At 44.4% G+C, this 207,349-nt stretch overlaps 2 protein-coding genes across 8 annotated transcripts; both read left to right on the forward strand.

Annotated features, from left to right (window-relative positions):
* The first annotated feature begins 7,752 nt into the window (after positions 1 to 7,752).
* On the forward strand, positions 7,753 to 50,040 carry DUSP8 (dual specificity phosphatase 8). 5 transcript variants are annotated; one of them, XM_051622563.1, is made up of 7 exons: positions 7,753 to 7,815; positions 21,909 to 22,309; positions 28,517 to 28,655; positions 45,743 to 45,909; positions 48,065 to 48,224; positions 48,425 to 48,548; positions 48,927 to 50,040. In XM_051622563.1, exons 2-7 carry the CDS (start codon positions 22,079 to 22,081, stop codon positions 50,011 to 50,013), a joined length of 1,908 nt encoding a protein of 635 aa, XP_051478523.1. In that variant the 5' UTR covers positions 7,753 to 7,815; positions 21,909 to 22,078; the 3' UTR covers positions 50,014 to 50,040. The 5 variants fall into 5 exon arrangements, with proteins under 5 accessions (XP_051478523.1, XP_051478524.1, XP_051478522.1 ...); XM_051622564.1 differs by lacking the exon at positions 7,753 to 7,815 and adding an exon at positions 7,936 to 8,010; XM_051622562.1 differs by lacking the exon at positions 7,753 to 7,815 and adding an exon at positions 8,249 to 8,265.
* Positions 50,041 to 75,615: 25,575 nt separating this feature from the next.
* Positions 75,616 to 193,954, forward strand: MOB2 (MOB kinase activator 2). Of its 3 annotated transcripts, none has more exons than XM_051622569.1 (5): positions 75,616 to 75,818; positions 183,762 to 183,922; positions 185,159 to 185,252; positions 191,515 to 191,639; positions 192,655 to 193,954. In XM_051622569.1, exons 1-5 carry the CDS (start codon positions 75,802 to 75,804, stop codon positions 192,963 to 192,965), a joined length of 708 nt encoding a protein of 235 aa, XP_051478529.1. In that variant the 5' UTR covers positions 75,616 to 75,801; the 3' UTR covers positions 192,966 to 193,954. The 3 variants fall into 3 exon arrangements, with proteins under 3 accessions (XP_051478529.1, XP_051478528.1, XP_051478527.1); XM_051622568.1 differs by lacking the exon at positions 75,616 to 75,818 and adding an exon at positions 137,896 to 137,960; XM_051622567.1 differs by lacking the exon at positions 75,616 to 75,818 and adding an exon at positions 162,851 to 163,029.
* The last annotated feature ends 13,395 nt before the right edge of the window (positions 193,955 to 207,349 follow it).

The following is a 207,349-nucleotide window of genomic DNA, read 5'->3' on the forward strand; positions in this document are numbered from 1 at the left end:
CAGAGAATCCCTGACTCTACGAAGTCTTGCTGGGATGGTGTGGCCATCCCCATCTCTTGTGCCATGCAGGAGAGAGACACTTTGCTTGACATGCAGGCATGGGGCTGCTCAGATAAACACAGAGCTGGCACAAAATTGGAAGTGACCCAAAGCCAGCCTTTCCTACATTTAACAAGTGTGACAAATGAGTTACCATCATCCCTTCCCCTGATGGACTGTCTTATCTGTAGGAAAATGGATGCTGGTTTCATGAACCAGGGGGAATATAGAAATGACTCTGCAGCATTTTTGTATGCATAAACTGTGAGGGATGGAGAGGGTGGGCTATTATTAGTAACCATCATATTTATTATTTGCTGCCCACATTGTAGGAGGTGTGAATGCTGAAATTGCTGTGCTGCAGCAGGACAGAGGTCCACTCAGACATGCCTCGGACAAGAACAGGATAGGAAAGGAGGATGCAGTAATGAAGATGGGATGATCAACCACAAGCAGATGCTCAGAACCACCACAGTCCTCTCCTCTGCTCCACTTGTAGCTCTGGGCTGGGAGCAGCAAAGCCCCAGTGCTCTCCCCCTCCTCTCTCTTAGTGTTCCCCCTTTCATTTTAATGGAGCCTCTCCAAACTCATAGCAGTAGGAAAGCACCCCCCCAAAATGAGGAAAATCAGAGGGGAACATAGATTTCCAAGCTTGCTTAGGGGAAAAAAAAAAAAAAAAAAGAAAAAAAAAAGAGTAATTTTTTCATGCAGAGGTCTTCCAAGCACAACAGCAACGAGGTGCTTAGCTTTCCTCTCATCTTGCCAGTGCTAGGGAGCCCCAAACTGAGATGGCAAAACTGTATCCCCACATACTGGCAGGCAGGTACAACCCAGATTGCACTGATTGTGGTGTTAAGAGAAAAAACTTTTTCATTTTGAGGGAACAAACAAAAGCAAAGCAGCAGCCAAATCCAACAGGTCCTGTAATTCCTTTATTTTCTTTTTTTTTTTTCTTTTTTTTTTAATTTTGCAAGAAAATTCTGGAAGTTCAGGTTTTGCCAAGGCTGACATCCGATGCAGCAGAAGGCAGGCTTTCGAGAGCTGCTTCTCTGCCTTTTCACTTCTGCCACTCACAACATCACGCCACGCTCTCCGAATCGCACCTTTTTTGGCTGCGAAGCCGCAGTCTCTGTTGCACTCGGCTGCGGGAAGGGAAACGGAGAGGAGGGGGAGGAAGAGCAACAGCAGAATGCTGCTTGAGAAGCATCTTTGGAGATGGGGAAGAACTGATGGTCATGTTGTCATGTAGAGATTTAATTGTATTCCTTCAGGAAACTGAGCTTGACAGCTTGATGAGGATTTCTTTTTGCGTTTTCTTTAGCTCGACGGGAGAAATGGGTAAGGAGGGGAGTGACTGTTCACTTTTAGCAGACATCGTGAGATTGCGCCTAAAATATTGCTGCAGGTTTTGTGTCCCTGCGGTACCCCTCAGGGTACCCGCTGAGGGGTGCGCTTGCCCGGGGAGGAGATGCTGCGGGAAGAGGGCTCCTTCACCCAGCCATGAAATGGCTTCGGGGGAACCCGCACGGCAGCCCCAGCACCCGGGAGGAGGTCACGGAGGAAGGAGGCGGCTTCCCGAGCAGAGCCGGAGCCGCCTGCGGGGAGCGGTGCTGCGGGCGGCAGGCAGAGGGCCCCCCGACACCGCCGCACCGCAGCGCCAGCCCGTCCCCGCGGCCGCCGGGGGGGCCAGAAGGCTCCGGGCCCGCTGCCCCTTGCGGGGAGCCGCGGTTCATCCCCGGCCATCGCCTGCAGCCGACACGCTCCCCACGAGCTCCAGCGCCGGGGAGATGCGAGCACCCGCGCAGGGCAAGCGCTGGCTTGGGCAAGAGGCAGGTGAGGGGTGAGGGTGGCTCCTGCACCCCAAAACCAGGCAGGAGCAGGTGGGGGCGAGATCACAACCCCGGGTTCCCACAGGGACGTGCCCCTTGGCCGGTCAGCACCGTGCGTCACACCAGGGCCCGGGCACTGTCACACGTTCCCCCCCAAGCTGGCAGGGAGAGGTGGCCGGGGGCCAAGCAGCGCAGGGGCAGGAGGCAGGAGGCAGGAGGCAGGTCTACGTGCCAGCAAACCCTGCGCACCTGCGCAAGCCTCAGCGCTCACCAGTGGCCCTGCCCCAGCTGCCACGCAGGGCTTGATGATGCAACCCCTGCACAAATGCCACTGAGCCGGTTTGCAGACAGTGCTGCATTGAATCCCAGCTGAGGTGAACTGATTTTGGGGTTTGGCTGGTAAACATGACCTTGCACCTCCCCTATGTCTAGGGGCTGGCAGTAATAAACATGTCGAGCTGGAGCTAATGCAGGTAATGACCTTCCAGCCCAGCACCAGCATCTACTGGTTCCCATGCCAGGGGTGAGCTGCCAGGCATGGAGGTAAAACACAGTGAGTTAGAGCTGAAGCCGCCCTCAGTCTGGATACTCAACAGTCAGAGATGCAAATAGCAAATCTCTGTTCTGTGGGGTGTGTTAGCCACTAGCCACCAGTGAAATCCAACATTGAGCTGTAGCATCATAACCCTGCTTCCCGAGCCCTCCACGGGCCAAGAGGTAGTGTCACGCTGCCAGCAAGTAGCAGCTCTGGCTTCTGTTCTCAGCCATGTACTGATGCTCTGGATGATCTTACCAAAGTACCTTCATGTCTGTATTTTCCCCTCCAATATGGTCTCATTGGCTGTTGGATTCTCAGAGGAGGAACTGCAGCCTTGCTTAGAGCCACCAGATCCTGGGCTTGCTTGGGACCTTGGCACCATGGGCTTCGTGCAACCGGTGCAATTGCAGCAATGCTCAGACATGGTTGGCTGATACAAAGGAAGAGCAGGGTGCTGGTAGACCTGCCTCTTCCCTCCTTTCCATCCCTGGACGCTGGCAGGTCTATGCAGGATATGTGTGGCAGGTTGGATAGTGAAAAGCACCCAGATCTGCAGGCAGACTATGGCACTGTGCAGCCCTGCTGGGGGTAGGAGAGGCAGGCACAGATGGCAGCAGATGCTCTCATCAGTGAAAATGATTGAAGCAAAACACAAAACAAAAAAACCTAGCAACTGGTGAGCAGCCTAACAAAAAAACAGCACAGGGCTAGGGGAAAAGGGTCTAGATCTGAGAGAACCTTGCAAGGATGCTATCACCATGCTGCCTTCTGTCCTGGGGTAATGTTTTTTCCTTTCCTAACTCACTTAAGGAAAAGAAAGACCATGCCTTGTACCAGAGCACTGGGCAGTGATTATTTTTCAAGACTCGGGTATACTGAAATGAAATCACTTAGTGTCTCTCCCCTTCCCCTGTCCCTGTTCTCTCTCTCCTCCCCCTCCCACTGCCTTCAGAGGAGTAAATGTGACCCCAAATGGCTTCTAGGCACACCAAAGCCACTCACCTACCCTCGCTGCTCAGGGAAAACCCACATGTATGCCAACGTGGCACACTGTTTCAGCACTGGGGGCAAAGGAGCAGGCATGCTTCCTGCACCTGAGAAGTGTTACTGCAAAGCTCTGCAGGGCTTAGCTGCTGCCACTGGCCTCAGCTCCTCCGGCGTGATCACTTTGTGCCAGTGCAAAGGTCCTGCTCTTCCGCCCCTCCCATCCCCTGACTTTGACCCATAGTGCCAGTGCTCAGAAACCATGCCCCACATTTGGCACATCTCCACACTCCTGCCTATCTTTTCTCAGACGTGTCTCGGGTTGAGGGAGCCAGAGTGAATATATTAAATGTAGGATGTTTTTTTTCCCTTTGGCAGGAGTGCCTTGCACAGCCAGAGCCACAGAATGAATGCCTCTGCAGCATGCGCTGAACTGAATGGCACAGCACGTAGCCCTCCAGCCTGCTACTTCTGCAATTAATTGCTCGGTGGCTGCTTTTGCAACATGCGCACGCAGCTCTGCACCTGGCAAATGCTGAGCTACACTGTGCACGGTCAGGTATTTCTGTGGGAAAATAGAGACAGATCCAGGACAGACCCTGTGTGAGAAACACAGCTGCCTGGTGATGCTGCAAGTGCCTTTGGACTACTCAAGCACGTTGATTCTCTTCACTAATGGAGTGACACCATTTTGGGCTTTGCAGGAGGAAGGGTCATGCTTGGATTCTCTCTGTATCTGCTGGGCTCCATTTCAGCCATAGGGAGGGGGAGCTGGACACCTGGACCCCAGGGAGTACATGGGCAGTAGCTGAAGAGGGTGTGGTATGCACAGTTCACCACAGTCAATATGTTTCTTTACAAAATGGGGCAATACAGAGCCTGGCAAACACTTTGCTCCAGAACCTTGCAGTGGCCCCTCTCCTGGACATCACAGCCAGTGTGACAGGCATGCTCATGACAGAAAAAAACATGCCTGGTGGAAGTGGAGCAATGTCAGCACAAGGGCAAACTCTTGTTTCAGCCATCAGCACAGTTTTGAGGTGCCAGTACCCCCTATGGTGGGAAGACAGTGTCCCGTGCCACAGCCGGCTCGAGGCTGGCTTAGCTGGTGGTGCAAGGAACTGCATCTGAACATCAGCTAAGGTTAAAATAAATTATTCAGCCACTTAAAGTAATTGCAGGTTGACAAAAGGCCTCTGTTTTTTGATGGATAAGAAAGTTGGTTTGGTAGCAATTTCTTTTTCCTAGTTTTAGGGAAATGGTTCCAATCTTAATCCCTATAGGATGCAGGAGGCTTTGCTGCACTCTTCTGCACTTGCCCCATCATGACAAATAGGGAGCCTGGTAAACATTTTAGCAAGAACTATTAAATGTACAAACATAACTTTGATTCGACACATATAGCTGGGATGCTATCCATCTTTGGATGTGCCTGGAATCGGGGAAAGGAGAAAAAACAGAGTGGGGCGAATTCTTTTTTAAGCACTTTAACTGAAATAAAGCACATCCCCTTAGCAATAAGCAACTTGCTGCATAATTTTTGCTCAGCTTATGGTGGTTGTGATGGGGAGGTGGGAGGCCAGCCCTGGGGCTGAGACAATAGATTCACATCTGGTAGATGGGAGCTTAGAGTGTGTAAGGCTGCTTTGTTCTGCCTGCCTGACCATAACAGCATTGCCCAGACTCTCCCTGCTTAATTTTCCCTGGGGGAAAATAGGGATGCTGTTTGCCTGGTCAGTGTGCTCGAGCCACCCAGAGCCTCAGGTGTGCTCACAGCACTGCCCTCACTCAGGCTGTCTGCCCTCTCCCATGTAGTCATGACTCCACACCTGAATGCCAGAATTTCAAGTTGAACAGGATTGGGATCTAAATGGGGCTAGCCCTGGCTTCGGGAGGCAGGTGACGTTTTGCAAGACTCCATCACTGCCTGCTCTTGGCCCTTGCGATCCCAGGAGCAGCTTAACAGCAGTGAATCATTTGTTTTGGTTTCTCCCCATGAAGCGTTTGGCTGCAGTGCCTTGCACAGAAGCAGTGGGTGTGGGAGAGATGCACAGCTTCTGAGCTGGAGCTTCTCCCACTGGGCACAAGAACCAGAACCTTACTGGTCCCCAGCCCCACTGGAGCACCTCCTTCTGTTTGCTGCCATTAGGGATTTTATATGGGTCAAATCTCCTGTGTTTCCATCACCCAGGAATGCATTAGGGTCTGTGGGGTGGCTGAGGAGAGGTTGCCAGAGATGAAGGCTCAAGAGGAAGCTCAGCTCAGCCTCTTGATGGAATGAACAGCCCAAGGCAGCTGTCCGGCAGGTCCTTGGGACACCCCATGCTCTGCCCCTTCCTCACCACCTCCTCCCCCTCACTTAGTGGCAGCCCAGCATCCTTCTCCCATCTCCTTCCTCACACTCCTCCCTTGCACTGTGCCACTGGCCAGCCAGGGAGTGATCTTCCCAACAGCCAATCAGGGATGCTTCTCTGGCAGCGTCATGCCAGGCCCAGAGTGGGAAACACTGATTTAACACAGGTTTGGAAAAAAACTTGAAAACCTCTTCCTTCAGCAGGCTTTGCTAGCTCATAGCTCTCTGCCTAGATAATAGATTTTACAAGGAAGATTTGGGATTTTCAAACTTGTTCATTTCCCCTTCGTTTTTTTCTATTTTACCCCTGAAAAAATGGGTGTTGGGCAGAGTCAGAAACAGCCCTAAGCTGAAGCAAGAGAAGTCTTTCTCAGTTTCTCCTCAGCCAGGGCACCCTGCATGGATGTGAGAAGGGAGCTGAGCAGGAAAACTACCAGGAAAGGCAGAATGGAAGAAAGACCCTGGCTTTATTCCAGCCATGCTGGGCACAGTCCTGCTTCAGCTCTCACCAGAATGAGTGCTCCAGAGCCACTAGAGAAGCAAGCATCCTAGCCCAGTATCTTGCCACTGATTATGGTGAATGGGCCTTGCTGCTTAGGTAGAGTAGCCCTGGTTTTGCTAAAGTTTCACTGCTGACAGCTTTGGATGAGCTGATTTTCTGTGGTAGGAGAACGGTATGAACTCGACGCTGCTTTTGCAATAGAGTGAGATTTTTTAGCAATCCATGGTTTTATACCTCTGGTATTCTATGAGAAATGACATTTCTAGGAAAGATTTTGCCACCAGTAACTGTGGGAGCTTGTCACCCTTCTTGAGCAAGCTGCCAGCTTTGTGTCCGGAGAGATGAAAGCTAATTTTAAAACATCCAGCGTAAATACTGACAGGGAGAAAGGTTGCCTTGGTTTCCTAAGCACCAGCAAAACCTAAGCTTCTATACTCTAATCTGTCCCTAAGATGGAGCAGTCAGAGCAGGGCCAAGGACAGTGAAAAGCCTCTGCTGCATCAGCCAACCAGCACAGCTCTTTAGTGCCACGGCCGCAGGATGGAGATAAGCCCACCCCATCCAGCCAGGAGCCAACCGGCAGCTCCCCCTGAGCCCCCAGCTTTTGGGCCACTCTTTGCTATGCTGCCTGCTGAGCCCACACTGCATTTACATCTTTCCTTCCTCAGCTTGGGTTCTTGAGAACAAGTGGGGCTGTCCTGACAGCCACCCTGCTGCAGGGTAGGCAGAGCTGGCAGGTGAAATGCAGGCAGGGTGCACTGACAGGCAGGAGGGGTGGTCCTGCCTGCAGGAGAAGCTCCAGGCTCAGCCTGCATCAGGCCAGAAGAGCAGCCTGCAAACCACCTATGAACCAGAAATACACGAAAGCACATGTTTTTGCCGGGAGCAGCGCGGCGCTAGAGGTGTTCCTTGGGAACCTCAGAGGCCAGGACAGTCACCCCCAAAAGGGCCCTGTGCTACTTGGGGCACTCTTTCCGCAGGGTAACCCGTCTCCTTGCGAGAGGGAACCCTCACCCAAATTCACCAGGCGTGGGAGCCCCCCAGGCAGCCCAGCAGTGAGGCAGGGCCGGCGCAGCGCGGTAGAACGCGCAGGCAGCGCGGGCACCACCAGGGCGGCAAGCGGAGCTGCGCGGGGCCGCACAAATCCCGCGGACTTCCTCACGCCCGGCCAGGGATGGGACGGGACGGGACGGGACGGGATGGGATGGGATGGGATGGGATGGGATGGGATAGGATGGGATAGGATGGGAGCGGGGGGGAGCAGCTCCCCCTCCCTCCGCCTCGCTCCGCGCCCGCGGGGCTGACGTCACCCTGCCCCGCGCCGCCCGCGCTGATTGGCTGCGGGTGACGTCAGCGCTGTATTCCTGCCCCCCGCCCCCCCGCCGTTCCCGAGGCATGACCTCATCGCCGGCGCATTCCCGGCGGCGCGCGGAGCGGCGCGGAGCAGCGCGGAGCGGGCTCCCCCCTCCCCCCCCCGCCCGCCGCGGCATGCGGGCCCTGCGGCGCCGGCAGCGGCCGCGCCAGCGGACAGCCCGCGGAACGGCCGGGCCGCCCGCGCCCGCCGCGCCGGGTCAGTGCATCCCCTCTCCGTGCCTGTACATGCCGGGGCCGTGCGCCCCGCTGCGGGGGAGGGGGGGGGAACGGGCGCGGGGGGGGTGGGCGGTGCGGGGCAGCGCGCCCGCATGTGCGGAGCGGAACCGGCATCGCGGCCAGCGCCCGTGGACAGCGCGAAAACGTGTACCTGTATGTGTACGTGTGCACGCAGGTATAGGGCTTTGGGTTTTTAAGGGGGACTGGAGTTATTCAGGTGCAAGGAAAAAAAATGGGGTTGGGGGGCGGGGAGGACCCTGGAGGGCGAGGGGAGCAGCCCCGCAGCGGGCTGCGCCGCGGGGATGGGAGGGGGACTGGCGCTCCGCGGCCGCGCATGTCGGGGGCGCTGCGCTGGTTCCCGGGGTTGTGAGCGGGGTGCAGATCCCCCCCTGCCTTCGCGGTGCGCGCTTGCCGGGCGGTGGTGGTGCAGGTGAGTAAGGGGTTTGGGAATCTCCCGGGAATGCCCGCTGTCCTGCTGGGCCAGAGGTCGAGTATGGAGGGGTTTTCTCTTGGGGGCTGAGGGCTGGTGTTTGAGGAACCGGTGTTAACAGCGCTGTGGTTTTTCTGATGATGAAAGAGGTTGGAGTGTCGCCCTGTGTCCTTGGCGTTTAAACGGAGCCGGCATGTGTTCAGCAGCGGGGGTTTGCATGCAGAGCTTCACGGCTGCGGCTCCAAAGGCGCTGCTCGCCTTTAATGAGTTAAGCTGCCCGTTTAAAATAATCCCCTCCACCTCCCCTAATGTGCAAGGACGTATTGATCACCCCTCCCCAATTATTATTTAGTGATAAATGTTGCTTTCTGTGCTCAGTGTGTTGGCTGTTTTTAAAGATTCCTGGTTATTTCCCATATTGATAAATAAGTTCCATCTCCTTCCTGCCCGCCCCCCCCCCTTTTTCTCCTCCCCCAGAATTAAATTCCTGAGCAACAGCAAAAGCTGATGTCAGTGCTTCAGCTTGCATTGAGGGAGCTCTGTGCACAGGTCAGTAATTTGCCGTTTCGTTAGAAGGCAGGATGCAATGCAGTGCTGTTCTGTTAAGGATATTTGGATTTTTCTGGGCACAGATGCGTTTATCCTTTGTATTGCGGTAGTTATCAGCAGCTCCCCGGTGGGAGCGGGGCACTGGAGAAGCAGTGGAAGAGATCGTCACCATCCCAAGCAGCTAGTGATGACAGATGTGTTGGAAACCATTTGCTGGACGTTTTGGTCTCCCTCTGATTTGGGGTATAAAGGCAGACACCCTTTCCCCAGGAGACAGTCGGGGTGCCCAGGAAACCCTGAACAGGTAGTGCTGAGGCTTGTGCCTGGCAGTCCAGGGGCCATGTTAACCTTGAAAGCAGCTTGCCCGTGGAGCAGGGTTTAACGCTGGCGTGCATTGTCTCATCTTCCTCTGCTAAGGCAGAAGACTCGAGGCAGGGCTGCCTGCATGCCCCAAGGTGGCTGCGGGGAGCTTTGTTTTCAAAGGACTCAATGCATGGGAATTGGTGCTTCTGGATTTGGCCTTCCCTCAATCAGACGGGGTTTGCTCACGCTGTTGGAGGGTGCCTGTGCCAGGAGGACTGTCTCTGAGAAGAGGTTTGTTGGGGTTTGGGGGTCTGGCTAGGGGTTCCTGCTCTTGCTTTGGTTTTGCTTGTAGCAGTTCCCAAAATGAAGTAAGCTGCAGCACTGAGAACCCTCCTGGCCGTAGCTGGAGGTATTTGGGATTTTAAGATGCCTGCAAGGACTTTGCAGGTGCTTTGTCCCCAGTTTTGCCTGGCGCAGCCATTCTGGCAGAGCCTGGATGTGTAGGACTGTCCAAGCGGCTGGGACCAGAGACGACAGTTGGGTGCATGAGCAGCAGATGGGTGCCCAGACCCCTCTTTGCAGTGGCAGTAGGCAGAGATTCCTGCCCTCAGACCATCGGCAACACGCTTGAGCAGCACGAACCTGGGGCTTGAGGGTCTCGGAGCCAAGATGGCAGCATCTTGCACCAAAACGCTTTTAACCCAATAGATTCAGATCCCCAAGGCTTTCTTTTGCTCCTGCCTGGACACAAGGCAGGGAGAAGGGGAGGAGATCCTGCATCTAGCATTGCTGTTTAAAATTTAGTCTCAGCTATGGTTGGGAGGGCTGAGCAAAGTGGCCAGAGTCCTCAGGAGCATTCACCGGTGGCTCTGCATGGAGATTATTCTTTCAAACACTGCACTGTGCAAAGCATATTTTTGCTAGGTGCCAGGCACCTTGCTGAGAGAGCTACTGAAGAGCATGCCTTTGGAAAGCTATAGTTCACCTAAAATTAAAAGCAATGCCACTATTACTACCAGAACACCCCTGAGGGCTGGGTGGGACTTTTCAGTTGTCTGTTCCACACTGCCAAATCAGACGTGGGGAGGTGGGAGAAAACTAAATTCTCCCCCTGCAGACACATCCCCCCGCGCCCCCCCCCCCCAAAAACAAACAAACAAACAAACAAAACCCACAAAAAACCACAACAAAACAACCAAAACCTTTCCAAAGGCTGGAAACCCATTCTGGCTCTGGATTTCTGAACTTAATGAGTCAGAATATGAGTCTCCACTCCATTCCTACCACTTACCTCTGCACCAGCTACTGTAATCTACAGAAGAGATAGGGTGTGTGTGTGTTATAGATGGTTTTCCTCTTAGGATTTGCTTTGTTTCCTTTAAGTGAGTCTATTCTTAGGGATCAGAGGTTAGTTTCTCTGGTGTGCAGCTCAGCTCCCAAAGCCCTGGGTGCAGGCAGGTGCAGAGCATGTTAACGCAATCAGAGATGGAAGGAGGAAGAGGAGGTGCTCCAGTGCATGGCAGCCTTGATTTATGGTGCAGGCTGACAGGATGCTAATACTAAAACAGCTCTGGCAAACTGAGTCTTCTAGGAAAGGAGGTGATATAGAGCCTGCACATGCTGACTCCTCTCTGCCTGGTAGGACAGCTGGGGACTTGCACTAGGAGAGTTTGTAGACCTTTCTGCCCTCCAACATGATTTTAATGGCAGTGATAAGGGGGAGATGGCTGTAGAAACACCCAGCTGCTCCGGCTCCTCCAAGCACAGCCCCTGGGTCTCACCCACTCTTTCTTCCTGCTGTGCAGAGAAACTCCTGCAGCCAGAGAGGTAATGCTGTCATCCTGTGGGGAAACCTTCAGCACTCCTCTGCATCCCCATGCCCTCTGGGTTTTAAAACCTGTTTTTCAAGCTTTACATATCTTCTCTGAAGATACACCTGTCCTGCCTGATGCCAGGTGGGAAGGAGGCACTTGACGTAATTAAGGGCAAGCTTGGGAAAGCTAGGTGAGTGGCCTGGGAGCATTCATCAGATAAGAAGCTAAACAAGCTCTTTGATCAAGATTTTCTCAAGCTAGCTCAGGAGACCTGCGCATATTTCATTGCAGGGTTATAACACAGCCAGGGGAATGTGAGTGGGATAAAAAACTGACCATGCCAAGTTGCTCTGCACTAATGGTATCCGGAGCTGCCCGCAAAGCCGGGAAGAGCTTGTGGCTTGATACGAGGCAGTGCATGTTTCCACAGGGATGGTGGGTGGTGTATTGCACCCTGGCAATGGCAGACTATTTGGCTGCTCCTCTAATGGAGAGGGAGACCATGGCATGTGGATGTGTCACATCCCCACGGGAGAGATGCTCTGCCAGAAGTGGGCCAGCAGCTGCGACCATGGTGGGACATAACAAGCTCTGGCAGCAATGGGTGCCTTGGTCGCCCCTTCTCTTTAGTGTGATTTAATGGAAAGGAAAACAAGCTCTTACGTCTTCTTCTTTTTTTTTTTTTCCCAAGAGCTCTTCGTAGACTTTCCACCCAACCTTTGGGTCAGTGCTGTCTAAGAGGCTCCTTTTGGCTCTCAACTATCTCCACTTTGAGCAAGGAGAGTAAGATGAGGGGAGAGCCATGTTAGGGGGCTGTGCCCAGCACAGAGCCGTGTCCAGCATGTGCTGCAGACTGCTGTGGCTCCTGTAGGATAGCTTATTCCATCTCTCTGCTATTTGGCTCTTCCTCTGAGGTTTTCTAGACCCAACTGGACAGGGTAATCTAGGCTATTGTGCAGGGGGCTTCTTTCTGTGCTTTGCTCAGAGATTCTGAGGGGGTTTTTTTTGTGTTCCTCTGGACTTCCAGTTTCCAACAGTGACAGGTAGTGCTTGTTTGCATTATGCTTTTAAAGAACTGGTATTTCAAAAGATAGCTGCAGTGGTAACTCAGGCTGGGATCAGAAGAAAACCTGGAGATGCTTACTGGAAACTGGTCCAGGACATGGAGAGTCTCCTAGCGCACACAGGGAGCAATAACAGCACAGAAATGCAGGCACTGTGTTGCATGAAGGTGAAAAAAGGGATGCATTTTGTACTGACTTGAATCAAGAGCATGCCAGCAACCTGTTTGGGCTGAAAATCCTTCCTTGATTCCCTCTTTTCATCCTGCTCGTGTTATGCCTTTTTCCATGTTGTTTGCTGTGTGTGGAAAGCCCTCACGGTTCCTGTTTGCCCACCTCAATGTGTGTGTGCATGACTTCTCTGCCTTCTTACAGCTTTTTTAAACCAAGCATTCAGGTGTCTTGGGACAGAGACCTTATTTACCAGGAATTTCTCCAGAGCCCTTCAGGGTGCCCTTGCAATTTGCAAAAGAGGCTCTCTGTGTAGCATTTCTGCATGCTGAGTTATGGTGAGAATAATTCCTGAGCCTACTGATGACTAGTAACATGTCATTTGATGACCAGAAGGACAAGACGACCTGTTCTGATGTGGATGTTAACTCTCCTTTAAGGGAGAGAGAGGTTGGACCAGATGAACTCCTGAGGTCTCTTCAAACCTAAATTATTCCATGACTATTCCATAAACAACCCACCATCCTGCTTATCCCAGGCTTTTGCAAAATGCCTGTTATTAGGCAGTGATGGTGAGGGGACATGAAACAAGGTGGACCACTGCTTTGATCCTGCATGGCGGTTTCAATGACAGCATGATCCTGGCATTCTCCCCTCTGCAGCCCTGCTAATGATGCTGCGTGTCTTTCCGGTTTGTCCCTGCCTCCCCGCCTTACTCATCCGGCACGTAGGTGCACAGTGTGCCCACATCCACAGCTTTGCATCCTGCCTCTTTGCTTCTTTTTCATAGGGGATTCAGTTTGTAAAGGAGTGCTGCTGTCTAAAACTAGCACGTGCAGCAGAAGCTGTGGTAGGAATTTCGGTTGGTTCCTTAGGTGATTGCAGGGTTTTTTTCATCAAGCAAGTCAAGACCTTCCCACACATTAAACCTGCTTCTGCTTCAATCGCACATCTCCCACTGATATCCAGCCCCTCTTGGGTAATGCCGGGCAATCTTTGCTGCAAACAAAGAGGGTCCATCAGTGCCGGGGGCATGCTGTTGAAAAGCCACCGAGAAGCATCTACAGCATCTAATTGTTCTTGTGTTGCCTCTAACGACCCTAATTTCCAGGCTTTTGATGGTGGCCTGGTCCTCCTTGAGCTGTAACTTGAGTGGAGTTACTCATGCCATCTTCATCTGCCTTGGCTGGCAGCCCTTCATGGGGAGTGCATGGGCACAGCCTGAGCCTTGCTTGGCACTTGAGGCTGTGGAGTAGAGGGCTGGTGCAGAGAGGGTGCCAGCACTGCTGATTTGTGAGCTAGCCTGTGAAACACCAAGGTAACTACGTTGGTGATGATCAGTGGACCATGTAGAGATGTCTCCACCAGTTTTCCTAGCTCAGTGGAGCTGAGAGCCAGAAGCTAAGTGAATCTGGAGCTCACCTAAACACCTTACCCACTGTTCACTGCAGTTTTAGCTCTTCTGATGGGAAGTCAGAAGAACATGGCAGGGTAGGAAGGTGACCCAGAGGGATGAGCCTCCAGCCAAAAGGGAGTCACGGCTGTCTGAATTATTCTGTGGGGTGGTGAAAGGACAAAATGCCTCCCGCACACCGAGCAAAGTTGACTGCTGCAAAAAATCCAAATGCAAATCTCTGACTGGGCAGAATCACCCCAGACACATCCTTTTGTAAAGCACTTGCATTATACCATTAAAAATAGATTGGTGTGTTCTCTGCTTGTTTGCTGAATGCTGATGCCTCTAATTCTGCATCATCCTCACAATCCCTTCTGCTTTGAGCTTGGCTGCCTCTTTGTCTGGCACCTGAGCAAGGTTCATTCAGCAGTAAGTGATAAAAAGATACGTGTGAGCTCTAGCAGGACAGGCAGGGAGGTGAGTAGGACTGAACTGATCTTACTTTGCTGGGGGGTCAACATGCAGCCCTAAAGGAGCAGGGCTTGCTGTGATCACCCATGCTTTCTGTTGCATGATGCAGAAGCAGGGATGAGTGAGACCTGCTGGTGTGGAAACAAGTTGGAGGATGTTGAGGCTCTGGGTGGATGTCATGATGTATCTCTGGGTTTTTTTTCAAACTGTGGTTAAAAAAAAAATACATCTATCATGCTTCAGTGTTTGCGTGGAGTTGGTGAGGGGAATATTGCTGTTTGCTTCCCCATGAATGAGTTAATCTGGAGTCCCACCCACAATAGCAGCCATGAAATGGGTTAAGAGAGAAGACCCATATTGCAAAATGATGCAATATCCAGTGTTCAGTGAAGGGGCTAGGCTGTAGGATTTCTTACATGAAGAATCATGGCATCTGCCCGGCAAGCCATGGCTTGGTGTGGTCAATGAGCATGTGCTTGTCTGGTATGGAGGTGGAGGATGTCCTGCAAAATACTTTGACCTCCATCTCAACTCAGATTAACCAAACAAAACCACCTGGTAATGAATCTCAGCCCTCAAGGGAAAGGAGAATGGGGCAGAAATATCACCTTGGGCTTTGCCTGTCTTCTGTGTTTTTTTTAGATAAAGATAACCCCTCGAAACCTGGAGGTAGCACCTTGTCATTGCTGGGGTCAGAGACAGAGTCTGAGCTGACAACTCAAGTGCTAATTCATTCCAAACCTGTGAGCAATTTAGCTATTGTGTGCATATAGGAAACTTACCAAACCTTGAACCAGGTGAGAAAAGTCTTGCAAAGCCTATGTTGCTGCCCTGGGGGATGTCTCATCCCATGGCAAAACAGCATAGCCCCTTGCATTTGAGTTGAATTCTGGGTCACCTAAGGAGGGCCAGAGTTTCTGCAGGCATAGAATATGTAACTGTGGACATTGGCCTCTGCTGTCTGGAAACCTGTGCTAGGATTTGCACCTCAGGTTGCACCAGTTACTGTCAGAAACTGTGTAAAACCTGCCAGGAGGCAGTGACATGATTGCTCTTCAATGAGGCCAGGCGTCCTGTTTGTCATTTAAATTTGGGGTACTAATGACACTGCACTGGGCAGGTGCCAGCGGGCTGCCCCTGTGTTTGCTAGGTGCTTGCTTCACCAGCCTTGGCCTCACCTGTGACTGTCCCTGGTGCTCTGCTGAGATGAACAAATTCCTGTCACTTGGGATTGTCTTAAGAAGTGAAATATTCATGTATTTATCTGCAGCCTTGAGGACCCACAGATTAATACTGTGGTTTCTTTCACTTAGCATGTAGGTATTGTGGAAAATAGTACAGATATTCTGTCCTGGAGACCTTTTTTCCTGGAGACTGCAAATGCACCCAACAGGTAGTTATGGTGTCTGGTGTCCTAGGAAGAGAGAGATGAACCAGCCCTGTATCTAACTGCATACCTTTCTGGGTTGCTTCTGTCTGCTCTTGTTGCAAGAAGGCAAACAAGCTATTGGAGATCCCCAAAATAAGCCTGTTGGACTCATGGCGTCATGCAGCAAATGATGGGGATATCAGTGCACAGCAAGGGCCCTTGAAGCATCAGTAGAACTAGATTTTCCTCTTCCAGTGTAACCTGTCCTCTGTGATGTGTGCCAAGGTGCTTAAAGCAGAAGGTGCTTTCAGCTCTGAGACCCTGGTCAGCTCTCAGACTGGCAGGGTGGTGAAATGGGATAGCTTTAGAAAGCAGCATGCTGGGGAGCTCCATCCTCAGCATGGGCAAAGGCAGCAATTAAATGGCTGGCTGGTCATGGATAACGTTTGGTCTTAGCTTTTGTAGGCTTCAAAATGAAAGCTCGTGTTTATACTAAAGGGAAAAAAACATATAAATAATGTTTAAATCACAAGTCTAAGAGAAGGAGATACTGGCCTTGTAGTCTAGGCTCTGGCTAAATTCCCTTCCCTGCTGTCCCCATTGGCTTTTTCTGGCCGTATCTCTAGACTGACCACCACAGCTGCAGTCAGAAAGTTTTCTGGGAATGGCCAGTGTGCAAATCCTTAAATGCAGCTGGGTTGCTTTGGTAGAAGAAGGCTAGGAGACAATTGCGTTTGCAGTCACAGCCCATCCAAAGCTGCTGGGATAACATAACATCAGGTGGGGGGGCGTGAAGGACCACTTTTGCTTGGCTCAGTTGCAACCAGAGGAGCCAATCTGCTCTTAGGGCTGCTTGGGAAAGACTCACTTGCAGCTGGGTATGACTTGTTCCCTATCCTTTCATCCCTGTGTTCTTGTCTGTGGCTTGAGCGTGAGCAGCCCCTGTGCTGCCAGCTACGTACCCAAGGCTGACCAACTCCATGCCAGCACTGCCACGTGCCTCCACGCCACATCCCTTGGCCAGGGTGAATGCACCATCTGGCGTTTTGTTGAAGGACAGTCCTGGTCCTTCATCCACATCCTCCAGTGGAAAACGCCTTCTGGAGTGGGGGCTGCAGATGCAGAGGGCAAATGGGAAGTGCGAGGAGGCAAGCAGGTGCTGCTCGGCTGTGTGCAGCTCCTTGCAGGGCTCCCCACCACGCTGCTTCCAGCCTATGGGAATTGAAAGGAGACTGCGGCATAGAAAGGAGGAGGGGAAAAAAAAATCCTGAGATCAGCGAGCAGCTGGGTTTGAAACCCTGGAAAAGGTGCAGTGGCTGCCTCCTGGTGATGTGCTGTGGGAAGAAGGGGAGGCTGCCCTTTCCCCTCTTCTTGAAGGGAAGACTGGAAGAGAGGGACACCTCACCCCTTCATGGAGGAGGTGACCGGGGTGTCTTGTCCCAGGGGGAGAATGTCTGTGGTGTGTATGGAGCTGAGATACCGGGATGTGAGATCAGCATGGATGAGGCTGGGGAAGGGAGACCTCTGTCTACCCTGGGAAAAACCCCTGTGGGGGGGTAGAGCAGGGCAGCAGGTTGCATTGGCATCTCCCCTACATCTTCATGCAGCTGGGACTAGGGAGATGTTGTTCCTTCCGCCCTTGAGATTCACTGCAGAAAGGTGAGTGAGCAGACTTTGCATCTAGGTTAGTGGATGTGGTTAGTGGTGTTTCTCGTCTTCATTTTAAGGAGAAAAAGGGAAAAAAACCCATACTGTTTTTCCATCATCAAGCAGAGAAATCTTTTGTGCTGCTTTTTTAAAGGGACCTTGAGTAGCTGCTAAGAAATCATCAGCAGTTACATCACCTCCAAAGCTGCTACTGCAGGCACCTAACAGCTTTGTCCCACTGCCACCCTGCCGGGATCATTAGTGCTCCAAATTCCTCGCCCTTGGAGAAAGCCTGCATCTCTTGCTGGGAGGGAGAAGCCACTACGCAGTTTTTGATGCTATGAGTGGCACAAGATCAGTAGATGAGCTGAGGTTCACAGCAGATGGGACAGAGCAGGGGGACACATCCTGGAGTTTCCTAACCACATCTCATTTGCTAAACTCGGTGCCTCAGCCCATGCAGGACCTAAGCATCTTTCAGGAGTGAGCTGAAGGTGCTGCAGTAGCATCGCCTCCGGCCGGAGACACAGCCGTTGCCTGGCAGCTGCGGGTTTCCAGGGAAACCAGAGGTGATAACTTGTTAATGAGCCCTGCGTCCCTGATTGCTGCTGCAAAATAATAATAATTAGTAATAGGCCCGTGATTTAGGAATTCCTCAAACAGCGTGAGCCTGCCAAGGGGAGTCTGCTAAGTGCTGAAGCACTTGAAAGAAGTGAGGGGATGGGGAGGGAAAAAAAGGGTGGAGGACTTGGCAAAAGTGCCATGTTTTACATCTTAATAAGTGTCTGGAGAACTGAGGGCCAGTGGGGTCCAGTCAGCATCCCAGTGGTAAGCCTGGGGCTGGTGACAAGGCTGACCTGGATGGATGAAGGAGTCCTGGCCAGGCAGCATTTCAGACATGGATATTTCTCCAGGTGGGCTGCAGGAGAAATAGCCAGATCACTTAGCTCAGTGTTGCTGGGTCCCTGGTGGAGACTGCAGTTCTTCAGTAATGGCTGCTTTTGTGGGTTACTGGAGACAAACAAGCAGATGTTTCTCTGTGGTGCTCTTATCTGTTGGTAAAATCAAGGTGGAGATGCCACCAGAAGAGCATACTTCTGGGATGAGCATCACAGGAAGCATGTTGTAGACCCAGTCTCGCATGATGGAAACAGGTTCACGGGGTCAGACCTGCATCCTGCACCAAAGCTGGCCTGCCTGAGGCAGTGAGCAGAGCAGCTCCTTGACTGGACCACGTGTGGAGGGTAGAGCTTGCCAGGACATAATCACAAACTTAGTGCAAAGAGTGGGCATGCTGGTTAGTGAGGTTTATGGTTGCTACAGAGACAAGCTGGCCTTCCAGTTGATGTCTCCAGAGCAAGAGAAAACAGATCTGTACCCTTCCCATACCATGACTCTCATCTGTGGGTCTTGTGCAAGGGAAGTGGCCTCCACCTTGGTGACCTATGTTGAGCCAGCACAGGGATGAATTCCTGTGGTCTGTCGTATCCCACAGACTCAGGCTGGGACATGTTTCAGGATTTTTTGCTCTCTTGCCTGGCTTGACCAGAAGACAGTTATAGCCTGGATGAACACTTATCCTTAGTCTGGCTTGCTGCTCGCATCTGTCACACTCGTGACTCGTGTGGCCAGCACCTTTCTCCTAACACGTGTCCATGAAGGCGATGCTGGGGGCAGAGTCCTGACGAGCAGGCAGTTGGCTCAGCCTGTGTGTAAGCTCTGCCTGTCTTTCTGTCCCTCAGCTGAATCGTGGCTTCTCCTGCTTGACTGTCCCCATTCAGCTAAGCCTTGTGCCCGTCTCCTCATTACAGGCACTCCAGGGAGAGGTGGGATTAAAGGATTATGGTAATGTTCTTCAGGAACACTCAAGAAGATTAAGATGGCTTTAATAAACTGATAAGAGAAGGACATAGCTATGTTTCGGAAACCCTAATTTAGGTTTGAGGTTAACATTTTCCTCTGGTCTCCTGTCACCATGGTGAGAAGATCTCTTGCTTCAACTGTTCCATGGCTGTGCCTGTTCCTTCAGTTTTCCTTTTGAACCATCTGAGCAGAAAGACACCTCTTCCTTCCTTCTCTGGTAGATTTCCCAGGTACAGAGGCGTTAGAGCTCCTTCTTCTCAGAGGCCATCTCACGCACAGCCTGTGAGGTACTGTGAAGGTCTCATAGGCTCTCCTGGTACCTGGGGTACCTGTTAGCTGGGGATGAATCCACCATCCCTTAGTCTGACTTCAAAATGTCCTGTAGTTGCTGGCAGAGAAGTGGCTCATCTGTCTTTGACCTGCCTGCACATACTCTTAGAGAAGTCCTTGTAACTTGGGTCTAATGCCAAGGTTGCAGCACCCTATGACCATACTCAGTCATCTTTAACCCCCATAAAGGCTCCCAGAAAGAGGGGCAGAACAGACCAATTTTGCCCTGCCTTCCCCCATATCTTTTGGGTGGAGCTGGGAGTGGGACCTGGCTGATGTGTCAGACGTGTCTGCCACCAGGCCCACCTGGGCTCATTGAAGCGAACACTGACCTGGGAAACCTCCTCATGTGTCTTCTCCAATTTCTTCCACCCAAGCTCTTGGTTATCTGCCAGAACTTCACGCATGGAAGGCCTCTTCTGAACAGGTTTCTCTTGGAGCAGTTAGGCAATCAAGGATCTGTTATCTTTCTTACACCTCTCTATTTGTGTCTGAGACCCCCAGAGTTTATGCCTTGCTCATTATCTGGAGAGCAGATACCGTGTTATTCTCAGAGGTACTATGCAATGTGTACCCCCCTGTTGGATCACTCCTTCCTTCCACTCTAGTCTTTCACTCCCATCCCTCTGCTGCTATATTATCCTCATCTGTTTTGTCTGCCAACTCTCTCCATTCCCTTTTTATTTCTTAGATGTAATTGGAAGAGCTGAGAAGAATTTGTAGCCTGGTGTCCTGATTGGGAAGGGAAGCAGAAAGTGATTTGGGGAGTGGGGCGTGAAAGGAAGACGAAAGGGAAAAGCTGGCTAATTTGCATCCTTTCTGAGTGCCCTGGCTCTATAGCCAAGGTACAGCAGGGGGTCTTCTGGCAAGAGGGTAGCAACATAATGAGGTGTGTCATATCCCAGCAAGAGCCAGCCTCACTCTCCCTCAGACCCCCTAATTAGAACTGTTTCAATTTTTAAGCCCCCCTGGAGGAGTGCTAGGGGGAGGCGAGAGGAGCAGGGTTCCTGCAGCAGGGGGACTGTCAGCTGCCTGCTGAGGGGACAGCACTAATTGGAGTCATCACGAGGAGCCGCAGAGCTATACAAGCTTGCTGTGGGGCTGGGAACAGAGATGCTGTAGTGTTGCAGAGCTGCCAAAATGCTTTGTGCCAGGACGAGCCATCACTTTAGGGGATTTCCACACACCCCCCTCCCCATTTGAGTGAATGCATTGGCAGAGGCAACAAGGGTGTGAGACAGGGACAAGGGGGGATTGCATATCCTATTGTGGCCTTGTATTGGGAGCTTGGATCTTGAGGCTGAAGCCTGGAACATTTATTCTCTGCTTTGGGAGGCAGGTCTGGTAACCCAGAGAAGTTGAGGCTGTTAATGCTGGAGTCAGAGCCAGAGCAAAAGGTAGAACCTCCGTCCTCATATTCTGTGGCTTTCCATCCTTTTTCTGCAAGCTGGCTGTGTCCTCCAGGTTTGGTGACTGGTAACTGAGGTCCCTGTCATTTTACCTAGTAGTATGTCCTACCTAGGCATCTTTTTGGTGTCTTGAGCTATTTGCATTTATCTCAGATAAAGATGACTCGTAAGCCTTCTCTAGTCCGTGGACCAAATCCTGGCCCTGCAGAAGTCAATGAAAATCTTTACACTGGCTTTTTCAGGCATGGTATTCATAGTCCTCTTAATTCATGTGCATTAAAGCTTCCATGCTACAGCTTGTGGGTTCTCTCTAAAACACCGTCTGGCAGGAACAAGAGGAGCCTGGTAATAACCCAGTCTTATTTTCTGAATGACTGCAGTGGCATTAAAACCTAATGCCATTAAAACATGCCTACAATGACATGTGCCATTAGAACCTAAGAAGACACCCTGAGCTGAATGCCCCTTAGTCTGCCTGTTACTTTTGCAGATGCCATGGGCTGGATGTGGAGGAAGCTTGTTCTTCTGGTAGCACTTCAGAGAGCACTAGGCTCACCCCCTCCTCAGTTTCTAAGATGGAGTCCAGATACGTACCCCTGTATACAAACCCCCCTTGAAAGTCTGTGCAAGTTAAATACTGGAAGGCAGTAGCCACTTTGGGACCATCTTGGTCCAAGTATGGACCATCTTGGCCCCTGGTATGTCCGCCTGTCAAAGACAGTGCATCGAGGTGGGCCAGGTTGGCAAAAGGTGTCTGTGCAACAGGTGGCTCTGTAGATGCTCTGACCTGAAAGGCTCCTAAACAAGGTCTAAATGTGGTAAGAACTGTAAAGAAGGTGATTAGGGAAAGGGTATGCATGGCCTCTTACTGTGCAAGTAGTAAGTGTCACCCAAAGGAGCTATTGGTTAGCAGACTTGGAGCAAACCAGGGAAAGGACTTCATCATAGCTGGCAAACCATTCCCCTCCCTGCCAGTGGCCACTGTGCCTATTAAAAGCAGACATGGCTTCAAACAGCAATTAGACAAATTAATGGAAGAAAGATTCACTGAGGGCTATTAAATACAAAGAGAAAACCTCTGGTTTGAGCAGTCTGGAGCCATAGATGCCTGTGAGCTCAGAGAATATACCTAGAAAGTGTGGCTTGTTTACTCTTACAAAGTTCTGAAGACATCTTCTGAAGCTCTTGGGGACTTGGCCAAAGATAAGTGTTGTGTCCTGCCCACCTGACTGGTTGTCTTCTCCGTTCCTGTCTTTTCAGGTTCAGCACAATGAGTTGGCATCCTGGGTATTAGCAGTGTGAGGAGACCAGGATAGGTGCTGCCCTGCTCACCCCTTACACCTCACTTGTTCCTCTTGGGGAGACAGGTGCTGGCATCCCTGCCCTTCTGCCCCTTGCTTCCCACTCGCCGCAGAGGGGACAGGCCCGTTATGGCTGGGGATAGGTTCCCACGCAAGGTGATGGACCCAAAGAAGCTGGCCAGCCTCCTGAGGAACGGAGCAGAGGGCACACTGGTCATTGACAGCCGCTCCTTCGTGGAGTACAACTCCTGGCACGTCCTTAGCTCTGTCAACATCTGCTGCTCCAAGCTCGTCAAGAGGAGGCTCCAGCAGGACAAGGTATCCATCACGGAGCTCATCCAGCCCGCTTCCAAGATGAAGGTAGGGAATCTGGTCCTCACCTTTCCTGGTGCACGTTCACATTCTCTTCCTCAGTAGAAGGGGGCAGGCTGGGGGTGGGATTCAGACTGGCCTATGGGCTGTCTAAGCCTAGTATGTGCATTCTCCTCCACCATCCCTTGAGCCCAGTATCTGCTGGCATTTCTCTGGCACCCTTCGTAGAGCTGGAGCATGAGTTCATGCAGCCACAGCACTGTCCTTGGCAACCTGTTTGTTGCTCCCACCGCAGTGATGCAGCTCCCTGCTCCAGGAGCCCTCCCCCGGCAAGTCAAACAAGTATATTAGCCTTAGGACTTGTCGTATGCCAGCAAACAACCCCCCCCCCCCCCAAGCCTTCCTAGAGCTGTAAGCTTAATCCCCTGCTAAAAACTCTTCCCCTCCCCTCTGTCATCTCTAACTCCATTCAGGACATGTAATCCTCCTCCCCTGTGACGCCAGAAGCTCTTATCCGGTGTCATGGCATATTATCTCTCCCAGGCTCCTCTCTCTGTCGCTCCTGGTTAAATAATAGAGATGGCTCAGAGCCACGGAACTGGGCTGGAGCCCCGGCCAGGACAGCGCCGGGTGCCCCGGGGTGCCATGTCCCGGCTCCTGCCGAGAGGGCAGCGCCGCGGGGCCGGGCTGCGGGACGAGCCGGAGGCTGCTTTGCCGCCGCAGCCCGCCCTCCCGCCGGCTCGCTTTTACCGTCCGTCCCCCCCGCCTCAGCCTTGTAATTTTATGGCAAAGCGAGGGTAATTCAGGCGATTAATCAAATGCTGGGCCCAGCTGGAGCCATCTGCGACGCGTCCCCCCCCGGCGCCCCGCGCAGCCGCCGCATTGGCTGCCGGTGACATCAGCGCGGGATCAGGGGCTGGCAGCGGGGGGGCGGCCCCGCGCCAATCTGCTGCCGCGCTGCTCGGGGCGCCGCGAGTCGGGGGGGATTGCGGAGACTGATTCCTGAAAGGCTTTAGCTGCTCTTAAATCCCCCAGAGAATCAAGCAGAATAATCAGTTTTTCGCCAGCTCGGAGGGAGCGCGGGGCGGCCGCCCCCCCCCCCCGGCCAGGGTCACCTCTGCGGCGGCCGCCGTCACGTGGAGCGGCAGCAGCGCGAGGGGGAGGAGGAGGAGGATGGGGAGGGGGGAAGCATGGAAGAGTTAACATCAGCTGATGCTGCCCGCCTGCAAACCTGCAGCTTGGCAGCCGCAGAGGAGCAGCGGCTCCTCGGGATCGGCGGATCCGTTCTGCCCATCCCTGCTCTGTCCCCGTAGGAGGAGCAATCGCCTCTTCCTCACTCGTGGGTCACTGTGTAATGGTCCGGGTATCAGCTGGGACTGTATTCGGCTATCACCAGGGGTGCTAGAGCGGTGGAGAATTCACAGCTTTTTCCTTTTCTCTTTGGTATGGTTGAAATCTCTCCTGGCACACCCGCGGGCAGGAGGCACCGTGTCCCTCCTGCTGCTCTTCACAGCCCCTGCTGCACTCACCACTTGCGTGCTGGCCCTCCCAGTACACACTGCCTGGGAATTAATTAAGCTTCAAGGCACCCTTGTGAGGTTAAGCCACTTGCCCTGGGAAGTTGGAGGGGGGGTCCAGAGGGTCATGGCTGTGTGCTCCTCTGGCATAAAGCAGGGATGGTGGCCATCGGTCAGGGTGTCCGAGCCTTTTCATGCACTCACCTGTGAGTTTGCATTTTGGGGTGATGAACTCTTCTCACCCCCTTTCTCTTTCCCCCTTGCCTCCAATTTCAGCTACTTAGGTCCTGGATGTATTTTTGGACCCCTCAGAAATCAGTATGGTCTACTGTCTCAAAGTGCACAGACCCTCAGAGGGGGATGCTAAAAGCTGGTTTAGACCTCCTCTGTTACCCCTTGTATCATCTCCCTGCCTCCACCTGCCATTGCCGCCCAGCGCACAACCCACCCCCCAGTCCTGTTCTGCCCCTGGCTTCCCGCACCAGGGCTGGGGGAGACAGTGGGGCAAAGCAGGGGGGGACAGGGGTCATGGCTGGTGTTGGGAGCAGATGGCAGGAAGGGTGACATCAGTGGCGCAATTGTCCGGCCCCATTATTCCTCCTGACGGGCCTCCCACCCTTCTCCCGTTTCCGGCTCCTGGCTGGGGCTGCTGAGACAAAGGCAGCCAGCAGCAATGTGGGACTGCCCAGGCAGGGGCAGGGCAGCCCTGAGCTCCCATCTCATCCTGCTCCTCCTCATCTGCCCAGTGCAAAGAGAGTTCAACCTGCTCATCCCAGCTCCGGGATGCCCTGGGCGGCAGTTGCCTTCTGGGGAAGGATGCAAGGGCTGATGCCGAGCAGAGCTTTTGGGCAGTCCTGCCTACCTCTCCCTTCTGCTTCTCCTGCATGTGCACAGACAGGGGGGATGAGAGCACTTGTCTAATTTACTTTTCCCAGTGTTTGCACCTCTCTGATCCATACTGCTATTGAGGAAGGGCACCGTTAACAGGGCTTCTGGATGCTGCAGTTTGGAGCAGTGCTGTGGGATAACAGTAGCTGCTGGGTTTTTGGTGCAAGGAAAGGACCATTTGGTGAGGAAAATAAAAGTCAGTTTGTTTTTTTCAATGATACATGTTTATGATTGTGGGTATGCTGGTCCCCAGGCCCCATTGTGCACTGCATCCTGCTCGACGTGTACATCTTCCCATGGTGTCCAGCTGGGAAACTGCACAAAAACGGTACCAATGTACTGCTCTGGTTTTGGTTTTGAACTGTTCCCATCATATTATTAATAATGAATTCTCCCAATAATAAATTCCAATAACAACTGGAGTAATTCAGCTCCTTGGTGCAGTTTTGGGTGCAGAGGTTATGGGAAATTCCTGATTGGGGGTTTTACTAGCATTTCTTGAGGGAAATGTTGGAAATTTCACTTCTTCAAGATCCCCCTGGAAAGTTTTTCCACCTCTTGACCTCTTTTTCGCTTCCTGAAATGTAGCTATCTTTGCAGTGGCTACAGTTGTGGTTTGAGGCATGACAAGGGTCTCTTTGGGCAATGGGAATACTTATTTATTTGCATTAGGAGCATGGCACTGCAGGCAGCTGTTTTGCTTGAGGGAAAGCTGGGGCTTAGGTTTTGAGCCATGTGCCTGGCTGCTCTTTATGTTGATGGCAGCCCTGTTATTTCAGCAGGATGATTCACTGTGTTTTGAAACAATATGTGACTGAGGTGTTGGTAGTAATTGGGATAATAAGAATAGCACTCTCTTTTCTTAGCCCGATCACCTGTAGAGCAGCAGCATCCCTTCTTGGCAGCCAGGAAGAGGCAAAGCAGGGACCCAGCATGGAATCGCCCAGTGCTCAGAACCACATGTCCATGGGGAAGCTATCTCCAGCCAGAGTTGGGCAGGGTAATCAGGAGCACTGAGCTTGGTGTGAAGGTGACGGATGGTCTCAGCTGTGGTTTGGTTGGAGCGAGTGGCTGTGTAGTCCCTGCTCCAGGCTGGCCATCCTCCCCAGCCAAAACGCTGACCGGGAGCAGGGTTGTCCTAGGGAAAGTGCCCTGGGGCACCTCCAGGGCTGGGGTGAGTCAGCAGATTTTTGAAAAAAGGCATGCATGGGTTTGCAAGCCCTCTTCAACATCTTTTTGGAGCCAGAAGATTTGCTGTGTCTTGGTCCCACTGTTCCTTGCTGGCTGGATTTGGAGACCCTTTCTGGAGGGTGATGCCTGAGGGTTTGCTTACTTCAGCAGTCTTGGGGTGATGGGCAACTCCCATTGGAGAGCTCTGACGATGGATGTGCCACTCCTTGAAGGACTCCTCTGTTATCAGCCATGCCCCAGCACTACGCTAGGCCCTGGCAGAGGCAGGAATGTGGCCTGAGCCTCTCTTCAGCTTTACCCTCCTCCTCTGCCCAGTTAGCTTTTAACCTCTGTAGGTTTAAGGCATGAGAGAGGGCTGAGCCTTCCCCTGCGTATCAGGAGCACGTAAGGTCAATGGGAGACCCACAGGCCGGATTAAACATCACCCTCTCATTTCCATCTGTGGCAAGGAGCTGGGAAGCCAGTGTGAGCTCCTTGTGTGCTCCACAAGGGCTCCTCTGAACCTCTGCAGGCATCCTTGCCCCAGCAAGTGAGGTATTTATTTTCTGCAGTCAGGCCATGCGAGGCCAGTGCCTGTTTGGCATTTACATTAAGTGAAACCTTGTAACTTTAATAAGATGTAAACTGTGTTGCACTCTCTTCTGTCACTCAACAGCCCTGCAGCAATGGCCCAAACCAAGCCTCCTCATGCAAAGGGACCACTAAATCCTATAGTGGGATAATTCTCCTCTGCCAGAGCTGGTACCTCCCTTGTAGCCACCCTGTCTGGAACTGCACAGCCAGGACAAGCCTCTGCTCCACTGCAGGTTGATCCCAACCTAACTGTGCTTTTAGCGGAGATGCTTTCACTGGCATGGGGCTTTGAGCTGGGGACTGGGTTTTTGGGGTGTGCTAAAGGGGCTTAAAGGGCTGGCAGGCTCCCAGCCCTGAGCTGGTTTGGCAGCCATTGTATTTCCTTCCAACTGCACTTGGAATGGCTTCCTATGTAAGTCCTGCTTCAAGGATGGCCGAGGAAGAAATGCTGGGCTAAATCTTCAGTCAGCTTAGCCTCAGGTGGTTTCACTCATTCTGCAGTGTCTTATTTTAAATTTTCCACATCCTTTTCTCTTCTCATTCTGCCACTGATTTTTCATCCCTCCAGTCATCCCTGTGACCTCCTGGGCCAGTTTTGCTCTCCAGTGCCCGTTGCCAGGCTGGGGACAGGCAGCTCCTTTGAGCCTCCCCCTTCCTGTTGCAGAGTGGCACATGGTGTCCCGGTGGGGATTTCTGTCAGTGTGGGGCTGTCCCTCTGCTGCAGCAAGGAAACGTGATGAGCTCAGCTAAACTGGTGTGCCCTGCAGTTTTATTTGGATGGCGCTCACGTTGCTGAGCAGAGAAACACCTGCAGCAGGGTGCGAAAGCAGCATTAATATTGACAGTATCCTGAGCAAATCTGTGCTGGTGATAAGATAGAGCATAACGGTGAGACATCAAAAGGAGGTGGGTGTCCATGAGTGGTCTCTAGTTCAAGTGGCCTCCTAAAGAGATTTTGGAGAGGGACAGGCAGGGGGTGGGTGATAGACAACTCCGACACAAGAAAGAGGAGACAGTGGCTCAGGGGCACAGACCCTGCTACCTGCCCACTGCTGCCTCCTCCCCCTCTTGCAGTGTGATGGGTGGGCCTTATCTCACTGGTTGGGAGGGCAGGATCTTGCAAGGCAGGTGTAATGTCATCCATCAGGCTATTCAGAGAACACTCTGAGCATATACAGACCTTCAGGTAGATGTAGGAATGACTGATTGTGCCTTGAGTACTCTCACTGCAGTCCAGGAGTGGAGGGACACCTGCCTGCAGACAGCTGCCTGCCTGTGGGGTACTCCACAGGCATCTCGCCTGCCCTGGAGACCCCGCAGTGGCAACAAGGCTGGATTCTGTTCATGGTATGTTAAGTCACATGAAAGCAACTGGGGAGCTGCTTCCCCTTTGCTCCAGCACATCTCTGCAGTGTGCAAGCCCCACTATGCATTACAAATGGAAGAAGGAGCATCTTGCTGAACACCTTCCAAGCTAAAGAGATTTTCCCTCTGCTTCAGTCCTCAGGATTGACCTGCAGGTTTAGATTGAGCTTCTGGAGGGGTAGTGCCTACAGAGGTGTGACACAATGTTTCCAGGCTGAGCCCTGGACAGCTATGGCTCCAGCCCTGCTCACTCCAGCCACTGCACAAGGGCTGTGGTGGAAGAGCCTCTTCTGCCAAACCACCCCCAAGTCCCTATGATGCCAGTCAGGCTACAGTACCTGAGGGCAAAGGTTGGGTGGGGAGGAGCATGTGGAAGAAGTCACAGCGACCTCTGGGATGTAATTAAATAATGGCAAGCCAAGGGTGGGTGATGAGGAGGAGCCACCCTATTTTGGGTAGGATGCTCAAAAGCACTTGCAGTTGGTAGGGCTGCCCTAACAGGCATCTGTACTAGACACTCTCAGTTTTAACTGTGAAGCCAAGTCCCAGCCTGGCTGGACTCTTCATTTGGTGAGTGAAGCTAACTTGTGGGGAAAAGAGCTGGGGTCTCCCATTGAAGTAGCCATTAAATTCAGCTTTGCTTCCCACGGTGGTGTGGACAGCAGCATCCTCAGCACTCAGCCTATTTCTCTGACTCTTGGTTTTCACCATTCCTGTGCAGGTGGAGGCAGAGGAGCACCAGGACGTGGTGGTCTATGATCAGAGCACACGGGACGTGACCGGCTTGGCTGCCGACAGCTTCCTCTCCATCCTCCTGGGCAAGCTGGACAGCTGCTTCCACAGCGTCTCCATCCTTACAGGTAGGAGTCCTCGGTTACCTCTTCCCCTGGCACTGTTGCCCTTAGTCTAGAGTTACGGAGCAGTGGCCACACATGTCCATCTGCACCCTCCTTCCTGGCCACCGGTGGCAGTGATGGCAGAGGGCAGCCCCTCAGGCAGACAAGGAGACTAAACCCTGCTGGCATCACTGGGTCCTTCCCATGCATTCATTCCTTGCACTGCCCAGCTCCTGCTGCTGCACCCACTAGCCAGGGTGAGTGAGAGGGGAGGGTACAGACGGGTCGTGGTGGCACAGATCCCACCACCCAAAAGCTGCCCTTCATTCCTCCATCCCTGTGCTACCTCATTCCAGGCAAACGTGCCATGGGCTGAGCCTGGTTCCAATTCTCTGCTTCCTCTCACTGCTGTTAAAGGGAGGGCAGGAGAGGAAATCCATGGATGTACTGGGAAGGGGAAAGAGGGCAGGGGTAGAGGGTCATCACTAGGTGAGTCAGGGTCTGCTGGAGATGATGCTTTCCAGCATGAGTGTGCAGGTAGGAGGCACTTGCTGCCCTAATTACAGCCCTTCTGCAGAGCCAAATGGGAGTCAAGCAATGAATAAGTGAAAAACTTCAATCCAGCAGAGAAGGAAAAAGAAGCAGTGAGCTGCTGAAGGGAGAGCTAAAGCTGCCTTTAATTCCCCATGGCTGGGATGGCCAAGTGTCTGCCTGGCTGGATGCCCACCTCCAAGCTTTCTGCCCACACAGGGGTGAGCAGGTACTGCCCCATGAAGCCCCTTGGTCCCACTGAGCTCAGCCAGGCTCCTAGATAGTGCTGACAGCACAGAGATGGGGATCATCTCTGTTCCCAGATCAAGTTCCCTTCCTTCTCCAGTGACTGAATACTGCTTTGGGTGGAGGGTACCAACCTTTGTGTTCCTGGCGCATCGTGAGGATGGAGGGAGCAACTGTCCCTGCAAACTCAGCAGCGTGACAGACCCTGGGAAGGAGTGGTTGTGATGGGGGAGGTGGCACAAGGAAGTAGCATTCAGGGAGCCTTGCTCATGGAAGGCCTGGATAAGTGCTGTTGAATGAGAGCAGCTGCATTGTCATGGGGAGAACAAAGAAAAGAAATAGCAGGAATAAAGTCCCTGATTCAAGGTTTCAAAAGCAGTCAGGGACTTCACAGAATCATATTAAAGCTAATTAACGTGGCCTGGGTTGCAGGAGCTCTGTTGAGGCCAGTGCTGGAGAATGTGGCCACAAGCTTGCTATGGCAGCCCCCAGCCCACCCCAGTAGCCGTCCTTGCAGCTCCAAGGTCGTCACAGCATAAACAAGGGCACAGCTTGGCACACGATGCAGAAGGAGAACACAGATTCTGTCGCATCTGGGAAAGAACCTGCTTAGTCACTGGGATGGGTCAGGAAACAGCCTTTGCAGAGTGACCCCAGCATGCCCCAACCTGGTGCCACTTTCCTAGGGGCAGCACTGTGTCCTAAATGCAAACCTCCTCCCCTGAGTCCTCCTGGAGTAGTGATGGGGGTGAGCGAGGTGACCCTGAAAGCCCTGGAGCCTTCACTTCCCTGGGAAAGCAAGGAGAGGCTTGGGGGACCCTGTCAGTACTGGTGCACCCTAGCCACATGCACAGCATGCCCCATGCTTGGTGAGCACTAGCAGCATGCCACCCTCCTGGCTGCAGGGCTGTAGGCTGATGGAGAGCGCAGGCTGTCAGTGCATGGAAAAAAATGGGAACCAAAATGTAGAACACTGGGTCATGGTGGTGGTGTTTTATGTGGAAGTGGTGACTGGTAGTGGCTGTGGAGAGTGTCCAGGGAAGGCTGGGCATACTTGCCAACACGTGCAGCTTCCTCCTGCCTGTGGTGCGGGCAGCAGCGCGGTTGTTTTAGAGGCAGCTCTGAAAGTCTTGAGGGGAAGTGTGCAGACCAGGCCTGATTCTGCCTTCTCGTCTTGGTGGGGTCTGTTCGCTCTGGACCTCACAGAATCACCAAGGCTGGAAAAGACCTTTAAGATCATCAAGTCCAGCCTATGACCTAACACCACCACATGGGCTAGACCATGGCACTAAGTGCCACATCCAGCCTTTCCTTGAACACATTCAGGGATGGTGCCTCCACCGCTTCCCTGGGCAGTCCATTCCAATGTCTAATCACCCTTTCCACGAGGAAGTGCTTCTTAAATATCCAAGCTAAACCTCCTGTGGCACAGCTTCAGGCCAGGCCATCTTGTCTTGTCTATAGTTGCTTGGGAGGACAGCCCAACCCCCACCTGACTACACCCTCCCTTCAGGTAGTTGTAGAGAGTGATAAGGTCCCCCATGAGTCTTCTTGAGGCTAGACAACCCCAGCTCCCTCAGCCTCTCCCCATAAGACTTTCCCTCTAGACCCTTAACCTGCCTTGTTGCTCTCCTCTGGACCTGCTCCAGCACCTCAATATCCTTCTTGAACTGAGGGGCCCACCTCCCTCGTGCAGGACCTCATCCTGCTCCAACCCATTCCATATCCCAGAAGTGATGTCTGGGTCCTCCCTGAAGGTGGCTTGTGACCCCAGCAGGGAGCTGAGCTGGCAACAGCTGCCAAAATCTCAGGGTCTTGCCCTGAAATCTCAGCCTGTCCCTAAGTGGATGTCAGCACCCCAGGGAACCCTGTCCTGAGGCTCCCCAAACCTGTGTGCCAGCCCAAGGCAGCCCCAAAACCTCCCGAGCCCCTCCATGCTTCTCAGCTCCCCTCAGCCCTAGCAGATGTTTCTCTAGGGGTGACACGTCCGTACCTCACTGTCCTCATCTTGTGCACATGCCATGTTGGCCATTCTTGCTTGCCCCCACCCCCTGGTTCTTCAGACCCTTAAAGCAGCTGGAAGAGGCTGATGGGCAAGGACAGGAGGGCTGAGGGTGGCAAAAGCGACAGCAAGGAGCCCTCAAGGGTTAACAGCTCAGCAGCAGTGACTCCAGCACGGCTGGGAAGGAAGAATCTGAGTCAATTATTCCCAGTCTTGGAAATCATGGGCTTCTCTTCTCTTTTGCCTTTTTTTTTTTTTTTTTTTTTTAATTGTGTAAGTATAAATAGTGCTGCTTGCTGCCCTCCATCCGTGGGAGCAGAAAGCCTGTTGATTTATATGGTTTTCCTTACATCACATGAAGTGGTGGAAAACTGAATGAAGCCAACATTTTTCCTGCATTACGTAATGCCCCCTCCCTCCCAGCCCAGCTCTGCTATTCCTGCAGGAGCTTGACTGTTCTTTAACCTTTGTTTACTTCAGCACAAACCCTCACTTTTTTGCTTTCTTTTTTTTTTTAGCTTTTTGGTTTTTGCTTATCCTTTCCACCCCACCCCCCCCCGGCTTTGTTTTCCTCCCCCCCTTCTTCTTCCCCTTTGCAACCTCCAGCTTGGTTTTTATGAACAGCCATTATGTGTTTATGAAGCAGCAGCAGCGTTATGGCTCCTGATGCCAGCTCTTATATTGGAACCCAGCCAGCACCATAGCATGGCGCAGAGCTGCTGAGTGCTGAGCTTCACCAGCTCCTCTGCATTTGTCCAGCTGCAGCAGAGGGTGGGGAGACCTTCCTTTGCAGTTATAAATGACAGCTGAGAGCCTGAGATGCTTGTCCAGGTGATGCTCAGTCACCCATTCTGTCCCTAATCCTGGTCCTTGAGCCAAGCACCAGGCCCCTCTCGCTTGTGCCCAAAGCTAAATGCCAGCAAGAGACGAAACTGGGGTGGCAGTGTGGCCAGCAGCAGTGGTCCCCACAGCCCAGACCACTGGGGTTGGGAACCCTCTTGCATGGCAGAGACTAATTTCATTGTGGTTTCATGTGCTGGGAAAGCTTTATCATTGTGATATCACTCTCTGACCTGAAACAGGCCCCTCTCTTGCGTTCTGAACTCCAGTCATGAGCTTTTCATCTGGCTCGGGAGCATGTGTGAGATCATCTTCACCACCCCCCCCCTCCTTTTGTACCAATTCTTCAAGGAATGTTTAAATTTTCCAGTCCTGTTCTTTCTAAATTTGGAGTGTCTGTTTACTCCCAGGATTCGGAAAGAATGTAACAATATCATCAGGGAGAAATCCCTCCCAGCCCTCTGCTCGCCATTCTTCTCCTTGGTGAGCAGGCTGGTCTCGGCAGCCCTGGCCATGACCCAGGTCCTCTCCAACCTGGCAGTGCTATGACCAGCCAGCACAGCTGGGGAGTGCACTGTGCACTGTGGCAGTGATCCGGAGGAGGCTGAGATTTGGGGGATTTTGTGGGAGTTTGCCAAAGGCAGGTGACTTCAGAACAGACAAAATGAAGTAGTGAAAAAGGAAAGGGGATTTCCAGTCTAGGAGCTGACTGGAGCTGCCCAGGTGGGAGTAGGTTCAGCACTGGCTGGAATTATTTTTGAAACAAGGACTCAGGGACAGATCATTTTAATAAAAATAAATCAATAAATAAAAGAAATAATCACAACTTATTTTTTTTGTTGCATAGAGACAGTCTTAAAAAGAGGTCATCATCAGGGCAGCTAAATGTGACTTTGTGCATCCTTGGCTGAAAATTCCATGGTGCTTTTGCGTGTTGTGTTGGTGTGAAGCCACATGCCAGCATCACATCTCCTTTGCTGTCTGCTCCTCTTGAAACATGTTGTGCTGGGGCTGTTTTAGAAGAGATTAATGAAAAAAGCCTAGCTAGGCAGGTACAAAAGCAATGCATAGGCAGGGCAGAACAGAAGGTACTTGCTTCTAATCAGACTCCAGGGGCTGGAGGCAGCACGTGCCTCCAAAAGGCAGCAAAAATACAAATTAATCTGCAAAACTTGTCGTGTCTGACATGGAAGGTAAAACCTTAGCAGTATCCAAAACCAAGATCGAGGTGTCTTTACAAAGCAAATGTAAGAAAAAGTAATCTAGAATGTAAGAAAGAAAATACCCTGAACACCCACACTTTAGTCATCAGTCTGAAGCTGTCTGTTGGGAATGGGGAAGCAGGACCCCACTGCAGCTGGTTATTTGATGGTCACCTTCCTCATCCCCCACTCAGGACACGATTTCTTCTGACAACTTTGGTGTGTGTGTCTTCTGGGCATGCAGTACACGCAGAATGCACTACCTTGTGGACTTTGTCCTCTGACTCCAGCATAGTCTCTGTGTGGTACACAGGCCTGAAGATGCACACATAGGTCATGAGGGCTGTTTCATGTACCCTCAGGCTCCAAGATCTAAGAGCACTTGTGGACTTACTGCTGTGAATCCATCAGATGTACCCACACGTTTTTCTACTGAAGTCTAATTATTGCCTCTGAAACTTCCACAAGCACCCGTGACCACCTGCAGACGTCTCAATCCTGTAGCCTATTGTGATGAACCAAAAGAAGCAGATCCTCAGTTTGCTGGAGCGTGTGTATGAATAAGGAGGGTGCAAGAGTGGGATGAGACAGGAAGAGCACTAATGTGGGACTCTCAGTCTCTTGCTTCTCCCAGATTCATGAGTTTTGAATCATCAGCTTTGCAAGTAATATAAATGGGGATCCTGGTTGTTCTTCATCTACAAACTGACCACCTGATGGAGAGGGGTATGCCTGGCTTTTCTCAGAGCCTTGGTGGTGGGGCACAGATGGATTACCTGCAGTGATGCTTTTCTTTTGACTTCCCAGAGGGGTGGAGGCAGTGCTCTATTGTAAGGTACTTTTTTAAAAAAGTCATAGTACTGGCTTTAGCCAATTTATCCATTTGAAGTCCAACTTCAATCACCAAGGTTTGTGATTTTTACAGTCCTGGAGATTTAGGTAACTCTCTAGACTTCCCTACCCCTCATTCAAAACATTCCTGTGTCTGTGGCATCAGAGGAGTTGCTTTGTTTCCAGCAGCAAAGCCACCCGAGACCACTTTGGCCAGAGCAGAACCATGTTTTTTTGCCCTCCAGTCCCCATCCAGTGGGTGCTAGCATCCAACCCCAGCCCAGCAGTGACCCTAGGGACTGTTCCCAGTCTCTGCAGCACAAGGCTTGGTGGCAGGGTAAGGTACCTATTTACCCCCTCTGCCACAACCAGGAGATGCCTAGAAGGATTTTGGCCCTGGTGGTGCTGGCTGCTGCATCCCTTGGAGGGGTTAAGCCAGGTCATGTATGTGTGAGCTGATTGTATTCCAGACCTATGCTCTAAACTTCCCTGTTTAGCAACACTGTCGTCAGACAACTTGTTTTCCCGATTCTATAATTACCCTGAGGAGCTTCCCCTCCCCCTCCAGCCACGTTTTTAACTATCAGACCCAGAAAAGGTGAGCAAAAAGGTGAAAAGCAGAGAGGGACAGAGGAGAAGTGGCTTAGGAAAGAGCAGCCCTCTGGTTGCCAAGGCTTGCAGAACCACTGTGTAATGTTGTTTCTCATTTCTGAAAAGCCAACAGGAGGATGGCAACTTCCCCAGTAAGAGATCCTAATGGGCAGGAGCCTCTGCCCAGTTATGGTTTCCTTCCTTTTAAGAAACCTGCCCCCCTGGCCTGCTCTCTCCCTTTCCCCAGGCCTGTGTCACACACTTGTGAAAGGTCAGTGCTGGCAATTATTATAAGGTCCTGGTGCTGGGTGGAGAGACGAACAGCTGGCTGCTGCCCAGCTGGGCTTGTCCCAGGGTGTAGTTACTGTTGCAGTGGGTATATAGGTGCTGAACAAAGTTTTTGTGCTCCCTGCACTTGCAGGTGGGTTGCGTGAGTCTCCTCCAGCAGCAGGGTTTCTGCTGGTGAGCATTGCGGCAGTGAGAGTGAAGCAGGGCCAGCGAGGCTGGGCGTCACTCCCCAGGTGATGTGCCTCTGTCTCCTAAACAGGGGCTAGAGGCAGGATGGGTGACACCCTGGCCAGGAGGAGCATCTGGGGAAAGGGGCCAAGGGGCAATATGCAGGATATGTCTCCGTGTTAGAGATGTCACCTTTCATCGCTCTACTTGCACGCACTCCATGGCACAAGCTCCCAGCCCCTATCCTGGTCCAGACAAAGGGCTGAAGGTGATGGGGAGGAGGATGCTGCCTGGGGAATGATCCAAGTTGCTGGACCTCACAGACAGGGAAGAGAGTTGCTCACTTGTGTTTTGCTGAGGGTCGGAGAGACCAGTGAACACCAGTGAACCTCCTGCATCAGGGACTGCTTTTGATGGTGTCATGCTCAGCTCCTTAACTGCAGTGCTGAGCCAAAAACTAAGTCCAAATGCTTCTTGAAGGAACATGTCAGTACCAAAATAACTTGTGCTGTTGGCTCTCAAGCCTGAGGGAGTCCAGCAACCAGAGGGCAGCCAGGGAAGGCAAACTCGTGTTTGTGGAGCTCTGGGTCAGGGACAGGGTGATGATCATGCTCCCCTGTTTCACCATGGTCTTTCTGCAGCATCCACCTCAGCTGGCACAGGGCGGCCAGCCAGTTACTGCCTTTGTATGATCCAGTGATGGTTTTCAACCCAGCAGAGGCCCAAGTCCAGCCAACAAAGCAGGTCACAGCTGAACCCCCCACCAGCATGGATAGAACAGTGCTAGTGCAGCAGTGGTGTGAGATGGAGGCACCTCCATTGCTGGGAGCCATTGGCCGTGGCTACCAGCATCCTGCGCCCTCTCTGGTAGGGATGGAGGTTTCGAATGTGGGGGACAATGGACCCCCGGGGAAGCTGCTGTGCAAGCCTCTTCCCGTGTGGGGTTCCTGGCAGAAGGCTGCTCCTCTCTCTTTCAGCCTACTTGGAGCACGCTTTGAATTTTATCCAACCCCTGACCCACATCTGATAATAATCAAACCATATTTGTTACAACAACAGGCTTGTTAGGAGGCTGGCTCCACTCGGGGTTGGGGGGAGGGGAGGGTACTTAGTTAATGCCGATGACCTCATCTCATGTGATGTCATTCAAAGGAAAAACACTGAAGTCACTCACATATGGCTCAGCCTGAGGTTTTTCAGCCCGTAAAGCTTCAGATTTTCAAAGGCACAATACATCCACACCCCCTCACCCCCCCCTGGCCCCAGCTCCTCTGCTTGCTATAATCCTGAATGATTTTCTAGAGGCCTGGACTCTGACCAACAAGCTCATAAGGAGTTGTGTGGAGACGTATTGAGGAGTACCATGGGTGGGAAGTGGGAGGACAAGTAATTCTCTCTCTCAGGACAAGGAAGAAAATGCATCAATCCCCAGCCTGCTTCAGAAGCCACCACTGATGGATAGGCCCCAGCAGGACTGGGAAAGCCCATTTTTACATATCCCTTCTTGCTGGACTTCTGCATGTGAGAAAGCTTTGGTGGAGGATTTCACCTCCTCCATGGTCCTTCTCTGCTGGGACTGAACTCCATCCGATGTGGCCACACACAGGTGCAAGCAGCCCAGCACTAGGCCCGTTCCCCACCAGTTGTTTCGGTCCATTTCCATCCAGCTGTTTGAAACCACTCCAGGATGAGCATCGCTCCTGAGTGATGGTGGTCTCAGTGGAGACATCAAGAAGAAAGATGAGCTGCTGGTGAGGGACCTGCTGTCTGGTCCCCATCTCTGCCCTGCAGCAGAGTACCCGGGGAAAGCTACTTAATCTTTTGTGCCTCGGTTTCCCTCTAGGATGGTGGCGTTGCCCTTCCTGGCGCTGGAGTTCAGAGTTAGAACCAGCCGTGGGGTGCCCGTCACCGGGAGGGGAGCAGCAGGGATGGAGAGCGGTGCCGCAGCGCCGGGGTTTGATAGCACCCTGCCCTGCTGGTGCTGAAATGAGATGTGGGCACTAGCTTCCTCCCTCCGAGTCCCTGTCCCCAGATTAACGCCGCGGAGCCAAGCCGCTCTCCCGCCGCGGCCGCTGGCTCGGGGGGTGGGGGTCCGGGGGGGCGGGACGCGCTTTGGGCGGGCGAGAAACTCGCGGTTGCGCCTTTAAGCAGCCAGCGAAGCGTGTGTCAGGCCGGGCGCTGCGCTGCGTGTCTGTGTGCTGAGTAAGGAATGCGCCGCATGCCTGACCCGTTAGCTATGAGCGCTGTGAGTGCGCAGCGAGCGCGGCGGCAGCGGCGGGGCTGCTGCTGATGGGCTGAGCCCGCGCCGGCTGCAGGCAGAGCGGGAGGCGAGGAGGGCGGCCGTGGAAAGGGGGCTACGCTGAGCGCCCCCTCCCCTGCTCGATTTTTTTTTTTTAATTGCTTTTTCTTTTTTTTCAGCCTGAAGGCTGGAGCCGAGGGAGGCTGGCGGTGCTCCGCCGCGGGGGGGCTTCTTTTGTGGGTTTTTTTAGTATTTTGTTTGCCCTCCAGCTGCCGTTTTGTTAAGGCAAGAGGTGCCTCCGCGAGCCGCAGCCCCGCTGCCCGGATGCCCGTGGATGTAATGATTGCTCCCTCTGAGGACCAGTTCTGGACAGACATGCGCGAGGGGCAGATGAAGCTGAAAATAAGGGTGCGGAGGATGAAGGAGAGCAGGGACATGAGAGGTTTGTCAGGCGGCCGGCTCCTTTCCTTTCGATGGGGACGGCGGGGGAAGAGCGGGTTGCTCGGAGCCCTGCTCTGCCTGGGGGGCGGAGATGGCATTTGCGGAGCGGCGGATGGGGAGTGGATGGCTGGCAGTACAAAGAGCACAGGCAGCTGGCGAGAGGAGCGAAGGAGGCGAGCGTGCGGAGGGGAGCGATCGCCAGTTCCCAGCCACGGGCAATGTATGGAAGCGCTTGCAGGGGCGGCTAGCCCGGTGCTGCAAGCAGCGAGAAAGGAGCTGCACGGAGGGGGCAGCTCCTTCAGGCAGGTGAGAGGCTGCCTGCAGCAGGCAGGGGCATTTATAGTGGTCCCAGCGTTAGGCAGCTTTCCCATCTGGTGCGGGGTCCGGTGAGGCTGCCGTGCTCCCGCTCCGGGCTCCCCTGAACCCTTCTTAGTCCAGGCAAGCTTGGCGAGGGGGCAGACGGAGCAGAGGAGGAGGAGGAGGAGGGAAGGAAGAAGGTCGCGGGAGCCAGGAGAGGCTCTGCCGCCAGCATCTCTGCCCCCTCAGGTGCCGGCTGGGAGAAGTCAAGAAGGCTGTGGGCGAGGGGGAGTGTGCCCCGGAGAAAGGACGGGTGAGGGCGGCGAGGTGTGTGAGGAGCACGTCTGAAGGAGCTCTGCGCTGCTGCCTGTACCCAGGCAGCTGCCCGGCAGAGCCATTTAATTTCACCAGCATGGTTCCTGCCTGCCCGTCTTTGGGGGGATTTCTTTCAAGAAGGGCGTTTGCGGTCTTTCCACCCCCCAGTGGCAGGGTGAAGGGCAAGGAGAGGAAGGGTATATTAATTGGAGCAGCTTAAAAATATGCTGGGCCTGGAATGACCTAGATTACTGAAGGGTTGAATCAAGAAACTTCCCCTCCATCACCACTTAAAATGGGAGCATGCTGAAAGTGCTTGACAGGTTTTTGTGGCATGAAGCACATAACCAAGTGATGGTGTCATTACTAATAAGTCACTCCTGGAAATGACACATTTTTCTTTACTTAGAACGAGTAAGGCAGGCACAGTCACCGGAGGAAAATCAAGCCCAGCAGCTCAGGGAGCATGTTCGTGGTTGTGTGGGTGGAGGGCTTCCTTTCTGCTGCTTTTCTTTTTTTAAAAGGATGTTTTGCACTCGTTTAGGAGAATGTGGGGGGAGCCTGGGACTAGGCTGGGAGGCCAGGGAGGTCTGGCATGGATTGGGAGGCAGCAGGGTGATGTAGCAGCAGATGGGCTAAGGCTGTTCAGGGTGACTGTTAGGGAAACAGGGAGTTCACATGAATCCATAATAGGGCTGATTCATCAGCTTTCTTGTCCCCACTGCTTGGGGTGATGAAATTTGGTGCCAGTCAAGGGAGGGCTGGCAGAGAGCACTGGATAGATGGACACAGGAGGGACAGGAGACTAGACAAACAGCAGACATCTCTCTCCAATGCACTGAGACTGGAGGAAGTAAAAGAGCATCAGCTAAGAGAGAGCGAGTTGGCCAGGCTGTGCAGCACTGGGGTTCCACCCAGGCGGGTGGAAGGACATGCAAGTAGGCAGGCTGCCCATATTAGACATCACTGGCAGGGCTGCCTGCACTGGGCACTGCTGGTAGGGCTGGAGAAAAGCAAAGGGGGCTGCAACACTGAGAGGGGAACAGTGAGATTGGAGGCAGGGGGGAAATTCGGAAATTACCCAGGCAGCAGGAAGCACTGACAAAACCCCAGAGCTTCCCAGAGCACAGTGAGTAAGGGTGGCTGTACAGTGTTTCATCATACTGCCCAGCTTTGCTGCCGGCACCAACAGGCTCCCACCCAGCATGGGAGCCAGGGAGATGGTGTTTTGCAAAGAGGGATTTTCCCAGAGGCTCTGCGTGTCAACGTGTGGCGTGCCTGGCCCCTTCACTTTTCTTCCTTCAATTCAACTTACTGCAGAGATGCCCAGCCGAGCACTGAGGCTCACTGCCCTGCAAAGGCTGAGCATGATGCAGGCAAGGGCTGAGTTTTTGCAGGTTTCCCTGGCTTTTGTAATTTCCTGCCACGCTTCAGTTCAGCAAGGTGGTTTAACAACTGGGGATAGATATGTTGGGGCATGGGGAGCAGCATGTCTCTAGGCAGCTGGGGTGACAGGGAGGGGGCATCCAGGCAGCATCCTCTCCACCGAGCCAGCAGAGCAGTGGGGGAGCCGTGCTGGCGTGGCGGCTGCTCCAGCAACAGCTGAGGCGCGTGCTCGCCTGCATCCCCCATTGCCCCTCGCCACGTGCCACCCTGGCAGCAGCTCTCAGCCACCACAGGCATTTTAATGAGAGCTGGGCAGCCACCAGGAACTCTAAGGGGGCTAGAAGGTCTCCAGCACAAGCACAGGCACAAAACCCACCAGTGGGACCACAGGCTACCAAAAAAGCTCCAGCACCTGCATGAGGAACTGGTCTCTGAGCAGCTCCATCTGCTGCTCTTTAACACTCATTATAGGAGCAATGAGGGTGGGCTATAAACCACCACTTCAATACCACCCCTTGTCTCCCACCAGTCCTGGCATGAGATCTGGGGGTGAGGAGGTGGGTGCAGCAGCTGTTGGCCTGGAGAGGGTTTGCAGCTCTAGCTGTGCCTGTTTCCCTCCTCCTTGCTGCCACAGACTGATAGAACAGTGGGGTGACATGTCACCTCTTCTGTGTTTCCTGCTGGGGGGGGGGGGGCTTTGCATTGGATGTGCTCCACCATGCACATTGGAGGCTGGTGAGCAGGACACGTCCTTGCTGCTTGGTGTGGGGGAACATTTAGGAGACTTACGGTGTTGGGGGTGTTCACAAGGCACATGGCTCTCCCTCAGCGTGGTTTTGGGCAGCTTCTTGCAGTCAGTGGGGCACAGTACTAAGGCCAGAGCTGCTGGAGTTTTTCCAAGGAATTCTGAAGGAGGTGAGTCCATTGGGCCAGAAATGAATGTGCAGTCTGCAGTCATCAGAGTGACCTGAGAGGGTTTTCAAGCCCTGTTGTTTCCTTGTCTCCACTTTACACCACCAGCTTAGGAAGACAGCCTTGGTGCAGGGAGGGACACGGAGCAGCAGGGAGCTGAGATTGCCCTGCTTAATATGCCCTGCAACTCCCTTTTATCCTCAGTATCCTCAGTAGCATCTCCCCTAATGTCCTATGCAGATCAATGGATTGTAAATCCCCAAAGCTGTGGCTTACCACCAGGAGAAAAACAGTGCCACTCCTGCCCCTAACCAGGACTTTGTCACCTTCTGTGTCACCCTCCCTGCACCAACAGTGGTGCCCTGCCTTGAGAGAGAGGGGAGCAGGGCAACTTCCAGGTGATGCCTGACATGTTACATTGTCCCAGCCATGAGCTAGATGTCCCCAGAGACCACCTGAAGGTGACAGCCAAGGCAGTGGAGGGGTCCCCAGGTGCGACAGGGTCCCAGCTCAGCAGTCCAACACCTCTCTCATTCCACCTTCTTGATCTTCCATGCCCATCAGCCCAGTGCCAGCACTGGGGCTTTTTGTTCATTTTGGTTATAGGCATCTCTTAGTCTTTTGCAGCTGCTAGTGCAAAGACAGACTGACCAAAAGGCTTCTCGCTGCAGTTTGCTGCTCAAGGGGAAAAGTTGCAGAGCTTCCCAAAAGTTGCAGCAGTGCTGGTATCACGGGGGCTTATTCGAAGATGCTACTGGTATCTTCCCCCCAAGCTGATTGGATGAGCTCAGAAAGGATTCCCAGGCTCACTGCCTTTCCACAAATCCAGTTTCACTGGGAGATTCTTATGGATTTTAAGATAGAAAGCATGCGGAGGGGAGTGCGTGGCACAAATGGGGATGGGGGAGAAGTTGTGGGGATTTTTCCGTCTCCTCTGTTGGCCACCAAGGCCATGAAGAGCAGGGCTGGGGACTGGCCCAGGGGGGGTCTCTGCAGTGCAGAGCCAGAGATGGAAGGGAGATTCAGCAGTCAGTGAGCCAAGGCTGGGATGGGGGAAGAAATGAGGTTTCAGTTGTTGCACTCTTCAGCACTAAGTTGCTGCAATGCCTCATGTCTCAGTTTCCTGCTCTCCTCTTGGAGTGGGGTGACAGCACTCCCCTCCTTCCCAAAAGCTGGGTTTCTTTTCAGCCCCACCTTGAACTCAACATTGCTAAAGGTTTTTATGTCTCTGGAGGCATTGCTGAATGAACCCCCAAAGCTGGGGGGATGATTCTCACCTCTGGTCTTTCCAGGAACCTGCCTGACGCTCTAGTTCTTGGCTCCTCCATCTTCAGCAGGAGCAGTGAAGGTATCCACACTTCTGACCTGTTTCCCTGTGCCCAAACATACCCTCTCTCCTTCTGTGCCCCACCTCTGTCTCAGGTAATTGCAGTCAGGAAGACACTGGGTTTTCCTTGGAATGGTTCTGTGCGCCCTCAGGAGTGCTAGAGCCATGAGCAGTGCACTGGGCCATGCTGCACAGGGACCAACCAGCTCCTTCCCAGCAGGCCCTTGCCAGGCTCAAGAAGAGCATCAAGAAGAAACCAAAGGTGCCCAAGCGCCCACTGCACATTATATACAAATCCTTCCTGAGCTTAATTCCCCACGTGCCGAAAGAAACAGCATTGTTGGCACCAGCACTGCAAATTTAGAGGACAGACTAGAAAGACCCAGTGCTGCCCTGGCTCCTCACCCTGTGGGGCTCTGCTGCTCTCCTCCAGCAAAAGCTGGGTTCCATGACCCAGGGTATGGAGGGGGGGAAAGCCCAGGTATCGGTTGGAGCCCAGCCAGGGAAATTCACTGCCTTTGTGATTGTTTTGAAGAGCTGCTTTGCTTTCTAAAAATAAAAAGCATGCTAGAGCAGCCGGCATGGGGTGAGCATCACTTCATGGTTGGGATAGTGGTGGGTACCCAGCTCCATTTCTAGGATTTCCCCTAAGCCTGGACTGCCCTCAGCAGCTACAGGCAGGATGGGAGCATGGCTGGGCTCCCAGACACAAGGTTGAGGCTTTGCCTGGGACAAACAGGGCAAGCTATAGGCATGATTTTGCGTGCTGCTACCACTCTCTGCAAACGTCCCCGCCTGCTTCGCAGCCCCCTCTGCCCCTGCCTGGACTTCCCCCAGCAGGGTTGGCAGAGGATCTGCTGCCAGGCAAGTGTCAGTGGAGGCAGGGGGACAGAGCAGCATGCCCTGACCTGCTTTAGCTATGAGATCACTCCACACTCCTGGCTTTAAAGAGTGATATGAAGATGTACATGGCCCCTGATGGCTCTTGACAGTTATGAGTTAAGCAAGAGGCTGAGGACCAGGGAACCACAACAGGCACCGATCCCCAGGGCTGCACTTGTATGCATCCTTCTCCCCAGAACTGCTGGATTCCTTCAAAAAGATTCCCATGTTGCTTTGCATGAGTCCAGAGGTCAAATCTGTGCTCCATTTGAACCTATGTTCTGGAGCTTCCTTGGGGGCAGCTGAAGGCAACCCTTCCCCCAGGGTTTCTGCTTGAGCATCCCCCAGGCATCAGCAGCATGTGCTCAAGCGTGTGGCAAGGAAGGGAGCTCACATGTGTCCATGCAGGGCTCTGACCAGTGATTTACGCTCCTTGGCAATGGGGACACAGGGCAGGGATGAGCAGTAACCAGAGCTGCACTACACCTGTGCTGGGCCTCCTGCTTTCACTCTGATTTAATGTCCCAGTTGAGAGGTGATGTCATTTCAGAGGCAGCCAGAGAAAAGGAAGTGCTAGAGAAGATAAGGTGCTTTAACTCTACCCCTCCCAGCTTGGCTGGGTTTTGAAGCTGGGAGCTGTGTTAGCTGCCAGCCAGGAAAACACAGGAGAGGGGAAAAAAGAGGTTGTGTGGAGGACACCTTCCTCTTGGGGCAGTGGGACACAAGGAGCTGCTAAAATGGAGGGTGATGGAGGACCTTGGATATTCCAGGTGGTGTGAGCATGATTTTGTGCACTGCTCTGGCTTCTCCATCACCTTCACTGCCCAAACACATGAAGTGGGTTGTCTGCAGCACAGCCAGAGCCTGGGTGCCACACCAGCAGCCAGGGAGGTACTCCAGGAGTGTCAGCATAAACGCGGGCAAGATGCTGGAGAAGGTAAATTGAGAATGTGCCAAGGCTGCCCTGCTTCTAAAGGAGAGAAAAAATGAATGGAAAGGTCATTACCAAAGACTCATTAAAAGGTCTTGTTTAGCTGTGGACATGAGCCAGGGATTCTCACAGTGCTGAGTCCAGAGACTTAGACTTTCAGAAGGATCTCATGTGGGCATCCTAATCCCTCTGACAGTTAAAGCCAGTCAAGCCCTAAAGTCTTCTCTGCCCTTTGGGTGATATCGAGCTGTATCTGCTCATTTGTGTGACTAGGAAAAACCTCAAGGGAGACTGGTTGGTCTGATATGACCCAATGTCCTCTCTGTTCCACCAAGCTGGTGCCCAGATGTCCTCAGCTGAAGGGGAGTGAGGTTGAGCCACCGCTAGCCAGACCAGCTCTACTTCAGAGAACCAGATCAGTGAGCAAAAGCAGATTGGGGTCACCAGAGGCCTTATGCAACCATGCAGGACGTGCAAGAGCACTGGGGGTTTTTCAGCTCCCTGAGATGTCCACCATACCAGCAGGGCAATGCTTGCTGCCCTGTTCAAGTCAGTGCTTTTGCCACTTGAACTGGGGACTGGCCTTCAGGCAGATTTACTCACATTTAGATCATGCTGTTGACCATGCCAGACTCCACGGCAATAGCTCAGATACCACCTACCACAGCCCCAAATGGGGGTTTTCTCTCGGTATCAGGCTTCAAGATCATACATGCATAGAATCGTTTGGGTTGGAAGGAACCTTAAAGATCATCTAGTTCAACACCTCTGCCATGGGCTAGGACACCTTCCAGACCAGGTTGCTCAAATCTCCATCCAACATGGCCTTGAATTCTTCCAGGGAAGGGGCATCCACAGCTTCCCTGGGCAACCTGTTCCAATATCTCATCACCATCACAGTGCAGATTTCTTTCCTAATAGCTAACCTAAATCTACCCTCTTTCAGATTAAACTCATTACTGCTTGTCCTGCTGCTACATGTCCTTGTAAAAAGTCTGTCTCCAGCTTTCATGTAAGCCTGCCCATCTATGCTCAAGCTGGGTATGACTGCACAGCAGCTTGGTGGAGTAAATTAGGCACTGCTTGCTTTCATATTCAGTAAGGTCAGAGGGTGAGAAATAGCAATTCCCTGCAGGTCCTCATGTACTGGTCCAGTCCAATGTAGTGGAAATCATGGGCTTGGCAGGGCTGGGCAGAGGGGTCATGTCTCAGAAACTGCAGTGGGCAAGTGTAGCTGTTGCTTCAAGGATTGGGCTGACTTCCTCAACCTGGGGAGCTTTGCACCTTGGTGAGCTTGCTTGTCATCATCCTGCCCTGATGGGTTTTGCTATCAAAAGGGGACTCTGGTTGTCCTCAGAGTAGTAGGCAGACAAAAAAAAAGGCTTTCTCTTCCTGTCATTTGTCTGAATGAAGTTGGGAAGGGCAGGGATGGGTGCAGAATGCCTGCATTAATATGCAGCCACAGCAGGAAAAATCAGAGCTGGGTCTCCATTCCTTTCTTCATGTGTGTGGCACGGTCATCACAATATGTCTGCACTGGGTAGCTGGTGGTGCTTCTCTAAGCTCTGTTCTCTTTGTTGCAGGGTTATCACCACTTTGTCCCCAGCCTGGGACTCAGGTTTCCAGGTAATGATGGTCTTGGCCTCTCTTCTATGAGCTCAATGTCCCCATTTTCTTCACAGGAGGCTTTGCCACCTTCTCATCCTGCTTCCCAGGGCTCTGCGAGGGGAAGCCAGCTGCTATCCTGCCAATGAGCATCTCCCAGCCATGCTTGCCCGTGGCCAACGTTGGCCCCACACGCATCCTGCCACATCTCTACCTGGGCTCCCAGAAAGACGTCCTAAACAAGGTACAGCCCTGGCAAGGGGACACGTCCACCCTGTCCCATCTGGGACCCGAGCCATGCAGAGGGGTGAGGGCATTAAGGACTCTTCTCCTGCCTGATGGGAGGACCACACGTGGTTGATCTGGCCATGCCAGGGTGCTGAGGGCAGGGAGTGCAAAGGCAGAGGCCAGCAGATCTGGGGAAGGTGGTCGCAGGATGAGTCATCTTGTATTACTGAGCTTTGGGGTGGTCAGACTCTTCCCAAGTGCCTGTGGCAAACTCCAAAGCCAGAGGAGCTTGGTTGGGAAAACCCATGGGCTTGGAGGGGGGGTTACCACAGCTGGAGGAAGATGTGGAATATGATCCAGCTTTGCACCCACCCACCTAGCCAGCCAGGCTGGCAGTTAACACCAATTTCAGCAACACTGCGATTGCCTGGGGAGCTTAGAGGGTGGGAGTGAGCTGGGGTTTTCAGCAGCTGCAGCGCAGGGATGGGCAGCTCTGGCCAGTGGCAGCGGCTTGTTCAGGAAGCACAAAAATGAGCAAAGCTTTGCTGTGAGGAGAGAGGAGACAAGATGGACAGTGCCCTTTTAAAGGTGCTGGAGGGGCTGTGCTGTGATGTCATGCCAGGGAAGGAATTTTGTTTCAAGGAAAAATAACAGCAAGAAGAATTGCAGTGAAAATGCCAAGGGGTGCCTGCCTACCGTGGGCAGGAGGAGCCAGCCAGGCGTCCTTGCAGGAGAGGGACCACAATGCCAGAGGGCAGTTGGAGACAGAAAGGAGGGAGAGAGAAATTATATACAGGGAGTAGAAGGAAATGGAAGAGAAAAATGCCAAGAATGTGAGCCCAGGAGCTGGGCTGACTCTGCCAAGCTGAGGCCAGGCTCTGCAGAGCCTGCTGGGGCGGTCAGGAACCAGCTGCTGGAGAGCCAGGGCTGCAGTCCTGGTGTGGTCTGAAAAGCCAATGTCAGGCAGGGAAATTGATGGTTTCCTTCCCTCCCCATCTCCTCAGAGGATTTTGTTAATCTTTTGGAACTGTGTTTTCTGCCATCCCTACAATGTGGCCAGAAGATGCTCTATTCATAGGCAGCAGAGCAGGGTCAAGTGCAGAGGTCGTGCATGGACCATGCTTCTCTCCTCCAGCACGTTGGAAAGGAGAGATCCCTTATGGCAGCTCCAAGCACTCTGACACATGAAAGGACCCTTTTTTCCCCATGTCTTCTCCTCCAGTTTAATTCTGGGTCTTCCCTGGAATAGTGCAGACTAGGCACTGAGACCCAGCATCTGGCACAAATGTCCCCCCATTTTTTAGAAGCAACCTGCTCCCAGCTGGAAAGGTGATACCTAAATTGATGAGAGGGGGAAAGAGACAGGGGTCAGATCATTCATAAATTTGGTGTTAGCACCACATGTAGGTGAAGCTGGCTGTAACCCTGGGAAGGAGGGAATGGAGGTTGGTGTGGATGCACCCAGTAAGCCAGTTGTAACCCTGATGTATGGCCCATGGGTCAAACCTCACCCCCTCATTGCAGTTTTTCATCTGACCCTATTTATCTAAGGTCTCCCTTGTGCCACTGCATTTTATTGATGTCAGAAATGCAGGCAGTGATGTTGGCCATTGAGTGGCCAAAGCAGAAAAGTCACAGAAAACAATTCAAAGTTCACTCTAGTGTCAAGAAGAGGGAAGACATGGTTCCCCTCATCACCTGCCTATCTCCCAACACAAGAGAGTATGTTCACAGGGAACAGCTGTGAACAGTGAACAACTAAAAAATCTGTGAGAATTCCCCATGTTTCTGAGGGGTGTGAGAGCTACCCTCAGCTGATACTTGCAAAGCTTTCAGCCAGAGTTTTCACTTTCTTTCTTATATTTTCCTGTTCCTCTCATTCTGGAGTTCTTGGGTTTTCCCCTCTAGTATCCCCTTCCAGATATCTTTAGTCTTGCTTACTTTAACTTGGACCAAGGAAAAGATCTGCTGTGTCCTGTGTCATCTAAATTGACACAACATTCTCAGCTGGTCTCTCCTGTACTACTATCAACTAGGCCAAGGCAGCAGTGGGAGACACACAGGAGAAAATACTGGTATGGGAAAAGGCAGGGAGTGCATGGCAAGGCAGATTTTCTGCATTTGATGCTGCCTGAACTCAGCTAATGATTCTACCACTTCTTTCCCATCAGGACTTGATGACACAGAATGGGATAAGCTATGTCCTCAATGCCAGCAACTCCTGTCCCAAGCCAGACTTCATCTGTGATAGTCACTTCATGCGCATTCCTGTCAATGACAACTACTGTGAGAAGCTGCTTCCCTGGCTGGACAAGTCCATTGAATTCATTGGTGAGCTTTTGTTACGATGTTTGCAGACGCTCCAGTTTTCAGCCTTCAAAACCTGAATTCTTCTGTCCTCCATGGTATTACCCCCAACTCCTGTTCTTTCACACAAAGGGGTTGAGGTCTGGGGAGGGAGGGTAGAGTAATTTTGTTCATCATCACTGACCACATAGATGCTTTTCTCTGTTTCCTCTACTGTGTTCCAGACAAGGCCAAGGTGTCCAGCTGCCAGGTGATTGTGCACTGCTTGGCTGGAATCTCCCGGTCGGCTACTATTGCTATTGCCTACATCATGAAGACCATGGGTATGTCGTCAGATGATGCATACAGGTGAGTTTTCCCCAGAGGGCCGGGAGGGGTTACCTGGGTAAGCTTCATTCCGGGGAAGGAATGAAGACTGAGCCCAGAAGGAGAGGGTGGGAGCTCCTTGAAGCTGTGTTGCCTTGGCTAAGCCCCAGTGAAGCCAAACTAAGCCAAACCTTCCTTCATTAAAGTTCACGCAACAAGGAATGTTTGGAAGTGGTAAAATGGAAAGGGGAGGCAGTCCCAGCTCTACCCCTGGGGAATCCCAAGGCTCCATAGTTCCCCAAGACCCCTGCCTTCAGAGGGTCTGGTCAGTAGGTCCTGGACAATGCCTCTTCTTTCCAAAGTAGAGGTGACTTGTTGGAGGACCAAGCACCAAACAGGGCTGTCTGTGCCTCTCGGCAGGTTTGTTAAGGACCGTCGCCCGTCCATCTCGCCCAACTTCAACTTCCTGGGCCAGCTCCTGGAGTACGAGAGGAGCTTGAAGCTCCTCAAGGCCCTGAAGTCAAAGGGCGACTGGGGCGAGGGGGACGCCCAGCAGGACCTGGCAGAGGCGGCGGAGGGCAGCCGGCACCCCACCCCACCTACCTCAGAGAAGGCCGAGGAGGTGCCGAGAGGCGCTGGCTCCGTGTCCCCCCACGCTGACCCCGAGCGGCAAGGTGGGACCCCGAAGGTCCTGTCCCCCACCAGCCTGCAGCAGGGGCTCAACGGCTTGCATCTTTCCTCTGAGCGCATCCAGGACACCAACCGCCTGAAACGCTCCTTCTCCCTGGACATCAAGTCTGCCTACTCCTCTGGCCTGCAACAGGAGCCCCCTGGGCCCCCTGGCCCTGGGGACACCCCCAAACTCTGCAAGCTGGACAGCCCCTCAGGCCCTGGTGGCCTCAGCCCCTTCTCCCCGGGAGCAGACAGCCCCGACCGGCCAAGCGGCCCTGACCTCCTGCTGGAGGCCAAGGTGAGGCAGCGGCGGAAGCACCGGCACCCGGCGGGCTCGCCGGCCCACGGGCTCAGCCTCAACATCGGGGGGGCCTGTGCCACACGGAAGAGCCCCGGTGCTGAGGATGGGCTGCCGCCGCGGCTCAGCCAGCCGGCTGCTGCTCCTGCCGCCGCCGCTGCCTGGAGCGGGGTGCACCTGGAGTCCCCCAGCACCCCCTCCGGCGAGGCCGGCTGGTACTTCGGCACGGACTCCGGCGGCGCTGGCGGTAGCGGCGGGAGCCTGTTTGCCAGCACCAGCCCGTACCCGCCGCCGTTTGGCTGCGGCGGGGTGGCGGGCGGCTGCGAGATCAGACTGAGGGACAAGGCGCGGGCCGAGCCGCGCGACGGGCGGCACAGCTGGCACGAGGAGGCCGGCGCCGACAAGCAGTTCAAGCGGAGGAGCTGCCAGATGGAGTTCGAGGAGACCATGTCTGAGGGCAGGGCCCGGGAAGAGCTAGGCAAAATCGGCAAACAGTCCAGCTTTTCAGGCAGCATGGAGATCATCGAGGTGTCCTGACACCTACCTGGGGCACCTGGAGAGCGGGGACGGGATGGGGTGGGGGGATATTTAAACTTGGGGGTGGAGGGTGGGGTGGGGCATCAGGGTTGGGGGGGGGGGAGTATTTATACCCGCGCGTGCATTTTCGGGAGCACACACTCTGAAACCGAAGCGAAGGCAGATGATTTTTTTCCAGAGTCGGGAAACATGATGGCGGATGCTTAGTGTCCCTCCTGCACCTGCCCTGGTGCTTCCCCGCCATCCCCAGAGCTCCTAAGTCCTAGGAGACTTGCGCTCAACATTTGGTCATAGAATTCAAACAGAAGGGGCAGGGGTTGCAATTTTGGCTGTGGGGATAGGGGACAGTGCCTGTGAGGGTGACCACGGCCACCCTTTTCCTGCATCCTGGTGCACTAAGCATGCTTCCCTGTGTTTCTCTGGCTAAGTATCCTAAAAATGCTGCACTGGAGCAGCCCTATACATATATAAATATATATTATATATAATATAAAGAAAAAAATGAAAACACACACACAAAGGAAAAGGTAAATGGTTTTACTGCGATTTTTATTGAGACGTAAATAATATTTCAATTTTTTTGTTTTTAATTTATTGAAGCTGTTCATTCTGGCAATGATTTGCAGACAATGTGGGGCGGTACTTTCAGCTCTATTTTTACTGTGTATGGTATTTAAATCTGAAATACGAGTTTCTAAGCAATATCTGAGGCCTGTGGCTCCTTCTATAGCTCATGTCAATGACAAAGATTTTCCCCCCTTTCCCTCCAAGCATGGCAACAAGGGGACAGGAGACTCTTCTGGGCACTTGTTCTAGAAATGAACAAGCAAATGAGGAAACCATAAAACCTTCTTACAACACAAACTGAGCCAGAAAACTCTCTTCTGGAAGCTGCTGCCACTTCTTCACCCCTTAGTCTCTGTTTGCTTCTCCTCATCCCCATCACAGCCATCACCCCCACCCTGGCCATCATCCCATCCCAGCCATTGTCCCCAACCTGGCTGTCACCCCATTCCAGCTGTGCCACTCTTCCTTCCCCTGGGCTGCCCATCCTTGCTGGAGAGGGCAAGGAGAGAGTCATCTGAAGGAGGGAAAGGTGCTGGGCATCACCCTGGGTGCATGGAAAGGTGTCAGTGGCTGCCGCAGGAAGGGCAGACTGGTGGTACTTGGAATTTCTTGCCAGGGGTGTCTTGCCTGCCCACCCGAGCCCCTTGGTGCCCCCCTCACCTCAGCCACCTTGTTTAGGAGGTATGGTCACCATTTTCCCTTTGGGGGTGGTGGTTTTTCAGGCTTTCTCCATCCTTCACATCCAAGAAAATCACAGTGAATGTGTTCACAAGGGCGAGGACTCCTCTGGCCCTATTCCCCTCTGGGCTGCCTCCCCCCCCTTCCAGCAGGTGATAAGCCAGCTGGACACAAAGCTCTGCAAGCACACAGGGGGCACAGCTGACTTATTTTCAGAGGTGTTTGGCTGCCTACTCCTGTCCTGGTGGGCGTCCCAGCTCTTGCCCCCATACACCCATGTCAGGCTTGCTGAGAAGCTGCTTTCTGGAGCTGTAGGCACTGAACTGCCTCTGCTGCAAAGCACATCTCTCCCTGTGGCTGTCTTTGCTTTCTCCCTCGTCTTGTGCTAGTCTACAAAGCTGATACCTCAGGGGTCTCCATTTTGCATGTCTGTTGTCCTGTGTCATCCTTGAAGTGATGGTTTTTTTTCTTTTTCTGGGTCCACTCAGTTTCTCTCCTTTTCCCCTTGTTCCTCCTCTCATTTGTTTCTATATTTAAATCAAACTACATGTGACAAAACCAAATGATCTCAGGTTTAAAAGTGAACACAAAGCAGAGGTGTGAGGGGCTGCAGTCATGCAAGGAGGAGCTGCTCACTTCACCTGGTTGCTTCCCCAACCACCTCTGTGTCTGCAGTTGAGGCGAGTCTCTCTAGAGTCTCCTTGCTCTCTTTGGGCTAGCTTTAGTTTTTCTTTTACATGGGGCCATTTAGTGAGATGCTGGGGACCCCCACATGCTTCTGCCTAGTTCCCCAAGGTGTGGCAGGGAGGAACATGGGTGGTTGGAGAGACAGGGACCACCTACCTGTCTCCCCAGATCGCTTTTGGTGAGGGTGAGAGATCTCACAGTCATCCCTCACAAGCCCACTGCCACCCATCATTTCCTCCAGCAACCACCTAAAACCAGCTCAGTATTGCCAACCTGAGCATTTCTCTCTTCTGGCCACAAAAGGATGATGACACTAGCTTCTAAGTTCCCTTTTTAGAGTTCAGTAAGCATTTGGGTCCATCCCATGAGCCAGGCAGCTACTCAGAAGGTGCACTTGCAGCTGGGTCTCCCATGTGAGCATTTATGTCAAGTCCAAAGAGGGAGGGAATATGGCTTCATCCTCCCTCCAGTAAGCTCTCCAAACCCAGGGTTAGTGTTGCCTGCCTCCTGCCCAAGCAGCACTTGGTCCCCCTTTCCCTCCTCCTCCAGGCATGCCAGGGGACATCACCTACTGATCTGTGTTCTGTATTGCTCAGTTCCTGCCTGTCCCATAATCCTCCAGGCTTGGTGCCAGCACAGCTCAACCGAGCTCAGGTCAGGCAAGTTGCTGCCAGGAGCTGGTTAGGTGTAGCTTTAGGCAGTGGAAAAGGGACTAGATGATATCCAGAGGGATTTAATAAAAAGAGGACAACAGGTCAGCACAGCCAGGTGGGGAGATGAGACAAGGTGCTAGTGAACACTCATGTAACTCATCCCATTAGCTAACATGGTGTACCATGAGTGGAAAAAAGCAGCTGGAATAAGTCAGGAAGGAGAGGGCATGTGTTGTAACGGATTCTGAATGTCTACAACAGGCAGATACATGGTTTGCTTTTTGTCATCTCCATTCTGCCATCCCCTAGATGCTCTTCAGCCATGTTTGAGGCTTTTACTACAGACTCCTCTCTCCACTGAAACCAGAGCAAAGAGAAATAGATTTTAAGATTAGTAGAACATAACTGCCAAGAGACATTCTTGGCCCACTTCTGCAGCCTTATTTTGATGTACTTTGCATTCATCCTTCCCTTTTACGTTGGGCATGTGCACTAGAAGCCCTCTCGTGCAATATTTTAAGGCTACTCCAGAAAAATGCCTTGATGGAGCAACCCTGCCTATCTCCTGCCAGTGCTGATGCAAAGCTTGCAGTTTGCAATTAGCTTTTAATGTTTGTTTTTTTTTCTAAATCGGACTCTGTCCAACAGATCGTTTCCTCCATGAATCAGAGAACTGTGAGTTATCAAGAGGATGGATATGCCAGCTGGTAGCCCTCCTCATCATCTGTTGGCCAAGTCTCTTTATGGGCTGTCACAACCAGATGACCCAACTGACAGCTTCACTGGAACCAAAATTCGTCTTTCCATGCCAATCTGATAAGGATACTTTTATTAGCAGGGACTCACAGTGGCAGAAATGTGAGCAGTGGAGAGGAGAGGTCTCTCCTTTCAAGGGAGGAACCAACAAAGCTGTTTAGTGCCCAATGGTCAGAGAAAGGTGACAGATGGTCACAGAAGTGGCAACGGCTGAGCTTTCCACCACACAAAGAATGGAGCCAACCACAGCTTTCTGTCAGGCTAGAAGGGGCATGGCACCCTTCTCTCCAGCCCCTGCCTGTCCCTGGGGCTGAAACTTCTGGCCATCTTCTTCCTGGCCACCTTTCAGGGGGCTGAGCCAAACTAGCAGGAGGAAAAGTGATCAGGTTGGCAACACTGTGCCAGAAGCTTGGGTTGGAGCAGGCTCATCCCTGGCCTTGGCAGCAGTGTCCCCAGCCCCTGCTGCCTGCCTGTCCCTTTGTCTGCTTGTTTCTTTGGATGTCCATCCCCCATTACATTTGACCCTTAGGAAATTATGTCCCCCAGAACCCCCTCCTGCTGTCCCCTTCCCCCTCCCATCCTTAACAGTAATGATAATAAGCTATCAGTGTCGTCATTGCAATCTATGAATGATAGATTTGAGTATTTATTATTATTATTATTATTATTATTATGGTTATGATTCTGTACTTTTTTGCTTCTTACTCTTTGTATGTTGCTCTTTGTTTCTCTGTTGTGAATAAATGCAAGGCCCCATCACACCTTCTCTCTGCTCCCCACAGCCTGGCTGGGGCTGCGCTAGGCACAGCTCCCAGCTGTCCCAAGCCCCAGGAGGCAAACCTTTGGCAGAGAAGCTGGAGGGTTGTGTTTCCTAGGGTTAAAAAGACACTTTGGGGCAGATCCATCCTCTTAACTCTTCCTTTCCTGAGGCTCCTCTCTCCTGAGCAGTTGTCTGTTCATGTTTGTAAGATGCAGGAACCAACTGGCACCAAGAATGGAGGATTAAATGGCAAAAACTTAAAGCTTTTGTAACAGCTTTAAGCAGTGTTGGCCAGACATCCAGCTCATGGAGTCAGCTCCCTCCAGGTTGTGGTCCTCTTACCTTCTTCTGCCGGCTGCACCTGCAGGTTGCATCTTTGCCCTCAGGGGGTTCTTGCTCTGCCTTGACAGCTGGTTTGCAAAGCTCTCCCCTCTCAGCCAAGCCCATGCACTGATGCCCTATTTTAGCCAGGAGCCCTGGGCTTTCTTGCCGTGAGTGTCCTCATGCCAATGAACTCCCCCCTGCCCAGGGTCAGCACAGCCTGGAGAAGACATGGCTTGTGTCAGAGCAAGCTCAGTAGCAGGGCAGCAAGGAGAGATGTGAGCAGCCTCCAGTACCTGGAGTGATTCAGAAAGGGGCTCCCTACATGGGACTAGGTACCGTCTGTATCCAGCACTGATAAATCAGGGTGTTGTACGCAGACAGTGTCCGGTGCTGTGTTTTCACACCTGTCACCTGGGCTCCTTGTACAGCCTGGAGGTTTCCAGATGACTGTAACGTGAAGGAGGAGACATTAGGGGAACAGAAGAGGAACCCTGTCTACACCACAGTGCGAAACACTCTCTGTACCGTGCCAGCCCCATGAAGAGTCATTTTAATTTTCAGAGTTTAACACTGTACTTCTCCAAGCAGCCTGAGCATTGTCTCTTGTCTCTGTTGTGACTTTGCTTTGCCATGGGCTGGGGTCCTTCTCATCATGCTGTGCTGAACTAATTTCTGAGGTTGCTCTGAGGCTGCACCGGAGAGCAGAGAGCTTAGGTCTTTCCCCTCTCTTGGGGGACTCTGGCAGACTCCCATTGGGGTCTCAGTCTGGTGTCACCCTTCCTACCTCACCTGCCTTTGGGGCAGCCGTGGACAGGGAGGGAGCAGGTAGGTCCCTGCCATGCTGGGACTCAGCCTCCTTAGCTCCCACCCCCGTTCCTGCAGGATCAGGCCCTTTCTCAGCAAGCACAACACAGGGACAGGGTCTGCACCCCCCTGGCATGCCTGGGGACTCCTGAGCAGGGAAGAGAAGCTCTGGCCAACAGCCCCACCATGCTCCTTTCCTTGGCCAGTGTCAGACCTGGGGAGACACCCTGCCCCTGCCTCGTCTTAATTTATTTATTACCAGAGGCTGTAAACAGCAGTGCTTTTCTATCCTCTACTTTCTTTTCCTTTCTTTTGTATTTTGGAACAATGTGTTGTAATAAATACCCAAATAGGTGTTTTAACAGCTGGTGTCAGCCTTGATTTTTGAGGGACAGTCCTTCTCAGGTGGGGCTGGAGGGTCCTCTTTTGGGGTTTGGGGAAGGTGATGGATCTTTGGCTACATCAATGGGGACCAGAGCCAGTAGGGAGCTGAACACACAGCCAGACCTGGATACACAGCCAGACCCACATCTATGTATAGGGCCCTGCAGCTGCACTAATTTAAAGAAAAAATAAGACTCATGGCTGAAGGAGTAGTGAGATAAAAAATAATTTGGGCATTCATGGGACCACAGACTGTAAACAGCCTCTTTAGGGGTTTCTGATGGTCTGGTGTGTGATTTACAGCTCTAAAGCTGTAGGCAGGCACCTGAGCAGCTCCTTTCTAGTGGAAAGGACTGGCTCTGCTTCCACCTTCCTCATGGCATGGTGGCACTGTGTAGCCACACGCTTGCTGCGCATTACAGCTCAACCCTATAAACATTACCCTGGTCCACCCATGGCCAACTGGGCTGTCACCTCTTCCTTACAGCAACAGCTGTGCTCTGCTTGAGGGGCAGCCCTGGGTGCCAAACAGCAGCCCCATTTCAGCTGTGCTTTGCTCAAGCAGAGGCTGGTAAAAGCATTTCCCCACTCACCCCTGCAGCAGGTTTGCTTTGGAGGGAGAAGAAGGCATGAGCAAGCTCCCTGCAGCTCTGGCTCCAGAAAGCTTCAGCACTTATTGACTTAAACCAGAAGAGACAACCATCCCTATGGTTGTTTTCCACAGGCTGAGCTGAAGTCCCTATTCTTTTACAAATCCACTCCCCTCATCCAGCTGCAATTGCTGAGCCTTTTGTACAGCCTCTCAAAACTACTCCCATCATCTGCTGCTGCACTAGAAATTACACTGCCCAGTGTGAAGCTTCGAGCTCCTGCTCAGCTGACAGGACTAGTGGCTTCAGAGGGGCTGTTTGCATGACCTCTTCCGTCAACCACTCGTTGCTGTGCATGACGTGGAAAGAGAAAATTATTTAATAGAGAAATGTGAGCATTGCTCCCATCTCCCTCCCCATTCACCTGCTCCTGGATTTGTTTTTCTGAATCTACTGGCCCTAGCAAAGATGCTGCAGCAGAGTCCCCAGGGCTGACATCTCATGTCACTGCTTCCATGGGCACAGCTAAATCCCCTCATGTTTTAGAGAGAAATTTCCTTCCAGAGAACCACTGGGCCATTGAGTCATCAGCAGTAGTGCCCATGCAGGCAGGGACCCAGATGATGCTGTGGAGAGTCTGCTCTTAGCTGGGGCTACAAGTATGCAGAGGATCTGTCCCCTGGCAGAGGCACCCATGAGTGGGTACCCGGCACAGCTTCCTCCCCCTGCCCCAGTGCCGAGGCTGCCTCTCTTCCAGCTTGTGGTTTGCACAGCAGAAACCATTACTGCAACGAGAAACGAGAAATGTCCTTTTTCCAGCTCTTGGACTTTTATTGACTCAGAATGGCTGCCAAGCCAATAAATAAATGTTCCTTGAGCTAAATATAGCAGCCACTGAAATAGGCTGATGGCTATTTATTTAGTTTGTGGCCTCTTTGAAAGCTTGCCAGTCCATACTGCCTCTACCTTTGCGCCGTCCCACCCCAGGCTGTGGCCACCCACTGTGGGGGCATGGCTGAGTCAGTGCAGGGAGAAAGGGTCACAAAAAGTCAGTCCTGTCTCCACAGGGCTGGAGAACCAAGGTGGCAGGGCCCAGCATCTGGAGGAATTTCAGCCCCTTAAATCCCTGCCCAGAGAGCTGGGAGGTCCCCAGAAGGGACATTTACTGGAGCGATCAGGCAGGAGCTGAGCCAGCCACAAGCCATTTTCCTCTCCTGGGAGGACTTTGGACCTTTTTCCAGCACTGGAGCCTGGAAAAGAGAATTTATCATCTCCCGCATCTTTCCAGCATTAGGTGATGTGCATTGCTTTTCCACACTTTGCAGTAGTGTAAATATTTCTGGTACACAGAGATACCTTGTGTCAGGACCCTGAGGGCACCTGGGGCTGTAAACTGACCCCCGCACATGCACCCCTGCTCGAGTCAGGACACTCACACCTGTACACCAAGCTGTGCCACTGCTGTGATCTGATCTCTGGCCCTGGCTGCCAGGTGGATCTCTGGCAATGCTGCAGCCATGTCCCTTGTTGCTCCTGGCACGACTCCCTGGCTCGGCCCTGCTTCATTGCATGCCTGGGAGATGCCATTTGCCGCATCAGTGAGATAAGCCCATTATTCGGACCATCCGTGGGATGTGTGTTCCTCCAGAGCCCTGTTGATTGTGCATCAATGCAAGAAGGGATGGGCTTCACCCCTCCAACAGTGATGGAAAGTGAGGTGAGGACTGCTCTTGTGTTGCAGACACTACCCTACACGCTGAGCCTAACAGAAAAAGGATGTTGCTTACCTTGGGCTGTGACAACTTTGTTGCAGTTCCATGCCAACGAAGGGAAAAAACCCCGTCACTCCCTGGAAAGCCACACTCACTCCTGGAGCCATCCAAGACATTAATAATGTTTAGCACTTACAGGGAGATTGACTAAACATGAGCTAATCCTTACAACACCCATGGGAAGGAGAAAAGTAATTATTGTTACTGGGCTTGATTTTTCCTTTCCCATGTACCCCTGCAGATGGGCATCAGCTCTACCAAATACTGAGAGCTCTGGAAATCAGAGGAGAATCCCACTCACCCTAGTTTGTAAAAGTAGAAAACCTGGAGCAAAGATGACAGGTTACTTGCCAAAGGCCACCCAAGAAGACAGAGCTGAAGCCAAACTAGTGCATGGGGGAAATCCTGGCCTCCAGTCCTGCTCCTGTGCCACCAAGCTATCATTTCCCAATTAATAGGGTAATTCTGGTCCATTTGTGGGTTCTCATCTGTGGGATGTCAGAAGGATGCAGATGCTTTGTATTGCTCCTTGCCTTCCTCTCCACAACATCACTTCAGTAGGCAGTGACATACCCTGCTCGCAGTACAGGAGATACAGTCAAGGCTCATGAGCCTATTGATGTGGAATACTACTGTGATGAGCCCCAAAATTCTCCCTCTGAAGGGAAAAGGCACCTAGGGACACAAGTGCTCTTTAGCCATGTGCATTCCCCAGCAGGACCTGGAGGTTCCCTGGCTGTGGGGACAGTGGGCAGCACAGACCAAACATCACCCTCGCCTGCCCCCCTTCTCAACCTCTGGAATCCCAGACCCAGACCTGCTGCCACATGTTATTGACCCCACCAGCCCTCAGCTACTGGGCAAGCAGTCCCCATCGCTGTGTCCAGTGCAGCGCTGGCAGCACAGGGAAAAGGAGCCAATGGGCCAGTTCTTGGTCTTGTCCCAGCCACACGGTGTTGGAGCAAGACTGGCTTAGAGAGCAAGATATGCTGGTGGGGTCTCTCCTGGGGTGCAGGGTCCCTCTTGGGCCACAGAGGGGCTCAGTTGGGATGTCCTGGGTGAGAGCAGAGACCAAAATTAGGGTCAACTGCCTGCCTGGGTCCTTTGCAGGGAGAAATGGCACTTTTAGGGGGTTCCCTAAACACAGCAATGCTCCCCGGCCACACTCTTCTCTTCTGCTGAAACCAGGTGAAGAGAAGAGCGCTTAGTGGCTGAGTGGAAATACTGTCTGTCGGCAGTACCCAGATGATGTCATGTAGTTTTCCAGGCTTCTGGGCTGAGCCAGCAACTCAAGCCAGTATGACTGGAGGTGCTTTATTTAGAATGAGCACAAGCACAACTGAGCCCAGGCCTTCATAGTACCCCTCTGTCGCCTCCCTTCCCTGCTGATGCAACCCCAGCCACAGCAGGGATGTCAGGCTGCCTTGGAGGAGGTCGATCTTGGGAAGCACAACATGGGACCCTTCAGAGCAGGTGGGAGGGGGCAGGTAAGGGTGATGCTTGATCTTCGTTACCCCCTGCCTGTGGGACCATGGAACCTCTGGATCCTGCCAGACAATGCACACAGTTGAGGACCACCCATCTCCCTGGGTGCCTCTTCCCTCCCTCCAGCTCCCTGAGAAACTCAGCCTGAGCTCCCTGGCACAGCAGCATCCTCACACTTGCCATCTCCAGGCTGGGTTGCTGTAACCAAGCCTCAGGATGGCTCCAGGGGCTTTTTAGTTGGAAAACAAATATTCTTCCCTGCTGACACCCCTTAACCTGCCTCCTCTCCCTCAGCAGCATCTCCTGACAGGCGAGTGGCTAAGAATAGCCTTGCTGCTGGCTCCAGGCTGGTGCTGTTTGCTCAGTGACTCAGAGCTGGCTGGGCAACACTAACTCAAAGGGCCCCATTACTCATCCATCTCCATTGCCCCAAGGATGGGTTTTGTGTCTCTTGCTTGCCTCTCCTTTACAGATACATTATTTATTGCTTTTTAATAAAGATCAAACTCAAGAAGGAAGCATACAGGGGGTGGAAGCTAGGGTAGGTATCCTGGGAGGATTATAGAGAGGTTGTCCAAGCAGCTAGGGATCAGGTGGGGAGAGCCAAATCTCTGCTAGAATTAAATCTTGCCAGGGATGTTAAGAACAATAGGAAAAGCTTCTTTAGGTATGTTGGGGAGAAAAGGACATCCAAGGAGAGTGTAGGTCCTCTCCTGAAGGAAACGGGCGAGGTAGCAACACAGGATATTGAGAAGGCTGAGGTCCTCAATGAATTCTTCACTTCAGTCTTCTCTGGCAAGTGCTCCAACCTCAAAACAAAGGCCACAGAAGGTGAAAGCAGGGACTGGGAGAACTAATTACACACCCCCCCACCCCCCCCACTGTAGGTGTAGAGCAGGTTCGTGACCATCTAAAGAACACGAAGGTGCATAAATCTATGGGACCTGATGGGATTCACCCATGGATCCTGAGGGAGCTGGTGGATGTAATTGCTAAGACTCTGCTAATGCTAATATGATGCTTAGCATCATTTGAGAGGTCATGGCAGTCTGCTGTGGTTCCCACTGATTGGAAAAAAGGGGACACAGACCCTATTTTTTAAAAGGGGAAAAAAGAAGACCCAGGGAACTACAGGCCAGTCAGTCTCACCTCTGCGCCTGGCCAGGTCATGGAGCAGATCCTCCTGGAAAGTCTGCTAAGGCATATGGAAAATAAAGAGGTGATTGGTGACAGCCAACATGGTTTCACTAAGGGCAAGTGTCGCAAGCCGGTACCGGGGGGCTACCGGCTGTCAGGATACTTTTGCGACTCCCCCTCTCAATGTGGAGGGGTTTGTGAATGAGCCCGAGGGTCACACGCGGCGCTGCCTCTCACGGAGCAACGGCCGCCGCGGGACCGTGTTTCAGGGTGGTAGCTAGAAAGCACCCGCACCCCACCACGCTCAGAAATTGCCTCTAAAGCCAAGATTTACTCCACAAACTAATAGGTTTATTAAGGGTTAACACAAACCGAGGGATGATGTTTAGGGACAATGCAGGTGTGAATGGCTACCGGGGATATCAATATGTATGTGGTGAGCAAGTGTCCTTTAGGGAGGCGATGCAAAGGTGCTTTTAAGGGAGAGGATTAAGGACCAAAGGGAGGAGGGAGGAGGGAAGGAAACCCGACGCCGGTCCTCCTTAAGAGGTCGCGCTGTGTGTGCAAGTATGAGGAAAGGAGTGTGTGTGTGTGTGTGTGTGTGTGTGTGTGTGTGAGGTGATGTTACCCTCCGGCGACTTGTCCAGCAGCGTCGGTCGGTGGCCGGAAGGCAGGGCGGCAGGTCCGTGGTGTCGGAGGGGCAGCCTCTCGGCAGCGGGTGCAGCGCCCGTTGGTTTCCCCTCCAGGGCAGCAACACGGGGAGGGGGCTCCGGCCCCGACCCCAGGGCTCGGGACCCCGGCACGCTCGGCGCTGAGGCTCAGGCTGGACCCGGGGCAGGCAGGCAGGGTCCCAGCACCAGTGTCCGCAGCAGGGGGGTGTCCCACGCAGAAAGCGTCCGAACGGGCCTCAGGGAGGAGGGAAGGGCCCACCTGCTGCCCTCGCCGCCTTTAATACCCCCTGACCCACCGGTCCAGTCAGTGTCACTGCCCAGAGCCAATGAGCATCCTTGAGCCCCACTTTAAGGCGGTGACTGCCAGGGGCACAGGATGGCTTGTCGTCCATCCTTTCTGTCCCGGACCACAGCTGTTGTTTTGGGTTCAGATGTCCTTGAGAAGCAAGTCTGTTTTAGTTCGTTAGCTGGGGATAATCAGGAGAGGCCTTCACTGGCTTAAAAGACATTTTGTTTAGACTTATGTGGGGAAGAAAAGAACAGTTTCCCACAGCAAGTCATGCCCAACCAATCTGGTGGCCTTCTACAACAAGGCTACAGAGATGGTGGATGGTGGCAGAGCAACTGACATCACCTACCTGGATTTGTGCAAGGCATTTGACACTGTCCCACATGACATCCTGGTCTCCAAATTGACAAGGCATGGATTTGACAGATGGACCACTCAGTGGATAAGAGATTGGCTGGATGGCTGCACCCAGAGAGTTGTGGTCAATGGCTCAATGTCCAAATGGAGGCAGGTGACGAGTGGTGTCCCTCAGGTGTCAGTACTGGGACCAGTGCTGCTTAACATCTTTGTTGGAGACATGGACAATGGGATTGAGTGTATGATCAGCAAGTCTGCTGATGATACCAAGCTGTGTGGTGTGGTTGACACCCAAGAGGGAAGGGAGGCCATCCAGAGGGACCTTGACAGGCTGGAGAGGTGGGCCAGTGCCAACCTCATGAAGTTCAACAAGGCCAAGTGCAGGGTCTTGCACCTGGGTCGGCACAACCCCAGGCACAAATACAGGCTGGGGAGAGCATGGCAGGAGAGCAGTCCTGAGTAAAAGGGCTTGGGGGTGGTAGTCGATGAGAATCTCGACATGAGCCACCAGTGTGTGCTGGAGCCCAGAGAGCAACTGCATCCTGGGCTGCATCAAAAGAAGTGTGGCCAGAAGGGCCAGGGAGGGGATTCTGCCCCTCTGCTCTGCTCTGGTGAGACCCCACCTGGAATACTGTGTACATTTCTGAGGCCCTCAGCACAAGAAAGATATGGAGCTGTTGGAGAGGGTCCAGAGAAGGGCCACCAAGATGATCAGAGGTCTGGAGCACCTCTGCTATGAAGACAGGCTGAGAGAGTTGGGGCTGTTCAGCCTAGAGAAGAGAAGACTCCGGGGAGACCTTATAGCACCTTCCAGTACTTGAAAGGGGCCTACAGGAAAGATGGGGAGGGGCTTTTCATCAGAGAAGATAGTGATAGAACACGGGGTAATGGTTTTAAACTAAGAGAGGGGAGATTTAGGTTAGATATTAGGAAGAAATTCTTCACTACAAGGGTAGTGAGGAACTGGAATGGATTGCCCAGGGAGGTTGTTGATGCCCCGTCCCTGGAGGTTTTTAAGGCCAGGTTGGACGAGGTTTTGTGCAACCTGATATAGTGGTAGGGTTCCCTGCTCATGGCAGGGTGGTTGGAACTTTATGATCTTCTAGGATAAATTGCCATCCAGAAAGAGAGGTAATTATCCTGCTGTGGGTTTACCACTAAATATACATGCCCTGATCCAAAATGGTGCAACCCCTATTGATTAAGCCAGCAGACCCTCAATATATTGTTCCTGCTCACTGCACTGCCAGGCAGTAGCTATGTGGGCAGGAAAAGGGCAAGAGAAAATGCCTCCCAAAATCCCATTTCATGGTACCAGGGTAAGCACACACACAAAAATCCTCTCCTCCAGAAACCATCCATGTTGAATGTCAGCATGGATCTGGCTATGCCCAAATTCAGCTGGCCTCTCAGATGTCCACAGCATGACCGGCAGCTCCCATCTTGCCCACTAATTGCAACCCTCCTTCCTCCCTACAGAATGTCTTGTTGCCTAGTGGATGCTGCAGTGTCTGCAAAATACTTTGGCAAACTATAACAGGCCTCCATGTTAAAAAGTGGCTCTATTCCCAAACAACAAAAAGGCACCATTTTCCCTATCTGATTTACTCCCCTGCGGCACTCTGAGTCACAGCCAGTCATGCTAGGAAGACAGCTGCATCCTGATGGGTGCATATCTGTGTCTGCAAGGCCCTGCCATGCCAGGACTGCCACTGCCAGAGGAGGACAGTTGCTTGGGATGCAACAAGCGCAGCGCAGGCAGCAGAGCTGGAGAAGTTGCGTTGGGATGGCATTTTCTTCTCCGTCTTCTGTGTCTAGTCCCCGCCTTTTTATATTCTTCATGCTCTTTTTCCAGCTGTTGCTTTGTGGCATCACTCTTCAGCCCTCCTGTCGTTAGGGGGCCCATTACTCCAGCCAGAGCCTAAGCAGCACCAAGAGGGCCACTGGAGAGCAGACACAGCCCCTGTGCCAGGGCACACCTGGGGGACCCCAAGCCAGGTCTGGTTTGTATCTTGCAGAGTTGTGTGCTGGGTGTAAATAGATCCACCCCACTTGGAAGTGGGTGGCTGCTCTGGATTTGGGCTGTGGCTGGGGTGCTTCTTCTCACCACCCTTCCATGGGTCTCTACATAACAGACACTAAGAGCCTACTCCTGCACCGCTGATGTGGGGGAAGTCTTTCCATCCGGCTGGGATGAGCAGAACCCCAGTGCCTCTTTCGAAAAACCCTGCCCAGGAGAGCCAGGGGCTCATGCCTCAGAGGAGATGGTGCATCCAGCTCCACAGCACCAAGCTCAGGCAAGGCTGAGAGCAGCCAGGAATACAGGAGCCAGAGATGCAGCAGAGGGAATCTAAAGCCTGGACATCTGCCTGTGGGCTGGAAACGAAGCCCCTGCATACTCTGGTAAGCACATCTTTGCGTGCTCCCTCTGTTCCATTGAGCTCCCCTAAATGTCAACCCGTGGGGACATCTAGCTGGGCATGATGCCATAGGAAAGCAGGACAAATCTGCCAGGCTTGCTCCCATCTTGCACACCCCACTGCTGCCCCATGGCATCCATCACAGCACCAGTGGGTGCCAAACGACTTGTGCCAACCCTGGCAACCAAGGGTACAGCAAAGCCAGACAGTTCTGCAGAAGCCAACAGGGTATCGATGGCCCAAACCAGAGCACAGTGGGACACCCTTCCATGACACCTCTGGAGGAAAGTCTTTGAGCTGTGTCTTGAGCAAAAGCTGTTTCCTGGCCCCGCAGCACCCTGCAGCCCCGGCAGCAGCCGGCCTGCATGCAGCAAGGCATGCGAGCAACCTCTAGTGGCAGTTCCCAAAAGCTCGAGAGCTCTTTACGCCACGAAAATTTTGTCTGTGCAACACTAGGCGACGGGAAAGGAGGCTTACCTACATTACATGTCCTTTGGGAGGGCTTAGAGCGAGGCCTAGTGCCAGACAAACCCTACTCTTCCTTACTGACATCCCAGTCTGTTCTCTTCATCAGCAAGAGAGGTCAGTGACAGACCCCACTGCCTTCCCGACTGTGTCCCCCATCCATGACCCATGTGCACACCCAACACCAGAAGCTTGAGAGAAGCTCAGCAACAACCCTCTATGGCTCAGCCTGTCAACTCAGGGTGTGCAGGAATGCTGCTTTCTTCAGCCTGGCTTCAAGGCTTGGCTTCAGCTCTGACCCAGCAGACATCAGGCACAGCGCAGTGATGATGCGTCTGCATTTGGAAAGAGGGAGCCTCCACAGAGCCACTGCCCAGGAGACTTGGTGGTGCCCTGGGTGAGAGCCAGACAGCCCTGTCTCCAGCCAGGGAGCATTAACCTTCCCCCACCAGAGACACTCCTCAGACCTTGCTGATGCCAAGCAAAAGTACATCGTAAACTCAAAGTGCTGCTGGGGCTGCCTCTCCCTGCCCTGCTTTCCCTGTTAATTGCTGCACAGGCCATCCATTAGGGACAAGGGCCAGGACATGCAGAAGATGCTCCCTGCAAGCACCTGGCATGCCAACCTCTTGCTGAGAGAGGGCAAGAGCAATCAGCAAACAGGAATAAGTGAGGCTTAGGTGCCATCAGGGACTCCTGATGGTAACTAAATACACCCCAGTCTCTCCAGCGTGCCCTTTGCACCCCTCCAAAGTCAGGCAATCAAGTGCCCAGCAGGGCAGCAGTAGAAGAATGGAGATGTCTTAGGTAGCAGAATAACCTCCTCAGGCAGAGAAGCCTCCTTCTTTTGGGTATTTTTATATCAGAGTGGATTAAAGGGCATACAGCCAGCAAGATAACCTGGATTACCACGAGGAGTCATCTAGCTCAGATAACCTCTGTGGTTTCTCCAGCTCCACTGTATATTTGATAATACGTGGCCTTGATCCCCCTCCTCACAAAAAAAAATTTAAAAAAACGGTCCATGCACAGAGAATGAATGAAAAAAGATTCTCCTGCCTCTTGCACCAGGCAGCACTGCTAACAGAGCCGCAGAGATTATATCAAGCCTTTGTTGGGCACACACTGGCTGCCCTTGGCTCTCACACCTACCAAAGCTATTAGCAATGAGCTCACCCCTCTATTATTGCTGATGCAGGGAGTCTGGAGGCTCTTGGAAGCACTGCTATCGATCCATGCCTCCTCTGTGTCCCCTTTGGGGCTTTGGTTTCAGGAAACCTCTTTGCCTCTCCTCTCCTTGTGTCTCCGCTGCAGCCTCCAGAACTGTTTGTCTAAGGGACTTGGAGCTGGGAGTTAAGGGAAAAACACTGGGACTGTGGTAAGAAGTATGGGGGTTTAGCCTGGCCAGCACTGCCTGTTTGCTGTGGCTTAATCTTCTCTGTCTTCCTCACTGGAGGAAAGGGAGGACTTTTCACTCAGGTTAACATTGCTGGTGCCTTGCATGGGAACCAGCCCTCTGTAGTCTCTGCTCATTCATGTCATGGACTTTCTGAAGGGGCTGTGCCCACAGCAGTGTCCTCTTCTCCCTCTCCCATGCTTGCAGAGCTGTCAGCATGACTTGTGCCAACTAGTAAACAGGTGACTGCATCTCTGTGCAAACTCACCCCGGCAGCACAGGCAGATAAGCCTGTTAGTCTGCTGGGGAGTACTCATTCATCAACACAGCAGCATCCAGATACTGCTCAAAGGACATTCCTGAATGCCTCAGGCCATTTCTCCCATCCATTCAGGTCCACAATGCCCAAGCAACTAGGTGCCAGGGTGAGGAAACACACTGGGTATCAAAAAAGACTAATGGACCTAGAGCCAGAAACGACATCATCTGCCTGGGGCTCCTTTCCTAGGTATGAAGCAAACACCTTTCTATCTGGCCCCTTCTAAAATGGACTCCTTCACTCCTTCTGTATTCCCAGGTGCCTGGCTGCACTTCGTAAATGACTAATGAGCCATCACGCTGGTGCTGGCTGCCAGAAACAGACTGGGATCAAGCCCTCCCTTGCATCTATTAGCTCTACCCAGTAAGCAGACTTGCCTTTGACAACAGGCAGATTCAGAAACAGGTGGACAAACAAGTGTCTGGTGCCCTGACCAGGCAAGCTCTGAGGCTGGCAGCCCACGGGAAGGACTGACCATTGAAGAGGGAGAAAAATCCATGTCTTGCTACAGCCACCTTCACAGAGCTCCTCCAGAGAAGGGGATTTGGTTGTGGCTGTGTTTTTCCCTGGAGGTGGTTTAGGGATAGTAGGGAGAAGTGTCTCAGTTTTGGGTGGGTTTGGGGACAACAGAGCCTTGGAGCCTGTGAATGCCCTAAGGAAACCTCCACAGTCATCTAGAAACCCAGTGTGCCCAGCACAGGGGTTTTCACCTCTGCCTTTAAAAACTGCTCATGCAGCCCTGGTTTGCTGATGGAACATACACCTTGGAGCAAGGCCTGGTCTCATGAAAGGACCAATGGAGGTACTTCCATACTCCAGGAAGATAAACTTCAAGGAGTTGTTTCAGCTAGTTTAATGTACATGAATGAGTGGCCTACAGTAAAAACCAGTGGCATTTTTTTCCCGTGATGATTCAGTGATGGCACCATTTGATCCCCATACATCTAAGGAAATTGCCTTGGGCAAAGCTTTCTGACCTGCAACCCACCCTCCTGTAGTTCATGTAGTAGGATGTTACTGTGTGCAGAGGCAAGAATTTAGCTGACTCCTTGCACTTACTGCCCTTGCAGACATCTGAGTCAGAGGAGAAAGAGAACAGGTCACCCCCCTTTGCTAACGCTGCAAAGTAGACATGAAATAAGACTGACCTTCGTTTAGAGTGTTTGCTAGAGAAATCAACACTTCCTATACATAGAAAAAAACAATGAAATGCCACTTACCAAAAGAATCCCCATTGGTCTGAAGCATCTGCATCAAGAGAACCTCATGTGGCCACCTATGCACACCAAATCTTCCCAGTTGCCCCAGCAGGAGCTCAGCTTTCCCTTCTCTAGGCTGTTTCAGCAGAGGTTTTTTGTTGCTACCAGCACACCATTTCTGGCACTGTGCATTGTACCCTGAGCTGGTTTTGGGGTGAATCAGCAGCACACTACATTTTTTTTCCCAGTTGCACACTGCAAGTTGGCTGTTGCTCACCTGCCTTTCCCACATACCTTCTCCAAAGATGCTCCAGGAGCCAAGTGAGGAAGGACAGAGGGTTCCCATCATGCAGGTCAAACAAGCCCACCTATCAACACTCCTGACCTCCTTTCCAAAACTTCCTTTTCTCTCCAGCAAGACCTCCATCTGCAACTAGCTAGAAAACCGTGTCACTGATGGGGAATAGCTTTTAAAATGAATCTTCCCCCCTCCATCTCCAGGAGCAATCAGCTTTTACTGCTTAGTTTTCTTATGGCCATCAGATGGTGCCATTGAGTCTTCTCGGGATGTGAAGCCCTGAGGACAGCGTGCCGGCTACCAGGCATCACAGCGGCGTCCTGCTCCACCTCGCAGGGAAGGAATAGAGTTTTATTGCCCAGTTCGAAATACAGCAAAATAGACATTTTTCTAGCATAGGTACTGGTAAGGTAGAGCAAATGTGAGGTTTCTGCTGTTCCAAAATACAGTAACAAGAACCTGTGTCACTATATTTTCTGTTTTTCACACAAGACTTGCAAAACTGGCTGTCTTCTAACTGGACTCCACGGATATCCATGTAGGACTCAGTGACAGCAGCACAGGAGCACTTCAGCCTCAATTCCCACCTCCCACGAAAAAAACACAAATGTTTGCTGGAAAGATTTAGACAAGATGAATTGAGTTCGCACGCACAGCAAGGCCAGAAATGACAGCACTGTAGAAGACAGGATTTGCCCTCCCCGGACATTCCCAGAGAGCAGGCAGCTCAGGGGTGACCGTGTCCCCTCCACATCACTCTGCCTCTTCCCCCTTTTTTTTAGCACAGATTGCACTGTATTGGACAAAGAGCTTGTGCATCAAGGCATACTGCTTGCTGTGTGCTAATCGTATTTGACAACACCCTTGCAGATGTGGCGCCAGGTCTTCCAGGGCTTTACTATTAAAAACTTTCTTTGTGGCTTTTTGCAGTGACCAGAGCCTGGCACAGGCAGCCCTGCTGCCCAGCTGAGGCCTCTACCTGGCATTGCAAGTATGCATGAATAATAACTGATTAGTGCTTTTCCTGGGTTTGTTTTAGGTTTTAATTGTGCAAGATGAAAGAGAAGGAAAATGCTAGCAAGGTGAGGAAGGAGAGAGAAGAGAAATAATTACACTTGCATTTAGTCAGTGATAAGAATGGCTGCTGAGCTGGGCTGGGTGGTTTGCAAGCATGGTGGAAGCCAGCTTCAATTTCATAGCATAATCTTTCCTGTACTCTTAAAATAACTTCTCCCTGCCCCCAGGGTGTCACAGGAGCTGAAGGGCAATGTGTGCTCCTTCCCTGAGCAGCCCCACGCTGGTCGGTGCTTGGTTATCCTAAGGGAGCTGTTTTGAGAACGGCGGCTTCATACATGTCGTGCCAAGGCACTGAGTTCCAGCCGAGGGGGCTGGAGCAGAAAGGAGGGGCTGCTTTGCAGACCCAGATCTGTGGTCTCCCTGGGAAGGCGGAAGGCTGGCTATTTGAGCTTCTCCGTGGTTCCCGGTCTAAGGGCGGCTTCCCCGAACCCCTCTGCAGAGACGGGACCTCTTTATTGTAGGAGCTAATTGCTCCTGTGAGATGTATTTACAGAAGCAACTGTTTGCGCAGAGCGCGGCAGACAAACAGACTCCTGTTCTGTCCAGCACCCTTTGTAATCGGTGGGGGTTGGGACACTTTAATGCAGCTATCAGAGGCTGCAGTTGCACCGGAGGCACCAACCCTGATCTGGGCTAGACTGTGCCTGCGGGATGCTAACCCCCAGTGCCGCTCCCCGACCTCAGCAGGAGTGGAGGTGCAGAGTGGCTCCTGGATCTGTCCCCCTGCGTGCTCTTACCCATGTTCCATGAGCAGGATGCGGGCACACAGCTTGCTTCAAGCAAACCCTTGGGTCTGATCCTGGTACACGAGTCTCGCCGTCATCCCGTGGCTTGCAAATCCAGGGCTGCTCCGATTAGAGCATATGGTTGTGGGGGGCAAACTGCCCTGCATGAGAAGCATCCCATGCACGTGAAGATGGACTGCCCATCTCCTTGAGATGGAGACTGAAACAGGCTCTGAGATCACTTTGGAGGTCACGGGCTGAACTGCTTTACGCGTAGTTGTACCAGAGGGAAAGCCATGACAGAAAGGTGTTCTTTGTCTTTGCAAATAATGTCAAGGATTGGTTAAAAGAATCATGGACTCTGAAAAACACACAGGCTCTTCGCTGCCTGCTGGTTTTTTTTTCGAGGTGGAGGCCTAGGGGGAATTTTGCCGAGAGACATGGCAACATTAAAATAACAATGCAAACAATTTCTGGCACTCTCTCCATCTTCCTGCAAAACTAGTGGGGATGGGAAAACCCTGGCTTCCAGTTATGTGCAACACCTATTTTTTTGCAGGTAGCCTACAAGCCAAGCACACTGTGTGGTCATTCCTCTCCAGACTTAAAAATGTATCTCCTATTTCTTACTCTATACCTTTTTCTCTGCCTTGACACAGGCTGTAGGATAAGATACACTTGAGGAAGAGCTTATCAGTAAGGAAAAAACACCAACTACAGCAAGGTATAGGGAGCCGGTGTGTGGCTCCTGTGTCCCCTCTCCAAGGGGCCATTCACATCGGTTAGTGCTGGTCAGGGAGAAATAAGAGCATGGGTTTGATTACAGCCTGTCCACAACGTGTTATTGCCAGCACTGGGACAAAAGGAAACTCACGTTCCTCCAGCTTACAGAACTCTCCAACACACACAGGTCAGCCTAGGCACACTGACCCCATGGGTGGCTGTTGGCATTTCCTAAGCTTCCTACTGACTCTAAAACTCTTTTAGCTACTATTAAATTCACTGTAGCATAGTTTTTGTATTCACCACTTGGAAGGACAGAGAGATCCACCTAATTTTGCGCGCTCCTAAGCAATGAAGATTTCCCAACATTTACACATTAGGTCCCACAACACTTTTCATGCAGAGAGAAGTGTTTCTTTCAATTTCCAGATGTGGAAGCTGAGGCATGAGGCAGGCATTGCTCAGTATTACCTAATCAGTGGGGGAAAAAATAAAACCCAGTCACCACCAGTGTCATGCTTTAACATCTACTCCTAAATTGTCTAAAAGAGGAAATGCCTAATACTTCTGTTCTTCTGTAACTGGGAAAGACTGAACTTCGTTCATAATCCTGGAAACACAGACCCCCAAGAACAGATTTTTCAGTCCTCTTCCCTGAAGCTTCAGCTCTCAGACATCTGAATACAAACCTTATTTTCCAGCTAGTTCAGGACACAAAATGTCTTTTTTTTTTTTTTTTTTCTCCTTTATTTTCCCCCGCTCCCCAGTCTGGTCCTCTGCAGGACTGATTGTCTTGTAGCAAGACTATTTCCAACACATTTTACTATTACTGGCAGCAATCAATATTTATAACCACTTACAGTGTTTATTTATAAAAAAAATCAAATGTTCCAACCAAGAAGAGATGCTGTTATTAATATCCAGCATGATTAATAATCACACTGAGAGTTGCAGGCAGGCCCACGCTGTCAGACTCATGCACTTTGCTTTTTAAAATGGCTCTGCAGGAATTTGAACCGTAATATGTTTCATGCACAGGGACAAAGACGTTTTGTCTTGGGGAAGGAGTATGTGGATGTTTTTGACTTAAAGAGCCAGTGTCACATTCAGAGCTTCACAAACACACCATTTTGATCCCAAGCCAATCAGTCTGTCATTTCTTCTCAGTGAGGGTATATCTATTCCTGTTGCTGAAGATCCAGATCTGTGTAGCATATTTGCAGCTTGCTGAAAAATGTCACACCCCCTCTGTCAGGGCAGCAATCACCTGCTCTGCTTCTCTGCTACCCACTGGAAATAACCTCAGACAGGCAAACAGATTCATATCTCTCTGCCTGCTGAGTCTTCACAGCTGCCCAGGCTAAGATGTGCTCTGTGGGAATGATGTTACCTCAAATAATGAAGAGGAAAACTCTTCTTTCTTTCCTCCTTCGCCTGTTCCTTCAGCACAATCACAGCCACTTAGGGAGAGAAGAGGGAACATGAAAAGCTGTTGTTGAGGCATCAGATGTGAGGCTAGGTGGTAAAGAAGGGACAGGTGTTTCTGATGCAGTAAGCCAGTAAAGGACCAAAGTTCACTTCCAGTCCTTAGCGCTTGGCTCTGCGAGGCAATGTTTGCCCACCTGTGCGTTGCACTCTTCCTGCTGCAGGAGGCAATGACAATAAAATCAGAGGCAGTAAAGGGACAGAGTTGCAAAGCGAGTGGTGCCTTGATTACTTCCTCATAGCCACTTGTCCTCTGCGGCACCACTTTATTGCCAGACTGGCAAAGCAACCCAACAGAAAAGCCAATATGAAAACCAGCTATATATGACAGAGGTTGTCTGAGCTGCTATCAAACATCCTGTTTTGCACAAATCTGGTCCTGAGAACCACAGGAGGGAAAAATAAGGAGTGAAACTTTCAGGCTTGCTATTCCAAGGCAGCTCTCAGCCAGCCATCCCTGAGCTAGTCTTGGTACTGCTGTGTCTCTCCTCAAGGGTTATGGGATCTAACAGAGGCCCCTGCTAGGCTGGGACAGCCCTCAGGTCCATGCTATCTTGTACCTTGGCTTTTCTACTGAGCTCTGCAGAGCTTTACACAACTGCTAAATCCTCATTTGAGAGGTTTGTCTGCTCTAACTCCTGTGGTATGCTCTGCATGGCAGACATGACTTCCAGTGGCCCATCAGTTCCCCCAAATTTCTGGTGCTGCTGAAGAACACATGGGAAGAAAGCCACCCTGTGTCTGGAGGCCAGGAGGAGCAGGGCATGCACTTTTTTGGGTTCTCTTGTGCCAGCCAGGCCAGGGGATATGGGTAGCAGAGCAAGGAGAGGAGTGAATGCAGTATTCCTTGCAGTGCACCACAGGTCAAAAGCCTTGCAGTCCAGATCCCTCAGGCTCATGGGGCACACCACAGCCATTCTGCCCAGACTGTCTGGCAATAATCTTGCCTTTTAAATCCTGTTAGACACAAGTAAGCTGCAGGACATTAATCCAGGGAAGACCCAGTGCAAACCCCTCCAATGTCAAGCATTATAAAGCTACCTGTTCCTCTGAACTTCCTACCACACCTGTATGCCAAGAACTGTCTTGTGTTAAGCACCTTATACTCATGTCCTACATGAGTAGGTCTCACAAGCATGTTGCCCTGAACAAGGAGCACCCTTTCTTCATGCATGTGCACAGGGCTTAGTACATAAAAGCTGCACGGCCTTTCACTGTGACACATTTTTTAGAGAGTTCAGAAACAGAAGGGAAGTTGCAGGGCATGCACCGGAGAGTGCTCTTGGATTGGCACATCCTTTGCTCTTCAGAGCTGCTCACAGAGGGACTTGACTGAATGTGGATGAATGTGAAACACTCCGTCTGCCAGAGGGACTTGCAGGGTTTCCAGCAGCTGAGGGGAGAAGAAAAAAGCAGTAGGTGCAATGTCAACTTGACAATGGAATAAAATTATAAAATGATCACCTTAGGTGAGATATAAATGTCCTATGCCATTGGAAGGTACGGTACAAAAGATTAATTAAATAAATGTTTGTTATTGGAGTTTTCTTTGCACCAGTAATTTGCCTAGTGCTAGTTGCCATATATTTTCCTTGATACAATCAGGACAAAACCAGCTAATCCGACATGACAAACTCATTGTATCAGAAGTCATCCCTGCTTTAAAATGTGTGTCATATGACTAAATGCTCTACTCCTGGTACAATGCACCCCACAGTAAAATTGGACGGAGCTCATCCTCAAATGCCCTGCCAAAAATACTCCAAACAAAGGGCAACAAGAAAACATAATTCAAATGAGGGACATCTGTTCTCAAATGTTTGCAGATAATGACTGGATCAAGTATCGGCATAAAGGATAATTATTTTCTACAGATGGTTTGATCGGGTATTTTAAACATTGTAAAAAATCCTCGTCCCAGCCAATCAGTAAAGTATGTGGGGTTTTGCTGCAAGAGACCTTTTCCCTGTCCTCCGCTGCATTTTCTAAATGCAAAGTTAACTAAAACTATAAACAATTAAAAGATAAAATGTAGGTGTTAAAGAAAAATATTCAATTTGAACACAGACAACATACATTTTCAAGTTCTGGTCTTCCATTTATCATATTTCACTGCTGGATACTCAAATAATTCTCAGGGTGAAGTTTTGTTCCAGTGGAATAGCAAAATAAAGCAGTCATGTGTTGTGCAAAGGGTTCCCTGGCAGATCTCAAAGGGAGGGTTTCAAAACACTTCAGAGTTTCAAAAATGATGCCAATATATGGTTTTTAATACAAAATAATTCTACCACTTCTGATCAAGAAAGAGGCATACAAAACAACCATGACCAAGATATGTTATTCTAAAATCACTCCTGTGACACGCCCTTGCAATGCATTACTAGCCCCAGGATAACACTGCTCTGTTGAAACTGTTGTCAGAGTCAGTGACTGGAGAGTCAGTTGGAGATGGAGTCATCCTCCCTGAAAGAGCAGACCATAGCCTGTGGGATGAGGGGTTCTGGCACCCCACACGTGCAGCACCACAGGGCTTGGAGGGCCCTGCATGCCCCTGGAACAATAGGGTGAAGGAAGCAGGGCAGGGGAGGAGAAGGATGGCTGCAACAGCCTCTGAAAGGTCCTTCCCTCAGAAAGCTGGTGGGCACAGGGAGTCCAATGAAGTAACCATCTCTCTCCGATAACACAACTAGTTTTTAATTAATACTCGTGCCCAAAGCATGTAATCCTCCCCAGCAGATCTGCCTCTGTAACATCTCTACCTAGGCTGGTCTTGCTGATCAAGGGAAACTGGTGAAGAGGACATCTGCCCAACTCCCACAGCCTTCGGAAATGCTGAGACGCAGTGCTCTGCATGGAGAGCGTTTCTCCTCTTTAATGTAGGCAGGATTGTTTACATCTCGAAGAGGTGTGGTGTCGGGCTGTCGGTGGGTGTTGGTAGGTTTTGTCTGGTTTTTATGGAGCTAGTAATTGGTTATTTCTGCAGTTTGAGAAACGGAGAAAGTAAAGATTTTTAGTCAAGCAGGAGATTCTGGAGGACAAAGTGCAACCAGCAGTGGAAGCGATGAGGCGGGTGAGGGAGGCAGCCAGCCCATGTCCCACGTCCAAGGCTCCAGAACTGCCTCGGGGGTGCCAGAGGCGGGGAACAGAGGTCTCCACGCAGGAGTGCTTTGGGTCAGTGCCAGGAGGCCCCGTGGGAGCTCCAGGCTCTCATCACCTTCACCAATTAACGCATCTGTTCTTGCACGCAGGGCGCTCCGTCAGGGGCCCTGCCGCCAAGCTGCCCTGGGGCAGCTGCGGCACAGCAAGGACTCAGCGCCGACGCCCAGCCCTGGACAGCGAAGTCCGCCCGGAGGGGGATGAGTAACGCTGCAGGGCTCCAGCCCGGGCACGCACCGTCCCCAGCCGGGAGGAAACCCCCTGAGGGGCCCCGCTCCCCTCCGTCCCCGCGGAGCCGCCTCCCGCGGGCGCCAGCGGCAGCGCCGAACTACAGCTCCCGGCGTGCCCTGCGGCGCGGGGCGGCGGGGCCGCGTCCGGGTTGCCGGCTGGCGGCCGCCAGCGCCCCGTGTTTACTTCCGGCCGCCCCAGTGCGCGAGTGTCAGGCTGCGGAGGGGACCCGGCGGCCGCCCCGCCCGCCCCGCCCAGCTGCAGCCGGGCGGCGGGGGAGGGAGCGACGGAGCGAGGGAGGAGCCCCGCGGCGGCCCCCATGAGCGGGCGGTGAGCGGGGAGTCGGCGGCCGCGGGAGCTCCCCGGCGCGGCGGGACTCAGCCATGGACTGGCTCATGGGGTGAGTGGGGCCCCCTCTCGCCCCGCCGGAGCGGCTCCCGCCCGGGCAGGCTCCCCGGGCAGCCCGGGGCCGCGGGGGGCAGCCCGGGGCGGCCGTTGGGCGCGGGGGCAGCGGCCGCGGTGCCGGGTGCGGGGCGCCCCGCGGGCGGCGCGGGTGACTAATCAGTTCTGGGCAGCGGCTGGAGGCGACGGGCGGCGTGTTCGGGTTCTGCGGTGACAGCGAGAGGAAGCGCCAGGGAGGGCGGCTGGACCGCAGAGGGGCGAGCTTCTTTGGGGGCAGCCTGCTGCGCCCCAGGGGAGGGAGAGGTGCAGGGGAGCCCTTGCCTTGTCCCAGGTGGTCGCTCGATGGAAAAGTAACTTTACGTTCGTGTTTTTTCTTTGGCTGGTATAGGAAGGCCGAGTGTTGCAGGTCTCCTTGTTTCCCACCAGCAGAGTATGGACGTCTGCAATAGAACATCACTTTAAACCGAAAGGCTTGGCAAGGTTTAAATGGCTTTCTGTGGAGAGGAAGAAAAGATCTCGGCAGAGATTAAAGCCAAATCAGAGCCACGCCAGGGGGCTTGGATAGCCTGGGATTAATAGTGCTAATTGCTTAGAGACAGAAGGTAGGAAGCACTTTGCTGCTGGTTTTAGGGCTGAACCTAAATCTTAGTGCAGGAGAGAGAGATGCAGTTGATAGGAGTGACCTTATATGCTACTGGTACCCCAAGCAAGATAAACCGGGTAACTTCTTGCATGAAGTGTTCTGGCGACCTGCACTCAGGTGAACTGTGAAAAATTATGCTTCATAATCACATAAGAAGTAGGTTTATGCTTTAGCAAAACCAGTATTGCAGTGATAATTTCTGCTTAGTTTCTTTACAGTAGTTCGGCCTGCTTCCTGAAGGTAATCTTTACAATTTAGGTTGCTTCCTTTATGATGTGCCATCGTAAAGTCCTAATGTGATGTGCCTAGAATACAAAATATTTTGTCACTGTTGCTAGAGGTGGTGTGTTAGAAAGATCACTTGTGTGTGTGTGTGGCCTTTTTTCTTCAGCTGAATTGTTTGCTGATAAAAGTACAGCTTCTTATTACTTACCTTCAAGCTAGATGTGGCTGACTCTTGAGCCAGTTGTCAGTACCAGTTCTGTTTTACTGTAAGTTTGATGTCTCAATCTGATGCTAAATATCTGTGGGGTGGATACTTTTGGCTGTTTTTTCCTCCAGCAGGCTGAGCAGTGGAAATGCAGTATCTGTGGCATGTAAAGGGGTCTATATGCCATGTACTGCAACACTTGGGTCTTATAAGTCAGTGGGCTGCACTCTATGAGCCCATAGTCTTAATGAAAATATAAATATCAACCTTCTTTTGATTTGTTTCATGACAACCACAAAACACAGGTGGTCCCTTATATTTACTTCAGAAAAGTAAAAGCTAAATTGTCAAAAAGTGCCACTGTAATTACAGAAAAAGTTAACCCCAGGACTTATGCAAGACGTTTGGGTGAGTAAATGCCTCATTCACGTACTTGTACTAATTTTGTGTGAATTATGTTGTAAAGCAGAAAGGAATCAAGGTTTAGGTTAGCCAGATTCTCAATATGTTAAAATGCCAGTTTTCTTTCGAAAAGTATTCAGGGCTTTTTGAAGTTTATATGAAAAAACTGGCATTTGTTCTGTACTTTTTTTTACCCGGGGTTGGTGGATCTGTCAGTGTGTGGAAAAAGACTCGCCGGTTTTTCCCCATTGTAATGGGAATGGATCCTGAGTAATTTTTGTGTTACTTACTGGGTCTTGGCTATTTCCTGATATGTTTGTTGCCTGACCAAACCCAGTATTGTTCCACTGATGCTCTTAATGTTTTCTCCTTTAAAACTGCCAGTTCTGTGTGTGTGAATTTGGGGGAGGGGTTATGGCAGGAAAGGAGAGCATTGATGTTTTGAAAGGGGAAGGGGTAGAAGGCCCGAGGGACTCTTTCTTGAATGTCCAAGTTATGGCTGCTGTTAGCAACTATGTATCTAAATGAAAACATATTTCTTGCTGTTGAAGAATGAAACCGAAGTCTGCCAGGGCAGAAGTTTGGGTAATGTGCCTTGCTCAGCCTTTTTTTCCAGTGAAAACGTCAGCTGTTGGGGTCTCTTGTATGAGAAGGGAAAGGCTGCATAAAAACCTGCAGAAGTAACAGGAAAACAGGTCACTCCCGGTAACCCATCAGTTTGTATCAATGTCCGTGGCTCTGGAGAGCAAATTGTGTTGGTCAGCTTCTTGGTGTTGTCACTCTTTCCTGAATAAGTGTCACCACTAATACAAGTACTGTGTTTTTTCTTATTCCTGGCTGCTTTGGTAGCAGCTTCTGGTTTGTAATTGCAAATTTCCATGTGCTTTCCATACCCTTCATGGATGCCTCATGTTATCCGTTTTGCTCTCCTAGTATTTTGGTGTGAGGAATGCCCTCATGTTTTAACTTTGCATTACTGTGAATTTAACCTTCAAGTGCACGTGTGTTAAATTAGGCAGCAGTAACAGTTGCTTCTGTTCTAGATCTCTGCTCTTCCAAGCTCGTGTTGCGTTTATCGGATAGACGATTTAGAGTGAGATCTGCTTTATTCCTTGCTGGTCCTCCCCTTGACTTGTGGTCTCTTGGAAAGTGGGGGAAGGGTAAGTTCTAATCATGCCACAAAGGGCAGCAGCCCAAGTGTCTTTGATCGCCTTAGAGTGCTTAATATACAAAAAAAAGAGCTGAAGCTTGTAAACAATAGTGAATTTTGTATGGATTAACAAACGGCTATGGGCTTACGTGGTCACACAGCAAAACTTCTCTGGGTGCTGCCTTCTGTTTGGTCAAGTGCTTCAAAATCCAGTCGAGTACTAGGGAAGAAAGCTGAAAAAAAATGAGCTGCTGGCAAGATACGGTGCTCGGTTTAGCACCAAAATAAACCCGGAGTCTTTTCTGTGGCTAGTATCTTTCACCCTTCTACTGAATGTAACCTTAATACTGATATTGATGAAAGACTGTGTTTTTTTCAGTGCATTTTCTCCATTAAAAAAACCAAACAAACAAAAACATTTTGAGCCTTTGTTGTTGTTGTACATAGGTTGTATTTTCAGTGCAATTTTAATTGGAGATCAGTGTTGCTTAATTGCTTTGCTCACCAATATCTGACAGAGATCTGTATTACTCTCTTTGGAAGAGATTTCAAATTTTTGTATTACAAATAGCATTTGCTCTTGAAGTTCAAAGTAGCAATGAAGATACTGTTCCTTCAGTTATGAAACTTGCTTTTTAATTTGTTTTAAAATTAATAATTAAAAGGCTGTTAAACATATAATTAGTACTAGTAAACCTGACAAGGTGTTAGTTATTGTTAATCTTCTGTGATGTTTGATGCTGTAACTTTTTTCTTTTTTCTTTTTTTCTTTTTTTTTCTTTTTTTGTAATAAAGGAAGATTATATCACTTTTGTGAGCTGCTATATAAAAAGGAGAAAGAGAAACAAACTGTCTTACCAACAGTTACTTGTTAAAACTTACTTTGGGGCTGCCTCTGTTTATGAACTTCGTAGTTTAGCAGATTATGCTGATTGAAAGTAAGAAAACTGCAACAGTTTAACCTGGTTGTGATAGCAAAACACCTCTGTAGCTACGTCTTAAACTGGGAAGAAAACCTACCTCTACAGAAATGAGCTGGAGAGCTTTGTATAAGCTAGTTGAAAAGCCTTCAGCCTGTAGGCGAGCCCTATAAAAAGAGACTCCTAGTGAAGGAAATGGACGGGGGGGAAGATATTTCATTATTTTTTTTTTTAGTTTTGCAAGAGAACTTCTGTTTGCATAAACTAATGACATTTCCTCTCGACTCTTACTTGGATGCCTCTGAGCACAAGAAAAAATACATCCTCAAGAGGTGAAATGCTGCCTGTAAACTCTTCAATGAACATTATTTTCTGTTAAATGTGTATTGGTATTTTCTCTGCATCAGAGGACGCGTATTCCAGGCGTAGTGAAAGCATCTCTCGTACTTGTTGGCTGCCATGTCCACTCTTTTCAGTCCCTTCCGGTATCAGTAAAATGTCAGTGCCCTCATCTCTGTGGTTGTGGTTTGGTTTCACTGGGGTGCTAAGGACTTTGAGGGAAGACTGCAACACCTATCTGCTTGTTAAAAAGAAAATTTTAGTTGTGATACTTCTGTCGTGTAATGAAACGTTTTTCTTCTTGACAGCAGGGTATCTAGGTCTTGGGGTGGGGATTTGTGATAGTAAGAAATAAATTGTGAGACCATGCTGACTTTACACAAATACGTTATCTCGGTGTCTTCCTGTGTGTTGTGGTGATTTGACAAGGATTCACAGCTCCTTCTCCCAAGCTTAATGTGTAAGTGGAAAAGAGAGAAGGGTCTGCGTGCAATAGTGTTTTCTCCTTTCTTTAGTTTTTAGGTCGTGGGTCTTGCTATCCATACACCCACTGCTCAGTTTTCTATTGCTCTGGTGACTTCGAAAGGAGAGCCTAAAAATTATTGAGGGCGATCTTTTTCTCATACCCTACATCTTCAGCTTTCAGGACAGTTAGAAAAGCAATGTCCTAGAAAGATCGGGAAAATACAGATGAAAGAAGAAAGAAGCAAACTCGTGAATAGAGTATTTGTGCGTGAGACGGCACAGACAGCTTCGGGCTACTCAGGTGCTAGAGCAGGTGGGTACAGCTGTAAAATGAAGAATATCTAATCCGAGGTAATGACCTTCACAATTGCAAATTTTATTTTGTAATGTCTATCCATTATATAAACACCACATATATACCCTGCCTTGCATACTCTTCATCTGGCCAGGAGAACTAGTTAAAAAATGTGTTGTATTAAGACAGCACAGTAACTATGCAAATTCAATTTTTTTGAGTATGTTATACTGATGATTTTCAACAAACACTGCAAGAGAATTTCTTAAAGTCTGCATACTGCTAGATTTGTCCACTACAGAAGGCCTGTGTCATATGTATATTTTATTCAACTGTAACTGTTAGGGGCTTAAAATAGAGCTAGTGGGGGTTTTCCGCTTTTTTTTTTTTTAACATAGGATTTTGCCATATTATCCCAGCAGTGATCTTGAAAGCTGGAAGAAAAGTAACACATTCCACTATTGTCTTCCATTCTGCATTTATGGATGTCTTCAAGAAATTCCCTCATAAGGCCTTAAGACCCTGTCCAGTTCAAGATACAGACACTGTTGAAATATGAGTAATATTGTTATGCAGATAAGTTCTAGCCTTGAGTTAGAAGAGATACAGACTAGATGTGAAAAAGCACACTAGGGTTCTAGTTCTGAGTCAGTAAAAATCCAGTATGCTGATTTTTCAGCTGTTAGACTAAAACTTCGTTGCTTTTGAACAGGATGCATTATCAGAATCACATAATATTTCAATTTGGAAGGAACCCATAAGGGTTATAAAATCCATAAATTGTATGGAGTACATCTTGTATTGGGAACAGTGAGAAATCATGCAGCATACTTGGCTGTCAGCTTGGCTGGTGCATAATACAGTTGAACCACAAAAAGTACTTCTGTCTTTACCTAGCAGGCCTTTATATAAAAAGGTAGCTAGTGATTTTTATTCTAGGTATGGTTTTAAACTTCCTAATTATAGCAAATATTTCTATAAAAAGGAAGGAAGAAAGAGAACACTGGAAATTCTTCAGCTGCCATAACCATAAGAGATACTTTCCCCTTTCTTCCCTTTAATCATCTTCAGTGAAGAAAGTCTCCAGCCTTTCTAAGGTATTTTTCCCCCTCGAAACTCTGCTGCAACCTCTCTCCTTTCACAGCGTGCACAGTGTGTATATTTCTTCTCTTTTTTAACTGACCTCACAACAGGTGTTTCCCTTTCATTACATTCCATGCACATTCTTGGCTTCACAGGCCATTTTCCCAACTTTGAGGGAGCTGAAAATAACTCAGAACCGGTAAACCAGACATATCCAGTCCCATTGGGCAGGAAATACTAACGTGTTCCTTATTTACTTCTATTTATAGGTGTAACATTACCTATGGGGTCCCAGATTGTCTTTCCTAGATATATCTGGGTTTGTCTGTGAGATGCTTGCACTCAGTTCACTGCTTACTCATAAGATTTCGATAATTTTTCATACACTAGAACCAGACATGAGCAGTACCTCTGCTAAACCAAAAATTAGCAATGAAAACAACTAGTATAACATAGTCTGTAGGTAAAATACTATCTCCATTAAATATTAACTTGTAATATTCATTAGTATAGTAGTGGAAAGGTTCTGTTAGTTTGAAATGTGAGTTTCTAGAGCTGTCATCGTTGTAGAAAAGGAGTCGGGACTGGATGAGGGCAATTGAAACTTTGCAGACTTACTGTTTCCTTAGTCTCTCTGGTTCTGAAAGTTCTTGGTTATATTACTGCGATTGTCACTATTAAGGCTTTTCTACTGTAATGCAAACCAAGTAACTACAAAATTCAGTTTCCTGGAGTATCCTGGTGTAGTTAATTATTGATTTCTTGGAGGAAATGCCAAATAAATGCCAAATGAATCTTGCATTCTGAAACCTGTCTTACTTTAGCAAACTGAAGATTTTGTAGCAGGTAGGCAATTACTTTACTTTGGTCAGAACAACATATGTGAATACTAGTTTGTTCTTATGAGCGCATTCTTTATCCAACAAGGATTTTATTGAGGGTCAAGAATATTAGATCAATCTCAAGGTCCCTACAGTAAACCGAACTATTACTTTCCTTCGACAAAAGGTTTCTAAACGCACTTCTAGCAACGCTCCTTCCTGGTGTGTCTCTGCCTGTTGCCGCCTTCTCCTTTGTGCTCGTGTCATTACTTAGGAAGGCTGATAGATTAAGGTGCTCATCTGACAGAAAAACTAACTTTTAACCTTTTTTTCTCTCCTAAGGATAGTTTTCAGATGACTGCATTTCTGCAGCTTGTTTGTGTAGTCACAAGAATAATGTTAATAGCACTATGGTGCTGGGGTGAACATAAAGCTTAGGGAACAGTCTTTTTGGTGGCAGCAAGGACATAAACACATTACTATATGATTACATTTTATTTAATAGTGGCTGTTACTTTGCAAATAATTATGATGTATCCTTTTGCTTGAGCTGTTTAGAAGAACTGCAGAATGTCTGAGAACAGGAGATGTTATGATGAGGCTGGTATCTTGGAGCAGGTAATGGCCTCAGAGCACTTGCAGTTGCTGTCTTACTGTGTTACATTCAGTTTATGGCTAAACTATATATATACTCGTAGTGAACTGGATATTTATGAGTAACTCAGAATTTATAATTTGCTCTGAATCATGTTTAATCTACCTGAGAAAAATGCAGGCTTTGTGATGGTGTGAATGTGAAGGCAGGTGGTATTTTGGGTGCTTGGCTGAATCCAGCAGTCTGATTCAAGAGTTTTCAAGATGCTTGGTTCACACATGGTGGCCTACATAGATTTGCCATATTTCACTGGCAGTTACCATCTGTTACATCTACTGGATGTGGGCCCAGAGCAAGCATACTTGAAAAAGTAAAATTAATAAGAGACTGCAACTTTTAGATAGCTGTATGTACAGGTTTGAACTTGGTGTTGTCAGATCTGCATATGCTGCAGTCATTGCTGACCTATTAAACAACTTCAATGTGGGTTTATGATAGCAGAATGCTACTGAAGAAATCTTGCGCATAATTTTTAACTCATGTTTAGCACTTCAAACAGTTGCACTCTAGGAGCTTCCCTACTCATGGGACAGCGTGCAGTATTTTAAGGTAATTTAATTTTGGAGTTAGACTCATGAGTCTGACTGTAAGTGTCTGAACAGCAGTACTATAATATTAGCACTTGGAGGAATAAAAATGGCAGTGTTGTCTGAATGTAGTTTTCTGCCAGCCAAGAGAAACTGGTCAGGACACAAGTTCTTCACACAGTCCACAAAGTTGTTTCTGACAGTAGAAAACAAACACATTAAAAACCCACAAAAGAAAACAGAATTCAGATGCAATTTTCAAGGCCCTGAAGAATGTCAGAAATTAAAGTGGAATCAAGATATGAATGACTGTCATAGATCAAATTCCTTCTTAATCTGAGCATTCAAAGAGTAAATCCACTAAGCTAGAATGTAGGCATGCAGAAAACAATTTTTAAATATCTCGATCTGGTACCTCAAGCTCTTCCTAATTTATCTGCATGCTTTTTCCACCCCCCACCTCTTCTTCCTCCCTCCCCTTCTTTCTTTACTGTTCTTGTTTTAAAGGTAATTTTTATCATCTGTGTTTGGTGACTGGATCTCAGCTGTCCCTTCTCTACACTGAAATGTGTAGTAGTTGGGACTTTTATCTGGGAAGTCTCCTGGTGTTCATACAAAAAGCACAGAAATTGTGTGAAACAGGATGTAGAGTTGACCTTGAGAGTGATTTTATTTTTTTTAACTGCTTCATTTTACAATCTAAATGTTCCTTCAGCCTAGAATTTACTAATTTAGCGAACTTTTCTTTTGCATGTTTCTTCATAAAACAGCAGGGAGTTGTTCAGGAAAGGCTTTGTTCCATACAGTATACCTTAAGAGGTTATGTAAAACTGGATAGAAGTGTTTTGTGTCTACTTTGCAGATGGGCTCAGGATGCAGACTTAACTCTCTGGTTTCAAGTTTGTGTCAGGTGTGTAGAAGAGCTTTTTTCAGTCAGTCTTCTCTGACGTTGCTGGAACTCCAATATGTAACCTTCATGATTGTCATGTCTAATAAAGTGTTAGCGTGTGATTACATTCCATCAGATATAAAAGGAACTGAGTTTGTAGTGAGGGCTAGTAACTTATATTATTAGTAACAGATATTCTTGGGGAAGAAAGAGGAAACTTCTGGGCATACTTGTTTATATTAACAGACTGTCTTTAACAAAACCATGTCAGTACTTCTGCTTCATGTCATCTAGTTAAATTTCAGCTGCTGATTTAGCAGGGCCTAGTACCTTTTTAAGGAACCTTCATTCAGAATGTCACAAGTTAAGGTTATGTGAATCTCTTCTAGTAAAGGAAAGAGATTAGTTATGGGAATATTTGCTGGTTTTGATCTAGGGTATCTAGATCCTTGGATATACCTACTCCCTTCCAATGTAATCTTCTGTTCTATGAGCCAGCCTTGATTCGCTTGCAGTTTCTGGTTGGGGTGCATGTTCTAACCTGCAGTTCTGATGTATTTATGGGCCTTGTCTGTGTCTCTTTATTGTTGTAGCCACATAGTCCCATGTTCTGAATTAGCTAATTTTTGAGGTTTGGAAGAAGTTACCTAGTAAGAGAAGAACAGAAGAAACAGTGAAGGGGATAAATCAGCCTAATGACTGTCTTTTTTTTGTTCAATTCTAGGTTAAATCTTGTAAGGTAGAGGGGTCTGTTGAATGCCTCCCTGCTGCTTGATTTTTCAGGCATTAAGGAGTACGGTTTATTCTGCACAGTATCACTGGCCATCAAACAGTATTTGTTCTTACTGTGTCCCTTCCTCACTTTATTATTATGGAGCTGTTGATTATGAGCAATTTTTGAAGACTAATTAAAGTTTCAGTTTTTTTCAGGTGTATTTATTAATGTTTCTTATTAGGCATATGATGGGCTTTTACCATGTGGTCTGGGATAGCACAGTTTTTAGCTTTGAGTTATGAGTGTATTCAAAATGCTGAATCTGGTGATTTGCATTCTTATAACCTCAGAGTGTCATGCCTCACCCTCCTGAGTATGAATGTACTGGCCCAAGTCAGTTGAGCTTGTTGAGGCTTGAGCTGTTGGAGTAAAGTGCTGTGAAAACACATCTGTGTTGATGCCTTTGAAGTACAGCTAGATGTTTAGCTGCAAGCTTATAGGCAATGTGGTTGGTTTACTTTTTAAAAGATGGCCTTCCTGTAAAGTGGTGTTTCTTGTTTTGTTTTGCATTGCATTTTTAAAAAATATTTGTATTTTCCAGGCTTTTTTAAGACAGGATGTAGCCAGTAATCCACTAAGATGTTGGCAGCTGTTGCTATATGTGATATAACTTTTCAGGTGGGCAAATATTTACATATTCAGTGACTTGCATTTTCTTATTAATGTGAAAATAAGAAATGCTTTTGTTTAAATCAAGTTTGTCTTGGTCTTAGGTAGAGTGAAAACTTAGTAAGATGACTGGTCAGGGGTACTTGAAATGAGTCATCTTATTAATGGAGAAATAGTTTCTGCAGTTCCTGAAACCCATGCAGTATCCAGTGCCTTGCAGGACATAATCACTTGCTGGTTTGTTTTTTCAGTAGAAATGTATACAATCCTTTTTCTAAGTAAATAAGAAATATTCTTGCTCTGTAGACCTGTTAAATTCTCATGTTTAAACATTGTATTCTGAAACATGGGCTCATTTTTTATTTTCTAGTTGGCAAAATTTTCTTGAGAAGGAAGTAACTTTATAATAAAGACAGATTCATTTCAACACATTGGTTCTACTTGTTTAGGGTGTGTCAGCTATCCACAGTATTTCTAAGTCAAGACAAAAATGCAAAATAAAAAGATGTTAAATATTTCTGTGGGCTTAATGAATTAAACTAACATGAAAGTTCCTTAGCTTCAGAATTACAGCTTCCTTAAAGGTTTCAATGTGTTTTAACAGATACAGTTCAAATCCACTCTTAACTTGATTTGACTTGTTGTGTAGAAAAGCACTCTCAAAATGCCAAACGGTTTAAAAAAAAAAAAAATTGGTTTTAAACAAACCTGTGAATGCATGAGAGAGGTCACCAGGCTGATGGTGTTAAGAAGAGCCATTGCTGTTAAAGTAAGCGGATAAAAGTTGAGCAAAGAGGAAGCAAATATAGGAATAAGGATGGTGCTTATACATGTAATAAAACTTAGCTAGCATGTACATAGTAACTTCCTATCTGAGTATAATAAAAGAATAATAATTTTGCATTATTACTGAGACCTTGATATTTTTATAAAATACTCCACACAATAGTATCTTATATAGAATCACCATTTGTAATTGAACTGTAGCTGTCAAAACAAATGCACAAAGAACTGGGATCTGGGGAATTCTAGTACATGCCTGACCTAAAGAAATAATTTCTCGTTCATCCAGATAAACATCTGCGGCCTGATTCATCACACATGCACATTTTGCAAATAAATGCCTGCAGCATGCTACCCACGTATCACAGTACACTGTCTGTGCTCCTGTTGTGACTTTTGAATTGCCTGTAGGTGTGAACATTTTTGCCTGGCCTTTAGTACCCAGGCAAATGCTTCTTGTCCCACAGTGTGTAGATAATATTTCCTTCTGCTTGTGGATGTAGCACACTTTTATTATAAGGTGTGGAGGTGGTTTGTTTGGGTCTGTGACTTTACAGACAAAAGTTCTAGCCCTGATTATGCCAAAAATTAGCACATGCCATTTCATGGTATTACAAGTTAGGCCAAAAGATACTGCTGATTATTCTCAAGGGCTGTGACAGAGAAACACTGATGTCTTCTGAATTATGTGAGTTTTGAACTTGAAGGCACCTAACTACCAGATCAGTGTCCCCTTTGTGGACTACACAGTGCCTCTGTGGGAAAGAACCTTTGCTTTCTGAAGCACTTGGTTTGATAACGCGGTAGAAAAGGAAATGTGATTGGGCTGAAATGTGCAACTTGGTGCAAAATTGTCCTCTGCCATTTCCTTTGAAACTAGAGTTTAGTAACTGCTCCATGTTTAGAGCTTATTACGTTGATCAAGTACTCTAGAAGTCAAACTAGACATCCGTTAAATGAGCTAGGAAGTAATACATGAGGCTTGGAGGCGGTAAAATGCTGTTGTAATGGGGTAGCCACATTGCACTTGCCAGACAAATCCACCCAGAGTTTTTGTTCTTATCAAAGTGAAATGTGAAGATGTACTTCTCCCCTATTCCTCCTAATTCTGTGATCCATTGTCCTAAATCTTACACTTTTTAAAACTGGCATACACAGTTGTATTAGCTAGATTGAGGGAGAGTTAACTTCACCTGTTTGGTATTGCTGACCAAACAATCAAATAGATCTGGTCTGTATTAGTTAAAATAAGATAGGTAATGCATCCTAGCTTTGGAAGGTTTTGTATGAAAAATATTGCATCATTATGAAAGGATATTGCCAAGATGAAGTTTCTCAAAGAGTTGTCTAAATGATATTGATCGTCTCCTTATCCTTTTGCTATTATATGCCTGAGTATATGGACTTTTTACATGCAAAAAAATAACGAGGCAGGTCCAGACATCTGTGGGAACAACTAATCCAAATTGGATTTATGCTCCTACTGAAAGTAATAATGTGGCAGCTTACAGGAATTGTCCTTGTGGCTTGTTTTCCTAAGGTCCCTAGAGACTAGCAATGTGGGTGGAGTGTACAGGACATGAAGTAAAAATATTGTTAGATAAACCTGTCCAAAAAGGAGTCTAATCTCCAAGGAAGACAACGGTTATCATATAGCCATCAGCTGCCCATTAACTCAGGGTTCCTAAACCAAATATTGTTCTAGAATGATAGCCATCTACTGATATGAAACTGTTATTTTTCAGTCTCATTCTGGATTTGCTTCTTTGCACCAATTTTTTGGAGTTCAGTAGTAAAATGACAATGTGAGTATCACAGCAGGCACTGTCTCAGACCTCCAAAGAATGAATTCTCCAATATGCTCTTGTTACAAAATCAAATCCAGAAGAACTTCAGATTAACTAGGTTTCAGTAAATACTCATTCTGCTTCATCATGTGGAAAAGCAACAAAGTTTATAAATGGGGGAAGAATAAAGCACAAGTGGATTTAAAGACAATTGACTTGCCAGCATACTTACACAATAAAGAACTATTTTGGTGTCTTGCATAACAATAGAAGGCTGGAATACTAATAAATAAGAAGATTTTCTTGTATACAGTCCATAGTTGAGCTGTGAAATTTAAGTTGTATGATTCACTAAGGTAAATAATACAGTTCTGTAAAGATTAACCAGGTTAGCAAGAGTGCTTGCTAGGAAATACTAGGTTTCAGTCCATACATCAAAGCCAAACAGTCAGAGCTAGGAAGATATTTCTCTTGGAATATGGTGTTGGGCAATTAGCTGCATTTCCAGAGATTTATGGAATCTTCTGAATCTCTTCAGTGTTGGTTACTGTCAGAAATGGAATACTAGGCTTGGCAGGCTTTTTAAAAATTATTCTTTTATTATGCATGTTCCTATTATGCAGAGGTGCATATCCAGAACATACTGACATAGCAGCATAATAAAACTTAGTATTTTCTTCTGTTTGCACTTTCAATGTACAGGAAATTGGAGTAAGTCATAAAAGTCTGATAGTTACAGAAGGACAAAAATATAACTCCCTTCTAAAGTAACATCTGTTACACTCATTTTCAGTATATGTTTCTTACTACAGAACTACTAAAAGTATTAGTTGATGATTCAGTTTTAGACTTTTGAAAACTTTTAAGAAGTCCTCATGTAATGCTGTTTTTTCTGATTTTTAAGTTAGGGCTATTTGTGCATTTACACCTCCATGACGTGTCTTACACAAAGATTAAAAAAGTTGTTGTATTTTCTTCCTTGTTTTAAATTAATCCTTTTTGGAGTGAGGTAAATTTTTTTCAGATTTATTTTTTGTTGAGTCAGCTTGTTAGTATATTTCATTCATGCATTTGTTTAAAGGCCCTGAATTATGGCTTTTGTTTTCTAAGTATGACAAAATGAAGTAATTCTTTTTCTGCTACTTACTGTTCCCTATTGTTGAAATGTCACCTTTTGGACTGTGACTGTCATTAGATGTGTGTTAATCTTTGTAGTAACTTTTACTGATAATGCAGTGATAATGAGGGGAAAAAGACAGAACTGGTTCTTCGGGGAGATGATTTGAAATTCCATGGAATTAAACATATTTCAGCATATTCATGCTGAATCATGGTGGTGTTCTTTCTTTATTACTAGTTTTCTAGAGGTGAAAATACACAAGTTTTTTTTATTCCTTCCTCAGAAAGAAATAAGAAATTAGGATGGAGTCTCAACATCAGCAAGAATAGAATGTAAAGTTTGAAGCAAGACCACTTGGTTATATGTTGTATGAGTTGTATTGTTTGTCTACTGTTGTTTTTCTAATCTGCACTTGCCTGGGTTTTTTATTAGAGCTCTTCCTCAAACATATATCTGTTTGGATCAGGATGTCTGCTCGGAGATGTCAGATGGTACATTTGCCATGGTCTTCTTGAATCTGCAATGCTTCCTGAACAATTAAAATATTTAAAACTTGCATACTCCTCTTGGCTATTCTGAGCTGAAGCTTCTGAAGTTTTATCAAACTTTTGTCACAATCCTGAGTGGTTGCTTTCAATCTATGATTTTTTTTTAAGTAAAAAAATAACCCAAATTCCAATATAATGCTAATGTTTAAGCATGGTTTGCTAATAATGATCTTTTGGTTTACTTTAGCATCTGGAAATATGAAACAAAAAGATCATCTATTGAAGGTGCTTTCCCTAAAAGTATTTGCTACTTTAAGTTACATAAATGCTAAAGTGAATTTTCTCTTCCCTCAAATGCTAATGGTGAGGATCCCTGATTGAATACTCCCTCATTGAGTACTTACTTGTTGGTGTTGGGTTTTGGTTTTGTTTGTTTGTTCTGGAGGGTAGTTGTTTTTTTTGCATAGGCACAAGAGATCTCTGCATGTGATCCAAATACACTTTGTATTATTAAAGTTTTATGGTTAGTAACATGCTAGTTTAGTAATTCTAGCTTTATTTTATTTTTGTAGTATAAATACAGGAGAAAAATCTTGATCAGGAGACATATAAATAGTATCTAAGTATGTAGATGAAGAAAATATGATTCTGTTGGGTGCTGCAAGGAGTAATATATAACCATGCCAGTTCAAACAGCTGATCAGTTGAATGCTACCTCTGATTTGTTGGTATCATGCTGAGAATAAATCAGGTTTGTGTAGTGAGTGGAAATTACCTTTTTATATTCCTTGGAACTGTTTTCACTTTAGACTTTTGAAAACCCACTGCTCTTCCCTGGCTTTGTTCCTTAGTAGGTTTTAAATCACATTGCTACAAGAAAATTGTGTACTCATTATTGTCCACATAGATTTTATGCGATTTTGCATTGGTTTATCCAACTCAGGTCAAAAGATGACTAAAATAAAACAACAGCCAACATTTGTGTCTCGTACCTCAGCTCTTCCTGGTGAGATTCCATTTCCTTAAAAATACAGTAGAACTTAATTTGTTCAGGTATCACAGTCTCCAAAATCTCTTGGAGAAGATTAAGAGCTTTATCATCTAAAGGATGACCTCATCATATGCCAAGAGAGCAGATGAGACTGTAGCAGCTCTTATGAGCCTTTATTATGAAAAGTTACGCAAATTTTTTTTTAAGGACTATTTCCTCTGTCTTTTGTCTTTCAGAAGGTATACCTTTTACCAAAATAAGTCAATGAATGGGTTGCTGATAAATTCTTTGGATAACTTGGAAAATAGTTCACATGGGAGTAGAAGTGGAAAGACAGAAGTGCCTAGTTCCTCAGACACACTGTGGCAAGAACAAGTTTGTAGCTTCCACAATAAGACTTGAGTATAATATATCTTGTAGAAAGAAAAGCTGTCTGGGTTTTTAGCATAGCTGTGTCAAAGGAGGAGATTCCCTTTTTATAGGGGAGAACTATTGCTTTCTATTGCTCTAGTTTCTCCCTCCATTAAGTTTGACAAGGACAGCATTTTTCTTGCTACAACTTGCAGAATTAAAAATCAGAGCTGATGTATGCAAGAACTAGGAACGTTTCTGAAGACTATCCTAAAAAAAACAACAGGCAAGTAATGACATCAGTGTTACATGTTGATCCATGTTATACTACAGCTGTGAGTGTTCTTAGTGTTTTGGGTGCTGCAGTAAAAAAAATTTGTGTCCAATGATTGGAATGATTGTCCATATGCCACAGTAGCCTCTGCTTGCTTTAATTCTTACTACTCTACCTATAAGGGAGGTATTTTTACCAATATCTAACAAGTGAATACAAATTTCTTTTGTGTGTGTCATTGTTGTGGCTTGATATTATGAGAACGAAAGCTAGGGATCCTAGTGAGAATGTTAGAGAGGGATTAACAGAGCCTTGTAGCTATGGAGTTAAGCTGGGTTCTGTTTTCACTGCCAGTGACATCTTGATTTATGCATACTGGGGATGTTTTTAAACATAGAAGCAATAGGAAATAAGACTGTTTGCTCCTAGCCTGTGTTTCCTGCAGGGCTTCTTGGCTTTGCCTTCCGGTTAGACAACAGCATTTGGAACATAATCTTGTTGTTCCATCCTCTTATTGCTGTTTATTTGTTTTGCCAGTTATGTAAAGCTCTGGGCTTGAATCTATTCTTCCCTTGGCCAAATCTTCCTTGAAGATGTAAGTTGGGAATGTGTATGCAAAAAAACATCTCTTGTGCACATCCTGTTTCCAAATGGTGTTATTTCCTTCAGTCTTGCCCTCCTACTGAGAATGTGGCTTGAAGGATGTCTTGTGCTTGCATCTGACAAAGTTGGTGAATGCTAAGGATAGAAGCATGTTAAAAAATGGTTTAAGGGCTGAATGACTGGCAAGGTTGTTTTTTTAGAAGCTTTTGTAGTGATACAGGTATCCAAGTAGTGTAAATTGTGTTTTAAGGTTTGTTTTGTTTTTTTTTTCTCAAGGGTGCATATTAAGAAGGAAGTAGTCTGGTAGCAGTTTGGATGTCTGTCATTAGGGAACAATGTAACCACAGATGAACTTTCACAAATACTGAAAGCAGCAACTTGGAATAGGAATATAAACTTCTCTACACTGCTTTATTTATTTCAAAAGTTCAGATTACTGAGGTAAGCAAGCCTGTAAAGTTGAAATGGGTTAGCCCTAGTATAAGATTCAAGCTGTAGTGTGTTGCCTACTGTGAAAATAAGCCTTCTTTCATTACCAAGCACTTGTGAGTGCCCTGTTGCTGGTCACTTGCTAAAAGGTGACATCATTTGCTATTCTAGTAATGTAACAACCTTTTCCTGCCATGCTGAAAAATTTTTGAAAATTTCAACATACGCTTGCTAGAAAATATATTCATATGAGTTTGCTTACAGGTTTACAGAGTCACAGATCATGGAGTTGTCAGAGTTAGAAGAGACCTCCTAACATCATCTAGTCCAACTCCCTTATTAACGTAGGATCCCCTACAGCACATTACTCAGGACTGCATCCAGTCAGGTCTTGAATATCTCTAGGGAAGGGGACTCTACAACCTCCTTGGACAGCCTATTCCAGTGCTCTGTTACCTTCATGGTAAAGAACTTCCTCCTCATATTTTAATGGAACTTTCCATGTTCCACCTTGTGCCTGTTGCCCCTCATCCTGTCATTGGGAACTACTGAAAAGAGTCTGGCACCATCCTTCTTGCACCCACCCTTTAGGATCTTATAGCCATTAATAAGGTCTCCCCTCAGCCTTCTCTTCTCCAGGCTAAAGACTCCCAGTTCTCTCAGCCTTCCCTCATAAGGGAGATGCTCCAATCCCCCAATCATCTTTGTTGCCCCTGGCTGGACTCTCCTGTAGTTCCCTGTCTCTCTTGAACTGGAGAGCCCAGAACTGAATGCAGTATTCCAGATGTGGTCTCACCAAGGCAGAGTAGAGGGTGAGAATGACCTCTCTCAACCTACTGGCCACACTCTTCCTTTTGCAACCCAGGATTCCACTGGCCTTCTTGGCAGCAAGGTCACATTGCTGGCTCATGGATAATTTACTGTCTGCCAAGACTCCCAGATCCTTCTCCTCAGAACTGCTCTCCAGCAGGTCCACCCCTAACCTATGTTGGTGCATGGGGTTCTTCCTCCCCAGGTGCAGGACCTTACACTTGCCCTTGTTGAACCTCATTAGGTTCTTCTCTTCCTGGATCTCCAGCCTGTCCAGGTCACCCTGGATGGCAGCACAGGCCTCTAGTGTGTCAGCCACCCCTCCCAGTTTGGTATCATCAGCCAACATGCTGAGGATACAGTCTGTCCCCTCATCCAGGTCACTGATGAGTATGTTGAATAAGACCGGGCCGAGTATTGACCCGTGGAGGACACTCCTGGTTACAGACCTCCAATATGAACCTGCTCCGTTGATCACAGCCCGCAGAGTTCTATCGCACAGCCAGCTCTCAATCCACCTCACTGTCTACTCATCTAGCCCACAGTCCCTCAGTTTCCTAATGAGGATGTTATGGGATACAGTGTCAAAGGCCTTGCTGAAGTCCAGGTAGATGACATCTGCTGCTCTCCTCATCCAGCCAACCAGTTATGTCATTGCAGAAGGCTAGCAGATTGGTCAAGCGTGATTTACACTTGGTAAATCCATGTAGACCACTCCCAATTACTTCCTGTTCAACATGTTTAGAGATGACTTCCAGAATGAGCCACTCCATTGCCTCCCCAGTGACAGATTTGAGACTAACTGACCTGTAGTTTCTTGGGTCCTCCTTGCCCTTTTTGAAGACTAGAGTCATACTGGCCTTCCTCTAGTCCTCAGGCACCTCTCCTGTTCTCCATGACATTTCAAAGCATTTTACTGCAAAAGCAGAATGACTGATGGAAAAGATGTATTACAAAAGGAAGAGCGTTTAGAATATATCAAAGGAGTTTTGCTAGGAAGATAACTGGTGTTGACCTCTAGCCCTGTCTCGGTGGTCTTTGGTACAAAATTGCTAATACAAAGCACTGATTAGTATCTTCCCATTCAGTGAAATAATGTTGCTTCATCATCTTCTGTAGGCTACTGTAAAACAATCTCTTAACCTAATGTAGTTACAGTGTTGATAAAAAGTAAAATATGCCTTCATCTATGTAAAAAAGGATATGAGCATAGAAGCTTTCCTGGTCCTTCAAGTGCTTTAAAACAGTAAGACTATTTTTTGCTACAGGTAGAGAATTTAACCATAATACTGCAGTATGATTTCATCATTCAGCCCTTCCGTGGTGTTTGTGTCTCTCATTTCTAATACTGTACCTAGAATTTGTGCTGTACTGTGAATATGATCTGACAGCTGGAGCACCTCTCCTATGAAAACAGGTGAGAGAGCTGGGGCTGTTCAGCCTGGAGAAGAGAAGGCTCCAGTGAGACCTTATAGTGGCTTTCCAGTACCTGAAAGGGCCTACAGGAAAGCTGTAGGGAGGGACTTTTTGCAAGGGCATGTCACGGTAGGACAAGGGGTAATGGTTTTAAGCTGGAAGAATGGAGATTTAGGTTAGACATCAAAAAGAAATTCTTTAGTGTGAAGGTAGTGAGACACTGGAACAGGTTGCCTAGGTAAGTTGTGGATGCCCCCTCCCTGGAGATACTCAAGGCCAGGTTGGATGGGGCTTTGAGCAACCTGGTCTAGTGGAAGGTGCCACTGCCCATGGAACTGTATGATTTTTAAGATCCTTTCCAACCCAAACCATTATGTGATGATTCTGTGAAACTGTAGTATCTCTTATTTTTGAGCTACGCTAAAATTTCATAGAATGGTTTGAGTTGGAAGGGACTTCAGAGATAATCAAGTTCTAACCCCCCTGTATGGGCAGGGACACCTTCCACTAGATCAGGTTGCTCAGAGCCCCATCTTATCTGCCATTGAACACTTCCAGGGATGGGGCATCCACAGCTTCTCTGAGCAGCCTGTTCAGTGTCTCACCACCCTCACACTAAAGAATTTCTTCCTAATGTCTGACGTAAATCTCTCCTCTCCCAGTTTTAATCCATTACCCCTTGTCCTCTCACTACAGACCCTTGTGAAAAGCCTCTCCCCAGCTTTCTTGTAGGCTCCTTCAGGTACTGGAAGACTGCTATGAGGTCTCCCCAGATCCTCCTCTTCTCCAGGCTCAACAGCACCAACTCTCAGCCTGTCTTCATAGGAGAGGTGTTCCAGGCCTTGGATCATCTTCATGGTCTTCTTCTGGGCTTTCTTCAGGAGCTTCATGTCCTTATGTTGTGGGCTCCAGAATTGGAATTTAATTTTTTTTTTTTTTCAGTAGTGTTATAGGCTGGACATACAGAGTGAAATGCAAAATGTATAGTGTGTGGTTCTTCGATTTTCATAAATAGTTTCCTATTAGAATTCTGCCCCTTGTTCCCTCACCCATCCCCACTTATTTCTCCTACTGATAATATTTTGCATCATTATAATGAAGAAATTGTGCTGTTTGTTTTGTCATATATTGAATAAATCTAGTTTGGAAAGTTCCTCTTCCTAATTCTGATCTTTAAGGTCTTTGTTATGGTTCTAATTAATAGGTATTAGCATATGGATCAAAATGCAGAATGTACAAGTACTATTTGGAAAATAAAATGCTAGGATTAGCTAATAATTTTGTATAATTTGGATTTATTTTGAACAAAACCTTAGCACACGAGTGTGAAAACTAAAATTATGGCAAAAATTAACAGAAATAAAAATTAGTGGAATTGAAAGTGTAACAACATTCTGTTGTTTTTATTGAGGAGGAGGAAATGGGGTGAATCACTTTGAGAAGGAGAATTTTCATCTTGAGACAAAACAAGCACGTATTTGTTTTGCCCATTGCAGTTATGTGCCATGCAGCATAAATGTTGGTACCATTCTGTCTGTAATAACCACAACCATAGGGGTAGAAGGGCCTCTGCCCCACTGAGCTCTGGCAACTTTAGGAGTTGTGCCAAATCACTTCTACTCTGATCCTTTGTCTGTTTTTAAAAACCCCTCTTCTGGAGAAGGTGAGAAGCTTTCTTCTCAGTATTCCAACTCTATTTCCCTTTATTTGCCAGCTCAGGCGCTTGAGGTATCTCATTAGGAATTTGATCCTTCTAGTGATGCAGGTTAAAACAAATGGAAAGAAAACAGTATTTAGATTTGACTGGGATCAGTTTCTGATCTAATTTACTGTACTGCTGCACAAATACTTCTGCGTGGGAGAGGCACAGAGGGAAGACTGAGAGACCAGGAGGTATTGGAGGGGAAGTGGAATAAACTTGATAGTGTCAGTTTACTGACTTAATGTGTTTGTGGAACTGTGAAGTTAGGTTCTATGGTCTCTCTTAGAAACTTGTTATGTACTAGATAGGGTAAAACAAGCTAAAATAATCCATTTTCAGTTAAATAATTTGTCCTATGAGAGAGAAATAATTTTTCGAATATCTAGAAAGTTGTTTCTCTCATTTGCTACAACTGTGGATCCAGAAATGTCACTATGTGCGAGTATCTCTCTGTTTGAAGGAATAGTTACACTTCGTTATCAGATTTGGAGATACCAGTCAGGATGACAAAATCAGGCTGCCCTGGTAAACAGAAGAGTGGCCAGGGCAATTGCAGAAACAAGCTGCTTGTCAGCTTGCCAGGTATGCTGTTGAGTTGCTGCAGATCTTGTGAGGGTTTATGGTGATGATTTGTACATAATGTGTGATGTTTTTTAAAAATCCTAATTAGGGTGGTATGTTTGGACAGATTCTTTAGCACACTTTCCATAAATGTATGTTTTGGCTTTAGCCTTTCTAACTTGATTATCATTGTTGCAAGAATAGTTTGTTCATTAGCTTATTTTTTGCTAAAATTAAACTAGCTATCTTTTATATGCAAGTTGCTTTGCTACAGCAAAGTGAATGCAAATCAGACTCATTCAGTATAGTTTCTTTAGTATTGTCTCACTTTTTATGGTAATGTCCAACAAAAATTTCAACTCCCAAGTTTTGTCTCTCTTTCACTATTTTTTTTTCTGCTGACATGACACTTCCTAACTGGGAAGCTGTGTGTCCTGGGGACAGTAATGGATTCCCTTTATGGGTAGTCAGATATAATCTTTTGGTAAAGGACTGACTTTGGTAAAACCCATTGTCCATTGCTGGATGCAGCTGTTATGCATGGAATCCTGTTTATCAAATATTTGATTATAGAAGAATAATGATAAATGTCCTCCTTCTCTGTTAGTGCCATAGATGGCAAACTCGTGCTGGTTACGGGACCAAAGAGAAGTTAGGATGTAGGATATGCATCACATACCGTCTATTGCCACATGCTCCTAGCCAGATGTTTTGTGATGTGAAAATCCAGCATGTAACTTGCAAAACAAATGTACACTTTCATATGAATTGACATGAAGTTCTTGACTAACATAAATTATAACAGGACATTTTAAATTAGCTTTCTTTGCAAGTTGTTCTTTATTTTGTGTGACTCACTGAAGATAACTGCAGTTTTGTTCAACCTGAAGTTACCTAGCTGCTGTTCAGAGTACATTGTGACTCAGTGACTCAGTTCACTCTTAAAACTTCCTGTGCACTTTTTCGGTAATATTTATGCTTCCAGGATGCAAGGGGCATTGTGTCAATACACTTGTTACAGAAGCAAGTATGCTGTGCTCAGACACAGTGCTTTAGAGGTCTCCAGCATCTTGAAATGCAGGCATGTGGGTTTATCGGGAGCAGCTGTTTTTGTTCTGTGGATGGATCCATCTGGGGTGGAGAGGGGAGAGAGAGAGAGTGCTGGTGGCTTTTAGAGATTAGCTGCTGACAGTTTTGTTTGGGAATTGTACCAAATTTTAGCAGAGCTACTGTGACAGAGTAGAAGAGGTGAAAAGAAATGGTGAAAAAAACACAAGCTCTACTAATCTTTTGTGTCAGAAGAAGCCTTCAGGATTTGGTTTATCTTATGTGGGTCTAATTGCAGCCTTGATTAGAGGAGTGCCTAACACTTCCTACTTCAGTAAAAATCTGGCTGAGCTTTTACAGATGACATTTGGACATAAAAGGCCTAGATGAGGAGTCAGAGCAGCTGTGTCCTTGTGCAGGCGAGAGGAAGGCTGTCTGGTTTATTGGATTACCTCTTGTCAGATCATGGCAATGCATGCTTCTTAAATCCCTCAGGGCAGGGAGGGAGTGCTGAAGAAGGGATGACTTATTTTAGGTAAACTGATTTAGACAGCAGTCCATTTTCTTGTTCCTTCTCTGCTGAGAAATGTGGGAACATCTCATGAAAGGGTAGTGCTCAGTATTCAAAATGTTCATGTCTCGTCTTGGGGTATTTTGTGGGCAGATGCTGTGTGACAGGTATGAGCTGGGCAGAGGGCCTGCAGCAGCTTGATTAGTTTCTGTACCTTGTGTTTAACTTCAGGAAGTGGTGGGTGAGTTTGCTTTTAATGCTATTCCTACTCTCCTGCATCTCCTCTCATCCTTTTTCCTAAACTTACGCCATTTAAGGGTTGACAGTAAGCATTTGTTCCACTTACTGCTTCGTTTTGTATTAAAAGATAACTTTGAAATCTTTTCACAGTGAAAGAGTAATGAAAGATTTCTGCATGTAATTCCTCGCTATTGGAGCCTCATTTATTTGGAGAAAGTGATATGGGTTTTGTGGGGTCTTCAGCACTCTTGTAGACTACTATGGAGTTATTACTATGCTCAGGTCTTCTACCAATTTCTTAATATATAGCAAATATATGAAGCAAGTGCTTTGCTCTCTTAACTAAGCAGAAGGGACTTAAGAATAATCCTTTTGAAACAAGTACCTTATTTTGTCTGATTATCTTTACCTTGGAAGTACAGCCTTGCTCCTGCATGTCAGAATGTAGTTCTGTACTGTCACTCGCTGTGCTTGGAGAACTTCTATACACTACATAGGAATGGATTCCTCTTTCTTGGAGAGGAAGGTTTCTTGTCTTTTGCAACTTAGACCCTTCTGATACATCACTGCCTGACCTGAGAAACTAGAGAACAGTAAGATATGTTTTGAGACCGTAAGTTAGATTTAAGAACAAGTCAACAAATACAGTCTTTCCAGAGGAAAACATGTTGTGCTTGAATTGCACAAGACATAGAACAACACTGTTGTAAATGGGTAAGAACTTGAATGTACTCTAAATGGCCATGACAGTCAATTTGATATCCAGAGTCTGGCAAGTGATACAGCTGGAGTTCTTAATCTTGTCTTTTAAGCATAATGGGTGCTTGCTTGAAAATGCTTTTAAGTAGTGTTTTTCACTCGCTCAGAACGGAGTCATACCAAAAAGCTGTTTTAGGCCGTGGTTCTACTGAGGAAAAGGAGGATGAGATTTTCCTGACTCAGTTCTGCCTCTAGCAGAATATTGCTTTCTGGTTAGTTTGTCAACTTGAGGAGTCTGTGAGATGCTGCATCAACAATTTGTGTCTGCATTTAATAAGTTTGGGACAAGAACTTTGAGGGATGAATGAGAGAGTTAATGGGGGGAAAGAGATAAAAGCATGCCTTTTGATGTTGATAATAAGCTGTCATTTATAGAAAAAAGGTAATAAATGAACTACAACTGAGTAGTCTCAGATGTAAACGTAAAACTGAAAATTTTGAAAGCTATTTGGAAAGGGTTTGTAGAAGATCACTAAATGAAGAGGTTTGTGTGATTTGTGTAATTCTTCAACAAAAAAACTTAATTGAAAAATTTGGAAGAAATATTTTGAATGAGTGACCTGTGTGGATTTGAGCATTTAGGGGAGATGTGCTATATTCATCTAGCTCTCATCTGTTTCCTAAAATCAAGGCTTACAAAGTCCTTTATAGGACTAGTTTAATTGTAAACTTCTATTGTAAATTATAAACTAATTTAAAATAGTAATTTAATTGTAAACCTCACAGGTTTTTTTCCTCCTCACTGCAGCCTGCTCTGCTTCTTAGTGTAATTGGGAACATTTTACAATGGTAATGAACTTGGCAATAGAAAAGTACTTTGCTTGCTGCCAGAGTAAAGCAAATAAACAAATAAGGAAAACAAAAGAAAATCCCTCCCTGTCCCCTCCGCGGGTTGCAGGAGCGGCTGGCACCGCTGGCCATGCTGGTGGAAGGGTGGAATGTCCTGCCGCGCATTCCATGCAGATGGCCTGGACCCCAGCCACCCCAGCAGAGCAGAAAATACCACGCTCTCTGCAAAGCCACTTGTGATTTAACTGGAATCAAAACAAACTTTAAAAGTAGTGCTTCGTCAATTAAAACTTGCTTTTTTTGTGTGTGTTTCCAAAAGCTACATGACATTCTTGGTGTCCTCTTGTTTGTTCAAAAGCTGAATAATTCTATTGGAAAAATGTTAGTGGGAATCTTAATCTTAAGGATAACATCTTTCCTTTTGGGGGCAACTTGCCACTAAGGAACTTGTAGTATCCCTATATGAAGATAACACAGGCATCACCTGGGGAGAGTAAGTTTTCTGTAGTCACCTCTTCTGGTTCTCAACAAAGTGTTGGCCTTCTGCTCTGAGGAATGGTGAAATAGTGCTTCCCATGTAGCAAATACCAGTGCTGTTGCTCAGGTGTATGTGGGACAGCTGGTTGTACTTCCAGACTGATTTACATACATAGTTTTGATGATCAATACTAGCTCCTGATGAAGCAAAAGTGAATAAACCTTGTAATATCCTTGCAAAAACTTGCACTCACAAACTCTGAACTAAGGTCTGAATATTTTATGTATCAAGATTGACTGCTGGTTCTTGGAAGACCAGGTACTCATCTGAACTTACCTTGCATTTTGCTGCCTGTAGAACTGACTACAGTAACAGCTTCTTACCATTAATTAAATCTACAGGTAGAAGAAGAGAGGAATGGTGGTCTTTTCCGGTAGCTTCTGTATTGTTTGGTCAGTCACCAATGAGGAAGCAACCTCATAACCTTAATTGAAGGATACAATAATGATGCTTTGTAGTTATTTAGCAGGCAAAGTCTGACACTGTTAAGGAAGCAGAACACCCTGTCCTTAATTGAAGGATATGACAATGATGCTTTGTAGCTGTTTAGTTGGCAAAATCTCTGATTAGCATCACATTGTTTTAGAGTTTGGAGAAGAAGTAGCTAATGTTTGTAAGATGAAATAATTTTAGGAAACACATGGAAAATTATTTCACCTAAATCTGCAGTTCAGTCTTTGTACTGTGAAATGCAGTTTACTAGTTCTGTGCTTCCTGATGTTTGGTAAGAAAATGTTCCTCACAACTGATGGAAGTATAAAAGCTGGGGTATGGCTTCCACTAAATGTTTAATGACTGAGATGACAGTGCTGTTTAAAAAGTAAGTTCAAGTAGTGTGTTTCCAGCAAAACATTTCAAGAATGTTATGCAAATCCATATATTAGAATAACATCACAAACCAGATTGTCATGCTAGAGTCTAAGGCTAATGCTACCTAGACAGCCATTGAAAGCCTTGTGAAATAGAGACCCACTCAGTGCATGGGTATGTACCCTCTGCATGTCCCCAGTGCATGAGTGCAGAAGGAAGGGGTTAAAGTCTCCAATATTCTTTGGCTTGCAAGACTGCCCTGTGGCCTGATGTATTGGTTCATGGGGACTGTGCAGCTGTGAAAAAACATAACTGTATATTGGAGTTATTTCCTTGTGATGGAAACAGTCAGTAAGTGTTGAATGAATCTCTTTTGTTGCCCTACCAGAGTCTGATCCAAGTTTGAGTATCACAACACGGACCTGTTTAAAAACTTGTGTTGCATGGGGCATTTTTATGTGCAGGTGAGTGCATGGCAGTTACCGCTACCTTAATTTCACACTGAAAATGAAAATGAAACTTAACCGCCTCCAAAACCAGCAAGACATTATAATATTTGGTCTGTTTCTCTTCCAGAATTTGTACTTCAACTTGCAGCTCTTAAATTCTTACTGTTAACATGTTACAAGCCTGATTATTGTCCAGATCAGTTTGCTTTTACATAAACATGGTTTAGTGGTGCAAGTTTCCTGCAAGTTTAGCATTACTTTCAGGAAGACAAATTACTTGCAGTGCCAGATAAATGTGCACTTGGCTGTCTAACAAAAAACTTCTTAAATATTTTTTTTTCTCCTCTGTATATCTCATAATGTCCTTCTAAATTGTCCAAAGGCAGTTACCAAAACTAAATCAATGCTGGAAAATGAAGAGAAATGTATTGCCTGGAGCCACTTACTCTAACATCATCTTCCTGCTAACTAAAGTGAAAGGGAAAAAAAAAAAAACGTTAGTCACTTGAAAAGGGCAGCAATCCCTGTTTTAACAACTGTCACCTCCGTTTGCCTGCTTGGTCACGCTCAAGAGAGAAACCTGAAAGTACACTGTGCATTGTGTTGTTAATTGCTGTTCCTCCTGCTTTTCTTCACCAGGATTTATAGGTATGGTGCTGTGAATTCTGTTAACTAATGAATTTTAGATTCTGATTAGCTTATCTAGCCTTTTTGATGATGAACCAGTTTATTTCTTGATGGGGGGAACATCTGTGCACCTGCACCGCCAAGAATCTCCAGGAGAAACTAGTCTCCGAGTTGTGTCTTTGGGCTGTGGGTGTGGGAACTGATAGCTTCAAACTGGAGTAACACCTGCTGAGCAGATGAAGCTGCTGCTGCCTGTGCAAGTTTCATCCAGAAGGCTGTGGAAGGCCAGTGGTAGTGGGGTTTTCTAATTCAAGGGTATCTGCAAGCCGTACAGACTTACCAGGTTTTTGTGTGATTATTTACCAAGTGTTAAGTGGTATTTTTCAGTTTCTGAACTCTGCTTTTAAGGGTAAAAGAAATAGAGAAGCATACTATCCATAAACACAGATGTAACAACATGCACTGCAGCAGTTGTTAGAAAAATAAGAGAAAGTGTACCAAGATGTATGATACTCCATTCTCTTAAGGGCTGGGAGGTGTTTGTGCACATATTTGAGAGAGCACAGGCTGCTCCAAAACATGCTGCATTTTTTAACAATGAGTTTCACGATAAAGTTTACAAGTTCATTTTCTTGACAAACTAATGGTATAAGTTCCTGAAATAACGTGTCTGTGAATAAATGAAAGAGGAAGTATTTCACAACAGTATTTTCATCAGAGTTTTGTTATAAAACTGTGTAAAATAAGAAGTAACAAAGTAACCTCGAGCATGAAAGACTGCGGTTTGGCTTTTTTTAGTTCCTAAGAGCAGGTTCCCTCTTTCAACACTGTTCTTAAATTACTGAAAATAGGAAGAAAAAAAAAAAGGTGAAATAGTTCATATTCAAAACATACGCAGTCTTCAAAGGCATTTCTAAAAATGATAGATCATCAGATACAGAAATAAGAAGGTAACACAAGGTAATATTGCTAAAAGAGAAGGATGGGGTTTTTTCTCCCCCATTGTCTCACACCTGTGGTCTCTAATGTCAGTTCTTTGAGCTCCCCCATCCCCAGGAGGTATTCAGCCTTTAGGTACTGTAATGCATCCGGGCCAGAGAGGACTACGAAAGAACTGGGGAGTACTGGTGGTACCAGAGTGATCGCTGACTGCAAGTGACTGGTGGTTTGCAGAGTACGAAATATAGGCAGACAGCACTCCAGCAATCTGTGGCATCACACACCAGAAGGCTGTGCTGCCATTCAGTGAGATCTAGACAGGCTGGACAGTTCGGTGGGGAGAGACTTGATGAAATTCAACAAGGGCAAGTGTAGAGTCTTGCATCTGGGGAAGAACAACCCCATGTACCAGCACAGGTTGGGAGCGGACCTGCTGGAGAGCAGTGTAGGAGAAAGGGACCTGGGGGTCCTGGTGGACAGGAGGATGACCATGAGCTAGCACTGTGCCCTTGTGGCCAAGAAGGCCAGTGGCATCCTGGGGTGCATTAGAAAGGGTGTGATTAGTAGGTCAAGGGAGGTTCTCCTCCCCCTCTATTCTGCCTTGGTGAGGCTGCATCTGGAATATTGTGTCCAGTTCTGGGCCCCTCAGTTCAAGAAGGACAGGGAAGTGCTTGAAAGAGTCCAGCACAGAGCCACAAAGATGATGAAGGGAGTGGAACATCTCCCTTATGAGGAAAGGCTGAGGGAGCTGGGTCTCTTTAGCTTGGAGGAGAGCAGACTGAGGGGTGACCTCATCAATGTTTACAAATATGTTAAGGGTGAGTGTCTGGAGGACGGAGCCAAGTTTTTTCAGTGATGTCCAGTGATAGGACAAGGGGCAATGGGTGCAAACTGGAGTATAGGAGGTTCCACGTAAACATCAGGAGGAACTTCTTTATTGTGAGAGTGACAGAGCACTGGAACAGGCTGCCCAGAGAGGTTGTGGAGTCTCCTCTGCTGGAGACATTCAAAACCCGCCTGGACACATTCCTGTGTGATGTGCTCAGGTGATCCTGCTCTGGCGGGGGGGGTTGGACTAGATGATCTTCCGAGGTCCCTTCCAACCCCTAAGATTCTGTGATTCTGTGATCTTTGTTGGGGAAATACTGAGTAAGAAAAAGGAATAAAGTATTTTCTAGAATATTGGATAGTATTTCAGTGCTTTGTTCAGCATAACTGAAAAAATCCCAATGAACATTGGTGTTCCTGGAAGTTGCGGAATTCATGGTTGTAGAGCCTGAATCAGGTACAAAGCAGATGCTGTATTGGTGACACAAAATGCAATCTGCATTTGGTAATGCTGACCATGTACTGTAGACTTAGCACAGAGAAATGAGTGTGAAAATTTATCTAGATCTCCACCCTCACAAAATCCTTCAAAAACTCTTTCCAATGAAGATGATAAAATAATTCTAAACTTGCTAATTGCAAGTAAATTTTCTTACATTCTCAGAGGAGGAGAGGAAAATAATTCTGCTGTGTTCATAGTGTTATAAATATTTGATAGGATAATTTATTAAGAAATGTTGGTGAACATGAAATAAAATACTGTTTTTAGAAGTGGAGCTGCTCTTACTGTAACTAATGATTTCAGATTTTCTTGCTGTGGCTATGGAGTGCTAGTTTAGGACTAAGAGATCTGGCTTTTTATTTCGAATTTGTATGCTAGGTGACTTCACACGTCTCTCCAGTTTATTTTGGTCTTTCCTTTCCCATCTCTAAAGTGCTTAACTCCCAGGTAAGTTGTTGAGATCTGCTTATAAAATTAATTTAAAAATTCTTGGATATGGATATACCCTTGAGATACTTAGTTTATATTTTACTAAGCTGGTAAGAGGGCTGGAACATTGGTAGGTATGATAAGTTTCTAGATACACAAAGAGGAAAAATTAGCTGGTTTTTTTTTTTTCCCTAGGATGACTTCTGTATTAACACAGACTGTGGTACCAGAATATGCAGCACACCTTTAATGTTAGGAAAGTGATGTAACTCCAGACTGTGGTTAGATTACTGTGGTTAAATTTCATACTGTGTGTCTTCCCTCCCCAGTGTAAGACCAGGCTACACAGGTTGCAGTGTATTTTCAACGGGACAGCGTGTATATAGTTATCTATGTGAGCTTTGTTCTTACCTGTTCATTTTGGTGAAACTTGTGGGCGTTGGTTCTACAGTAATCACTTAGCACAAGTAGTGTTGGCCAGCCACATTTACCATGGTAGGAGCACTCTTGTAGGCTCAAGGAAGGAGTAGTAGTCAGAAGAATAACTTAGTTTTTAAATCCTAGAAGAAATCTTGCAAATCACATTAAAAATGTTTTAAAAGTGGCTAATATATGTACATTTTGTACTCTTCAGTATAACAGGGAAATTTTTGCTCAGGTAACAGCCTAACTTGCAGAAGCTGTACTGTACACAGTAGTGAAGAATTCAAGCACTTTTGGATTCCAGCTAAAAGAAAGAATTTACAGCAATCCATTTGAAGAATCAAGCTGAAAGTTCTGTACTGTTCAGGTGTATTTATGTGGGTTTCTGGAAGATTATACTTTATATATAATATTGGAATATTTTCCTGCAATAGCAAAAATCTGACTTTTTCCCTAAGCTACGCTGTCAGAAATGCTTGTATTTTGTTTATTTGGGTAATAAGAAATAACTACTGTTGCAGCCCATGAAATAAGTGATAGTGAGGATAAAGTTTTGAAACAATTAGTTCAATTCAGCTTGGCTTGTTTATACATGTAAAAAACTAAGCAAGAGTTGGCATACACTGTTGCATTTTGTTTTTAAGTTATCTGTAAAACACTACCGGGAACTTAAGATACGGCTGGCATTACATTAAGCTGAAGCTGAATGAGTTCTGGCAACATTTACAGCTGAACGCTCTAAACAGTGTTTAGAGTACTTCACTTTCCAGGGTAGAGAAATCTCCTTGCACCATATTTTCAAGAAAGCCTCTGAAAAAGGCAGTGATGCAGCAAGTTTGTCAAAGAGGCATACCTTACTATCCTGGATGGTTTTTTTTAGCCTAAAATATCTCCAGGCCTGAGTCAGAGGGAAGGAAATGCGACACTCGGGTCCTGTAGCTTCAGCTTAGATTTCCATCTACGTTGTTGGTCAGGCTTTGAGTTTCTTATTGTTTCTTTACTGGTAACATGATAACTATGAACATGTTTTTCACTAATAATTTTTCCACAGTGGTCTGGGATGTGCTTGTCTGACAAAAGGAGCATAACAGTAAACACTGTATTTAAAATTAGTTTAAGCCACTTGTGTTTAGTTATTTTTGGAAAACATAGTACCCTTATTTTCATTAAAAACCCCTCAATCTTCACTATTAATTTTAAAATTTGTAATGCATTTGCCTGTTAGATGATACACGATTTAAATGTATTGACATGACTGAGGGCTTTCAAGGGGGGTTTCCCTCTGCTGTGGTCTATTGCATCTTCACAGAATTTTTTTATAGTCCCTGAAAAGGAGCTTCTAGTATCTTAAGAAGTGGTTTCTTCAGAATGGAGAGTGATTTCAGGCTGCAAGCTTTCTTTAGCAGGGAAACCAGTGCTAATATTAAGGATCTGAAATACTCTGTTCATATCTTCCTGCCCTATAGATGAACTGTGCTTCAGTTTTTTTTAATTAAAAGCCATCTTTCTGCTTTTCAAGTAAGAATACCACTTGATGTATGAGGTGCATCTCATTAGACCATGAGATTTCTGTTAGAGAACGGAGACCTTTATGAGGGGAAAACTCTTCTCTCACCTTTTCATTTGCTGCTGCCCTGTCTTTAAGCTGCTGCCCTAAATTGACTGCTATGCAGAGCTGTATAGCTTCTTAAGCTTAGCAAGTTATATATGGTGTTCCTCATCATGACCTTGGGAGGTGAGTATTGTGTTTCCTAGGCATACACAGAGAAGATGAAGAGTTTTGTGCTTTGGCCTTCTAGTGACGTATTTCCAAATGTACCTTGTGCAGCCTCAGACAAATCAAGAAGATACATGTTTACATGAAGGATAATTCTGGAGGCGTAATGAGAATGGGAGGAAGTGGAGGACTTCCTGCATTAGTTTTTGTGGCTGCGTGAAGGGGCTCACTAAATTGCAGCTGTGTTACACAACTGATAAAAGTTATGTTGGGTTCAGATAAGTCTCTTGAGATATGGACTAATATATCTCTTTGTGCTGCATACATCGTGGTTACATTTTTATTAACCCGGAAGTCAGAACAACAGGTAATAGTGGCTGAGTATGCCACTTATCTCTATATTTTAACTTAAGTCTGTTACTTTCCCATGGAATGTGTTAGAACTAGACTATGTCCTTAAAATATTATTCACCCCTTTGGGGAAAGCTTCCACAGTAAACTAAGTATTTAGCATGTGAGTAAAAGGTCTGTGTAAGGTGGGAGAAAGAAAAGGGTAACGGGGGGCCTTTAACATAGGTATCTCTTAGAGGTCTCTAGGCAAGAAAGGGAGAAATACTAAATGGGAAAGGATTAATTTTATTTGGGAAAAGCTCAAGATATATGTGATGTGCTAGAGGGAAGGAAGATAGTACCTTAAATTCCTTTCCAAAACATCCAAACTACTTTTAAGCTGATTTCTATATTTTGAGTTGCACTTCTTGCTGTGCTGGATGGGACTACTTAATTAATGATTATACTTGACTCCTGCACTATTGGTTTATAAACTGAATCTTTGAAATGTTACTAAATGTATTTTATTTTCTTTTTGTTCAAGATGGTTAAAGTGTTAGACATGTTTATCTGCTCAGTATTTTGTTTTACAGTAACTTTACAGTGGCTTTAGTGAGTGTTTTTTATTTACTCAACTTCCAGTGTTAAGTTTCATTTTCAGCTTCTAAGTTTGCCTGTATGACTTTTTTTTTTATTAAAAGTTTGGGACCTTAAAGACCTTCGGGTTGAAGGGTAATTTTGATGCCAGTATGTAAGACATATTTAAGGTAAAAGGAGATAAGACTATTTCTCTTCAGCCTTTGACCTCTGTGGTTTTGTGGGGGTGTCCTTTTGTACCCTGATCATAGTAGGGGAAGTTGTCTGGAAAGTGCTTTTTTTATATCTGTGGATGAGAAGTATTACTGTGTTGATAACTGGTCAGTGAGAGAGCTTTTCAGAAACAATAAAGCATGTTGAATTTAATTAGTTCAGCCTTGCTGTCTGACATTGATGTCTTGTTTTGTGTGGTTTGTTTTTTTTTTAATCATCATAATGATCCCTCAAATGAAATAATTTACAGAATCAAATATACTGTAGACAAGTTGGGACAGGAAGTAGCATAGGTGAAAATGGCTTGTTGTTTCTGGGTCTCTTTTATCAGAGAAAAGAATACTTTTGAAAATCAACTTGATTTTCCTGTCATTGTGCTGTACTGCAGGTGTGGATATCCTGTATTAAACTAAGCAAACTAGAACAGTACTGCTTCCCAGCAACCCAAAGGGTGTTTGCCTCTGATAGCTGCAGTGTGTTTGCCATCACGTATTTAAAGATGATAGAGGACTCCTCTACTTTCAATGCAGAATGAGATGGATTAGGTCATTCTCTGTTAAGGATACAATGCTGACATTACCAATTAGCTAGACACAAAATATTTCATGAGATACTGATCTTGTGGTTTAGGTTACTGAAAAAAAAACCCACCCAGAAAACTCTTTAAAAGCAAAGAGCAAAGACAAGAATGGCAGTCACACTGTAAAAGCTGGTCCATTATGTAACATTAGGATGAAACAGCAGGGAGAAGCTGAATTTCCAGAGTCCAGCTGCTGCTTTGTGTACAATCCTGTAGATAATGCAGGAAACAATATAAATGTGCATTCAAAAGAATGCTTAAATTTTCCAAGTGCATAAAAAAACTGGGCATGTTACATTTTTCATGCACATTGCAGACCACATGTTTACCTTTTTTGTGTGTGTTGATGTCTTTCTCAACAGTTTTGCTCAGAGAACCAAGACAGATTTCCTTTTCTTGAAAAGGCTCATGCAGGAGTTGAACCTTCCCCTGATATAGGCTGAATCAGGTGGGAAAACTTAAGTTTGCTATCAGTTCTTCTTTGGCTGGGTTTATGGCTTTAGTTATTTTATATAGGTAGGTGTGAAAGTTCAAAACATGGACTAGTCTGCATGTTCAACTGTATGTGTTACAATTCCTCACCAGCATTGGATGAGGACAATGTCAGTCTTCTCAGGCTTTATTAAAAAAAAACCCTCAATGGTTAGAGAGAATGAACATGCTAATTAATGAGAAAAATGTGGGTGTTTTTTCCCGTACATTCATATATCAATAGTAAATCCAGAAATACTTTTTCATTGCTTTCATTAATTTTCTATGTATTGAATCAATACTACTTTCCAAGGAAGTGACTGAAACTGCAATTTTCTCAAGATACTTTTCTTTAGGAAGCTTGTTCTGATTGGCTGTTTTAAATTCTAGTGGTCAAATTTTCTCATGGTTTTACAAACAAGGGTTTGGGTTTTTTAACTGCTTAACCTGCTTTGCTGGAATGGTGTTTGTTTCACATCTTCCTCCTTTTTTATAGTTGAGAGCTGCAGACACCATAAGCATTAATGCACTTTGCATGAAATCTCACACAAGGAGTATTAGTCATTATGCTGGCAACAGCATTGTTTTATATCTTCAGTTACTGAATATATGACACTGAAGTAACACATAGAAAGACTTGTCAGGGAGGCTCATGTAATTTGTCATTGCAGTGCACACTTCTGACCTGACTTCCTTTTAAACATAGAGAAGAGGTCTACATGGATTAAAGGTCACGGTACATGTCAGAGCGCATCATTATGGCAAATTGATGCATTTTGTTTTTACTCTCTACAGGCTGTAATTTCTGTGAAAGGTGGAGATGAAGAAACTTGTTTCATTTTATTACTGTAAAGTGAAAGGGACATGAATTTCTTGCAGTTCTGAGCTTTCTACCCAGCCTTTGTACTCTGGGTGAATTATCTGCCCTGAGCACTCTTCTCATAGTCACATCATTTGTATGTAGTTCTCTGTATAGCCTGGCAGCCTGAGTCCAGCCTTATTTTTATGAAGTTTTGTGTTTTAACTCTCCATGATGGAGAGGGCATGCTGAAAAGTGGATTAGAACATGCTTCTGTTGACAGACAGGTCTCTACTGTGGTATGATGGGGGGGGTGTCTTTGGAATTTAATGAATTTTCATTCTGTAGGATGATAAGTCTAATTGAAATTGTGGATATAAAAATTATATGCTAGTTTCTGCTAGCTGTTTCATGCATTGGATGATTTTCTCACACTTGCAGACTAAGTGGTTCAGCAGGCACAGTATCTCCCAGTCAAAGAAACTAAGCATATGGCAGCTGAAGTAGAAGAGTGATAGAGCATGGTGAGGCTGCCAAGCAGGAAGATACTGCCATAGTGACAAAGCATGTGGCAGCACTTGGGGCTTTCAGAGGGAAAATCTAGCTGCAACACTTCTGATTTCTAAGGAAGAAATTGCAAGAAACATGATGCAGTTTTAGCTCAACAAGACTGACTTGGACTAATCTACGTGTGTTGTTGCTTCTACTGTTGCAGGAACAATTTGGCTGCATATGCTGTATATAGTAAAACAAAACCCAGAAGATGTTTCTTTTCTCAGCTTCAGTGTGTTGCTTCAGTTCTGTGGTAATGAGCTGTACCTTTCCATAAGTGAAACGTGGTCTGTCTATTCTTGATGCTGTGATTAGTGCTGCAGATAAACTAATCTGAACCATCACAAATGCTATTTGCACACAAGCGTAGCTGAAGCAAGGTAGGGGGTAAAAGGAGATTATTTAATATAAAATGATAATTCCAGATGAGTAGCCTTTTTGACAGGTTCATATGGCGGTTAGATTGAGAATAGTGGCTTTCAAACTTCTATGTATTAGTGTAATTTTTAGATGGAAGCTTTGTTGTAATGAAGAAGAATTATCAAAGCTTAATTTTTAAAGGGATTTTCACATGCCAGTGATGACAGCTACTTTTGCTTTGGTATGCCATTTTTTTAACATCTTCACTTCATTGTTGTTACTACAGAAATGGACTTTAGGCCTCCTGTCCATACACAGATTTTGTTATCAGTTATTTTGGTCCTGTTCCATGAACTATGAAAATTAAGATCCACTTCTACCTCATTTTTGAACAAAGAATGTTTGAGTGAGATTTTTTTTTTTTAATGATTGCATAGTTTTATCTTGAAGACCATAACGTGGAAAGGTGAGGGACATTGGATTAGATTATGTACTGGGGTATACTTAGTATTTTCTTTTGGTTTTAAGATGTATGAATACATTTAATATTGCTTTGTTCTGCTGTATCTAGGCTCTTTTTTGGGTAACAGTGAAAATTACAGAGGACTTCATAGTGGCTGTGAACATTTTTTTACAGTAAACGGCTGCTTTTTTTTTTTGCCTTCAACAACCTAGGATGTGTTAAATAATTTTCTTTTTAAAAAGTCTATCCTCTCCACAGAAGCACTATGTGAAGTGAAAGGTCATTCTTTGTTGGAGCTGGCATAGCTTAGAGAACAGGAAGAATAATATAGTGTTACTTAAAATGAGCAGTTCTTTTAACATACAGAGTTTTACATGCACTCTAATAAATCAATGCCAAGGGTACCGTACAGCAACAGAGCAGGCCCTCTTCTTGCCCGTTGAGAAACTGATCTTTATTTTTTTCTGATATGATCATTGCTGAAAAGTGACACTTGAGACTGGACTCTGGATTACTGTGTGTGACATGGTGATCACTGCCTTTTCGAGGAAGGGGACCTGATGGCCAGCCCCTCTGGGCCAGTGGACAGTGGGCTCCCTCTGCAGCTGGTTGATGCCAGTGCTCCTGTGGAGGCACTGTGGTGACCTTGGAGTGTTTTGGATGATTTTGAGGGAATGGAGTCAGCTTCCAGCTGTGGAAAGTTGCTGAAGTGCATGCAGTGTCTTCACATTGACTTTGAAAATCTGGTAGCTGCTGCCAGCTGGGGATTCAGGGCTGAGGTGCAGGTTCTCCCATCTCCTGGGCGTCATAAAACTGACATGCTTCTGAAGTGATGTACATTGCTCCATTTTGCATGGTATGCTTATGTCTTTTCTACAGGTTCAGAGACATGCATTCAAGCAATTTAAACTGTGCTTCTTAGTATTCCAAGCCAACACATTGTTCAGTTAAGCAATCTGGACATCCATAAATCAATGGGTCCGGATGGAATACACCCGCGGGTGCTGAGGGAGCTGGTGGAGGTCATTGCTAGGCCACTCTCCGTCATCTTCGGTAAGTCGTGGGCAACAGGAGAGGTGCCTGAGGACTGGAGGAGAGCAAATGTCACTCCAGTCTAGAAGAAGGGCAAGAAGGAGAACCTGGGTAATTATAGATTGGTCAGCCTTACCTCCATCCCTGGAAAGGTGATGAAACAACTTATTCTTGGCACTATCTCTAGGCATATCAAGGATGAGGGGGTCATCAAGAGCAGTCAACATGGTTTTACCAAGGGTAAGTCATGTTTGACCAACCTTATAGCCTTCTATGAGGAAGTAACTAGGTGGATAGATGATGGTAGGGCAGTAGATGTGGTTTATCTTGATTTCAGTAAAGCATTTGACACTGCCTCCCACAGCATCCTCGTAGATAAACTGAGGCAGTGTGGTCTTGATGATCAGGTAGTGAGATGGATTGTGAACTGGTTGAAAGGAAGAAGTCAGAGTTGTGTTCAACAGGACAGAATCTAGTTGGAGGTCTGTGACTTGTGGAGTCCCTCAAGGATTGATACTGGGACTGGTGCTGTTCAGTATTTTCATCAAGGACCTGGATGAGGGAACAGAGTGTGCCCTCAGCAAGTTTGCTGATGACACCAAGCTGGGAGGAGTGGCTGACACACCAGAAGGCTGTGCTGCCATTCAGAGAGACCTAGACAGGCTGGACAGTTGGGTGGGGAGAAACTTGATGAAATTCAACAAGGGCAAGTGTAGAGTCTTGCATCTGGGGAAGAACAACCCCATGTACCAGCACAGGTTGGGAGCGGACCTGCTGGAGAGCAGTGTAGGAGAAAGGGACCTGGGGGTCCTGGTAGACAGGAGGATGACCATGAGCCAGCAATGTGCCCTTGTGGCCAAGAAGGCCAATGGCATCCTGGAGTGTATTAGAAAGGGTGTGGTTAGTAGGTCAAGGGAGGTTCTCCTCCCCCTCTATTCTGCCTTGGTGAGGCTGCATCTGGAATATTGTGTCCAGTTCTGGCCCCTCAGTTCAAGAAGGACAGGGAAGTGCTTGAAAGAGTCCAGCGCAGAGCCACAAAGATGATGAAGGGAGTGGAACATCTCCCTTATGAGGAAAGGCTGAGGGAGCTGGGTCTCTTTAGCTTGGAGGAGAGCAGACTGAGGGGTGACCTCATCAATGTTTACAAATATGTTAAGGGTGAGTGTCTGGAGGACAGAGCCAGGCTTTTTTCAGTGATAGGACAAGGGGCAATGGGTGCAAACTGGAGTATAGGAGGTTCCACGTAAACATCAGGAGGAACTTCTTTATTGTGAGAGTGACAGAGCACTGGGACAGGCTGCCCAGAGAGGTTGTGGAGTCTCCTCTGCTGGAGACATTCAAAACCCGCCTGGACTAGGTGATCTTTCAAGGTCCCTTCCAACCCCTGAGATTCTGTGATTCTGTGTGATTCTGTTCAGCCAAATTATATTTCTGTTAAAAGTACTGCATTTTCAGATTTTGTACAGTATTTCAGTCCTTAAGTTATTAAGAATTTCAGATATTTATGGATGTCTACATTTCAGAGTGGAGCAACTGATTGAAAACAAACCCTGCAAGGTTTATATAGAAGAAAATAATGTGATTACTGTTAGTTATCAGTTACTAATTATGGTATATTTAGTAATTCAAAGTATGGAATCAATACAGATCTGTGTTCTTTAAATATCTTGGGCTTACTACACAAAACATGATGCAGTAGTATGGGTGTAGGGCAGATCGCAAAGGAAGATTTTAAATTAATTTTTCTGGGGTTATTTTTGAACACCTCGCTTTGGTTTTTTTTTTGTTGTTGTTTTTTTTGTGTTCTTTCTTTTTTTAAAATAAAATTGTTTATTTGATCTTATGTTGGGAAAACCTGAGCTGTGTCTGCAGTTCTTTAGTGCAGTGACTTTGATTTCTGGAGTCTCTATGTTCTGGCATGGTATTAGAGTATATAAAACTTAGAAAGCTTTGTAGCCCTCATGGGGAAGAATCAGGAGGAAAACCCAAGATGAAACAGAACCCGTAATACTGTAAAGGCTTACAGAGAAGAAGGAAGAACAAGGAAAACAGAGGTACGTATGTGAAGGAGAAAAACAGGACGGTATGAAGTTGTTACAATTTTCATGTGCGGGCTCCTCTTTCAGTAGAGGGCAGTACTGCTTCAGTTTTCCGTAAAGTCCACTGGTCATAGACACAGTCATAGACAGCACACGGTTGGGCTGCGCTGTTCTCCATACAGGATTGTAGCAATGGCTGAATGCGGACGTTCAGCTGCGTTTGTAATAGGTGGCTGGAGGAGGATCGTGAATAGCTTTCAGAATACCCCTGTAAAGTTACAGTTGATCTAGCATCATAAGTTGAAGTTCTGTTAGTCATTTATCTGTCCTTAATGGTAGGGTTGCTGTATTCTTTGGTTGTCTGTCCCTGAGCTAGAATAGAGTAAGTCCAGCACACCGGAGCCAGCAAACATGGTGAAAACAAGACCTGCTCTGGACTGTTACCTGTGCTATCTGTTGGTTCAATGCAGGATGACTATTCTATTGCTTCACAATAAAACTAGCTTTTAATTTCATTGTTAATCTCCCACTGCTTTTTTTACTGCTGGGGTAGAATGCATTTAAGAGGCTACCTTACTGTGTGACTGCTGACAAAGTGTAAATGTCAAACACGTTAATAATTGTAAACTCCTTTGAAGTCCTTTTTTCTCTTGAGTCTGTGTATATTATAGGCATCTTCCACAAGGTGGAGTTTTAAGCCTCTGCATGTGGAAGTTTTTCCCTCTTCACTAATAAGCAGAAAGATGGAGTTTATGAAACATTGTAAAACAGGTATAAAACAACCATTTAAATGCTTTTCAGGAAAGCCATTGGGGTTTAGGAAAAAGACTCAACAGATATTTTGAACTCTTTATTGTGTCTGAGTCACTGAAATTAATGTTGTAAAGGAGGAAAAGGATTGGCAAAAATAGTTCTCATTATTTATTTATTCTTTTGGTATTAGTATTTCTTTGCTTCCAAACAGACTTGAAAGGTAAGCAGAACTAGATAGAGAAAAGCATTAGCAAATTGCTTGCAAGTCGTTGCTTATTGGAATTTATTGGGTTTTTTTCTGAACAGTCCTACCCTAAAAGAAGAGGAGGAAACTTTACGTAACAACTCCTCTGATAGACAGAAGAAAGGCAAAAATCATATTTCTTTCTCTTGTGCAGCTATCTTTTAAAGAATGAACTATACCCTTACTCCAGAAGAGAACATTTTCTATTATTTTACTCTGCCTGCCAGAAGTTGAATCTTGCTGAATTCTGAAAAAGTGCTACCAGTATTTTGGGCCATGTTTCAGTAATCAGTTATCTTGGGCATCCCACATTCCTCTTAAGAATCTGAACTGTGTTTTACTCTATTGTGATCTTATCGGAAATCCCCTGCTGTTAATTCTGTTGGAATGGAATCCATCATCTGCTCACTGTGCTGCTGGTGGTAAGACAATTTTATACATTAACTAGCACAGGCATGTGTGGACATGAGCTGGTACTGTGCAGACACAAAGTGGGAAAGAGCTGAGCTGGAGGAGGGGAAAAAGGACTGGATAGAGGTAGCAGCAAGGAGGGAGAAACCAAAATCTTGAGTATCTTTCCTGTCCAGCTTTTCTGCCTCAAGCTAGACTTTTTTGGTGATAACAGATGTAAGTAATGTATGTCTGCCACACCTCTTTGTATGAAACAAAACTTGAGCGTAGCAGTTTACTGAGCACTCTTTGCAAGTACTTTTTCCCTCTCACCTTTGCAAGTACTTTTTCCCTCTCACATTTCTTCAGTAAACTCCCATGTTACTCTCAATGTGTTTAGACCAAGAGACTTTATTAGAACTTTCTGCAGGGTCTATATTGTCACTCTGTGCTTGACTTGAGTTGCAGTGGGAGGTTGTGAAATCCTTTCTCAAAGTAAAATATTTGTGGTGTTTCTTTCATGCTTTGCAGATGGTGTTAGTGTGCAAGAGATAAAACTGGTTATGATTTTTCACTTTGTGGTTCAGGAGTCTCCCTAGGATAACAAGTAGGACCCATATGAACTTGGAGCAGAAACTACATATCAGAAATCCACTTTCTTCCTTCTCCCTCTTTATAATGGTTCTCTCCAGTTTTAGACACATAAAATAGCATAGGGCAAATGCAATAAAAAGCAGGTGTTCTTTATGCCTAGCTCTGAGTTAAGAGCCTCTCTGGACAGACTGACTACTACTGATTTCTAGGCTTCATGTAGGCCAGTGGCTGAACCAGTCTGTAATACTTCTGCGGCTAACTGCATCTGCTGCAGGTTGAGGTTAAGAACTCTTAAGTTAAATTTCAGTTTTCCTCAGATGTTATCGTAGTCTTTGACATGTTAAAAACTGTCTAAAATTTATTTTTCTGTTTTTTTTTAGGTATTCTTGTAATGCAATATGTTTAAGTATCAGTTTGTTACTAGTGAAGTAGATATATCTGTGGTATGGAAGATATGGTAGGCCATTTGGACAGTTTTATGAAGAGCCTGTCCCTGTAATATAAAGTTAGGATCGATTTCTGAACCACAACTGCAGAATATATATTTGACTTGCAAAAAAAAGAAGTAATGTGAGTAGGGTGTTGGAGTGAGCTTGAAATCGTGGAGGTTTTTTGCCTAGATCTTATGTGAGATGTGGTTGTGTATAGGCCAAGAATTCTTGATCTGCCCTCCCACTGCTTCTGCCAATGTGGATGTCCAGTTTCCTAGGACTCTTAACTACTCCACCCGTTCTGTTTCCTAGCAGTAGCAGAAAATACCTTTCTTTTCTGAAGGCAATAGCAGTATCGATTACTTAAAATACTGTAGATGCAAGCTTTTGCATTATCCTTAAGTTTTGTAACAGTGAGTAGGTCTATAGCAGTCTTTTCCAAACTGTAATGGCTGTCTGTATAGTCAGATAAAGAATTACTCATTTCCCATACAGTTTTACAGAAACAGTGATTTTGACAGGGAGTTTCTGGGTAAGTGGAGAAAATAAAGCTAAGGATACTGAGCGTATATATACTAGGGGTAAATATTTACTTTTTTTTTATATGACACAGGCCTTATTGACAAAAAGTCTATTGACAAAAACCCCCTGAGCAGACAGTTGGGAGTCATTCCTCTGTTGGTAACAGAATATGGTTGTCTCAGAGAAAAGATTTTCTTAGCACTTATTAGCCAAAATATCATGGTTGCTTTATTTAAACAAACTTTGGTATGAAGATATCTGGTTTAGGTTGCTATTTTGGTGCTTCCAGGGGATACACATGTAAAGTGGTTAAGTGTAGCCTAACTGCTCTTAGAGATTAAACAGGCAGTTGGTGAATATTTAGCTGGATTCCCTTATGGTCCCTTTTCACTGAAGTCCTATTTTCAGAAGAAAATTTGAAAGAAACACAGTGTAACCATTTATTTAGCTTCAAATCAGTGTGAAAAATCCCTGAGCAGCTTACGAAGTGAGAATGGTGATACAGTGAGTTTTTAGGATGATAGTGGAAAATGTAATAACTTAAGAAGGTAGATGCTGTTTATAATAAAGCTGCCTATGGCCTCAGCATCTGCTTTTTTTTTTTTTTTCCCCAAGTTTGCTAGTGACAGCAAGTCCCATCTTCTGTATTATTTTTTATGTTGTGAGTAGACCTAAATGCTCATAAAACTGAGATACTAGCAATATAAACTTTACCCTTTTGTTCTGCTTTTGGTACACTCTTGTCCTGAGCTGTGATACAGTCCTAGTTAGAGTTATTTCTGCTGAATTCTAAGATAACTCTTTGCTGTGATGCAAGGACAATGGTCATAACATAACTGATCTTAGCTTTAAAACCAGAATTGAAAAGTTACGTGGAAGTAGTGGTTAAGTTGCAATACAGCAATGTCTTTTATTTCCCACTACTGTGACAAAAATAGTCTGTGCAAAATTATTTGTCTATTACAGTTTAGCTGTAACTGCTGGATCAGGCACGTGCACTTCCCATTTTATTTTAAAAGCAAAACCATGTAGAATTTAACAGATAAAGCAGTCATCCTCTGTTACTGTATCCTGATAAATTATTGTCTTTCCAGGTATTACTGCAGTCAGTCTTTTCCCCTCCACCTTCAATCTGTTTGTTTCCATAGTTGTCTTTGTGTACCCAGGTTCTGTGTTTTCTTCTAGATTTTCTTCACAGCATGACTAATTGCATGAGTTTTGAAAGGATTATCATACCTTTTTTGTTTGTTTGTTTCATTCTACACACCCTCAGTTTCTCAGACAGCTGCTGGCTAGGGAGCCAGCCAGGGAAAGAAAGGTTGGAATGGAAGCTCAGTGCCAAGGGTGTTTATATCGGATGACAGATCAGAGGTGAAGGATCTTGCACCATACTTACTGGATTTTGGTTTATTCTCTCTGAAACACCCTCAGAAGTCTCCAACTTTTGGCTGTCTGATTAGTAAATGATTAAGTAAAGAGAGTCCATCCTTCCAGTGGTGAGGGGATGGCTGTCTCAGATCATAATGGAGTGGTTTACTGTGTTAGCTTATGTTGCATTAACCCTATAGTTGATTGACTTAATTTTCTACAATTTTCTATAATTTTAATACCTGGCTCATCTGTGTTTTATTAGTTAGTTCATATGAGCTAAGGTTTTTCAGTGGTCTGTAACTGATTTCTGTTTTAAATAACATAATTTCTGTCAGATTTTCAGTTCATGGGAATTAGGAGATGTTCTAGTAGTAGCCAGCCATGGGTTGTGGATGTATCAATTGCACTGAAATAATTTCTGATGAAGCTACACCTTTTTAATATGTTTGGAAACTAAAGAAGGGAGGAGATAAAACAGGAGCTTAAAACCAGTTCTTCAGCTATAGCTATTACACAGTAAATGACTGTAAATTACACAGTAGACATTTCATAAGAGCGGATAAGTCTCAATTAGACAATCCTAAACATTTGTGGGAGGAGCTATGGATATCATCCTGCAGTTAGTATATTAACTTAATGAGCAAATAGATCCTATACACCTTTAATGAAAGGAGTTTTCTGAAAAGGGTTTCAACTATTTGAAATTATTTATCAATCTTTTGTGCATGTCTCTGAAAAAAGATTGGTTTCTAGCAATGTAGATAGAAATGTTAAGGAAGATAAAAATATAGGATACATGATAAAAATCTGGCCAGGGTAGCTAATGAAACTTGTTTATAGCATTTGTTTTTCAAATGGTCCCATAAAGGAATGGTGATTTTTTTGTGCAGATATTTCTTGTATAATTTTTTGGTCAAAATGAGACTGAAGATATCCTCTCACAGGCAGTATTATGACAAACGTACATAGTAAAATGGACAGAAGGAGATAGTTGACTCACTTTTAAAATCAATGGTAAAACCTAAAGAACAAGAATTTGACTGATTTAAAACACCATTGCAAGTGTGATGGCGACATGGCACTGCTTAATCTTGCCTCTAAATTGTGTTGCTTTTCCCACCAAGTAAGATGCTTCCTGTTTGTTTTTTAATAATCTTCAAATGACAAGGCCATGTTTTGTTTATTTTTCCCAACACTTCACTGCTCTGGTAATTTTTTTGAATTGCTGGATTTTTAAGGTGCTACCTGAAATTGGGAAACTTTCTGTGCTGTTGCAGCTTCTCTGTAACTTCTTTCCTACTCCATTTGGATTTCACTGAAGTTCTGTAATTTGTTTTTTTCTCTTGCAGCTGATTTCCTAAATTAGTCTTTCTAGCCAAGAGCTACATTAGAGTCTTCCTGATAGCTCTAGTCTTTAAATGGGGAATTGAATTTGCTTACTGCATTTGATTTTAGAATAGTTTACGCCTAAATATATTCTACTCTGAAGCATCCAGCTTATTTCAGATTTAAACCCTCTTGGGTCTTGGAAGTATTGTTTTATTTCTATATATAATAAGTAATGTCACAGCCTTTGATACGAATAGAGTTAAAGGAATCCTGAAGAGATCTTATCAAAACTTATGAAACTGTTGTTCAGTGATGCTTTAGTTGAAAACAACTACAATTATTATTATCATTATCATTATTATTATTATTTCATTTTTCTACTTATTCTGGCAAAACTTTAACTTTCTCGAACAGACGACATCAGCCATTCTCTGAAACTTCTACGTGAATGTATGATGTTGGTGATAACCCTGTGTTGGTCTTTGTAAAGCTACAAAGGTCTGATTCTGTTGTTCCAGTGTGGAGTTTTAAGAAGGAGTAGTTAACTGGGAGACTCACAGTTTGGAAATAGTTCCTTGTAGGTTGATGGTCCTTAGTGAATTTGAGTATGTCAACTGTTGTGGTTTTGTCACGTTTCAGAAACTCTTGCAGATGACAAGAATCAACAGGACCGAAGGCTATCGCCTAACTTTTCCTTCTGCATCTGCTTGACGAAATAGCCTCTGTTTTGTACATAGCAAGAACTGAGGCTCTCTCCGTTTTATCATTGTTTAAGACCACTTTCCTTTGCCCTTTCATTGGCTTTTTGCAACTTTGTAGGGAGTAGATTGTGTAAAGCATAGCCCTGGAAAGCAGAGGCCATTAAAAGGTTTAAGACAAATTTGCTCGAAGACAAAGAGGGCATTGAGGAAAACTGTAGAGCGGGATTGAAGGGCTTTTGCAGCGCAACAGAGCCTTGTCTGTGTAAGACTCAGCCTGCCTCTGAGTTCCAGCAGGCTGCTGAAGAAGCAGGCCAAGAAAAGACTCTCCAAGACCCTGTTCCCTTCATCTGAAGTCTGCCATCTGGACAGAGGATGGCTAGAGGGTTCCTGGAACATATAGAAAGGAATCTTGAGGGCTGAAAATAAATGCCAGTGGAGACAGGAAGTGTCTGAGACTGGATTGGAGGAGGGGAGCTGCTTAGTATCACTGCTCTGTAGTTCACAGTATTGGTAAGGATGAGAGGCAGATAAGAGGAGCTTCTGTGCTGCATTCAGAGGTGCACAGCCTTTCCTCCCAGGCCTGAGCCCCCCTCCATGTACTGCTTTACATATGTTGAGGACAGTTGTTTGTGACGGGCTCCTCTGAGTGATTTGGATTTTTTTCCCTTGTGGGAAGGGTACTTAAATTTGTAGGTCTTGGCATACCAAGGATTTTGAAGTAGAAAAGATTTATAGAAAGATAAAATGGTGCCAGCTGGTCTTAAATTTTATCTTGATGCTGCCATATTTGAGTTGTCACAAAGCTGTGTTACTTCAGTGTGGTGTTTGGTGGGATCTGTTGCAGTCAGATCAGATGATGTTACGAGTGGACCGTGCTACCCTGCATTGTTTTGCACATGTAGTGAAGCCAATGAGGCGGGATATTTTAGCCCTGTAGTGTGCTTTATTAAATTATAATACTGGAGAACAACTTCTTCCTTCTTGGTTGTGAGGGTGGCATTGTCTTTGTACTCTTCTCAGAATGGAAATGTCAGCTTATCACACTGCCTGTGTTTTTCTTCCTGTAAGAGCATTATACCTCCTGGGAAACCTTAAAGTGAGAATTCTTTCCATCACCTGTTGTGCATTTTTAAGGATAACCAGCCAGATAATGGTGATTGTTTTTGCTTTGTGTGCTGTCTTGTAAATATTAAGTTGAAACAAGGTAAGTTTGCATTTCTCAGGACACATAAAATAATATGGTCATGAACTTGCTCCTTCCTGTTAGTGACCTTTTCAATGCACGCAGTGAGTGATTCCTCATAAGATTTCAGGGTCATTATTGTCTAAAGAGTGCTCTTAGGAGGCTAAAAAATTTATTCTAGAGAGTGTTAGACTCTATGCATAACAGAGCTATTTTCTTTCACTTAATGCTTGTGGAAAATGAAAAATCAGAGTATCCACAGTATTTACTGTGTATCCTTTGTGACTTATTACTGATCTTCAAAGTGGAGTGTTCTTTAAGTGACAGCACTCACTGGCCTACTAGAACTTAGCAGTGGCAGACAGTCTTTTTCTGGGTACGAGAGATTTCCAGAGCAATTTTGTCTTAGGTACATGCACCATCAACCTTCTTGGTTAGATTACTGCCCATAGTTTATAGTTTGATTGAAAATTAATGGGGTAACAAGGGCATGATACTTAAGAGTGGAAGGGACAGTTTTAGACTTAATATTATGTCAATAAAGTAACACTCATTTTCAGGTTCTTCACTATCTGTTCACTAAAGTATCCTGTTGCCTAATATTTTAATACAGTTCCCTGGTAGGATTATGTAGCTGAAAGACCAAATATCTAACCAACAGAAATCTTAGTCCAGAAAACAAAATATACATGTCAATCAAAACCTCCGAATTTGAAAACCATATGAATATTCTAAACTTACCCTAATGGAAAAAGTAGATCCTTCCACAGCAACATCTTTACTGCTGGAAGGTTTGTCTTGTTTTCATTTCCTTCTAAATGACTCAGTGTATCATCAGTTGCAGTGTATCAGTAAGGACTGTCATTATTTGAGGCTGTGCACACAGCTACCATTTGAATCTGTAATTAGGAGAAGTGCAGTTTATCTGTGCTCAGGTTAAGTTGTTCTCCTGCTGCAGTATGTATTTTGAACTCCATTGCACAGAGTGTAGCTGCATAGTGTTGCAAAGTGAATTACCAATTTACAGGCTTATATAGGTATTGTTCTTGAAAAAATAAATAGGGGGTAACATGATCTCCATGCCAGCTCATTACCTTACACAATTTTTTATGTAAACAAAAACAACAAACAAAATCCCCAAAACTTCAGTGTTTTAGAATTTAATAGTAGTAAGCTGTATTTTTTTATAAATTTAAGAGACATGTTATTTTCTTTTGCAAGCTTCTTCCTGACTGTCATTAGTCTTTTCATTGAACAGTAGCTTGCCAGAAAAGGAATTTCAGTAGTTGGTCAGTTTAAATGAGTCCTCCCTGGTTCTTTGCTGAAAGTCTTAATTTTTCCTATTGTGCATATTTTTTGTTATTGTAAATTACAGGATTTTAGGTTGCTGTTGGTTCTGCAACAGTAACTTCAGAAATTTTATAACCTTTCTTGGCTTGTGGTAATTGGAGCACAGTACCCTATGACATGGAGAGGGCAAATCTTTAGATGTGAATAAGGAGCACAGGAGTGATTTAGTATAGCTTTTGGGCAAGCTTGAAAAACATCCCATTTTCTCAAGAAGCTTGTTGAATTCATGGCAATGTTTTTCACCTTTCAGTCACAACAAAAAATATGAACAACACCTTTAAAATTGAATATTTTTGCACTATCTGTAGGGAAGGACAAAATGTAGCTTAAAGACATGACACGTAATTGTTTGTAATACATTAGTCAAAACTTTAACAGTCTCTTCCTCTTCAAACATTTGCTGTTGTGCTTTCATGGAGTTCGTGAAAAGTGTCATAGGGTTTTTGAGGAGCAAAATGTTGGGATTTTGTTAAAATACCTGTAGGTGAGAAATGGAATTTTATCTAAATAGATTGATGTAAATGCATATGCTTTCCTCATAGAACATTGTGGACTTATGCCTGACCAGTCGTATGAACAATCTCTTGGTTATCTTGGAGTCTACAATAGCTAGGTTGCTGATTAGAGATGCAAATTGTGGCAAACTAGGAGGACTTAGCATGGAAGAGAATGAAAAGATGGCCTTGAAAGTAAGCTTTATTCAAATGTATAGGAGAAAAACCTTTGTAGTATGTGGACTTGAAACTATCTTGGTCAGTGAATTAACAAAAAACGGTGGCCAGTGTTAACAAATGTGTTGCAATGACATTCCCTAAATCTGGTCATGAGTATAAAATATCAATTACTCTTTGGGGTGTGGGGGGAGAAACTTGAAGAGGCAAACACATTAAAGGGGTGAGGCAAGGACTCTGTCTCTGGAATAGTGTTTTGCATGTGCTTGCCTAATAGTTTATTTGGCACTTGAAACTTCAGAAGTAGATATAAGGCATCTCACTTGATCATCCAGATCCTTTGTTTTATATTGTTACTTAAGTGCAGTGTATGAGGAAAATTAAGTGCTGAAAAAAAAAAAAAAAAAAAAAAAAGCTGACAACCTGCAGCAAAGCTTTATAAGAACTTTTATGTCTGGTATAGGACCAAAACTGGCTTGTGCCCTGGTAATGATTCACAGAAAACTGAAGAGCCTCAGTTTCTCACCACTTATGAAGAATAAAGCTTTTCATCACTTAAGAGTTCAAATAGGTATGTTTTTAAAGGTTAACAGTGAAAGTACGATAATATTCCTTTCTAACTTTCACAGTTCTGAGCTGAGCTTTATCTTATTTTATGGCAACGTAGTAAGCAGATAATCCATTACTGTACTAGGATGTGGAGAGTCTGGTTGTATATAGCAACAGAGTCTAGAAAAAGATACTCATTTAATTACTTGTCAGAAGGAAAATAATAGAACAGGATTGATTTTTCTGAATTATGATATAGCCCAGTTTTTAAAATAAGAAATGTGCCTTCAGCTGTTGCTGTGCAAGTTGATTTGTAAATAATGTGTGGGGTTAAAGCATGATGCTCATTTAATGCTCTCAATATGACTGTAAACAGCTGTTCTGGGAATGCAGCAATCACTTCAGTATCTGTTCTGGTGACACCCTGGAATTGAATTTAATCGGAAATGGAGAACTCTGGTAACCTTTTTAAGGATTTTTTTCTTAAGAAATTTGGAGTAGCTAGTAAAAAAAGATGAGGGTTGCAGGTTGGAGCGAAAAGTGATCAAGGTGAAAGCTGATCAAGCCATGCATGGTTAATTTTGCTTAGTACTACTTCTTCATAGGCCATCTTCAGATGGGGACCTGAAAAACTGAAGGATCCGGTGCTGGCATGGGGGCTTGAAGGATAGATGTGAAGGAGTAAAATATAAAGGTTAAGTATAATCAGAGTGAGTATGGGTTTAAAAAAGTGATAAGGACTAAGCTGGATAGGTAGGGGAATAAATGCAAACTCTGCTGGAGGCAGAAGGGCTTCTGATTATTAGAGGTTTTCTTTCTTCACCACCTAGAGCTGAACTCAGCAGTCTTCTTTCGCTAGCTTGCTTGTCTAGGCTAGCAGAGCAAATGCCATTGTAAAGATGCTCACATAGTGTACTGAAACTAAGTATGCTAGCGCTGCCTGGTCAGGTAGCAAAAGTCTGCCATGAATCCACAACTGCATACTTGTACACACTTCCAGGACTTGAAGATGATAGAGTTTTGCAACAGAGAAGTTACTTTTCGATGTGTTTAATAGGAAACAGCACACAAAATATCTTATTTTTGGAGGGAAAAGAATAATATAATAATTAGCACTCGAAAAAATTACTTACAATCCATATATAACAAGGCTGCTTTAAGGCCTGCAGTCTTTAACAGTTGCATTTTGATACTTGAATTGCTTGACACTGCATGCCAGAAGTTGCTTTAAGATACATTTTTTTTGATATGTACTGTGCAACTAAAATCTGGGAGGAAAAAAACCTTCTTGTTACGCTGATCCTGTATCTGGAAAGTTGCTCTGATTATATACTTTTTCAAGTTTTGGTGGTTGAAGTAGAAGCATTTTTAGGACAACTTGCACTGCATCTTAGTATTTTCTCATTTTGCTTCTAGACATGACAGGTATATATGCTGATTATTCTTTATTCTATTATTTTAAATTATGCAACTGCAAGTATATAAAGCCAGACATTTTTTGCCTTTTTTTAGGGTAAAGAATTGAGACTTACTCAGAGTATAAGTGACTGTTAACATTTCTTGGTAGATAAGCTTGGTCTATCTCTTTAAACATCTGACAGAAGATTATGTCAGCTGGACAAGGGGTACTGTGAAAATGTATTACGAGATACTCAGGCTACTAGAGAGATTAAACTCTTACTCAGTAACACATGGTACTATTTGACCCTAAGCAATTTAATAAATTTTTTCCGATTTTGCTGTCTAAAGTTGGAGCATATTCCACATTATAGAGATGTAAATGGCTTGGCTAATGATGTGATAATTGACCTTTGAAAATTAATACAGTGTTATATTATAACACAAGTTATATATTAATATAACTTGTGTCCCGTTCACAGCACTGTAGGCAAGGCTGCTTTTATTCATGTAGCTTAGTAACTTCAAAATTACATAAGCTCGGATTAAAAATCCTAGCAAAATAATTAATTAAATAACAACAGCATCAACAAAACAAAACCATTATGACTGGCTTTTGAATTACTTCTTTTGAATCATGAATGCAAACTAACAACTCTGTGATTGTGAACCTTAACGATGTCCTTTATACATCTCAAGATTTAGGTTAAATCCCCCAATGTGTAAGCTGAAATTCCATAAAGGGTCATGTGTATAGAAGCAATGGCTCCGTACTTAACCCCCTCTTGAAAAGAATTTCCCAGCCTCTGTGATTGTCATTCTTGTTTCACACACTGCAGTTAATGAAGCTGTGCTGTAATGAATGGTATGAGTAAATACAACTAGACAAGTTAAGACATATGACTGTAGTCTTAGTGTTCCTTTTAAATCATGGAAGAAGTAAAGATGGAATCCATAAAGAAGGGAAGCATAACACAAGTGCAAACTTAAGTAAGCTGGATAAAGCGGTAGGAGAGACTTGTTGTGGGGAAGATTTGAGCTATGCACCCTTTAAGAAAAAAAAGTATTTGACCATTGTATGCATGTGTGTGGGGCCAAACTGATGACAGTTAGTATCTTACAGGAAGACTCAAGAGCATTTCAAATGAAAGGGTGATACCATGTGAAAAAATGATAGTTTTGAGGCAGCTCTAACCTGTCATATGAAGTTCTGCAACTTCATTAATTTGGCAGTCAGTTTTTCAAATTTAAGCTTGAGTTGCTTCTTGGTTACTCAGAGTTTACAGCCAAAAACTGGTTCTCTCATCTCTCCTGGGTCTTTGCAGCAAGATTAGTCACTCCCCTGAAGTTGTATTATTTCTAGGTAGTGGCACAGTAAAAGGGTAAAAATTCTGATGGTAGCTTAGAAAATCTGCTTTTGACAGTGAGATACTCTGTCTTTTGGTAGGAAGAAAATATTTAATTCCCCAGATAGGTTTATTTTGCTTTTTTTCTGCCAGATCACCCATTGGCTATTGAAGAAGTATATTGCTGTATCTCTGAAGGCATTTAAGATCAGCTAAACACTTTTAAGACGTAAGACTACATATAGGGGATGGGATACATTATTTAAGTGAGGGATTACCTTGGATTGTAGGTTTTTTCCATTGCACAAGCTAGACAAGACTACTTCTCAGTGGAAGTCTGTAAAATCAGAAATGTGGCAAGGCAGCAGTTGTGCAAAGTCCAGATGAAATTTAGTAGTGGGTATACAATTTTTAAATTTCATTTTCTGAATTGAGAATAACAGTGTATACAGTAAGAATCTAGTATTACTAGTTATGCTCTGCCTAATGTTTTGCCTTCAGAGCTGAGCTCCATGTTCAACAGTAGCCTTTAGAGAAAGTACATGTTTGCACAGATGAGAGAATGGAGGGCAATTATTCAGAATTTATGCCGCTACTCTCATGTGAGAGGTATTTTGAAAGGCGCGAGGCCTAAGCATTGAGGTTTGAACTGAGAGCTGAGGGCTTCTGAATGATGTTATTCTTTCATTTAGTGCTTAGCTTTTACAGGAGCCACTTCAACTCATAAAACCCCAGACTTTGTATCGTAGTTTCTGGTTGTCCAAGTGCTTCCTGAAGCGTTGTTACTGCCATTTTATGCTTCAAGAGAAGAAGATACCAAAGTGGAAGACATGAGCTAATGGGTAGATGTAGCAGATTGTTCATTCCTGACCTTAAACCATTTAAGTATTGTGGAACCTAGCATTTATAGCTACCAGCTACCTGATACTGAAGTTTCAGTATTTTGGCCTTACTCAAGTTTACTTCACAGATGGTGCTGTGCCTTAACTAATACAATTAAAAATGCATGGTACGGATAGTAATGTAGAAAGACAGGAACAGCACTGAGCTTTTGATTCTGTTTCCAGACAGTTTCCTTTTATCTGCTCCACTTTATAGCCATTTCCTCCTGGGTTTTTCCACTCAAATGACTGTAATGATCATTGAGATAACACAGGTTACAGGGATTGAGGGCTTTTTTCCAAAGTGCTGTAATAATTTCCAGAAGTGGCATGTAAGTGTTAGTTAATGTTCTGATGTCCTCAAATATGAGGTCCAGGCTCTGACTGAGGTGAAATATTTTTGCCTGTCTTTGAAGGATGGATTTCTAGAGTTATGCCTGGGATTTGCCTAGAAAGACTTTTCTTGTTGAACATTTAGGGTCTTGCAAAAATGTGAGTAAGAGCAGCTTGAGCCCAGTTTGGCAAGGACTTTGTTAGGATCACTTAAAAAGCCAGTGTTCACATGATTTATGTTGCTGCCTTTACCATTGATACGCATTTCAGATAAGCTGTTTCATTATGTGCATTAATTTAGAAGTAAAGAATAATCTGTCAAAACAATGTTATAGTTATCTGTTTTGAGATATTAAATTCTCCTCTCTCTGAAGGTCTATCACATAAAGCATGTCTGATAAGTGGCTCAACAGATGCAGAAAGATATTTTTTTTTATGATCCAAATTTATTCTGAAATGTTCGGTACTCCAGTTCTCTCCTCTTTTCATACCAGTCAGCAACTAATAGATTAGCTTTAAGCCTCTAATCATAGATGACTTTCTGTAATAAGTGTTTGGCTTTACAGGGGTTTTTTTGTTAATCATTGGTGTCCCATCCCCAGTACTCACAGAAGTCCTTAGTTCAAAGGCAGCTGTATTCCGTGGTGCAGAAGTGTTTGATTAGATTTGTAGGGGATAGTGAATTGCAGAGAGTTGAGCAGTGTTTCCTTTCCCAAGTAATTTTTGCACAGTTCTTTCAGATCTAACTGAATTAGGAACTGCAAAAGTACAACTTAGTGGCTGCCAGTTTGTCATCTTTTGCAGGTGTAAATGTTAATCTTCCTAAGTAAACTGTTTTCTTAAATTTTAAACATTTGCCAATAAGAATCTTCATCTGCAGTCTAAACTTGGGGCTTAAGTGAATTTCATTTACCACAATGCAAGGGAATCATTCTAGAGCCCCATCAGTCTGCCCATGTAGTTAGAAATGGAAGAGATGAATGAATATTTGAGGACACTAGGGAGGAAGCTCATAATCAAGTTTAGAAGGAGGTTTAGAGCGTGAGTGTCTGACACTTTTCATTTCTTTCAAATTAAAAATATTTTCATGACTGAGCACACAGTTATATCTTACCCCTGTTGTACTCACCCATGTATGGCATGCAGTCTGTCTTACGAAATGTATTACTGTTATTACCCAATTGTATTTCCTGATACTTCTTATTTTTACTTATGCTGTATTTGGCCAAAATTGCAGTCCTTTTTAAATATTTAAAGGATTTGCCTTCCATTCCTTTTTTAAAGAATCTATATAGCAAGTGTTATGCTTTTGGAATACCAGATTTTTTTATTGGAATCTAGGTGCTGTTTAATCATTAACAAAACAAATCTAGTTTAAAACTTTTTTTTAGTAAAAAAAGCACATGTAACTCTTAGCAACTCAGTGTGAGACCACTTACCTAAGTTTTTTTTTTTAAAAGGGAAAAAAGAAGGAAGCAAGTTGTGCAGTAGAAAACTTGACTGCTTTTTCTTGTTTCATGTTTTACAAGTGTTAGGGATTTGTACATGCCTGATTGTGTGCTGTTAATTTTAGCTAAAGTCTATTTCTCAGAAATTTCTCTCTCCTCTTCTCCCTCCGTGATACTTCCAGACTTCTGGATAGTATCATAAGCTAAATTTTGCAGCAGAGACTTTTATACCAATTGGGACTTTACGGGTGGGGCAGTTTGGTAAGTCATACAGTTGTTTCCTGTCCTTGGACTGAAGGTTGAGTGCCTGCTTTAAATTACCTGCTGGCTGCTTTTGCCAAGAACATAAATCTTCTCTATTTATTATGTTACTTTATGAGCTTTCCTTTGAGATGGGCAAAGTTTTGGAAGCTAATCTGAATGAGGGTCTTCATGCTTTACAGGCATTTGCCACAGTTCTATATATAACTTGTCCACGTGGCTGGTCTTAATGCCCACCTGCAGGGCAACTTTCACCTCTCACTGAAAAATTGATTTTGCCACAGTATTTGTTAACCCTGTGTAAGGACCTCTCTGTAACACTGAAAGTGATTATTAAATTCTGTCTAGCTGCTTTGGGTTTTAAAACCTAGAAATCATTCAAGGTAAGTTAAAAACACTGCAATTGAGCACTGTGAAGTCTTGATACCAAACCTGCATTACATTAACCCTTCTGGACAGTCCTTCCAAAGAGTGATCTGTGTTCATTCCCTCCAAACCTACATCCAGGACACTGCCCAAAGTGGGGGATTAAAGAAGGCTGTGTGCCAAAGGTTTGTGTTTCAGACAGTTTGGTACACACTGAAAGCTTGGTCTTTCCTGTGTGAAGCCTTGGGCAGGTGTCCATTAAGAGTGATTAGGCAAAATTTATAAAAAGGCCATGTAAAATGTTGTGTGGTTCCCTCTGCCACCACCCCCCCCCCCCCCCCCTCGCCCCCCCCCCCTTTTACTTGAGACATTTTGTGTGGGTGTCTATTTTTTTCTAAATTTATAAGCCTGGCTTTTGCCCTGGTCCGGTAGAGACTGCTCACCCACCCTTTTCCGTTTCCAGGCGGATTGCTTTTCTGTTATTTCAGTTCTGTAACTTTCTCCAGCACTGTCCTGTTTTGCTTATTATGAAGTGCTTGCAATAACCCTTTCAGTGCTGCTGTAATCTGTGCCTTAAATCAGGGCTGGCTGCTGTATTCATATTTTTAAAAAATCTTCTCTTAAAAAGCAACTTAGAGCTGTTTGTTTATAGGGAATGTGATATGGCTTTCATTATATATTGACCTCTGTAGTGTTGCCTGCATGGGGATTTTTTTTTTCTTTTTTCCAATACTAAGCCAAAAGCCCTACTGGAATGGGATTTCTTTACAGCTTTGGCAAAGAAATCGCTTCAGTTCTGAAGCTGAGGCAGCACTATATTCATGTGCAGAATGAATTAGCAGAATTTGGGGAAAACTTTTACTTCCAGCTATGTCTCAGAATCAATTTTCCTGTTTTTCTCCTCTTTTTTCATTCCCTGTCCAACAAAGATTGCTACTGATCTGTAAGCTCCTTGTTTCTCCAATATCAGTGTTTAAATTAAGCCTGAATTAGCTAAGTAGTTAAGTAGAACTGAACCTGGCTGACCCACTGTTTGGTGCCCTGTGTGATATATCAACTAGTACAGTGCTGTAAGTGTATCATCACACCAGAAAAGTAGACTCAGAATTGTTTCATGTAACAATTCTGTGTTTCACTGCTTATTTTTGGGAATTAACTTGGCCAGCCCTTAAGTGCAAGTTATGATGCAAAGCAGTAGAAAACAAGGTTAAGCATTAGGTTAGTGGATGTTTTCCAGAGAAAGGGAGTAAATTTTTTTGTTAAATACTGGGACCAATTGAAACAGATTTTTCAGAAATATTGGAGCAAATGGATCAAGGAAACATGTATAAAATAACATTAAATGTTGTAGAAGTAACTTTAACACTTGTCAAAAAGCCATGGCTCTGGAAAATAAGGTCCATATGGGCACAGTGTCTCCTCTCTTTCCTCACTAAATGTGGAAAACTGAGGTTGCTAGTGAGGGTTTCTTTTTACATGGAGAAAGATGTTTCTTTCATATGCAAAACCCCCTGGATGAATAATTAAGCTCTGAGTGTACTGTAAGTCTTTCCAAGTAATAGAGGACTAGCTATTCTCTTCTGTACCCAGCATTTTTAGTTAACGTGTACATTTCCTTATTAAATGGAGATTTAAAAAAAAAAAAAGGAATTGAAACAGAGATCTTTTAATGCTCTTTTCAAAGCACGAAGTGGGTGGAAGACAGTTGAAAATCTGTCTATGCTAGTTTCTGTTATCTAAAGACAACTAAACTTTGAGCTAATGTCCAGAATAACTGGGCCAAATGGTCTTGTTGAAATTTCCCTCAGAAGCAGAGCAGTAACTGGGTGAGTGTTTAGCCTGGGAACAAATGATCCATGCTAAAGTTTATGGATTCTGCTTAGGGAAAGAAATAAAAGAGAAGTGGACTGTAAGAATGCTTTGTTTGTAAGAAGGGATCTTAAGGAGATGTAAAGATGTTTTCTTTCCTCCCATGTGTTTTCAACACAGTAATGATGATTCAGATTGTCTGCGGTCTCTGGAATGTGCAAGTGTAGGGAGAGAGGAGAAAAGGATTTCTTTAGGTGCAAGTAGTTAAAAATACTGTAGGAGATAATGTGTATAGCATATTGCCTCATCACAGAATTGCCTACTTACATGAGTTTACCATCTTAATTTTCATGTTGACTAAGAATAAGAGGTTTTTAATCTTTGTTAACCAAACACATTTCTCCAGAAGACTTCTCTGAAGCAGGAGTTCATTGTTTCTGAAGCAGTTATGTTGGTGAGTAGGCTTTAACTGTATTTCTGTGGTAAGTTCTTTTGTCCATGATAACATTTTGGGATCCAAGAAACAATGTGGTTGGCTCTGGCTCTGATTGGACAGTTTATATTTAGTTGCTGTTTTCTATAATAGTTTTCATATGGAGATGTTGAAGAGCACATACCCTTTTGCTGCTGTAATCCCATAAAGAGCATGAGGAAGTGAAAAAGAAAAAAGCATTGATGTCTTTCAGCAGAAGCAGAGTTTGTAAAAAAACAGCAACAGAATGCTGAATTTTTTTTTTTACAAATTAGGTACCTAGTAAAACCAAAATGCTTAGAAATGCTTCTGTGATTCTGTGAAATTCTTAGTAGGTATTCACTTATATTTTACATACAGAAAGGAGCTTAAAAAAAGCTGTGGGGTGGTCTGCTTTTTTTTTTAATGACAAATTGTGGTTCTTCAGTTTTCAGTAGTAGTCAATTGCTATTAAGTAATAGTCATCAGATGCAACATCATTATAGCTCCTGGGTTCCATACTGCTGATGCACTCACTTCCAATGCAAGTTCGTAGATACCCCCAAAATCCTAGTGTCATACATGGTTTAATTATACTGTCAAATATATCTTTTCAGTGGAGCATGATTTATTTCAATTAAAACTGAAGACATACCAGATTTACTCTGAGGCTGGATTTAAGACCACCTATCCAGAAGTCTTGGCTTCCATGAAGAAGAGACTTGACGTTTTTGTTTGCTGCCACGTTTACAGATTATGTAGAAATGGTCTTTACATCCTTTTTTTTTTATTCATTAGCTTTAGCTATTTTTTTAATTCTCTAAATTATTAAAGAAATAAATCATCCTAGTTTTCTTTTCTAAGCTTCCAAGAATGTGCCTCTGCTTTATCCAGCACTGGTAGGTAGCTGCCTCTGGGTGCCTAACTTCTAGCTCTTCAGTGGCCATAATGCATTTTCACTCTCCTGAGGGACAGTGAGACCTGACCCAAAGCAACTGGAGCAACCAGACCATGATGCCAGACAGCACGTAGGATCTTTGCAAAGCTGATGGCTGAGAAGAATCATAGAATGGTTAAGGTTAGAAGGGACCTTAAAGATCATCAGATTCCAACCTCCAGGCTATGAGCAGGGACACCTCACACTAGACCAGGTTGCACAAAGCCTCAGCCAACCTTAAACACCACCAGGGAGGGGTCATCAGCAACGTCCTTGGGCAACCTATTCTAGTACCTTACTACCCTCATGGTGAAGAATTTCTTCCTGATGTCTGACCTAAATCTACCCTCTTTGAGTTTCAAACTGTTACCCCTCCTCCTGTCAGTACCCTCTCTGGTGAAAAGCCCCTCCTCATCTTTCCTGTAGCCCTTTCAGGTACTGAAAGGCTGCTGTAAGGTCTCCCCGGAGCCTTCTCTTGTCCAGGCTAAACAGCCCCAACTCTCTCAGCCTGTCTTCATAGCAGAGGTGCTCCAGGTCTTTGATTGTCTTTGTGGGCCTTCTCTGGACCTCTCCAACAAGTCTTTATCTTTCTTGGTGCTGAGGGTTCCAGAGCTGTACACAGTATTCCAGGTGGGGTCTCACCAGAGCAGAGTAGAGGGGAAGAATCCCCTCCCTGGCCCTGCTGGTTGTGCCTCTTCTGATGCAGCCCAGGATGCAGCTGGCCCTCTGGTCCACGAGCACACACTGGTGGCTCATGTTGAGCTTCTCATCTACTGCCACATCCAAGTCCTTTTCCTCAGGACTGCTCTCTATCCATTCTTCCCCCAGCCTGTATTTGTGCCTGGGGTTGCCCCAGCCCGGGTGTAGGACTGTGCACTTGGCCTTGTTGAACTACATGAGATTGGCATTGGCCCACCCCTCGAGCCTGTCAAGGTGTCTCTGGGTGGCATCCCTTCCCTCTTGGGTGTCAACTATTCCACACAGCTTGGTATTGTCAGCAGGCTTGCTGAGGATACACTCAATCCCACTGTCCATGTCTCCAACAAAGATGTTGAACAGCACTGATCGTAATACTGACCCCTGAGGGACACCACTCATCACCTGCCTCCACTTGGACACTGAACCATTGATCAGAACTCTCTGGGTGCAGCCATCCAGCCAGTCTCTTATCCACTGAGTGGTCCATCTTTCAAATCCATGCCTTGTCAATTTGGAGACCAGGATGTTGTGTGGGACAGTGTCAAATGCCTTGCACAAATCCAGGTAGATGACATCAGTTGCTCTGCCATTATCCACCTTCTTGTAGAAGGCCACCAAACTGGTGGCTTTAGCATTGCTCACCAGCCCTTCCTTGTTGGTGAGAACAAGGTCCAGCATAGCACCTCTCCTTGTTGGTTCCTCAATTGCTTGGAACAGAACATAAAGTGTAATTCTTTTCCATGACAAATATTATAAAAGCAAAGTGATGCTGCTGTTGTGGTGGTAATGTAATGGGACCTAATTGCAGTCCTGGCCAGTATAACTTATTTTGAGGAAAAATAATCTAAAGCATTCTGTATTCTGATTTGATTTGGGCTAGTTTGCCTCTTGTGGTTAGACAGCAAAATTTTTGTTCTTTCTTCCATCCATTAATGGGAGCAAATAATAGAATGCTATAGATGAGTGAGACCTGTAGAGGTCACCTAATTAGTCCTCAGGTCCAGAGCAAGATAATCTCAAAGGCTTACAATAGTGAAGACACTGTAATCTATTCCTATACTTAAAATACCCCACCAACAAATAAAACCTTGAACAAACAAACAAATTAATAGTAACCTGGATTGTTTCTTGCTTAATTCAAGTCCCTTTGTGTTGGATAGAGCAGGAAGAACATTCTGTTTCCCTTCTTTTTACAGCAATGTTCTTGATTCTCCCTCTGTGTTCTCACCTGTGAGATGGATAATACTCTTCTTGGTGCTTTCTGGGCTCCAGCTAATTCTACATCTGTCTTCAACTAGGGTGCCAAGGGTTGGGCACAGTACTCCAGATGATGCCCCATAGATGCTGAGAATTGCTTCCTACTTTGCAGATGCAGCATATTTGTGTAGCTCTGCCTCACTGCCTTCTGTAAACTCTTGTTGCTGATTTCTTCAGCCTGTCATTCATTGTAACCCTTTTTCATCTCAACATTTGTGATCTGATCAGTCCCTACACAGGTATACTTGATTACTCCTAACTGTATATTCTCGGGGATCTAGAAAGAAATCGAGCAATTCTCCAATTTTTAGGATGGTTTTCTATAATTGTTAAATATTCAGATGAACAATGTAAAAATGGAAGCAAGGTGACAAACATTGTCTTTAAACATTTGGGCCATTAAAGTACTGTGTGACCCTGTCTGATTCCCTCTGTTTAGATAGTGAATATTTAATCTTTATATTTGGTTAGTGTGCAGTTTTCCCATTATCCTAATTTCACCTAGGCCACAATGTGACAGTCCTTTCACCATTTGTTGTTAAAAATGTTTTTCATGTGATTTATTACTAGAGTCAGTGTTGATTTGCTCACAGACGGTAAATGATCAACAATTAGCAGGAGTAATTTTTGCGTTGTGTGGTGGATTCACCCCTCTGGTCCAGACATGAAGCTGTGCAGCTGTTTCATTCACAGCTATCAGTGAACAGAAATGGAAGGAAAACAGCCTCAGCAGACACAGTGCTGTTGTGTGATTTATGCGGGGCAGCCTGCCCAGGACTGGACTGCTAGAGGATATTTTTCTCTGCAGCATTCAAGCATGATTTTAGATCTGCCTGTTTTTGACTTTCTACAAGAAAAATAAACCTATAAGCAACTGATTGTGTGTCCCTTTCTACATATGTAGTTTGTAACTTGATACTAGGGGGAGAAAAAAACACACAAAAAAGCCTGAGTATTTGTCATTTTAGGGCTTCTTTTTTAGTTGCCTTGTGTGCGGAGAGTAGCGCTGAATACTTGAGTGATAGTTGCAGCAGGGCTGGTGAGGAGGGAGTAGATCTTGCAAAATAGTCTGAAAGCAGCTTTAGAAAAACATCTCACCAATAAACTATAGCTTTCTACAAGATGTATATTTTCATATAGCGGGAGCAGTTAAGATATTTTATAAAAACCCCTTCTCCATGAATTTTTCCTGCTTTTCATTGGACTCCCAAAATTTTATCAGAGTTGTGCTGGGGAGATTTTACACCTCCAGACTCTTGTTTGGCTGCAGGCATTTTCCTCTGTGCTTCCTGATTAGTGGCTCTGGTGTCGGTTTCACATTGTTCCTCACTGATGACTCAGAGAAACAGGAAAGAGATTCCCTGGTGAACAAAAAGCTCAACCAGCAAACAGGTGCTTGTATTCTGGTCTAGCAGAGGACAAGCTACCTAATTCTGGATTTTTTCCTAAGATTATTATCTGCAAGTATGAGACTCAAGAGGAATGGTTCATACACACTGAATGGGTAAGAAGGAGCCTACATTCCCTTCTGAATCTTCATCATTAAAACCATGTGAAAAAGGAAGCCTTTATTTTTCTTTCTAGTGACGGGGTATGTGAAATAATGACCAAATCTTTTGTCTCAAAAAGAACCGAGTATCACAGCATATGAAATAGACAGTTTATTTATTTTGCTTTGCTCTGCATTTTGTTATAGTTGAGTTTAAAGTGTGTGCATTTGGCAGGGGCAGGTTAGAGTTGTCTGTGTGCTAAAATGAGGTGCATTTGCTCAGTAAAACCACCAAAACATCAGGAACTGTGTGATTCTCAAAGCAATGCCTGTGGTAATTATTTTAAGCATTTGCCAGAAAATACTGCATGCTTTTGATACAGACAAGAGCTAAACTCATTAAATGTGATGCTTTATAGTAGGCAATACAAATTACTTTAAATTTAGTCAGTCTAAAAAATTAATTTAAGTAGTTTCAAGTATTGAAAACTACTCTGAGTTACTGTTGCAGTTACAGAGAATATACTAGTACTGTTCTAACCAGATATTCCTTGTTTAAGGAATCTTTGTGTAGTAATTGAAAACAGAGTATTTTCAGACAAACCCAAAACTGCCTAGTTGCTTTAAACCCATGGCCCATTGCCTACTTGGTCAGCAATCTCTGCACAGAAGATGCATATAGCAGTGCAAGCAGATCAGATAGGAAATAGTTTGACAGTGTTGTGCAGCTGCTTTGCACTGTTCTTGCTTGCACTGGCTTGCACAATGTCACTTAGAAGTGTCCTTTGCTTTGCCAACATGCTTAAATTTTATTTTAAATTTTTTAAAAATTTATTTATACTAGGGTTTTTTTAATGGCAAAGTAGATAGATGCTAACATCTTAATAGGTTATCCTTAACTTTTGTATAACTGTAATAAAAATCTGTTATCTGACTGCATACAAAATCAAACAATTGAAAATTAGTGCCTTACAATATTTGGTTTTCAGATGCAAGGTGAGCATGTCACTCAATGAGTTTGAGTTTGTAGTAGACAGATGTTAAGACTATATGACCATCAAGTTTGGTGGGGTTTTTTTCAGAGTTTTTTGACCCTTTGAGGGATTACCTTAATTTAGAGAGTCAATTAAGAAATCGTGATGAAATAAAAAAATGTAATAGTGCATATGTTAAAGGAATTATTTTAGGTTTTAGTTATGAGAAGCACAATCTATAATTGATTTGAGGTTTGTTAAAAATGAATGCATAGTACAGAACTTGAGGAAAGTAAGTTTTGCAGGATCTCCCTGTGCATCTGTCTGTCTTGTTCTAACTTGCAATATGCTGCACAATCACTTCAAGGAATTTCACTTGTTGTGGCCCAGTGCATACCTGGCATTACATTTTATGGCAAGCATTTCACTGGTAGCGTTGTATTACAGTGAGTAAAACCAGTGGCACCCAAGTGCTTGCACGAAAAAGGACCTTCAACTATGAGCTTGTGGGAGACTCCAATATTATCTGATTCTGACATACTGATGTGCTTTGCTCTGTTAAACAACAGATGCTGAGGAGTGAATTTATCTAATTAAAGAAATTCCTTTTATGTTTATCTCTTGCCTAGATGGTTTAATAACGCAAGGTAATGGAAAAAGAGCTTCCATTGTGTTTTCCTGCTTGGCCTAAACTTCTCGCATGTCAGCAGAAAGGCTTGTTCTGGTCTGTAGGGGTTTTTGTTCAGTACAGCATGTTCCACTTGTCAGGTGGAGTGGCATCCTGTTCTGCTGGTCACTTTGGGAGAGGGGAGATTATTGGGATGGGATGTTGTAGGGCAAATACAAACAGCTTCTGCAGCAGGTACCTGCACATGGTGGGGACATAGTTGCTTTGGGGTTACTGTTTACAATATAGCATGAAAACTGTGAGCTTAATTATAAAAAAAAAAAGAAAAAAAAAGGATGTTTTGTACAGCCAAATGGGAGCACCGCAAAATAATAGGTTTGTTCAGGGACATAACTACAGAGTGTGGTGATAAACTTCCTGAGTATACTCTGAATCAGATAAGGTGATGTAGTGCTAAATATATAATAATGTTAAAACATAGAATGTGTACACCAAGAGCATTAAGAGGGAATTCTTCACATCAAAAGTTACTTTGTACCTTCCTACAGTATTGAATCTTATTTTGTAAGGTGGAGCTATGGAACTTGAAATACATTCATATTCAAGTGTAACTTTGTGAAGCTGTCAACTTTTGAAATACAGAGAAGTGCAACTTTTTCTCCTTACATACTGCAGCCAAATGTTCTTAAAGAGTAAATAAAACATACCTAACTCTTTTTAAGTTCTCTCAGATTGGTTTATCAAGCTCTAGATGGTGGTGGTGTTTTAGGTGATGTCAGCATCTTGGTATCTTGGATGAAGAAACCAAAAAGGGTGACTGGAGAAATCCAATCTCTAGACACAAGGACTTATGTGAAGACCATTTTATCTTTTGTATGAAGATGCTCGCTTTTCCTTAAGTTAATGTCAAAGATAGTAATGTCTTTGACATAAGGTACTCCCTACAACTGCCAATGTTTGATCCAATATTCAGGATTTGATTCTTGCTTTTAATTTTGCTTATAAACAAGATACTGTAGCAAGAGTCATCACGATAATAAGTCTTTTCTTTGGCTATGATTTGGTCAGGCTCTAAATGTGCACGTAAACTCATAAAGGAGGAGGAAGACTGCAAGGGGAGCTAATATACTTGAAAGGGTTTTGAAACCTATCACCAGCAAAAAGCTCCCCCTGCCTACTCTTTCACCCATTCCATTGTGTCTCAGTTGATGCTGCTGTAAGACCTGTACACATAGAAACTGGAAATACATACAAAATCCAGAGTTTCACTTAGCAGTGATCGATAACTATTTTTTGAGTAGGTCTCATTGGACGTGGTCATGTTTGCTCTTGCTTTTTTAAGTGGGTGATGGTTACGTGTGTTTCTGGAATCAGGGGTCTGGTGCTGAGATTCATCAGAGGACACCAAGTTACGAGACCTACCTTATCTTGCTGAGATTGAGACAGAAATCTTGCCTGCCAGCATCTCTTCGACAGTGTTAAGTCAGCTTTGCTGTAATGTGCTAGCCTGTATTTTCCAATTATATTTCTTTGCATTGCAAAGTTTCTTTTTATAAATGATCTCTTTCAAATATCACCTTAACTTGGGTGATAACCCCTCATTTACTTGGTGCTGTGTTTATTGACAGTGAAAAATACAAATGCTATTTTTTGTCTTATGTTGTCCTTTTAGCATTTGAATAGTCAGTATAAGTTTTTGTACACTGGTAAGGAGTTGTTTATTATGCATTTCTTTCCTCTTTTTCTCCTAATGTCTTAGGTTTAAGGAAGCGTGCAAATCCAAGCATGCATTTCACAGGATATGACCTCAGCCCACTGAAACAAATATGCAGCTTGAACTTTAGCGTTGTGATTTAGGTTTTCTGTGCCTTTAAAAATCATTATGTATGGGCCTACATTCCTCTAATCTTTGTAGTGGTGCAGACAGAACTGTGCCCATGCTGGTTTAATTTCACAATGTTCATGCCTGCTGTGGGAAAGCTTTGTGCAGCTGGCAACTTGCTCACCTTGCTTCAAATACGATAGGATGTACTGATAAACAGCCTGCTAGGTAAAATGACCCTGGTCAGTGAGCCACATGAGGCCTCATCATCCTCTTCTGTTTGGCATGGCAATTTTGACAAGGCCATGCCGTGTAGACTTGGACTGTAGTACTTTCTCTATCAGTGCAGGTTTAGAAACTTGACAACTGTCTGAAGATGATTATTAAAATGAAATGAGGACCTCTGCAATTCCTGCATAGTGGCTATCCAAAACTTGGGGTAATGCAGACTGAACAGCATGTACAAGGGGTTATTTTTTGAAAAAAAATGTGTAGCACAAAGTAATATGTTTAAATGTTAAATAATTTTTGTCTTCTCATCATTCCCATACTTGACTCTGAATAACTGCTGTGTGGCAAAGGAACATGGCTAAATCATGCAATCAGAAATCTAGCAGGGGTGAAATCTTTGAAAATGCATTGTTGCAGCTATCATCTCAGTGCCTGTGGTACCGAGGAGCACTTGCTCAACCTTGAAAAGTTTGTGTTCAACTTCTGATGTTGGTGTTTCAACTGAGCATTCAAATAATTTGACATCTCCATTTTCCTCCCCACTGCTGCCATGGGCCCTTCTGAAAATGCTCTTTGAGTTCTTGTCTGCATGGTTTTTTTGGTTGTTTTTTTTTTTTTTTTCTGCATTCATCTCAGGAAAATGTGTACATGAAGGTGTTTATATATAAATCAAAGGTAGAAGTAACTGATGCCTTGAAACAAATTCAAGTTGGACAGGGAAAAAATACTTAGGAATATCTTAATGATTAATGGATGCTCAACTGACTGTTACAAAATATTGTTGGCCCCAAGATGATCATCTTCTCCAAGCCACTGCTTTCAACTAATGACTCTTGATTTTGAGCCAAACACTACAATTGAAAAATAATTTTTCTTGTGTGCTTCTGTCTTGTACTGATGCAAAACAAAGCAAGGAGAGAAAGTAGCTTCTTATGTTTGTTTTACCCAAAAATTAGAAATCAGAAAGAGCACAGTAAGTCTGCTTCAGAAGGCTTTTTTATTAAGTATTGTTGCAACTGCAGGAAAAATATCATTGAAGGATATGAGAAAGAGCTCATGAGGGCTCATTGAAATAACTTATCTGGCAGACAGAAGTAGTATGGACACCCAAGTGTCTTATCTGAGGAGAAGCAGCTGTTTGAACTGCTTTACAGTTCTCACAATTACCACAGTTTCTATGAAAAAAACCAGAACATCTAAGGGTAACAATACAGACTGTTATCCTTGGAAAGAACAGCACAGATTTCTCAGATTAAGGCCAAAAATGTAGATTATCCACTGCAGTTTTTGTTGGATTTGGTATCCATTTTTGGAGAGTCTTCTTTAGAATGCTTTATTGGTGTCAAAAAATGTAAGCCAGGATGCAATGCCAGCACTGCTAACTGACCTCTGCTTGACTCAAAGAGATCTTAGTGCTTTCTTGGTCAGCTGTAGCCCTTTGTGCTCGTTTGTATCTTAGTTACGGGTTTGCTCTTCCATTTTATGAAGCTAAGTGATTTTCAATCACTATGCTTCAGTTACAAAGTGAGGTGACTTCTTATATGTCATTAAAATGCGCCTTATTTTGTTACTTTGGGGAGGAGGAGGGTTACTGCACTGTATGCAGGGATGACATTTCAGTAGTGCTTTTGGATGTAGACTGAGATCTGAGAACATAGGATCATCGAATGCTTAAGGTAGGAAGGGACTTAAAGATCATCAGGTTCCATCCACCCCACTGCTATGAGCAGGGACACCTTCCACTAGACCAGGCTGCACAAGCCTCATCCAACCTGGCCTTGAACACCTCCAGGGAGAGGGCATCAAGTATCTCCCTGGGCAACCTATTCTAGTAGTCTCACTGTCGTCCTCTGATGATAAGAATTCACCATTTGCAGCAATTCCACAACATTTTGTCATTATTTATGTATCCTGGACAATCCTGCTACTGTCCATCTTACATGAGAAAGTGACAGTATGTTTACCAAGTAGAGAAAGATGGAAATACGGTGCAAAATACTGAACCACTTCTAAAATTGTAATTCTGAATCTTAGGAATTAATTTTCACCTTCAGGAATGACATTTTTTTTAATAGAGATTGGGGTACTATTTTTGTATCTGTTGTCCTCTATATTCAGGCTGGCTGTTCTGGTAGCATTTGTTCTATAACACAAGATTTATGATCTTAGAGGTGTTTCTTTTCAGATTTTTTTTTTCATATATGAGGAGGCAAAACTAGTTTAAGCATTTCTATAAACATTAACAATGCATGCATAAAGATCTAAACTGCAAGCCTTATATGGGGAAAGTATTATAAACATAATGCTTCTAAGTAGGAGATTTCATTAGAACTTGTACTGTGAGTCATTGTTCTGATATTAATAGAGCTGTTCCCAAATATGGCTTTGGAACTGGGCCTTTTTCATGGGGAATGCTGCACATGAGTTACAGAAAATAGGTATTTAAATTAAATATAAATTTTTTGGAGGGATAACCTCTTCATCACTCATTCAGATCAGTGGAGCCTATAGTGTAGACTAATCTTCTAATATAATTCTGAAACTAGTACCTTATGCCAGATGATATTTGAGTTGGAAAAAATGTTTGCTTTTTGTGTGAAAAATTGTTGAAGAAAGAAAAAAATCTCAGATAAAGATGCTAATTTAATACATACTCTTGAGAACTGGCTTGATCAGTTAGTCTCCTAGTCTTTGGAAAGATTTAAATCAAAGAATAACCTATAGGCATATATGCTGATTCTTACAGTTTATCTGTGTGCAGGTAACAGTTACTCTTAAAAAATATTTCATTTGTTTCCATCAGAAGCAAATATTTAATTCAGAGTTCCAGAGTGTGCTGTTGCAGGTCTGTGTATATGTATTCTCCTCTCCCTCATACTTTTTTGTTTTGGTTTTCTCCCCTCCAGAGAGTATACATTTATTTAATAGAAATGTCCCACCTCTTGATATAAAACAATGTTGTGGTACAAACTCAAGGAAATTATCATACTTGCTCTTTCTTATAGATAATCTCAGTCAGTGAAAAATGCTCATATTAGGATTTGAATATTACAGAGATGTTCCATTAACAACCTGTGGCCAGAACAGGGAACAACAAAACACTTAAGGCACTTTTAAAATTTATTTATTTATTTATTTATTTATTTTGCATCTTCTATACCACCATCCTCCTTTCCAAGGAAACTGCTTTCTGGAGTATGTAGTGTGGTCAGGGCTTATGATGAAGGTAGTATATTTGTAGGGTAAGACATGTTCACTAAGAGTAACCATATAATTTGATCTGTTGTATACCAGAACTACTAGCATGCCAATTTATAGCTAATTAATAATAATTAGGGGCAGTCAATTAACTCTAAACTTCTATACCACTTACTGTGAATTGCAGATTCACTATCTTAATGTACAGTTTATTTCTGCTTCTTGCCCAAAGATGCTCTGAGGATTAGAGCTCATGGGATATTACTGTGAAAGCATAATGGACATATGTATTAAATATAGCAATTTAAAAAGCTTTTTTTTTCAGTGAATTTGAGCATTTTGTTAAGATAGGAGCTTGTTTTGTTCAGGTACCTGCTGTCAAACAGTGCCTAAAATGATGATGTAAATTGAGGTTGCTTTCCTCATGGGTGTATTAAGGGGTTTCTTGATCGTGGTATGCTCTAAAGTTAAAGAAAAACAAAGCAAAATCTGATACTTTTTTTTACGTCTTCTATTCCCAAAGCTCTGGCCTGCCAATGATGCAGGATGCACCACCACTTTGCTTGGCATCAATTTGCTGCTAGGTCAGCTAAAAGAATGAGAGTTTTTTTAACTAGTTCTACGTGGCAGAGAACAGTGATGCCAATGGATGCTAAAGATAATCAAGCATTGTGCATTAGCAGGAGAGATCCTAATGTTAATGTTAAGTAGCTGACAGCACCATGCTGACTTTGTGCCTGTCAGGTTTTATTGGCTTGGGAGCTTTTTCATGGCAGTTATGCAGCCACCTTACTCAAAGGTTTGAACCTATTCTTCTCGAAGACGAGTCTTTGCTTTGCCAGTCAGTTTTAATTATATTCTTCATACAGTAATATGGCATTTTCTGAGGGAAATTTATTATTTTTTTCATTATAATTTGATTTCATAGAGCTTGCTAGGACATTTTTGTAATGAGTGATGGTTTATAGAACACCATGAAGAGAGAATACGTTGAGTATATATTAAAATATTTTAATGGGGTTAAATGCTCCGTTTTGAACTTTCATTGCAGGTAAGAGTATTAAAATTTTTTTTTGAGCTCTCAAAGACTCTGTTTAGTCTGATCTTAAAAAGTATGAATTAATGTACCTATTCAGGAACTGAAATACATAAGATTTGCAGGTTTATTCCATCTTTTCACTAACATAATTTGATTTCTCAATGGTTGGAATATGCTTTTTTGAGAGAGATTGATTCCCATCCAGATTAGGCCTCTAATTCTCAGCAGTTTGGATATTAGATACTTTTTGTGAAGGAGGATAACATACCAAACTTAGTGTGTGATGCAATCAAGTGGGGAAAGGTCATTGTAAAGGAGGGCAGTTGGAGCTCTGTGCTGCATCTTAGCTTGCACAATGCCCGGTGGTACGAGGGGTCTGTAGTTACCCAAGCACTTACTGTGCAACTTTGATTTTATATGTAATGAACCATGTTGCTGAAGGAGAGTTTACAAAGATAAATCTCATGCAAAATTTTTCATTTTAAAAGTTCAGCTTGGACACCTCATATAAAAACAAAAGGCAAACTACATATATGTGTTCTAGGTACCCAATGAGGGTAGACAATTGTGATTGTATTCCTTCGGTGCCTTTTGTACCATCCCAGGGTTCAGCTTTTCAAATTTTTTCTTAAAGGTTGGGTTGATCTTTTTTTTTTTTAACCCCCACAAACAGTAGCTAGAAAGGCTAGAAAGGTGGTCACAGAAATATTCAGTATCTCTACCTAGTGGAAAAAACAAACAGCCAGACAGATACTTAACTTCCAGATTTAGTAAATTATTTTAGGATTTTTTCAGGTAGCTCATACAGAGGTAGTTTTCAAACCAGCATTTCAGGATTTTTTTTTTTTTTTTTTTCCAGTGGAAAGCCTTATTTCTGTTCATGCTAGTTCCTTCTCAGTTACTAGTTTTTAATGTATTCCTGGAATACATATGATCAATAAGCTCTGTCCTTCCAGACACACAAGTTAAAGTTATCAAGTGACTGACATTCCTAGAAAACCTACATACTTTTCTTCCTAAAACTTTATGGCTTCTGAAGTGAAGATGTAGAACTTTTCATGGGCTCTGGGGAGCTATATTCTGCACTTGAAACAATATAGTCTTGTTTATAAAATAGGGATAAAAATGTCTAACCACCTTATAAGGAGCTCAAGAAATAACTAATGTATACAGTTAATTAAAAAGGCATATTGCTTTGTTGCCTTTATGTAAAGGTTAATAAAGTCTGAAAACTCAAGCAAAAATAACTACTTTTTTTACATTTAAGGGTAAGTCTGCTTGAAATATAAATATATTTGAAAACAGCACCACCAGAGTGAGTAGACATTAGTAAGCGCAGCCAACCTGTTGCTTACCTTAGATTACTGGTCTGCATTTGAAGAACAAATCTGAATGTTGCCAAACTCCACCTTTTTCCTGCCTAGTCTGTATGTGGGAGAGTCTTTATAAGAATCTATTTCCTGTTTCCCAGACAAGGGAGGGGAAAAATATATTTTCTCCTTGTTCTGAAAAACAAAAGACAGGCAGTGACTGCATACCCACATCAGCTGCCAGCCTAAAGGTGAGTGTGCAAAACAGCTGAAGGCTACAGTGAGTTCCCTAGTTCAACCCTTGGCAAAATGGAACGTTTCTACTAGAGTCTATCTCATTGGGATTTACCCTCTAAATTTTATGAGAGAGAGAAACTGACCAAAGGTGATAAAAAGAGCTGGAGCTGTGTTTTTTATTATGTTGCTTTGAACCAATTTTTAAAGCACAAAAAAATTGTCAGCATCTTTCCCCTTTCCTTGCAGGATTTCTTCCCAAACCCGTTGTTTCCACTTTTGTTTTCCAGTTTAGATTTACAGATTATTAAGCTTTGACAAGTGAGTTTTGCAAGCAACAGAGGATTCAGTGGCAGGGAGGGATGCATGCTTAAGCCATTTACAAAGTAGTTGTAGCTCTTTCCAACTGTAATGCTAATCTATTTGTAACAACAGTAAAAAACTACAGGATAAGAACATAATGGTTTTTCTTTTGGCTAAGAGGGATGTCAGTGTAAGTGTGGCAGCTGTTTCTCCATGACCAAGTCTATTTGTTTAGATTTAGACAGGTATTCCAATTCAGTACCATATTAGGTGAACAAGAGTAGCTCCAGCCTTTTCCCACCTTAAATTTTGAACATTATTCATATTTGTGTATCCTGATTTCAAATAGAACAAATTGGGACTGCTGTGTTTTAAAGTCAACTCCTCTGGTACAGATTACAAAATTAATTTTCACATAGGTGGCTTTAAACAAGTTAGAGCTCATATTTCTTCTTTATGCTCTCCTTGTAAGGAAAAAGCCCATACTTTTGCTCTCTGTGAGAGAAGTTTGCAGTCAGTAATGCAATACGTGATCAATAGTGGAACTGCAATGCTCGGATACAGGACAAGTAGTAATGTGTCAGTGTATTAGAGAGGTCTATTAATATCAGCTCTCCTAAAAATGGTTCAAGAATTAAAAGCAAATGTTTGGGGTTTTCAGAAAACGGTTGTGGAAATAACAGTTCCCTTTTCCCTTTTATGCTCTGCAAAGGAGTTTTGTTGTGTGTAAGGCTGTCCCCCTGCATTCATGGAGGAACGTGGTGGAACAAAGTAATTTGGGCTTGGGAAGAAGGGAGGGGTGGGGTTAACGTATGTCAGCTCTGCTCTGTGTGTTGTCTGTGTCCTGTGTGCATCTGATTAGTGTGAAATTAAATTATTATTTTCCCCCAAGTTGAGTCTATTTTGCCCAGGACCTTAATCAGTGAAGAACCCTCCTTGTCCTTTGTCTTGACCCATGAGCTTCTAGTTGGCCTTTGTCCCCTGCATCCCAGTGTGTGAGGGGGCGATTTGAGTGAGCAGCCACATGGCTCTTTCTTTGTTGTCTTGTTAGGCCCAAACCATGACAAATACTCAGGCTTGTTTTTCTTTATTGTTATTGCTTAGGGTGATTCTTCAAAGGGTGGTCAGAAAACTGCAAGACTGAGAGATTGGTTTATCATAATCTAAGACCATGGTCCTTGAGCTGTTTTCTGACACTTGAGTGTGCACTGATCAGCTTCTCTTGGATTGCCCCTCTCCAGTCTCAAGTCTGAGTCTCCTATTTCTCCAAGTGGTTTCCTGTGTTCTGGAGAAATACCATTGTAGGAGGAAAATGGAATTTAACACCACACCCTGGCAGTGTGGAACAATAGAACAAGTGTAATTTTTCTCTGTATACAGTCTAATCACTCTCATTTATGGGAACCGATGTAGTTACGCATATTGGTCATTGTTTTGTGCAAGCACGTGTGTAGCTGTTAGCATAAGTGTGCTGTTCAACCCTATAGCTAAGCCACTATACTGGCAAACCTCACCTGAGAAGGACTTCCTAACCTTAGCTGGGTTTCTGCTGTTTCTCATGTATACAGTGGCTCTGAAATTGTTCCATGGTGAGCTGCATCCCAGTGTTAAGCTTGCAGAAAACATATTATGGAAATGCACAATTTCCAGTTGGTTTGGGCAGGGAGGAAAGAATGGTGATAATCCTCTCTGAAGAAGCCAGCTGATAGAGTGGCTTAGTGGTGTCACCAAAAGATACCCTCAAGGGGTTTCAGAAGATGCTAGTGGCATTTTGTGTTGGTAGACTACTGAAGAATTCTGTTGAGAGACTGATAACTTTTGTTGTTCACTGCAAGCCCTATTTAAATACTAGTTTACTGTAAATGGGTTTTCACAAATAATAAAAAAATATCACTTAAGTTTTAGATTATCTGAATGTCAATCTAGTTTGGTTTCTCTGTATCCATTCAGTCAATTTCTGAACAGCATTGCAGCTTTTTCATTACCTAATATTTGTATTTGTACAGAGCAGATGTTTGTTGCCTTCATGGAAATGCAAGGCTGTTTGTAAAAAGTTACACAACAACTGCCAAGTTGCTTATCTGACACTTATTGCCAGTCTTAAGCAGTCTCAAGTCTTATTTGCTAATAGAAGTTGCGGTATGAAAGCAGATGTGTACAGTAGAGGAGGACAGTCTGGCTTCTTGCATGGTGAAAGAGCATGGGCTTTCAAGTTTTGTTGGAAGCTGATTATCTGGAATTAGAAATGAGGCAGTAAATGAAGTCCCAAAGAGGGTAAACTACAGCTTTGAGTAGAGGCTGAAGCTGGGAAATGTCTGCAATTTCTGGCTTGCATAAAGATAATTTGTTAAGCCTTGCATTTCTCATCCATCAGGCAACCCAACAATCCTTGATGTATATGGAGAAGGTGATGGTGGGTAATGTTTTTGCATCAAATTCAGGTATGGATGGATGTATTCTTTCTGAGTTCTGTATGCTATAAGTAGCATTGTTGAAGTGAGACAAAGGACAGTAGTGAGACAATTGGGAGGCACAATTTATTTGGGTTCTTTCACTTCTAGTCTCTTGAGAATGGTTTTTTTTGTAAAGGATGGGAGGAAGCATTTGCTGTGTCTGAGTGTAAGGGGAGAGAATGATGAAGGCACTGGAGACAGTGGGCAGTAAAGTAGAAATGAATGACTTTCACACTAATGATTGTGAGAGGATAACATACTCATTCAGGTTTTAGGCTGATCGTCTTTCTTGTTTCTTTCTACATGGTCCTTTGGGTCAGATAATTTTACTTGAATCAATACTGCTCCTTTGCTCAAGGGTATTCAAGGATTACAGTGGAAGCAACGAAGTGATAATTTTATTTGGGAGAGGGCATAATGTTTTTGCCATGTGCTTTCCATTTGTTTTTTACAGTCTAATTTTGAATGGTCATCCTGTAGCTTTTTTTTCTTATGGTTGTAAGTGAGAAAGCAAATAAAATGGATTACAGGAAAAACAAGCTCCCCCCTGACTCCTTGAGATTTTAAATCAAAGGTAGTGCAACTTGTGTGGGATAAAATTATCCTAATTGTTACTAAGCTGATTAAATATTTATAAAACAAGGTCTGTATTATATTTGTAGCTCTTTTGTCTGGAGAATGTAATTAAATTGTTGATCTTACAGATTTTTTTTTCTGTCCTTGCTCAAATAATGAGTACTAGCATTCTTTCTGTTGGTTTAGGATGCAAATCTTCCCTGAATTTTTACGTTAGAAACTTAAACTTGCAACGTTATTCAATTAAAAGTAGTCCTTTAATTTTTTAGGGAAAGATTCAAATAAAGTTGTGTGTGCTTGTTCATCTCTATTAAGATTTTAAGAGCAGCTCCAGCTCTTTTGTTCAGTTGTGCTTACATTGTCTTGAGTAGTCACTTGGATCCTATGTAAATTAGAAAGGCAGAAAAGACCTGCTGTATTTAAAGAATGGAAAAAAGATCTCTAATAATGAAGCATAAGGAGATTTTTTTTTTTTCAGTTTCTCAGAAGGTCAAGGTGACTATATCTAGCTAACGGAGTTAAAAAAAGGTGGAAGAATCAAACTATAATCTGACAGAGAAAGAACAGTAATAATTGGAAGCATAAATGGATGTTAAAGCTAGGAGGTTTCAGATATTCAAAGGATACGTATTTTATCAGTGGACATGATCAGCCACTGAAGCAACTTACTGAGCCAAGTTATTTTTCTTTCTTGTCAGATACACAAGTTAACACCAGATGCCTTTCTGGAAGGTGTGCTAATAAAACTTAGGGTAACTAAATGGAAGGCAGACAAGAACTGACAGCTGGTTCTGACCTCAGAGTCTGCCACTCTGGTTAGTGTGGCGTGCTGGCAGATAGAATACCTGAGCAACTTGGGTCTTGTAGCTCATTCTTTGGCCTGCACCTAATTGCCCTTGCTCCCCTGAGGGTCCCTGGAAGGGAGCTCTAGAGAGGGGCAGCCACTCAGCCTTGGCTGCTGTCCTTTGTGGACTCCCAGGCAGAAGGCAGGTTGCTGCATTGTTCCCTGTCTGTGCAGTGTCTTTGATTCATGCAATCCCAGTAAGTCAGGCTCTTCAGGGAAGCAACGGGATAGCTAATGTGGTACGTGAGCCCAGCATGCCACTGGAGGAAACGTGTGAATCCCGCACTGGAAAAGTTGGGTGTTACCCATGTATAATTTGTCTCTGCTCCAAATGTCTTCTGGCATTGTTGGTTGGGGTATGAATGAGGTTTTTGAGAGTACACCTGCACTGGAAAAAAGTCAAGAGTAATTATAGGCAAAATGTGAGGGTTCTTACCAGTATAGCTTGTTTTACTTGGCCAGCTCAGAGGCATGGTAAGGGGTGTCTTCTAAAATATATGCACAAAGCATAGGTTTCAGAGGAAGTGCTGTGTCTACAGTAGCAGCTGTTCTTTGCTAATTTACTGTATTTGCTTAGGCAAAATATCGGATCAAAACCCCACAAGTTTTCATTGTGAAATAATTAGAATATGTAAGCTATGAAAACTATAGTGGGGACACAACCGTTGAGTTTATCTACAATGTTAAGACAGAGGAAGCCTACCCTAGGAAGGGGTGTGCAATGCTGATTGCACTTACCTGACAGATCTTGTCTCTGTGTAAAATTTAAGGTGTGCTATGTATTATTTATTTCGTCTTTAAAACTACTGTCCCCCAACAAAACATTATTGGTGAAGACAAAAGAATCGTCGTGAGGCTAAAGGTAAGAGGAGCTTTCAGTTGCCTCCATGTTGCTAACAGCCGAATCCACACCAATTTATTCTTTCCTCAACTGTCTGTTTAAGGGGTAAAGTTTTATCTGAAGCATCTTGTTTCTCGAAGGACTCACCAACTCCTCGGGCTGTGAAGTGTAGGTTCTTATCCCTTTTCTTTTGGTGTAGGAAGTAAACAGTCTGTTTAACCCACCCTCCTGCCTTAGACCTTCCCTTCTCAATAGGCAGACCAGAAAAGGACTTGATGGGCTGCAGCACCCAGGGCTTTTGAGAGGCCTGGGATTACTGCTCACTGGGGTCACTGCTCAGCTGATTGCAACAGTTCCTCAGTTCTCAGCAGTGTTATTTCTGTGTCTATTCTATGTTTCGGTATGCAACCAAATTGTGATGGATATGAAAATTTACTTCAACTAGGTGGATTTTTACTAGTTTCTTTATAAATTGGGTCATAGAGAAAGGCAAGCAGGAAGATACTTCATGCAAGAATTGCTAGTCAAAAGGCATTCAAGCAGTAGTGCTAGCAGTATAGCTGTAGTCAGGTTCCACATCTGCATGGACACTTGCATATGCAAACAAAGCAAAGCCTAATTTGTGGAATAAAATATTGTATTTCTTTCAGAAACAGCAGTAGCAACCTGTTTTGAATATTGTCTCATTAAAAGCAGCTACTCTACTTTTTTGTGATGAAAGGATTCTTTTCAAAACTTTTATTTAGCTGGTCACGTGTTCATTGTATAAGTGTAGAGTATGTATTGGGAACAACAGAAAGATTTTCTAATATCCTGTAGAGCTAAAATACCATGTCCTCATCCTCTGTCCTTTCTAACTGTCTGAGGAAGCTGCATCATATTGATAATGATTCTCAGAGAGATTAAGATCCAGCCTTTTATTTTCCAGCTTAATACAGCACTTGCGCGCACACACACACACACAAATTCTTTTGCAGCTGGTCAGTTTTATATAGATATCTAACAGCCCAATTGGATTGGGAAGGCTGGAACTGGATCCTTAGCAGCATTTGTACATGACTTTAGATTTAGCACTGAGCATGTGGGAGAACAACCGGGAGCAGAATCTACATTCTGTATTTTACTATCCTCCAGCCAAAGAAGTACAAAACTGCATTCTGAAGTATCATCAGAAGCTTGAATACAGCTTAATTTCTTCTTAGCTAATCTGTGTCTTCTTTTATTGTGACTATTGCCCAGGTGTGGTTTTCCTGAGCTGGCTGACTCTTTGACGGATAATTGTGCAAGTAAAACAATACAAGGCTGCATCTCTTTAGAAGAATTTTGCATGTTTCATACTTCTGGTCAGGAATAGCCTGTAAAGTTTAGATTGTATTTTTAGTAATCTGCTATGTTTTGTTCCTGGTGGTTCCGATTAATATGTGTAAACTAGAGATGCATCCTGGGTTTTTTTCTGTCACATGCAGACCTGTGTGTTTTATAAAATCAGGAGAAAACTCCTTTACAATCCCCTTTTCTGTTGAATATAAAATTAGAAATTATTTTACTGAAGGTTTAAGGATATTTTGTAATCAGCATGCCCATTTTTTTTAATTCCTCTTTTACAGGAATAAAATTCCTCTTACAGAAAGTTAAGGAAACTGTGGTAAAGACGAGACAAACAACAGTCATGAAATCTGTAGGAGAAAAGTTAATACTGGTTTCATAACACTAACAAAAATAAAGCTACTGAAATGAAAAAATAACTGTTCCTTTACTAAAGTAAAAACAATGAAAAGATTGATGGTGCTGCCCATGTGTGGGTGTGTATGTGTTTATGTAATGTGGGAAAAATTTCCAAGCAAACTAAGAATAGTGGTTAAATGTTTGTCCTCTTGGTAGTATCCTAGTCATGATGCAATTCTAAGCAAAATATACTATAATTGTACAGGGAAGTTGCTATTTGTATAGTGGAACACAGTGTATTTTCCCTAATTTCAGATCATTTTTAGAGCAGAATGTCAAAAGGGAAAGGTTCATGTACTATGCATTGGAACACATTTGTTCGGTGCATATAATGTACCTTCAAGGTACAGAAGTAGCTCAAGATGCAGAATGAATACATATTCTAGTGTTTGCTTTCACCTGCCCAATAACAAACCTAGAAAAATGCTAAAATACTTGAGGCAGTGTGTTTCACTAAATGTAGATAAAATGTGATATCTATTTTTCTTGCTTTAGAGAAGAGCTCAATTTCATTTGCACCTCAGAGGAAGTAGTGGCAGAGTTGGACTTTTGAGAAATCTGGAGTTGTCTTTCTCCTGTTACCACATGATGTTTTCTGTCCTCTGGCACTCTGCTGCCCGTGCATCCTTGCAGTAACACTGCAACTTCAGGACCTTTTCTTAGTAATGAAGCAATTTGCATCAAGCATTTAAAAATCTGCTTTTGCCTTGTTCAGTGTAGTGGTATTTCTCAGTAGCTAAGTAGGAATTACGATAGTATGACACTGACTTATTGATCCTAGTCTTAGTGCATATTGAGATGCACAAAGTCCTGAAAGTAGTTTAGAAAAAGTATGCAAAACAAGTCATGCAAAATGTAGATTTAGTAATTTCTTTTCTTTGGCTGTGGAATTGAAGTAGAGGCTCATTGAGCAAAGTTCATGGAGAGCAGTCTTGGTAGACACAGTAGTGTTCTCTCCTGAGTTCCAGTACTTTAAGTGCTCTTTTTTTTGCCTTTTTTTTTTTTTTTTTGTGCTTGAGAACAGGCAAGGCTAATTTTCTTTATTGCATTACTAAAACATGACAAATGGCCATCTTGTCTAACCAGACAGTAAAGCTCTTCTGTTGGCCAGTGCTGTTCTTTGTTGTCTAATGAATAAACATCTATTCAAGAGTTGTAATGGATTATGGGGGAAAAAGGTGTAAATCTAGCCATAGAACAAGTACTGGGTGAAATGGAGGTTTTAGGCAGGACAGCATCACAAAAGTTTTATATGCAGATGTGTTCCTCAAAGACAGATGTATGGTTCCTGACATTATTTTAAAACCCATTATTGGCTTAAACTCTGGGCTCTTCCATTTTGCATTCTACCATTTCTTTTTCCTTGATCAGATGAGATTTGGGGTTTATAGAAATTTCTGTTATTTCATGGTGTTTTCTTGCTCAAGATGTAATTCATGACTGCCTCTTAGCCAGGGTTTACAGCAGTGCAAGTATGTCACGGTCATAAAAATACTTGTCCTGTAAAGTGATAATCTAGCCATAATTTGGAAGGCAGTTCTGTCATAAGTAGACCTTTTCATGATCTCTGTGTACTTCCAAGAGGGGCTTTTTAAAAACAGCTTTCAAATATTCTGAGCCTAGAAAGGAAATTCTGATGGTTTGAGGCAATTCAAGTAGTTGTGGGTTATAGTTTTATAGGGAGAAGTTGTATTTTCCATAAATTTTACTCTTTGGGTGTTGTTTGAGAGTTTTTTACCATAGCAGGATTTCACTCAGTGGCTAACTTAACTTACTTTTGAAGAAATGTTATTTAGAAACAATGAATATGATTCAAATCCAACAGTCCTACGTATACAAGATTTTTTTAAATACAAAAGTTCCTTACTGAACTATGCCAGTGTGCTTCCAGCATATGCTAGTGCAGTACCTGAAGAAAGTATATGGTAGTCTTAGCCCTAAATTGTATTATCCTGTCATTTTTTGTTCAAATCTGTCCAGAATTTGTCGAAGAGGATTAATCTCAAGTTAATGTGATCATGTTGTTTTTCTAAGACGTTTGTCTTACACCATCGAAGTGTGAGATTCAAATGAAATGGATAAGTGAATGCACTTAAGCCATTTTCTTTATCAGGAAATCAGAGCATGAAAACTGGCTATATTTTTGTAACAAGTTTTAGGAAACTGCATCTTGACTATAACCACGTGTCAATAATTGTTGTTTTTTCTAGTAAGTTTATAAATCTTTCATTTGTACTAACACACTGAAAAAGAACTGGGAATTTTTTCAAATGGCTTGAAATGCCTAATCAGCGGTATAGGAGGTTTGATGTTTCCGCAGAGGCAAGATCTTCATGCTTTTACTTCCGCGACTGTTTGAAATGCAGCCATTTAACTTCGACAGAGGAGCCTCCCTGTGACAAACTGCTTGTTAGTGTCTTCCTGTAGCCCCATGTCCATCTCCAGCACACACCTTTACATGCACACTGACCAAACAGGTTTTACTTCAGAGCTGTGGAGTGCCCCTCCCCTGGACTGAGCTGCTGTCATGCAAACAGTATTTAAACAGCTTTCCAAGGCTGAACGACTGCTGGACATTTTTTCCTCTGTTTCATAAATTTCAGCTATTTCAGGTTTTAATTTAGGTACTTTACAGCATAGTTTACATGGCAGAAACTGTTGCTGACATCTTGTTGCTGTGATCTGTGCTGGGCCTGCAAGGTGTTAAGAAGTCAAATTACCTGGGATGGAGCATGTCTGTTTTGAATTATATGTGGAACAACCATGTGCACTGGTCCAGGTGTGGACCAGGTTCATTTTGTGACTGCTGGGTTTTCTGCTTCTGCTTTTTAGAAATAGTACCTAAGGAATTATTCTGTAGGTACCAGGAACTACAATTAGTAGTTTCCCCTGTTTAATGTTACCTAATGGAAGCTGTATGTGTTATTTTTTGTAATGTATGTCTGGAGAAAAATCTGGTAGAAAAGATTTCATGCTTATTTCAATAATTGTTTTTCTCTCATGCTTTAATCTAAATACAACATTACCAGATAACATAATTTGCTATACTAAAATGAAGCCATTCTTAGCACCAAGGAGGGAAACTTGAGTTTCCTTAGCGGCTCTCCATCAGTCTGGGAAAACTCTGCAAGTTCACTCCCAGCATCTCCCCTTTTTTTTCTTCTATGCCTTTCCCACCCAAGTGCAGATAGTCCTGAGCAGTAACAGTGCTGACACAAATACCCTCCTTTACTGTGCTGATTGAACCTTTGACTTCTTAGTCTAGAGTTTCATGCCAATTTGCAATTAGGGTTTTGTTTTCATACCATATTTACCCAAGTCTGTGAAAACAGTAGTTGTGTTGTAAAACTTACAGGGAGAGTTGTGTATATATGGAGCAAGTAGCCCCAAATATGTTAAACAATCTCCAGGAAGAGCTTTCTAGCCAAAGTTTAGAAGTTTTGCCTCTTTATATGAAGCTTGAGGTCCAGGGAGAGAAGGGAAAAAACAGGAGACTTTCATTTAGCTTTTCTATATCAAATGCATATTACACTAATGCTTCCCTAGAGTGCAGCCTAGTTACACTATGGAATTAGGGCAAGGTAAAAAAAAAAAGAAGAAATGGTAAAATGCAAGATGAAATTCTCACTTGTGTTATCTCTAGGAAGGAATTACCAGTGGCTGCAATTGTATAAATTATCTCAATCTTTACAGTACACTGTGAGCATCCCATGCAGCCTATCAGCAAGTACTTTGCTTAATAGAACTCCTTCCTCATACTTAATCTGTGAGATGCATGTGTTGAAAGACATCCTTTTGGGCACTTGGAATGGTAAATGCATTAGACTCATTGGCATGTCTTTACTTGTTTGTGTTTTCTTTTCATCCTCTCTGGGATAAATGTTGCCTGCCATTTGAGCCATCACTGAAATGGGGCACTATATAATGGTATACAACAGCTTAGTAAAGAAAGCAAAGAACCTCTTCAGTTTAAAGCAGGAGAGCTAAGCAGAATGCAGTCATCTTGGATCTTGCCTGGGATTCAGCATAGAAACTTTTAAAAACAAATTATTTTTATTTCAGTGGTAACTTTTCAGGCATACTACAAACTACAGGTCTGAATCTGATGTTTCTCTCCAACTCCACAGCAATTCATTGACTCAGAATCTGCTTGCCACAAACTTGCCTGGAACACCACCACTCAAGAAACAAGTGTCCTTCCAGTGGGCGTTTTGCAGAGAGCTGCTGTCATTTGGAGTGGTCTGGCTCAGGAGGACCAATTGGAATGCAGGCGATAAAAATCCTGCCCTCTATTTCACATCATTTCTCCATATAGTATCTGAGTGTGACCATCCCATCCTTTCTTAATAGGTCTCGCGTACTTGTTCAGTGCTGATAGAGTTAAGGATCTCCAGCTGAGCTGCTGCTATTTCTGCTTCCTTTAACACATTGATGTTCTTCACCTCTCATCCATACACTCTTCTTGGTGAACCTGGCTTAACTTGACATTTCATAGGATTTCAGAACAATAGATGGCAGAAATACAGTACCTTTGAGATCACTGTTTCTCTGCTTGGTACATACAGTAGCAGTCACTTTCCTTTTCCATGTCTTTATTTTTGTTAGGAAGGTGATACTTAATGAATCCTTGGTTCTTATCATTTTGTGCATCCTATCCAAAATGCTATAATATAGACTCTTTGGAGTTCTTGCTGCAGTTGATTGTTTATGATGTTATGGATTAAATGAGAGTATTGTGTACCATTTTTTCTCTGTGCCTATTGCAGAAAAAACCCCACAGTATTGATGAAGCCAAAGGTGGTGGTTGCAGGATAAATGCTGACTTGTTGTTACCAGAGCTTTCAATAAAGCAGCAAATGCAGGCACCTTGTCACTCACAAATGTGCTGCTTTTAAGCTCAATCTTTTATTCACAAACTTTCTGCAATGTGTGGCCACTGACTTGAATCACAACACTCTATGTGACCAGGAATACTGATTTCTCCTGCTGTTGTCTCAAAAGTGGAGCTGAAAGAGTACCTTTGAAATTTTTTATTTTCCCCTTCACTATAACCACCTCCAAACTACTTCTTAAAGACTGAAGCAACTTAGACTTTAGTCTGTCTTCTGTCCAAAATCCCTGCCTTTACTGTCTATATGGAGAACAACTGCTCTTGCTATCTTTGCTGCTGTAAGCAAAATGGGGAGCAGTGTGATCTCTGTATAAATACTGCTTAGAAGCAAGCTAAAGGAAAAAATGTTTTCATTGCTGATATAAGGTAGTTCCAGAGAACTTGGGATGAACTGTGAGAGAACTGGAAAGGGTACTTGGCTATGTGGTAGCAGGGCACACTGATGTTAAGCAAAAGGGATAATTAGCTAGCAAAGTTGAAATTATGTATGTCAGGCAGTGACTTAAAATAAACATGAGTTTCATTTAAAACAGAACATTACAATCTGATGTCACAAGGCCTCATTTCTATACATATAAATGCTGAATTGTACCTTAATCAAAATAATGGCTATGATTTCCCCTCCCTGGCCCTGACACTGTTTGTTTGTCTGGGTTGACATGACTTGCTCTGTTTGCCAAACCTCTGGGTACTAATACACATGCCTGTGGTGGCTGTTTTACAGTTAATTTTTATGGAACCCTAAAAGGGGCAAAGAAATATGTGATTGTGTAACTGCTGCTTATAACTTCATTATAAATACAAAGCGTTCTTCATAAAATTTATAAATACTATTCCTTGGCTTGGTAGTTGGGATCAATGTAGAAAACTTCCTGTAAGTGAAGTTTTCTATAAGTAAGTTTTCTGTAAGTCCATAGAGTCATGTGTAAGTGGTGGGAATGGGGCTCCATTCTTCCCAGTGTTGTTGTTTTGTGCCCTTACTCTATGCCACCAGTGATTTTACTGTTTTGCTGACTTGTCTATAGGACTGATACAAGTCATAAAGCTATTTGCAGGTCAATTCATAGATATTTCTGTTAACGTTCTGATGATGGTTTCAATGCACATCTCTCTGATCTTTGAAGCCTGGCTGGCTGGTAAGGGATATGCTAGTTCTTCACCAGTGCTGAAGCACACTTGTGTTAAGGTCAGATCCAGCAGTTGTCACATGCAGAGGATGTTGAGGAAGCAAGAGAAAAGAAGTTACCAATAGATGTAAATAGGCAAGACAGGGGATGGCTGCAAGACACACCCTTGAAGTGTAGATAAGCATCCTTCAGAATAGGCATACGTAGAGATCAGGCCAGTAGCTGTGTTCAAGTAAATATATTGCTTTTAGGTTGAGTACTGCTCTTTCTGGATGCAGCAGTTTTTCAGGTAAAGCTATTTGTGTCTGCACATGTGCATTAAATCTTTTTAAAGTGTGAGAATCCGTACTGTGCATGTGTGTTAAATTACTTGTGTTGTTGCCATATAAATAAAGTGTATGTGCTTAAATTGTGTTTCCTATAATAAACTTGCTTCATTTTTATTATTTCAGAGCATTTAAAATTGACTTTGAGAAGCTGGGTTTTCCTACAGCTTGCATAAAATCCAGTACTACAGGTAAACTGTAGCATGCAGTTGACCCGTAAAGGGAATACTGCTTGAGTGGAGGAAAGGCTGGAGAGGGTGCTGCAGAGACATGGTTAAGGAAGGGGAAAGGAAAGTGCTGGTTTCATGCAGAAGCTAACAGAATAGAGAAGTGGGTCATTTATCTGCGTCAAAGCAAAAATAGATCAGGTTTCAAAGTTTTATTTCATTTTATCTATCAGTTTTAACAGCAGAGCTTAAGTTCCTAAACTGTGTGAGATCACTGAAGCTCTATCTCTGAAGAGTGAATGTTTAGCCATCAAGAGTCACAGGGAGGCCAGCTTTCCTAATAGAACTGTAACACCACAGAGCTGTATTTATTTTGCTTTTACCACTGGACTTTAATTTACTTTGGATAGACAGACTTTTAATAAAACTTAAACTGCTTTATATTACAGTCTTGTTGTTTTTAAGGTGGTTTTTTTGACAAACAAAATTCTCTCTGTGCAGATTTCACTGGTGAATGAGACGAGGACGACTGCCCTTTTGGCAGGTGTCCTTCCTCTGTTTGCCAGGACTGTTGCTTTTATAATGTTACTGTGACAAGTCACTGTTAATTGGGAAAAAGAGAGTGGGCAGGAGGTTTTTCAAGGGTTGAATAATCTGCATGAAGTGCTGGGCTGCAGAGTGGAAAGCTGTGCTGTGTTCAGCTGCAGGCTTCCTGTGTGCTATCAGTGAAGTCATTAAAACTCTATCTTAAGTGGATTGCTTGGAGAGCAGGAATAAAAATACCTCCTGCTTTGTAAGGATGTGGAGGCCGACTTGGACGTGTGAGTAAAAGACAGCACATAACAGACAAACACCACTGCCTGGGAGATACTTTGGGACTGAGAATAGCACTTTAATTCTCCAAGTTGTGGTTTCTTGGGTTTCTGCATACAGCAGCCATGTTTCCACCTGCTTGGACCAAGTGGTGCTGGGTGGTTGATGGCAGCAATGACATGATTTGTACCAGGTTTAATTCAACAAGTCTGTTGGTCTTCTGGTTAAAGGGAAGATGCGTGCTTAGTAAATGAACTGGGGCGCTTGCAATACCTGTCTGGGAATCTGCCCCTTCTAACTGCAGCTGGTATTGAAGGTTTACCTGAAATGGCAAAACTACCTTTTTCTCTGAGTTGTCACAGGTCAGGTTTTAGTGTGTCAGAATAAGTGATGTCCTCAGGGCTTTTTGTTCTAGGTCATGTTAGGCCACACCTGTTACATTTTTTTGTTAGGATTTGGCTCTAAATGCCTCATCAGCAAGCTGCTGGCACAGCTGCGTGTCCAAAAAGTGTGTGTCAAGGGGTTATGGAGCTGGGCACCCCTTTATAAGGTCTTTTAGGAAAACTCAGGGCAAAGTGTTTTTTCTCTGTCTAAAACTGCTGGTGTGTCATGACAGATGTCATGTTAGGGGGTTCTGCCTCATCATTCATCCTCTGAGAACCAGTACCCAACTTAACTCTGGTCATAACAAGGTGTCTCTTGCTGCTTAAACTGCTCTGATAAAGGTCTTGATGTCATTGCTGGGCTGACATTCAGTATGAAAAACTGTTTCTGGCAGAATATATCCAGCTCTGCTCTTGAGCTACCCCCCCCCCCCGTGCCCGTTTTTGTCACAGAGTCCTGAGGGAGCAAGCAGAAGGGGTCATTATTCCCGTTTCCCGCCGGGAGCCCGGCGTCGCCCTGTTGCAGATGGAGCCTGTGCTGCAGACAGCACCAGCAGCGTGTTTGCCCTGCGTCCCGCGGCACCGCTGCCCTAGCACACCTTGCTTTCTGATTGCCAAACGAACTGGCAGAGGACTGTGTTACTGATGGCGGCCCTTATGTTTGTTAGCGCTGCTTCGGTGGCCTCCCCAGGGCCAAGGCCGGGATGCTTCCTCCCTCCTGCTCTGCCGCTTGCAGCCCCCTGCAGCCCCGCAGCTCTTCGCAGCGCTCTTCTCAACAGTGCTGCCGAGCCCAGCCTTGTGTAACCCGTCCCCGCCGCCCGTCCGGGGCGAGGCCCTGGCCCCGCGCCGCCGCCCTCCCGGGCCTGGCAGGGCCGGTTCGGGGGCGGCTCCGGGCGGCGGGGGAGCCGCGGCGGGGCCGCCCCCCGCGCCGCCGCCCATTGGCGGGGCCGGGCTGCGGGGCCGGGCTGCAGCGGGCGGGCGGGCGCGGGCCGGGGAGGGCGGCGGAGGGCCCGGGCCGTGCCGAGCAGCGCCGGCGCCGCCGCGTTTCCCCCATTGCGCTCGGTTGAGCCGCCCTTCTCCCGCCGTATCATGGTTGGGGATCACTGCAGCCTTCCCGGTGAAAGGCCAGTCCTCGCACAGAGTCCCAAACCCGGATTAAGCTGCAAAATGGTCCTGCAGGCGGTGGGCAAAGTGCTGCGGTAAGGACTGGTCCGTCGGGTGGGAAGGGCGGCTGCCCCGCGGGGCGAGTCCCTGTGTGTGAGCGAGGGCTTCCCAGGCCCTGAGAGGAGCGAGAAGGGAGCTGGAGCCCGGGTGCCTTGTTCTGCTCAGCCCCTCTGGTGTCTGGAGGAGGCAGGCTGCTTTTGGCTCCCTCTGGATCTTGTGTAGCAATCTGGGAGGGTGGAAGTTGGAATGGCAATAGCTGCTTGGAGAAAAACATTTGTCCACCCATAATACTGCAGTCAAGTTTTGTTTGTGCTCCCTGCGAACTGAATTTCCAGGACGTAAGCAGACAGTGAAGGTCCTGACTTTCCTGAATAAGGAGTCTCACTATGCCTTGGCATGATTTCCACAGAAATGTCGTAAGATGAGGGGAAAAGATTGCTCATCTAGCTCAGAAAGACTCGTGTGAACACTGAGACGTGTATGACTGCTGAGACCAAAACCAGACTCTTTGGCAAATGGCACAGTAATTTGATTCGAAGAAGTTCTGACCTGTTCTGGTTTGTAGGGAAAAACATCACCACAAATTATAGGATTAGCAGCCTTGTTCTTCAACAGCAGCAGCTTTTTGTTTTGGTTAAGTATGTTCAGATATTTTTCTGGGATCTATGAAGAAGAGCAGTGCTGCTTTGGCATAACTTTATTTGGCAAGTGTTCCATTTTTCCCTGCTTCTTACTGTCAGCTGCCCGTCGTTAAATGTTTGTCAACAGAAACATTATCCCTTTCTTCTGTTGACTCATGTCTCCTCTCTCCCCAGGCAAGTTAGGGGAGTCATTTATTAAAGCAGAGTGTTCTGGTCACAAAGCAGCTGAGCATTGGCTGCAACTTAAACTTGAGACGTTCCCTAGACTTAAAGTAGGCTTTGTGAGAAGAACTACTTTGAGTTGCTCTTAAAGAAGTGCTGTATTGCAGTACTTTTGGGTGGTTTTAGAGTGTTCACACACACACCCCCCACACTCCCATCCCACCCCACCCACCCCCCCCATTAAAAATACTTTCCTGTAGAAAACATAAGTTGCAGGAATTCAGGTTGTTTTTCTCAGCTATTTCATAAGTTTAGCATCCCTTCTTTGCCATTTTTTTTGGGGGTGGTGATGTCTATAATTCGCTATGGTGTTACACAGCTGGTCATATAATAAAATCCTTTGGCCAGCCGCTTGCTATTCATGCTGTGAACTCTTTGAAGTTTTTGGTTGCTGTTCTATTGGCAGCACTCCCAGATGTAAATAGATGGGTGCCTCTGTAGGGAAGAATTGCCAAACCTTTTGTTCAGCATCTATGGCAGTTTATTTTAAAGTATAGGTAACTTATGTGACTTAACAGTGAAATACATTTTTATGATTTGTTCAGTGCACGCTTTCAAAAAAGTCTAACGTAACCTTGTCTTTTGTCCTCCAAATGGAGTACATGCAGAAATTGTGCATAATTCTATTTGCCTTTTTTCCCTCTACATACACTATAGAACTGCTGTGAAAGAGAGAGTTGTTGTCATCACACATTAAATATTTTGGGCCTGGGAATTAATACCATAACTTTGTTTTGCTAAGCTGTTACTAGATTGTAGTGATGACTGTTTTGTAGTAGAGGGTTTTCTAATGTGTGTCTTCATTTGGGGTTATCTCCTCTGGCACCCAGTTAGAAGTGTGAAGTCATCTTGAATATGTACTTCAGATGCCTTACTTACCCTGACTGTGTGTTGCTTCATTTTGCTTTTCTTAGTTTTATTCTGTAAAAAATAAACTCATCCTGTTCTGCAGAGAGCTCAGACAGTGTAAAAGCAGAGATAAATAGCAGGTCCAATCCAAGTTTCCTTATTGCTGAATTTGGGTACTAGTGCTTAGGAAAGTGTTAGCCCCAGTGACGGTGAAAGAAGAAACCACAATGTGGGACCTCATTTAGGCCAAAAATGGTGTCCTGTTGGTGACAGCTGTGGTGGGATTTCTTGGAACACAGGCATCCATAGCTGAGCTTTGTCCACTTTATTGTTGGTAAAGAAGAACAGGGAGCTTAGAGATGTGGTTGAATGCAGAGATGCAATGCCAGCCCAATACAGCATGACCAGTTCACTTATTAGCACTAATGTTGTAGTCATATGAAGTTAAATGAGAACCCCAAACTAGTGCAGTGGTTTACCATCTATTTCAGAGTAAGTGTGGGATAAACGGTATCAAATACCACTTTGAAGCCTGCCCACCTGAAACACTGCTGATGGAGCTTTTTGTAATCTATACAGATGATGAATCAATACTAAACTTTGGATGAATCAGTACTAAACTTCAGATGAAGTAGTTTTTCTTCTGTTGATCAGGCCTACAAATGGCTTGATGATGAAATCAGAGGATATCTTGCTTGTGCATAGTGTGATGTCACAAACAGCCTACTGCATTTTAGGTTTTTTTTCTCAGGCAGAGCTGAGAACCATCAACATGACTGTTCCCTCCCAGCCCTCCACAAGTTGCCACGGACTTGGAGGCATTCACAATGGACAAGGGATAGAGTGCCTGTCTTCTCTCTTAAGTTGCCCTTCATTTTTGTCTCCATCCTGGTGGTGAATTATAAAGCTCGCTTGTTCTAGAACCATGCGTTATCAGTGTGATTTTTCCTTCATAGCAAATTTGTTGTACATTATTTACATGAGGTGTATGTACTTCTAAGTCACTCACTTTCTTGAAGCTTTTAATTTTTGTGAGTTGTTTTTATTAGCAGGTATGAGTCCTCCTGGCTGATGGGTGCCAAATACTGTTTGTGTCATACACTAGTAATAACAGCTGCCAAAGGAAAAATCAGTATGAGGAAGAAAAAAGGTTTCACGAGAAGAAGTAGGAGCCCTGAGAGCCAGAGAAGAGTTTAAAGGGTGTGGGGAAAGACAACTGAACCAGAATGGGGGAAAAAATGTAACAAAAGCAACAGATGTTTTCCCAGCCTCTCTAATTAATTTTTTATGGAAGCTACTGTTAGGTTTATTACTCTTTTAAATTATTAGTGATTCAGCTATGAAGAACTCTGGAGATGCATGTATCTTTCATCATAACGATTAGTAAACTGTGTTTAACAATTAAGGGATGGGACCAAGACCACAAACTTGTAATGATTTAAAAAATTACAATACCATTAGAAAAGTCTCATCTCCCCTTTACATTAATCTGAGCATAGCTGAGATGAAGTTACGTGTATTACTTAGCACAATGCTTTATTAGGGCTTTTGTTTCACTTCAGATGTTTTTGAAATATGTTAGTCTTGTTTTTCTTCTATCTTGTAATGAATTGTGTAAGGGGGAAAGAAAAAAAGGTACAATGTAAAAACTTGGAATATTCTCATTCTTTTTAATATTATTTAATTAATTGCTTGAGTTTTTTGTGAAGCAGCTGATTACTGTTAGCTTCCTTGCAGAGGTGTGCTTTTTACTGGTCTCAGATAGCACTAGTGGAAGGAAGACTCATGAGAGATCTCCCCTCTTCGTTCCCACCGGATAACTGAGCTGGCCATAAGCGTTCTTCAGAGCTGTATGCTGATGACTTCAGGACACAGCGTTCACTGCCTGTGCCAGTGTTTGAATACTGATTCAGGCACTCGAGTGCAGCTCAGAACTGCGGCATGGTTGGTGTGCTGTAGCCCTTTAGGTCTTGTGCGGGTGATTTTCAGAGACCTACTCATCATGCAGCTTTGTCGTCACTGTGTTTCTTTTTAAGCCACCAGTGAAACTGAGTCCCTCCGTGATAGGTGAATAATAATCGGTGATACGGTGTCAGGAAAGAGGAATGATGTGGGCTACAGAGTTGTGATGTCATTGTGTAATGACTTCTGATAAAATACAGTGTAGCTTATATGTACACATAGTCCAGGATGATTGTGGTAATTGATAACTTAAACCTCCTTTTTCTCATAAGAGCCTCCCTTCGTAGAACAATGTGCAGGGATTGATTTGGATATGAAACAAAAAAATGAAACAACCAACCCTACTCTTCTTGGGTAGGTGTGCCATTGGCATCACTAACAAAGTTGAATTTTTAGAGGTACTTTTCAAGAGTGTAGTAATTTGTCTTCAGTGATAGTGTGATAATGATTGCTTCAGTCAAATAAATTAGTCGAATAAATTAGTATCCTGTATTTTTACATCCAGCACTTAAGGAATTTAATTTTTCAAAAATTTCTATCCATTCCTCAAATAATGCATAGCAAGCTCAGAAAGAAGCAAAGTTAACTTCTACCTTGGATTCTGTTTTTTAGGTGATCATGTGTAAGCATGTTCATGAAAGGTGGCACAGGTGACACAGAGGCAGAGTGTGTTGGATGTGGCTGCCTCTTCACTGCCTTGACTCTTATTGCTGAAGACTGGTTGTCTGTGATGCTATTTTTTTTACTGATCCTGTTTTATCCCAATTTAGGGAGAAACATTTTTCAATAATTTAGTCTGGCCTACAGTATTAGAAAGTAATAAAGGAAGGGCCTTCTTTAACATTTGATAATCTGATTTATGTAGAAGTCTGGGGAGAGGCAGAAGAGAAGGAAGGAAAGGTAATGTGCAGAGAAGGGGCTTATAGGCAAAATACTCTTAAGAACCATGTCAGCTATTTTTATCCTGTTCTTTTTCTTTCTCCTGAACTTTCCATTGTACCAAAATAGTTCAAAATGTTTATTGTTCAGGGCAACTGACATCACTAATTGTCCTGCTGTGTTTTGCTGAATATTTATGTAACAGGAGCTGATGCCTTGTTCAGTGACAGCCTTTTGGGACTCTCACCCAGCTGCCTGGAAAGGACCACTGACACTATGAGGCAGTAACATCTTGTGCTTTGGCAAGGTGCGACCAGGCAGGAGGGGCATTGTGGTAGCTCTTTGGTGCGTATGAAAGCACAGGTGTGCTTGTGGAGATTGTTCTTTGGCACTAGTGTCCTGACCTCAGGACAGAGGAGGAGCAGAGATAGGCCTGACTGGCATTGCCAGACTGGTGGACTCATCTGGCTGGGATGTGCCTTCTGGAGGGGTGGCTCTCCCTGCATGCACAAGTAGCAAAGTCTCTTGACTACAGCACTTGTAGTGCTCTGCTTGACTTTCAGCTCTCAGATATTTCTGACAAAGCCGTATAGCAACGTGGTCTCCTTCTGAAGCTCAGGACTTGAAGCTGTGCTCTGGAAACATGCAGTCTCACTAGCGGTCCGGTGAGCTGTACACTCCTCCATTTCCTTGGGGTAGTAATCTGTTTGTTCACTTGTATTGGCTGCAGGAATGTCGTGACCCTGCTGCATTTATGAAAGTTGATGAGCCATGTACCACGTATTAATTAAGAAGTTGGTGTCTTTCTTCAGAGGCTTTTATAAAATCGAGCTGTATTTTGGTTACGTGATCTACGTCCTGTGAAGTGATAGCCAGAGGGAGAGCACTGCCAAAATTCTTCTGTGTGTTGAAATAACCCTGTAAGGTGTCTCCAGAGCCTAGTATAGGAAGGGTACCTGGCCAAGGTTTAGCAGCATTTTCCTCTGCTTTAGGGGCAAAAGTATGCTGCTTTTCTCTGAAGATTCTCCTGGATACTTTCAGAAGAATAGATCTTACTGTAATCTGGAACTTCTGAAATTATTCACCCTTGTTTTATATTGTTTCCTTGGTGTATATTTGTTTTATTGTAGGATTTGCTTCAGATTTTAGCTGCTAATTTCTGCCTGGAAGATGATTTCAGTTTATACACACACAGAGTATAAGCATGCAATGTTGATCCTTCTGGGAGTTGACTGCAATTCTGGATTTGTCTCTTTGCTTCCTTGTGTTCTAATAGCCTGTGTTTCTGGTGCTGCTTACTTTCACTCTTAATTTCTGTCCACTGTTCTCTGGTATGTCAAATTGTCTGTGTACCCCAAGGTCTTCACCAAATAAGTTTGTAGGAGAAAAAAAAATAATCCCCTGTAGAAGAGCTTTTCTCTTTTTATTCTTGATGATCCTTGTTGAAGATATGTGGTGTTCAGAGTGTGGTCTCGCACTGGTCGTTCCCCTACCTCTAAGATGTCCAAGATAAAATTTATCTGTTCTCACATCATACGTATTTTTCTGTGACTACACCAAAACTGAATTTGATGAAGTGTTCTTCTGTTGAGGGAAATTTTCTAATCCTTTTTCTTAATCCGTTGTGCTGTGGGGCTCAACAGAATCTTAACTAAGACTAAGCTGCCAGTACGTAGTTTCTTGTTAAAGAGCAGTGTATAGGATGTATGGATTAACCCTTTCTTCCAGCTTTTAAAAGAAAAAACCCACTTCTTGGTGTTAATAGAGTCCATTAACAGTGGAGCTCGGTTGTTTGAACTTGTCTGAAAATGCTTCTCTGTTAATTTTCCAAGCATGCTTCTGTCCAGTAGCGAAATATGTTTAGAAGTGTTTTTGCTCAGACAGCAGCAGGGATTGGTGGTAGCAGATGCTCCCCAGGTGAAAGGAATGTTGTGGATGTCAGTGTAATTCCTTTTATTTTTAAAAAAGGGAGAATCAGCAGTGAGCACAGCTGTCCTTAGAAAGGCAGGTCGTAACACAATATTTTAACTCTAAGACAGCTTACTACCTGAAAAAAAATAATAATACTGGCATACCAAACAAAGTACATGGAGTTAATGGCAAAAGAAGATTTGGGCTTCTTCATGGTGATTTATAAAAATTCACACACAGAAGACGTTTCATTGGTTGTACCTCACACTGATCTCTCACACTTTGCCAGATCTGCTGCTCTTCAGTTCAGTGTGACCGCAAATCACAGATTCAGAACACCAAAGCCTTACAGGGCTAAGTGCTGGCAAGCAGTGGGATGCATTTGACAAGACAGGGAAAGGAAATGGTGATAAACTGACTTTTGCTGATTCTTCATTATGCAGAGTCCTCAGTTTTGATGTGACTGCCTTATTCAGAACAAACCTGTGCGGGGAAAAGATAAAGCTGTGGTCTCAAGACCACTGTCTGTGCGGGACAGGTGGGAAACTGTATTTGGTCTCAACTGAAATATTTATTTTTCTATTGTTTTTCAGTGCACAGAGATTTTTTTTTTTCATGCTTAGGTACATCATTCAAATACATCCAAAAGCTTTATTTGTTGTTGTTTTTTTGTAAATCCCCACACCTTACTTAGTAGTTGAGCTAGTCTCTTAAGTGATTTCAGTTACAAGCCTTTTGAGAAGGAGTCCTATTGATTTTTTTGAAGTAGAGACTTATATTGAGAAGTAGCTGGATCACCCAACAATGGGTGCAAACTGTTCACTTGAGATTAACTTCTTCACTGGTTAGGGACCATCTTTGTTTCTTCTCAGTGAAACTACTGGCACAGTTATGCACAAGTAATATGGTTACATCTCTGCAAAACCAGTATAAACTGTTGGGTTGCTGCCAGGAATTGAAATAGGGCTTCTCAGGTAGGCAAGGTGTGCTGTGTTTAAAGAGAGTTAGGTGGTCATACCCATCTGTTCTTTTGAGACATGCTGAGTTGCAAAAGCTAGCTTAGAAGCATGACTTCACATTGTCACTTGATTACGAATCTTAGGTGTTGGTCTCTGCTTGCATGAACTGATTAATTGCAAACCCACATGAAGAGTTGAAGATACTGCCTGTCATCTGCATGTGCAGCCAAGGGAATGAAAAAATTCAGCATGCAACTGTGCATGTGATTTTAATATTTATTTTTGAAAATTACTGGTCTCCCTTAATGAATTTCTTGGCTGTGCTTTCGGCATTTAATTAAAAAAATGAATTTGTATTTCAGCAAGTCCTTTGGAGGTAGCACTACAAGTCTGAATATATGGCTTGGGGTTTTCCTGATTGCTAATGGGTCAGTACTTGTCTGTAAAGGTTCTTTTACTGAAGTTTTTCAGACTCCCTTGGAGTATCCTCAAAAGTAATAAATTAGGGTTGGGAATCACTGCTGTCTCATAAGCTAATTAATTAACAGTGGCTGATCTAACTGTACCAGTAATTAAACTGTTATACACTCTACTATTTTTTTCAATCAGTCATTCAAATGTTCTTTACTTTGGCCCATGATTCTGTAGAATTTGTATTTTAAGTAGGTTTTTCTTCCTGTATTGTACAGAAAACAAAACTTAAATGCTAGGGAGTACTGAAAAAGCTCTGTGCTATTGATGACAAAACTGAACAGAAAGTGTTGCATCATTCTGTTGCAAAGTATAAAAATGAACAACATAGCTAAATTAGTGAATGTTTTGTCCATATAATTTGTTTGTGAAAGTTAGCCAGTTAAGATAATGTTTTGATGCCTTCGTTTTACCTTTAACTCTTTATTACCCTGGTTCTCAGTTTTTTGTTTAACATGATAGTTCATACTGAGATTGAAAGTAATTTTCTCATCACAGGATCTGATCTAAGGCACACCAGGAGAGGTGGCACTTACCTGAACTTACTTTAGTTTAAAATAAAGCAAAAATATTAAGAAAATAAAAAAAATATATCCAATTTTTGTCTTCAGGGCTGCCATTGAGAGAGAACTGACCTTGACCTATGGTCATTTCTGGTAAATAACTCCAGCATTTTAATTAGGAAGAATATTTAAAGTGTAAGAGATGAGTTTGTGGAGCTTGACAGAGTGGATTAAAATTTCAGGTGTGGCTACTTTTTCCCCGTTGGTATTTCTTTGCCCAACCTGTTCAATAACTAATGACTGGGTATGTAATTGAATTCCTTACAGCTGTGTGTCTCAATGCAACAAGATGCGCATGTGTGTGCCAGTACAGATGCTTTAAAAGTGAGTTTACAGGTACAGACATGTAAAATTGCTTTTGAATAGGAAAAACAGCTTAGTTTTTCCCCATGCTGTATATCTAATTGAGTTTATATTATTTACTGAAGCGCCTACAAAAAAGCTAAGATGTTTGAAGTAGCTAAATTGTTACCTCTGTTTCTATGTACACTGTCAGTTGTGTGCCCTAGCACTTTTCTGTCCTGTCAAACCACACTTTTCAGACCATGTTTATGTAAAGGATTCATCTGTTGAAGTCCTGCCTACTGCATGATTACAGATAGGTGATGTTTTCAAAGGTGGAATTGTACTAGCAAGGCAGATGATGAATTTTTATTCATTCTCTTCCCAACAAAAAAAAATGAATTTACCCTTCCAATGCAAGACACTTTTTGTAACTAAATATTTGTAATCTGCCCAGTCCTGCCAGAAGTAAAAAAGACAGTCCTTTACTGTTCCTTGCCTCTGGGGATCTGAGGAGAGAGACAATTATGATTGAGCTCAGCTGCAAGCTGACATGTTGCACCATGTTGAAAAATACTTATCTATTGAGACAACAAACTCTTGGAGTGAGTATTCTCATTAACTGTTTGGGGACTGTCATGCACTCCACGTTGCCTTCTTTCGTACTGCACAGTATAATTATAAAATATATATTTAAAACTTTTTAATAGACTCTTAAAAGTTGAGAATTGTAAAATTCAGGTTACAAATACATTTGACATTTTATGTACCTGTCACCCAGTATGTGGGTTAACATGGTGAGCTTGACCTGCATATCTTACATATTTCCTTTGTGGCAGGTTTTCTTTAGGCTACAGTAGTACTTAAAACTAATTAGTATTGTTAGATAAATGAAAGAGCTCAAAGAGAGCTTGCAAGGCAAAAAGGCAGTGAGGAAACTAAAGCACATCTTACAAAGACAAACTTGTCTGCACCCTGGTAGTCTCTGAGCAGAGTAGACTGCATTTGTGTATCTTGGGCTATATAGGAAGAAGTTCGACTGCTGAAGCCAGGTTGCCATAGAGAAATAATTTCCAGCAATTAAAGCACAGTTCTATCCTGAAAAGCAACTCTGTGCAAACTGCGTTGCGAAATCCCACATTTACGGAGCTGTGAGGTTTCCAAATCAAACTTGCTTGGTTTAGAAATAGAAAGATAGCTTTGCAGTCTGCCAGTTCTTCGTAAGAGTTGGAAGATAACAGTGTCTTCAGTGGTTTACGTGCTCTGGTGGTGAACTCCCTCCCTGCAAAGGTGGACCAAAGTGTACTATTGCATGTGCTCTTCTAGGAAGATAAGAGGAGTGCATCAGAATAGCCAGGAGGAGCAGTTGCTGCCAGAACTTGAATTTAATCCTCATGCAGAAGTCAAAATAACTCTTTAAGTGTATTCCAGTAGAAGTTTACAGCATAATAAATAAACCTCTGCTTAAGTTAATACACATGTCTGAAAACACACAGGGAATAGATATATTCATTAAGGCATTTATGTGGTTTTACTACAGTACATTTACATTCTCTTTCAATTTGCAGAGTCTAAAAACTTCAGAGATGCAAACATTTTTGCCAGTTTTTTATTTTTTTTTTTTTTTTTTAGTTTTTACTTGTTCTTTGGAAGCAATATTTCTGGCATTCAAAAATTTTGAATCGTGTTGAAAAAACACTGTTCTGAGTATTATAATAATAAACCTGACCAACCTACATTTGCATTTCCTGGTGTGAAAAAGGTGTTAACAGCCACCCCAAAAGTCTCTTGCTTTCAAATCTTGATGGAGATCACTTGTACTCTAGGCACTGTTGGGTGGGAGATCTCTCTGCAGCGTGCAGTACCTATAACAGCACCAGGCTCAGTATCTGCCATTGTCTGCTCTCAACTGAGTCACTTTTCTCCTTTGCCCATGTATTTTAATGAAAGACATTTAAGGTATACTTAGATCTGTGTCTTGAACTGAAATGTTTTCCAGTATAGAGGAAAAGCTTTTGGTCTTTGCTGATTTAAAAAGGTCCCTAGAGAGCCAATTCGGATATAAACATTTACATATGCAGATAACCATGGCCAGGTGGAATGAATCCTCTTTGTACCGTCTAGCTGTAGGATAGGAGTACATTTAGCAGTGGAGGATGATGAGGAAGCATGTGTGTTCTGGAACACAAATTACATTTTTCCCCTAAGGGAGGCAAGGATACAGGAGCATCCTTATCTTGAATCTGTGTATGGGCCTGATGGTTTTGGCGTGAGTGTGCCTGGGGACTAAAATGAGCTAAATGGTGGGGCACAGAAGTCCAGCCTGAATTTTCAGCTGATGAATGGCTGCTGGGCAGAGATGCCCAGGAGAACCAGCATGGCATGGCCTCTCCTGTCCCTTTGTGCCCTGCACCAGTGTCTGCTCTGAGAGGGCTGTGCTAGGGGAGGAGGAGTTGCAAGCAGGGGAGAATACACTATGAAACAGGTCTTACCAAGCAGGGATTTGCCCTTTTTTTGCTCAGTTTTTGGCTTCCTTTGTCAGACAGTCAGAGTTTGCCTACAACTGAGACTTAAAACAACAAAAACAAACCCCAGAACTACCACCCCATGTCCGTCACAGGATCAGGACTTGGGCATCTATGATGCAGTGTTTTTCTGTATAGTTTGTTTTTAAGCATTGGATAAATTAGTTGTTGCAACACTATTAATCTATGACCTACTGCTTGTCTCTTACCACAGACCTAATTTGGCTCCACATAGAGCACTTGCAAATAAACATTAGGAAAGATTTGTCCTTTTTCTTTCCTAATCCCCAAATTACCAGAAATCTGGACTGTAGTACATGACTTAGGAAAAGAATCTTGCCAAGGTTTAATGTTGGCACCTCCTGGTTTGAATATGAGGGGGTTTTGGCACAAAGGTAAAATAACATTTTAAAATAAAGGACTATAGAGTGTTTACTTGGGTAGGATGGTTTTCTGTGTTTCTGGCTCCTAGAAAGAAATGATCTATGCATTTCCCATCTGACATCACTTCCCTCATATTCCTAGGGCTTTGTCCTATTCCACCCCTCCCAGCTGTGTTGAGTGGAGGAGAACCTGGACCAGTGCAAGCATTACATGGTCAGAAGACCCTCCCCAAAGGCAACCAGGAAGGCTGGACACCTCCTGTCAGTCTAGGGGAGGAGTTCTGGCAGGTATGCCCAGAGAAGAAAGGAAACTCTAGTGCAGTGTGTTGTACCATAAGAATGCACTCTGCTCATTTGTGTAGCACTCACTCAGCCGTTTGCATGCCTGGCCTTGCCTCTGTAGCCATTCTTTTCCAGAGCTGCATTGAAGGGAAGATGGGAGATCCTGAGCAAAAGAGGATTATCAATGGCTGTCAGTTGCTACCAGCAGCTACTTGGGAGTTTCAGCACTGTACTTTTGAAAGGCAGTTAATATGCAGCTGACATGACACTGTGGGCAAACAGTATGGCAAATGCTGAGCTGAGGTGACGTGCAAGGGAAGAGAGAAAAAGTAGAGGAGTGGAATTATAGAATAATTTAGGTTGGAAAAGACCTTTTAGATCATCAAGTCCAACCATAAACCTAACACTGCCAAGTCCCATTAAACCATGTCCCTAAGTACAGTATCTACACATCTTTTGAGTATGTCCAGGCATGGTGACTCACCCGCTTCCCTGGGCAGCCTGTTCCAGTGCTTGGCAACCCTTTCAGTGAAGACATATTTCCTAATATCCAAGCTAAACCTTCCCTGGCACAACTTGCTGTTTCCTCTTGTCCTATCACTTGTTACCTGGGCAAACAGACCAACACGTACCTCACTACAGCCTCCTTTCAGGTGTTTGTAGGGAGCAATAAGGCCTCCCCTCAGCCTCCTTTTCTCCAGACTAAACAACCCGAGTTCCCTCAGGTGCTTCTTACAAGACTTGTTCTCTGGACCCTCCACCAGTAGGTGGATGGGGATTCCTACAAAAGGGAACAGAAAGGCCTGATATACCAGAGATAGAGCCATAGGATGTGCAGGTGCCCTGTGTTCTCCTTGCTTGGCCAGCAGCACCAGCTGGAACTCAGTTTGGCCCTACAGAATGTTTTGGGCTTTCTGTTGAGAAGCAGCATTATGATATGAAATAATGTTATGGCACTTGTGATCCTTAACATGCCTGCCGTGCCTTGGCACCGACTGCTTACAGCAGAGCATCTGGAGGCCAAGCAAAGATTCCCTTTTAAGGCAAAGAGCCACTATGAGAATCCAGAAGAAGAAGTTTCCCTGGCATGTGGGGTACATTCTTCTTTTCTCCTCCTCTTAAATAAACTATTAGTAACTTTTAAAAACAGAACAAAAATTAAGAAGCAGGCCCAGAAATGTTGCCAAATACATTTTATTCTGTGCAGCCCCCTTAGACCTGGTCAACAGCCAAGACCTGGAGCTAATCCAGGGCAGGACAGGGGAAGAGTGAAACTGAGGTCAGAGGGGTCTGTCAGGGGTCTAGGGTCAGAGGAAATCAGAATGGAGACTGTCTTAAAAAGCTTAGTCTCCTTCCCCAGGCCCTGGAGAAATGGTCTGACTGCTGCAATCCGTGAGCAATTGCACTGTATGCTGCACTGGGATTTGGGCTTGCTCTCCAATACCTTACACAGCTTCCCATCCCCTGCTGATGATCTTTTCATTCCCAATCCTGAACATTCAGGATTTGTGTTCTGGATGTGCTGTCACATGGCATTTTCAGCTGAAGACTAAGCAGTGATCTGGTTTAAAACAGGATATGGGATTGCAGAAAATCTCCAGAGACACTAATCTTGTATGGTTTTAAAGAAAGAGGGAAATACAAATATTGTCTCTTGCTTTTTCTCAAAGCAACTCTACTGATGATCACATTTTTCTTGCCTGCTATACAAAAATACAAAGACACTGAATTACTTGTAAGTGATTTTTAAGCTGCCTAGTGCCTCTAAGCTTGTACTTATCTGAGGAGAAAAGACTGTGGGCTGCTGGCATAGGAAACCAGACAGCTTTCAAGAGTTTCTTCCTGCTATGTAAAAACTGGAATAACCTGCTTCTTCATTGTTCTTGGTGGGAGTTTGTCACTGGGACTCATAAATTTTACCTCCTAAAACAGTTTCCTTCCTGCTATGAATAGAGTTCAGGACTCCCATACTAACACAGAACATTTCTAACCAGAAATTAACAAATAACTTCTTTCCAGTGAAGTGCCACAGAAAAACAGAAAGGTAACAAGTACATCTGTGAGCAGCTAATCTGATTTTCCTTAACAAGCTGTAGCTTTCTGGAATGGCTGAATTTTTGGGTACGTTAGAGCGAGAGAGCTTGCATATTAAATTTTTTTACCTTAATGTGATTAATTCCTTCTTCTGTTGTTCTCACATCCCATTTGACTCACCCAAAGAAGTGAAAAAGATGGATGCTAAAAAGAAAATATCCAGTATTTCTTGAACTCTAAATTAAAAACCCTTATTCACCACAAAATATAAAAACATGGAAGTGTTCATAAGGATAGTCCCAAAAGACACTTAAAATGTTGGCTTACTGCCTCTATAATTTTGTGTTGGCTTATATGTTAAGAAGGTAACCCCCATCCTCAGATTATCAAGAAAGTAAGTTTGGGCAGCAGTACTTCACTCTGTTGTACTCCTTCAGTGGAGGATACTTTAGAATATGACACTTGGAAAGGAAAAAAATTACAGGATGAAAATCAAATGCCAAGACAGCTTGAAATATCTGGTAGTTTGGTAGTGTAGAGGTACACCTGGGTGAGGTGGAATATGGTGCTGCTGTTGGAGACTTCAAAGTTTTCTGCATACATGTTTTAGTTGGGAATGTACTGTTGCAACCCCAGAATTTCCCAGATTAGAAACTATACAAATTACAAAGCCCAAGATAGATTACTTGAAAATACACCTGCCTCCCCCCGAAAAATCTCAAATTACTTAAAAACAAAATTTGATAACAGTTCTGTGGGGATCTTATTTTTTTTATCTTCCTTAAAATGGATTTTTTTTGTGCCACGTCTGCATGGATTGCTATGAATCTTGGGGGCTTTTACTCTCTTCTCACCAACACTGAACACATCACAACTGGATTGTCACAGTTGATACATATTCTCTTCTAAATTTACGGTGGATTGCTAGGATTATAACCTTGGGTAAGAAATAGGGTCATTTACTAAAAAAAATAAATATTAATAATCACAAAATAAAGTATCTTTGTCTTGTGAGGTTCATAATTTGTGGTCATTTTTATCCGTACAGACTCGAGATGGCTTGTGAGTTTTGAGGTTTGAAAAGAGGGAGACAGATTTGCCATGTGAGGCCTGTTGGACCTGTTCTGTCAATTTTCAAATGGAAATCATGGAACCTGAAACTGCTGCATGATCCAGAGGGCACAAAGTGAATGGAGTTTTGCCTGCAGCTCTGCCCGTCACCACTATAAGCTTTTTTAATAAACTTTTAAACTTACTCTTAATCTATTACTAAACCCACTTTAATATTCCCCATCAAAAAGAGAAATGCCACTGATTAACTGTATTTAAAAAAGAGAAAAATAAACAGCCACTCACCCCAAGGGTAGTTAGTTGGGTGTGAAGGGTAGGAGGTGGAGGTGGAGGCATCACTGCTTGTCCTCGAAGAGATTTCAGTTTCAGATGCAGTCTAAATGACTGCACAGCTTGCTGGAGACAGCAAGAAATTATAGCTGTGCTGGTTTTAAAAAAGGAAGCCTGGTTTGGTAGAGATAATCTTAAATTGCGTGATCGATTTAGGAAAGTTTCGCATTTAATAAATCACTAGTATTCCCTCTGTGTGATCAACCTTGTAATAAACCAGATTCTTTCGACCAAAACCACAGATGCTAGGTACAATTCTAGAGTGATGTGAACTACATCAGGACTATGAAGCATGTCTTCAGGATGGACGTTGCATCTTTGATACTGCTTCTGCTAAATCAGATTGCTTCACATGTCCTTCTTCCCAAACAAACTATCAGTTTAAACTGAAGCACATTTCGTATTTGTACCATGAATAAACTTTGAACCTTACATCCAGTTTCTGCTGTGAAATGAGAGTAATGCACTCCTCGTATGGTTTTTAAATGAATTTAATACCTTTGTGTTGCTTTGAAGGTGCTCCAAAGTGTGGGGTTTTTTTAAACCAAGAAACTACTGGGCATCTGATCAAGAAGGAAATGAAAGAGAGAGATTAGAGGAGTATCTTTATTAACTGAGATGGGATAAGAAAACAAATTGGGAAATTGGCAGTTTAACTTGATCTTACTGAAGCAGTTAGACCAGGGTAAAAAATGAACGCAACCCAGTGCGCCTGTCACTTGGTGGAGTGCCTTGTACATCTCTGTCTCTTTCCAGTGAAAACCAGGCAAACTTGCAGCAGCTGTGTTTTTTCAGCTGAATACAAGGCTGAGTGTGAAAGCCCTGCTAGAAGCATTTGTGAATGTCTGTCTCTGGTTGGAGCTAGTTTGCTCAACCTAGTTCTAAGGCTGTAGACAAGCAACCTCTCTTCTGCCATGTCCCATCACTTTTTCCTCTCTGAAACTTCTTAGTGGGTGTGATGTCGCCTGTGGCATCATCTGCAAGTGAGGGCCTAAAACCAAACAAACACAGAACTCTCTGCAGAGTTATCTGAAGGCTTAGTTTGTACTCTGGTTTGCCTGTCAAAAACTGCTGTGTGCTGTCTCCTTGAATTCCCTGAAGATTATTTTTTTTTCCTTAGTAGTAGTTAAACATTGATAGACAGGTTTTGGTCTAACCTCTTGATAGGCATTCACCAAACTGCTGTGTAACAGCTATTCCTTCAGCTGCTTTGGAGATACATGTGATCTGACATGAACATGCTAAGACACATTTAGCAGAATTCCCTTGTTTTTTAAGAAAGACACAGGTAAACATCAATCAGGACTTTAGTTTGCTTTAGGGTGCCTATAGCAGTGTTTTGAGGTGGTCTTACAACATTTAGTTATATTTTCCATTAAATAATAATTTACAGGTGGATTTTGTTGTTTTTTTGAATAGAACAGTAAAACTTTACTGTTCCTGTCACTTTTCCTTTCATTGAATGACTGAATGAGCTGTTGCTGAATGTGCTGCTTTATGCTCACTGTTATGGTCTTCATTTAAAAAGGTGTTCTGGGGCATTTCAGAAATGGCTACATGCATTTTTTTGTATTTGTGTACTTAAAACATAAAATGAAAAATTGAGGAAGGCATGTTGAAAGCTCACAACAAAGGAAATAATGGATGCTTTGCTTTGCACATTTGGAGTTGGTTCCAGGTAGATGGTGGTGTGGTTTTTTACGTCTTTGAAATAGCAGTGAACTTGGAGGTAGGGGAGAGCAGAAGGAAGAAGCCAACTTCTAAACTTTACACTATTTGTTAATTCTGGTAATTGTAAATGTAGGAGGCTTATCTAGAATATGGAACTATTACTTGTTGAATCTTAATAATATGTAATCATGTTTTCTCCATCCTCTTGTATGCTCCAGCTTTTTAAGTCTGTAACAAAAAGGCTTTACTATGCAGAGTTCCCAAATTAAGCCCACAGTTCTACAGCCTACACTGAGCATGACTCAATTTGAGTACATCTGACTTTGTAACCTAAGTTCTGCCTAATTGAGGGAAGATGTGTGGTTGAGTTCAAAACTTGACATTTTTAAGACTGTTTTTGTAGTTGGTACTTAGAATATTTGAGCTATGTAGTATCCCAACTGCACTTCATGTAGTCGTCAAAATCTTCTGATAGAAACAATTTCTGTGGTCTTGCATTAGCTTTCAACAGCTGCAAAAGGTTGAAAAGTTTGTGCTGCACATGGTGACTTGACATTCAGGTTTCAGTGATGTGAATAAACACTTTGATATCAGTGATCATGGGCATTTTGCAGGTACAGCGATGATACCGATGAGCCAGGTCTTTTAAACTAAGAGACAGAGCTTGGGATCCTTGAGGAAGCTTCTGTTGGATGTGCTCCAGGTCCAGCATGAGGCATTTGTGAAAAGACACTATCTGTTGAAAAGACGCAAAGTGGCTGCATGAACTAATGTAACAGAACTGAAAATAGAGTGGAAATGAGGGGTTTGGGTTTTTGTAAAGGATGACATATAGTCGTTTGCATTAGCAAACTTGTGAAATATATTTAGTGTTGAATTTTTGTTTCCTGTCTTGAAGCGGGGAGAAGATGCTGAAGTGAGAATTAGGTACACACTGTTTGTATGAAATGGAAGGCTTGCCTCAGCTTTGGATGTCTGCCTTCCTTCTGTGGTTTCCCTCCACAGCTCTACATCAGACTGTCTTCAACCCCGTCATCTCTCTCCCTCCTCTCAGATAACTTCTCTTAGCTGATGTGGCACAGCACTAACCTGAGGCCCTTGGTTTAACTGTCCTGAAGTAAAGCAAAACCACAAACTGTTCTGTCCAAACTACTTCTGGCTAATAGCTTTTATCCCCAAGTGTGGTTTATGTCATTTGTTGAACCAGTGTCTGAAGCTGAAGATATTTTCTGCGTTATTGTTACTGGAACTATAGTTTTCTTTAAGAATCAACTTATCCTTGAATGCCTGAATCCTGCCCCCCCCAGCCCCCCCATGCCCACATCCTCCAAACCACTAAACCCAACCAGCTGAAAAAAAACCCTAAAGAGTATATTCTGAATATACCTTAATAATGTCTGTCCAAGGCCCAGAAGGTATGAAGGTGCTGTCTGGAATGTGTCAGGCTTGGTTTCAGCAGTGCAGGAGTAAGGCAGCCTGTGCTGTGAATTAAGCAAATCAATGGCCCAGAGTACTTTTTACTAGCTCAGAGCCAAGTGCATAGTTTCAACTGGATTTAGGCTGTTTACTGTCAGTGTAAGGTAGTTTCAAGACTTAACATGGTATTCCTACAGAAGGAAAACATCAAACATGGTGCTTCATCTGCTATAAAGTCAGGTTACAAACTATTGAACTAAGCTATTGTTTTATGTTACTACATTTTCCTTGAATATCATCTAAAATTCTGTAAAAATCTGGAGTCTCAGGCCGAAGCATAAATTAAGTCTTATATTTCATAGATTCTTTAATCCCTTTTGGGCCCTTCTGCAGTTCTTGCATTCACAGACTTTTCTTTTGTTTCTTCAGCTATGTGGTAAATTAATCTTCATATATACTGGTTTTATTTTATTCTCATACTGTATATGTGTTCCTTAAAATATGTGGTATGTCACAAGCGTCCTCTAACCACAAAATCTGCCTTTCTTATTAACATACGGAAGTGTGACCATCTTTTCCATACTAGAGACCTCCTACAGTGCTTTCTGCACATTTGTGGTTTGCAAATATATTGTGAGGGTGTACGTGCATATTGTGCTGCTCTTGATTATTTATTTATTTATTTATTTTCTCCTTGAAGATGGCCTTCCTGAAGTCTTGAAGTCCCTCTAGTCTTAATTTACTGTTTAGACAGAAGTATGACAAATTCAATGCAGGTTCAAGACAGTAAACTGTGGCAGTGCTGGTGACCAAGTTGGTTTAAGTTATGGCACTCCTTTCTTGTGGAAGGCAAATCTTGATCTCTTCCTACTGCCATGCTGATGAGGTAGAAGATGAGTCTTTCTGAAGATAGGCTTAATGAACAGATTGGTAAGGAGCCCGTCAAGAGAGAAATCTGAATAATGGTACCTACTTGGGAGAAAGCACTGACATTTCAAACACCATTCCAGGAAAGATGCACATCCCATCCTCATAGCAAAAACCAAGCCTGCATACATCTCAGATAGGGGCACAGTTGAAAGATTATTTGAAGTGTGTTAAAAGCTAGAATGAGAAATCAGCTTCCTTTGGAAGGGATCTAGATGAATTTCAACAGCCAACTTAATGCAGTCATTTGCAAAGGTGGGCTTGTCTTGGTTTTACAGATTCTTAAAAAACTCTTCAAGCAAGAAAACCTGACAGTAAAACACTGTGGTATCTTCTCTTTATTCAAGGCAAATACGGCATTACTGCACTTGTTCCTCACTGTTAAATGTATCTTATGTCTCTGGTTAGGTGCATTTTTTTAAGTGTCGAAACACATGGATGTGCAGCCGTTTGACCACATAGCCTAAAAGACCAAAGTGCTGGCCCACCATCATTCCTCAGAAGTCCTTCATGAACCCATGGCCCAGGAATGAGTGTAACTTGAGGATCTTAAATACAGAGTAGGAGGAAAACTCTAGTGATTACAACAAACACTTTAGAAATGGGACATGGAAGGTCAAGGAGATAAATGCATTTGATGGAATGTAGTTTGTCTGGTTTTGTAGATCCAAATGGAAGATTATTTCACCATGCATCAGATTTTAAAGGGTTTTCAGGAAAAAAATTAACTGTGATCTTTGTGTCTTAAGTATCCTGGGAGCTGAGAAAGCAGAGTGTTGTCGTTTCCAGTGCTCCTAGTTGGAGTCAGAGATGCTCACTTCCAGAAGGCTTGTGAGGTCTCAGAGAAGGTAGGGTTGGAGTAGCGAGGAATGCTGTACCTCTGAATAAGCAGTACTGGCACGTTGTGTGGAAAGACCATTTTTCCAGCTGAGAGCTTATCTTCTTGCAGCATCTGCTTTTACTGTCCCTCAAATGCCCATTTTTCCAGGTGCCAGTTAACTGTACGATGCAGCAGGTTGTTAGTATGCTCACATTAGAGTAGCTCCTGCAGGCACAGGGATGTTCTGTGCTCATGACTGTTCAAAGGCATAAAGACAGACTGTCACTTGCACAATAATCTGCAACTTCATTTGACAAAAAGGAGATGGAGCAGCTTCAAGTTTCCTAATGCCGTTCAGAACTCCCAGGATTACTTGAAAAAAGTGGCTGAGTTCAAATGCACTTCTAAAGAAACTCTCTTTTTGCTTTAATTAAAAAGGGGGAGAGAATGCAGGAGGAGCAGTATAAACATAAATACAAGAGTTTGGATAAACGAGCTTTTTTCAGGTTTCTGTAGCTGTTCATCATCAGTAAAGGTAACATTTCTTCCCTCTGTTTAATCTCTTGCAGGAAGTCTAAAGGAAAGCCAAATGGTAAAAAGCCAGCGCCAGAAGAGAAGAAACTTTACCTAGAGCCAGAATACACAAAATCCAGAATTACTGACTTTGAATTTAAGGAACTAGTGATGTTGCCACGAGAAATAGACCTCAACGAGTGGCTGGCCAGCAACAGTGAGTATTGTGATCATGCAGCTCAGAGCTTGCTGTCCACACCAAAGAAAGTGTTAAATCACTCTGTTTCTTTTTACTGCTTTCAGTGCTTAGAAACTAACACTTAATGCCTGTTGATGTTTAGTGCATAATGCATGTCATTATACTTTGAATAGTAATTAACCTGTCTTACATATGAACCAACTGTGCTCAGCAACATGGAAGCCTTGATAGGTTTCCTCCTTCCAGCTCCCTCACTGTAGCACTGAGGGCATCTAAGTTTTTTATATGCTTTTGAGGACCGTCAGATTCCCTTTGACTTTACTGAAGCAGCTGGTTCAGCAAACACATTTCTGACTCAAGCTGTTGGTCTTCCAGAAGCATTTTAAAAATGGTTGTTTATTAAAACTTGTATATAAAGCAAGTTATGCTTAAAGCCAGAAGTTTTTTAGTATTTTGGTTAGATTTCTTCTCCACACTCCTTCCAAGCTTAGGTGAAATTACTGTGAATTTAAACTGCAGTCAGACTCCAACTCAGAGATGTGACTGACTGTTAGGACTGAATGCTATATCTCTGCACCTCAGTTCTGATTTACAATACTTCCCTATGCTTCTCCTTCATCTGCCAGTCGTAACCTGCAAGACTGTGACCCAGTCTTGTTTACATTTTCAACAATATATGATAGTAGCAAGAAACTACTTCAAACTGCACACTAAGAAAGTTTATAGAGACTCATTAAGAAAAAGTGAGATGCCTCCTGAGGAGTATTAAGATGCTAAATTATCTCAGAAGATGTTTAAAATGTAGAAGGGTAGTAGTTTTCATGCTGTTTTGTGGGGTTTTTAAAGAGATTTGTCATGGGAACTATTAATGCTGTTTTCTAGCCACTGTACATTTTAAGTGTGACTTCAAAAGAATGAAGCAAATTGTTTGCCTTCAGCTTCCAGTATTGTACTTTGAATAGAATGGTGAGCCTGATGATGGAGACACTTTCTAGTCCTGCTGCTTAGTGAGTAATAGCAGCCGAGGCATCATGGTGCTTTCATCTTAAATCAAAACAAGAGCTTTCATTCTATGTACCTCATTGTTTTGCAGTTCATCATTAGACGTATGTAACTATATCATGTTTAAATTTGTATGCAAGCTCAAGACTCTGAGGTCACTTCACTTGCTCTATTTAAATAATGGTCAGGAGGATAACCAGTGTTTGAAAGTATTTTATTTCTGAATGTCTTCCTTTTGTGTTTATTTTTCAGCAACAACTTTCTTTCATCACATCAACTTACAGTATAGTACAATCTCAGAGTTCTGTACAGGAGAGTCATGTCAGACCATGGCAGTGTGCAATACGTAAGTGGATATTTACAATTACAGGGTTTCCATGGAATCTTCAGAGTTGCTTGGGGGAGAATGTATTAGATGGCATTGGACGAGTCTTTTACAGCACATCTCTACTTAGTGAGAATGTGGCAGCTTCTCATCCCTCAGCAGTGAAGGGTGATGGAAATCTGTTTTTTGTGGAGGTCTAGGACCTCTAGGAGGTTCTGAGCTGGTTCTATAAGGTCAGATCAGCGGGGCAAATGACTATGTTTGTAGCTTGGGGGGAGAGGAGGAGAAAAGCAAAGCAAAACTGTCCTTGCTGGTAATAGTGCTGGGATTCCATAGAAGGCCAGGGAGGATAAATGAATTGCAAAACACCACAGAGGGTGCTTTTGAAAGCTGGAACACTGACAAGAGCACCAGGCTGCTGATGGGTAACCTCTACTATACGCTTTCTGCCCAAGCCCCTGGGCACACAGGACACAAGTGGCAGCTTTGCAAAGAGTAGGGAAAATGTTTTGGTTTGGCACTTTCCCCCTGTAGGACTTGGTAGACTTTTTCAACATTGACTAGCTGTCAGTTATGAAAGAAAGCTTTGTAGTTTTACTGTACGTGGTGTATATAAGAAAAAGTTACCATAAACTCCTGCTCTTGATTAGCACAATCCAGCATGATGGAATATGAGATCCAGCTGAGTATAAATACACCTGATGTGTTGGTTTTTTCTCCAGCACATGTGTTGATAGTCCTTTTCTTCTCTCCTTTTGCATTACCTGGGACTAATTTAGTTGAGATGGATTATCAATAGATTGTATCTCTCACAATAATTACATAGTGCTTCGAAAGGAATTCTTGCTTAATGCACCAGGCTATCTTGTACACTTGAAATTAATATCAGGGACTTTCTTTGAGAGCACTCTGAAGAATGCAAAATGCATGAAGGAGATTTTTACTCCCAAGCTTTGTCATGTTTTAATTCTTGATGTAGCACTGGCTGTCCAAAGGACTCTGTGTAACTGTTTATCCATTTGACTGATGGGAAAAAAATGGCTAAAAGGAGGTGATGGTAGGGAACATATGTGTTGCTCCATTCTATTCTAGTGAGTCTTAAACAACAGTTCTCTGTAAGAAGTTTATGCTGCAGAATAAAGAAAGGAAGTGCCTGTAGGCACCTCCAGCTGTAGTCTGTATTTTTAGTGGTGAGGACTGATAAATTGCACTATGTAGGAATAACAGGAAGCATGTCTACACTTGGGTGAAGCACTTGAAACAGTTTGTGTTTAGCTAAATCATAACAACTTAAGTATCATCCTGTATTTGGGGGGCAGATGACTGATTCATGTTTGCAAACTGTGGACTGCATATTTAATTCTTCTATCAAGTGTGTGGATCTATACAGAACCACAGAGGTGAGATCATCTAGCTACACACCTCAGTAGAGTTCAGCTTTGAAGTCCCTGTTCATAATTGTGTTCTCCAAATATCTCTAATGGTAATCTTGGATAATCCTTATCTTTATGTTCTGCCTTTCCTAGCTCTTCCCTTTGGAAGAGATATGCCTAAATGGAACATGGAGATGCTTGTTTGTTCATCTCCTATTATGACTGTGACAAAGCCCATATATCATGTCCTCACCCCTCTTTTTTTTTCCTGGCTAAGTAAGGTAAGACCATACTGTGTTTGAGAAACACTGGTTGGTATGATTTATTGTGTCTCTGACCTGTCTCCAGTATATAAGGAGTATCACCTGAACATTAGAGTCAGTTGCTGATAAACCTGATGGACACTCCAGAATTTACCTTCTGTGGCTGTGATCTGTTTGTTCAGGTACTTTGGAATAAAATAATATCTACCTATATTAGAAATACATTACCTTGGAATAAGGGTGCAGTTTGCCATTTTTTTCAGTGCTGATTTCTTGAGTAGTTCTGTGTGAAGGTCTGCATTCTGTTCCTCCTTCTTGTTTTCCCTGCCCAGTTCTTTAAGGCATGTTTTGGATCACACCATTCTCATCATACCTAAAGAAGGCTTTCTGTATTTATGGTTGAGATGTTGAAGTAACTACTGAGAACAGGTTGCTTGTCAAGTTATTTTGCATTCAAATGTACTGCAAATACTAAATCCTAAGTTTAGGGGATTTGCTGGCAAAATAAACACCAGTAGCAGTTAAATATTTGAGGTAAGGTTTTAACATCTCAGAGAAACTGCAGCCAACTGACAAACTGCAGACAGATGCAGCTTTCAGCCCTCTGTCAGAGATACGAGGCAGTACAGCCATCTGCACACAATGAAGAGGAGAATTTCTGCTTCGGGTTACTAAGAGATGTCTGACTAAAACTAAGTCTCCTTGTAGAACAGATGGTGGCAAGGTGGGATGCCAAGCGAAATACCAGAATGGCCAGTTATCTTCAAATTTAATGAGGCTGGCTTGAATGTAACTTTGGGTATTACTTAATTTTTTCTCAGTAGTGTTTATCACTTGCTGTAAAGCAGGTACTATAAAACAGTATTTACTATTTAGATTTAGTATTATTTACAGCTTATTATTACAGAAACCAGCTTTAAAGCACCATAAACTGATTCTCTAGCTGACATTTGGGCAAAACTTCTCAGAAGTGCTGAAGTGAGTGGACAAACTAAAAGCAGAAACAAGTGCTGTTTACAAGGCTGACATTACAAAACTCCTGAGGCAGAAATCAAGGATGAATGCAAACTGCCAGGCAGCTCACAGAGAAGAGTGATGCAGGACATCAGGGCCAGCCAGCAGGGGTTTATGAAAGCAAGTTCTTGCTTAACTAACCTGATCTCTTTCTATGACCACGTGACCCACCTAGTGGATGAGGGGAAGGCTGTGGGCATTGTCTACCTGGACTTTGGTAAGGCCTTTGACATCATCTCCCACAGCATTCTCCTGGAAAAGCTGGTGAATCATGGCATAGACAAGTGTACTCTTCAGTGGGTAAAAAACTGGCTGGATGGCCGGGCCCAGAGAGTTGTGGTAAATGGGGTCAAATCCAGCTGGCAGCCAATCACCAGTGGTGTCCCTCAGGGCTCAGTGTTGGGGCCAGTCTTGTTCAACATCTTCATCAGTGATCTAGATGAGGGCATTGAGTGCACCCTCAGTAAGTTTGCAGACAGCACCAAACTGGGTGGGAGTGTTGATCTGCTTGAGGGCAGGAAGGCTCTGCAGAGGGACCTGGACAGGCTGGATCGATGGGCCAAGGTCAAGTGTATGAAGTTCAATAAGGCCAAATGTCAGGTCCTGCATTTTGTTCACAACAACCCCAGGCAACACTACAGGCTTTGGGAAGAGTGGCTGGAGAGCTGCCTGGTGGAAAAGGACCTGGGGCTGCTGGTGGACTGACAGCTTAACATGAACCAGCAGTGTGCCCAGGTGGCCAAGAAGGCCAACAGCATCCTGGCCTGCATCAGGAAGAGTGTGGCCAGCAGGAGTAGACAGGTGATCGTGCCCCTGTACTTGGCACTGGTGAGACTGCACCTCGAGTACTGAGCTCAGTTCTGGGCCCCTCACTACAGGAAGAACACTGAGGGGCTGGAGTGTGTCCAGAGAAGAGCCACCAAGCTGGTGAAGGGTCTAGAGAACAAGTCATATGAGGAGTGGCTGAGGGAACTAGGGATGTTTACTTCTAGAGAAGAGGAGGCTGAGGGGAGACCTCATTGCCCTCTACAACTACATGAAAGGAGGTTGTAGGGAGGTGAGTGTTGGTCTCTTCTCCCAAGTGAATAATGACAGGATGAGAGGAAATGACCTGCAGTTGCATCAGGGGACGTTTAGATTGAATAGTAATTTCTCCCTGAGGTTCAGAACGGAGCTGCAAATTCCTCATGCTCTCAATACTGCTGAATTTTAAATCTGCCAGAATTTGACATAGGAAATCAAATAATCTAAATCTGTATTGTGAGAGCACTTTTTGAAGTGTCTTTCAGTGTCGTCTTCCTGGCATTTCTGCTTCCCAACCATGGCCTACTATGGGACTGTGCTGTCACAGTGCCACTGGTGGAATGCAGTTGGCTTCTGTATCCAACTGAGCCCTTCAGTGGCCCCAGCCTGCTTCCTATCTTGTTAATGGAGAGAACTGCAGCGTGGGTGGGAGCTGCTTACCATGTGTGAGATGTTCATGGCATGTCATGGCCTCCTCTCTTCCTCCAAGACATGTGAAGACTCTATTCACAGCACTTGAAACATGAGGAAGCCGCATGATTCCAATCAAGAGGACAATCCTTGTAGTTATCCCCCTACTCTTAATGGTTCTCCTTTTAAATTATTCTTTTGCACACTTAGCTTAATTTTCAAGGAAAGGCAAAATGCAGTGGGATGTTCCAGCAGTTTTATTCACTCTAGTACCATTGCCAAACTGTTTCTTCTAAATAAAATATAAATCTTCAGAATTTTTGCACCTGTCTTGCAGTTGAGGATTTCTGCAGCATGAGAAAACTGCTGAGGTGTAGGCAGCCCAGTCTGCTTCTGCTCTTGGTGACAAGCATTGTCTTAAGACCCAAAATAAATCTTGAGTTGCCTAGAAATGTCTTGCTCCAGTTTACTGTAGGAGTAGACAAATGAGGTGTCTTGTATTTGTCCACAACACTGTGTAATTCCTTGTGTGTGGATTGTACAAAGGAAGTAAGCAGCAATGAAGAACACAGTCTACACCAAAGGGCTCAAATGCTACTTTTGATGCCTGACATAGGTCTACAAAGAACTTCTAACTCCTGCTGTTTTCATCCACTTGCTCACCTTTTTATGCCCTTCTGCAGCCAATCCTGCTCTTTCTAGTAAATAAGATACAGTGACCAAGCACCACATACTGAAAATGAGCTAAAAGAAGAATTCTAAATCTTAAGTGTCTGCAGAACTAGTTTTCAGTTGCCTTCCCTGTCTTAAAGTTCAAACTACTACTTTCTGCAGCTTCTTGTTTTCATATGGCTTGAGGCATGAACGTTGTTGGTAGTGTCTTCACCTCCCCACTCTGAGGTCCCTGAAGAATCTTTCAGGGCAATGAAAACACACTGTAAATTAAAACTTTTCATTTCCTACTTCACATTTTTCTTTAGTTGCTTCAGGACTGTTCTGACTGCTTGCCAGTATACATAAAACTTCACTTTCTAAGTGGCATGTATAGATCCTTCCAGTACAATGCAGTCTTGTCCTGTTAGACACAGGAAGAAAACCCCAAACATTTAATCTTTATCTTCCATGCAAAAATTTAAAAAAAAAAAAGTGTCCAAAGGTGGCTACATATCATGCTGACATGCTGTTTTCTCTAGGACTGCATCAAGGCTTGTTTAGTGATTTGTGTGAGGAATGTCAGATAACATCATTAGCCAACAGCAGAAGAGTGGGAGCTGAAAAGAGGCAAAAAAATTAAACCCTAGCTTTATGGGTTCCTGTGTTGGGTGAGGTGTCTTTCTAGCCAAGCTCTGATGCTCAGACCACTTCCAACCGTGCTTCCAAAGGTAGTCAGCAAATCCCACCTATGCTGTGTTCTGGGAAAAGAAAATTAGTTGCTTTCTTATCAGTCCCATAAATGACACAGGCTCTTACGAAGAGCCTGCTAATATGCTAACGTCTCCTGTTGCTCAAGATCCAACAGTGATGGAGTCAAATGCAAATGCAGATGTTCTAGGGAGTGTGTAACCGAAGGAGCAGAGATCTCAGGTATGCTGGTAGGGAATGTGCAGAAGGTTCCTGAAAACTTACCTCGGATTGGATTTTGGAAGAGGAATTGTAGCACTTAAAAAAGCTGCCGGTACTTCAGAGCACTAGCTTGAAAAAGCTGATGCTTTGGAGCCACCTTCTGTCTGTTTAATATTATTACACTACAAGACCAATGTTTTGTGACGTTAAGTGTCAGAAGAAGGATTTCTCACTGTGCAATGGTGTTGCACTGTAAAACTAATTATATAATGTTTTCCTGTACAGTTCTATAGACTGTATGTAAACCCTCAGTCTGTCATAGATAGGGAGTTATCACTGCCTCAGTAGAGCTCCTCTCTGGAGCTGGATTCTCTGAATCCTCTCTGGAGGATTCTCAGCACACTTTCTGTGCTTGATACTTTTACTAAATTGATAGGGACAAACAAAACTGGGTAACAGAAATTCAAGGTTTTTTATGTAGACAGATACACTGAAGTGCATCTCTTCTGTAGCAGTTATGATGTGTTTTGTTAATGGTGCAGCTGTTGTTTTACATTGTTTAGACACTGACCTCTTTGAGGAGTTGAGCTGAGGAGCCAGGGTATAATGCGATGACACTGTCTATTCTCTTCACAGACAGTACTACTGGTATGATGAGCGGGGAAAGAAGATCAAGTGCACTGCTCCTCAGTATGTTGACTTTGTCATGAGTTCAGTGCAGAAACTAGTGACAGATGAGGACGTCTTTCCAACAAAATATGGTATGTCTGCTTTTGGACAGGTGATCCCCATGGCTCTTTGCAGATATCATATGTAGGGTAAGAGTTGCAGTCAGCATATGTGTCAAAACCAGAAAGCTTTCTCACTTGTTTGTTTGACATTTTGGGGTTTTTTAAGGGAGATCTTAAGTTTGGTTCATTCTTGCAGTAATAAAGACTTGCACTGTTGGCATATGAACTGAGGTTAAAGGCCCAGAGTCCTGTCCCCTTGGATTAGGTTTCATCATCAGTACATCTTTTTTCTTTAAGCATTTTGAGATTTTCTAGCCTGTATTCAGAAAGGATAAAAATTTGAAAACTGTCAACAATTCAATACAGCCTGCTGCTAGTAAAATTTAACCTTGTTTTTCCATTTCCTTTAGACCCCTGATGCATTAAGGGGGGGAAAAACCTGGGTTGCCAGGATTGTGGCTTGTCTTCCTTGCCCAGCCAGGCCTTGTCTCACTGATTGTTTGCAGTCTCCTTTCCCTTCCAAAGATTAAAAAAGTGATTTTTAAGAACAGGAAAGTTACTCAAATTTGTATCCTAACAAGATTGCTACATGAAATGCCTTTAGTTAAGGGTGAAAAATAGACACCTTAAGTTATGGTAGGTGGTCTTTGTTATGACTGGAAGTAGCTGGCTTCATTCTTTGGTGCATCAGACATAGGATGGCAAGTGTAGCTTTTTTGCTTGCCCAAGTTTCACTTTTTGTTACGAAAGTAGTTGTCCATTATTTCTACAGCCAGTAACACAAAACGTTGTGGTTTTAAAGAATGATTACACTTGCTTCCTTATTTTTGAACCACAGGGTTTAAAACTTCAGATAAAAATCCTTAACATCTCTTTAGGTTGCACCCTCAAATTCCTGTAAAAAAAAACAAGCTGAGAAAGGATGACACAGGACTCACAAGTTGTCTGCTAGTTACAAAGGGCTAGTTACTCTTGTCCAAGCAGTTACTGCTGTGGGGCTGAAGGTGAGCAACTGTAACTACCATGCTATTTCTTTTCCTTTCAGGCAAGGAATTCCCAAACTCTTTTGAGTCCCTAGTGAAGAAGATCTGCAAATACCTGTTCCATGTGCTGGCCCATATCTACTCCTCACACTTTAAGGAGACTTTGGCACTGGAGCTGCACGGACATTTAAACACGCTCTACACACACTTTATCCTATTCATCAGGGAGTTCAACCTCGTGGACCCTAAAGAGACCACCATCATGGATGACCTCACAGAGGTCCTCTGCAGCAGCAGTGGGAGCAGCAGTAACGGGAGTGGCAATGGGAGCAGCAACAGCGCAGGAGCACAGAACCATGTGAAAGAGAGATGAGCCCTCCTACAGGATCAAAACTAACATTAAAAACATATTCTGTGTGTATGTATATGTTCAGATATACATACAGACATATACAGCAATGAAAGCTGAAAGAAATTATGCTGCCACCACAGGACGCGTAGTCGTACGGGACTGATGGAGCTTTGGTTTAATGCGCCACCTGGCGAGAAGTTGCACCAATTTATTTTATTTTCTGTCCACTCCTCCTTTCACCTAATTCAGATGGATGATGAGTGTTGTTTTTAGAGAAGAGCCAAGCTTGAGAGTGGGGCCACTCTTGATTATTTTGGTTGGTTTCTTTTTGATTGATTTGTTGTTTTTTTTGTTTTTCTTTCTTTGGTCTTGAGTGCAAGCCCTTTGTCTTTCTAGGATGGTGGTCCTGCCATTTAAAAAGTATCTATTATATTTTAAAAAGTGACTTTTACTTTGAAGTGGCTTAAAATGCAGGTAGGTTTGGGTTGTTTTTTTTTGTGGGGTGTTTTTTTTTATTTGATTTTACTGCCCCTTAACCTGCCAAAAACTCCCCAGTTGAATGCATCTTGCCCTTTGTTCGCTTGGAATGGGAAGAAGCTCCTGGCTTGACTAGAGTAGCAACTAGGGGCTTGCTACATGTAGAAAGTGGGCATGATTCTCCAGTTGTCCTATCTACTTGGTCACAACACGTGAACATGCAAGAAGATCCACAGGCCTTTCTGCTTATTGCTCCTGCAGCATATATACTCTTTTCTCTGCTCCCCCACCTCCTCTTTTCCCAGGCATACCTGTACAAACAAAAAGAGTAAGACCACTGGAGTCTAAAACCCATGTGCAAGAGCCACCAAACATTTGCTTCCCATTGAACAGAGGCCCGGGGAGGTGGGAGAAAGGTACGCTGAGTCAGTCACCGCCTGTGCTAGAAAGATGGCTGTTGGCATAAAATTATATTGTTGGCTTATTTTAGTTCATCTGTTCTATAACAATAAAAACAAATCTATCGGCCACAAGCTTTGTTTTTGTGTTTTCAGCGTCAAAAGGCAGTAGAATCCACCTCTATGGCTTCCCTTCCACTGCTGAATGCTGTTGGCCCTGCTGTCAACCAGCTTTATAATGAATGGATTTGCCTTCCATGCTGTAATCTTACATTTGTAATGGCTTCTGTGCTCTTTCTGGTAGTGCTAGGAACCTCCTCCCCAGGTGCAAGCACTTGGCAAGGCGCAAGTTTCCCATTTGTACATATGTAAATTCTGCAGATGCTGTGGGCTCCTGCATAGTCTGTTGTGAAAGCCATAGCATGTGGATACAATATTGTATTAATATTGTATCTGGACAGTAATATTACTCTTTCCTCCATATTTCCACTGAATTCTTGCAGTCAGTACTTCCAGTTGAGAAAATGCCAGATTTTGCTTGCAGTTGTACTTCTATCAAATCTGTGGCAGCCTCTGAGAATTGTTTGTTACTGGTTTTTATCATTATCTTGAGGTATATACATCATTAATAACTGACCTGGCATGCATCCTGGAATGTCTTTCTGAATGAGGTTTGTATCAAAAGTCAGTAGAGAGAAGAAAAGGAGTGCAAGTGCAAAGAAAAAAGAAGGAAAAGCACAAGCAAGTGGGGGGAAAAAAATGTATGAGCAAGAAAGGAGGGAAAAAAGAAAAAGCACAAGCAAGAAAAAACTTTTGAAGAAGGGTGCAAGACAAACAGCAGATAAGGAAAAAAGTGTGCCAGTGAGAAGAAGAGCAAGAAGTCATAAAAGTGAGAAAAAGACAATGAGCATGAGAGAAGGGAAGGAGTGAGTGAGATAAAACAGTCTCAAACCTTGTGAACCCAGACTTCTCCTGTGTTGTTTCCAGATTGTTAGTACCTTGTGAACATGCAGGCACATGTGCTGGCATCTCATTGACCTCATCTGGGTGCTGTTATAACAACGGCTGTTCAAGAGCACTCCCTATCCACGCTAATATTCCCATTCAGTTGCCATGCATGTTGATGGGAGCCTTTCCATTACAATTCCCTACACTCATGTCTGAAGGAAAACAAAAAAATCAGCAGAAGCTATCAGAGCCATTTGTAAGGCCCCACTGCAGCTTGGAATGAGACCATACAGTAGAGTTCAAGGGAAGAAAGTAATAGCAAGGACATCAACTCAACCTCAAGTATTTTTGGTAATTTATTACCTACTCCTAAAAATGAATTTGCAGTCTTGATTCTAAAAGGCTGTTTAAAAAGACTGACTTAGCTACAACTCTGTAAGTTTCAGATCACAACACAGTGATATCTACATCAAATGCAAGGGTGACTATACCTTAGCTTCCCATAGGAGAACTGACAAACCCTTGTAGAAAGTTTGGGAAGGCATGTATTGCTGCAAAGCAGCAAACCATTAGTTCAGCTACCAGGAGAATGGTGAAATACCACATTATCTCTACAAGAGCCTGCTGCTGTTCCTGGCAACTGTCCTGAGTTTACAGACAGCTGATATTCCTGAAAGCACACATGCTTGAACTAGCAAGGTAGAATTTCTATATTTTGCAGGCAGTTAACAGGAACACAAATAATTAATCCTGTTTTATTGCAGCCTATCTTGTTGGTTTTAGCAGTGGGAATAAGAAAAAACACTGAAATAGTGCTAACATTAAAGGTCTTCTTGAATTCATGTCACTGTAAAGCTCAGCCTCAAAGTGTCCAAGCATATTTCAGAAGGTAGTGAATTATGCTGTAGTAACATTAACACAGAAGTTTACTAAGTCTTCAAACTCTGCTTGGTTGATGCTACTGAAGCCTGTCGGTGACCTTCTATACTTGAAGCATGTTACTGACTATCCCTGCTATAAGCACTGAGCCTGAATCCCTTTGTATCTAGAAGACAGGCTTAGGTCTTCTAACACTGAGGAAAATGTGATATTGCTGCTTTAAATGTGTTTTGTGAATCATTTAAAGCACTATCAGAACAGCAACATCGATATGCTACGTTCAACCCTCTCCTCTTCATCTCTCTTGCCTTAAAGATCATGACATAACATACATGTTTAAGGGTTGCTAAAGAAATAAAACCCACAAACACCCCAGTAAAATAACCAAATATTGCTAGAGGACACCTTTTGAACTACCTCCACACACCCATACCCCACGCATAAATGCCTTTTGCAGGCCTTGCTTTGTCAAACTCTCAGCTTTACATCTGCATTGCAGAATTCCTAACCAACTTTCTGAGCCTAAAACCATGGCAATGAGCACAGGCCATCAGAGGGCTAAATACTTTCCCTTGAAAACAAAAATAGTCATACGTATGTTTTGTAGAATTGTGTTCCTGACATTTGGTGCTCTGGATCCATGAGCACTGTGCTGAAGAGCTGAGGTCACATAAATTTATAGCAATGGGGTGAAATGTTACAGCAACCTTAAACTTTTTTTCCCCTCTGTCTTGTGATTATCAGTAAGTCTTTGAGGCTGCAGTGTCCTTAGGAAAGCCAAGCAGAAACAACTGTTAATAAAAACAGGAGGAAAATAATGTCCTCATACATGCCATCTGGTATAAATACCATCAACAGGTAAGAAAGCGCCGAGGCCAGCAGCTTGTGTCCATTACATAAGGCATTCTCTGGCCATTCATGAGAATGGGACACAGGAGCAGTGCCACTAAGTCTTTTTCAGAGAAACAGCCACCTTTAGCTTTGACCTCAAAGGCAATGAAGCTATGTAGAGATAACAGGACCAGCTTCACCCCAAGCCTGAGAAATGTCCTGAAGCAGCAAGCTGTAAATGGAATCAGGCATCTTCTACTTTAGCCCAGCAAAATCAGATCTACACCCTTCTTTCTTTCCTGAGAATTGCAAAAGGTTTACCATGTAAAGTCTTGAGATCCCATAAAGCACACTCATGTAATACATGACTAACAACCTTTTAACCAATAATTTTACGAAAATAGACCTTGCTTCTTAGGGAACATATTTCTGAGGAGAAGATCCGAGGAGGGAGAACGATGTGTTCTGGCTTCGAGGCATCACCAGGTCTGGCCCAACATGTGCATACCAAGGTGCTCCTGGCAGGGACTGGGGGCTAAAGGTGGATGCTGTCAGGTAACAAGTGGCTCCTTCACATGAGCAGACTAAAAGACTGTCACAGAAACAAGCAATCCCATAAAAGAACAAGCCAATTTCACGAGCTCTAAGTATGCTGATCTCATACAAAGCCATGCTTCACCAAACAAACCCTCACTCACAGCCAGTCCTTAGCTCACCATTTCAGCTGTTAACAGAAAGACTTGAATCCAGAAATACTCTTCCATTATCTAAACTGAGGACAGAGGAATAGGTTGTTGGTTTATTTCGTTCAAACCTATTAAACAAATCAAACCAATGTTAGTGTCTGTAGCACAAATGGCAACACCAGACAGTTTAAATCTAGTTCTAATGCCTGGGTGCTGGCAAAAGCTGCAGCACAAGAGTTCAGTATAGCGAAATTATCCATGCTACTGCAGCTATACTAGTGCCCAAATACAACCTGAAGAACTTAAAGACAGATAGCTGTATCCCAATATTGCCAATGGATCTGATGATACAAAGTGAGAAAAACACCAAACAGCTGGCAAAAACCCTTAGTGTGCTAATGGGGCTCCATTCTTTTCAAGGACAGAAACATCATCTTTTGGATGTGACAGCTGACATGATGAATAAGGCTTTTCAAAGCAAGGTTAGCATGTGACTCAGAGAAAAGAGAAACTGTTGTGGCCAAAGCACTCAGATGAGAGAGCACTCCAAGAGCTTTGTCTAACATGGGGGAAAAAAAAAAAAAAGGCCTAGCTTCGCTTCTCTGTGTGTCATCATCTGCTGATTCTTTTCATTCTATCTGAAAAAAAGAGGCATTAAAATAACGCTTTCCCGTACACTGGCACAGGGTGCTAACATCTCACAGAGTGGTGCAGGACGCCCTTATACAAAACTCCTCCTTTTAATGGTCTCTAGGATAATTCAAAAGGATACAGAGAACCTGGGCCAGACAGCCTCTCTGCTCAGTGGAGAGCAACCCTCTGCAACATCAGCTCAGATGCAGAAAGGCCAAATGCTATCTCAAAAAGGACTTCAGCTTCTGTGAAACCACTTCTTCACCTGACATCAGTAGGGCTTAGAAGACACTTCCCCCAGGCAAGTAGTGCCCTCAAGGACTGCAAGTAGAAACCTAGAAAAGGAAAACAAACTGGTCCTTGGCACCAGTCACCAATTTAATTACCACACTGAACTAATGAAATAGTCTAGGGTTTCCCCGGAAGGGCTTTATTGCAGGTGTACAAGGAGCTGAAAGCAAATCCTGTCTGACAAAGAAAGGCTGCACCACATACTTATTAGACCCCCTTAGGCCACACAGCAGTTAAAGAGTCTTGTTCTGCTGTCTTCTGCATAGATTGAGTTCATTTAGGAAACACACTTGCAAGCTCTTCTTCCAAGCAGATGAGATTTTCTACATGACTTTTCTCCCCTCATAATTGCAATTGATCAAGTATCAAATGCAAGAACCTAACTTCCATAGGATTCATTCCCAAAATCATCTCACGAAACATTCTTTCTGTTCCTAAGCACCAAATTTTATGGAGTAGTTTGTGTAGAAGAACTAATTCTCTCATAGAAAGTCTGGTAGGCAATGAAATAGCTATTAATACAGAAATTAATCCCAATTCTCTGTCTTGGTCAACCTGGGGATTTTGTTTCATTTTACTGCAAGCTAACACTAAAGTCTTTACTGTCTCCATCCTGACAGAGTGCAATGAGGCAGATAGTATGCCTGGTTTTGGATGACTAAATGTAAGGGATAATTCTACTTTTCAAGGTAGAAATACTTTGATTTTTAGTCTTTTGTAATAAATCTGAGGATGCTGGTATTGCAGACAACCAGAATACGTACATCTGCCTATAACAAGAATTTACTTTCATGAATAAGGAGAACCATGGGTTTGGCTCCACTTAAAAAGGGTAATCCAGAACAGAACTGGAAACTGACATTGAATAATCCAAGTGTTTTACAGTTATATGAAATCCATATAAAAGCCTGTAACAGGAGGAACTCTGTCCTTCTCAGGTTTACTGACACTCAACACTTTAGGAAGGTCGATTGCAATCCTTGTGGCTATAAGCCTGTCTCAGCAGGTGTGAATACAAGAAGCAGAAAACAGATTGTGCCTAAAGACCATCTGTACCCACTGCAGCAGAACTGTAAAAACTTTAGCTATTTTAAGAACATTTTCAAGAGAGCACAAATAATTATAAATGTCTTTGGATAATCTTACCATTATAAAACTGTTTTAAACTTGCTAAAATGAAATCTACACAACAGCTGCTGTGCTGTGATCAGAAGGTCACAGTCCTGGCATGTGGGGCTGTGGTAGTTCCTACCAAATCTTGAAGTGAGATGTGCATCAAGATCTCAGTATACTTTGTCATTGTTCATTCATTCATTGTTACACCAGTGACACTCTCGGTCTGCAGAACTGCAAAGACCCAAAAGTCCCTTGAATTTGCATCTCTTGACCCAATAGGGTTTGTGCAGGAAGTCCCTCATTTCATTCCCAGAAGGATGGCATTATCAAGTAGATAACAGGAAGGTAGTCAGGCACTGCGAACCAACAGTAGTTGGCAACCTGCTGCCATCAAACAGAAATGACAGCTTGAAGCCCAGACATTTGGGAAGAATCAGATGGAATCAGCTCTTTCCACACGAGAATTTCAACTACAAAGCCACTACTGGAGTTCAGGGCTTAAGCCAGATCAGTTCAAAGCTCACCCAAAGCTCAGCACCAAGACACCAGAAGACTATATATAATCACCTGACACACAAAGCCAAGCCCCTTGCTATCGATTCTGCAAAGGATGTTCAGCACAGAGATACAGGGCATATTTGTATCCTGCAATCCCAGTCCCAAATTCCCAATCACATGCTGTAATGGACTGAAGGTCAAAAGCCACACTTAGAATATGCTGCAGGACAGAACAGGAGATGCTCAGGGAATGATCAGTTCCTGCCCTGCTCCAAATGAAACACAGCTGAGTCTCAACCTCCTTGTTAAGCAGCTACTGGGCAACCTGGCAAAGGGGACCGTACTGTGGTTTGTGTACAGATAAGGTAGCTCAAGTGGAGCCACTGAAGAGAAAATGTGCATTTTGCAGACTTTCACGGGAATGCAGCATGAGATAGGTTGTAACTGGTCTTTGCCACTCACAGTCTCATTGACCTGTTTGTGCACAGGGGCCAGATCAGAACTCCCAAGAATCTGTGGGTGCTGTTTGGACTGGATAAGTACTTGAGTGCTGATTTTGTGGACTCCCACTAGTGTCTGGCTGAGAGCTTTTAGGCATCTTTACAAACCTGGCCCTGCTACATGGTTATTTGTGCATTGTCCTGGAGATCATGTACCCTGGAACCACCTCTGCCTACATCAAACCACTAGGCTGAATTTAGTAATAAGATGGCAACCCTGTGGATGAAGTTTATCTTGTATTGTAACCACTGCTTAAATGTGAAAGCACAACAAATACTCCAATTCATCAAGGAATTTTGATTGGATTAGAAGCTCTATGTGCTTCATTACAATATCCCTGATAAAGGCAAAAAGTGATACTACAGCTGGAGAAGAGAGATTTAAAAAAAGCATAACAGTTTAATTATGTTATTACTGGATTAACATTCATATCTGATCCAGGTGCTCCTCAAATAAATAGCTCAGGTGGTTTTTAAGAGTGTTATTTTGCAGAAAAAGACTTCTGGCCCATGGAATGAAAGCATGGGCTTTTTTTAAAGCCAGATATCCAAAATAAAGAAAGCTTATGCAAGACTCCATCTGCCTGTTCCTTTTTCTTGCCTAACTCAAACTTTTGAACTACTGTCTGATTTCAACCAACCTAGTAGACAGGTAGGAGTTGCAATGCAATTAGAAAGTTTTTATAAGTTTTGCAGAAACAAACAACCATTGGAAGGGGAGAGACAGCCTGTAAATGCATGCTTGAGTTTCTTAAGCAAGGAAAAAAATGCAACCTGTGCTCCCATGTTACTGAATGCCAAAGAACCTGCACAAGAACATACAATCATAAAAGCCCCTGAACACAAAAGGGACAGAATTGACCACAAATCACAAACTGTACAAATCTAGCTTCTGAAATGGGGACACTTGTTTCACTGCCTGCACAACTGGGACAGTCTCTGTGATCCAGACTTCCTCTGCAGTCCCTCAGTTTGCAGATACTGTGCTGGATCGTGGTTCTATACAACGCCAAACAACTTTTCTTTCATTATCAAAGAAAGAATTTTATCACTTGCATCTGAAAAGAGCTACTCTAAAGTGATGTGCTGAGAAATTAAATAACCTGTCTTTACAGACAGGCCACCAAGGTTTGCAGACCTGCTCACTGGAATGTGCTGTTGCCAGGTTAAGATCTGGATTCAAGTTCCAGCCCACAGAGTTTGTATGAACAACTGTGAGAATCACTAAATTGCTCTTCATCTCAGTTCCTGCATAATACAGACAACAGATACCTCTTTTTCTTGTCTATCACACCTACATGGACAAAGCTGTCACTTGCTGCACTAAGAATGTAATGGATCAGGCTCATAGCTTTCACGTACTACTGAAATATGTCACAGTATTTACCTGTCCAGGCTCCTATGGTACCAGAATCCTTCCCTTCGAGAAGGACTAGATTATGCATGGTGCTTCCCCTCATGCAAACTGTTCAGCTGTGTCTCTGACACACTGAGACTGAACACTGTCGTTTTTCTGCAAAGCTATGTAGAAGCTACACAGGAGAGACAGGGACATATCCACACCCCTCTTTCATCCTTCCTGCCTCTGCACAGCAAAAATGAGAGGCACATGACACAGCTTGTAAAAGTCTTCAAGAAGCAAAGAGAAAAGACAGTGTCTCTGCTGCCCAGTTCTGAGGTAAGTCCTGTGTTATTGTTAATCTCCATACTTGCTAATCAACAGGGCATCATACAAAGCCCAGCACAAAGCACCATAGCACAAGTGATCCCCAGCAGCTTCACATAACATCTAGTAGGTGACACCACATTCTGCCTCTCTACAGGATTTCTGCATGCTACAAACGTCATCTTGTTTCTCCATCCCTTTTGTGGAGTGAAGCAACAGCAGCTATGGAAGCAACGGGTGGAGTGGGAAGTTTATCTTAATGAAAAACACATTAGTAACATGCAAAACACACTCTGTACTTGCAGGTAACATAATGACACTTGGTTCTGCCCACTCACACCTCGGGCATTGCAATAAATTTCACACTGGACATAGCCAATGAAGATCTGTTGGTTCTGGCTGACTCAATACTACTGCAGCCCATGTCCCCAGGAGATAGAGCAGGCAAGGGCAAGCAGAAACTGCACATGAACACAGCCTGGGGCAAACTGGAGACCATGCATAAACTACACACATAACAAGCAGTTAGCCCTTTCCATTACAGACCAGTATAACTTTAGGAGTCAAAAGCTCTTTGTCCCCCTTTCCCAAATAAGCTCACAGAAAATAGGCTCTCATCTTTCTGTGCTTTTTCTAAAACAAATTTGCTGTGCAACTCCACTGAAACTGGAGATTAGTGTTGTATCTGCTTTCACATCTGTCACGGTTTGACTCAGGATGGGCAACTGAACCAGCGACAACAATGCTCTCGATCCCCTCCCCCTCCCACCCAGGCAGGGAAAGGAGAGAGATAATGAAGGAGAGAGACTTCCCAGATTGAAAACTAAACTAGACAGATTTAATTAAATAGTAATGATAAAAGAAAATATGTACAATTATATACAAGTATGGGCAGGAATGTGTAAAACCCTCTTGCCTCCCCCCACCTCAGCAACTCCCCCGGCATCTCCTGAGCTGGGAGCAGTTCTGAAATGTCCCGGAGCTGCTGGAGAGAGCAGCAGAGCAGACAGGAGCTGAGGGGAGAGTTGTGAGGGTCAGGAATGCATGAGCCTGGGGATCAATGGTGATGGATGGACAGAGTCCTCCCTGAACACTGGCCATGCATGGAAGAGAAGTGAAGAAGAAGCAGGAAAGGGCTTAACTTCTGTGATCCCTGGCCTCACACTGAGCTTACACAGATACAAGGAATGGAATACTTTGGTCAATGCTGCTGTTGGTCTAGTCTCTTCCTCCCTGCAGGGGGGTTACAGATATGACTCTTCTGCTCCTGCAGCCTCTGAGTTCAGGTTCAACAAGTAGAGCAAAGTGGCCTTGGCATCTCAGCAGTAACATAAACATTTCAGCATTATCAGTTCACTAGCTGGAATACTTAGTTAAAAGAGCTGACTGTAGGAAAAAAACCTCTGAAGACCATCGAGTCCAACCCTCCTGCCAAAACAGGACCAAAAACTAGGGCAGATCACTCAAAAAGGCATCCAGACAGGTCTTGAAAGACTTCAGAGAAGGAGACTCCACAATCTCTCTGGGGAGCCTGTTCCAGTGCTCCATAACCCTCACAGTAAAGAAGTGCTTCCATATTGTTGAGGTGGAACTTCCTGTGCTTGAGTTTGAATCCATCGCCCCTCATCCTGTCGCAGGACACAAGAGAAAAGAGATTGTCCCTGCTTTCTTGATGCCCAGCCCTCATGTACTTATAGACTTTAATTAGACCCCCCTTCAGTCTTCTCCTCTCTAGACTGAAAAGCCCCAGGTCTCTTCTCCATGGAGCCGCACTCCAGCGGATCACTTCCTAACTTGTACTGGTGCATTTTGTTGTTCCTTCCCAGGCTCAGGACTCTGCATTTGCTCTTGTTGAACTTCATTAGGTTCCTCTTTGCCCAGCTCTCCAGCCTGTCTAGCCAGTTCTTAATGCATCTCACTGTTCATTCTTTTATCCCACATATCCTGAGCTTGCTCACAAGGATGTCATGGGAGACTAAATCACAAGCATTATTGGTCCTCTTTTACATATCAAGCAGTACAAGCTTGATTCCTCCTTCCCTCAATGCTTATTTGTGTCTCAATTGCTTGAATTGACACACTGTGCTCCTTGTTGGGGCAGTGGCTGTACGAAAGTCTGTACTGCTACCTCCTGTGACTGCTGCTTCCTAGGAAAGAACCAGAAATGCACACATAGTCTCCACATGCTCCTCAAAAGGATGGACTAATCCTGGCCTAAGACTGTGTGTTTCACTGCCTCCTTTAAACATCCACCCAGCTGATACACTTTCCCAGTGCATGGGAGGTGCAGCCTGCTGCATGGGCATGTCCCCTCCAGGACACAGTGAGTCAGAGGAACTGGTCTGCACACTATTAAGAAGAGGCTGCAGAGACAGGTTCTGCATTCCTGCTGCATAGCGGGATCCAGGCCAAGACATGGAATGGCTTGGCTGGAGATCGCACAGGCACCGCAAGATCTATACTCAAGTCAAAGTCTCTCCTTGTAATTATCCTCTTCTCCCTCACTGACTTGTGGATCAAGCATACCTGAGTTCAGGGCTTAGGTCACCTACTGCAAGCACTACAGTAACGTGGAATTTTTAGAAGTTTTGACAGTTGCTTCCAGAGAACAGCACAAAAAAATTGTCACCATTTAAAAAACTCAGCCGCAGTACCTGAACTAACCACTAGAGCCACCGTCTTCATCCAAGACAAGGTGCTGCAGGTTCAAAGCAGTTGGAACCCAAATAGTTCTCTCGTACCACCTGCTACCTGAACAATAACTGATGTACCATCACTGCCCTCAATGGCTCAGTGGGGATACTGTGTGGTAAATACACAGAACACTGTGCAGCAGGACAGCCTGTAGTCAGGCCACCTTGAATCCTAATGGTATCAGAGGAACCTTCATCAGACAGAGAACTTCTGCCTTTAGCTGTGTGCTTCCCTGTTTGCTGCTGGGATACAAAATTTATGAATGTCAGGGTTTTATAGGAAACAAGAAGTAGAAGACCACTGTCTGCTCAGACTTGCATATACCCCTAGTGATTCCTGCTCCCAATTGGCCTAGGCTGCATATTTTAAGTTGTCTTACGGTAAAGTGAAAGAGTGACTAAAATTTACCCAACCAAGGAGGAAGACACCTCCAAGCCAGGGAATATGTCCATGCTGCCTCAAATAATACACATAAATTTCAGCTCCTTGGAACTCTGAGCAGTAAGGAGTGGATCAGTTCTGCCTCGTACAGTGATACTTGAAGCACCCACAGATCAGCTGGCTCAGGTACTGGATCTGCATTAGTCCGGATCTGTGCCAGCTAACACAGTTCAACCACTTCCTGCACTCAAACCAGCTCATTTACAGCAAGTTCGGGCATCTCTTGGTTGTTTCCAGCCTGTCAGCCAACATGTGCCTGGACTCTGCTTTTGGCATCTATGGGAAAAGCATCAAGCTGCCTGTTCCTACTGTAAGAAAAGGAGTTACCAGACTCACCACAAGGTTTACTATCAGCAGCTCATGCTTCCTTCTTCAATGCTTCAGTGCAGTGATAAGAAATGAGACATTCTGCAGTATTTATTGTTTGGATAACAGCAGCAGTTAAAGGCTGCATAAAGGCCAATGTCAAATGAATTCCCAGATTACAGAAAAAGATGATAGAAACAAAAAGGATTAAGTAGGCTGGCTTATCAAGCTTAGCAGTTTTAAGCAAAAAACAGACCTCAGCTCTCCCATAGGCCTCCTCCTTCAACTGCACCCTCTGCACTGCCAAGTACCATGCAATACTTGCACTGCAAACACAGTCCTTATAAAAAGAAGTACAAACTTTCCGTCAGCCTTTTATCAGAAACACAATAAGCACAATCCCCCTCTCTAAGGGAAGCAGAAACTCATGGGACTAGCTCTCCAGCTCCATCCTCAGAGCATGATCTGCTGACCAGGAGGAGGTACACTCCTGCAGGCATGTTTCTGGGGCTGACAGAGGGGCTGCTGTGCTATCCCCAGAGCTCTCAGCACCCAACCACTCACACTGCTGCATAACAGGATGAAACCTCAAGGGCTGCTCCTTCTTCCTTCTCTTTCTGTCAAAACAGATGACATCTCACTCGTGCATGATTGGTCAAGATGCAGAGGACAGCATTTACCCAGTCAGTAACTGCTGAGTCATTATTTGTAAATGATTGATAATCATGAAAAGCAAAGAATCAGGGACATATTTTCTGTTATCATTAGTATTTAATTAAAGCTGTCTAGTTTAGTTTTCAATCCGGAAAGTCTCTCTCCTTCATTATCTCTCTCCTTCCCTACCTGGTTGGGAGGGGATTGAGAGCATTGTTGTCACTGGTTCGATTGCTCATCCTGAGTCCAACTGTGACAAGGACAAAGTTCAGAGAGTTGTGGAAAGGGGAGCAGAGTCTAGTTGGAGACCTGTGCCTAGTGGAGTCTCCCAGGGATAGGTACTGGGTCCAACACTGTTCAATATATTAATTAAGGACCTAGACAAAGTGATAGTGTACCCTCAGCAAGTTTGCTGATGATACAAAACTGGGAAGGGTGGCTGACACACCAGAAGGCTGTGCTGCCATTCAGTGCGACCTGGACAGGCTGGAGAGTTAATGAAATTCAACAAAGGCAACTGTTAAGTACTGCATCTTGAGAGGAATAACCCCATGTATTAGTACAGGTTGGGGGCTGACCTGCTGGAGAGCAGCTCTGAGGAGAAGTATCTTGGGGTGCTGGTGGACAACAGGCTGACCATGAGCGAACAATGTGCCCTTGTAGCCAAGAAGGCATCCTGGGGTGCACTCAGAAGAGTGGCTAGTAGGTCAAATGAGGTTTTCCTCCCCCTCTGTTCTGCCCTGTGGGGCCCCATCTGGAGTATTGCATCCAATTTTGGGCTACACAGTTAATAATTAATAAATAACTACTAAAAAGGGTCCAGCACAAGGGCCACGAAATCTACTAGGTGCTGATCCAGCAGTATCCCTGCTGCTGGCACATACAGGTCTGGTTCTGCAGACTGGACAGGAGAAGATCCCACAATTGGGAGAAATGTGAACTGTAGCCTCAGCATAGAGAGAGTTTTCTTCCAAAGGTCTTTTCCGTGTACAATTCTGCTAGATGTCCCTGAATTAGAGAAATGTGGACAATAATTCAGGTTTCAACTCTGCTAATTTGCCAGTGCTTTTAATTTAAAAGTCAGTCTTGTATTGCAGCTTACCCTCTTCTGAATCTCTCTGGTTTTTCTTTAGTGTGAAGGTGGTGAGGCACTGGCACAGGTTGCCCAGGGATGTTGTGGATGCCCCCTCCATGGAAGTGTTCAAGGCCAGTTTGGATGGGGCTTTGAGCAACCTGGTCTAGTGGGAGGTGTCCCTGTCCATGCAGGGATCATGGATCTAGATGATCTTTAAGGCCCCTTTCAACCCAAACCATTCTATGATTTTGTGATTAAGGGACTGGAACATCTGCTCTGTGAGGAAAGCCTGAGAGAGCTGGGTCTGTTTAG

The sequence above is a fragment of the Apus apus genome, chromosome 5 (assembly GCF_020740795.1).
Source record: "Apus apus isolate bApuApu2 chromosome 5, bApuApu2.pri.cur, whole genome shotgun sequence".
NCBI classification, from domain to species: Eukaryota; Metazoa; Chordata; class Aves; order Apodiformes; family Apodidae; genus Apus; species Apus apus.

Bases quoted from the DNA above. Each gene is read 5' to 3' on its own strand.
- DUSP8 (XM_051622563.1), top strand. From the start codon at position 22,079: ATGGCTGGGGATAGGTTCCCACGCAAGGTGATGGACCCAAAGAAGCTG. The intron at 22,310-28,516 runs GTAGGGAATCTG...ATTCCTGTGCAG, and splicing joins AGCCCGCTTCCAAGATGAAG to GTGGAGGCAGAGGAGCACCA. The intron at 48,549-48,926 runs GTGAGTTTTCCC...GCCTCTCGGCAG, and splicing joins TCGTCAGATGATGCATACAG to GTTTGTTAAGGACCGTCGCC.
- MOB2 (XM_051622567.1), top strand. From the start codon at position 162,920: ATGGTTGGGGATCACTGCAGCCTTCCCGGTGAAAGGCCAGTCCTCGCA. The intron at 183,923-185,158 runs GTGAGTATTGTG...TTTATTTTTCAG, and splicing joins CGAGTGGCTGGCCAGCAACA to CAACAACTTTCTTTCATCAC. The intron at 185,253-191,514 runs GTAAGTGGATAT...TTCTCTTCACAG, and splicing joins ACCATGGCAGTGTGCAATAC to ACAGTACTACTGGTATGATG.